This window comes from Talpa occidentalis, unplaced genomic scaffold (assembly GCF_014898055.3).
Source record: "Talpa occidentalis isolate TD23 unplaced genomic scaffold, MPIMG_talOcc4v2.1 talOcc4.3, whole genome shotgun sequence".
NCBI lineage: Eukaryota > Metazoa > Chordata > Mammalia > Eulipotyphla > Talpidae > Talpa > Talpa occidentalis.
In genome coordinates this window covers 142,672,598-142,960,955 of record NW_023603184.1, presented here as the reverse complement: position 1 = coordinate 142,960,955, position 288,358 = coordinate 142,672,598, and the positions used below count along the sequence as shown (strand labels likewise).

The 288,358-nt window shown below is 40.0% G+C and overlaps 1 protein-coding gene across 1 annotated transcript; it reads right to left on the bottom strand.

Moving 5' to 3' along the window:
- Positions 1-45,304: 45,304 nt before the first annotated feature.
- Positions 45,305-286,805, bottom strand: NYAP2 (neuronal tyrosine-phosphorylated phosphoinositide-3-kinase adaptor 2). Its single transcript, XM_037521917.2, has 6 exons — positions 286,585-286,805; positions 177,566-177,867; positions 137,312-138,409; positions 101,071-101,280; positions 83,164-83,267; positions 45,305-45,680 (listed from the first exon to the last, which is right to left on the bottom strand). The coding sequence occupies exons 1-6, from the start codon at positions 286,803-286,805 to the stop codon at positions 45,453-45,455; spliced, it is 2,163 nt and encodes a 720-aa protein (XP_037377814.1). The 3' UTR covers positions 45,305-45,452.
- Between the last annotated feature and the right edge of the window lie 1,553 nt (positions 286,806-288,358).

The following is a 288,358-nucleotide window of genomic DNA, read 5'->3' as shown; positions in this document are numbered from 1 at the left end:
CAGTGATGGGATATCATTCCTACAATTATACTAACGAGACAACTGATTTTGTCTTGCTAGCAGGTGCTTTCTACAGACTCTTCTTACAGGTCAGCTGCAGTAAGAAGCCACATGGGAAGTAACTGCAGGGACCTCCGGAGTCATGACCTCTGGGAGTGGAGGATGACTTTCAGCTAACAGCAGGTACAAGCTGGATCCTCAACCCCATAACCATGAGAAAATGAATTTCAACAACAACCTGAGTAATCATGGCTGACGATCATTCCCCAACTGAGCCTCCATATGAGAACACAGTGCAGCAAAACACTGCAGTCTTCAGAGACCCTGGTCAGAAGCCCTGACACAGCAGGACCCAGATGCTCATTTCACAGACTGAGTCAATAAATGTATATTGTAAGTTACTAAGTTTGTGGTCATTTGTTTCACAACGCGGGGCACAAATCCAAGTCTACCTCATTTTTTCTCCTACTATATAACATTGCTTTCTGTGCACGTACCATATAAAATTTTTAAATTTTCCAATCATGGATATTGATTATATATGTGCTTTTTGTGTATTAACATAAATATATTGTAATTGTATTGCAAGATTCTATATCGTAAGGTTGTTAGATCCTGAATTGTAAGATTGCACATTGAATATATATGCTCATTAATATTTTCACTGATATTGCCAAAATACGCTATACAAAATGTATATAATTTTATACTTCCTTCAGCAGTAACTGGGATTCCAGTTCCCCTCGACTATAAATATTTTATTTCTGTTATAAACATTTTATTGCTATTTAAAAAATACCAATAAAATATTTTACAATTTTACTTCTTTTTACAATACTAATATTTAACACATCTTAAAGTTAAAATTAGATGGCTAATTATCTAACACATAATATATCAATAAACTGATTTTCCAAATTATCTTCCTAAGCTAATAGTTACACATGATCAAATGCTCAAAAATTTAGCAAACTGCTTAGACTCAATATAATTATTCTGTTCATATAAGGGTTAGCTGAATCTATCTGGTCTATTGAACTACAATGACTTCAAGGAAAGAGTCATTGTTTTAGTAAACTCTTGTCACATTCTATAACTCTGTAGGAATATCAAACAGTTCTAATACAAATATAAACCACAATTTCAGGGAATATTTACCTTAAATATGTATAAAAAAACCCAACATATTTAATGAACTTTTCATCTTGCAAAGTAAGAGAAGGCAAAGAGTTTTGAGTAAATGTTCAGAATCACTAGGCTGACAAGAGTCATGAGCGTCCAAATACTTGATACCTTATGGCGATGTGAACAAAGAACCTGACTCATTTCAGAGAGTTCTTTTCTCTGAAATCCAGATGAGGTTTCATGCAGATTCAAAGAACTTGAGTCAGGAAAATTGTGATTAAAATTGTGTACTTTACATAGCTCTATCTCAAGAAAATACACACTCTTATTATGCGAGAGAAAAGGTGGCAATTATGCAAGAAATTATAGACATATGTGTATGTATAAGTATCTATACATAGCTTGTATATGCATTCATATATGTGTGGATATACACAAACATATAATTATGTCTCTTCTCTCTAATAAGAAGGAAATGTATTTTCCTGAAATATTACAATGGTATATATACATGAATTTCACTAAAATTCCCTTTCAAATATTCATCAATATACTCTGACAAGACAATGGATAAAATAAATGGTTTCAGACCTTTGGGAGCCTGACTATTAACAACACCCTTAAATAGGAAGGACAACCTTTGGGAAGGTTTTTTTCTTTTTAATACAAAAATACTACCATAAAAGTAAATAATCCATTCTTTTGGGAAATATTTAGAAGAAACTATTTTAGATTCAAATGACAGAGTATAATTTAGCAGTTAAATGGAATACAGACAAATATATGTACATACCCACAGCCACAGAGATTCAATGCCAGACAAACTATAGGAATATGATTGGCGGTTGAGTCTATTAAAAAAGTGGGAGGAACCAGTCAAGAAGCAAATAAAACAGCATGCAAATTTGTCTATAATACTGTGGATATTTTGTTCATCATAACATCATAGACAGATATAGTTTGCTAATGTGTGGGAGTCACAGTCTAAGTAATTGCGGCATTATTCTCTTGTCTTTTCTCTACTTCTTAAAGTTTTCGAAAACCCAAAACAATTTGTAAAGGAAATAAGAGGAAGACCTGTAATTATAATCACAAGCTTCTATATTTATATGAAGCATATATTAGCTATCTCACTGGCATAAATTACGTGTGCACTGCACAAATAGAAGGATCTCTATAGTCCAAAGCATAAAAGGAGTGATTTAGAATTTCTATTTCAAATCCTTTAACCAATTATCTGCTTCATTTACTTAATATAAATGTAATTTCAGATTTATGTGATTGAAAGGGGCTTGTTAAATGGAATTTATTTTCAGAAGAGTTTTTTTTCCTTTCTGTAAATTTGATCTTCATAATGATTTTTAATTTATTTTGAAGATGTATTATTTTTATTTTTATCAAAGGGTTAAAGAATAAAACCATACAAGTAGCAAGTTATGCATTCAGTGCTTCTTCTTATTCTCTCCCACCCTTTCCAATCCAATCTCTCCCACTCTTTCCAAATCCAACTGTGATGGATTTGGCATAAGGCAGAGGGCCAATTATTGGTTGTCATGATTTGCTCTAGCAGCTGGGGAACAGGAAGAAAATTAAGGGACATTTGGATAAATGTTGTTGGTAAATTCCATGTCCTGGTAAGAGGCTGTGTAGCTCTGGATGTTTCCCCATGTCTGGATCACACTTGGTCCCATCTAAAGGCAGGATTGAGTCCTTGTGAGCCCTTCCATGGAGAAATTGATTTTTGTTTGACTATCTCTTGAAGATGCAGAAGGATCTGTATGGTGAGGAGTACAAAATTCTAGCATTCATGACATTAGTAACACAGTAAGTTGCAGATCTCTTGGCTCAAACCAGGAATGCTCCAAACCAAGAGGTTCACATCTAAGCGGGAATCAGCACCTGTACCCCAGGTGACCCTGAAACCAATAGCTCAGAGATGACCGCATACAGCCAGAAAAGGAAGTTCCATGTCAGATGTGAAGTGTTGTTCCCATAGTTTGTCCTAAAATTATCCTGACCCACCAGGTGGTAGGATGGTAACTCTAACTCATACTGATTGGCACACATACAGAAGGAAGCTTTTCCTAGCATGACTGTAACCAAATAAAGAAAAATGGGTGTCTTAAAATTTGTAGTCAAGGGGCCTCCCTGCTGGCACAAGGGGTTAAGATGCAGCACTATGAAGCTATCTGCAGCCACTATTGCACAAGTTCAATCCCCGGCCAGGGTGGTGACCCACATGGTGCAGCAGACCGTTCCTATCTCACTGCTGCTCCCCTCATCAGTGGACTTCAATAGATCTGCCTGGTTTGCTCCCCACTCTGTCTCTGGTGAATCCGCTCATCCTCACACCTCTGGCCTGTACCCCAGTTCTTGTAAGCATAAATAATCTTTAAAAAAAAAAAATTGCAGTCAAGATGGTTCAGGATACTGTGTCCTCCTAAGTGTCTAAGGAAAGATCTCCACTTGCTTCTTCCAGCTGCTGGTAGCCCCAGGCATTCTCAAAACACTCTCTGCTTCAGTCTCTACCTGGTTCTTCCCTTGTGTCCCTTCTCCCTTTTATGAGGACAATCACATGTCGGATTGAGGGTCCACACTACTCCAGCAAGACCTCACCTTAGCTAAGTATATTTGCAACAACTCTGATTCCAAATATACTGAAGTTCCAGAAAGGACAAGAATATTGCAGGGGACATTATTCAATCCAGGACATAAATTTTAAACTATTTATTTAAATTACCTTGAAATAACTTTAAGTTCTTCACAAGCAAATGAAGTACCCTTCTTCCCCTAATTTTATTTTACTTTATTAATGCTTCTTTTTAATTCTTTTTTTTTCTTTTTAATTCTTATAGTGTCTTTTTTGAACTTTCCTAGTCTTTCAGAGGACATAATTATCACTCACTTTAAATGTGCTCATTGATATCTTTGTACAAGCTCAGAAACATGGAATTCCTTCAAAAACATGCCCATGTGTTTATATATTTGGGGGGAACAGAAGAAAAATCTCCTGAAAAATCAATGCTGCATTTCCCTTTAGTTGCCAAAAAAGAAGAACTTTTGCAATGAATAGAATGACTAGCTCTGCCAAGGGCTGAATAATCAACCTCCCTAAACATTTTTTAAAAGAATTTTTTAATTACATTTTTATTGAGGCAACATCCACTTACAACACTGTGTATGTTTGATTTGGGGGTACAGACCCACACCTATTCAGATGTATGTTACCACACCACACCCACCACTCAAGTCCGCATCATCCTCCAGCACAGTCCATTGAGCTCCTCCCTCTTACTGTCCATCCAGCTCCCCCTCCTACCCCTCTGGTGACCTCAGTTCTACAGGGAGATTTCAAGGGTTTGCTTTGGATGTTTCTCTGCAGTTTTATGAGTATCACCCATTAGCTTTCAAAGAGTAAAACACAAATTTGATTCATAATACCTGAAAAGCAATTTTTTCGAAGTGAGAGACAAGAGAAATTCTACAAATTCAAGGTAACATTTTTATTTCCTAAGCCCAAGAGATCACAATAGCCATGGATGGCATCAGACCCAAAGAATCCAAAGCAGCATTTTCAGGGCCAAGAGGTGGCAATTGTAAGAGGAGGCAGTAAAAGTTATTCTTAATTCACGTCCTTGTTCTTGCCTCACTGTCACATAACCTCATGCACTTCATTCTTTTCAAAGAATAAATTCAAGTCAGAGAAACTCTCCTAAATGATGTTTTGATTTCCTTTGTTCTAAGCAGCACTTCTCTCATGGAAGACTCCAGTCTTCAGGGCTCTCCGCCATCTCTTTATGACTCAGTTGTATTATGAGTCCAAGATCACCACAGTCCACTAAATCACAGCAATTTTAAAACTGCCCCAGAAATTCACTTTTAAAAAATTGTACTGGCAAATGCTCTCTTTCACTGTAATGTTGAAATTATTGCTTCTAAGTGTTGCCTTTAAAGGATGAGAGAGGTCCAGATTAACTGTCACAACCAAGCATTCATTATGGAAATGGCTTTGCCCTTATAAATTGTTCTTAATCATAATTTATAGACTTGGATACTGAAATACCCTCATAATGCTTTCCAAGTGGTCAGAAATATGTACATGCTAGATAGTTTAATAATCATGGGTTCTAAAACTGGTCTCTCTTTATAGACAAGAATTTTCCATTTATGGGCAAGAGAAGATGATTTGGAATGTGAATAATTTCTTTTTCATAAATCTTCCACCAACATTTTCAGGACTTGGTGATAACAGGATAGTAGGGTGTGGGTGGTAATAATTCACTACACTAATGAAACTTACATACATTTTTAGATAATGTCAAGTAGAAAATGATTTTTCAGCAGACATGAACAAAAGTTTCCATGGACATCAGAGAGTGTGGTCTGCAGAGCAATCTCTGATCATTCTAATTTCTTCCACATCATGTGAAATCAATGAGTACAAGTATGACCACTGAGAGATGTGAAATCACTTGGTAAAATGAGAAGTAATATTCATGTACGTTTCTCCAGGATTGTGGGGCAAAAATCTTTCTATGCTTTTTATGATCAACTTGGAATTTTTTTAAAAAGGTCAATGAATGTTGAAACTAATGAGTAGAGAAAATGAGTATGATATATCCATATTATAGGGCAGAGCTCACTGTTCTCCTACAGAATAAAGGAAAGACCTGCCAGTCAATAAATAGTATGATGACTCAATCTGCAGAAGTGTGATGCTATATGAAAGAAACCAGATACAAACGGGCTAAATACTCCTTGACAACATTTGCACAACATTTTGGAAAAGGCACAGCTTTTGGGGTATTATATACCCCTTTAAACTAAAGTGGTTCAGTTTTATTATCTATAAATTAGAACTCAGCAAAGTTTATGGGACATTCAGATACCCAAGCCTTACACCCAGAGATTCTGGTTCAGTTGTGTTGGCTCTCAGGCAAGGGTAATTTTTAAACTCTCAAGTGAATCTAATGAGAGGGATTGAAATCTATTGTCCCGTTGTGTTACTATTAGAAACCTAATCCCTCATGAGTGTAACATCACAATTCTATATAAAAAGGATTGGCCTAACTATCCTTTAACATTAGTGGTATAAGCACTGCTTCTGCTCTACAAACAATACTGTAATGCAAGTTTCCTTATCAACAAACACCTACTTGTTGATTTTAATGTATTTATGACTCAGTACAATAGATAACATTTTTCTCTATGAATATCACGCTTGTGTCAAGTGAACACTGATAACCCATTTCACCTTACTAAGCTCATTTCCCCAAAGACCATAATTTTGGTTAAATTCACAGACTAAGACTTGTAGATGAGACAAAATTATGATGTGATTACTCAAATAGCTAACACATCCTCAGAGTAATAGAAACTATATATTTAGCATTACTATGTAGAAGAACTCCAAGTAACTTGCACTCCAGTATGAGAAAAAGTGAATGAGCACTCAGAACGAGAACACGGGGCTGGTGGTGACTGGCACCATAATCAATAGACAGGATAGGGAAGAAAGGATACCTCTACCTCTACCTCTAAGGCTCAGACCTAGTTTCCTGTATCTTCCTGTTTCCTCCAAATGAGAAGGAAACTACCTCACTACCATCACACTACACCAACCAGATTGAATTGCCTCGTTTAAAAATCTGATTATGTGACATCCCTGCATGAAAATCACTCAACCTAAGACAGGACAAATAACAAATCCGCCATGTTTGTGAAGGTTTTCACCATCTGGGTCCTGCCTCTAACCCCAGACACATCCCAGCAGGATCCACCTTCCCCTTCTCTCTCCACCCACTTGTGTTCCAAGCCCAGTTAATATTAAACTTGGGAGAACAGAGTGGAAAACAACATAGGTGATCTTACCCCATATCACTTTGGGCTGAGAATCGTGCCAATATGGCTCTGACTTCACGAGGGTGACTCTAGGCAGTAGCACAGAGCAGACCTGCAGGACGACCTCATGCTTGTTCAATGAGCCCTCACGGTGGTCCCGAGCACCCCTCTTTGTTTTTGCAGTGATGTTTTCTCTACCCGGGATGTACATGTGTCTCTCCTTTCACACTAGCTAACTCACCTTCCATTACCTAAATACTGGAGAAACCCTTACTCATCTGAAAACCTCAGCAGAGCCCTGTCCTCTGACATGCAAGACTTCCCAATTACTGCTTATGTTCATCATCTCCTCTTCGGAGCCCTGCCCAGTCCTTGCACTGACCTCTATTCCAGCCTGTATCATGAATATTACACAGTGATTCACAGGTAATGCAGCCTTTCCTGAATCGTCAACCCCTAAAGGGGAAAACCCCCTTTTTTAATCTCTGTATTCCTGACACTTAGCCCAGCACTCTCTCAGTCTGTGCTTGGTGCTCAGTAAGTGTTTCAGGGAATTAAAATGCTGGTGCTTACTAAGTGAATAGGCATTCTGCTGATGGGGGTGATCCTCAGTCAAGGGTTACACCTTATTAATGGAGGGCTTACTGTCTGAAGAATTGCTCAGTGTATTTGGGGTGGTCAGAACTTCCCAACAATCTACCTAAGATGCTCTGAGATGTGGCTGGATTCACATCAGCAGCTTTTCTTTTCATCCACTCTGTTCTCTCTGCTTGCCATTTACTTGCAGTCTCTTTTATATGAAATTAAATAATATCTCAAACACACTTGGGAGTGAATTTTCCCAGATGATTTTGTTTGATACTGCAGTATACTTTCTGGCTCTTTTCTTGAGTATTTAAATGCAGGTGTTTACAAATGGGTTTCTTCTGTAATTTATTTTTTTCCGAGTAGATTTCCTGAAGCAGCTGCTGGCATGGATGTAAACAAAATAAAAATGTTTGTTTAATTTTTTTTAGGAGTTAGCATCTACTGGACTTAGTGGCACAAGATGTTTATTTTATAGCTGACTGGGAATGATGTAATTGGGATCAAATTGCCTGGGAAATACAAAGTAATTGAAATGGGATTTATTAAAGCACATTAACTATTAGAGTGATTTGGTGTAAGAAAGGAATAATTATTAGCATGGGAGAAAAATGAAGATAAAAAAAATACACATGAATATTGATAGAGCTGGCACTTTTTGTGAAGCATCTATTAGGAATCCAACATTAAGTCCAAACCAGGAGAATATACTACATGTTGTGTGAATTTAGAAAGGCTTACACACAAAATAGGAAAGCGGATTGTAAATTTGTAAATGATTTAAGTCATCAACTATGTTCTCTTGCTAATTGATCTTAAATAACAGCTTCTATCATATCTGGTTTTCTTAAAATATAATAATCAAATCCTCTTTAAGAGACAATTTTTTGACTTGGGGGAGAAGTTGGGTAACAGCCAGAGACAGGTGAAGGACAAGTGTTGGCAGGGGGCAGGCTTGAGGGAGACTTCCTGGACATTTCAGAACGCGCCATTTCTATTAACCATGTGCAGGCACAGAGCTGAACTCTGGATGGGGTACAGATGCAGCAGTCCTGTCTGTCAGCATGTCTAGATTTGTATAAAACTATCACATAGTTCTATGCAGAATCGCACCTGGGGAAAATGTGATGAAGGAGCGTTATATGATGAGATGAAAGCCTGTGATAGGAAGAGTGGATGTAATCAGGAAATCTGGGTGGGGGAACTAGAGAAAGGGAACTGTGTGTACAAAGAATGCAGGTTTAAGAATGAGGGTTAGGCCAAAGGTAGGGGGAGGAGGAATTCCTTGGAGTGGAAGAAGGGCCTGGTCCTCAGGACACATAAGGAGGTTTGGTCTTCATGCAAAAGGTCATGGGAAACCCTTGCAATTTAGCAGCAGAGTAAGCTGATCATACCTGATAAAAACCCACTGGGCTTCAGGGGGAGGAAAGACTGGAGAATGAAGGCAAGGAAAGTCCTTCCATCATCCTTGCTATTCTCAAGTCTGTCAACTAAACCAAGAGGCTAAAGTCATTGGAATTAAAAGGGTCAATAATAGTTCTCTCTTGGGCCTCCCCTGGTGGTGCAGCGGTTGAAAGCTGGGCTGCGAAGCTGCTCGCCATCTCTGCAGCACCGGTTCGATCCCCGGCTGCCGGTGAGGGTCCCACATGGTGTGCAGACCTCTCCTGCCGCACCCGCTGCTCCCCTCAGCAGTGTATTTCGTCAGTCTGCCTGTTCTGTTCCCCACTCTGGCTTTGGTGAATTCTCTCACCCTCCTGCGCTTTTGACTGTACCCAGTGCTTGCATAAATAAATAAATAAATCTTTAAAAATAATAATAGTTCTCACTTCTAAGGGCCTCTACATCATTTGTTAGTAGAGAGATCTATTCTTACTTACAGTCTTAAAGGCAACTCCAAGGACAGCAGAGCTAGGGCTTTCTGAGGTCACACAGCTGCCTAGCCGAATGACTCTATCCTATAGGTCATAGCCTCAGAATAAGAAATGAAAACAACTCTGGGCGTTTCTCAGCTAGTCTGGTGGAGTCTGGCAGCAACACACAAAGACAGGCCAGCTAGGTTCAAGACACAGCTGTGTATATCAGGGAACATATAGAAATATGTCAGCTAAGCCATTGATTAGCTCTGCAGGTCCTGGCCAGGGAGCACATGTGCATGTGACTGCATAGCTGTGTGTCTCACTAATCAAAGGCACCTGAGTGGGAGAAACACAGAAGTCATTCCCTAATTGAAAACAGTCTGAGAATCTAAACACTGGAGTTGATACATCCCCACCCACCCTAATGAACTGCTTGGAGTTTTCCCAAATTCTGAATACAGAGTGGCTGTATGATAACCTCCCTGTGGGGGAGATGTGAAATGTCATGCCTGGCAGGAAAAATGCCAGCCATTTTTTGCCCTGGACTGCATAGAAGTCTTTCTAGCATGAAATACTAAAAATGCTGATGATTTCACTTAAACAATCTTACTAGAATATAGTGGAAATTTAGAACATTTTAGTCCAATACTCACAAACAATAATTCTATCAAACCCCTTCATTCAGTCTTAGATGTTATGTAGACCACATCAAAGCCAAATTCAATACCAGTTTCTAGAAACATAAAGACTAATGACACACAGACTGCCCTTAAGAAGCTTCTAAACCAATGGTACAGACAGATTAGTAAACAAATAGGAAATTTGATAGAAGTTGCTGAATGGAATGAGGCACAATATGAGAGTGCCCTCTATCTGAACCCAGTGGGTTTTCATTGCCTTCTGTTTTCACTCTCTCTGTCCCCCTGTGATCCAGGGCCTTATCCAAATGGTCTATCCACTTGCTAGGAAGATTGATGCACAGTGAACTCAGGTAGGAAGATCTCTCCCCACCAATCCTGTATGAGAGCCCAAGATTCACCCCAATTATCCTTCAACTTTTCTCATCCTCTATTCTCTTACCACGAAGGATCACATGCATTATTAGAAATGCATTAGAAAGTGAATTTAAACATCCATCTTATATTTTATAAATCTGGCTAATCAATAACCTAAGAGGACTTAATCCCTTCTTTCCATTTTAATGGCTTATAGAATTATATACACATATTTATCTTTTATAATCATCACTACACACAAGATCTAGAGAAGACAAAGGGAAGACAGCCTCATCATTACATAATCATGCTAATAATAATAATATAAAACATTGTTATAAATGAATACCCACTTAAAATTGTCAAAGGAAAGTAGAATGGCACCTTGCAGGCGCTCCTTGGAAATGAACTATAAATATCAACGATGTAGACAATTCAACAATACAAACGTGTGTGTGTGTTTTGTATTTCTAATTACTGTGTGAACTCTCTTGATCTCTGATTTTTATGTGACCACTCCACACCCCCCATATAAATCCCCAAATATGTATCCTTCAGTCCATTGAAAACTGAGTGATACAAAGCTAACGGTCCTTGCTGTATAGTTTGGTACTATCTATCATGGTTTTCAGTCTCATCTGGATCCTCAACACCATTTGTCAAATTCTTGTCTTATTGCAGTAAATCTCACCACCATGAAAATTTTATCATGAGACACAAATGTCTTCACCAAGTCCTCTCCAACATTCTCACCCTAATAAATCAGAGGAGATCGGGTGGAAGTCAACCCTCCTGATACTATTGCTTTTTTCTGGATCAATCTCCTCCTTCTCAGCTTCTTCCTAGTTTTCCTAAACAGATTCACTTCTTGAAGTTCTGGTGACCTTCATAGTTCTGGTCTTTTCTTTGTTCCTTTTCCATTGTCATGGGTGGTTTCCTTGGACAGACAACTCTGGGGGAGAGTACAGGGGCTCCATCTGGTGTAATTTTGCACCCCACACTTGTGGGAGGGAACAAGGCAGATGTGGACAAAGAGAACCTTCAGAACTTCCCTAAATTACAGTGGGAAAGACAGGCTTTTCTATTGGATGCCAGCTCTGCTGGGCAGGGAATAGAACCTTGGGAGAGAAGGGACCACCAGTGGACACAATCTCCAAAACTGGTTATAACTGTGTGTGCCAGTGGCATGTCCAGAATCTGAACTGGGTCTTTTATTCATTATTCTATGCCTAGAAGAATCTAGGCAGCATGTCACATGATTGTGTCTACCAGAGATTGCTTCTTTGGTCACATACATGCACACACCCCAGGGAACTGTGATTTTCCCTCCTGTCTGTGTCTAAAAGCTGATAACACAGCCATGCCTTATATTCTAGGAACTCAAGTGGCAGATACAAGATTTAGGAGCTGATATTCCAGTTTGCCTCATCTTAGCAAAGGCTTATCCATAAGAACAAACCCTGTGTTCAGGGAGAAGCAGCGACAGTTGTCTGAAGAGTGGTCTGCCGGTGTTTGTTCTCATGTTCTGCATGTCCCTCCGGCCAACCTCTTCCCACAAAGACGGGAAACGCCCCTGAGCTCCTACTTTTTCTCCAGCTTGCTCCAGTGGTATGTCTGACGCCTGGGAGTGAGGCGCTCTGGCTGATACGGTACACGACCAGGGTCTGAGCTGAGCCAGATGCCGGGGGTCTTATTGTCCTCGGTGTAGGCAGCACCTGGCTTCAATTTCCCTTGGTTTTTGTTATGTCTGGCGGCTCTGTGCTAATACAATGAACCCCTACCGTATTTTATCTACCCTCACATTTCCCTTTCTTTATTTTATTTCGATGTGCCAGATTTAAACAGGGCAGTGCTGCATTTCTCAGACAGGTGACAAGATGATTCATTTCTTTTTTTTTTTTTTTTTTTAAATATTAAATTTTATTTTTATATTCCCCCATACAATTGCAAATGCCCCATTCTGACCCCAATCCTTCCCCTCCCGCCCCCCACCCCCCAAAAAGTGTCTCTGGTTCATAGTTTTTTGTTGATTTTGATTTTCACTTTCTTATATTCATTTTCCTGGTCCCTTATTTAAGTTTTCTAGATTCCTGCTGAGTGAGACCATCCGGTATTTTTCTTTTTCTTTTTGGCTTATTTCGCTGAGCATGATCCCTTCCAGTGCCATCCATGTTGCTGCAAATTGCATGTGTTTATCTTTTTTGAATGCTGAGTAATATTCCATGGTATATATGTACCACATCTTCTTGATCCAGTCATCTATTTTTGGGCATTTGGGTTGTTTCCAAAGCTTAGCTATTGTAAACAGTGCTGCTATAAACATAGGAGTGCAGGTGCTCTTTGGAATTGATGTTTCTGTGTCCTTTGGGTAAATACCTAGGAGTGGAATTGCTGGATCATATGGAAGCTCTATGTTTAGTAGGTCCAGAAATCTCCACACAGCTCTCCATAGTGGTTGGACCAGTTTGCACTCCCACCAACAGTGCAGAAGAGTTCCTTTTTCTCCACATCCTCGCCAACATTTGTTGTTGCTAGTTTTTTTAATATGTGCCATTCTCACTGGTGTGAGATGGTATCTCATGGTAGTTTTGATTTGCATTTCCCTGATTACAAGTGATGTTGAACATTTTTTCATATGTCTGTTGGCCATTTGCATTTCCTCTTCAGAGAAGTTTCTTTTTAGCTCTTCTGCCCATTTTTTGACTGGATTATTTTCTTTGTTGTTGCTGAGTCTCATCAGCTCTTTGCAGATTTTTGTGATCAGTCCTTTATCATTAGTGTTGGGTGCAAAAATGTTCTCCCAGTTGGTGGGGTTTCTCTTTGTTTTTGTTATTGTCTCTTTTGCTGTGCAGAAGCTCTTTAATTTGATGTAGTCCCAGCTGTTTATCTTTCTCTTCACTATCACTGCTTTGGGTGATGTGTCTGTAAAGATGTCTTTGATGTGCAAATCACGTAGTGTTTCGCCTATATTTCCTTCTATGTATTTTATGGTTTCAGGTCTTATGTCTAGTTCTTTAATCCATTTTGAGTTGATTTTTGTGTATGGTGTGAGGTAGTGGTCAAGCTTCATTCTTTTGCATGTAGCAACCCAGTTTTCCCAGCACCATTTATTGAACAAACTTTCTTTGCTCCAATGCATAGTCTTCGCTCCTTTCTCAGAGATGTTTATACCTCTTTTTATCAGAAAGAAAAGAAATGAAAAAAAAAAAAAAACACCAGAAATTAGACACCTTCTACTCCCAATATTTAATTGCTCACCAACACCCTTAAAATCATCCCTCACCTGTGCTTATTTTTCCTGCCGCATAGATGAAGGGGGTAGGGTAAGAACACATCTGACTCATATTTTAGAGGATCAGAGTGGGATGCGCTGAATAGAAGTCACCTGTGCACGTGTCTACCTGTGTGTTTGCATTTGCACGTAAGCAGAATAACGGGGGTTTTCAAAATGAGGAGGTATGAAGTGGGTCAGTTGTCTTCACAAGGCTTCTCCATCCCCAAACCATCAACTCTGGCCCGGGCCACCACTGTCTTTAGACTCAAGGAAACATAAAAGTAACCAAAGCTTCAGTGGTGTTGATTCCGGAAACAACAAAAAGATGTGGGGGTTCATTTTAACTCATCAACTGATATTTATTTTGTCTTCACTTTGACCTGGTTTTCTCCTTGTCACTGAGGAAGGTATATTTTCCCAGAGCAGAAGATTAGAAGCACCTACCTCTGTTGTTGTTGTCTCTCTGATTTCCAGGTTATAGTTGCTTTCTAGAAATCAGGAAGCAAATGACATTTGTGTCTTGCTTGGTTGGTTACACTGTCCTTCTCAAACTCATGACTGCATTTTCTCTTTTCCGTGTTGTGTGACATCAAAAGTTAATGAAGTATTAACTTTTCCAGGTTTGAAATTTTAAAACCAAGGGGCCTCCCCTGGTGGCGCAGCGGTTGAGTGCTGGGCTGTGAAGCTGCCCGCAGCCTCTGCAGCACCGGTTCGATCCCCGGCCGCCAGCGAGGGTCCCACATGGGGCAGTAGACCTCTCCTGCCACGCCCACTGCTCCCCTCAGCAGTGTACTCCGGTCCTTCTGCCTGCTCTGCTCCCTGCTCTGGCTCTGGTGAATTCCCTCACCCTCCCGCGCTTCTGACTGTACCCAGTGCTTGTATAAATAAAAATAAATAAATCTTTAAAAAAAAAAGAAATTTTAAAACCAAGACCAAAGGAAATCAAAAGACACACCACAATTGTGTCAATTATATAAGAAAGGGAATGGATAATATTTGAATTTTCTGAAAGTAAAAGCTGAAATTCATCTAATCCAAAGCAGAAAATAGATGGAGATTTGAGTTTCTCTCAAAGAATATAGATCCAAAGAAGTTCACCATCAACCCAGTGATAGTATGAGCAGAAAGAAATGTCTCCATTTTTAGGAAAAGAGCTGAAGATAGTTCACTCCAGGAAAATGTACGAAGTCCTTACTCCCATGCCCAGCTGTTTTCCTATTGCACAACAACAAAGAGCTGGCGTCTTAGACAAGCTTTTGGGTTTTATGTTTGTTTCTGTTTTTCTTAGCATTGTCTTATTTTTTCCTTTCTGCAAATTCAAATGCAAAGACCAATTGTTCAGAAATACCCATGGAGCCTATGAAAAATGCCTGTGGAATCAGAATCCATGGATGGGTGTGGACACATGCCCTTTAACATGCATTCAGAGTGATTCTTCAAAAAAATCCCAGATTGAAAAGCTTGAAAATCCCAGATTACAAATCTTGATTCAGATTCCCAAAGAGTATGATTGTATCCTCTTCTTATTTCCAGTACACAAATTAAATACTGCCAGAGAAGTAAATGCCACTTCCCTTCTGCTTCTACTGTTAGCCTTAAAATAACATTTTCACTCAAACAATCCTTCTTGGAAGCAATGAAGTGATAGGTGCTAATCATTCAGATGACGGAATCATATTTGAAAGCAGAGGAATTTTACGCTGTGTTTGTAGGAGAAATCTCCGAGGGTGGTCCCCTGGTGAGAATTCTTCCCTTGGCAGGGATCCCATCAGTTCTCTGAGTAAAATTTATGCCTATATTTGAATGAATCATTCTCTCCTTCTGCTCTGTCCCAGGAGTTACTTGGCAGAACTTGTGCTAACTGGGAACATCCCATGTCAAGGAGTAGGTATGACGCTGTGTGCGTGCAGACTTCAGCCTGAGCAGATGTGAACATCAGAACAGTTAGCTCTTTCACAGACTTCTCAGACTCATGGAAATTTCCCAATATTTCCAATGTAAAATCCTGATCAAGTCCTCATACTCTTTAATATCAATTTAACCTTTAAGGCTTGCAAAGAATTAAATGATAGAGTAACACGTACCAACACAAAATCCCTTCTCTATACATCAAGGTGGGCAGCAAGGGAATATTTTGCTGTGAATGCATGAATTCTGCTCTGCAGAGATTCATTTCTGGGATCACTGGGATCAAAATCACTGGGATCAAGAAATCAGGAAGTAAAAAAGCCAAATTCATACAATCAAAATTCTTCCCAACCTGCCATTTAGGTGTTGCCAAACTCCTATCAAACTATAAAAATGACAAAAGACTATCTTCCCTCTGTTCAACCCTTCCATGTCCTGGACATGGCTGGGACACTTAATGTCCAATGAAATCCTCCCTGGCCTGGGTGACACCTACTTCTTTACCTGCCTTAACTACCAGCACCTTGGTTTGGGAAGGGACTTTTTCTGACATAAGTAGAGTCCTAGAAATGGAGACAAATTCTTTTACAACAATGTTTCATAGTTTTGCTTATATCAGCCACCCTTGGCCCAGTTTAAAGAATTAAATGATAGAGGAGGTGCTTAAAATTGAAAAACCTCAGTAAACCGTAATTTCTTTATCCCTTACTCCCCTTGCAGAGACACAGGGCTGCAGGATGCAGGACATCCCTGGTGGGGGCTAGGGATGGAAACAGTATGCAGAGGACCTCATAGAAGGGATAGGTGGCTTGGAGGGAAGCACTGGAGACAAGAAGATTAGGGCCACCACAGGGTGTGAGGATTGCACGCAGAATGCTGAAAAAGGTCCTGATTTGTTCCTCACTCACTGGCCCCCAAAGTAAATAGCCTGGTCCTCACCTGTGGAATCCCAGGCCCTTCTTGGTATCAGGGCTGTTGTCTTGGTGCCCAGGATTCCCTTTGGTCAAGCTAAAATGTAGAGTCAGGCTGGGGGCCTCTCACCAGGGCAAAAGTCCTGGCATAAGGAACACACTGGGAAACCAGTATCTGCTGATAACAGCAGGCAGACATTATGGCCCGATTAGCAAGATCAGCTAGAACGGCTTACTTGAAAGATGAGCAGAAAGTTATGTAAGAATAGGGATTAAAGATAGCATGCTTTGATTAGCAGGGACTATGGAGCCCCTCAAGCAACACCCCTGGCCACACCACTCTAGCTGGTACCAGACGATACTGCATTTTCATAATTCACCCCACACATGTGCGTTCTTCCACGTACTCACCCATGTTTTCTGAACCTGGTTCTAAATAAATAGGAGACTACCCATAGACCGGGGCTGCACTTTTTGAGGAGTCAGCCCCTCTAGGCCCCTCTATACTTGGACTTTGTCTTTCCTTCAACCTGTGCCACTCCCAATGCTGCTGCCCCATGAGGCAACACACACCAGAATTTAAGGTCCATTCTCTATATCTCTCCATACTCTGAGCGAAGGAAACAGAGTCCCCATTTGGGGGGAGGGCAGGGCAAGAAGTCCTGCTTTTTAAAAAAAAAAAAAAAAAGAATTATTTATTTATTTATACAAGCACTGGGTACAGTCAGAAGCGCGAGAGGGTGAGAGAATTCACCAGAGCCAGAGCGGGGGGAAAAGAACAGGCAGACTGATGAAGTAGGGTGCTGAGGGGAGCAGTGGGCGGCAGGAGAGGTCTGCGCGCCATGTGGGACCCTCCTCCGGTGGCCCGGGAGCAGCCGGGGATCGAACCAGTGCTGCAGAGGCTGTGGGCAGCTTCACAACCCAGCGCTCAAGCGCTGCGCCACTGGGGAGGCCCAAGAAGTACTGCTCTTTAGTGTAAAAGATACAGAAAAGGAAACATGCAATTTTTTAAATATTCAAGCTTCCCAGTATTCCAATATGTATTAGCATTGGATTACAACACTATGTAAATTTTAGGAGTACAACTTCACACATTCATATTCACATATTCACAACACCCACCACCAAAGTTCTAGTGCCATTTATACTGTCAAATTGGCAGTAACAAAAAAAAAAAAAAAAAGAGAGAGAAAGAGAAAGAGAGGCAAAAAATAAACAAATGTGAGTATAGCAAACTAAAAAGTTTTGGACAGTGGCAGGAACCACCAAAGGGGAAAAAGAAAGGCATCCTACTGATTGGAAGAAGATACTTTCACATCATGCATCTGACAAAGGGTTAATATCCAAAATAATGAACTCATACAACCCAACAAAAACCCAATCAAAAAATGAAACAAAGATCTCAATAGGTCCTTCTCCAAAGAAGATACACAGTTGGCTAATGGTCACATGAGAAAAATGCCCAACCTCACTTTTTATTAGGGGAATGCAAATCAAACTACAATGAGACTCATCTCTTAGGAGAAAGACTGGAAACAGAGCATATAGAGAAAAAGGACCCTCACTCTTTGTTGATGAGAATGCAAATTGGTGCAGTTGCTATAGAACGTATTTATGGAGATTCCTTAAAGAACCAAAAATAGGGTCTCCCAGGTGGTGCAGGGGGTTGAGCGCAGCGCGGTGAAGCTGTCCGTAGACTCTGCAGCATGGGTTCAATTGCCGGTGGGTCAGAAAGATACTCACATGGTGCAGCAGACCTCTCCTGTCTCTCCCGCTGCTCCCCTCAGCACTGTTTTCAGTCTGTTTGTCTGTTCTGCTCCCCACTCTGTCTCTGGTGAATCCTCTCACCCTCCAGCACATCTGGCCTGTACCCCAGTTCTTATATAAATAAATAAATCTTTTAAAAAAGAACCAAAAATGGAAGTATTTCTGACCCAATAATATCATTCCTTAGTATTTATCCAAAGAATATGAAAACACTAGTTGGAAAAATACATGCTCCCCCATATTTAGCATTATTTATAATAGCAACAGAAAACAACCTAAAGGCCCCTTGTCGGGGGCTGAATATAAAAGGTGAAGTATAGATTCTCAATGGAATACTACTCAGCCATTAAAATGGATGAAATCTTGCTTCTCGTGACAACATAGCTGGAACTTGAAAGGATTAAGCTCAGCAGAGTAGGTCAGAAAGAGAGGATTACTGCACGGTTGCGCTCACATATGGAGTGTAAAGAACGAGACACAACCATAAAAAACTCAGACTCTGTGAAGTGTAGAGGTTACCCCAGAGGAAACAGAAGATGGGTAGGTGGAAAATATAGCTCTATGATATTTTGAGGCTATCGATGGTGCCTGCACTTGTGTGCTACCATTGTGCCATGAGCTGTGCTTTGAGTCATCTGTGCACAAAATGTCCTGTCTCCACTCTGCTTTGTGCACCCTATTTATGTTGACTCAGCTGAACTTCTGTAAGAATATTTATTTCAAAATTTCTCTTATGTAGAATTTAGTGTTCTACACTATCCATGCCTCAATTAATATATATATATATAGTAATATATTAACATTGCACATAGACATATTTATCCATATACTAAGTTGTGAGTTGTTCAGAAAACTGTATCCTATTAATCTCTGAGGCATCTCCTCCCAGCCAGTAGATAGTCAGTAACTGTTTACTGAAAAAAAAAAAATGCTAGTTGCGTGCATTTTTTATTTTTTCCTTAATATACCTTATTAAAAATATTTCCCTTATAAATTGTTGATTTTTATGGTTTCCAAGAAGGAAAATTTTTCCATCTCCCCTGAATTCCCACCCTGATATAGATCCGTGGATGAAATGCAAGTTCTGGCAACTTCAAGTGCATCAAATGATGCTAAATCTGCACCGGAGGCCAGGGCATCTTGAGGTGCTTATGCTTCCCTTGGAAAGCTGCCAAAAGCACACCCCAATTTGGATTTTCCCCACATCTGCTTCATCAGGTTTCTGAGATATGATTTAAATCTCTTGATAGAGAAAGAGTTGAGTGTAAATGACATTATGAAATAATCCAGGTGATTTCGGAGCATTTTATCCCAAGCATCTACAGGCAGGGCCTTTGTTAAAACAACTCACAAATTTCAGAACAACCAAGTTATTTATGTGAAAAATTAAACATCTTGTCTTCATAAAAGTGATTTTTATCTCTCTCATTATAGAAGAAATATCATTAAACATTCTTAAAACCTAGTCTTGACATGAAAAATTGTTCCTTAATTAATATCAAGCCCATGCTCAATTATTAAACATCTACTTACATACTGAAATATAGATACATTAGATTATGTTTATTGCACATCACTTAATGAATATCTTCTATTATATCAACTCTATTTAATCCAAACCTATGATAGGTCATCAACTGTCTTGTGGGATGGTTTTTCTGGATGAGACGTTGAATCCATGATCAGAGAAAAACATAAATATAATACATAATTTTCATATTTATAAATAAGAAAAAAACAACTCAATTTAAAATATTGGAAGAGAGCCAAAGGGAAAATCATTTAAGTGAAATTACGTGGTGGTGTTAGTATCGAAGGAAGAGCAAAGCTGATCACTACTTTACCAATGTAAGATGTATTCTTAAATACCAGCTTTGAGGAATTTTCTGGAAGTTCTTGACAACATTACAATTTACATATGACACATTTTTTCCACAAACTTCCTTCTCCTCTTAATATGTTTCAGATAGTTTCCCAGGAGCTGCTGATGTAGCAGTGAATAAGACAGATAGGGCTCCTGCTAACATGTTTGAATTCCATTAAGGAGAGAAAGAAATAAATGAAGACTATGTTTGACAAGTGAAGCTAAGAAAACAGACAATGATATTATATATATTAGATATATATTTTTTATATATTTTATATATATATATGGTGCTACTTGTAGCAGAATGGAAGGACCACATATCAGATGAGATCCTCAAAGATCATCAGGAAGATGACTTCTGCACTCAGTTCTCAGAGATGGGTGCAAACAAGGTTTGCTAACAAGCAGCTAATGAAGAGGAAAGAGCCAGTACGAATGCCATCAAAGAGAAATACACTTGGCAGAAAGAGGATCACTAGGATGGACATAGCCCGGGAAACATAGGGATTTATGGATTAAAATGAGGAAATTGGATTTTACGCCCAAGACAAGAAGGCATTGCTGAGGCTTAATCCATAGAATGACATGTTCTTACTAATATTTTGAAAGGTCTCTTTCCCTGACCATGTAAAGGTCCAAGCGGAAATCTATAGCTATAACAATAATCTTCACTTCTAGCTGGCTAACTTGAAGCATACAAAGTCTGATTAATAGCTTTAATGTTGAGTTTAGTTTTAAAGGCCATCTTTGTATTTTATTTTTATTTTCAGTCAACTAATTTCCTTCTCCACTATTTAAAACTAAATTCTAAATAATTGCAGCTTTGCTTTTTTGTTCCCCAGAGTACAGAACTTACTAACTTTGAAATATTAATTCTATATATGAATTTTTTTGCCTATCAATGGACATTAATTTTTTGCAAATATAAATCTCTGTAATATAAAACTTAATGTTTTACAAAATCCTTAAATAATGACTGAACGCTGAAATACAAAGCTAACTGCTCACATCTTCAAAACTCAGAAGTAAAATGAGTGAGATAATTACTAAATGAATTGAGTTAGAGAGGAAGGTGCTTTCATGCTAAAATTTTCAGAATGGTAGTGACATTAACCTGAAACAAGATTAGCATTCCAGAGGAAGAGCATGCCCTGTCCGCAGAGATGCATGGTATCAGAAAGGATACAGAAAGAGGTGCAAGTGGGGAACCAGGAGAGGCCCAAATGTTTGGGGGAAGCTGAGTGACAGTGAGAGGTTCATCACAAGGGACATCTCCCACAGTGAGGACTGCCCCTTGATTGCTACCTGCAGCCAATGAATCTTGATCAACTTTTGGAAAACTTTAGTTTTTGCTTAAATATACTCAAAATCCACTTTTTCAGTCACCAACACTTGTCCTGAACACAAGGGCTCAGGCTTTCTGGCTTCTCTGGCTCCTGATCTGTACCAGATGTCTCAGCTCAGAGATATTACTGGTAGGATGTGTCAGCCAGTTATTTCTCTCTGTCTTTCTCTGTTCTCCCAGTTCTTTCTCCCCTTGTAAATAAATGTTCTCTCTCTCTGTCTCTCTCTTTGTCTCTCTGTCTATCTGTCTCTGTGTATGTGTGTGTGTGTGTGTGTTTGTTGCTATGTGTCTACTTTGGGTCTTGTCCCAAGCCCTTAAGTACACAGGTAAAGATTCACAACCACATCACCCCAGTTCCCCTTAAACTGCCCTGTACCAACACATTTAGCTCCTTCCAATCCAAATCATCACACTTTTTATTCAACATTATTAACTGAGCACCAGTTATGGGTGGTGTCTTACTAGCAGCTGCTCATGTTAAAGTGGACAGAATAGATGTGGTGCTTTCTCCATCAAACTAAATGTTTTCAAGACCCAAAGTCTTCTAGGAGAGAAAGCAGATAGAGAATAATAAACCAAAATACATGTTTTTTTATAAGTGTGATTATGACAATGAATGTGAAACATAGACTCCATGATTGACAAACCTGAGGCCAAAGTCATCCCCAGAAAGACCTGTGGAACTCTAAGCTTGTTTTATCTTGGAGAAGCAGTAGTGCAATAGCTGAGGTCCAGACCAATTAATAGGACATCTTTAAAGCACCCAGAAATCCAGAGCCTCCTCAGACAAAGAACTATTATTTTAATAGAAAAAATAAATTTTGGGCCTCCCTGGTGGTGCAAGGGGTTAAGCACTGCACTATGAAGCAATATCAGCCTCTGCTGCACGAGTTCGATCCCCAGCCAGCCAGGGAGCTACCCACATGGTGAAGCAGACCTCTCCTGTCTTGTCTGCTGCTCTCCTCAGCAGTGTGCTTCAGTCAATCTGCCTGTTCTGTTCCCCACTCTGTCTCTGGTGAGTCCTCTCACCCCCCACATCTCTGGCCTGTACCCCAGCTCTTGCTTCATAAATAAATAAATCTTCAAAAGAAATTTTAAAAAAGAAAAAGGAAATTTTAAGTTCTTTTTCAACTTTGTGATCTATCTCATTCATCCATTGCTTCTACTGGGCATTACTGAGTAACCCAACCACTCCCTTTTCAGTTTTGTTGCATATTTGACTTAGAAATTATACCTTGAGATTATTCTGTCAAAATCTAAGACATGACATAAGGAATAAGAACAAACTTTGTCAGTTTTTTGCCTCCAGGCAATTAGATTTTTATAATATCTATTTTGCAACTATCCCAGGTTGGGTTGATTCTAGCAATTTGAAGACTTTTGGAGGCCTTGACATCATTTTCACAGATTGTAATAGCAAGCAGGGGAAACAAGCCAGCAGGGAGACAGCAATTTGAGCACCTGCAAATCCCTATATGCTCTTTTATCTGGGCTTTCTCTGGCATTCTCTTATGGTCTCTTCCTTTTCTAGCTGTCCCTTGTCCTGCCATAGCCATCTCAGAGGAACGCCATCCTCATATCCCTGACCTCTAGGCTCAGGTGTGCACACTTGCACATGCATACACCCCCATGCTCAGCTGTCCATGGCCAGATACACGCACCCCTTAACCATATTCCCTCTACATTAACAAGATCAAGGCCACAGGTAAGAGCCACAGAGGCCAATGTCTCAAAAGCCAGAGCAACTTCATTGACTCTACAGTATCTTCTTTTAACTAAATGGGAAACATAAACTGTTAAGGAGATGAGATAAATCCATTTGCTTACCTGAACTTCCAGAGGGTTTTCATCAGGAGATTCCCATGTACCCCGCCTCCGACAGAAAGCATCAGATGTGCCAGATGTGCCCCTCCAGTCTTTAGTGGTGGTTACCGCCAAAATGGTTTTGGTATTGAAAGAAATCCAGAAGCTGAAAGCTGGTTCGTAGACAGCTCTGGCCGCATACTTCAGCTTGGCCCTAGTATTTAAAACACTTACAAGCTGCAGTCATTACAGCACAACATATTGAGGTCTTCCCTTATCTGCCTTTCACAGACAGTCAGGTCTTCCCACTGAGTCTCTCTCCAAGGCCTCCTGCTGCTGTTGCATCTCAGCCATTCCCGCTCCCAGGCTGCATCCAGCACACACCTACCTCAAGCTGCCTGGCCCGGGTCTGCTCTGCTTCAACACCACCCGTGCTCACAGGTGATTTGACTAAAACCATTTTCCAGCCCCCAGGTGAGCTGGAATCTTGGGCGTCACTACTGCAGCAAGAAAAATGAAAACTAAAAAGGAGACTAATGTTTGGGGTGAATGCTTTGAAAGTAGAAAAAGCTTTTTACGCAGTGAATTATGGTAGATAAAATATTGAACACCTGAGTTTCGGCCCTAATTTTGCATTTGATATCACCTACTTTAAGATTATCTAGACTTAACTAAGCTAGGAATTGGATTTTTTAATTCTAAAGTGAGGAAAGCCAAATACAGCCAGCAGTTAAATTCAATTAATTGTGTTTAAAATGGTTCTGAACTCAGAACTAACACATATTAATTCTTTTATCCATTTAGCCATGCATGTATTAACTCATTCAACAAATATATATTTAAACTCAACTGTGGGTAAAATTATTCTAATCAGAACCCAGATATTCTGTGAAAGACTGGTTTATTTTGGCAACATATTAAATTTATATGACACAGTAAAAAAAGATTGTATGGTGTTTTGTTGGGGGTAGTTTTGGAGATAGTTAAGAATGAAATAAATACTATCTACTTCTGCAATCAAACAATGGGGCTATTATGGTTATAATATCATTCATTTATTCATTCATACAATAAACAAATATTGGATCCTGCTATTGCATGACGATTAGTTCCTACAGAAAGGAGCAATTATCTTAAAAGTTGTTTGGGTAACTACAAAGTTTAGCATGACTTGTAAGTTGTAAGTGGTGGGGGAGGGGCAGAATGGGTTGATTGTTTTGCAAGAAGTGGAAATTTTTCCTACGGCAACTGGGAAATGCTTAAGACATTCATTCATGAAGAAGAAAGATCTGGTTGGGTTAGAAAGATCTTCTGGAACAAGTGTAGGGGATGAGTTGGAGGGAGGGAAGCCTGGGAAGTAAGTAGCCCAAGGAGTCTGTTGTAGTCGACCATGTGAGAGGAGCCACATGGGGTGGTCAGGTGGAGAGAAAGTAGCTCACTGCAAGAGATGTTTTGTCCCCAGTAATGTGTGAATTGAAAACTGTAGGGTAAGGTAAAAAATCAGGCTTTTCTGCCCTCCCACCATCAGGATAGATGAGGGAACCTTGTGATCCTGAATGCATGCCTGATGGCGGGCGCCTGAAGTGGGTACACCTGTGCTAAGACTGTGCTTTTTTAAGGGCGGTGTCACGGGGATGCCAGTAGAAGCCGAAAGAGAAGAAGCCTGAAGCAGAAGCAGAGAACGCCAGAGAGCCCAGATAGAGTGAAGATTTGCTGGGGGCTGGGAGGTTGGCAGTCCCCCTAGCACCCCTGCCTGCCACGTACCCGCTGAACCCCAATAAAAGACCTGCAAAAAACCACTGAGGACTCGGACTCCTTTACCCGGTCTGCATGGGATCAGAGAACCTGCTCAGTGGTCCATTCCTGCCCTTACAAAAACCAAATAGGTTAAGATTGAGATGAAAAGCCTACTAGATTAAAAGGATATAGTTAGGTAAATTTAGGAGCTGCCAGTTTATAGGCAATAATATATCCATTAAGAACAGAAGTGGGCCTCCCCTGGTGGCTCAGCAGTTGAGCGTTGGGCTGTGAAGCTGCTTGTATAAGTAAAATAAATAAATCTTAAAAAAAAAAGAACAGAAGTGTTAGGCAGTAAAACAAAATGTATATGGCACTTGTTATTTTTCTGCTATACACACATTGACTTTCAAAGATTAAACTCAGTTTCAAACCTTATAATGATTCTAGGAGGAAGATACAATTTTTCTCCCATTTCACAGATGAAGAAACTCACAGAGGTTGAAGAAAATGTCTCTCAAGTCTCTGAGCTACTAAATGGTAAATGCTAAATACAATCCAGATGCATAAACATCCATGAATTTAATCCATTAAATGCCATTATTGTTAATGTCATCAATGTGCCTTAACACTATTCTGTGATTTACCAGACCTCTCATTCAGAGAAAAGTAGTTATTTCAGGTCTTTCTCTGGCAATTTGGATTTCCCCTCTCACTCCTGATCCAATGGAGCACTGACATTTCAGGGTTTCCAGGATGGGCAGACATGGGTCCTCGGTCCACAACTGCCCTGTTGACATCCGCTGAGATGACTTGGTCCTGTCTGGTTCTCCTCCAAGCCGCTCCCGCTGGACCCAGCCGTGGCTGTTGGCAACATTCAACCTTCATCCCGCCATACTCTGCGTGGCCAGGAAAACTTGGCAGGGCCATCGCGCTTGGCTTGAAATAACTTCACACCTCCATTGTACTCTTCAATTTCTGGGTCATGTTTGAAGGATTCCGTGAGACTTGCCAGACACTAGGATTTTAGATTAAAATGCTATAGAAATCACTTATGTCTGAGTTCCCCAAATTATGGAAATATTATAACATCCTCTTCGTCCACACTCAGGAATTTGACTTTAAAGAAAAGTGGAGAACACAAGTCACTTCTACAAGGACCAGTAGCAGTGGTTTACGTGTGCCATTTTTTTTTCTGAAACTTCACTCTTTTCCCCCAACCCAGAGCATTTGCATCTCCTCTATATCTGGAAAGACCTATTCTCAGCAACTCTTCCCAATCTCATTGGAGCCAGTATTCCCATCATTAGCTTCTTTTATTTCCCTTCATTTTTCTCTACTAATCCAACCCTGTGTCCAAATTTTTCTTTAGACCAAATCTATCCCCCAAAACTGATTAAGCAAATGAAATTCTGGTGACCCACACACCACACTCCTGGAATGCCTGCATTTCTGTCAAACTCAAGCCAGAAAATAATGATGTGGATGAATCTGTAGCAATAGTGAGTTTTAACCAACACTGAATCCGCATATTTCCTAAAGCAGATGAGGTCAATCAAAAACCTTTTCAAATTGAACCTGATCCCAACTGATAGATCCTCCCACTTCAAACCCAGAAATAAAATTGTTTTGATTTTGAGCCTTATTCCAAGACTTTTGGAGACAAAATGAATGACACCTGCATCTATTAATTAAGACTTCGGTCCCCTGGATATTCTGGGCATCCAAAAGTCTGTTGTGTTTTGCCATGACTTTCATCCCAGCACTACAGGCATTTGCTAAAGAGGAAGCATTTTCAAAAGATGACTGCGGGTAGGAGGCAGGGTTTTTGCCACCTGGGAGGGCAGGTTCCCTCCTGCAGCTAATGCTCATATTCCAGTGCCTCTTACTAGTCATTCAGATTAGAGCTCAAGCCTTAGGTGGTCTGCAAATATCACACTTTTTTGGTCTCCTGTCTGTTCTCTTCTCCTATTGGGAGAACATTTAAATGAATTAAGTAGAAGCTGTGGTGATATTTAAATTGATGTTCTAACATTTCTCATTAAAGTTTAAAGAATCTCCTAGAAATAAGAAAGTACTTATTAGCAGGTATTCCATAAATTTTTGAAGCGAATAAAAAGATGTATCTTAAAAGTGCTTCAATTTTATACTTAAAAATATCAATTTTATTATTGCTACATGCTGCCATAAAATAGCCCTTTTTAATAATAAATCTTTAAGGAATCCTGAGGGATGTTAAAGTGGAATAGATTATTATCAACCGGGAATCATTAAGATCCAATCCCAGGAAGAGTGCTGGTCACAATCTGGCAAAACCCTGTAACCTTTTAATACTTTGATTGATGAGTCTGATATCACTTTGCTTCAAGCTTCATGGGTCCATTGACTACTAATCAGGTTTAATAAATGTAATTCCACTAGAAAATATTAAGTACTGTAAAATTATTACCTTGATGATTTTTAACTAAGTGCAACCATAAAAATTTCTGACAGTTTTCATGAGCAGTGATCATTGAACAAAAGTGTTTTCTGGATGTAATATACCACATCCAATTTACTTAGAATTATATTTTGAAAGGTTTTCCCATTCCATCTATAACACAAAATGAAAAGTTAACTAGGCAATGAGCAAAGTTTCTTAGTATGACATAAAATAGAAGCTTACAAAGAAAAAAATCAATAAAAGCCATTTATTCTCTAAAAATGAAAATAAAGTTTAAAAATAAGACTAGATCTATTTTGATAAGCATGCATTTGATAACTAGATAACCCTGGGAAAAATAAACTGTCTTAAAAGAAAACTTAAGGAATCAATTAATACCCTTCGTGCTATTACCACACCAGAGGAATTTTAAAAATTTCATGAAACTTTTCACCATTTAAGAATCCAGTTAATCATTGCACAGAGAACAAAATAAGTGAAACTCAGCACAAACAGAATTGTCATACATAAAACTACAATTTCTGAAAAAAAGTACACACATAATAATTTTTGAGAGGATAAGAATTGTGGCTTCTTATACACTGCCATAATCTAATATTTAGAAAGCTAACAGCAAAACTAACAGTTCCAGAAGAAAGTTTATTGTACTATAATGGTTAATTTCATATCAACTTGGCTGTTCCTTATCAAAATAGTCAAACCTGATTTTGAGATTTCCTGTGAGGGTATTTTTGGATGAGATTAATGTTAGAATCAGTAGATTAGTAAAGCAGATTACTTTTCCTAATGTGGGTGGGCCTCATCTAATCAGTCGAAAGACTAAGGGCTTGTGTTAGGAAGTGGTGGGACCACAGGAAGAAACAAAGGGCTAAGGTTGCTTAGTAAAATATATTTTGGTCTGATGAAACTAAAGTTAATGATGTCTTCATGTGGGAAGAGATAATAAAACCTTGTCCACCTCATCAATCCACACCAATTTTCATGAGGACATACAAGATATAGGTAGGAAATCCACACATGTATTTCTTGGGACATACAAAATGTAGAAAGTCACTATAATTCTTGTCGCAGTCTTGACAATTTCTTTTTCCACTTGAAGAGGTAGAAATTTCAAGAAATTGTGAGTCTTTTAATTATTTTTAAAATTGCACAAGCATTGTATTAATGCCTTCCTACCTGTGTATTTTGAAAAATATCTTGCAGGATATGAAGTAAAAATAAAAATACCCCAATTAGTGCAGTTGACCAGAGATATGTCACTTCTTGTTGATGGTTTATGATTTCAAAACTTCCTCTACTCATTTACATGAATACATATATGCATATGCAAATATACACGTTCAAAAGGGCAATGGATTTGCACATCAAAGACATCTTTACAGACACATCACCCAAAGCAGTGATAGTGAAGACAAAGATAAACAGCTGGGACTACATCAAATTAAAGAGCTTCTGCACAGCAAAAGAGACAATAACAAAAACAAAGAGAAACCCCACCAACTGGGAGAACATTTTTGCACCCAACACTAATGATAAAGGACTGATCACAAAAATCTGCAAAGAGCTGATAAGACTCAGCAACAACAAAGAAAATAATCCAGTCAAAAAATGGGCAGAAGAGCTAAAAAGAAACTTCTCTGAAGAGGAAATGCAAATGGCCAACAGACATATGAAAAAATGTTCAACATCACTTGTAATCAGGGAAATGCAAATCAAAACTACCATGAGATACCATCTCACACCAGTGAGAATGGCACATATTAAAAAAACTAGCAACAACAAATGTTGGCGAGGGTGTGGAGAAAAAGGAACTCTTCTGCACTGTTGGTGGGAGTGCAAACTGGTCCAACCACTATGGAGAGCTGTGTGGAGATTTCTGGACCTACTAAACATAGAGCTTCCATATGATCCAGCAATTCCACTCCTAGGTATTTACCCAAAGGACACAGAAACATCAATTCCAAAGAGCACCTGCACCCCTATGTTTATAGCAGCACTGTTTACAATAGCTAAGCTTTGGAAACAACCCAAATGCCCAAAAATAGATGACTGGATCAAGAAGATGTGGTACATATATACCATGGAATATTACTCAGCATTCAAAAAAGGTAAACACATGCAATTTGCAGCAACATGGATGGCGCTGGAAGGGATCATGCTCAGCGAAATAAGCCAAAAAGAAAAAGAAAAAAACCGGATGGTCTCACTCATAGCAGGAATCTAGAAAACTTAAATAAGGGACCAGGAAAATGAAAATAAGAAAGTGAAAATCAAAATCAACAAAAAACTATGAACCAGAGACACTTTTTGGGGGGTGTGGGGCGGGAGGGGAAGGATTGGGGTCAGAATGGGGCGTTTGCAATTGTATGGGGAATATAAAAATAAAATTTAATATTAAAAAAAAAAGGGCAATGGAATATAGACTGCAGAGCTAGATGACTTTTTAAAATAAGTGTTTATAGAGGTAACTTTGATTTATAGCATGTTCCAGATGTGCAACATTATAATTCAACATTTGTACATACTGCATCCTAATTACCACCAGAGTAATGTGAACCAATCATCTGACTGTGGATGGAAACTGACTTTTTAATAAAAAATGAAAAATATGGTTCATTCCTTCTACTTGCAATATTTTTTTATTCTATATTGTGAGAGTTCCTTGGTTTCTAATTCTCTTTATAAACACAGGGATAATTTGCTGCATCCTTGAGATTAGGGGTGTCTCTGTGAGTAAGAGTGGGAGTCTGCTGTCTGCTGTCCAGTGCTCCAGACTAGGGTCTATACTGTCAGTGGGATCCTGGGTAAGGAGACCACAGAACAGAGTCCCCAGCTGAACTGAAAGGACCACGTGTGAGCAAGAAATATCCTGTGTTTATAGTCACTGGAGGTTTGGAATAGTTTATTACTCCCATGGACTCTAAAATTTCCCAATTCACGCAAGCAGTATCTTATGTACAACTTTTTTATTTACTTCTTTTGAACTTTGTCCATTTTATTTTATTTATTTTTATTTATATCGAGGTGATGTCGGTTTACAAAATTGCTGTATTTTGGAAAACAGGATATCTTCCCCATTCTGGGGCACTTACCACAGCACTCCTACCAAAACACCCATATCCACAACCCTAGTCCATTGTGTTTTCCACTATGTGTAATTTTTAAAAATTCACTTGTTCCCCTAATAATGGAATCAGCAGTGCTTTCAATTGTTGATGGAGATAAAATAGTGCAGTAGAACATTTTACACTGTATCCCAGGCAGATTTTATCTTGAGTCATTTTGATAGATATTTCCAGATGTGTCCTCTTAAAAGGTTGTGCTATGAGACAGTCATGAGAATACACACTGACTCACACTGTAGCCAGCATTGTATATAAGCCATCAATCATCTAATCTGTGCAAGATCAGATGAGCTAAAATTACCTACTAGTCTTGCTTAATTTTCTTTTTCTGATTGTTGATTTGATAGTGGCTTATATATTAGCTATGTGCACATACTCTACATCGTCTTGCTTTTACATCTATATTACTATTAAATAGCATGTTATACTTATTCTGAGTATATTATATATTGCAAATATTTTTTTCCTCTGCTATCTTTTGATTTTTAATTTTATTCCTGGTGTGGTATCTTTTATTACACAAGGTTACACTTGCATGTAACAAAATCTATCTTCCCAATGGGCAAGGAATATAGAATTTGGTTTAAGTTTTTTCACATTCAGCAAAGTATTATAAAATGAATTTATTTTACTAGGACTTAAATTATTTACATAGTACCATTATGCTTTTGGAGCTTTTTTTATGTTGAACTCTTAAATTCAACTAGAATTTATTTCAGAGAATGGTATACAGTGGTGGTTGAATTTTGTTAATGAGTGAGCAGCATGTCCTCATAATTTGCTGGCCTATCTGCTTTCCCCACTGATTGACATGCCACATTCATTCTATGTTGATTCCCATATGACCTTCCTTCTTTTCCTGGCCTTTATTCTGTCATTTGGCTCTCTAATATTTTTTTCTTCCAAAAGACATTTTAATTATTATACTTTCATAGTAAATTTTGATATCTGGCATTGACAAATTCTCATCTTTTGTTCATTTTCAAAATTATATAACCTAGTCTCACATATTTTTTTTTAATGCACACAAAGTTAGAGTTAGCTCATGATATTTCACGTAGAATTTTGTTGGGTGATGAATTTTGGATTAATCTGTAGAGTAGAGTGTGTGATATCCTGCTTAGGGTTTCAGTCCAGCTGCAGGGGTTGGACAGCAGATGTCTGCAGCTCTCAACCCAAGGAGAACCTTCTTCCATGGCTACTGCTGAGTCATGAGGGTGTGGGGGGGGTAATGGCCAGGCCATTCTGACCCAGCATAGGACTTCCAAAGCTCCATATCTCCCTCCAGATTCACCTACCATGTTGGCTAAGAATTTATCTGGTCTGCATCACTAGTCAGTTTTTTCTTCACCTAACTGAGCTTCCTCTCCCTTCTTTTCACATTTTTTGATACCTAATAAACACCTTGAAACCCAAATTCTGTCCCGCAATATGCTTCTGGAGGGCCAAACCTGGGAAAATTTGGAAAGAACAGATATATTTACATTCTTAGGTCTCAGTTAACAGTGAATATTGTTCTTGAAAATGGTTGGTAATTAATCTCATGAAAACAAGTCCTATAAAATAACCCAGTGGTTTATTCATTCTGAGAATGCACACCAGCATGAAGGAAAAAACACCAAAATATCTGAATTCAAATAAGTGTGAAGCTACTTACAACACTGAATGAAATAGCCTGGGGGTAGACAATAGGGAGGGGAAGAGAGTGGGGTCAATGGGATAGAGTCTCTTGTATAGAAATGGGCTACTCAACTCCACTCTACCTCTACCATGTGGGCAGATGGCCCAATGTGCTCCCTTTTCTGGTTTTATTTTTTCCAATAGTACCATTAGGCCCATATATTATGTGAAATTTCCTGCTGTCTGATCTTAAATATGATTTAATGTTTTCAATCAATTTATTTTGTCTAAGAAATAAAATTTCTGAGACAAGGAAGAAAAGATTTGCGTATTAAATATGTAATAAATCTTAATATATGATTAATATTTGACTGGTTTCATGGTCATGTGACATGAGACTTAAACCAATATATTATTAAAGCCAATGTCTGTTGCCAGGCTTACCACGTTTCAAATAGTAAGAGGCCAGAATGCCCGCCTTGACATGGACGTAATTTAAACCAGATTGTGTTCCAAACTAAAAATTATATCCCATATCTCTTTCCATAGGGAAGGAGAGAGAGACAAGTATGATAGAGGTCTACAAGCTATTGGCTAAGCCTCGTGTAGAGGGAAATATGTGCATCCATTCACTTAATAGAATGAGTAACAACCATATTTTCTTAGTATCATCACAGAACTTTGTTCTTTTCAAAAAGATACAAATTCTACTAGAATTAATTAAACATTCATTCATTTTTATCTTCCATAACAATTTACCTTGCATAATGAAAGACACCAACTTCATTTTTCTGGAGACAATGGAAACATCCATGTAATCCCTTCACTTCACTGTCTTCTATGGAAATCATGAATCCCAGATCCACTTCTGTTTGTTAGAGTAGTTAGGAGGGTTGTTTTGGACTATTTGAAAAGAATTCTTCAACCTCAAGACCAAATCTTCCATCTTCGTTCATTTTGTTTAATATCTAATGTGTTAAATCTCAGTCAATTTAATGAAACTTGAAAGAATAAAGTTTCTGGGACAGAAATTCAGGCACACTGAATTTCAAGTAAGTGTTTTCACAACAAAATATTAAGGGTATATGATTAAAATATATACAGACTTTCTAAATTTCTTATAATAAGTGGAACTCAAATTGACCAATATTAATTTGGACTCAAAAGCCCATTACCAGTTTAATGTTTTGCTATCATCAATACTAAGAGGTTGCTACAAGATTTATGAAGCACATATTTAATTTATTGGAGTACATAGTATTAGTTCAGAAAAGTGCTCCTGAAAATTAAAAACAATGACAATAGTAAAGAAGGAAAAAAAAGATTTTTATATAGTCAAGATCTACTCAGGAAATAGAAACTACAGAACAATTTGAACAGATAAGTTTGATTTAAAGAATTATTAACAGGGAAAACCCTACAGCAGTAAAGAGAATTCTATAAATGACCCTGTAGCTGAGGGAGAATACCCAAGAAGGAATGAATATGGAAGCCTCCCCAAGGCTGGGGCCCAGATCTTGTTGGAGAAAGTCTGGTTGCAACCTACTGGATGGCAGAGAAGTTGCCCAGGTTGCCTTGGGCCAGAACTGGTCCACAGTGCCTGGGTAGACTGGCAACATCAGAGTGGGGGTCACTAAAACTCCATGGATATGACTACTGCTTGGATTGTCCACATACACACTGCTGGCAGCAGAACAATCTAAGTATCAAGTACCCCGATGGAAACAAAGAACCAAGAGAAGAGAGACCCCATCCTCTTATCATTCCCATGGACTCTCTCCATCACTCCAATCGACAAAATGTAACATCATGCAGCTCAAAAAAAAACAAAAATGAAATAAAAACCAACTATATAGAGGGCCCAACTCCATTCTCCTACAGCAGACAGCAGACAATGAAAAGTAGAGTTAGGCTGAGTGAGTGAGTATAAATGGGTCATCTTCAACATTGCATTGAACTTTTCCTTACTGAACCATCTCTATGTGGACTTAGGTGTTTATGTTCCCAAGGAGCTTATCAATTCTCAATTGTATGATACAGAATAGCCAGGAAAAGAGGCTGCTTTGATCATTAAGTAGAACATGCTCAAAATAGGCCATGGACCTAATGGTTTCCTAGCAATTGACATCATGCATCTCTGATTTGGCAGATTAAGTGGTTCCAATCTCTTATCTATATTGTAATTGTTATTTTCTTTTGTTTGAAGGAGTGAGGAAATTGTTGGGTCTGAAATAATCATTCCTATTTTATGGGTTTTACTTTTTCTGATTTCTAGTTTTTTGCCCTTAGCATTTTGTTGTAGTTTTATGGAAATTATTTTTTTTCCAATATCTATAAATTTTTGTGGAAGTCAGTACCACTCTAACACTCTGAGTCTTGTGAAGACTGATGCTTATACAAATTGAGGGAGGGTGCTACTTAAGAAAAAATATACAAAAGTATGAATTTTGTGATTCATGTGAAAAGTCCCAAAGCAAATGGATATTCAACACAAATTCTTTTTATCCAGATCCCCAAAACCATCACAGTCACTTTAATGACCCCAAATCAAGGGGATGCAGGCTGGAAAGTAAATCAAAGTAGAAAAAGACATCAGTTTGAACAGACTACAGTCAAAATAGCATACTTTTCTACAATTTACAAAATCATGTGACAATGTGAACACATTCCCGGGGTCTCACCCAGCATCTCAGAGTATCTTTGCCATGTGTGGCCATAAAACTTAAGCTTCATTAATTTCACAATAAATCTATGCCCCACACATCAATCTAGCTATAATGTATAAAGATCTATTCTTTACTTAGCTCTTTTATTGAATTTCCTTTTATTCATGCTGTTCGCTTTATCAAATGTTTCATGATTCTTGGTTTTCTGCACACATTTGTTAATGAGAGGCAGGCTGATCAATGTAGGAATATGTCACAGAAATCTTTGCAGTTCGCCATGCATTCATAAACATCAGCTATACCTTTGCCTTTACCATATCACAAGTGATAGGCTTTACACAGTTCGTGGCAAAACAATACATTAACTACATGATTTGCTCACTGCCTTCTCCTAGACCTCATCTCTTTTTTTTTTTAATTAATTTATTTATTTATACAAGCACTGGGTACAGTCAGAAGCATGGGAGGGGGAGAGAATTCACCAGAGCCAGAGCGGGGAACAGAACAGGCAGACTGACGAAATACACTGCTGAGGGGAGCAGCAGGTGCTACAGGAGAGGTCTGCGCGCCATGTGGGACCCTCGCTGGTGGCAGGGATTGAGCCAGTGCTGCAGAGGCTGCAGGCAGCTTCACAGCCCAGCGCTCAACCGCTGCGCCACCAGGGGAGGCCCCTAGACCTCATCTTACTAGGCTTCCTCAAGGCATGGAATTCATTCTAAGGATCTTTACAATTCTCCAAACATCTGAAGGTTTTCTCAAAGTTTTAACCTAGCTAACTATTCATTTTTTATATCTCAGCTCACCTCCTTAACGAATAAGATATTTATAAAGCCAAGAAATAAAAGCTATGCCTCTTCACTAGAAAATATTGAGGCTACCAATTCTTGCCTGACCCTTTCTGTGCCTCTCTGTTCTGACTTTAGTAATGTTAAGCCTTGACTTGCTGGCTTGCTTATCTCTCTAAACTGTACTGATCAAGTTCTCTTCTGCAGAATCCTGATAGTCATTTGAATAAAGGCCAAGATTTGCAGTGAACAGAGGGTAGATTTCTTTTTATTTTTTCATTCAAAAATCTATGAGATGAATTATACTTTTCCTGAAACTAAATAATCTTAATCTTATTTTTTGTTATATAATAAGTCAACATTTCTGTCTTTCCAAAGCAACTTCCCCATTCTCATGTCCAAGCTTCCATTGCAGTCTACCATCACCCCCATCCTTCCTTTTTTCAAGATCTACCTTGTTTATCACCTTCCTTCAATATTTGGGAACAGAAATGTAGCTCTCTTGTCCAACACATACCATCAATTGAATTTGAGATCTTTGATGTCCAATGCCAGAGTCTTAGAGCAGTCAGTGGGATTCTGGAACCAATCGGAATTGTTTGGAAGTTGAACAGTGTCTGTCATTGGTGTTAAAGGCTATGAGAAATCAAGAATTTTCTAGATTAGGACAAACATGTGATTGCTAATGAGAGCTCTCAAATGAGAGCTTCCTCAGGCTAGCAGAGGGCATGGTGGGCTGAGGCAGAAAACTGTGTGTGCCTGTGTGGGCAAGTGGATTGTGATAACTCATCTGAACAGGTGTGACCCTACCACTTTGAATCACACACAGTGTTGTAAATAAATATTACCTCAATAAGGAAAAAAAATTGATATAATCAGAGATGGTGAATCATCTACAAAATGGGACATATAATTTTCTTTGGAATCATTCCATTGTAAAAGGAAAGTCGTATGTTACCAAAGAATTACTATCTCCGTACGTGTGGTCTCTGACACAAAAATGTCAAACCACAAGAGAAAGGGGAAGTGGGCGAAAATGTCTTTTTTGGCAGAGACAGTGTATAATCTTCTGTTTCTGAGCAGGCTTGTATTAGCCACGCACAAGCATGATCTAGACACCATGACTTGTAATCCTTGAGGTCTGCGTGATGGGGGCTGACTTGGAGCTACCGTCTCCCTCCACAGGAACAGTTGTAGTCAGCGTGTGGGGTGCAACCATGTCTGGTAGTCATGGCTGGCATATACTAAATGCTCATTAAATGTTTTTCCAGTGAAAGAAATCAAGTACTTTAATATGCTAGTTTTATATTTTAAGTATAGAAAAATCTCTTAACTATTGAAAAGAAACAATCTTTTCTATCCCAGCATTATGAGTAATACCTTTCAAGGACCTTTGTGAGGCAATATTGTGAAGTATAGTTTATTATAAATGTCCAGTGGGACAGTACATTTTAATAATACTGGGCATTATTGTATTTCTCCTCTCTCTATCCCTCTCTCACTTTCTGTCTCACTCTATCTCTTCTCTTTCATAAATATGGTGTCATCTGGTATCTTCCCTTCCCTAAAGAAAATCTAATAAAATTTGAATTGATGCATTCTCTAAAACAAAGTAACTCCTTAAGCCAGTATGTCTTGCATCAAATGTAACAGACAAAGTACTTTGAAATATATCAACTAACAATTCAACATACTGTGGTGATAATAGTTACCCTAAGGAGAATGTACCAGCAAAATCAATTTAAATACCAATTTACTGTTTGATCTTTTTGAACTCATTTGATCTTCATTGCAGCCCACTAGAGGGTTGATAAAAAGGATCAATAAAGGCAAAGATTTCTGAAGACCTAACGTCCCTGACACTGAACTATAACTAACTGTGAAGTTTGCTCTGTTGAAGGGGGAAAATACTGCCTCTTTGGTGTTAAGTATGCAAGTCTAAGTCAGAGTCAGATAGGTTAGTTATATTCAAACTACATGAATAGCATATGATGTTCATGGTGTGCTCTTTGAATTTCTGTATATGTTGATAGTAAATGAACAAAAATTAGTTTAAGAGAGATGTTGTGTGACATTGGTTTTATTTTAGAATCAGATAAACCTGGTTTGAACTTCCAGGACCTATTTTAACTATGTAGATCTGTCTTTATAAGTTTGCGCAAGTTGTGAAAATGTCAACTACTCTATCTAGAAAATGAAAATAATCATAGAATTATGTAACTATATTGAAAACAGTTTGTTATCTTCCATGAAATAAACAATAAACAGTAGCAGTCATTATTATCATTGTTGGTGATATTGCTATAATGTATGATGCACCATGAACTCATAATAATTTACCATATGCATTGTATGTGTTTTGTGATCTAAAATCAATCCTGGCTGATTCTGTCTCATGTCTGAACTTTTTTCCACTTTCTTCTTTGTGATCTTGGATATTTCTAGTGCATGTTATCTTGCTATATTTTATGTAGTAACTAAAAGTGTTTTAATTTGCTTTATAACAAAGTATAATAAATGTGTAGATAAACAGATAAATAAATGTGTAGATGAACAGATAAATATATAACTGTAAATAATACTTGTATGTATATATACTAATCTTAAGCAATAAATTACAAAATATCACAAGAACTCATACAATTTTGTTCTATATAAGAGAGGAGGTAAAACATACAACCTTATAGGACTACATAAATCAGCTAGAATTCAAACTTTACAAGTGCCCAGACTTTACTCTGGTGCTATCTAGGACAGTGTTTGGATGGAGGAGGGTTCAGTGAATACTTATCAAATAAATTCATAAATCTGGTCAATGAACATCAGTTAGCAATTTCACATACAGAGCAACAGGCCAGACACTTTGGAGATTAAAGGATTTACAGCAAACTAATTTCTTCCTGGAAGTTACCACATAGTATAAGAGATAAACACCTGAGGAAATAACTATTATAAGGCAGATGGATTGTAATAAAGACTCAATCATATGCGTCTGTGTTTGTGTGTGTGCTGGGGGTGGATGGGATTAGTATTTGAACGGTCTATATCAATTACAACAGGGAGAGTGATAGACTCCTAAAACCGTTGCCAACAGTGAAAATTATGAATGGCACCTTGGCACTAACTCTAAGGACTAGATAGAATTTATGTTTTATGTTTTTTAAATATTGTAACTGTGCTTTTATAGCATGCCAGCCTCCTCAGATGGCAGATAGACCTCCATGCATAGGTAGTTGATTTCACCAAAGCTGGAACTTTCTTCCAAATGCACCCTTTGCCATGAGGCACCTGTTTGGTTGTGATGAGTATGGACATGAAAAGATGCATCCTTGTAGTTGGCCCTGTGGATGAAACGTACCTGGAAACATGGCACAAGTTCCAATGTACGGACCGGAGGTGCGTCTCTAATAGATCTTTCTCGGTACTGGCTTCGTAACCACCTGGGAGTTTCTGGAGAGGAAAGAAGAAAGGATATGAAGGAGAAGGGGATGGAGGAAGAGGGAGGGGAGAATGGGAAAGAAGAGGAGAAGGAAAGGAAGTGAGCGGGGAAGAGGAGGGAGGACAGAAGAAGAGTGAAGGGGTTGGGGGGCGCAGAGAGGAAGAAGAGGGAGAATTTATCCTGACCTCTGAATCCTTGGGAGTGGAGCTCAGGCATTAGTAATAAATAACAGTATACAAAAATCAATGCAATCTGCCACCAGAATGGAAAGCACATGGTCCACGATTAACGCTTCTCAAACTTCACAACTCCTGAAAATCATCTGGACAGCTTGTTCAAACAGCTCCATGAGCCACAGCTCCCAAGATTCTCGAGCCTCAGCTCCCAAGAGCTTTCAGAAGGAACCCAAGGTCTTGCATTCCTAATAAATCCCAAGATAATTCTAGGTTGCCATTTGTGAAGTACAATTGGCATAGCAGTGTTCTAGAGTATGGCTACCAAGACTCTGAGACCACAACTCTGGAAACAGATGAGTCCTAATAGGGACTGGGAGAATAGCAGAGGCAAACAATTTAGAAGATGTGGACAGTTCTTGTCATGAGCTGAGATGGATAGCTTAGAGTGTTGGATGGATGGGGGAGTGAGATTGGCTAATTCTCCTTCAACCAGGAGTAATATGCAGAGCATCTGAGCACCTGGAGGAATAGCACTGAATAGTGGGAATGGGTTGGATTCCTTCTAAGAAACAAATGTGAAAAGAATTGTGAACGGTGAGGAATTATGAAATCATAATAAATTACTCCGACAATCTATTGGAGAAGATGTAAGTGGCTGATGAAGCAGCCATTCGATACTATTAGAGGAAACTACATTATTACAGATGTGCTTTTGATTGTGAGTTTGCTGAGCTCCTGATTCTTGTCTTATAAATTTCAGATGCTCAATAACATGTTAGTTATTGATGGTCCAGTAACGTTAAACATACTGATTTGCAACCTGTTTAGCCCATGTTAGTTCTAAGCGTATGATTGAATAAATGAATATGCTAAATACTCTTCCAATAATTCTTTACACACACGGGTCTAGGATTGCTGGGGTTTTTTTGTTTGTTTTTTTCTTTTCTTTTTCTTTAATGCCTCTGTGCAATTGAGAAATACACTGAATCACTTAATTGGAATTAGGAGCATATTGCAGAAAAAGCAATGCCAAGGTTCTTCCTTCTTAATGTATCATTTGTTTGAGTAGGAACCAAATGGTGATTGAGGACAACTAGAGGTCACGCAACTAAACTGAGGAGGCCAGGGCCTTATCCTCACCTGCATTAATTGTCCACAATATATACAATCTCAGAGACAGTTGCAATCAAATTTAATCTTAATAATCTAATTTCTTGATGAATAAATACCAAAAATGACAAAATCAACTAATTTAAACTATTGCTTTTATTATAATTACACTGGAGCACAAATAAATAAGCACAAAATTATTGTAAAATATTGCCAATGCACAAAAGAAAACAATTTTCTTTCAAACAACAAGTGATTACTGCAGTAGTATCAAAGTACATTTATAATTACATGTTACCTAAAAAAATCAAGTACAAAAATTAAGAGAAATTAAAACATCAGTGTTAATATTATTATGTATAAGAAATGGCTAACAACACATAAGTAGAGAAATCTGCTATCTAATGTTTATTTGCACAATTTTTCAGGCACATACCTGACATTTTTAATGAGTTAGGAAAAATGCAATATGACATTCAGTTTTTAGATATGGTAAACATGATTTACTGGAATGGATGCTAAATGGTTTCTTTTAAAAACCCTGTCTTTTAAAAATGTAGTGCCATTATCCACTAAAAAACATATTATATCATGTTCTCAATAGCTATTTGTTTCAATTTCTTGAAAAGAGCAAGAAAGTAAACATACAATTGCTAAATACGTAAACACATTTTTAGTGCAAGATAACAAGACCTGTGACTTTACTGTGCTTTGTTTTTTATAATCACAGTGCACTTCACACAAATTGCTACACTATAAATGTTAACTTAAGGAGTTCCAAACAAAAGAGGTGCATACTAAACATTTTCATATTTATTATATACAGTATGTATACTGTATGTGGGTGTATACATGTGTAAATGTCAATGCTTTCAGGGTGGGCAAACCCAGTCATATTTGGGAACAATTGAACACTTTGAAAAGATCTTCATATATGTTGGTTGAGAAAAATTGAAGTTTTTTGTTAAGAGGTTTCCCCTAAATTTGAAACCATGTTTAAAGAGAAAGGCAACCAGACACTTTTTTCCAAATGACACACATATGCTATAATACAATTGATCCAAATATCAAAGGGTTTTTAATTAATCCAAACCCCAAGCCATAATGTTCAAGTCCAACATGGCAAAACGTGTTATCCTTTTACTGTTTTACATAGACACCAGTACATATTCTATGTGTACATAGAGAGGCTTACACAAAAACAGTTTATACTGAGACATTAACTTTCATGTTTTAGTATTTTATTTTGACTGTACACTTGATCTGAAAAAAAAAAGAGAATACCATATATAAACTCAGAAGAGATGTCAAACACATGTGATATTATATATTTTCTTAAAAACAACTGACTTTGTTTTTAAATATGAATGATTGCATAATTAATCTCCTTGAAGGCAGGGACCACATTTTTTTGAATGTTTAATTTCAAGTGTTTCAGAAATCTAAAAAAAAAAAACTGATAAGTTGCTCAATTAAGAACTGTTAAATTAATAATGGATTAATAAGTTGTCCACATTCTACAATTAGCTATCAATTTTCCTGTACAGAGAAGATGCAGTGAGTTAATCTGAAATACCCTAGGTAGCTTTTTTTCTTTCACTTTCATTTAAGTTGGGGAGACAAAGTATTGTGAATTACCCTTCTATTCCACTTCTATTCCTTTGCAAGGGTGAATTATCTCTTCTCTCACTTTACTTACTGCTTAAATCATAAGACTCTTTTCTTAATCTCATTGGTAGCCATGTTTAGTTTACAAGTTCTTTACTATTTTAGGAAAGTGAACTACCTGAACGTGTAAGTGATATAAAAGTGACATTGCATGCACAATGCTTTGTTGTTTTATTTAATTTAATTTAATTTTAGTGAAGACAGCCAAATAGGTTACTTGAATAAAATGACATAATTTAAATTCAATGTTCTTCATTTCACTTTCCCAACTATTCTATCTGGGTGGACATTTACCTTCATTTACACAGATCAATCGCTTTCACTCCAAACTTGCCTCAACAGCATAACCATGGGGGGAAGCGTGGCATTATCTACTCCAAGAACTTCTGCACGTGCCTCAGCAGATGATGCCCTCTGGGTTTGGGCAAAAGTGCAGCATTTGATTTTTCCATCAGTTCTAAAGAAATTTGTCTCCTCTCTGCTAAGACATTTTTTCACATGGAAAAGCATCTTGCTGACAGTCAATAATTCTATATCTATATAAATTTGCTGTAGAAAGACTATTTTTCATAGGTATGAGTTCTTTCAACCTGATAACCAAGCCATGATATAATTTGGTTTTTGGCACTGCTGAAAATATGAGCTTTATCATCCTATAGTGTTCCGGTCGTAGGTGGTATGTTTCTATCACCTGACAAATTCATAGGTTGTAGTATCCAGATTGACTGCCCTAGAGAGTAAGCTTATTCTTCTCTCTATCCTAATAACCATTTTTCTCCACATAAAGAAACTGATAGAATGGCTATTGCCACAGAGGCTAAGCCACAAGGAACAATTGATAGGCATAGACTAACAGTTCTTGCGTCAAGTATCATTGAAGCCACTTTTCCAGATCTTTCCATCACTTTCCATTGAGATTTGGAGAAATCAAATGAAAATGGTGGCCGAAAGTCAGGTTTTCAAATATTATCTCCTCAGAAAATAAATTTCTTGAGAAAGGAGAGCATGCAACTGGCAACAACATGAGACTGACAAAATTAATAGTAAGGGTTGAATCCAACACAAATCATTTAAATCATTTTAGTACCTCTGTTTCCTTCTTGACAAGTAGCCAGTATTAATATGTATGTATGTGTGTGTGTGTGTGTGTATACACACACACACATATATATATTTAGAGAGAGATGGGAAAGATTGGTATCTGAAACACACACTTGCATATGTTACCTAAATATACATTTCAAGGGAATTATCCAATCATCAACACACTGATCCTGACTATTTATACCAAGATCATCATAAAGATTTTGAGAACTGATGTCTTATGTTTGATTGATTGGCTTGAGCAAATGTGGTCATAATAACTTAACTCAGGATAACAACTTGCGTCATAAACACATTTTATTTCGGTTCTGATTTTATCTTAACACATTTCATCACTCTTAGATTTTTGTTGCATTGATTGTTGGGTTTGAAACATAATCTATCACTGGTGAAACATGGCCACAGGATTTATTTAAGCTACTTAATATCTCTCCATGATTTCCTATACTTGTGACTCTGCTTTTTTTTTTTTTTAATTTACCACCTCATTTATACAAGCAAACCTAAAATTTTAGGAAGCATTTTATGTATACATTTCTCCCACTAAGTATTCATTCACACAAGCACAGACACACAAAACGGACACACAGTCCCATCTATCTTTTCCCTTTATTCTTTCAGAATTCTAATTGGACATCAAAATATACATTAATTATAAAATATTAAAAAATTATTTTATAACATTTCAAAAGCTTGAAAGAAACTATTATTGATAAAGCATTACTCGGTTTTTAGCAATATAGATTACAAAAATTCCCTAACTCCTGTTATATTTGGTTTTATTGAGCAGCGCTGTGCTATTGCTGTCAAAATCCTTACATGGAAAACCACACTGATGATAGCTTCAAATACATACCTTTGCTCTCGTAATATAATACTAAATTGATTGTTAAAGAAGAACCACATACTGTCAATTTTAGGAAGCATAAATAGTAATTTAAATATAGAAAATATATGTGATAGTTTCCTTTTTTTATTCATCCGTGGCAATTTTATATGCAACGGACAAGTTACTCTTAAAAGATATATATGATTTGTTTAACTCAAATTTCACCACCACATAAAATTGATTCACCCCCATTCCCTATCCCCTGCATTTCCTGTCTCTTCCTTGAAACAAAATAAAATAAACAAGTGGTCATAATTCATTCTTTGGTCATGGGGTCATAATCAGTGAGAATGGGTTCGTGATAATCATGCACAGATTATGACCCCAGAATGTGGTGAGACTAGTTTTGAAAACTTAACAGGAAATCTTATTCCATTCATGGACCTAAATGTTAAGAAAGATTGGCAATTTCATGTACTAAAATATGTAAACTTGTCTGATTGAATGCTTATTTCTCATTTTCTAGGGGAGAAACAAACATAAACAAGAAAAGTTACTTAAGCACAGCGATTGCAGTGGCTCCAGGCCACCGGCCCCACCGTCTGGAAGGCAGTCCAGCTGTTTAGCTTTTGATTCCTTGTTCTTCCCATTGTCACAGTGAACCCTGGTCTCCTCCACTCAGATCAATGATAAAAGGACATGTGTCCCTCAAGTCATTTCTGAAGGAAATGTTTTCTGCTGGGATGTCCAAATATACCCTAGTAACTTTCTCTGGATTCTGACTAACCATTGATAAAGAAGATGATATTGAAGAGGAATTCTTAGAAAACCAATGTAGCAAAATTGTTGGTGTTGATGTCACATGGATGTCCAATCTGAGCATCACTTTTGGATTCATTTCCTGTCAAACCCTCAAAACCTGACAAAGCCACAGATGCACTTAATGAATATGATATTCAACTTCTACAGTACTAGCACCAGATCATATATTATGTGATTGAACATGATTTATAGCTGTGAGTTTTTGCACAGAAGCCGAATGTGGGCAGGGGAAAAAAAAAAAAGCATTTTAAATGGAAAAATTAATAATAAAAGGCATCAAGGGATTACATATAAAAGGTAACAAACCAGTTAATACCGAAATTATATCATATAGTAAAACTCTTGATATTTCTGTAATTTATATACGTATAATGTGTATTATTTCAGGTGTCACCCATAAACTAGTAAAATATTTACATCTTAATATCTTCTGGATTCAAAATAATCCGGGATAAATAAGTGTGCCTTCATTGCAAGGAAATAAACATTTTATCTTGAACTTGCCATGGTAGGCACAGCTTCCCAGGGTTTTCCAGGGAAGTGCTGGCATTTCACTCCGATAGAGAAGATATGTAACAGTTACTTATCATGTGACCGAGTCGAACTCCCTCTTGCTGTTTAGTGGTGTGGCGCTGGCGCCATCGCGTACAGTCATATGGCCGTATCCCAGAATACCGTTTGCTGTTTAGAATATGGTGGAGGGCTGTATTTCTTTGCACCTGCGTTCTTCTTCCAGCTGGGTAGGATAGGCATGCTATCCTGTTTGCAAAGGCTCTTTTCCGTTTTCTGTCTAGCCTTTATTTCCTTGCACAAGCAACGCTTTTTCTCAATCATCTCAAGCATTGTATGGTCTCCATGAAACCACTGCATGCATGCCACCTAGCAAAAAAGAAAGAGTGAATACAGAAGAAAAAAAAATGGAATGAAAGCAAATTATTTTTGCACTGTGCTAGCAATCGTTTCATAAACTCAGTTGTTTCTATATCTTTCTAATTCTTATAGAGCAAAGTATGAACTCCACATAAACGTTGTACTTAAATAGTAAACATTGTTATATTAGTAAATATTAACTTGGGGGCATGAATATTTTTCCAGAATGTTCTAAAGTGTTGTGACATAGAAATGAAACCCTTCTTAACTGTTTTTAAGCAATTTTTCAAATATTTGTCTATTACTTTTAAGTTGACTCCACTGTCTTATACGTGCCAATATGTCTGTTCAATTATCTGAATTACTTTTCAGTGAAATATAATATTCATATGTGATGTTTCAAAGATTTTGATGAACATTTTCACTCTTGAAATAAAACTTGGGTTTGGGTTTGCTTATAAATAGTATATAGAAGGTAGGCGTAGTAATGCTTCTATCAAAATGAATTTCAGTGTGATTCTTTAACTCTCATTTAAATACTTAAATAATTTTTTTGCAAGAAAGTTTTTGCTATACATTTTACATAAGTAAAAGGGGTACCAGGAGTAGATTCAGTGTTGATTTTATGTTGATAGAAATATTTATTTCTGGACAGACGAACACTGCTACTGCGTATATGTGGCCATGTCCACCAGTAACTGTTCTTTAAAACAGAACCAGTTTATTGAACCTTTCACACAAGGACAGCAATTTGATTGGATCAAGAAGCAGATGGGAAGTTCCACTTAATTGTTTAGGCAAGTCTATTCTATGAGTTGAAGGGATAAAGTAGCTCACCTGGAATCACTAAATTTGATGTTAAAACTTAAGGATAGTAATCAGACCAAATGTGCTTGCTTCCTCTCTACTAAACCTGCTCTAAGTACTTTGTAAAATTTAATTCATTTATTCTCATAATGAAGTTCTGAAGTAATTACTATTTATTAACCCATTGTTATGAGTAAGATAAGCCTTAAGAACATTCAGTAACTTGCTTAAAGTTACAGAGCCAACAAATGGCAGAGATAGGATTTGAATCCAAGAGTTCATGTGCAGCGCTGTGCCTCCATCAATGGCTCTGTATTCTGACTCTCAGTGTGTAAGTAGGACAGGAAAGGACTGAGAAAAGAAACTAGAACCATGCCCTTAACATAGATGAAGAAGTTAAGATTTCAAGATTTTATATATCCTGCCCAAAGTCAGGCAGGTCGGTTTTGGTGTGAATAAGGTGTGATCAAATTCTCACCATTCCTAATTCTTTATAGAGTAGTGTACCTAGAACTAGAATACAAGAGTCCAAAACTTGGATGTGTCAAATTTCCTCTACTCACTGCACTTCTTGTTTCTTTATCTGAATAACTGAATTAATGATATCTCGGTTTCAGAGGTAAGTATAAAATTAAATTGGATAATAAAGGTAAAGTCATTTTTAAACACAGTAAAGCATTGTCTAAGGCTTTTTATTCTGACAAATACCTAGCAATTGCTCATACCTGTTCTCTGCCAAGAATGTGCAAAACATTTGTTACATGTTACATTAAATTCTCCCAGGGACATTAACAGTTAGGATTTATCCACATAATACAAAGTAGAAAGCTGAGTCTCAGAAAGTTTAAGAAACTAGATAAATACCATGGTTTATTAGCTGTGATGTAACTTCTATCAAACTCAGGTCTGTCTGACTTGAGGTATGTATTCTATACTCAAGGTATATTATGTATACTACATATGGGGTGTGTGTGTGTATATATATATATATGTATAGCATACTTTATACGTTGAATATTATTTAGATATTTAAATAGTGGTTACTGTTGCATATACTATCATTTCCAAATATTACTAAAAAGTACAATTATACTTCTGACTTTGTGAGAGAATTAGAAGTGCTTTTTAAATAAATCAAAGGCTTGAACACAGAGTCCAAAGATGATACTCTTAGATAAATATCTTATAAGTACATAACTTGATTTAAAGTTCCTTAAAAGACTAGGCTGTGTTTTATTTCATCCTTTGGTATTTTCTAGCCCCTGGTCCCTTGACCATGGCTAGTCACTTTTGAAATCATATTTAGGTGTTTGTTGAGTTACTCTATCCAGTAGGATTTTGTTTCAACAAGAGATTGCCAAAAGGACTCTGAAGCTTTTCAAAAGATTTATGATATTTTATAACTTGGTAATCTATGTAATAAAAATACAGTAACTCTATTTTGGTAGAAAAGTAAGCAAAATTTATTGAGCAACTGTACACTGCTATAAATGGAATTCGTAACAGAATTTCCAGAGCACTGACTCCAATTCTCATCCATATCACTGCCAAATATGCAGAATAGAGTCAGTCAACTCCCAGCGAAAGTTTTATGAATGAATGGAGCCAATGTCATTGAAAAGTTTTTGCTATATCTCAGAAAAACTCTACAAAAAATGTTTTCTTAGCAAAATCTCACTGGATATTACACATTTTAATGAAATCACAAAATCTCTAATCTTTTCAAAGATACAACATTTCTTATAGCACCAAGTTGATACTTGCATTTATTTACTTGTCCACAGAAACATCACATCATTTAGGATTAAATTTCCTTTAATACTGATAGAAAGTTTATTTATAGAAATCAGTACGCATGACTAGAAAATAATAAATTACCTGGATGGCTCTGACAACAGTGCCCCCAATGTATGTCATAGCTGTTATTATATTTTATGAATGTATAAATGTACTACTTTTAATAAATAGATTTCTGTCAGTTAGAGCTTTATGCTACATAAGTATGTCAGTTTATTAAGAACAATCTAGCCTTTGAAATATGAAGAATGCAAGTTTAGGATCAAAGAATTATAGTGTTTTCACAGCCTTTTCATATTATTATATTTATTTACATAAAAATTTTTATTAAAAATAACCATATATGTACTTGATTGATATAATGGTTTAAAACATTAATAGAAGAAAACCAAACCCTTTCTAGACCATCTTCCAAAGTATTAAACTATTAACTAACATAGTAAACTAGCTTTATTTGGTGCACAGGTATATAGTAGTCTAAGTTCCACAAGAAAACATTGACCAATGAGGCCTAGATATTAGATGATTCAAATATAGGTTGTTGGAACATGCCCGATTCCAAACAAAAATATATTTTAAACACTTTTACAAAATGTCAAGCCTGATATAGAATCTTCATGTTAAATCTAACAATCCTTTTTCTTCTTGTTTAAAATACCCAAGAGAATTATTACAATGTTAAGTTAAAATGAATGACTGGAGAATTTGTTTCATTTGTGGGAAACCAAATCTATTCTCCTTATTTACTTTCAAATAGCATGTGTTTTGCCTAATTTAAAAATATATGTGCACCATCATGTTTATTGCAGCATATTTACAGTGGCCAAGATATAGAAACAATCTAAGAGCCCATCCACAGATGAGTGGATAAAGATGTGATGTGTATACATATACATATACACACATATATATATACATATACACACATATACACACAATGAATATTACTCAGATATGAAATAAAAGAAATGAAATCTTGCCATTTGTGATGTGAATCAACCTTGAGGACATTATGTTAAGTGAAATAAATCAGATACAAGAAAGACAAATATCCTATGATAAGGATATTCACTTATAAGTGGGAGATAAAGAAGCAAATCAAGCAAACGAAATAAAACAAAAACCAGCACTGTGATTCTAACTACAAAAGGTAGTTATGAGAAAGAGGCAGGTAAAACAGGTAAAGGGGGTCAATTTTATGGTGGTAGATGGAACCTACATTTTTGGTTATGATCATATTGCAATATATACAGATGCTTGAATATGAAATTGTGCACCTAAAACTTATGTTATAAAACAGCGCTAATTCAATAGAAAATAATACACACATGCATGCTTACATATATACATGCACATTTGTACACATACAACTACATAAAAAGGTAGGTGTTTTCTATTATTTCTTTCTGGTGTGTGCCCTTAATTTAAATTCTGCAAAATTGAACTCCAATATTAGCACTATGGTCATTTACAAGGCTAAATTCTCCCCCTAAAATGTGTCTATAAATTGCATTTCACTCTGACCAGAAAATGCTATGCTTCAAGTCATTAATTTGGGTATAACAAATAGCATAGTCAGCAATTACATGAATTGTGTTAATAATACTATCATAAAAAAGATTATGAGTTTCCTAATTTTTGCTTTATCAAATTCTTCATATAATTGGTTTAAATTTAACTGTAAAATCCCATTTCACTTGAAAGAACTCCGCGAGTCCATTTATAACCAATTTGAAGCTAAGCCCAGTAAATAAACCCTGCTAGTACAGCTCTTTCATCAAATTGCCTTGTTTCTTATCTTTAATCCAAATGCGAGTATTATATGCACCATGAAAGAAAGAAACATATATATAGGTATACATTGGGAGACAATCATAAGGTCATTATTCAATTAATGTGAACACAGTCCGTAGCACAAAATTTTCATATTAACTTGATTCAGAGACAGTATATATTCTTGGCAAACAATTTCATGGATATAAAATCAAGTGAAGCCCCCTATCCAGGAGGTGAGACATAAATCTCCACCTTTTAAGTGCAGGCTATAAACAGTGACATCTTTTCAAACAATGTAGTATAGAAAGGAGGTGGGGGGGGTAAGAATAATTTTACAGTGGGGAAACCTGAAAACACTGCCTTCACTAGAGGATCAATAGTGTTAAGTGATATTGATAGGATGTACCCTTGATATGATCTGATAAGGATGCCACTTGATGTGTGCAATCAACCTCCCCCCAAAGCCATAACTCCAACATAATCACAAGTAAAACATCAAGCAAAGCCTAACTGAGAAACATTCTAAAAAATACCAGGTCACACAGGGGGTATACAAGATATCATTAAACTTCTACATGTTTTTTCTCCTAAAAAAAATAAATAAAAATAAAAAATACCAGGTCTGTAACCTCCCAAAGTGTTAAGGTCATCCAAAATAAGGCAAGTCGGAGAGACTATCACAATTTAGGAAGGAGACACCATGATTAGGATTAATTAATGTAGCACCCTGGAAGGGATGCTGGAACAAATAGATAACTAGGAAGTCCAAATAAAGTATGGGCTTTAATAATAAAGTATCAATATTCATTCATTAGTTGAGACAAAAGTTCCAAAGTCCAAAGGGCAGCCCAAAGGGCAGACTGGTGGGAGATAACCAGGACTCTGTGCTCACTTTGCAGACTTCTGTAAATTTAAAACTACTCTCAATTGAAAAACAGACCTAGTGTTAAAAATCACATGAAGGGAACTTATTCTTTCTAAATGCAACTTGTAACTGCATCTTTCCTTAGATGGAAGCAACATGGTTCCATAGAAAGTGCAGAATGACTTGATCAGCTTCAGTGATTTGATTATTGTGTGACATTGACAATTCATGTAGTTCTCTGAACTTGTAAGTCTTCCTACATATACTGATAATATTGGTACATAACTTATATATGCATAGCCAGTGTATTTGTACATAGTGTGGTATCTATTCATATATATTATGCATATTATACATAATCTATGTATAATGTGCCTTTATGCATACTTGATGTGGTTGTAGGGGGCAGTGAAGTGAAGCTTAAAAGGGATAATTTGTGAAGTTCCACACATTATTAATGATCTTATCTGCTGATTGTTCAATCATCACGAATAGCATAATAATTGCTTTCTCTAGGAAATAAAACTAAGTACTCCCTGATACCCAGTATATTCTATCCAAAGAACAAAGGAATAATAACAGCATATTATAATAAAAAAACTCCATATATTTATTTAAAATTTTTAATTTTCTAAAAAATGTTAATCATATATAAGAAAATAAAACCTGAAATAAGCACTTGGAAAATTTCAGGATTAAAATTTCAGGATTAAAAATGATGCCAGAAGGAAACTTAGACAAGCATTCACATCTCCATTGATTTCATTTTTGTTTTGTACATGTGAAAAATAGTAATTTGTCAAGGATTTAGCAGACAGGAAACACTCTTGATTATGTGTCGTGTTGACCTTGCAATTAAGTTCAGCTATGAGTGTTCAGACTTATAAATAAAGGTTAATTCCTTAAATAATAGACCTAACGCCAATAACTTACGGATGATCAAGGGGAAAATATATCTATGATTTTCATGTTGTGTTTTCCATGTCAACTTCTCCAAACCCAAAAGTTCATTTTATGAGAAATCATCAACTCCAGTTTGAGAAGTACAAGCTTTAATCTGGCTCTAAAGAAGAAGAATTTCTCTGAACTGAGAGTACACTAGATATAAAAATTGGTATTCTTGCATATTACTCATTATTACAGTATATTTTTTCAAAACATGACAATAAAATCAAATTTTTCATTATGAAAACCTTTACCTATTTTACAACCATGTGATTAGATTTCATTTTTAAAATGCTGTAAAAAGTGTTTCAATACTTTATGATTTTTTTTCCTTCAGAAAGTCACTCAAACTGCAATTCCCAAGTCAAAGGGTAAGAACATTTTAAGTTTCTTTATACAGATATAGCCTATTTGTCTTGTAGAAAAGTTAAACCATTTTTCATTCCCATAAGCAGTGGAGGGTTGTCATACAGCACTTGAGTTATATTACCAAAAGAAATAAGCAAGCAGGCCAACACACAAAACAACTGTGTAAACTTTATGGCTAAAATAATTCTTTTTTTTTTTTAATTATTTATTTGTTTATTTATACAAGATTGATTGATTGATTGATTTATACAAGCACTGGGTACAGTCAGAAGCACGGGAGGGTGAGAGAGTTCACCAGAGTCAGAGCAGGGAGCAGAGCAGGCAGAAGGACCGAAGTACACTGCTGAGGGGAGCAGTGGGCGGCAGGAGAGGTCTGCGCGCCATGTGGGACCCTCCTCCAGTAGCCGGGGAGCAGCCGGGGATCGAACTGGCGCTGCAGAGGCCGCGGGCAGCTTTGCAACCCAGTGCTCAACCGCTGCGCCACCAGGGAGGCCCTAAAATAATTCTTTGATTTCAACATTTACTTTGATTTATAGTGAGTAGAAGAAGTTTGAATATTTCATAAATGTCTAATAATAGGACAGTGGATGCCAAACCTAAATATTTTTGTTCTAATGAGGTGGTAGTTTTATCTCATTTATAAAAAATCCACATTTTTGTATAAAATTGGGGTATTAGAGTTTATTTATCATGAATAAATTTCTAATGTTGGACAGAGTATAATTAGTCATTTATACTTTTTAGACAGATGTATCTAAAATATAATCAAAATAATTTTTCAACATTCTTTATATTTCTTATCCTTTAAAAATGGCCTTTTTAGTAAAGTTTGGCCTTTTTTCAAAGTTTCATGTTTATATGGGACTCTTTATTTTATACTTAACTTGCTTATAATTCTCCTTGCTAAAGTATTTTGCTTAGGAAGGAAAACCTTTTAATTAGAGAAATGATAGAAAAAGCAAACCAATGAAAGAAAAAATTTACTTTTTAATTTTTCATGAGGTGAGCATATACCTTTATTTATTTTAAATATTTAATCAGTTGTTCAATCAGATATTTTAATCACTCATAATGGCTCAGTCATATTTTAAATTCTATAAGTAATTCTATACTATATTTTCATCTTAGGAGGTGGAAGCCAGTGTGAAAACGTCAACATTAAATATGCATATCAAATTGCTCTTAAAGAAAGTAATACCTAAATAACAAAAACCCATCTTCTCCTCATCCTGGTGTCATCATTATCTTCTTGAAACATAAATCCAGATTAACATACTAATGTAAACACATAGTTTCCCCCCCTTCACCTCTATTAAAAAAAAATAATGTTTCATTTTCCTGCCTTAAATGGAGTCTTCCACGTACAGTAAATTTTATCAGAGTTGTACAAGTGTTACTAAGTGTTCCTTAGGAAAATATTTAACAACTATGTTTTTAAAAAATCTTTTTTATTTTGTTAAAAGAAAATAAAAGTCTGTTCTGAAGGCTGTCTGGAAGCCTATCTCATGCACATTCACCATGAACACATATAAATACTTGATGTATGTCTATGCACACACATGTACAAAAGGAAGGAACAGATGTGTAAATAATGTCACTGAAAAAAATGGTAGCCTAAAGTTAATAAAATATATCTTAAGAAATAATCTCAAAACATTCCTGAACAATTTCATAAAAGCTCTAAAATAAGTTGGCAAGCTTTATTACACTTTAATCATATGTCTTTGGAGTGAAGGATTATCACAATCTAAGTAAAAATTGTAACAATGTAAACAATATATTAATAACAGCAATCATGATTTATTGCTCATAAACCATGTTCTAGACGCTATGGGCTGTCAACATATGCCAATCCCTTTGGAGCTTGGTAAGTCTATACATATATACCTTATTTTTTTAAGATGATAAATTGAGATTTGACAAGGTTAAGTAATATGTCAGCATTATATTCCTAATAGAAGGTAGAAGTGGGATTGGATTGCAAGACTAAATATACCAAATGCTAAAGTCTCCATCACCAGATTGTCTCATAGTAGGGAAACACATGCAAAATTATCACTATCATTCACAGAGCCAGTAACATGGGAATGGTTCTAGATTAAATGGTGGGGGAGGGAGACGCAGTTTGCTGCCGAAAGTTTGAAAGATTAGAAGGCGTATTTATAGACTATCAAAATTCTGGTGGATAGGTAAAACTTTGACCTTATTTGTTATATTTGACCTTATTTAATGTATTTGCCATTATCCTCACCATCCTCTCATCTGCATTGCTATCATGGTCAAGGGCACAACAAATGTAGCCTTTCTTCTCACTGGGCAAGATACTGGTAGACCCTCCACCTGCTTCACAAGCCCCACAAAATCTGTCATCACTTTTTTTCTAACGAGAAAGTCAAGATCACACAGCAGGATTCCTTTCTGGGTGTGGAAGGGAATAAAACCACAGAGCAGCATTCCTCCAGCATAGACCTTCTATGGATAATTCAGTTTCCTTGCACAAGGATATACTCAAAACGTCCTTGAATATTTCCACTAGGTGACCTTAAATATCCTGAGGTTGAACTGCAAAGGTAGTTCTTTGCTCTTCATTGACCTCCCTCTTGACTTTCTTTTTAAAGAATTTGTTACTAAACATTTAATGGATGGACACCCTGATAGGGTATGTGTCCAAATGGTGAATAATAATATTTGCAAGAACAAGAAGATTTGGATCTTTCTATTAAGTTTCATGTCATCTCATTTCCAAGCCTCTATGTTGAGATTACTTTAGCCACTCTCACTAATTCACCAAGAAAGTCCCTCTGAAGATATTTTTATTTGTATTTCATGAACCACAATTCATTTCAATAAATACTTTTTTCCCTCAGTTTCATGGTAACAAAATTAGTGATCTCCCACACAGATTCATTTCCTAAGTATTTTTTTTCCTGTATGGTGAGGTGTTAGTTTCTGTTGACTGAGTCAATGAGTTGTGTTAGGAGAAATAAGTTTGAGGAGTTGTACTGGAAGAAAGCCTAAGAAAAAAGCTGCATTAAAGGAAGAGGACCAGAGATGGTTCCTCTACCACCTTCAAAGTAGTTGTTAATTGCATCAAAAGATACATTTGCAAATGTTTGCTATACAATAATTTTAGAGAAGAATCAAATTTCAATGCCTAGAAAAATGGTTTTAAACATTTAAAGTACATCACATATTTATATTACAAGCCCATTGCTAAATGCAAAAGCAAGTTGTCAAAATAGGGTGTTAACTTTGCTTCTCCTGAACAAATGCAAAAGACAAATTGGCAATTGTATGAGATTTAGCACATCCTCTCTGGACTTCCATCAATCATACAAAGGAAACCCATCCATCCAAAAAAGCACCATCCATCCAGGTGTGAGTGGCGTGGTATATGCTCCTTTATGTATTTGTACAAAGCACATAAGTGAATACCACTATCTAAGGAAAGAAAAATGCAATGACCTTGGAAATAATGATAATATGGCATGAGAGCTTATTTGTGATACAATTTATGTCTGAAATTGCCTTAAAGTTTTACTGCATTAAAATTTGCATAAAGTTATAAAGGATATAAAAGCATAAATAATATAGGATATGCATATGACATTCACAAATCAAAATGAAAATTGAAACTTTTCAGATAAAAGCTGATTCATGTTCCAATATAAGAAATATCAGGTGTAAGTCTACAGGCATATAAGTGGAGCCATATAATCAAGGTGTCATACACACTCATACATACACATACACACACACACGTGTTGCCTTTTTACTACATTATGATTATAAAGCCTTTTACCCTTGGAAAATAAAGAGGCTAGAGAAAAAGTATGATACATTTTTCCTAGTAAAGAAAACAACATATTTCTCAGCAATTAAAACTAATGACTCGAGATATGATTTCAGCTGTTAATTGATTGAACTAATTATTTGTGATAAAGAAAAAACCTCTGAGCAGGTTTCAGAATTAATATGCTTTTAAGTGAGCAAGAAGTTTGTAAGTAGAAAGCCGTAAAGAGACAATCCCTGAAGGAACAAACAGTATTACAAGATAAAATTCAATTACAACAAAGGTATTGATGTCTTCCACGAAGTATATTCTCTTAATCGCTTGTATTAGCATTAATTTAATTTCAAGTTTAATTTTGTTATAAAATATTGGTTTTTCACAGTACATGTGGACTTGACCACAGATAAATTAAGGAGAGTCACATCTCAGTAAACATTTGCTTCATCTGGCAAAAGAGGGAGGTTCGTAGTCAAGCAGATTGTGCTAATCCCTCAAGGAACAGACATTAATAGTAATCATTGGAACAGCTAAAAATCACTTTCAGTTCTTGTAACTTGGAATTGAGCTGAGAAAGCACATGTAAAATATGCATGCAATACATATATTTTTTTCCTTCTAGAATGTATTGCCCAATATGAGCACAATTCTGTTAGAGAAGGAGAGCACTCTCTCTCTCTCTGGCAATCACGAAGACCCTGTCCGGAGGCCAGATGTGTTGGTGGCTAGCTCTGGGCGAGTACCTTCAAAAGCCTGGGCCTCAGGGTAGGGAGGACCAGAGGTCAAGGAGTGTGAAAGAGAGGACTCCATCAGGCTCACAGGTGTGTTTAGCATAAACTGCACAATATTCAAAAATTTTGAGTCCATGCAAAAAACCACAATAACAATAGATCACACATTAAGGAAAAGAGAGAAACAAAATGATGGGGTTGGGGTGGAGGACTATGATTTTGGCATCTCTTGAAAAATCAAACACAAAAACCTTCAGCTGGAACTGATTTTCATTTGCCCTCTTAAACAGGCTTGTTTTTCAAGTTCAACCTGGTCCCCTTTGTAAGTCAACACTTGAGCAAAATGCCAGTGGCCATTTTTCATTTCACTGGTAATGAAATTTTCATATAGTAGAAAAAATATTTTCTGTACTGATGATTCTATCAATGTGAGAAAGTACTCATTTCCAGAGTCTGCCAGGTAGCTGCAGGCATCAAGGTCAGTGCCTCCCTCCCTCCTTGCAGTATCTAAACAATTTCCCTCCCATACTGTGACCCCAAGTCAGAGCCACATTGACTTAAAGCTTTGAGCTTTTCATCCTAATTCAAAAATCAACATTTAGATCAGATAATCACAATAAACCTTGTAATGCTCATAAACTAGTAGGACTCCTATTAGAATTAGACTTGGTCCAAAGAGGCTGGCCATTTTCCCATTAGCCAAATTCATTCAAATCTTCATGGGCTCAGCATGGAAAGGCAGAAACGAACCAACATCTTCTATAATAAACCCCACATCAGCTTCGGAGCGGTTCCTTGTGCCTTATGATCTATACAGCCAACAGATCAGAGGTAGGCCCCTCCTTTGCTTTAAAGCATTTGTCTACTTACTGCTCAAAGAGACACCCCTCAGAGAACCCTAAAGCAAGGTGCCAGGGAATCTGCTAACTGGTGGCTGGGAGACACGCCTGGTGTAAGACACAACCACAGAGAAACCCCATTCAGGCTTCTGTTCCTGCCTGGAGTAGTGATGAAATCTAATCTTCACTGTTGAAGGCTTTTCATTGTTAACCCACTTCTCAAAAGGGCAATTTGATGTAGTTTGTTCAAGTTTGCAAAGCAGAAGCAATTTTGTATTAAATTGTAACTGATGTTATAAACACTGAATATGACATCTAGTTTAGAAAATATAGACCATCGTGAAGGATTACGCTTGCATTGATGGTAGGCAAGGTAGGGTAACCACATCTGAAAAGCTTGTAACTGTAGCCTTGAATCATGTACAGTGTTGAGTGTTCCCTCCATAAATAAAGAATAGAAAAATGGCTTTTCTAAAGCAATGCTCAGAAAGTCTCTAGAGTCGTTGCAAACTTATACTTTTCAGCAAGTGCTTAATTGAAGTTACTATAGAAAATGGCTCTGTGAGCCCACTGTTTAAAGAACCACCTCTTAGCCACAATGCCATTTTCTTCCCTGCGTGAGGATAAGGCTGTGCTCACACATTGCTAAGATCTAAGGCAAGGAAGCCCTCGCTGGACATCATTCCAGGATTGTCCCTGTGCCTCTACCCCAGTTCACTAGTCTCCACCCTCAATAGGGCAATTCAGAGAATCAAGAGAAAGTCAACAGAAGGATGCTGCTGGGAATAGTGGCAGGAAGAGAGGACTCAGGGAACACGATGTGTGTTCCTAGAGAACAGTTTCCAGCATACCATTAATCTACCTAGAATGTCAAAGGACTCCCCTGTCAAGAGTATTATGTCTACACAGCCAAGGTTGCTAAGTTACGTAGAAATATGTGGACCTTATGGCCACATCTGGTTTCATGATTTCATTGCCTACAACTCCCTTACAAAACGTCTGGGCTCTTTCCAGCTTGTGGAGGCTCACACCATTCCTGACTCAAATTGAACAATGATTTTCTCAGTGAAGGTTGTTAGATGTTAATGGTACCCAAGTGAAAAAAAAAAAGAAAAGATTACTAGGTATCCAAAGATATGGCATATGCCTAGTAGCTGTGAAAATTGAGTACTCCTTTTTGATGTTCTTTTCTGGAACCAGTTTCTAAGAGTTTATAAAGTGACCCATGCAACTTCAAACATCCCTGCTTTCATAAAAACTATAATGTCAAATTTTGTTTCCCATTTCTTACCAAGATGCAGACCTAGGAACCACTCAGGAATAAAATGCAGGTGGGAGAAAAATAAAAATCAGAGGGACAGGAGAGAAGCAACAGGATATAAGGGTATTATAATAGCTCATAGCTACCAGAAGGGTTCAAATAGAATTCCACTGTTAATTCTAACTGTTCTTCCTCATTTCAACTGCTTTTACCATGGGTCTCCCTACCAGCCAACATAAAGATAGTTCTAAATGCATTTGTTGCATTCTAGTAGGAAAATTCACATGCTAGTCATGAAAGAGCATATCATTTCTTGTGGCCATACTCAAGCCAATGATGGGAAACAACGAAAGGATGATAGTTTTAATAACTTCATTTTTTTGCAATATTTTCCTCAATATCAGTATTTAATGAATGTTTTAAAATGAGATCAACCTGGGCCTCCCCTGGTGACGCAGCAATTGAGCACTGGGCTGTGAGGCTGCCCGCAGCCTCTGCAGTGCTGGTTGGTTCCCTGGTCGCCATCAAGGGTCCCACAAAAAATAATTAATTAATTAATTAATTAATTAAATGAGATCAACATAACTGGTTTTCTAAATTGGCCATGATGGTACCAAGCTCCAGACACCTTGGCCATGACTCCCTCATTTGTCTTTTTCAAAAAGTATCCAAAGAAAGGGGCCTCCCTGGTGGCACAAGGGGTTAAGCACAGTACTGTGAAGCTATCCACAGCCTCAGCATGAGTTCGATCCCCAGCTGGCCAGGAAGCTACCCACACGGCACAGCAGACCTTTCCTGTCTCATCCACTGCTCCCCTCAGCAGTGTATTTCAGTCAGTCTGCCTGCTCTGCTCCCCACTCTGTCTCTGGTGGATCCTCTGACCCTCCACCCTACCCCTCTGGGCTGTACCCTAGTTCTTGCATGCATAAATAAATAAATCTTTTTAAAAAAGTAGCCAAAGAAAGTGGGGACTAGATGACACTTCCCCTCCATCGTCATGGTAATTGTGTGCCGAAGATGACATTTATAGTGAGTTACATGGTAATTCTCTGCCCAGTTGTGTCTAAGCATGTGGCTTTCTTTCCTTTTTTTACCTTTCCTTAATAAATTTGCTGTGTGCTAATTAAAAAAAAAAAAGTAAAGCCTAAAGGTCAATATTGTGATGCCCATTTCACACATGCACAACTGAAGTTTGAAAGAAACCCATCCAAAGTCATTGACCAAGGGAGCATGTGGGGCTATACTCTACCCTCAGGTGAATGAAACCCACCCCCATTTTTAATCTTATACAAGTGGCTCTGATCTTGGGGTAGTTGTGTGACCATAACACTATAAATATTTCATATGAAATATCTATCCCTGTTCCTGGAAAATAACAAGTGACCATTAAATGTTCCTTTTCTTTTTCTCTTTCACAGATCAAATAATTGAGGCTCATCATGGAAATTACTTGCCCAAAGACACATCCTAGAAAGGGAATAAATAGCCAGGTCTAACTCCAGAATCCACAAAAATCTCTGCTTCTTCCTGAATGCAGTAACACATCAGCAAATCCTAAGGTGTTGGACACTTCTGGGGTCATCCCTCTGCTTTTTTTTTTTTTTTTTTTTTTTTTTGGTGGTATCCTCGCCAGTGGTCGGGGATCTAACTGGCACTGCAGAGGCTGCGGGCAGCCTCACAACCCAGCGCTCAGCCACTGCGCCACCAGGGGAGGCCCCATCCCTCTGCTTTGAGGCACGATGGCTGCCATCACTTAGACAGTTATGTCCATAGTGATCATTTATTAAGGACTTACTGCCTTGCAGGTGCAAAGGGCTGTACCCGCATTGTGACTGAGTCTCAGAACAAACTGATAAAAGTCTTTCTTAAGTGAAGCTCCCTCTTTCCCACCACCTTTTGCCTGTCAAGCTGAAAGAACAGATTCTATAGTAGAGTCAACTGCTCTCAGGAGATTGTTGGGTCTATCCAACAATCAAGAGCTGCCTGCCAGCCAGGAGCAGCCATGCTGGATTAGTGTGACTATGAAACTTTAAGGAAAACACACTAGAGTTTTGGGTCTGTTACTCATCTAATATACAGCCACAAATGTAAAAATGTACAAAGCTCACAAAGGTGCTAAATTCCTATAGCACTTGTGTTCCAGCTACCTTTTTAGATGGTTGTGGCTGGATCTATGGTGGTGTCTTTAGCTATTGTCCCATAATTTACATCCTATTCTTTTTTTTAAATGTGATATATTTTTTTAAAGATTTATTTATTTATTTATACAAACACTGGGTACAGTCAGAAGTGCAGGAGAGTGAGAGAATTCACCAGAGCCAAGGCAGGGAGCAGAACAGGCAGACTGACGAAGTAAACTGTTGAGGGGAGCAGCAGGCATGGCAGGAGAGCTCTGCGTGCCATGTGGGACCCTCGTCCAGTGGCTGGGATCGAACCAGTGCTGCGGAGACTGAGGACAGCTTCACAGCCCAGTGCTCAACCGTTGCCCCACCAGGGGTGGCCCTTCATCCTATTCTTAAAAGGAGTTCTTTGGATGGATGGCTGCACATCTAATTGTGGAAATACTACACAATACTAGTGACGAGATGATGACCTCTATTGACTGCCACACACAAACTTTTGTGAATGTGTGGGTTCAGGATTACAAAACAAATCAACATTTTGGCAGTCAAGAGTGCATTTCCAGTTTGGAGGGAATAGAATTGCACTGGAGGGGACATCAGGATGTTATGAGCTGCCTCAGTGCTCACATTATCAAATAGGAATACTCGTCTCTATTATCATCTGATCACATGGGATTAATTAAATATTAATATATATCCTGTCCTTATGGTAACATTTTAAAAATAGAAGATGTTACCTCTGTCATTTAAAGATTTATGACCACCATGAAGTTTTTTGAACTCAAGAAAAATCAATAGGGTAATGTGAGCAATAGAATTCTAGAAACATTCAATTACTGCCAGTAGAACAGTGCAGATAATAGTCCCCTATTTTGCACACATAGGGTACCATTTCCAGGCTGAATTTACGTGATAAGTAAATGGCAACCTCTTGCTAATATAATAAAGCTCTGAAAACAACTCCACAATCTGTACTTTATGTGTACTCCCTTACAAGGCAAGAAAACTGAACTTTTATCCAGACTTTTAAATATGAGCAAGACTTTAGCGTCTGCCAAAGATGTCTTTGGTTAAAAAGGGTAAGATTGCTATTGCTAAATTCCATAAAACGACTTTTAGAATTTCCAGTGACATCCTGAGAAGCACTGGAGGTGAGTAGCGCCCCTGATGGATCCCAGCACACATTGAGTGTGTGGCGGGATTGAAACAGCAAAGGGAACATCTGGAGAAACACTGGACCGCGGGGTGTGTCAAATATGGTGCTCGCAGTTTTGTGGAGTATCTCCTCTAGGTCTCCATGGAACAGTATTTGCGAAAGGAGCTGTGAATATCTCCACATCTCCAGACAACAAAGCTGGCTGGTGATGGACAGGAAGATTTAAGGTAGATAGGATTGATTCCACAACTGGCCATTGTTCTACATGACAAAGCATTCTTGCCAAGTAGAAGAAAATAGTGGATAATAAAGCAGCTTTGAAAAAGAAATGAATACCATTAGCAACTCCAGGGTGAGAATGAAGATGTATTATCAACGTGTTTGCAATATTTATACATTGTTTTAAGTTACATTAGACAGTAAGTAGAACTAATTTTATTCAATATGATTAGTAAATGCTTTAGTGAACATGGTAGGCACAATGGTGAAAAAAAATGCCAAGGAACTTTATCTCATGTATATTATAATTAAATCAAAATATCTTATATACTAGTTAGTTTTATTTATAGGCCCTTGATTTCAAATTATACAGCATTATTAATATATTCCTTTCTACCTTTTATTTCCTGAAACAAAGTAGTTCCTTTACTCATTCTTCAAAAATGAGAACATGCCTCTTAAAATCAGAGTAATGGTGTCCATACTTGTTAAGCTACATTTTTTTCCCAGAATACAACTTGCCAAGTTTCTCCTACAATATACTTAATGTCGTCTCTAGCTGGAGAGGAATAAAAGTAATTTATTCATCGTCCTTTGAGGATGGAGCAATGATAACAAAACCAATGATGTCTTCAAATTCATTTTATCATAAATTACCATTATCCTATACTCTTTAGGACTATAATTACAGCTCATGTTAATTACTACCATTTTTCAAATAAGGTACCTGAGTCAGAGAGGTTAAATAAGTTGTCCATGGAACTCAGCAAGGGGATAATTGAGCTCGGATTAAATCCAGAGATTTTGCACATCTGCACATTTACATACAAAACCACATCATGAGCAATGCATTTCATAAATTAGTATATTCCACCTGGGACTTGAACCCCCACAGCTTATGTCTCAAGCCTTATCAGGCAGTTCAAAACACATACCATTCAGAAAAGAAATGGTCTGTTCTTATGTTTATTCTCTTCAATAAAATGCTACAAATTAAATGAAAAGTTTCCTCCTTCCCATGAAATTTTAGAAGTTCCGAAAACACTTGGCCTCCAAAGATGGAAACCATTCATTTGTTCTAAGTTTTGAAAACAGTCATGGGAACCTTTCAACATTAGTAAACAAAACCTTATGAAAAATCACTAAAATAACCTATGTGAATCTTAAAAAAAAAACACATCCTGTCAAATGATTTGAGAAGGTCGCAATGGCTAATATTTGTTTTACTATAGAAATTAAGAATCCCATCTTTCTATATTATTCCAGAAGACCAGGGTTTTACCCTTTACCAAAGCATAATCCACTCTAAAATTAGTATGTTAACAGAAATATAACCTCCAGATAATGTCCCCTGTTCAAGTTCCCTGACCCCTGGTGACGCCGGTGACCTCCATGCCTTTGACAAACATCAACCAACTCTCAAGACATTCCCACTGGGAAAGCTCCAGTTCTTTCTGAACATATTGCCCTGAGAGAAACTGTCATGAGATCAGATTTGGGATGTGCAGTGCAACATATGCCCCCCTTCTCAGTTGCCTAATGGCAAATGTTGAGGGGTTTCCTAGTCTCAAATAGCAAAAGGAGAAGAAACAACAGCGCAATGGCAGGTCAAGGGTCATGGCTATAGGGCAAAGCTTCTGGATGGAGGCAGCTTCCATCCTGTGCCCTGTGCTGATTCACCTTGTGTTCCTCTTGTTTCTCCAAGAATCACTACTGCACCTCAATCACTTAACACCATAGCTCACAGCTGCCCTCTTTATATGCACCAGTAACCACCCCTGGGAATCTGTGAACAAGTATCTCTAGTCAAATTCTCCACCCACTAACCCTCCCCAAACCCTACCACCAAAGCTTCTAGATAAAGTGATAAACCCTTCTGAGATGAATTAATACAGTCTCAGGCTAGTTTAGTGTTAACTTCACAAAGCATCTCATTTGCAAACACCACAAAATATAGCCCTTCTTAACATGACTTGTTGGGACACCTTTTAAAGCCCAAATCCATACACCACAACCTGGTATATATTCAGAGTCCCAAACTCTCTGCAAGTTACACTCTTTCCTAAAGTGTCTGTATCATCAAAGTCTTGCTAGGCAAAACAGACATTTCACATTAACTTTTGCCTCTTCTCTCCCCCCAGCAGCTCTCAGAGCAGAGGGGTAGTTATTAGTGGAACTCAACTGAACCCAGCTGGGGGTAGTTAAGACCCTAAGCTTTGTAGTTTTACCTGACTTCCTCAGCCTTAAATGGGTTCTCTGACCACACACAGCCAATTGAGCTCTGTTCAGTTACACAGTGCCAACTTTGTCTTTATGCCCAGAAATACAGGAAAACAAGAGGCTGTAGGTAGTGCTTACAGAGAGGTAAACATCCTGTTGCCCTTTTCAGCTGCCTGCTAAGGAAGAATGGACCGGAGGTAATACCTCTGCCCTTCAAGTTTCTATTGTCTGACCACTTCTTATTTCTCAAAGAACACAGGCTCCTCCCTCTTCTGACTGAATAACTGCTCATCAGGATGGTACTTCATGATCATAACATAAGACACTGATGTGATTCAAAGTTTGGATTCCTTTTAACAATCCCAAAAGGGCGTTTCATTTTCTAAGGAAATGGTGGAAAGCAGTCCAAATAAATTTTAGGAAAACTGATTTTAATCCAGATCTCCGCCTTCCAAGACACATAAAAAACATCTGAATGTCCCCCACATGGTTACATACAGTAGGGTTTTCAGGGAAAACACTGAAAGCTTTAGCCAAGGTGGGAAATAAAGTAAGCCAACAGCACCCCCATGTGGCAATGTGAGAGAATGCAAGTTATAATTAAGATCATTTTATAAGGGTCTTTTTTTAATCTCCTGCAGATTTTTACAAATATCTGAACACTCTTCGACGCCTCCTTTCCCTCGCCTTCATGCAGAGTTACAGAGTATCATCTCACCAATTTGGGAACTTGCTGTGGTTTTAAAGCCCTCCAGTGGCAAATTTCATATTCTCTTCCGAAAAACATTCCAGAATTTTACTCTCAGGTCTAATAAAAATACTTTATCCAACAGCATGCACCCATTTCCTCTAGTTAAACCTGCTTCTTTGGATGGAGATGAGAAACAGATGGTCCCCTGACTTTATTCCTTGACACCTGCTTACATCATTAAGCCATGGCGAGGAACCGTAGCAAAACGCTATCATATGCCTTTGGTTCCAGAACTCATCATGGCCTATCAGTCCTTCCCAGGAGGGGTCAGCAGCAAGAAACACGTCCCCTGTTCGGAGCACGGGGTGTTTGAATGGGCCAGGAGAGCCACACCAGGCTATTCATGTGCAGAGCCCTCAGCTTCCCCTCAGAAAATGTGAATGGCTGTGCCCGCCACCCCCCCAGCTTGTCAACCTCACCCCTCAGAGATGATGCTCAAACTAGTTTTAACCAAAGATTTTGGTATAATAGATTAATTTAACCTTTGTACCCTTTGCATGTCATTTGATGTGAGACTGAACAAAAATTAAAATGTTCATTTTTTCTATTTTTTTTTTCTCTTTGATATATCCATCTACAGATTTCCTATTACTGAGCTGAAGGCTACTTTATATTTTCCCCATTTTTTTCTGTTATTTACTTTAGCATTCTCAGTGATTTTTCAAACTAGAGAACAAACTGAGTTCTGCCTAATATGTTCTGGATATCCGTTTTCATATTCTTGAAGTTAGGGAATTGTGGGTTTGTTTTTTTTTTCACTAAATGATTACTATTTTATTGTTGTTACTTGGGGAAATTAAGAATGTGAGCTTCTACACAGATAAGGTTCTTATCACTACAGATAAGGTTCTTTTTTTACAATACAGTCAGTGTAATGATTAGTTACACACATATTTTTCCATACGAGTTAATTTTTAAAGATTAAATTAAACCTAATGATGTCTTTTTTGTTTTTTAAAGATTTATCTGTTTATACAAGCACTGGGTACAGTCAGAAGCATGGGAGGGTGAGAGAATTCACCAGAGCCAGAGCGGGGAGCAGAGCAGGCAGAAGGACCGAAGTACACTGCTGAGGGGAGCAGCGGGCGGCAGGAGAGGTCTGCGCGCCATGCGGGACCCTCCTCCGGTGGCCGGGAAGCAGCCGGGGATCGAACCGGCACTGCAGAGGCTGCGGGCAGCTTCGCAACCCAGCGCTCAACCGCTGCACCACCAGGGAGGCCCTAATGATGTCTTCTTTGTGCGAAGTAAAGATGCAATCCTCACAGACAGATGGGGGGGGCTTTAATTTTAAGACAACACAGTATAATAAATGCTAAATTCTCTTTCCATAATGATTTTTATCTTTTCTTTGATTGATTGATTGACTGATTGATGCATAGAAGTAGGTGTAGGCCAGAGTTACAAGGGGTGAGAGGATTCACCAGAGTCAGAATAGGGGATTGACTGAAATACACTGCTAAAGGGGAGCAGCAGGTGAGGCAGGAGAGGTCTGCTGCACCATGTGGGTCAGGTCCCTGGCCGGGATCCAATTCAGGCCCTAGCAGTAATAGCTCTGAGACTTAACCCCCAGGCCACCAGTGAGGCCTTGATCTTTTCTTTAAAAAAAAGACAGATGCATGCAGAGTAGTTATCATGAACACTCATTCCATAGGTGCATGCGGTATGTTTTATGTCTGCGGATAGGTAATATATGCTGTAAAAGAACAACCATCTGCATCTTCTTGACTAAAACCTCACTGTAATTTAAATATGGGACACAAACTGATTTAATAGTTTGTTGGTATTCATATTTACTCTTAATCTTATTCTATAATGTCTATAATTAATGTATAAGCAAGCTGTTTTAATCTGACATCAGCAAACAAAAGGGGAGGGTGCCAGTTGGTATGTGATGACTATTTTTGTCTTTTTTCATTCATGTGAGTTACCCAGCATTGAACTTGGTGTCTATCAAACGATGCCTAGCATGAATAAAAGGAGTCATATTCACTCTGAAGCTCCTCTCCCCAGCTCTAGTGCTGAATTGATGAACATTATAGAAAATGCATATAGTTTGCACTTGCCCTGAAGTATCTGCTGGGTTACCGCTGATACATCCAGAGAGAACACTATATGGAGACTCACCAGCCAGGGTTCAAGTCCCAGATTTGCCCTCACTGACCATGTGAACTTGAGACTTCACTTGACCTTTCAATTTTCAGTTTCCTCTTGGGAGGAATTTGCAGAATTTGCAGGATCTTGTGATTGCAAGAGAAAATGTTAAATATACTTAGAATTTGATCAAAGTTAGATATTTCTACCCTTTGGAAGAAATTTGAGTCATCCTATATTTAATCAAATGGTTTGATTCTGTGGCAGACAGACTCTACAATGGCTGCCTTGGCCCCCACGCAAACCTCTCCCCACCCCCCACCAATAGTGCTTTTAGAGCAGAGAAACAGCCTCAGCTGTGTGATCAGGATCAGGTGCTCAGCAGAGAAGCTGACATCAAGCGCCAAATGATTCTCTGAGAAGGCAGCGATAGATAAACTTCTTCCTCAAGATGTCAAGATTTGACTCCAATCTAGTTAAAAAGGAACAGACAAATAAATACTGAGGGGTGTTCTAGAAAACAACGCTGTTCTAGACACTGAAAAACTTCAGTATCTTAAAAAACAATGAGGTTTTGGGACACACTGGTGGCACAAGGGGTTAAGCACCGCTCTATGAAGCTATCCACAGCCTCTGCAGCACGAGTTCGATCCCAAGCCAGCCAGGGAGGAACCCACATGGCGCAGCAGATCTCTCCTGTCTCGCCCACTGCTCCCCTCAGCAGTGTACTTTGGTCAATCTGCCTGTTCTGTTCCCCATTCTGTCTCTGGTGAGTCCTCTCACCACCCCCCTCCCCATCTCTGGCCTGTACCACAGCTCTTGTATGCATAAATAAATATTTTTTTAAAAAATGAGCTTGGGAAGTGTTTCTGATTAAGAGATTAAAAAAAAGAAACTGTGAGAACCAAACTAATACATGACCTTGATTAGATACCAGACTGAGTGTAGGCGAGGAATGTAGTATTGAGACTCTTGGACAAATTTGATAATGGAGGAGATTTCATTACTGTAGGAGACAATAATAAAAAACCCTAATTTACTTACTTGACTTTTTTTAAACTGAGATTGTTTAGAAGAATGACTTTGGCCTGTTTTAGGGGATATATATTAAATGTTTAGAAATGCAATGCTGTGATTAAAATGTGTATGTTTAAACCTAAGTATACTAGTTTTCCAACTTTTCTGCCACTGGAAAGTTTTCAAAGTTAATAAATCTGAAACAAATGAATGCTCTTACATTCTACTAATTGAAGATTCTTCTGGGTTAATTTCATCTTTGTGATGCTGATTGTCCCCAAAAAGGGCACTACTCTGCAGGCCTTCACACCTTCACCTGAGGCTTATCTGAGATGACCCCAGGTCATGACTGTTTGAATGATAAAGAAATAGCCCCACAGCAAATTTCTGCCTCTACTTTAGGTGGGTCATTTTTCCTATTTGTAAAATAGAGTTAATGATCATGTAGATGGTACCTGATTCCCCAGAAACTTAACCCCTTGCTCTTCATCCCCTTAGAGTCTTTCCTGCATTTTTTTCCATCTCAACATTTGTACTACCACTGGAACACTAAATTGCTTGCATTTCTCTCTCTGTGTTGTATGATTTCAGCTCCTTGCTTCTTTAGATTCTTCTTATTTCTGTCTGTAACAGTTTCTATCCTCTTTTATTAAAAACGCAGGTCAACTGTCACTTCCTCTTCAGTAAAACTTTACTTGATAGCTTTCAGTAACATCCCTCAAAACTCCGAGTTCATTTCTTTGCCTGTGGGCACCATCCTCTGAATTATATTAATTACAAGTTTGTGTGTGTGTGTGTGAGAGAGAGACAGAGACAGAGAGAGAGACAGAGAGACAGAGAGAGAGAGAGAACACGCTTGCATCCTTTACTAGCTTGAAATTCCTTTGACCACAAGTGCCTGTAACAACTCCCCTCAGTTGTTAGGTGCTCCACACCTATCAAGACATCTGATGCTTATCAGGTGGACAATGAGCATTTGTTGAGTGACTATAGGGAAGCCATTTGCAAACACTAAAGTGTGAATGCTAATTACTGCAAAGTGTTGATGGCAACAACATAAGTGAGTTCTCAATAATGACAGTTACACTTGTTAGTTTTAGTATTTGCTTGGTGCTGCTAGAGAAGGTCGGTTACACAGTGGGTGTGGAATACAGAGGCTGGATAATTTGGGGTGAGGTAGGTGATTGTAGAGCATTGAGGTTTGGAAAGAGAAGGTAAAATGTTCAAACATTAATTTTAACTACACTATCCTGTCAGAGTTATCCAGACCCCGCCTGTCTACTAGCAAATCACTATTAGAAAGTTTGCACCATTGTTAAAGAAAAAGTAGGTCCAGAATGTCATCCATTATACTAAGCTCCAACACTTAATGCCTAATCTTATTGCATTTTTAGCCTTTCCAAAAATTCAAATTTTAACTCAGTCGATCTGAAATATCCTGGTCAGCATTGTGAAGTAATCTCATGAGATTCCCCCTCTCTTCCCTAACATGTCCTTGCCTGATACTTTTTTTCCCCCTCCCCTTTGCTGACTATAAAAACCTTCCATTTTGTACAACTCTGTGATGCCTTTCTACTTGCTGAATGGGATGCTGCTTGACTCGTGAATCCTTTAACAAAGTTAATCTTTAAAATGCTCTGTTGATTTTTTTGCTACTTAACACTAACAATACATTTAGCACCCTTGGGTCCTGCCACCCACAAAAAGCCTCTGAGAGTAAATAGGAGGGAGGCACGAGGTGATGGGCAAGATGAGGAGGGAAGTAAAGACAGGACGTGGCCTAATCCAGACCCGTCCCTTGGCCTTATTTGTTTCCATCTCCATGATAAATATTAAAATGTTCACTCCCGTTAGAGCCTGTGGGAAGCATCCCCACTTGCAAAGATCTGGAAAGATGAAGTGCTGCCCTCTGCTGGCAGTTTCAGCAGATCTTTAAACAGCATTCACCATCCGTGGAGGTGCAAGCCTCCCTCCAGGGAATTGTTTTGAAAAGACAGTAAGTGGGGCGCCCAGCTAAACTCCCTTTTAATTCAACATGCTGTAGCAAAAAGAACTCTTTGTCACTGAGTTTTCGCACCTTTGAAAAAAAATCACTTTCTGCCATTGCATTTAAATTTGGTAGCAGGAATGGTTACAGAAATTTTGTGGACGTGTAACAAGTATTCATCCAAGAGGCAAGTTCTTAGGAGTTTAGGACACCTGTCCAGCAAATCTGAGGCAAAAAAAGAAAGAACAAGAAAGAAAACAGGAAAAAAAAAAAAGAGGTTAGCTTCTGTTTTGCAACCACCCCAGGCAGGGTAGGTTCACCATCGGTTCTAGCAGTTTAAAAGAGAATCTTGGAGCCCTTGGCATCATTTTCACGGGCCTGATGGTGAGCAGGGGAAACAAGACAGCAGGGAGACAGCAGCCCGAGCCCCCTGCGAATCTCTAGATGCTCTTTGCTCTGGGCTTTCCCTGACTTTCTCTTCTGGTCTTTTCCTCTCATAGCGTCTTGTCTGAGTGATGCCACCCTATATGCTCAGCCTCCAGACTCAGGTGTGCCCACTTGTGCATGCCCACGCCATACTCCAGGTGCCCACGCTCCCAAGCGCCTTCTGTATTAGCACAACCAAGGCCGCAGATGATAGCCACAGAGTCCAGCAGCTTAAAAGCCCGACCAGCTTCTTTTACCCACAGCTTCAACTAACTGTTGCAAATTTTATAAAGAGAAAATCTAAATGGAGTTAAACACACATCTACACACAATGTGATGTTATGATTTATAATAAGAAATATGTTTGGTCTTCTTCCAGTTCCTGCCTCAGAGCTGCTAATATCCCTGGAATTTTCTTTTCCAAGAACAGTAAGGGTGTCTTTTGTGATTTAATGAGGTGTCCTTTGGAAAGCATGGAAGGAAGAGGCCAGCTTGCCTGTGGAGCCAAATATGTGATTCCTGGCTGGAATTTTCAGCCTGTCTCCCTGACCCCTGGCAAGAAGATGGACTGGAGATTTGAGTTCTGTCCCTGGGACCACTGATTTAGTCAATCAGCCTATGCAATGGAGCTCCCATTAAAACCAAAAGAAGAGCCTCACATTGGTAAGTGTGTGACGATGCGGAGAGAATGGATGCTCAGCGTGTTATAGAGGAACCCCGATATTAAACAGGTTCCTGGCTGTGGGTCTTCACCCGCGCGCTTTAAAGGGACTTATGAATACTCTACTACAGACACACGCCAAAGGGTTAATAAAAGGTTTATTTACAAGGGAAAAGGAAATAAGGAAAATGTACAACTCAGGGAGAAAATAGGGAAATAAAGTCTTTAATGCGTCCTACCCGATCCGACGACCTGGAAACCCAAAGTCACTCTCAGAGCTGGCCGGACGCTCCGAGCTGGCCGAGAGCCCAAAACTGGAGAGAGAGAGCCCCCAAAGCCCACGTGTCTGCCTTTTGTATCCACCTGGCTGCTTAACCCCACCCTCAGGTCCCAGCCACCTTCCCTTGGGTGGTGATGGGATGTGGAGTTCCCAGTGTCTTTGGCTTTGGCCTGGGGTGGGGGTGGAGTCCACAAAGCCTATATGGAATTTGCTTTGGGACATCCTTTTTTCCCCCTAACAAGCGCACTGGAGGCTCCAACTCTTGGCCATGCCTTGCCCAACTATTCCTGGGTTATGTCCATTTATAATAAACTGAAAATCTAGTAAGTTAAATACACCTCTGACCTCCATGAGCCGCTCTAGCAAGTGAACTGCCCCCCAGGGGGTGGCATGAGAACCAGAGGATCAGAAGCACCTGCCCTGGAGACTGGGGGTGCGGGCAGGGCAGCTGCTACAGCCCCAGAACCTCGCCCCGGGTCCAGGGGCGTGCAGGACTGCGTGGGTGGGGTGAGGGAAACACGAGCCCACAGAGTCTGGACTCACGATCACATGGTTGGTGTCAGAGCATAGATGTGAGCGAAGTTTTGGGTTAGAAAGATACAATTTCATATTCAGTCATTACTGACAGCGCTTGGGAGTTGTTTCTGTTAGAGATGCATCCACCTTCGCAGTCCGAGGTCTGTCCTGCATGTACACATGCTTCATTAAGGTGTCTCTCTCCAAAGGGAGACCCCGATACTTTCTCCTTCTTAGTAAAGCTGCTTAAAAAAATGGAGGAGTTGAATAGAGATTGTCCTGTCAGTGCGGATCCAGTCCTGTGTTACCTCTCTGAACAGCACCTGGCATTTCATTTTTCTTCTGTAACCTGCGTCTCTCCTCCTCCACCAGCAGGTAAACCAGTGAAGTTCCTGGCTGAGGGGGCAGAGGAGGTGCGGGGTGATAGCCGCCTGCCAGAGTGCCAACGCCTTTCCACCTCTGCGTAGCAGCCATAGGACTGGATCCTGCTCTTTTTTCACCTTCAGCATTTATTCATTCAATATGTACTAAGAAAACGAGCACTTTCTGAGATGAAAATATACATCCCAGCCCTCAAAGAGTCCAAAGCCATTGCAAACATCGAAGGTCTTCGTCTTTGGAGTCAAAATTCTCCTTGGGGAAATGAAAGGAGGGGTTTTGAGGTGGAATCTATTGGAGGACTGTGACATGGGACATCCTTGTCTCTGCCATCTCCATCGTGCAAGTGCAGCTTAAACACCGAGGGTGACAGAATTTATCCAACCCAAGCTTCAGCTACGGTTCTGGGGAACAGAATGGAGGTTGCCATCCCTCAGGCATGTTCTCCTTTAATACAAAAATAAAGTGATTTACAGTTGGTGAGTCTAGGTCCAGGGAGGAGTGGAGAAGGAAGTCACGTCTGGGAGTGTTGGGACACTCAAAGGGGGAACACACCGGACCCCAGACTGTGTGCCAGGACCTCAGGATAGGGGAGGGTGTTCCAGAAGAAGTGAGGCAAGTCTTGGGGTATCCTTGGCTGCTGAATGTGAGAAGGAACCATGCAGGGGGTGGGCAGGTGTTGGACACAGGTGCTGGGGGTAGAGCTCTGGAGGGTGAAGCTGAGCGGGAGGCCAGGGTGGAAGCCGGGCCATAGCAGAGCACCTGCCGGTGGTGTCAGGATTCTGCAGGAGCCTTCACACCTGACTCCTCTGGCTGGCGCAGAAGATGCATGTGGGGACAGAGCTGGAGAAATGGGGGAGACCGAGACCAAGACTCCAGGGTCAGCCTGCAAGATGGTTTGGTTCCCAGGGGAGACACACCTGGAAGCAGGGTGGCAGCCACAGACCCACCCTCTTGTGCCCCCCTCAATGAATCACACACTTAGAGGTGACCGTTGGTGCCTTGAACTCTTTGCTCAAACAAAATGTTAAATTAAAAAAACTCCACGTGTTGAATCAATAAATGGTTGAGGGAAAGCATTATATTTAAACATTTAAAGTGTGCTCTCACGTTTATTACCTCACTTCAGGGGCATGTAGAAATCAACAGATCTGGAAATTCCATGAGACCCGGGAAGCGTGACTCTAGGATGCAATGACTTCCCACGTCTGATTGCTGAAAGTGCTCCTAGTTTCAAATTAAGGTTTGTCAGAGAAGCACAGCGCTGATTGGCTTTCTACCTGGATTGTGCTGAGATGAGTGACTTTGGCTCACTGGCCTCTTCTGAAAAGCCTCTTCCTCTTTCATATGCAAAGTTGACTGAGTTGGGTAAGATTACTCTTGACACCTTCTGGTCCTTCAAGAAACATCCTCATTTTCTAGGAAGTAAGTCATTGATTGCAGCCTTCCAAATACCATCCCCGTCAAAACAGCTGACAACTGGGGATTATTAACTTGCTTGAAAGCAGCATTTACTGGAGAAAACAAAGGCTCAGAAGTGACAGAACGGAGGATGGTTTTCCCCCTTTAAGCCTGTCTGCTCCTAGGCTGACTGGGCAATCCCAGAAGTTGGATACATCTCATGAATACACAATTTCTCTTTGGTGTGTTGTTGGTTCATCTATAGCAAGACTCAAGAAGCTGGGATCTATGTGTGCATGTGAGGGGTGTATATTTTTTTTTACATATATTTTTCAGAATATGGAAGTTAGATGTTTCAGGTGATTATGTTTTCACGCTCCCAATGCCACATGCCACCATGGCTGATTCCTCACCACCCCCATCCATGGTCCAACCTGTCAACGAGAACCAGCTGCCTTCTAAGGGCTACCTTCCCAGCCCCATCCACCCTGGAGACCCCGTTTGGAAGGGACAGGGCACCTTGCACAGTTGAACTTGACTTTCTGCCATAGTTCTTAATCTAGAAAAGTCAAAAGACAAAACCTGGGAAATCGAAGAATGATTTTTTAAATAAAGGACAAGTGTCCGTGAAGGAAGGTGAATTTTCTGGAAAGCAAATTCAGGGAGTCATCTATTTATGGTAGAAAACAAAGCAGTTTAGTAACTAGACCTCTTTCATGCCCTTATAGTCACTCACTTCTATACGACTGTCACCAGGTAATAAGCCCCTTCACCTCAGTCCTCTCATCAGCGAAGTGGGTGTAAATATTACCTACTGCATATGTGTGCTGTGGTGACTGGATAATAAAACATTGTGAATATGGTACCAAGTGCATGCTAAGCCTTCAACAAAGCCATTTTAGAAATCTACTTTATTTGGGGAAGGTGTTTTCAACCTGAAGGACCATGTTTATTTGCAGCACAGACTAGAGCACAAAGATTTGTCCAGGGGAGTTGGGTAGAAAGCTAAGGAACCCCCGTCCTTCTTGAGTAAGGCGTGGACACTGAGTCAAGTCCAGTAAAGTCTGAGTTGATACTAACAGTAAACATTTACTTCTGTAACCTAAGTCGGAGGTAAATTTGCCCACTTGTTAGGAACACTGCTCTTTTCTGGAAAGAATGTTAAGAATTTTAAGCCGTATACTTCAATACATTAATGGTAAACAAAGAAATGAAGAAGGGATTTCTCCCATTCGGTCAGCCAAGTTTGCCTACAAATTTTCATTTTAGTCTGTAAAATAGGGACATGGATAGATCTCCCTTCCTGGAAGCTCAAGATGGCTTGATAGAACAAAACCACACGGAATATGTCATAATTCTTAATAAGCTTGTCTATTCAGAACGAATGCAGAACACTTAGAGATCACTGGGTGCGATTTGTTATTTTCTCCCCTTCCCCCAAACATAGAAAGGTATATTTTAAAGTTATGTAGCCTAAAATAGCAAAACTGAAGGAATGAAAAATATCTTCAAAAGATATTAAAAAGTTTCTCCTAGGTTTCTTCTCTTTTTTATTTTTTTTTAAGATTTATTTTTATTTATTTATTTATACAAGCACTGGGTACAGTCAGAAGCGCGGGAGGGTGAGAGAATTCACCAAAGCCAGAGCGGGGAGCAGAGCAGGCAGAAGGACCGAAGTACACTGCTGAGGGGAGCAGCGGGCGGCAGGAGAGGTCTGCGCGCCATGCGGGACCCTCCTCCGGTGGCCGGGGAGCAGCTGGGGATCGAACTGGCGCTGCAGAGGCTGCGGGGAGCCACCGGGGAGGCCCTCTCCTAGGTTTCTCAAATCATAAGCATTATGCTTATGATTACAAGTAGCCTATCTACTGTCATAAAATGGTTTTATTCTTTAAAACCCAAGTACAGGTTGCAAGTTTCATTTTCAACACTAGGTGGCACAAAGTGCCCACCTAATATGAAGCTACCCCCCTCCAGCCCATCATCCTTCCCCACAAGTAGGTCCCTCAGTTCCTTTCAGAGCCTAGATGCATTTTTATAGTTACAATGATGGGGAGGGCTTTTTGAATGTGGACTTCTGCTAATAATTAGCAGCAGAACATGATCAAATGGATTATAAATTTATAAAGCTAACCTTGAGTAGCTAGTGGGTACAACTCAAACAAGGGATGTGACTATAAACTCATCTTTTGTTTTCTAGGCTTTGATCCAAAGCTTTAATTTCCACTACCCTGACATTGTGAGTACCTCCAGCACCTAAATATTTTCAGTTGCCTCCTAGAGTCTCTATTTTTGAATTTTTAAAATAAAAATTGACATGGAATTGAAAACTATAGATCTGTTTGAAAATACATGGATTAAACTGATGTGATTTAAAATTTCAACTCCACTTCCCCAGATGCATCCATAGTGCTGTTAGTTCAGTAAACGGCATCACCCTTGAGATTTGAAGAGGAATAAAGACTTTTCTTTTAAGGGATTGCACGGACTCTGACATTGCTGAAGAAATGTCAGCAGTGCCAGCTGATACCCACACACTGGGGCCAGAGTGGATGAGTATTCACTGGGCAAGACTGAGTGTGGTTTATATTCAAGCTTTGGGTTACGTAACAGTTGATGAGGACAAAAAAAAAAAAAAAGAAAAACAATGACAAATGAAATGAATCTAGTGGGCATATGCAAGTTAAATCGATACAATGGAATACACTTCGATAATAGGGCTCCTGTGGTAACAGAAAACAAAGCATTTGGAACTGCGGTCTGGAGAAGCTTTACGTAAAGACTGAATGTGGCAGCAATCACGCCCTGCATCTCCGCACCTCCTGCCTGTCTGTGCAAGTAACAGCTTCCTGGGAAGCCTGACCCTCTGCATCATCTTCATTCAGGCTTCATCTCAAATAGGAGAGTCCAGCATGTAGGGCATAGGCGGCACCACTGAAAGGATCCCCTTAGTCAATTTCTATTGACTGTGCTTCCAAGTCTCACTTGGACCCTACAAGCTAAGAAGCTCCACAGACACAGACACCCGCTATATCATATATAACTGAGTGTCCAATGTCCTAGTTAGAGGAGTAGGAATAATGATAGTCATATCAGGCACACTGAGGACGGGGTGGAAGAAGCAATCTGCTCAAACGCTGGCCAATAAGGAGATACATACAGTGTCTAGAGAATTTAGAGTCAGTAATAAGAATGACTAAAAAGCCGCCTGATTTTTATTATCACCATGTGCTAGCAGTTCTATCTATTATCACCCTATTGGTAGCAGGACTGTCCCTCATGCCCACTCCCTCTGGAATAGAAGGTGTCTCCTCCCTAGGGTTTTCCAGCAAGTGGGAAAGTCAAATTCAGAGATGATGGAAAAGCTCCATGAAAATGAAGAACAGTTATTACTTTTTAGCAGCTCGTGTCTGTCCAGGGCCTTCCATACACACCTCATCTCATTCACCCTCACCAGCAACCCTATAAGGCAGATGATACTGCTCATACCTTACAGGTAAGTGGAAAAGTTGAGCACTACATTCAAGGTCACAAAACTACGAACTGGTAGAAATGGAACCCTCATAAGAGTCTTAACTTCCTCTGAACCTCACATTTGTATACAGCTGAGTAGTTAAGGTCGGAGATGCTGACATTTAACAGAAAAATCTTGGGCGAGCAGTTACCTTATTTTGGCATCCTCAGTTGTAATCAGGACAACAGCAGCACCTCGGGGGAGGGTGTGGAGCACACACCTGCCATGATGTGGGAGCACTTATCAGAGAGGACAGCACTGGCACCAGTTTTCACTGTGCAGAAGTCACCTATGGACCCACACACTGTTCTGTTCCTTCCACGTGTTAAAGAAAGTGGCGGTACGGTTCAGCGACTTCACACTTCTACCTTTTGCACTGGCTAAGATGACAACTCTGATGCTCAGGACCTGAGGGTGTCCAGGTATGGGGAAGGACAGCAGAGTCAGAGAGAGGACACCCTCAGAATCCACCCCCCAGCCTCACCTCCATTTGTTAATTGGTTCTAATTCATACAGAACATGCTCTTGTTCATTACATGCTGGCCCCTACTCCAGGGCCTCAGGACGGGATTATTAGATAGATGGGGGGTTGGAATAAAGCCAAAGGAATGGGTTTATAGTTTCATTCTACTCAATAATGGAGTAATTGGGAGACTGATCATCAAACTACTGGTCTTTAGTTGGCAACTCCCAGATACTCTGCCCCCTGATATACACACACATTAACAAGTACATGATGCTAAATAAGAAGTTAATTTTTTCTGCCCATACCACATCGTTTGTGAGAAACAATGCAGGTTTCTGTCATCTGAATTCTCCCTCTGATCAGCAAGAGTCACACACTGTGCTGGGTGTTGGGGACACCTAGGATCTGGGCACAGCCCCGGTCCCCAAATCCCACGAAGGCCTGAATCTGTCTCTCAGCCCTGATCACTATCTTTAAGTGGTTTACCTTACCTTGCTTGGTTTTGTTTGTTTGTTTCGATTTTTTTAAAGTAGCTAGGAAAAACATTTTGAGTTCCAGACACATCTGAAACACACTCTGGCATGCACCAAGCTCGGACACCCTCACTCTCTCACTGCCCAGGAGAGCTGGCGTGATGCAGACGGAGCTATGAAGGCACCCAGGCAGCATTATTCAGCTCTGCGGGCCGTGGGGCAGGCGCTCCCCAAGGCCAGAAGGGCGCTAAACCTGAACGGGGGTGTTAGGAGCTTGGAGAGTTCAGAGAGCTGCCAGCAAAAGAGAAACATTTGAAAAATAACCCTGAAAAGCAATGGGAAGGCCCGGGCTGGTTTGGTTAAGGGCTGGTGAGCACGCGGAGGGCATCCAGGGGAGGCCCGCAGCCCTCAGCCTCTCCACGCACCAGCCGGGATGCAGGTTGGGCAGATCCTGAGCAGGTGGCCAAGGAAATCACAGGCGCCCTCTCCTACCCGCTCCCCGAAACCAGGGTAATGAGGGAGAACTGGGCTTGGAATGACACACCAGCCTGCAGGGACCATGAGCTTTCAGCTCCACACATGGTCCCGCGCCCGGACTCTTCGTGGGGACCGTGAAGTGTGTGTACACTTGTGCTCAGACGTGTACACTTGTGAGCAAGCATGTGTGAGTGTACACAAGTGTGTGCTGAGTGTGACTGGTGGGTGTGAGTATGGGCATAAATGTGCTGTGAGGGTGAGTGGGCATGTACAAAAGTGCAAGGGATGTGTGAGGGTGTGTAAGGATTCGTGTGAGTGTGCATGTGTAAGTATATGTTGCGTGTCAGTTTGTGGCTGTGTGCTTAAGTGTGTTATGAGTGTATGCATGAGTGTAAGTGTGAATGTGTGAGTGTGGATGAGTTTGCACAAACAGGTGTGGATGTGCACAAACTTATTAACAAGGTTGTGTGAGGGTGCGTGTGTGATGAGGGTGTACATTTGGGTGCACATGTATGTTCATTGTGTGAGTGTCTGTGACTTGTGCCTATGTATTTTGAGTGTGTGCCTAAGTGTGCTGCAAGAATGGTAAGAGTGTACGTACGTGTGTGTATGTGTAGTACAGGGTGACTCTCCTCTCCATTCCCCCAAAACAAAGACATTTTGGGGAACAATTTCCCACCCCTAGCCATACTTCAATTTTGCGGCACCCTGGCTGCTCCCCTCTTTGGGAAGGGGGCCTTTCCAGGCAGCTCCTCCATCAGCTGCTGCAGAGAGGGGGTGGCAGCCCCCACAGCTGGGTCACTGAAGAGGTGACCTGCTCTCAGCCAGGAATGGGGAATCCCAGGGACTACACCTGCATCTACAAAAGCACCCAAACCTCTTCCTTCTGAACAGAGTTTCCTGTCACCACAGAAGAAAAAGGATGTGCCCTGAGCTCCAAGTTCAAGGTCGGACTACATCCAGGTTCACCTTGGGAACTCGGAACATTCCAAAAAGAACAGCTCTCACGGCAGGCCCTGAAATCAGCAGCATTTCCAAAGGTGTGCATGATGACAAGTGCCAAAATATGTGTCTGCAGTGCAATAAAATTCCAAAGAAATGTCACTCTCCCCTAATTGTGCCATGTCTAGTCTATTTATTCAGGAATGAGTTAAAAAAAAGAAAAGAAAAGCAATCTGGTTTTCATCTTTCTGAATTTCAGAGGAGTATGTGTTACAGAGAAACTCTAAATGCTTTTTGCGTTTATCCTGCTTTCCTGACTTCTCGTAGTCACGTACATATTTGGAAGTTCCAGTCAGATGATACTACACATTTCCACAAATTTTGAGTCTGCTGTGGTTACCAGAAGCCAAAACACATTCCAGAATCAAGCAGAGGTGACCACCACCTTCATTATGCACACGCGCTGGGCAGCAGTGCCAGCGGCCTGGGCTCTGGAGGTGGGTCAGGAACTATTCTAGATGCCCTGGGCTGGCCAAGGGCTCCTTTCCTGGGCTTCTGCAGTCAGGCTCAGTCAGTTACTTGGGGTCCCCTCTGTGCATTTCTGCTGCAGCTGGGTGCAGCCCCTCTGCCTGCTCTTCCTCCAACCCTCTTAGCCAGCTCCAACCATGACAGGGAGTAGGGAGTGAAAAACTAGAGCTGAGGAAACTGGACAGAGACAAGATATGAACAGTCTGGGAAAACAAAACAAAACAAAACAAAAAAACACAGCTTCTTCCTGTGAGCAGGATTGAAAAGCCTTTCTAAAGCCAGATTACTCAGTAGAGAAGCCCCCCTGGAATTATTTTCAAGGGGCTGATGGTCCTTGCTTGTTTTAACTAGATCACCTAGTTTCCCAATGAGTTCTACCATGAAGTCTGTTTACTTGCTATTAAGCATTCTGAGTTTTCGAAGCTACCTGGAATCGGGGTAATAATTACTGGTGTTGGGAAAATTGCTAAACAGAAGTGACTGTTTGACAGGCAGTGCTCCACATCCTCCATGCAATGAGATCCACTGTACAATTCAGCGTGTTTAATGTCTTCCACCACTGCTGGGGACTACTGAGCAAAGGGGAAGTTAGTAAGAGTGCCCGGTCCAGAGCACCAGCGCTGGGTGGGAAGTTGCCCATGTGCCAGTTCAGTGCCGGGTTGTGGGAAGGCAGAGCCAGATGTCTCTGAACCATGCTGACCCTATTAGCTCCCGGTCATAGGAATCGGCTACTCAACAGGTCCCAGCCAGAGGTGAGGCCAGAGGCCAGAATGCCAATCTTCATTGTGAGCGTGTGCCAGGATTTCTGCGGTCAGTGAGGAAGTGAACAGAACATACACGACATGGGGATCTTTCTCACGTCTCTGTATTTTGAAGAATGAAGACATTCCATCCAATAAGAGAAGAGTTGATAAGGCAGAGGTACAAAGCCAGTAGCTCATTTCTGTTTGGAAGTTTACCCCTCAAAACTGCTTTCAGTGAGGGCCAAAGGGGTTTGGGAAGAAAAGCTGGAAAGCGAATCAGCGAAAAGCCAAACAGAACCAGGAACACAATAACGTCCCTGTGGCGCCAAGGTGCTAGCCAGGTGCCTACACTTGGGCAAGAAACTATGTGCATTCCTCTGCCAGTGAGCTAAAATTTCCCACAATTTTCCAAGTTTTTAAATTTTAAATATTGGTAAACGTAATCATTTTGGAATAGCTTTATCAATTATTGATAGTTGATCTTAGTAAATTAACTATTTATTTATGAATCCATCGTTTTACTGTGTCTACCTCTTTTATACACAAGTGCTTAAGCCAGAGCCATTTAGTTATGAAGGCATTTCACATTTTAAATCAAGACACAAATTCTAAACGATAACTGAGATACCCTTGAGAGAAATCTCTCATCTCTCGTGTTTGTCAATCCCTCATATATTTGTAAGTCAGATCCTGTGCATATTTAAGCTAAAGCAAAACACTAAAAAGACTCATGTCTCCCATTAGAAAAAAATCAATTATTCTTAGTTATGACTTTAAAAGAGCTTGGCATTTTAAATAATTGATGGACATATAATTTGCTAATCAGTAATGAGCTTTTCCCATGGAGGTAGACCACTAATTTTATCATTTATAATTCTGGAAGTTTCATGTAAGCAAATATTAAAACCAAGAAGCAGAGTGAAGATACTCAGGGCTGACATTATCCGACTTAACACCCGTAACACTTAACAGTAACAATTCTTCAGCTTCACAAATTAAGTCAATGCATTGAACTGCTATTGGGTGAGTGAGAGAACATTCATGTGCTGTGATTCCCCCCAACACACACACAGCCAAGCACCCAAATGAACATCAGAGCAACGTATTGCACTATAAAGGATTAAATGATATTTTAACTTGTATTTTTATTTCTTGTCTCTTTTCTCCAAGTAATAATAGAGATCTCATTTACCATGCATGAATACTTACAATCCCTTTCTGAGAACATTTCTGATATTGTTGGTATACCAGAGAAAAACCATTTATTAAAAATCGCCTCGTGAATCTACAGTTTTGGTAAATTTCTAGATCATGGCTAGTCAACTGACTTCATCGTGGCCTAAGAAAGGAGACTAGCTGCCCGTGTTCAATGCAAGTGAGTTGGCAAATGAATATTTATAAGGACATCAATATTCAGTGTCTTACAATCATGCTTCGAGCGAAATAAAAACAAAAGTAAAGCGGCCACAAATATTACAGTATAACAGGATAGAGCTGAAAGATAGGTACAAATTCGTTGGCGACATCTGTGCAAGGGTTGTCGACAAAACATTGAAAAAGAAATCTACATAACACAAAGTCGATAAATTTATCAAAGGTTGATAAATTTTCATGACAGTATAAAAGTACACAGAACATGGAGGAGAGAGAGAATTGTTCAAAATAACCACTGCGCCGATACAGAGAGTACAGGGTTACTACATTGATATTACAGAATGATGGAAATCAGAGACACAACGATCTGGTAACAAACAGCAAAGAAAGTTGCACCCATCACAGCGAAGAAACACTTGCCTTTTCGGATGAGGACACAGACTGCGGACTCATTGCCCGCCCCATACACACAGAAATAAAAGCCAATGCAAACGTGTCCACAGTGACACACGACAGACAGGGGCGCTCGCATGCTGCTCACAGGACGTCAATCACGACTGGCTAGGCGGTACCTGGCTCGGTGGCAGGTCGCTGGCTGGCCTGAGCGGAGGGGCAGACGGAGGGGGCACACCTGATGTGGATGCGGAGCGGCCCAGCTTGCAGCTGACTTTGGGTTCTGTGAACAAGGGGAAAGCAAAGTATTAGAGGAGCCAAGCCTGCAGGGATGGTGCGGCTTTTGAATTCCATTTTGATTTCCTGCAACCTTTTTTTTTTTAGATTTATTTATTTATATAAGAACCAGGGTACAGGCCAGATGTGCAGGAGGGTGAGAGGATTCACCAGAGACAGAGCAGGGAGCAGAGCAGGCCGACTGACAAAATACACTGCTGAAGGGAGCAGCAGGCAAGTCAGGAGAGGTCTGCCGCGCCATGTGGGTATCTCCTTGGCCTGCAGGGATCATATTGCAATGCAGAGGCTGCGGACAGCCTCACAGCGCTGCACTCAACCGACTGGCTTTTTTTAATTTAAGTTTTATTTTTATCTATGAATACAAGAACTGGGGTACAGGTCAGAGGTGCGGGGGTGAGAGGATTCACCAGAGATAGAGCAGGGAACAGAACAGGCAGACTGATGAAATACACTGCTGAGGGGAGCAGCGGGTGAGACAGGAGAGGTCTGCTGCCCCATGTGGGTCAGCTCCATGGCTGGGGATGGAACAGGTGCTGCAGTGACTGCCAATAGCTTGATAGCACTGACTTTGACCCCTGCGCCTCCAGGGAGGCCCTTCTTATTTTTAATATTTCTTTCTGTCTTTTACATCACTGTTCATTTTTGTACAATGATTTCTCCTGTCAGGTGTAGTCCCCTTAACATTCCCACCACCCATCCACCCTACAGGATGCAACAAAAACAAAGTAAACAATCCAATTAAAAAAAAATGCACAGAAGAGCTAAGAAGACACTTGTACATGTTCTTACTATTTTCAATGTGTCAGATAAGCCGTGAGTTTTTCGTAAATAAGATTTACTGATTTATCATTGGTTTACAGTAACGTATACATTTCCGGACTACAGCTTCACACTCAGGTGTGTTTGCCAAATCCCCTCCACCACCGACATCCAGTGCCTTTCCACAGTCACAGCAGCCCCTTCAGCCTCTCTCCCTTCCATGGTGATTATTCCATGAGAAATAGCCAGAAAGTGAAAGACCTGGTGGTTTCGCTCATGTGGAATATAAGTAACCAAAGCGACCTAACTCATGAAATACGGCGGGCACAGCTCACAAGCGTGTGACCTTTGGGCACACCAATGCACCTCCTGTTTGTTAACAGTTGGCAGGTGTTGAAGGGATCTTATGGAAACAGACCCTCAAAGGGGCTTGATTTGCCTTGATCAGATCCTGGGGGTAAAGAACAAATCACAGAAGCACAGGTCTCGCTCTCTTGCATATTTTACCAGGTTTAGGGTTAGTCTGTTCGGTGGCTATTGGAGCAAAAGCGCCCCGCTGAGGGAGAAAGCAAGTGACAGATGACATGACTGTTTCTGGGGCTTAATTTTCAGTTTAGGACCTTGGGTCTCCTGTGTCCCAGCCTCTCCAAACCCCTCTCCCTCCTTTTTTCCTCTTTCCCTACCTTACTCCTACTCTTCTTTCTATCTTTCTTTCTTTCTAATTTTAAAATTTATCATCAGATCTATGATACTTATATTTTCAGTGAAAAATTTCTGATTTATCTTGATCCATTTTAAAGATCATAATCATCTTTTAAGAACTTTTTTGCAACCTTTCATAATATTTTTCAAAGTTAAAAAGCATTCATCTACTCTTCCCTGTTTTAGTAATCTGCACTACATGTATTTGCATGTGTGAGTGAGTGGTGTGTGTGTGTATTTATGTATGTGAGTGGCCAGTCCTTTCACAGGGTACTTTGCAGATTAGAATCTGGGACTGGGAAGCACAAAATTTATGGTGTGGACTTTTCAAATATATTTCAAGATATTTGATAAAGAGGAGGAAAAGGAGTCATAAAAGCAGAAATTGACTTCTATACTTTTATCACCAATTTTATGTTAGTCATTAGTTTCTGGATGCTTGTTCTATTCCAGCCTCATTGTGGCTGCAGTTAAATTGTCCCCAATGCTAAAAACACTGTTTAGAGTTGAAGAATTAGCTATAAATGCCCCCAATTTACTGATTGAGAAACCTGAGGCCCAGGAAGGCTGACTACATAGCAAATAAACAGAGGCTTCTCAAAATGCCTTTGTTCATCCTCTTGACTTAAAAATGAAACTCATTGAACAACAAGCTTCAAGTGACATTATCTAATCACAAAGTTACTGAGCAGTGATACCCTGAGGTCAGTTCTGCCAGAAGGAAAAAAAATGTGCGGCTCACAGTGGGTGGGAAGACCATCGTCATGCCACTTCTGTGTCAGCTATGCTTCCACGACCAGCTTTGGACTTCTCAACCTCTACCAACTTCCCTCAGTCATTCCCTCACCACACACACGAACAAGACCAGCGTGCACCATTCACACGCAGTCTTAGGCACCTGCCTTCCCCACTCCTGCCTGCACCATTAGTCAATGTCTCACCTCCATATTCAATTCCCTCCCTTAAAGAGTGCTGAACACCTCTTTTTTGGCAAATAAAAAGTGATCATTTTGTGCTTCTGCTTTGGAAGGGGAAATAAAAGGCAATATACAGGCTTTGGATTGCATGACCTTATATATTTTTTAAATTTCTTTAAGTTTCATTTAATTCCAAAGAATGAATATAATCATTTTTTTCATTTTCAGCAACCAATGTGATTTCTGTGTGCCAGGGACTGGATAGAAAGTGTTGACCAATATCTAAATTGTCCTTAAGGATCTTCCCAGGACCACAGACATTAAACAACAAAGTTTCATATGATGCATTCATTTATGAAGATGCAGTTGTGATAAAGCCTCTCATAGCACCAGTGGAATTACTGGTGGGAGAAGAATATTTGGGACAATCAACAGGTTTTGGTAGGTCAATATTTTAGTTACTGATAATAAGATATAAAGAGCTCATATGTCCTTTGATTCTCCAACAAACATCTCTCAAGGAGAAATGCAAAGCACTACGTTAGCTATGGAGTGGGTGATTGAGAAATGTGGAGGTTTCCATAGTTAATAAGGTCATGTCTTCTCAGGGGAGACCGACATTCAACCTGAAAACTTACGCATTATAAAGAAGCAGTACAGGCTGCCACACACTTAACCAGAGAATTTCCCCATGTTCTGGGGAAGCCAGATAAAGCTGGGCAGGAGAGAAGCTGAAATAATTAACACCTGCTAATTTTGTTGCATAGGTGACAAATCAGGAGTATGGAGGGCCCTGGATACTTAATTTCTTTTCCAACCCACCAGAATTCAAAATTATTTCAGAATATATTTTTTCATTGACCTCATTGCTTATATACTATACAAAAATCGCAAAAATGATACATCCCCTATACAGAGTAGTGGGGAAATCGATGAGTTACTGATAGCTAAGATGAGTCAAAGCATCATGGAAAGCTCTGAGAAAATTCTAGCAGCTACCAAGTGCTTTCAACAACGTTGCCTTGCACCTCCCCTACACACACATACACACACACACAAAGTCATGTGTCCACACACACCTGCACAATGCTTGCATGGAAACCCTGATCTGAATGCCCCATTCTACAGTTCATGAAATTAATTCACTCTCTCCTTCCAGAAATGTCTCCCATTTCCAAGAATGACATTCACAGCTATCACTTCTCCCTCTGTTCTGTCTGCTTTGTCTCTGGCTCTTGCCTTATCCCCCTACACCTTCTCCCTCAGGACATCTGCATCCCAGGTCTCACAGAATCTCCCCTCTGAGTCACAGGGAGGTTGCTCTGTCCTGGCTGCTCCTCTTTGGTTTGCAGTTCCAACTCCTCTGGGCGCAGGGCCACCTCATTGCCTGATGAATGAAGCCAGGTTAAACCTTCTCTAGCACATCCTGGCTCCTCCTTCTGATTTTTCAATATAGAGCAGGAATATAACTTCTGTTTTCCTAGATTCTTAAGTTACAGGCTTTACAGTTTTTTAAGCTCAAGACAAAGTTCACAATAAAGTTCAGTTTAATCTTTCTTTTCCTCTCTTTATGAAATGAATCCTGTTGGTAAATTTCTTCTCTCTTTGCAAACACTTCTGTATTTATCTCAACTTGCTGATGCTATACTAATTCTGATATTCAACAACTGGGGTCAAAATGTATATCACAATGTGTGTGTGTGTGTGTGATTAGAATGTATATATTTATACTGATAAAATACTTGCACAGAGAAAACTCCTCTTGGCCCCCATATTCTCTCTACACAAAATTAACTTGGATGCTTCCTAATTTACTTTTAGATTGCCTATCCACCTTGTTCAAAGTTTCCAATTACTCTATATCTAATACGGAACATTTAAACCTTTAAAGTCACTTGACTAATCATCAAAAGTTCCTGTGAACTGGCACTGCTGGCCACCCCAGCTGTTTTTTCCACTGCTCCCTGCTCCCTAAACACAACCTGCCCCCCCCACCTCCAGCTCCATGTTGAGGACCTCCACATCTGTCCTTCACCTCAAGGTGCTGGCAGTGGGGACATTCATCACACCACATCTCATCCGCTGAGACCACTTTCCAAGATGGGATCTACCGTCTAGAGTCCTGATGCCCCTTCTGAACAGTCTCAGCTTTATGTAGTGTTTGCACTGCCTGCTGGTTTTGAACATTCATGCGTATGGACCACATAGTACAGTTCCATTAATATGTATTTTGTTTTCACTGGAGATGCTCAAATTAACCTAGAAAAGGGCACTACAACTTCCAAAGCCAATCAAGACAATGAAGGAAACAGGACAGGTTTCTAGGCAGGGATGGGCAGCCTGGCTCCCCAACTTCCTCAGGTAGTGATGCTCACTGAAGGAGACGTGACCTTCTAGGGCCCATTGCAGAGGAGACAAGGGGTTCAGCAGCTCTTCCTCAGTGGCATGCAGGTGATTCTAGTGTCTCCCCACCTCCACCCCACTTGGAAGGTGTTTAAACATGCATAGCAGATGGTGACAAATTATCACTGTAACTTAAAGTGAAACTTGCTTCTCAGGAAGCCTAAACCCTTGCACACTCTAGAGAAATACCTTTAATTAAATAATCTAATGGGGGGAAAGTCCATTATCATCCTGTTGAGATATTTTCATGATGAGTCAATATTCCTATGTGGCCCATTACTGTGTTGGCACATTTGGTGACATGGACTGAGAAAAGTCAATATAATTTTTCCTAGAAAGGGGTGGCAAATAATCTGCCTTCACTGGGTGCTCTTCAAGCTTATGTTGAAGAGATTATCTCATGAGTGACAAAAATCAAAAGTCTTTTATATTACATGATGTGCCTATGGATTAATTCCAGCTGCTGGGTTTCCTGTTAGACTCTGATTTAATCAGTCACTTTCAAATATAGATGCTGATATCTCTAAGACAGAGATCAAGCTTTACCAAAATCCAAGCTAACTCCTTAAATAAGGAAACCCATCCAATTCTCCGGGCCCTTGCTCTTTTATGTAAAGAAGGAAGCTCCCTGTTTCCATCATAGAGTCTTTAGTGTTTGAAAATAAGGTCTGCTGGGATAATGGAAAAGTCCTCAAAAGTACTCTGGCTTGACCATGGACTAGTTTACTAAGGTTGCTGATTTTGCTCTTCCTTTCTAGCATGTTTTTTTGTGCTTTATTTTCACAAGAATGGTGACAGAGTGAGGCATAATGCATGTACGCTCTTTGCTAAAAATTTGGTAAGAGCTTTGATAGTGGATGTCTCACAACCACAAAAACGTATTTAAAAATAAAATTGAGGAGGGGACATGATCACGTCATTTTTGCCTGTGTGTGTGTGTGTGTGTGTGTGTTTACTGAAAATTTGAATTTCCTCTGGTGAACCATATCACCGTAATCTTGGTTTCCCTGGTTCCACAGAAGTGGCCGACCCGCCTCCAGTTCCAGAAGTGATCACATGACTCAGGCCCACGGCACTGGCTTTGCTGTTTGATTCAAGGCAGACATGTTACTCAAACCAGAGAGACCTGCCTTCCTCTTTTTGTGGAATGATGTGGACAGTCTGCTGGACTTCTAGAAGCTTCTGTTTGTTTCCAGGTAAAATGGGAGGAAAAAATGCACCTACTTGGTGAAAGTATTGTAAGAATGAAACAAGATGATAAATGTAGAGTTTACCAAAGTTACCAGAATATAATATCACATGAAATATTAGCTAATTTGATCCTTTGAAGGTACCTCCAGCTCTTCCTTCAAACACAATCAAGCCTAAACTGTCCCTTAGATGGTGCTCTGGGTCCAGCTTACATTAACATTGTCACCTGCTGTCTCGCCCTGCTACAGAACATTCACCGCTCCTCAAGTTCTGTGCCTTCTCTTACAGCTTTAATCAAGCCTCTCCACGCTTCCTCCTTCCATTTTCTCCTTTACTAAACTGTATATGTTATAAGTCCTTATTCCCCACTGTATTTCCCCAAAGAAACATCATAACTGGTTCCTGATAAATTTCATGATATACTGAATGAGTAATTTTAAAACATATATTTTTAAAATGAACCCAATGAAAAAACAGACTATGTGCATATTTCTCAGCAATACAAATATCTCCATTCCTTCACCTTTCCAACTTTCCCAGCAAAAATGCATATATATTGACCAGCAAAGGGAAAACCGCAGTACCTCTATTGGACAGTAGATGGCAGTGCAAAGCTGAGTTGATGGCCGTTCTGGTGGGTTTACAAAGCTTCCAGAGTCTGTAAATACCCAGCATAAGTCAAACAGAAACTTCTCTTTATTGTAGTGTCTTCTATGGCTTTTCACAGAAAAATAAAGGACATTCTGTGAATGCTGTTGGTGCAGTGTTCCCACAGGGTCTTCCAGAGAAAGTCAACTACTGCCAACTAGGAGCAAAGTGTCAGTTCCTTGGCGTGAGGGCACAGGTGGGGCCGTGTTCCCTGCCAGGAGAGACACGAGCTGGCACTGCGGCCACAACTCCAGCCACATGTCATTCTCGGCTTCTCCAACAGGGCTCATCGAGAGGCAAGCAAGACACCTTCTGCTTATCTAAATTGTTAGTGCAGCTAACCGTTTTATCCCAGTAGAATCAAGCAAAGTAGTTAGAATTTCAGAATTTCCCTAACAAGAATGAAATTACTATCAAGTTGTATTTTTTCCCACCAGCATTCAGAGTCTCTGTATCGTACACAACATTGTGATCTATGCATATTGTAGTAGAAATCAAGCTTAAGGGAATCTGTGTGTGTGTGTGTATGTGTGTACACATTCACCTATATAGTCATGTATAGTACATGATAACACATTAGCTGACTTTGCAAATCTGATCACATAAGACTCAAGCCACCCTAGTGGTTATATGTACATATATACACATATAGATGTATATATATGCAAACACATATAATTCATTCATATGATAGCCTTGATTAATAGATCTATCAGTTAATATTATTAAATCCCTTGACTACACAGAGCTCCCATAATGTTAACCAACAATGTTGTTTTAAAAATGGGAATAGTGATAGAAGTGGTTTAGAAAAAAAACTGATAAAATTATCACAGAACCAAGTCCAGCGCCTGTCTGACTGAACCAGGGACACTAGTGCCCCCTCGCTGTGTAAAATCTGCCCAGCAATGTGAACACACACTCCCTGAGGGCAGAAGTCAGCTCTCACCACCTCACACTGGGTTATCTGTGAGACACATGCCCTCATAGGGCTGCTGAATGAGTCAGTGACTGAAACAAGTAAAACAAGGGAACATAATGTTGTATGGGGGCGGGGTGTGTGAACCCAACGCATATGACATGGTTACTCAGGTGCTTGAGAATTAACATTTAGCTCCCTTGGCACAGTCGGTTGTAAACATTCTCAGTGATAGGACCCAAGAAATCGATAGTCCAGAGGGTGGAGGAAACAGAAAATCTGTTTTCTAGATTTAAGACGCAGGTTATTTGGAGCAGCATATCTGTCTTCGTGATGCTGTTGCCCTTGGTCGAGGATGATAACATCCAAGAGCTGACTGTGTAAATCTGGTCCCTGAGTTTAAAATCCATGAGTGGCTTCCTGTCACCTGTAAGTCTTGTCTTATGTCTCTCTACATCTAGTCTACCCACACAGCCTCTAACCACTTTCTTAGGCTAGAGATGAGAGTTCAGTTAAGGATGCCAGAAATTCATTTTGAGCCCTTTCTTTGCAAGTCCTGCTTCTGTGGTAGAGCTTCTGCCTTGGAACTTGAGCCTAATTACCTTCTAGCATTTTGCAATTAGCCTTGCGAATCTTACACCCTGTTTGTTTACATTCCAACCCTATAGAGACACACATTGCCTATTTAAAACGGTTAATTCACTCCCAGTTCTCTTTTTCTGGTTGTTTCTCAAAGCTTTATCAATGGTATCAGGAGAAATCCAAGCAAAACAATGTCTCTGGTGAGCTCAAATCCTAGCAGGCGTTAGTCACAGTTGCCCTTAGAGAAATAAAAGTAGAGCTACTGGGGATATGACTTACATCCTCTCCAAAGACTCCAAATGAGAGTTTGGTTATGTGTTTACTACTTGAATTCATAAAGGGAGACTTAAAGAAGTCTAGAGCATGAAAATAGCGAGCAGAACCTCAGCAGGATATGCTGATGTCCCCAGCACCCAGCCGGAAGGAGCAGCTGCGAAGAGCATCCCCAGCAACTGCAGAACAACAGCCTGGGGGTTGTCGAGGCTGCAGCCAAAGCTGCTGGGCCCAGGAGGAGCCAGCTCAGGAGTGAGGAACATCCCACAGGAAGGCCCAGGGACAGACAGGCACGGGGCCACCAGACTGGGCAGCTTCCCTGTGCTCCAAGAAGAGTAACCCACACACAGGCCCCAGGCTGAAAGGACACTTGGAGAAGAGGGATGGAGAAGCCAAAGAGTGGAGAGCGCATTTTCACTTCTTATTTTAACTTTTTTCAGTCAGCATTCTCTATCTATGCCATCGTCATACTAGCCTTATTTTCGTTTGAGGGAAAATTAGAAAGTTCAGACTGAGCCTGGTGCTATCTCAGAGCCTCACACGCATACTTTGCCCAAACTCAGTGTCTTCAAACACTCTTCATTTTGTTCACGGATCTACAGGTGTCCTGGTGGCCTTGTGGTGTCAGTGACACACTCACACCTCTGTGTCTCCTGGGGGCTGAGCAGGTGCATCTGCTAGTTCCTGCTATGCTCTCTCACGGGTTGGTTTGGGGGCTGATAGTCAGGGCTTTCCTCTGCTCGTACTCGGTCCTCCAACAGGCAAGGTCAAGCCTGTCTCTATGGTGGTGGTAGAGTTGGTCGGAGAAGAATAAGCGGTGACATCCTGGTTTCTGGAGGCACAATGGGCCTAGTCGTTCCCATCTCATTCTCTGAGTCCATGCAAGACACCCAATTTAGGGTGGAGGGGACCGGCCTGACCTCTTAATCAGGAGCTATGAGAGCATATTACAAAGGGTAAAGCTGCACGGAGAGGGAGGAGCTGGGTCACTATTGCAGACACAGAGTCCCCAAGGAGCCCCGTGCAGTAAGGGAAGGAAGGGCCGAGGATATCACTGGGGATTATGTAGCTATCTTGAAACACCTGCTACTATTCAGGGCCTAGAAGTGACTATTTCTCATCCATACTTCGCGAGCTGGGAGCACTCCACGGCTCTTCTTTGTAGGGCTCATACTGCTCACGCCAGTTCTGAATTTAAGATGACTTTCTCCAGGAAATCCCTCGTAATTACCTGCCTGTGAGCCAGAGAATAAATCACGTGACGGTGCCCATCATATAACATGATGTTATGATTCTTATAAATTCACATTTATAAGAATCTTTTGCTTATTTTCCATGTTCCAGTGAGACCCTGAGCTCTGGGTGTGCAGGGTCACCCCTGTTGACCTTGCACCCCAGTCCCTGCCCAGAACAGGGACAAAATCAAAAATTGGCACGAAGGAAATCACTGGCTGGATGGCTTGGTGAGTGAATGTCAGTCCTGGTATTTATGAAAGAAAATGTGCCTGTTTACAGATACTGATATTTTCGTATGCTTCCCACACCCCTGCCATAGTGGTTTTCTAGCCCATTCACTGCTATTGAGTAGAACAGAAATATTGTGAGACATTAGGATCATTTTCATTAACTGTGTCAATGTAGTGTCCAAGTCATGATGTCTGTATCTGATCCTTTCCCCAAATTTCACAAATTTGGCTTCAAGAGAATTAAAAAACTAGCTGCCTCATTGGCCTAAAATTTTTGTTGAAAAATCCACAAATAAATGGAACAGACCGCTGCACTCATAGTAGTCACAGAGTTTGTTAGACAATGCATCGTGGAACAAAGCTTTCTATGGTGGTTGCTGAGTTGCCCTCAGAGAAATAAAAGTAGAGCTTTCTAAAGGAAGTATTCCGTCCTGGTCTGGGGGGAATGTCAGAGACCTTCCCAGTCGAATTGAATGGGAACAGAAAAAACTTTGGCCTACTTGCTTTTACAAGCATTGTATTTCTAGGCATTTTCCAAATTTAATCCTCATAATGACCGACACTGAGATTCCCTTTATCTTTTCTGTAAAGATAAACTCGGGCAAAGCAGTGTTACATAAGACATTATCACCAAAGTATTAATTAACTAACAGTTTTGTAAAGCAGGGCTTGTCTGTATTAGAAATAAGAAATTGACACGGATTTATTATGGTTTGCCAGGAGTTCCAGCCTCGCCACCCAGCTCTCCGTGGCCCTCCTGCTCTCACTGCCCGCGTCTGTGCACACAGGGTTCCTCCGGGGTAGGAAGGCTGACTCAAGAATGATGCTGGATTTTGGGTGCCAGTAGGGGTGTCAGCGAAGGTAGCCAGGCATTCTGGCATTATCAACTACAGTAAATACATCCCCGGGTTTTGAAGAGGGAAGCACCTTTCTTTCAAATCAATGGATATAACTTCAGCTTTCAAAGCTGACACTTTTAGAGCCAATTGTAGTTCATTTTCCTGAGAACTAGTTTTCTGCTGCTTCTACTAAGTGGTGCCTATCCAGCTGGAATTCCTTCCTGGGTGTCCAATCTTGGGCCTTTGGATAACGCCCTCACCCCTTTGTGATCTCCCTAATCCTCAAAGACTGGATTAGACTATGAGTTAGAGTTGCAAGTGTCTTTAAGAGTCCTCTCCACCCAGGGCCCTCTGCCCTGGACCCGCTGCATCCCCAGGGCCCTCTCTACCCCCAGGACTCCTCTTCCTGCACCTTTCTTGCTACCTTCTCTGTCTAACTTCTGCTTAGCTCAAGTCCCAGCTCAAATGCCACTACTTTCAGGAAACTTCCCTTTGTCACTCCAGATCAGTGAGTTTCCTCGACTCTCCTGCAAAGATACCTGGGAAGGCGTTTGAAATCACTGTAATGTCCAGTGTGCACTTACTACTAATTGTGCCCCAGACCCTGCACTAAGTGTGTTAATATGTTATGTCATTCAACACCAACTTTCCTTCCCTGTGGCATCTATGTGTGAGGTACTATTATATCCACCTCTAAGGCTGAAACTCAGAGAGAGGAAGGACATGTTCAGTGTTGTAACAAATCAGAACTGGGGTTTAAACCCTGATCTGTTGGATGCCCACATCTCAATGCACAACCACTGTGCTATACTTTACTCCTGCATGCTTAATTAGTATAAAATTTCTTCTACAAACATGAGGTACATGAGGTGGCATATTTGTTTTCTTCAAATGAAAACAAAAGTCAGTGCTTTCCATTTCTCTAAACTTATGGACATGGGGTTCCTCTTATATGGGATGGCCTCATGCCTGAAAGTGAGAGTTAAAAGCTTCAGTGCAATGGGAATGAAAAGTCCCAGATCGGGTCAGCAGAGCAGGTATACCAGATGGCCCTTCCAGTCTTAGACTACACTGACTGTCACAGGGGAGATTGTTTGACAAGCATGAGGACCCCCATAAAGTACAGAACTCTATACTGTAAACATAGAACCATGAAGCATAAAGTCCAGCCTCCCTGAAGCCCCACACAGACTTGTCGCCACCTGTCCTCTCTCCCAGTCAGAAGTCTCATCACTCCACCAGGACACGGAGGCAGAATCGCTCCTGGTTCTTACCATCCACGGAATGCCAACCCTCTGTTCTCTTCCAGGGTTAAGAAATCATGCCTTTTCTCAATATTGAAGGAAAGTTCTGTCTGTCTCTCTAATCCTTACCCCTGCTCTTAACATGTTGCACTCCAGGAGCTGTAGCTTCTAGTAAAGGACTCCTGGCTTCTGCTATAACCTAAGCTCTCTGCACTCCAGGCTCAACTCTACACCCCAGGGAGGAGCAGTCCCTTGATCTTACAAGCCAGAAAATGCAAACTGGCAACCACAGGTCTCACCCAGGTGGAGGAAGTAAATGATTTGCATCAATGTTTTCTGAAAAATGATCTGTATTTAAAAATCAGGAGAATTCACATAACAGCAATTAAATCCAGCACTTGGGGTGTGATACCCCATAGTGGGCATCAGCTGGGCATTCCCCTTGGGGTGCTCCTGTTTTCACCTGTATTTTCATTATTCAGTCCTGATGTTCGGCAGTTTGAACAGATTTTCTTTGCAATGGAGAAATATTTCTCAATACCTGTTTTTCTAACAAATGTAGAACTATCTCACTTAGCCCAAAGAGGCTTCAAGGTTCATGAAAAGTAGGGAGAATATTTTCTTCATGGGAGTGAAGAACATGTCTATGTATGTCATATGCAAGTGAAGGTGGTTTCTTATTTTTTATTGTGGCATATTGGTTTACAACATTGTATTTGATTCAGAGGTATAGGATCACACCTCCTCAACAGTTTTGAAGGAGGTTTCTTTCCTAATTTACTTGCTCCTAGTACCTGTCTGTCTTCTAGGAAAGTCAATTTGCAGCCCATGGTGGACCTTGTCAGGACACAGAAACATACCAGGTTGTACACAGAAATGAGCTTTTTTATAGTGATTTCCATTGACAGGGTGAAGCCCAGGCCTTTCAAGTTTATACTTGCTGGTCTGCAAAACCACGTCAGGAAAGGTTCCACCGCTGTTCAGCCTTTGTTCACCTTCTCTATCTCATGCGGGAAGTTCTCTATAGTTCTACTCAATTAAAAATAAGAATGATTTTTCAAAGGGCTGATGAAATCTTGGTTTCAGACTCCATGCTTCCCACTAGGCCTCCTTTAGCTTCTACCCTGCACTCATTTCCTGTTCTCTGAGTGATTTTTAATGTTTAGTAAATAGTAGATAGTAAAGAAAATAATACATTTCATTGTAATTAATTAATTTACTATCAGTAGTTCGGTGTCATACAGCAGCATAGTCAGATCTGTGAGCTGCAGAGACTTTGTTTTAAATAGCCTGTAGTGTGTGTTTGTCTCTCAGAAGCCATTACAGTTGGATGCAAGTTGCTTTGAAATGATTTGCTGATTGACTCAGTGATTGAAATCAGAATTTTTGTTAATACCATACTCGCTTGCATAATTTCCCCCTTTTCCCATTATTTTCAAGAGCATTTGGATACCAGTCCTCCATCGCCTCCTAGAATCACCCTCTGGGGAATCTCTGACTTACTAAACAACCGTGGCTTTAATAAAGTAGCACAGCAACCAGTGGCGATGTTCATTAGAATTGAGATTAGAATTGAGATCTCCTGACGTGTTCCTTTGCTTTACTTGAGCGATTCCTCCATTCCTCAAAAGAGCTGTTAAGAACAACCATTTCAAGTGGCTAAACTACTTTTGGTAAAGCAATGGTCTGTGACTGGTAGCAGTGTGTGTGTGTGTGTGTGTGTGTGTGTGTGTGTGTGTGTGTGTGTGTGTGAGTGTGAGAGAGAGAGAGAGAAGAGAGAAGAGAGACCAGGTCCCTGAGCTGCAGGGAGGGGGATTATAAATGAAGTTCTAGTGCTTCTGTTTTCTGTTAGGTGACCAGCAGCTCAGTGGCCTACGAGAGAGGAAACAATATGAAGAGGATGTGTGAAAAGAAGAAGGAGAAAGAGTAAACAGTGACTCATTCTCTTCTGTTTCAAAGCAGCAAGTCCCCAAAACTCCCTGTGCTATTGTGGCTGAAGACCATCTATCGATGCATATTTCTCCAGGAGCTCTTTGCTTAAAACACCAAAGGTGATATTATATCTTGCATAGTCCTCTTTTATAACTGCTTACTAGTGGAATGCTGGCATTTTCTAGTATAGAATTGGTGCATTTTTGGTTCTTTCTTTTCAGAAAAATACAAACCAACAACATAAACATTTTCCCTTTTCTGTTCTTTTCCCTCAAAAGTAGTAGGATAGATTTTGTAAGAATTGCAGTAATATATTTTGTAGGCGTTGACTTCTTCTAGAGGTTTAAGTAATTGTAATGGCCTTTTTTGAGTGTTCATGTCAATGGTGTTTCACTTTCACATAAGAAACTCTATCTTGCATTGACATTATATATGTGACCCTACATTTTAGAATTCTTTTGGTATCAATGCAAACATTTCTTTATCAAAAAATGAAAAAGAACCTTTATTTTCTTCCACCTTTATTTACCTCCTTCATAATCTAAGATGGAGATGGGAGGCACTAAAAGAACTCATGTCATTTCTTCTGTCAGTAGACAATTTACTGCTCTACAAACAGAGCTGAAAGACTGAGGAGAGCAGATTGTAGATACCACAAGCAACAAAGATGCTTCCAGCGTTTGCAGTGGGATAAAGTGAAATTATGTTATAAATTCTGTTCACATTCCCAGTTTCTTGGAAGAGTCATATCAAAATGTCAATAACACATCACAGTTTACCCATTTTATGCAATTTACTAATTATTCAGTAAAAATTTAATGTGTGACATCTAATTGTTTCCTTTCTATTTATTTCACAGTTGTTCTTCACTTCTCACTCTGATAATGTTGAATTTCCCAAAGTCCAGTCTCAGTTTCCTCCTCATCTCTGTTGGCTGTTCTCCTATCATCTAGTCTCCTGGTTAGAATCATCGAGTCTTATGGTTCTAGCCACTCCAAAGGTCTCCAGACTTGAGTAAATTCCACTTAAGTCTTTTAGCTCCAGAATTATGTATCTAGTGGTCTACCAGCTTCTCACATGGATTTTCTAAAGCACTTCCAACTGAGCACAGTCAAAATTTAATTGCTGACTTCCCTCTCCCTTGCTCCACATCTCTAACTTAATAAATGACCAGTCAGCCTTGCTTCAGATTTTAAGAGTAATCACTTGATCTTTCACAATGAAAACTGACTCACCATATACTTATCTTTGAAAATATCGAAATGATGACAGAGTATCTTCCATATAATTTTGAAACCTAGCCATGACAGCAGACGCTAATCATTGCTTAACAATATTGTCCCTCCTATTCCTCTGAATAGTCTGGTGGGTTCATTTTTGGGCTTATGGGAGAAACCCCTTGATTTAACTCCCTATAGATGCATGAAAATCCTACTCCCCTTCATGCAGTGATGGACCCAGAGGACCTATTTCCTAATTCTGAACAATCAGATGAAAAGAGAAGCCCAGAAAATGAAAAATGAAGCCCAGAACTGTCCTAGTCAGTTCACAATTAGGAAAACATTGTCAAGTGCAGCAACAGAAGAGAGTTCAAAGGATAGAAAGTTCCTGGGTCATTAACATCCCCAAGCACCTGCAGCTCCCTGTCTCCAGAGTTGCATGTTATGGGATTAACACTGGCTATTATTACTTAAATAGAGACCATGAACTGCTATTCTGTGACTGAGAGTGTTTCCATTTAATAATCAAGACACTCAAGATTCTTGTCATTTAGTCCCAACCTGTTTGCGGTCGCATCAGTCAAACTACCCCTACTCTTCACATCAAACACCATGGCTTCCACCCCAGAGCTTTCAAGGAGTTCATCCAGGAGGAGGACTTCCTTCTTCTTTGTCCTATTCCTGCTGAGCAGCTCTGAATGTCTCGAACTCTAGCTCAAAGGCCATCTCCTCCAGAAATTATTTTAACTGTAAAATCTCTGATTACCCTTGCCAAAATCATACAGAGGAAAAATGAATTGATTTCACTTCTGTTTTGCACATTATGTGTCCACAACACATTGTATTGCAATGATATATTTATCTGTCTTTCACTTGACCTTGAAGCTTAAATGAGACGATGTCTTGTTCACTAATATGAGTTCAGGTCCTGGAACTATGACTGCTACCTAATAAATACTCAGGAATTTTCATATCTCTAGGCAAATAGGCATAAGACATTGGTTTGGGGTTGTTTTTGTTGTTGTTGTTGTTGTTGTTGTTTTTATAGAACTGGAACACATTTAGATAATCTTAAAAATAGGAATAATAATGCTGACCTAATCATAAGTTCCAATTAAATAATATCAAAATTTTTTGAAAGTGGCTTTTTTCCTTAAAAATTATCATCTGTTTCCTATATTTCTTTTTCTTTTTGATAAAATGTGCAGGTGTCTATTCTTGTATATCTATGGTTATTTATACTTTACTCTCAATAATGTAGTTTAACATTTCTGCTAAATTCACATAATGTTCCTTCTCCCAGATTTGAACTCATGCTGTTAAATTGTTTATCTGTATGCTACACGATGTAGCTCCATTATGAAAGTTCTAAGTCAGATTTTCAATACGGGGAATGTATTGCCCTGCCTCTGCCTGGGTACTGTTCTAGAAACCTCCCTTCCCAAATATAGAGACCATTCATCCTGTTCCAATTTTAACTCGAGCCTGACAGGAGACCACAGGCTAAATTCATGTAAATTGCTTTCCACAATGAGTATCAGAGTTGAAAAGAACATTAAAGGATTGGTCTTTTCTTCAGAGCCCTTAAAGAATAGAAACCTGAAGCCTACAGGAAGTTGCTTGATTATTTGTTGTTTATTTCAATTGACAGCTCTCTATGAGTCCATCATGTAGATGAGTCAGTTCAAAGCAAACAGATGCTGCTTTTAAAAGTTGTTGTTTAATAATATTTATCTGTTAACAATGCAAAATCGCATTGCAGATTTTAATTTCAACTTGTGAAATTTAAAGGTGTATTAAATCAAAATTGTCTAACTCTTTTCACTTAGATTTGGAGATTTGCTACCATAACCAATGTCCAGTTACTGCCTTCAGCTCACAACTGAAGGGGCCGTCACATCCACTCTCCATTCAGATCATCTTTGTTACAATTTTATCCTCAGTTTTACTATCTGCTCATTTGTTCTCAGTTGCCTAAAATACTTTTAGAGAATAAACTCTAAATCATTTAAGCTTCATGAATTAAAACTGCTTTAGATGAGAACTCCAAATGTTTCCCCCTCTAAGTGGTATGTTTGTATGTATGCATTTATTTATCTATTTTTTGAGGTAATGAGGGTTTACAAATGTATTTGAAATAGGGGAATCGGTTCTCTCCTCCACAGATGTATGTCATGGCACCACAACCACCACCAAAGCCCATTATCCCTTTCCCATAGACCACTGAGTCCCCTCCCTTCTAGTACTTTCAATTCATTTTTTTTTTCTTTTACTTTTTAAAAGGACAGTTTTATTAGGAAAAGGAGAAAAAGAGGTGTCTGCATAATTACTGGCAGGCAGGAGAGCTGCCGCTAGTAGTTCCAATTCTGCAGTCATATTTTAGGGTTTGTCTGGTTTCACTTTGTCAGTTCCTCTAGATGTTTCTGGAGGAATTTAGTACAGGACATTTTCAGTTATTGTCAGGGCTGCCACACTGGACCAGATGTCCCCTTCCGTGGCCACTGCCTGTGTGAGCAATGCCCCCTGGTGTGTGACAGCGAATCCTTACAGCCCTGTGTATAAAGAACTACCTCCGCTGTCCCTCCGAGCAGAGGCAGACATGTGGTTATTATTTGCTCTCTCAGAGAACTGTATGAAGGCAGTCTCAGGAGACACATGGGGAATCGCCTTCTGGAAGATTGGTACCTTACTTACCTGAGCTGTGGTTTCCTGCTAACAAGGTGGGGCTCACAGAGCATCTTCCCAGCCTACTGGTGACGACAGGTGGCCCAGGTGTTCCGTCCCATTCCTGAGCTTTAATAGGCTCTCTGGAGGAAGACGCCCCATGATACCCTCTCTCTTTGCTGTCCAACTTTGGTATCGGTTCCGTGCTGTGGCTGCGGGCTTTCAGCTCCTCTGTCGATTCTGTGTATTAATCAGAATTATATTCCATGAAAAAAAAGGTCAAACATCCTTCCCAGATACCTTTAGTAAATTAAAGAATGATTTCCTAAAATACTTTCAATATAAGTTGAGAAATTTAGATTTGTGTTAGATATTGCAACACTTAAAAATATAATAGGGGGCCTCCCCTGGTGGCACAGATGGTTGAGCGCCTTACTGTGAAGCTGTCCGCAGCCTCTGCAGTGCAGGTTCGATCCCAGCCGGCCTCGGAGTAACCCACATGGCGCAGCAGACCTCTCCTGTCTCACCCGCTGCTCCCCTCAGCAGTGTATTTCGTCAGTCTGCCTGTTCTGTTCCCCGCTCTGTCTCTGGTGAATCCTCTCACCCTGCCGTGCATCTGGCCTGTATCCTGGTTCTTGTATAAATAAATAAATCTTTTACATATATATATATATATATGTATCTTCAATTAGTAATCAATTAGTAATCTAATGATTTGTATCTTCTTAGGCTCATAGCCTAAGAGTGATGATCTATCTTCCTGTGTGGTATTCTATGTCTAATACCATTTCCATGTCATGCAGATCTTTTCTCCTCCACACATTACTTACATGCTAGGAATTAGCATGTAATTAACCCAGGTACTAGCCTTAGCCCCTGTTTTTCTCATTCTAGATATATTCTTTCTGTGATTTTATTCTTTAGGATTCAACCAGCAATTGTCTGATTGTTAGAGATTTCTAAATAGTTTATCAGAAGCCTGGACCATTCTCCTGAGCTTTATTTTTTTTTTTTTAATCTTAAATTTTATTTTTATATTCCCCCATACAATTGCAAACGCCCCATTCTGACCCCAATCCTTCCCTCCCGCCCCCCCCCCCCAAAAAGTGTCTCTGGTTCATAGTTTTTTGTTGATTTTGATTTTCACTTTCTTATATTCATTTTCCTGGTCCCTTATTTAAGTTTTCTAGATTCTCCTGAGCTTTAAACTCATTAATCCAACTGCCTGTTGGATGAATCCATCTGGATGCCTCATAGATACTACAAATTTAACATTTCAGATACTGAACTATCACGAACTAACACAATTTCTTACTAATGGTCTCTCCTATCCAGTTAAACATCCAAGAAAGAAGCTTGTCTCCCTTTTTGTAACTGCTACTCCCCAAACCCATCGGCCAGCAAATTTCTGCAGATTTTATTTCTGAACCCCTTGCTTCCCTTCTGCTCTACTTTTTGCCATGTCTACCTCAACTGCTCTGGTTCAGGCTCGAGTCATCTCCCTTGACTTATTGCAACAGGTTTCCTAGACTCCTCAAAATGCAAGTTCTATATACTGCCAAAATTATCTACTTAATTATCTACTTAATGCAAAATATAACTCTAATCAAGTGTTTTTTCAGGTCCATTCAATATGATGGTCATTCGGCTGTGAAAACACACAGTAAAGATGGCTTATAAGTAATACCCACTTGCGAAGATCAGAGCAGTATAATACAAGAAATAGGTGCAAGAGCCATCTGTGTAGAGAACAATGTAATGAAAGTACGTTCTATGTACTAAAGTAGCTTCTAAGATTGCTACTTGCTTCTTTGACATCAGTGTTATTACAGGGAATGTGATAGTCTTTCTGTAATGTAAACATATGCATATAAAAAGTGGTTTTAAGAGTATTATCTACTCACTATGTTGAGAACAGTGCTATTTCAGGGAATAGATGAGATGGGCATTCTGTAATGCATATAGAGAAGTGTTTAAAAATCAAAATCTCAAGTCTATTCATAATATAACCCTGAATTAATATCCTTCCAGAAGCTTCCTGTGACCACAGATCATGTCTAGACTTCTTCTACTGACCCATAAGATTCTCTACTCTATCACACTTCCTTTCTGTGACTATGCATTTCCCACCTAAAAATGCCTTCTGCATTAACTGAAATGACTTTAGTTTCTTCCTCCCCACTCCACCTCCAACAAAAACTGTGCTGTTTGCTCCAGTGTTTATCTCCTATCCCTCCTGCTTTTAATAACTACCTATCTTGTCTTTGCTTGGTTAGCACTCCTCAGCCCTGGTTACTCAATCTGCTGTATCTGCTGAAGCCTCCCCCACCATGTACCACCTTCCTATGTATCTGCTCTTTCCCAGCTGCCCCCATTCTTTAAGACAGGGACTTAATTTTTTTTTTTGCCATTGGTGCCTCCAGCATCTAGCATATTGCTCAGTAGGCATTTAATTAATTAATTTAGTGGGTTTCTGAACAACTCAGGCATCTTTCCAATGGGTGTAGGAGATGCAAAATTACAGAGAATGGATGTGATAGTCATTCTGTAAAGCATGGGCAGATGCACATTCAAAAACACATGTAATAAAGATGGTTTGAAGTACACTGACTTTCCTAATGGAGCAAGTGAATCTACCGAGTGTTGTAAATGGGGCCTGGAAGAGCATTATTTCAAAAAATATCATTCTAAGATGTTGGAAGTTTAATTCAGATCTCAATCTTTAGCTCAATCTTTGATGGAGATAGTAGAGAAAAAAATATGTAGAACTGATTTAGAGAATCTGCATTTTACTTTATTTACATATAGGTTTAAATATTCATTGAGTCTCAGCAATGTTATAACACAAAAGCACAAATGTCACACTTTGGCTGCCCACTCTTTGAATCTGTGAGGCAGATGGGACAGGTTATAAGACTGTCAGCAGCCCGAGGTGTGAGGTCCACAGAGTCCAGCTTTGCACCTAATCTGGTGACCCATGCCACTCAGCTCTTGGCTTTCTCACTTGGAGCCCCATTTTTCTAAACTACAAAAGGGAGATAAAGGTTTCCCCAATATCCAAAATGAGAACATCCCTATTTGGTATGATTGGGATACTCAGGGTTTTTTACATATAAATTAATCATAACAGTTTTCAGGGAAGAGATCAAATATAGACATACAATTTTTCATAATAGTCTTGACAGGTGAGAGAAAGGAAACTATTTCTTCCCTCTGTTTGGCCGGGGGTGGGGTGAGTGTGGAAGATGCAAAGGGAAGACATCTTGGAGTTGGTTGCCCTGGAGAAGGAACTTGGAGCCAGAACAGAATTTGGAATGTAAGGAAGAAGAGGAAAGGAAAGAACATGAATGTAGTAAGATGTAGTAAGAAAGATAAGGAGTTAAGCTGGGGGTGTTCATGGAAAGAAAAAAGACCGTAAGGTCGATAAAGTGATTTCTCTTTTGTGTATTTTCATAGACCAAATGAAATGGTTATTTCGTTCCAATTTTTAAAATATGATTTAAAAAATGGCAGTAATGTTCTCAGGCCCAAAAAGTAACCCCCCACATCATGCTAAACAGGAATGTCTGTTTTCACAACACGGGGGAAGCCTGTAATACTGGCCCTGCCTAACTTCCCCAACTGAATTGGAAGGATCCAACCATATTCCGCATTTCAAAAATTTTCTGAAAACTAAAAACTGCTACTCATGAAAAAAAAAGTATTAATATATTGTAGGTTCATGCCCTTTATGAATGCATTTCATCCTTCTACACCTGCACTGGATAATCACTGAGGGATGAAGTACACGAGTGGAAAATTGCGAAGCCGTATGTAGAAAAGAGTACCCTAGCCTTTTATCTGCAGTCACCGGCTCAGGAATCAACAACTTGCAGGGCAATTGGCTCCTCATAGTCAGGATTTGATTAACCACTGACATCTGTCCCGAATTTTGCTCCTTCCCACCTAGGAGCAACTAAAGTCAAGTGTCTGGGACCCCCCAAAACTAGTGATCCCTGGTGAGCCTCCTCAGAATGGAACCTCCTCCACTCAGGGCATACCTGAGGATCCCCTTAGAGCTCCCCATCCTTCATCCCAGTTCTGAGCTTCTGCCAGATGTGAGGTGCTGTCTGCTAGGCTATACATAGCCGAGGCAGCTCAAGGTCAACAGCCTTTGCCTGTTCCCATGTGCTTAGTCTGTGTTGATTTCACATTGCTGCAGTCCCTTCCAGCTCCAAGACAATGTGCAGCTGTGAGAACACATGCCATGAGTATCATTCTATGAGACGCACCCTAATCCAGAGGCCTGTCTCGCAACCACCAGCTCAGGAAGATCCCCTGTCTTCCAGTGGGCTGACTGGTATCTAAGTCTACGTCGCAGTCACACTGAAGTCAAGTGTACACACCCGCATGATAATTACAGGAAGATAATCCAACCAACACTTGTTCTTCAGCGCCCTGAGTGAACTGGAATAAAATCAGTATCAGGAAAGAAGATCATGGACTATTTCCAAGCTGTTTATTCACAGTTTCATAGAAAGTGGAACTCTGGCTTCCAAATGCCACCGCCTTACAGCCTAATGACCCATCTGGTTCACCCTCCCTTGCCTTCGTCATTTCCCACAAGCCGTGGGGACGCCTCTTTCTCTCCACTTCTGGGTCTGTTTCTACTCCCATCATGAAGCATTCACCATTTTTTTCCTCCCTCCTCTCCTCTTCCTCTCCCTTCTCTTCCTCCTGTCCCTCTTCTTTCTCTCAATTTCTCTCTCTCTTCCCCCCCTCCTACTCCCAACACTGGATTGGAAATAACCAGACTGAAAAAAGCAAACAAGCTTCACATGTGCCTGATGCTGTTCTCGAAGATCTGGAAGCATCTTAGATATGGAAGCTGAGCGTGCCCAGCACCTCCAACAACATCAGTTTTTTTTGTTCTCACTCAAATTACTTGCACACACGTACCAGCAAGGGTCACTTAGGTGTCCAACCTTAACTAAATGAAAGATCGATACAGCTTTAGGAACAAAAAAGAAATCTTTTTCTTCTCTTCTTTCTCCATCTTCACATCCCAGAGGTTAGTCTTCAGTGACTTCTGACAGGTATATTTAAAGAATCTTGAACAAAAAGATCGAAGAAATTGTGATACTCAGACTTGTGTCTCTGTACCTTCACACCTGTCTCCAAAGAGAAGGCAGAGCTGGAACATTCGTAAGAAAATCACAAGTGTGTTATTGAGCATTTTATAAGGGAGTAAATCTGGTTTCTCATATTCAAGTACAGCTTCCTATCATACAGCTGAAGAGGTGTGAGTCTATCCTCCTAAATCACTTAGTCTTATAAAACAATGTCATCTCAAAAAAAAAAAGCTTCTAACAAAATGTATTTGTGTGCTAAAATAAATACGAAAGTCTTCAAAACAGATTTTGAAATGACACAAATGAAAAATGGGCAATTAGACAAAGAAAGATATGCAGTAAGATATTCTGCCAACTCAAATCTATTCCGAGAAATAAGGACATTTATCCATATTTGTATAGTTCGATATTTTTTTTCAAACCTGTCAAAAAACAAAATTGATTTTAGTAACAAACTTTCCTGAACAAGATTGATTGTGGGTATGACGGTGGCGTTTCATGTAGAATCTGAGTTCTCTCCATTCCCAGTCACAAGGACTCAATACCCAGAATGGACTCTTCCTCCAGTGACCAAGTGAGTGATGATTGAATGACTCAGTGTTGACTATTGATCTAAATCCCAGCCTTACTCTGAAAGCTGATTTTGAATTGAAATCTTGCTGTGGAAAAAACTGCATGATTTATTGTATTTCATTTATCTTTTAGACTGTGTGTTCGCAGATGATTTCCTGGTGTTTAAGTCAAAGAAAGATAAATAAAAATGAGACCAAGACTGATCTTTTCATGGCCAAAATGTTCTCTCCAGGGTTCCAGTCTGTCACACCTCATGCAGAGAACACTGCTGATGTCTCTCAAAGTTTCCCATTTCCTTAGGTTGTCTGGGGGTCTACACTTTCTCCCCAGCTCCTTCCTGCTTCCCTCTGTTCCTGTCCTGGCCCTGGGCCACCCAGGACCGACTCTCCTGGCTTCCCCATGAGCCCTGCCCTGCACAGGATCCTGAGTTTTCCCAGAGTCCTTGATTCACTCTTCCTCAGTCAATTTTCACTCCCTCAACAGAGAAACTCTACAGCGGATTCTTGTAAATCCCCACAAGTTAGAAATCCCTCTTTACGCTCTGGAAACCAAGAAGCCAATTCAGCAATGACGGACTTTGGCTTCAGGCTGTCAGAGCAGCCACCCAGCATGTTAAAACTCTCTCCGAAGTTGTTCTTTTCTGCCAGAGGTCATCATAATGAGAGATAGACAAGCTTGATTTCACATTTTAGCCATGCCATTCACTGAGTACTGCCGATTAGTTGGGGTTACCTAAACCTCCATTTCCACATCTGCAAAAGGAGATTCAGCCCCCACTGTTGCTGAGCTCCCATGGCAATTCCATGAGATAATGCGGTTAAAGTCCTCACGTGGCCTGGTCGCCTGGTCACTGTAACTATTATAACTCATCTCAGTGTCCTTAGGGACCCAAAGAACATATTTGGACATCATCCCAAACGTGTCACTACAAGGGCACATGTCCAGAACTCAGCAGACCTCAAGACACAAATGGAAGACATTCTCCAAGCTTCTCCATCACGGTTTTAAACCCGGCTTTCCTCTTTCCTCCTTTCATTACACCAAAACTCATCCCAACTATCTCTTAATGTGGTCCCCTTCAAGTCACTTACTGGAAGTGAATCCAAAGGTTACCCATGACCTTGACATTCAGTTTGAGCTTCAGGTTGGAACATAAAGGCTGCGTGCACTGGACTACGGTGGCACCTCCATATTTCTCTCACATCACATCTTTTAAATGAAAGCTTCACAGTTATTTTCTTTCTATTTTTGTTCCTTTAGCCTGATGTGCCTCTCCCCTAAATTAAAATGGTTAGCTAATTATCCACATCTCCTTTTTGGGACTATTTAGCCCAAATAGCACTCCAGGAAGTCTTCTCCTAATTCCTTTCCTGTGAGTTAAAGATAACAATGAAGGGTTGATAAGGGTCCTGGCTGCCTTAGGCCTGCCTCAGCAAATGACCTTGTAGCCCATCATTTCACAGTGTTATTTTTGTATTTGTAGTCACATAAGATGTAAGTGTAATGTTGTGCCTGTCTTAATTGCAAATCCCTGATCCAGGTCTGCACCTGGACAGATTGGCTATGAGGTGGCAAGATGCTCATGGGGAGCCAAGGGCACATCTTCTAGGGTCAAGGTGACACATCTGTGCCTTAATTCTCATTCCAGCACCTGTGAGCCGCCTGTGAGGCTACAGGGTCTATGGCTCTGGTAGGTACTTATGAGATGAAAAGGCAAATCACATTTTGATAAATTAGGTTGACAAGGTACAAACATTCTGCAATGGCCAGTTACAGCCCATCCCTCCTGTGACACAGGACAGAGAGGTCACGTCTTGGGGTTCAGGTCATATCACCGACATTACTTATCACTTGTAATTTCTGATTTATAGGTCTAGTCCTCCCACTAGACTGGAAGCTTCTCAGGATGGAAGAGTACATTATTCAGAGTGGTATCAATATCGGTGTGGCCAGGGAGAGCAGATGGAATGAATGGATGCATGCGGGCTTCACCCCAATCAGCGAGCTTATTGGCATTCACTCCACCATCCAAACCCCTGTGAAGCCTCAACTCACAGCCTTACAGTGCCCCCTCCACCTCTCCAATCTCACCCAGCCATGGCCCACGGCATGAGCCAAGCACCCGCCATGTCCAACAGGAGTTGCTTACTGTAGCCAAAGTTATTTTCTGTTAACTGTACATATTTCTAAATGACTTGCAACCAATAGCCCAGAAAACAAGTGATTTTCTGGGAAAATGAGAATTATTTGGAAATACAGCCATGAACACCCTTTACTTTAAGATATGTGCTGCCGAAGCAAACACGAACACCCTTTACTTTAGAGGAACATAAGATTGCATTCGCCTTTCTGTTTTTGCAATATTTAAAAGGATTAATTTGTCCTGTCATTTAATTGTTTCTGTGAGCACCTAGATGATTCACATGATTTAGACAAGAGGCTTTTATATTTGTGGTTTGTGACTAATGTTCTTGAAATGGCACACATTCACATAAGGTTCCCTTGGTTACAAAATATGGACTCTAATTGTGTCTGGCAATACAGAGACCGAAGCGTAGGTTGTTGACGAGTATTTGAGCTTCCCGAGGACAGAAAGAATGCTTCAGAATTGTCCACTCATATTGGCATAATCAGCAGGATCGAAGTCTCTATTCTATTTCAACTGCTGAACAATGAAAATACTGAAAGGTGATCAAGGCAAATTAATTAAGCAGAAAAGACAGCCCATTTGAAATGCTACAGGAGGTGCTGAGCGAAATTGCATTATCAGAGGGGTGTTAGATGAACCATCAACGTCTAGAACTGAGAGACCTTGGAAATTGTAACTGCACAGATCATGGAAAGCAAGGTGTGTGTGTAACTGCTGCATGGGTGTCCTACTTTTGGCGGCGTAGCACCAGAAGGGGGAGTTTCCACCTCCGGGGAGAGCTTGGCTGCCCTGGGAACATCTGTAATTGCTAGAAAGCTTTTAGACAGAGCTCAAGTCATTGCCCTCCAAGCTACACATGTGTTGATTGTCAGTAGTACTGTTTCTGAGGCAATTCGGAGCTAGTCTATTTCTGTTTTTAAGTAAATACCTTTTATTTTATTTATTTTAAAGATTTTATTTATTTATACAAGACTGGAGTACAGGTCAGAGGCGAGGGAGGGTGAGAGAATTCACCAGAGACAGAGCAGAAAGCAGAACAGGCAGACGGACCAAAGACAATGCTGAGGGGAGCAGCGGGCGAGACAGGAGAGATCTGCTGCACCATGTGGGTATCTCCCTGGCCAGTCAGGGATTGAACTCATGCTGCAGAGGCTGCGGACAGCTTCACAGCAAGGCACTCAACCTGCCGTGCCACCGGAGAGGTCCAGAAAACACCTTTCAGAATCCAAAGGAGAGCGTCTGCATTCCCTTGGTCACGCCTCTTTCAGAATACAAATCCAGAACTCTCACTCCCCCAGCATCCTGTCTTGGACTCTAATTACATGTCACCATGTCTTTTAAAACTGCAGCATTTGGAGCTGAAAGAGGCAGAGAGCCTGACAAGGTTTACCTACATGTCCAGGTGAGCACCGGGTCCTCTCCTTGCACTTCTATTATTCTAACCCCCAGGTCTCCTGGGAAAAAAGGGCAAAGGTTTCCCTGTCTCCACAAAGAAAGGGCACCAGAGAGCAGGGGCAATATTTTATTTTTTATTATTGCTTCTCTCTTCTGTGAACCCTGTCATTTGGGGTCAGTTATGTCAATTCCAACATCTAATGGATGAATTCTCTCCAAGTATAGAGAGAGCAAGAACAATTGTTCAGGTGCCTGGTGATTCCACAATTTCAAATAAAATAAGAATGAACATCCAGGTTTGTGTTAAGAAAGCACACAGGGTAAAACCTGGGTTTTAATAAAATAGATGAGACACATTATTTCATTAAATAATAAAATAGAGGAAGCAATTGAAACATGAGAGGATATTCCAAGAATCCTAATCCTAATCACTTTATAGGAATAAACAGCTCTGAGTCTTAACCCAACTCGCTCAATGTCACCAAATGACAATTAGCAAAGCTGTGATGAAGAAACAGATTTCCTGGCTGCTGCCCAGACAGCACCTCTCAGCAGAGGGCACACTGGAGCTCACATATGAACTCCCTTTCAAAGGTTCTTTTTTTCCTGGTGGTAAAGAATAACACTTATTCACAGGGTATACAAAGAGATAGAATGTTAAAGCTGTGTTGGTCTTTCAAAACTCTCAGCCAAATATTCACATGATCTACTGTTCACATTTTATCAAAGTCTGTGAGGATTATAGATGCTGTCAAGTTATCACATCCTTAAAAGCCTTTGCTGAAATTATTAGGCACGGCTCAAGGGTTGACATAGTTTAGTACCACTTTCAGAAATTCTAGTACTACAGAATTATGAGATGTTTCCTCAAAGAATGCAATAAATATTTTCATTTGTCCTCGACACAAGGAAGCCAAGAGAACCTGTGGACAGAGACAGCTGGAAGCTGACCCAGTTCCTTACTCCAGACATCTGGTACAGCCATTCTTCCCAGCAGGCCTTGTTACAGGGCAGGGAGAAGGGCACCCCAGACCCCGCAAACCTGCCTGCTCTAAATGGGTTCTGCCATCCGCCACATCAACACAAAACAGATGAGATTTTAGTGGGAAGGAACTTTAATACAATTAGTAAACAATCCAGGAAAGGCAAAGAATAGAGTTTCTAAATCAAGCACCCAAAGTTACATGTCCCCTCATGGGTAAAAGTCCACCCAAATGGGATTGGCCCAGAGCAAGGCCCCAAAGCCTGCCACAAGTCTAAAGCACCTTTCAGGGGAGATACACAGAAAAGGATCAGAATCAACCAGACAAGTCTGGGAGGAAAAGAGCAAAATCAAAATCAAGATAAAAGCTGCCATTATCACCTCCCCATGGGTCTCTCACCCACAACTGTGTCACCCAGTCCAGGACCAAAAGGCAAGCATAGTTTCTTCACGTTTCTCTCTGCTCCCTGTGCCTCCTCCAGGTCTCCTTCTGGTTCCATCCTGCTTCCTTTCTCAGTCTCTTCTCAAGCTTCTTCTCCCTGCTCAGCTCCACCCTCCTTTGGGTGGGGCAGGGAACCTGAAACTTCCCCCTTTCCTGGGGACCACCCTGCTACAGCCTTTAGGTTAGGGAGTGTCACATGACAGAGGCTTGGCCATCAGAATGTGAGGACAGATGATTAGCTATTTCTAGGTGTGGCCATCTGTGGATTCCCCAGCCACCCTTGTTCTCAGGATTTTGTTTGGTGCCCAGAGCTCCTGATGGTCAAGCTAAAATCTAGTCAGGCAGGAGCCTCTCAAACCAAGACAAGTCTTGGTATGAGGATCTCTGCTGAAAACAGCAGGCAACATTATGACCAGATTAGCATAAACAGGTGGATCACCTTGACAGGAAGTTAAGTGTAAACAGGAACTAGAGAGAGGATGTTCTGATCAGCAGCAACAATGGAGCCCCCCAGGCAACAGCCTTTATTCATTTCCCCCAGCTTGTGCCAGAAAATTATGCATCCCCAATCCACATTCCTCCACACATTCCTCTCTGAATATTTGCCCACTCCTCTAAGTCTGATACCCTATAAAGGTGAGGCTGGCCCAGGAAACAGATGCTGCATCTCCAGAGGGGCAGCCCCTCTGGGTCTCGGTCTCTCTCTCTTTCCTTGGACTTGGAGTTGTCTTTCCTCCATCCAGTGCTGCTACCAACACTACCAACACTGCCTCCCCATGAGATGACAGCCATCAACCTTCCCACAAAATCCTCATTGTCTTGCTTACCCCTCTGGCTGGGAGTTTTTGAGGTCCTAGGTGCTAGAAGAGCCACTAGGTGGAAGCTTACCAGAAACTTTGGAGATGAGCACCCATCTTTTGTGAACCTTCTGACTGACATGTCCCATGACATATGTCCTGGCCTGTGGCATGAACAGACTATATGGCTTATTATTATTAAACCAATGAGGTTTCAGAGTTTTTTGCTACAACAGATAGACTATCTTAACACAGTTTTTAAAAGATATTATTTCTCATTTTCTCTCTTGTAAAATATAGTCTAAATATAAAATCGTTGGGTTTCTAATAAGGACAATGTTTTTATTGGCACAGAAAAATGAAGAACAGGGAGATTAGTTAAGTTGCCAAATATGGTTCAAGAATTCAGCAAGCTATGGTTCTCTCTCTTTTTTAAAAGAGATTTGTTTATTTATGCATACAAGAGCTGGGGTACAGGCCAGAGGCATGGGGGGGTTAGAATGGGGAACAGAACAGGCAGATTGACCAAAGTACACTGCTGAGGGGAGCAGCAGGAGAATCAGGAGAGGTCTGCTGCGCCATGTGGGTAGCTCCCTGGCCGGCTGGGGAATCAAACTCATGCTGTAGTGGCTGCGGATAGCTTCATAGGTTGTGTCTTAACCCTTGTGCCACCAGGGAGGCCCCTATGATTCTCTCTTACCTCTTTTTATAATAAAAATGTTCTATAAAACTGATAAATACTTCTTTATTGAGTATTTAATAAATATTTTAAAAACTGTAACTCAATAACTAGATGAGCCTCTGAAGTAATCAAGCAACTTACATATTTTATTTATATTACTTGAATCAAGACAAATGGCTTCCAGTATTTTCCAAATGCTTTTTCATCCAAAATAGTAGAAAAGAACAAATCTCTAATAAATAATGGGGAAAAAATAGGATTCTTTTAAAAATAGGCACATAGAAAACAGTACCCATTTACTTAAAATAAATATAATTTAGATTATACTAGTCATATTAAGGAAAATTAAAAATAAGTTAAAATATTTGCTCAGAAATACCAAAACAAAACATACTGGAATGGGATTGAGACTCATCCTTGTTGCCTGAAATTCAGACTTAGGTCAATTCAATAAAACACTTGAGGATTTGAGGAAACAACTCAGATAAAATTATAGACTTGAAATAAATTATTTCCAAGTATCCTTCTCAGTCTATAATTTTATACTCTATGACACCAACGTTCCGACAAAAAGCAAAATAATATCATTATCTATGTTCTCAAATACACCTCCACTTTATATTTCAGAGTAGTTTATGTTCTTCAAAGAGAGATTTTTGTAGTTTAATTGAATTCTCTTTCCAAACAAATCAGTGAACTATAACATAAATCAAGTAAGTGAGTTCTTTACAACTACTGATGATTTGTTGAGTTCATTGGCAAACCCAGGATCCAACTTTTCTCTCAATACCTGATTAGGAGACAAACTAAATAGAGGCCCTGGTTTAAAAACATGCAAATAACACCCTCAATGTTTATCCATCTGCAAAAAGGAAAGTGTGTGTTTCCTATTTTCTGGGAACAAACAGGTCTTAATGACATCAGGAGCTGCATGTCTACCCAGCCTCCATGGGGTCACTGGCCTACGATGGGTCAGAAGCTGCACAAGACTCTGCACAAGTAATAATTCCACTCCTACTTAGCCCTTCCAGACAGGTGTCAGGGAAAGTGGTCACCCCGTTGGGTAACAAGCTCCCTGAGGTTAGAGTTGGGGGACTGGAGAGATTAGGATTTTAACTCAGGTCTCTGAGAGCAAACAGCCTCACCATGAAACTTAATTTTGTTTCCTTTTGATAGGTTTATGGAAGAGAATTCATTACATTATTTGTATTTCTGAGAATGTACTTCTGAAAATATACATTCCGAAAAAATACATTCTGAAAATGTATTTCTGAGAATACATTTCTAGAAAATTTCAAGATTACATGAATAGGAAAATTAAAATGAGGTTTGGGAGAAATCACTTGTCAGTCCAGAGAGCATAGATCACACACAACCCAACTCCTGACACACGTCAGCACACAAGTTACAAAAAGTGTGGTGGTGTCCAGATGTGACGTGGCAGGGTGGACCCCAGCAGTTTGCTGCGTGATCCCAACCAGAGTTACCACGTGATATTGACCAGTAATACTAAAACGTCAGAAAACAAAGAACGTGCATTTGCAAGGCTGGTGTTACCAGTTTATTCTGAAGCATTTTTTTATTATTATTAAAAAAGGGAAGTGAAGAGAAGCATGTATTTTTTTTTTCTTATTATGTTCAATTAACAGTGACACACACATGCCTGATGCCATCCATGTACACTGTGTTCACCAGGCACTGACATGTGCAGATAAGGCCATAATGTGAAACACCAGGGCCTCCGCTCACGTGGGGCTCTGACTCAGAGGGAGGAGAAGCAATTCCAGAAAAGATATTGCTGAGATCTCCTAAGGCCACCAAGGAGAGCAGGTAGAGCACGATGAAAGTTTTTAATATTTAATAGATGGTTTTTCCTAGTGGAGAGGTCAAGAAATCTTGATTGAATAATAATCCAGGGGTTTCCTTGGAGGCACAGGGGTTAAAGACACAGCACTATCAGGCTATTGCCAGCCACTGCAGCACGAGTTTAGTCCCCGGCCAGGGAGCCACCCACATGGCATGGCAGACCTCTACTGTCTCCCCACTGCTCCCCTTAGCAGTGAATTTCAGTAGATTTGCCTGTTCTGCTCCCCACTCTGTCTCTGGGGAATCCTCTCACCCCTCGCACCTCTGGAATACACCCCAGTTCTTAGATGCATAAATAAGTAAATCTTTAAAAATAATAATAATCCCGGGCCTCACCTGGTGGCGCAGAGGTTGAGCGCTGGGCTGTGAAGCTGCCTGCAGCTTCTGCAACACTGGTTCAATCCCCGGCCACTGACGAGGGTCCCACATGGCGCGACAGACCTCTCCTGCTGTGCCCACTGCTCCCCTCAGCAGTGTATTTCATCAGTCTGCCTGTTCTGTTCCCCACTCTGGCTCTGGTGAATTCTCTCACCCTCCCGCACTTCTGACTTTACCCCGTGCTTGTATAAATAAATAAATAAATCTTTAAATAATAATAATAATAATAATCCCAACAACAGCAAAAGGGTGGTCGAGGGCTGCTTCCGTGTTTGCGGCAGGGCACCTGACTGCTCACACACACTGCCAGGTGAGGAGAGCTGCAAAGCAGGAGCACACAGAGGAAGAGGAACAGGTGGAGGGAGAAGCCAGAGGCCCTTGGGTCAGATACCCAGAGCTTCTCTGGGGAGAGAACTTGATTGTTCAGAAGAGAACAAAGGGTTGAATATTTTATATAGAGATAGACAAAAATAAATTAAAATTTGTAACAGATGGCTCTGGATGGAGCATCGAGAAAGGATTGTGTTCCAGTCTTATAAGTATTCCTTTGTCCTCGATATAATCCAAACAGGAAAATGCCTGGAGACTAGGAGCTTGGCTGGCTTCTTCCAGACTTTCCATAACAGAGTATTGTCATCTTAGTTACATTTGATTTCTACCAACAACAAATTCTAAAAATGTGCTTGCAGTCCAGCTCCCCCTTGTTCTGTACCCCAAGCCCAACCAACTTACTGAAACCTCAAAGTGTTATGTTTTTCATCTACCTGAAGGCAAAGTCTATGTAGCACAAACACCTATAACTGTCAATGGGCTATAGATGTGAATTAATAAAATGTTTCCATAGTTAATGAAGTTTAAAAATGCTGCATTAAGTAAGCGAAACAGACTTGTTCTCTGAAGGTTTGTCCAAGTCTTTCATGAATCACTGTGCATGCATAGAAGGCTGATAAAATGCAGAGTCAACTGAACTTATTCTCCAGGGCTTTCTTTTTTGTTTTCTGGGGTGTTTGTTTTTTTTTTTTTTTTTTTCAGAGTTTTTTCCTATTCTAAGAACAATCCCAGGGTATCTACCATCACACATTATGCATTTTGAAATCTCACTGAGCATCTTACTCTGCTGCTGGCAGAGCTGGGTCCAGAATTCAGACTATCCCATTATATTTTGTAAATGTAGTTTGGGGAAAAAAAGAAAAAGGAGGTAGTTCCTATTCCCAAATGCTATGGACTGAACTGTGCATCCCTCAACCCCCACTCATGTCTTGAAGCCCTAACCCCCAATTGACTTTATTCAGAGAGGCTTCAAAATGAGGTGCTACAGGGGGGACCCCTTCTTCCTATGACTACTGTCCTCCTGTTGAGGCATAGGGCAAGTGGAGAGCCCTCAGGGTCAGCATAGAATAGGAAAAACTTCAGGAGAGTTAAGGAAGTCTCCAGAGATAAGGGCAACTGATTCTGATGGAAGAGAGTAGAACACCCCAGCACTAAGGACACCAGGACATTCCTGGACAAGGACAATAAAGAAAAAAAGATAAGGGCTGGGGCACAGAGACTTGGTTCTGGGCACAGAAACATTTAGGCAGAGTGAGTAAGACCACAGAGAACTAACCAATCACAAAGAGACTGGTGGAGCTTTAGAATAATCAGGGAAAGAAGGTGCATTTCCCTGAGGCACGACTCTTCTTTGGCTCCCTTACCCCAAACTGGCCTGCTTCCACGGGCTTGGGAGTTCCACTTTATTTCTATTCCTTTTCTCCTCAATAAACTTTTTCTTTCTCTAAACAAATCTGCCTCCTCTCGCTTGCTTGCCTGACCACTGGAGAAGTTCCTGCTGTGCCTTCATGAGACACCAACCGTTGGTGGTCTAGTGGCTGGAGCTCAGTGCTGCCCCTACAGCCTGGGATCCATTCCTGGCTGGGAGACTAGGCCTGAAAACCTGCAATTTCAGTATCACTGTGACAGGCTGACACAGAGTCAGCCTGGGGCCTACTCACAGACAGGCCCCATGAGGACACAGCATGTGGGGGGCCTCTGCAGAGACCTGGAGAAACCAGACCTGCCAACCCTTGGCCTTGGACTTCTAAGCCTCCAGAACTTTGAGGAGCAAATTGCTGTGGCATAAGCTGCATGTCTGGGGCACTCTCACCCACTGAGTCCTGCTACTTTGTAGATTTTGAGGGAGGAGGAAACTTGAGGGAATGAATGGAGAACATAGCTTTGCTGAGTAAGTGCGTGCTACATGATTTTATAAACCTCATTTAACTGATGAAGAAACCAGGGCACAATGAGGCTCTATAAATGCCCAGCGGGCAAACAAAGCTGAAATGTGACTCCTGACTTGTTGGACTTTGAGTTAGGAACTGACCCCAGTGCCACCTGCTCTTTCTGAAATCTACTAGTTTTTTTAAAAATGTGGGTAGCCTGTCACACCAGCTTAAGGACCCTTCCAGACCTCAAATATTATGGTGTTATTTATACTTTAATATAATTGAGTTTCACAACTTTTATTTGAGGAAGATTTGAATAAGACATTTGAACAAAGAGTTCCCCTTCAGCACTAAAAAACTAGGGCCCTTGGCCTGGACCCCACACTTTGGGGGTTCCCAGTATGATTCCCTCCCATTGAACTTTCATCATGGGGCAAGAGTTCCAGAGACCAGGGCTGTGCTATGGGGAAATGCTATTCTCCCCTTCCCAGACATCTGCTGTGACCTAAGCCCCAGCACCCCCTATGTTAATGGCTCTGAATTGTCCTTACAGCTCCCCTTTGAGTCTGTCCTGGGGCAACTGATCCCTCCCACCTAACAAAAAGCTGCCAGCATGACAAAGCAGCAAAACAAATCTTTGCAAAAGAAGAGTGGAAAGAAGCAAGGCCTTAAGTTCCTTAATAAGTTCAACCCGTCTGGAAGAAGTCTTTTTGTTTGGAAAGAAAGGGCGAGGACAAGTAGAAACAGACTGAGGAGGGCTTTGAGTGACAGGCTACGGAATCAGTACATCCTTGTGAGGAGCAGAGGATGGTGATGCCCTCTGTATCAGAGGAAGGGCCTCCTGAGAAGCGCTTGAGAAAGATCAGGGGGAAGGTGTGTGCAGAGTTATCCCAGGTCAAAGGTCTACCAGCAGCATCATTTTTTTTTTTTTAACATTTTAAAAGGACAGGTTTATTAAGAAAAAGAAAAGAGAAAAAGATGCTTGTACAGACATGGTGGCAGAAAGAGCTGCTGTTGCACCACCTTATCTCTGGGCCATGAAATCCACAGAACTCCAGACATCACCATGTCAACACTGTGACGACATCAACCTTAAATATTCTTTTCAAAGGGGTGTGCAGACATAGATGCAAAGATGCAGAAATGAAATGTTGAGTAGCAAATCTCTTCCTTTAAATAATTTTTAGGATTTGTATCCAATGCAGATGAAAGTGTGACTATTTCCAAGACGAAGATCGCTTTTTTGGAATTCAAAATCTATCATCTGTTCAATGACAAGAAAATAATTTTTTATTAACCAACCTCATTGTCTGGTCTTAATCCGATGTCAAATGTAGAGAGAGAAACACCAGACAAGGTTATATTGTGAATCCATTGAATAACTACTCTGAACCCAGAGTCAATTCTCTGCATATTAAAAATGGAACATAATTACAGAAAGTGTCTTTATTGTTCAATAATCCTTTTTACTTCAAAATAGTGAATAAAAATGCAAATGCCGCCCTATAATTTAGCACATTAAATATTTATGCCCACAGCTCTCCACCACCCCTGTGCTGCCAATGGTGGGCTTGTAGTCTTTCTTTCCCATTGAAGACCTGACGAAAACTCATTTCTCTCCTTCCACTAAATCTATATTTGGTAGAGAAACCACTGATAACAATCTCTTAAGGAACAAATAGAATTTTAAAATACTTGACAGAGTTTTAGGGCTATGGAGTCTTTATAAGCTGGGTCAGACACACATTTTGACTTTGGATGTTTTAAGAAGTCTCTATCATTTGACAAATTCCAAAAACATACAGCGATAGTTACAGAAGACCTGACACTGGAGTCATTTTTAAGTAGGACACCAGGCAGCAAATTAGCATAAAGCTAACAAGTCAAAAAGGGAGCTTGAATAAAGGTGCTCGCAGGGAATGGGACATAAGTGAAATACAATGTCCCTTCTCTATCATCCTTTTCACAGCAATGCTGGAGAAGAGGACAAAATCTTTCAATTTATTTTTTGAAAGATTTATTTATGCATATAAGAGCTGGTGTACAGGCCAGAGATGCAGGGGTGAGAGGATTCACCAGAGACAGAGCGGGGAACAGAACAGGCAGACTGACTGAAACACACTGCTGAGGGGAGCAGCGAGTGAGACAGGAGAGGTCTGCTGCACCATGTGGGTTGCTCCCTGGTTGGCCTGGGATTGAACTCGTGCTGCAGAGGCTTCAGATTGCTTCACAGTGTGGTGCTTAACCCCTTGTGCCACCAAGGAGGCCCTCTTTCAATATAATTGTTTGGGAACCTTGACCCTGGCAACGGCTTGACCACTGTCTGTGTGACAGTGGTTAGATTTTCTTACTTTCTAAGCATCTCTGTATTCATCTTTTAGATAAGCTATTTAGACCATGTCACCTCTAAGGAGCCAAAACCTTAAAATCATATTCTTTGCGCCCTCTGTTTAACGTGAAAAGGGATTCACGCTTGCTTAAATATATCACAGAAACAAAATTTGATGAAAGTATACCATTCTGAAGACTCATGTTCTTGAAACTATAACTTTGGCTTGTTTTAAGATTTTCATGCAGATGCCTTCCCATAGGACAGAAGGGGACGGTGTTACATACAAAATACCCTTGGGGGCTGCCGCCAGCTCTCACGGCCAAAATGCAGAAGAAATGCTGCCAAGCCCAAGGAGAAGAGACAATGGTATGAACAGAATAAAGAAACCATGCCTATAATTTGAGTTTCCGTTTTGTGAGATAGTCAAGAGGATTTGGCTTTTGAGCAGAATCACTGTTTACTGAAGTCACTGGGAAAAAGTAGACCAATTATCCATCCGATGCAAGGAATCTAAATTAACTTTTTCTTCTATACGGAAGAAATAATGAATTTCTATTGCTGCAGCTACCATTTCTGTTTCCATCTGATTTCTAGAAAGCAATGTCAGAATGACCCTTTAAACAATAGGAGGGAAAGAGAATGACAAGAAAGACCACAGCTATACCCAGTTATTAGCTATTCTATACCTCGGACAGACTTGTAAATAAAACATTTTTATATGTAATCAAGACTGAGTTAATGTGCATAGGAAATTACTATCAGGCAGTAGGGATTGAAGTTGAAGTTGCTGTTTCATGCGTTATGGCCACATTTTTATGGAAATGGCTTAGATGTTCTTGGTGGGCATAGCCTTGGTGCTAATAAAGCGGAACATGGATTCAGATCAGCAATTAAGAGACCGAGTGCACAGTATTCACACCTCTGAACGCCTGATCTGGGAAGTCCCCGCCACAGTGTGGTGCAATGTAAACAGTTGTCTTAGGGGTTGTGAGACCTGGAGATCCCAGTTCAGACCTAGCCCCAAATTAACTGTGAGACCTTGGTTAAACCACTTTCTCCTTCTGAGTCTTTATTTGCTTATCTTTAAACGAGTCATCTGGACCCAAGAATCTTCAAGTTAAGGATTCTACTGATGAGTACCAGGATGCATTATATCTTAAAGGTTCCCAGTCCTGACTACATATTAGAAACACTTGGGCAATATTAAAAAACTCTCCATGCTTGAGTACTACTAGATTAAATTGTGGAGGGTGGAGTACTGACATTGGTAATTTTAAAAAACTCCCTGAGAGTTTCTAAAAGATAGCCAGGGCTCAGACCAATGTTAGATATTTAATGGAACATTCAAAGCACCATTTAACGCACTTCATTGTTCTTTTTGTAGACTGCTTTAGTCCTTTCTTTCCCTGATTTTCCCTAATTTAGTTGAAAGCATTTTAATTATCCTTTCTTACCCAAGGAAAAGAGTCAAAAAAAAAAAAAGGAGATATTCACTTTTGTATTTATTAGAATTTCTTGAAAAAAATTATAGGTGGGAAAGAAAAATATTTGACCACATCCAGCTTTAAAATGATTGCTATCTATTTACTTATTTGTGTTAGAATTATTTCCCGTCTTCATAAATACGGAAAGACAGAACTGCCAAAGTTAAGAACACACACAAGCAACCAGTGAGTAGGAGGGTGAGAATGTGCTGTGGAATTTTGATTCTTTTACTTGGCTTCTTCAACTTGTCTGCATTATACATGAGGAGGAAGCCAGTGGCTTAGGGAAGAAAACTAACCTTTTTAGTTCAACGTACAAACAATCATGAGAAGATAAAAAGTCACCAAGATATGAGAACCAGAAAACATCATTCTTTTCAGTGTTGTCTGTTTTCTGTGCCTGTGATTTTTTTTTTTAAGATCATATTTCCCTCTTCTAATGTCTGAAGGAGAGACAAGCCTTTCCACGAGTAGGTGGGAGGTGTGTGGGTAGCGGAATATATGCACAGGTGCAATCAACTTTAATTAAGACTCAAATCATTTTAACAGGCAGATGGAAAAATGCTTCAATCTTCTTTAAAAGAAACAGAGGCATTCAGGCACTAAAAATATTAATGCATGGGAAGAAAAAAATAATTTCCATTCTTCCTGCAAGATGTAATTCTGAAAACACATTCATAAATGTTCTGAAGCAAACACTAAATGCTAAGACGAATTATTTCTTTCATCACAAAGGTTAATAAGAACATTTAAGTTCTATGAAAGAAAATGCAAAACTTAGCATTGCTTGAATTGCAATTATTAATGGCCATATTGGGGAGAGGTGGTTCATAGACGTCATAGCTTTTAAAATTTCATAAGAAAAGTAAGACAGGTACAGTACCCCTTTTAGAAGTAATATAACTTATAGCTACAGAACAAAATCTATACAGTACTGTATTTCTTGCTGGTTTGAACTCAATGATCTCTTGATAAATATAGTTAGATAAAGAAATGTGTTTGGGAACCATAGTAGATCAATCTGAGATTTTTCATGTCATCTTTCAGGAGATAGATAGATAGATAGATAAAAACTTGGAGAAGGAGAAAAAAACTTACCTAGGGAATGTCTCCAATAATGACATTTGATTCCCCCCCAAATGGTATTTTAAGTGGAGTCAGACACTATCAAATAAAAGTAGAAGCAAAACCAACACAAATATATTTAAGTAGACGTATCTTAATATTTCAAGGGTACTTAGGAGAGCTGGAGCTCATTTCAGATCCTGTTCACACAGAACATAATTTTGCTCAAGCAATTGAAGAACCTCATTGGCTGTAAGTTTGGTTGTTATGTGAGGGAGTAAAACATGACCCTTGCTGAGGTCCAGCAATGACTTACTGAGGTCTTCAGATAAAGACCCAGGATACTCTTCGCCCACATCCTGATGACTATTACTCCTACACTTTGCTGGTTTTGGTTCTTGTTCTTATTCACATGCTCCAAGTCAGGCATCTAATGCACAAGTCCTCTAAATGTTTTGCCATATTTTACCTGTTCTTGCTTTCAAAGTCCTTGGATCAAAGGTGCTGGTAGACCTTATTCTGATAGATTCAATTCTGCCTTTTTGTGGATTACACTGGAATGAAATGGGTGCATTTCATACCTTTCTTTCCCTTCTTTAGGCCACAGACTGAGGGGTTTCTGCTCATTTGATGCCATTACAATTGTTGGTGACACCTGAGCTCACCATCACCCAGGGGCAGGAAACTCAGGTATGGCTTCACTTTTGTGACCCCACAGTTCCCAAAGACTTCCCAAGTCTTAGAAGAACTTTTAAAATATATCAAGAAAGGAAGAATGTCAGGTCTCCCTGGTGGTGCAAGGGGTTAAGATGCAACCTATGACGCTATCAGCAGCCACTGCAGCACAAGTTAGATCCCAGGCCAGGGAACTACCCACATGGCGCAGGAGACCTTTCCTGTCTCCCTGCTGCTCCCTTCAGCAGTGTATTTCAGTAGATCTGTCTGTCCTGCTCCCCACTCTGTCTCTGGTGAATCCTCTCACCCCCTACACCTCTGGCCCGTACCCCAAGTCTTGTATGCATAAATAAATAAATCTTAAAAAAAATCTTAAAAAAAAAGAGAAAGGAAGAATGTTGAATCCAGGGAAACACACATTTTATACCAACACAGATTTTAAACAGGTCTCCTTAAATGTCAGCCACTGGTGAGTCTTGTTAAGTCTTCCATTGATTTCACAGGGAAGTAGGTCAGGGCTGCTTTTAAGTGGAGAAGACTTGCGCTGCACGTTTCATTTAACTACGAGGGGTGAATATTAAAAATTGATGTGCAAAGGAAACCTCTGCCTAATTAGCATCTGGATAAAGACTACTGGGAAAGCCATGGAAGTTAACAAAAAAAATGAGAAAATTGAGTATGGTTTATTTCAACAGCTATTCTTGTGTCTGTGGCCTTACATTTATGAGTAAAATTAGAAATGCACGCTCTTTGTGCATTGCCCACTTATGCAAGTTAATCTGTATTTAGGAGGTTAGCATTCATTTTACATGACCATGGATGCAAGTATGTTTTATATAACATTTCAATAGTTTCTTCTCTGATGCTGAAATTTCCAAAAACTAACCTCAAAGTTTCTGGGTTTTTGTTTATTTGTTTGCATGTTGACAAACCACTTTAAAAAGAGAAAAGATACTACTTAATTCTGGTTAGAAATAGCGTTTCACAAATCAGCCTTTAAACAGGCTTCCGTTTACAAAGAAAATATTTTTTCATATTAATCACTTTAGGTATTTTTGGTTTCCACTTAATCAGTTAATACCTATACCTTTTTAGACATGGCTTTTCTTTTAAAAGATCAATTATTTCATATATTCAACAAGAGGCTAATATCCAAGATCTACAAAGAACTCATAAAACTCAACAAAAGGAAAACAAATAACCAATCAAATAAGCAGAAAAGCTAAACAGACACTTCTCCAAAGAAGATATGCAGATGACATATGAGAAAATGTTCAATATCATTATCATCCAGGAAATACAAATCCAAACAACAATGAGATACCACTCACTCTCCAGAGAATGTCCCATGTCAAAAAAACAGAAACAATAAATGGTGGTGAGGGTGTGGAGTAAAAGGAACTCTCCTACATTGTTGGTGGGGATGTAGACTGGTCTGCCCACTATGAAAAATACTATAACAGTTTCTCAAAATATTAAAAATAGATCTATTATATGATCCAATAATTCCACTCCTCTGTATTTATCCAAAGAACACAAAAATACTGATTCAAAGAGGAATATGCACTCCCACATTCATTGCAGCACTTTTTACAATAGCCAAGTTATGGAAACAACCCAAGTGCCAAACAACAGATAAACGGATTAAAAAGATGTGATATGTATACACAATGGAATACTACTCAGCTATAAAAAAGATGAAATCATGCCATTCGCAACAACATGGATGGAACTGGAGGGCATTATCCTAATTGGAGTAAGTCAGAAGGAGAAATACAGATACTAGATGATTTCAATCATTGTGGAAAATAGAGAAACACAACAAAGGGACAGACAAAACTAAATAAAAATACACCTTAGAACTATCACTGCAGAACTGAGGCTATCAGAGGGGAAATGGAGGAGTAGAGGAGAAAGAGGAGAGGATGCACAGGGACTGTGGTGGAGGATTATGGGTGGTTTAGCAGTGGGTGTGGGGTGATAACAACTGAAGAGGTATGGATCTATGCCCCTAAATCATATTCAGTGCTGTCAACCGAGGTACATCAATGAAAAGAAGTTTAAAAGATTGATCATTGTAACCCCCCCATAAAAAGTAATCATTACATTTGAAAAGCAATCAATAACCTAGTAGTACTGAATTTCTTCTTTTGCTAATAAATCATCTTTCACAATCACATCCTGTTGTCCAATGGTTTGCACAAAGGCACCTCTTTGTTCTAGGAAGTGTTACATACAGGGCAAGGGACCTGCTGTGCCCGACTGGTGTGATGCCCTTCCACCCTCAAGGCCTCAGTATCATCTGGCCATCTTGAAACAGCCTGCCTCCTGTGGAGTGCAGAATGGCTTACATTGTCCCCATGCTTTATTCACCTCACATCAGGCTTTGAATGATTCACTTAAGAGGGCCAATCATTTACCCAAGCTTAACTGGAGAGAAAACTGTGCAAACAAGATGGAATCTGAAATTTTAATTCATTTTGACCTTGTTTCATTATTTAATAAAATATTATTCTTTGCTCAGGTCACTAAAAGTTAATCATCCCTTATCGTTGCACGCCAATTTACAAGTCTTTACCTGTACATGACATTCTTTAACTTTTCACAACAATCCTATCAAGTAAATAAGAAAAAAACTTAGAGTTTGACTTGCCCTAAAAATGGAGTTTCTAAGTGGCAAATCTATCTTTTGACCCAAGACATTTGAGACCCCTGTCCTATTTCATACATAGATCTCATGTGAGCTTTTCAAATATTTTACCATATTCCTTTAAGCAGTATATTTTAGAGTAGAAGACAGCAAATGAATTTTAAAAACAAAAGTATAGAAAAAACTTTTCTATTGTTCTATCATCTTGGGAAATTAAACAGTAAATGGACAGTACTCAATACCATATACAATCTAGCTTTTCTATATACAAAATAATATAACACTGCTTCTAGAATCATTCTGTGAAAATCTATATTGTGTTATTTTCATGGACCCTACTTGAATGCTTCTACAAATGTTTCATTTAGATTACCAGCTTTTGCTTTCATTTTCCTTGTTGGTTGCTACCTGGCTTCCCTAGTTAGTAGTAAGCTGATTGCTCCTCTACTGACTATTTTATATAAAAATATCTAAGCCTGGGTTCCACTGACATTCCTTGAAGAAGTTGGGCCCAAAATTCCTTAAGTAGTGTTGATGTGATCATCCTGTGTAAAATTCAATTATTATCAACACTTAGTAATCATTGTAATTCTAGTAGACTTTGCTCTTAGCTTTGGAAAAAATAAAAAAACCCACAAATGCAAACTTATTATGGGGAACACAGTGGTAGATACAGTGGACACAAATAAAATATATGGTTTTTGCTCTCAAAACTTGCCTTTTAATTGTAGAGGTTAAAGACACATCCACTCACTTTTGTCTAACAATTAGTCTTTTAAGAAACATGTATTGGGGCCTCCCTGGTGGTGCCAGGTGTTGTCTCAGCACTATGAAGCTATCACCAGCCACTGCAGCACAAGTTCAATCTCTGGCCAGGGAGTTGACCCACATGGTACAGCAGACATCTCCTCTCTCTCGCTGTTCCCCTCAGCAGTGCATTTTAGTAGATCCACCTGTTCTGTTCCCCACGCTGTCTCTGGTGAATCCTTTCAGCCCCCCAAACCTCTGTGCTGTACCCCAGCTCTTGTATGCATAAATAAATAAATCTTTAAAAAAAAGAAACATGTATTGAACATGGAATGCCAGAAAATGTGGCAACTGCCACATAAAAAAGACTTAGAATTGTGTCCTGACAATTTAGTGAGGGAGGCAAATATTTAAACACTAAACACAACCTTGTGTTAGTCATGTATCATAAAAGCTTTTAGTATATACAAAGAGAAGCACAGTCCCCTCCAAAGTAAGCAGAAGGGGCAGATTCTGAAAGAATGAATATATCATATTGCATGAGAACCACAAGATATGTCTTCAGATGGATTAATCAACAAGATCAGATGTTCTGTGAAGGTTAAAAGAACCAAGAAAGGAAAAGAGGCCAGACTAGATGGCATTAGCTAGCCCTGTGTGACTTTGGAGTGAGCAGAGAGGAAGCTATTCAATAGTTTGTAGAAGTTAAGAATGGAAACTGGGGGGAGGGGGCAAAAGATGGAGGCAGCAATACAAAATGTACAGAACATTCATTTGACCATGAAAGGGTAATGAAGAATCACGTCTGGCTTTAGAATCAAGCTGTCTTTGCTGACATATCAACGGATCATTTTATCATAGTTTCTATTTAATGATCATAAACATAGCTTGGTTTAGAAGTCAAAGGGAATTCTGCAGGCTTCAAGTGGGATTATCAATCAATCAAAGCAGGACCACTGTGAAGCAATCTATTTTAATTTCTTTAGTTTAAATTTCACTTAGACCAGCATTGACAAAAAGCTTTCATCATTTTGACACATCTCTCTTGCCATTAATTCTTTGTAAGTGGTTAATAACTAATCAATCAAAGAAATAAACTAATTTGTGGATACAGAGTCAACTTTGCTATTCAGAATATGATAAAGAGAGCAATGCTTTACACTGCATTTCTAGTTATTCAGTTGGGGGTTGCTAACATCTATATCATTTCTACATCCTCTCTTTCTTGGGAATCTAGAATGTTTATGTTTGTCATGGGGAAAAAAAGTTAGAATTCCCACCTATGGGATTGTGGAAGATCTAAGGTTGGAATACACAGGGAGAGCACCGATCTATACTTTCTGACTGTCTACCAATTATTTTTCTATCATTTTTCTTTCTTGACTTAATTATATCATGTCCATTTATAACAAAAGAATAGATGCAAAAAATAGTAAAATGCTAGCTTATTGAATAGAACTAAAACTCAACCATATGAAAATGTAGGCAAAAAGTTCCCTCCACCATCAATTATTAGGAGAACATTACAGAATTCTGAATTTGAAATTTTTCATTGTTTCATTGCATCCAGAAGATCACTTGTTCTGGCTGGACAGATATTTAGCTTCAAAATCCATGGTACTAATATTCCCCCCTTCCCTCTTAGATTTGCTGTAGTATTTTTATTCCTTTTATTTGTGAACAGCAATAGCCCAGATTCTTCTCTTGTTGACTGGTCATCCTACCATGAGTGGAACATTTAATTGACCTAGGTCCCTTTAGCTAACACAATAATGAGTCTGTTTCAGTGGGAAGCACCATGCACCCTACAGATATTTCATTCAATTTGGAATAGCCATCCATTCATTGGATTCTAGAAAACATTTTTTTTTTTCATTTAAAAGTATTTTACAATTTAAACCTATTTTTACCTGGGATCACATACATTCAAGACCACGAGTCACAGAACAATAACTCCTGGTTTCTGGTTTTATGCAGTGCCTTTCTGCCAAAGAGGTGGTTAAATGACTTAGTGGAAAATGTTTTCATTCCTTTACTTTTTGAGTTCAAAAATGCATAATGTTAAGTTGATAGGAATTCCTTTTTTATAATGTTGGTCTCTATTATTTTCTTTTAAAAATGTGTGGTCTATCTCTAATTGTTGGGAAATGATAAATTTTCAGAGCTCATTCATTTGCACAGAAACTGATGATGATTTGACATCCACAAAATTGACCACATTTAAATGCTTTATGGCCACATATGTCCTTTATAAGCTAGCCTAGAATTAAATGGTCATTCTTTTAAACAGGACACTTAAGAGTAGAACCAATGAATTCAGCATTCAGCATAGCTCCTTTTTTAGCTCAATGACTATATTGATTTCAGAAGGGAATTTTCTAATCATATAATCTGATGTTTTTTTCCCACTTAATGGTCAAGTGTTTCTCAGATGGCTCTTGTCACCTCAACTTCAATAGCCTTCTCAGTCACTAGGTTCAACAGGTTCAATAAATATTTATCATGCATTAATTTTGGGAAAGATTGTATGGAATTGGGTGCCATGTGAAATAAAAATGATAAAAATGTATAGCCTTGTTCTTCCAGGCCATTTGCCTTAATGGAAGATAAGATAAAAATTAAAGCTTTACAGTATGTCAGATTAAGACACATGCCACTGCAGAAGAACAAGGCTTTTTGTGGGTTTAAGGGAGAGATTACTTATAGACAGCCATGTGAGAAAGACTTTGTGAAGAAGCAGACAGACTCTAAACAGGGATGCAGGGGGTTGTTCTATGGAGTTACTGGGAAATTGCTTTCTGCAAGGATGAACAACATCAGACAGAAAGTTCAGAGGCAGGAAGGCAGCCCTTTGTTTGGGGATCTACAGATCATCAAGTGATCCACAGATGCTTCAAATAACAGAACCAGAAGAGATGCACAGTTTTTAGCATTTAATATTTTCATTTGAAAAAACAGAGAAAATGAAGGTTTAAAGAGAGGAACTGACTCATCCAAAGTCTCAAAGCTTTTTAATGGTTGAGTTCATATGGAAACCACCTCAAAGGATATCCAGCCCCTGCCTTAGCTTCCATAGAATATTAACTGAGGCATTGGAGCAGTTTAGGGGAGAATGATGTGGCTCACAGGAAGCCCTTCCTTAAATAATTAGTTACTTATAGATGTCAAAGAGTTGAAAATCATGATGTTAAATAAAAATCACAAATTGAATCTTCAATGTGAAGTACATCAACAGCAGGGAAAGAAATCAACCTGATGTATTTCATCTGTATAAAATTAAATACAACTGAAGGAATCATGGTTTAAAAAATAGATCACTAGTTTTATTTCTGAATTGAAAATGTTTCTGCATTTTATAAATCTAAAGCAGGGAGGGTTCTTCTTAATGGAGAGAATTGCTGATTAAATTGCTGACAAGAAATTGCACTTAAAAGATTCAGCAGCCAGAAAATATAAACACAGGCAATAAACACGTCTGCCTGCATCAATCAAAGACAGCTGCAGTTTCCCCCCAGAAAGGTGAGCAATTATTTATGAAATTATGTCTTCTTCAGTGATTCTACATTGCAATCCCGAAAGAAGCTGAATGAGAACAACAGACAATGTCACGGTCCCAATTAACCAAGGAGTCACATGCATTTTCCAAATCAAGGAATGTTACATATACTCTATTTAACCTCATCATCCTGAAAAGAAATTTTAGCTTAAAAAATAACGTAATAATTAAATAGGCCAGCATGCTCTAAGAGATCTGTTTTTTTTTTTTTTCAATTTTGTAAAGGTAAGTGTCTGATTCTATCAACTACACATTAACACAAATCTAAAAAGAAAAAAGAGGTGATGCTAAGATGCATTTTGCATAGGTCCTGTTGGAGTTTCTGTTTGTTTGTTTGTAAAGATCAGTTACTTATTAGTGACGCTAGAGTTCTCTCTGTCTCAGCATTGGCTGGACCTTCATCGAAAGGATGATTTTTCCCCTTGGGATAGCCACCGGCCATCAAGTTCCCGCATAGCTAAAATACAAGATGCAAGCAAATGAGGACAAAAACTGTCTTCTCAGAGACAGAATCATCCAGTTAGTAGTTTGGTATTGAAAACCCAACAGACCAAAGAACCACGTTTATGTGTAGCCTTAAGTTACACTTAGAGGCACATGGACAGCACTCACAACCTTCACACAGGCCATGGAAGCAATGCCGAGGTCCCCTGAACAGACCATGTGCTTTCAGGGGCATCTCAGAAGTGTGGACACAGAGGATGCCATCACAAGGATTAGGATATCCTTGGGTGAATTTTAAAGGGTACTGAATATGTTCTCCACCCCCTTCTGAAATTGATGATCACCAATAAGCATTTCAGTATAGATGCTGTTTTCTTTTATTAAGTAGTTACCTCTGAGAATGATAACACCATGAGCTATCCAAGTATTGATGATAACTGGTACTTTTTAATGGCAATTGGGACAGGAAAGAAGTTGCAGAGATTGGTCAAGTATAGATAAAGTATCATGAAAATCAGAAACTCTGGAGCCAAATAAAATAGCTTCAAATTCCAGCTTTGTTCCCTATGTAACTTTGGCTAAGTTGTGTCTTGGTTTCTTACAATTTTATTATTTATTTATTAAAGATTAATTGTTTATTTATTTTATAAAGGAACCGGGGTACAGGCCAGATGCACGGGAGGGTGAGAGGATTCACCAGATACAGAGTGGGGAACAGAACAGGCAGACTGACTGAAATACACTGCTGAGGGGAGCAGCGGGCACGAAAGAGAGGTCTGCCACACCATGTGGGCCCCTCGCCGGCAGGCCAGGATGGAACCAGCGCTGCAGAAGCTGTGGACAGTTTCACAGCACTGCGCTCAACCGCCTGTGCCACCAGTTTCTTACAATTTTAAAATCGTTATGAATATGTCACCTGCCTCGGAATATCACTGTAAGAATTTATTACAAATCAAATGCTTAGAACAGTGCCTAATAGAGAGCAAACGGCATAAAAGTCAGTCTGTTACTATGGATGTTCTCAAGGAAGAAGTCCAATGTTGCATTCTATTCCCAAGCTCTTCCCACTAGCTCCTGTTGTCCAACCCACTCTGGGCTTCGCTGTTCTTCATATCATCCCTGAGGGCCTTCCTGGACCCTGAGCAAGTTGCCACAGTCTTGCCCTGGGAACATTGCCACATACCGATCCTACTGAGCCACATACTTTCTCTACTGAGCTATTGGAAGGCGCCTTTGTGCTAAGTCATAAACCACTCTAAGGCAACAGTGTGGGACTCTGAGTAGGAAAGGCACCCAACAAACAGCGAGGGAATGGCTAACAAGGGTCATGTGTTTATTTAAAATGTATAACAAAGCCTAGAAGTTTTGTCTGACCAAGTCTTCTGGAAACTTCCTTGTGATATCTTCGAGATATCGTCAGGTGTTCTGGGTGTAACTCAAGGTCCAAATGCTTTTGAAGAATCCTAGAATTCCAAAGGTCCCCAATACAGTCCCCAACCTCAAGCAGGTGGCTCCAAGTCTCCATGCTTCCAGAAGTTCTACCCTAGACAACAAGCTTGCTGGTGGAGGATCACAGGCTGAAAACTCACCTGTTCTCCATACATCTGAGAGATCTAGACCTGTGGACACTACGCCACTCTTCCCTTTGGCTTCCTACTACTACCTTTTGTCCAACTTACTCTTAGCCTCTGCTTCCGCAGGAATGAGAGGGAGGGAAGAAAAAGTCCTCAACTATTTCGCTTGCTAAGTTTTACTGAAATATTTTTATATTTCAGATAGGCTAAGTAAAATGTATAGTTTCTCCTAAAATAAACTAACCTCCATTCCATGTTTCCCAGGACATCTTAATTCTTGGGAAGCTGATTTTCCTGACCACCTCAGATATGATGGAAACTTTATCCAAGACTAAATAAATGGGTTCAAATGACCTTGAAAGTAAAGGATGCAAAGACCCTACCTAGAAATTAATGCACTAAAATTAGATGAGAGGCTTCTCAGACAAATTTGGTATCTGGTTTCTTGGTCCACACGTTATGAATGGTCTTGAAAACATGATGAGCAAAGGAGTGAAAGGGGAGTTGGAGAGGTAGGGGAACGGGGGAGAGGTTACCTCCAAAACTACCCAGAAAAAAGGAGGCAGGAAATCTACAAAGAAAAGACAGAAGAATTTCAGTGATTTTAAATGTTATGACAGATGAGAGTTAATGGTCTCTCCAACCTCCAAGAGTTGTAAAGGACATCCCCGTGTCTTAATAATGATGCTATCAATACTGTGTCACTATTACAAATGATAGGGGCAGTGAGAGTTGCCACTCTGTGGACATCCCTCTCCCACTCTCAGGTCATTTGGTAGACACCTAATGTGCATTAGTGCATAGTAGGCACAAAAAATGGTCATCACAATAATCACTCAGAATTATGAAGATGGCTACACTATACTAATAGACCTTACCTTTTTTCAAAAAAGGGGATAATATATACATGCAGAAATATATTTTTCAAAACGTCCAAAACTATTCTTTTAATATAAAATTATTTAAAAAAATAAAATAGTAAGAAATGGTGGAATAGTTGCTTTACCAGCAATACCTAATATTTGAGACATCACTGGACTATCTTATAAAAGAGAAAGGTCTAGTTTTGTTGGGGGGTGGGGGTGATATTGGTTTTGTTTGCATGTTTGTTAGTTTGTTTTTGAGTTGTTTCTGTGCTTGTTTAAGGAAGTCAATGGAAAGGCAAAGGTTTTATCTGATTCACAACATTATTGCATCACACCAATGGGAGAATTTTAAAAGGCTGAAAAATTGAGACTTAACATAGCACATGTAGATCTCCATTTATGTGAAATATCTAATGTCATTAATAGAATGACTATGCCAACGGGTTGACTATGCCAACCCGTTTTTATCTCTTAGTAAAGTTACTGGGTGAATTAGTCTTTGCTTTGCTTTTCCTTGCTCCTTGTTTATTGTCTTCTGTGTCTCTGTGCCCCTTCTAAGACACTCCCCATGCATGTGCTTCAGGTGTTGTGTCTGCACCTGTTTACCTATCCACCTGACCCCACATGAGCACCCTGCACTGCCTTACTTCCTTTATCAGTCTCTTTGCTTTGCTACTTCATGTTTGTATTTGTTTTTGAAAGTTTCTATTTATGTTTCTGTACTTTACCATTTGTATCTCATTGTCCTCACAAATATAAAATTTAAATATTCTTCACCATGGTTTATACTTTGCCATAGGAACATACAATAACTCCTTATATTTAATGCAGGCTAAACCTTTCTTTTAAAAGTGTTTCTATTTTGAGGGAGAAAAGGAAGTCTCCTCTTTCTCACTTGGTTCTGGTGATTAAATTTCTATGATTTGTGACTCTTAGTTTACAAAACTAAAATGGCCCATTTACAACCTAGGTGTTCTAAAAATTCAAATCATAGGCATAAATGGATATATAAGAAAATAGTATGAAAAAGGAAGATAAAAATAACAGATGGAAAATTAGCATTTGAGTCCCTAAAGTCTAAAACATATTTGTACATCTATGGCTTATGTAGATGCAAAAATTTCAAACAATAAAATTCAAGTCAATCATATCTTACATGTCTCATATCCTTTATCTGTAAGCACAAATATAAAAAATATTAATAATAACCAAATCAAATAAAATGTTATTAGCATTAGAGAGACTACCAAGTGCCCTCATTTAATCATATATATTTGATTGACATCACAAATTCCCATCAACTGAGAAAAGAAACTGCTTCCTTGAATAATTAATATAAGGGCTGCTTTTAAAATATTGTCACATAAGTGAAATCTATTAAAAATCTACCACTATTGCCTTATTGTATCACATATGGCCCAATTTCCATCAATAATTATGAATGTTAAAATATGAAATTATTGCATTAAAATTAGATATGTTTTATAGATAGTTAAAAGTAAGAGTTGAAGTCATGTGTTTTACTTGGCACAGATATTTTAGTTAACATGCAAAGATTATATTTGCCATAAATTGAATATCTGAAAATTATCAACATTGGTAATTTCAGTAAAGCCAGAGTTGAGTGGAGAATAGAGGTATCAACCTTTGTTCCTCAAGTCTCTTGAGTCTTTGGAGTTGCGAGAGTCATACTACTGCCTCTCACTTAGGGTGTCCCAATGGCATCAGCAAGTGCCCATGAGTTCTATCTCGGAAGGGCGATAGGGTCTTTCTATTTTCTTTCAGAGTTAAAAGTAAATTTCATTGAATTATTTACTTATATTTTTGCACTTTTCTTCTTTTCCATTTATGTAAAATAAAATATGGATGCTCAGATAACTCAGAGCAGGGCCTTCCTCTGAAGAGTGGGTCCATGGTTAATAATACCTGGAAAGGAATTCAACCCTAGGATTCCTGAAAGCTATGAAGAGCAACATCCCTTTCCCAGACACAAGCTTTGTTTTAGAAGTACACAAAGCTCATTTTGGAGTCAAATGGAGAAATCTGTGCTATCTTGTACATAGACTGATTCTAACAGATGGATTTTTCTTGAAATAACTTCATTAGTTAATCATTTCTTTTACATATACTTTTTCTAGCTAATTGGTGGAGCTGCCAGCTGGAACAGTTAAGGATCCTCCAAAGGAGCTGGTAGGTAGGGAGAAAATCGGAAAATTCCATCAATTCTAGAATGAAATTTCTATTAATTTCACACTAACCATTATGTATTTTGAGAATAAAATCATTTTAAGTATTTTTCCCAATGTATTCTAAAATTTTTAATTGATCTATACTTAAACTAAATCAATCATCTGGGAGAAATTGTAAAGTTGAATAAACAATCAGATTAGAATTTTCCACCTTGGCACTGACAGTGTGGACTAGGTGATGTTTTGGAGGTAGTGCTGGTGACTTGCCATGTGTATTATAATAACCTAAGCAGCATCCCTCACCTTTTCTTGCATGATGTCAGGAGAACCGCTCGTTGTGACAACCCCAAATAATCCCAGACATGTTTCCAAATGTCTCCGTGGGCCCAATCTTCCAAACTATTCATTACTCTTGAAGTATTGAATAGTTTTTGCTAACTTTTAGTTCAATTTTTTAAATAATTTAAAAAAAATTTACATATGCCTGTGTGTATATAGTTAACTCTACATACTTCTAATGTAATAGAAATTGCTGCCTTTCCATCAGGTAAGTAAAATGTTTTGGGGGAGAATTATTCAGCAGCTAATGCTTTCATAAATCTCACTGAAAGAAAAAATATGGTGAGTGGCTTATAACTACCAATGAATATTAATTATCTAAGGAGTGTCTTCATCATCTTCATCACAAGTATTCAGGTTTTCTTCTCCTTTAAGGAAAAGGAATGAACTTATCAATAGGTAAGTAACAAAATGATGCCTTAGGATCATTTGAGATGAAAATGATTAATCAGCACATTAGATGCCTAAAGTATTTTTAAATAAGGAAAACTGTGTACTTTAAAGAAATGCACATGAAAGAAAATGGGATGCTTTGGCTTAACCACCTACTTACAGAGTGAGTCGAGGTTCACAAAATGATTAGTCTCAGATAAAGAAAGGTCCTGGTCTTTGAAATTCAGTGGTGAATGTAATGTTCATCATCTGTTTATCTTAGTGATTTTTCTGTAATTTACACAAGGAGGGATGTAGGAAGAGTACTCTTGCAGTAAGATGTTAATCACTATACTTCTTCGAAGGACAACCAGGAGGCTATTCCAGGTTAGGGTGAAGGTCAGAACATGAGCATGTGGGGAAAATATGATTTATTATGTTAAAAAACAAAGACCTAGATTTGACCCAAATTGCTTTCTTTCGGGGTCTCCCTGGTGGCTCAAGAGGTTAAGCACAGCACTATGAAGCTATCTGCAGACTCTGCAGCACCAGTTCGATCCCTGGCCAGACCGGGAGAAACCCACATGGCGCAGCAGACCTCTCCTGACCCGCCTGCTGCTCCCCTCAGCAGTTAATTTCAGTCAGTCTGCCTGTCCTGTTCCCCACTTTGTCTCTGATGAATCTTCTTACCACCTGCACCTCTGGCTTGTACCTAATTCTTGTATGCATAAATAAATAACTCCTTAAAAAAACTGTTTTCTTTCCAGCAAATTTTTCCCAATACAAATTAACTCTAGTGGGTTTTTAGCAGCAGATAAAGATAAATTTTAACATGCATCAATTCCTTGTTTCAGAGCATCATTTTCCCCCAAGATATTTACCTCCCAATTCCACAGTAATAATTTCTTTGGAAGACTTCCCAGAGCCGATGTAAGAATGGAGCTGTGATCTTTAACTCTAAAAACCATTCCTGTGCTGGGTTGGGTGCGTTACCCAACAGCACAGAGGTCATTTGCTTCATACACCCCTTTCTTTCAAATATATTTTATTTTATATAATTCTAACATCATTCATTTTGCACAATGCATGCATTTCCATGTGGGTTCTATTCCCCATACAATTGCACCCCCCTTATTTTGACCCTAATCCCTCCTCTCCCCACCTCCCCACCCTTACTCAGAGCAGGAACTTAGAAAACCTAAATAAGGGGCCAGGAAAAAGACGAATTATAATAAAGAAAAAAATCAAAATCGACAAGCAACTGCAAACCAGAACGACACCCCCTTCTTCAGCGAGGCCACAGCGCGGCCGCGCCCTCGGAGCCCGCAGGTGCAGGCCCTGGCGCTGGCTGCGCGCTGGGCCTCTGCGCGCGCCCGGCCCCCGCGCAGGCCCCACTTACTCTCCGCGGGCTCCTTGGAGCGCCGGCCGCTGGAGGATTTGCGCAGGAGGCTGCGGCCGGAGGTGAAGAGGCTGGTCAGCTCCTCCAAAGGGCTGGTGGGCGTCCTGGAGCGCGAGCCCCCGGGCGCCGCGCCGTGCGTGCCCACCGCCGCGTGGACCATCCTGCTCGCGTCCTGCGACACCGGCCGGGCCGCGGGGGGAGGCACTGCTGGCGCGCTCCGGGCCAGGCCGCCCGAGTGCACGGCGTCGTAGGGAGGGGGCCTTTTGAGGCTGAGGGGCGTCAGGGACCTGCCCATGCTCACGGGCGACGGGGAGGCCGAGTGGCTTTTGGGGTACCCGTGGGGAGACTGCGTGCGGTACAGCGTGGACGGCGCGGGCGGCGACGAGGACAGCGCCGAGGCCGCGGCCCCCTGCCCGAGCGCAGCGCCCTGCTCCTTCTCCAGCTTGGGGTGCCCCGAGGAGGCGTGGGCCGGCAGCGAGGATGGCGACGCCCCCGCCTGCTGCTTCATGTAAGACACGTTTTCCAACACCGGGAGCTTGGTGACCTCCAGCGGGGTGAGCGGAGACTCGTCGGAGTTGGGGGAGCACTGCACGGGAGCCGGGGGGAACACCAGCAGCGGGGGCCTGTGAGAGAGCAGGTTGGGGAAGGGCGGGGGGATGTCACAGAGCAGACCCTTGGGGGTGCAGGGCACTGAGGACTTGGCCGGGTCCGAGTCAGGCACCGTGGGAGTAGCACACTGCGAAGAACAGCTGTGGTGGTCCAAGTCACACTTGGCGTCTTGGCCGAGGTCGTCAAAAATGGGGTACTTCATCTCCTCGTAGACGGCCTCGCTCTGGTCGTCCTCGTCCTTCCTGAAGTCTCTGAGGATGTTTCCCACCATCTCGATGTACACCGGCTCCTCCTCATCGGGGTCCCCCGCGGGGCTGCCCACCTGGGAGAGGGAGGCGTCCCGGGTGAGCGACCTCCGCCTGGGCCCGTGCTTTTTGATGTATGTCTCGTCGAAGGACGTGCTCAGCTGAGTGTTGGGGTTCCGTTTGGGTTTGGGAGGAGGAATCTTCTTGGAATATTCATCGCTGTGGGGTCGTGGTTTGGCAGACACTAAAAGAAGGAGGGACAAAAAGAGATGAGTTCTGGAGGAATCTCCCCAAAATCCCTGCACTTGGGTTTACTACTATCAGCTTTTGACAAGCAGAGGTTGTCTGCTTGTTTCTAGCACGACACTAGAAGTCGATATTTCCCCTATTAAGAAAACTTGGGGGGCCTCCCTGGTGGGGTTAAGCATTTCACTATGAAGCAATCCACAGTGTCTGCAGGACGAGTTCGATCCCCAGCCAGCCAGAGAGAAACCCACATGGCACAGCAGACCTCTCCTGTCTCGCCCGCTGCTCCCCTCAGCAGTGTATTTCAGTCAGTCTGCCTGTTCTGCTCCCCACTCTGTCTCTGGTGAAGCCTCTCACCTCCCCCACCCCACACCTCTGGCCTCTACCCTAGCTCTTGTATGCGTAAATAAATAAATCTTAAAAAAAATAAAAAAGAAACTTTGTATGTGGGCCTCCCTGGTGGTGCAAGGGGTTAAGACACAGCACTATGAAGCAATCCACAGACACTGGGGCATGAGTTCACTCCCCGGCCAGGGAGCTACCCACATGGTGCAGCAGACCTCTCCTGACATACCTGCTGCTCCCCTCTGCAGTGTATTTCAGTAGATCTGCCTGTGCTGCTCCCCACTCTGTCTCTGGTGAATCCTCTCACCGCCCCCCCCACACACACCTCCGGCCTGTACCCCAGTTCTTGTATGCATAAATAAATCTTTAAGAAAAAAGAAAGCTTGGATGAGAGAATCGTAATATTTGTCTTCAAGCCAATATTCATAATCCAACACGGATAAATGCATTAGACCAGAACTAGCTGTCCCTCTGCCTTAGAATTTCTAAATACAAATCTTCAGATAAAACATGTTGTATAAAAACAGTCACAAATTTCATAAAAATTAACTTGCGAGAATTAATCTAGAAAGAGTCTCAGGGGAAAAAGTCTTCATTTCTGTTAGCACAAATGGTCACAAAAATACCAAAGGGATTAAGTTCTTTTAATGATGTGGCTATTACACATGATCACATTTTGCTTTCATTTAAGATAAAAATGTCTCAGCTTGCTAGACTTAATCTCTGTCTTGGTTCAGATAAATCACTTCTATACAGATAGGGCTGATACTTCAGGGAAAATTGATGTGAAAATCTTATGAAGTAGACAAGTTAATCTCCAAATCTCCAGGTATTGTTGTTTCTGATGTATTTGTCTGTTTTTGCTCATAAGTTATTTTATGATATCCCCAATTGTTGTTTTGGCATGAATTTATTGGATATGCTTCAGTGGCACATCAGAATCCCTTCAAGAGTTTTTAAGAGGATACCCCAAAGAATGACATGTAAGCTTAAAGAGTAACTCGTGGGAACTCACAACAGGTCTGTGTGCCACTGCACCCCACGGCCTGCTGGAAGTCCCCCTTCTGATGGAACATAAAACTTCTGATATCATACAGTAGGGTGGAATAGGGTGGCAACACATTTGTGACTGAAGTCAATTGTTCGGCATGCAGGGAAGGTACCAAACTCTTGTCATTATCTCATTCTCTCATCTTGTTGATAAATGATTATAATGATTATAATTATTACACATCGTGGCAGAATGGCTGTTTGTGGCACATGGTAACAAGCAATGGAAGTTGAGATACAATGGGGTGAAAACTATCAGGGCAGTTCTTTAGGAATGTTCCACAGGCCATTGGCTCCTCTTGGTATTTCCCACTGGGCACACATTTCACTGCTTTTGAAATCTACCTTGTGTGTTAAGTTTCATAGGATTTAAATAAGAAACCTAATGGTATACAAACATGTGAACCAAAGTAAAAGAAAACCATAAATTGATGAACAATGTTGACTTAGCACTAGATGAACATTGATAGAGTCAGGACTGAGCAGAACACAAGCTCACCCAGGCGCTTCTGAAACGTATTTCCAGCATCCTCAACCTCATTCTAGTCTAAGCTATCGTGTTAGACTAAGTAACTTAGACTTGGGGAAAACATTTGTCCCTAACTATTGGATTCTAGTGGTTGAATGGTGTGGATGAGGGGGGCCCTTAGAGAATAGGAGCCTGAACAGCCAGGAGATCTGTGAAAGAAAGGTTGACAGGCGGAATATCTGTGTACATGAGATGGGCAGCTAGATCACATGGGGGCAGCCATATTTAGAATACATTCTTAACTCTAACTTAAATTATAACTCAGTTTTGTTTTCTTTGACTCTTTGCTAAAGGCTGATGCTCCAACAGAGACTCAGGTATTTATATGAAGAGAAATAATAGGACAAGCAGAAAGAAGCATCTGGTGAACCCAAGCCTACCTATCCTGGGTGGTAACACTGCATGGAGGGGGCACCGTGGCTCAGGACCCCCAGGCAATGTGAGGTAAATGGTAGAGCAGGGAGTTGCATGGTCCTCAGGGAAGCAGGTAAGTAGCAAGACAGACAGCTCTCCAGGTGACATTCCTTGCCCACACCCATCAGAAGGCAGCCTCTGCAGGGGGCATGAGCAGTGCTTGGTTTACAATCAAAATGTGAGAAAACCACATCCCTTCATGTCTATATAGTGACAGAAGACAGAGAAGTTTCTTTCTAGAATACCATATTGCTAGAATTGAGGTAAAACAATTATTGATAAGGAATTTAGAAAAATCCATTTGTAGTATGAGGACAGTTTCAATGCCAGATCAAGTATAGCTGTTGTCTGACACACAGAATAAAATATAAGATGTGACTCTTATGGTGGCTGAGATATTCCAAGTTGATAGCTGCTGGGACTGAATCTGCCTCTCTCCCCCGCCCATTCACATGTTGAAGTCCTAACCCCCTGTGTGATGGTCCTTGGAGATGGAACCTTTGGGAAATAATTAGGTTGAGATGAGGTTAAGAGGATCAGGTCCCCATAATGGAAGAGATTATGCCCTTATAAGAAGAACCACCAGAGAGAGTACTGACTCACTCATTCCCACCAGCATTTGAGGACATACTGAGCAGGAGGCACTTTCCAAGCCAGAAACCAGAAACCAACCATGCTGGCTCTTTGTGGAATTGTGAGAAAATAAATGACTATTGTGTATGCAAGCCAATCTATGGTATTGTTAGGGCATCCTGAGCTGTTTTAGAAAATGGTATATTTATTGAGCCCTTTGTAAAGACCATATGCAGCTGAATGATGAACACCCACTTTAATTTCATCCTCTGGCATAGTAATACTTCACCTAGCTTTGCTGTGTAAGAATTAATGTAGGGGGCCTCCCCTGGTGGCGCAGGCAGTTGAGCACAGCACTGTGAAGCTGTCCGCAGCCTCTGCAGTACGGGTTCAATCCCGGCCGGCAGGTGAGAAGACCTCTCCTGTCTCACCCGCTGCTCCCCTCAGCAGTGTATTTTGTCAGTGTGTGTGTTCTATTCCCCGCTCTGGCTCTGGTGAATCCTCCTGCTAATCTGGCCTACCCCGGTTCTTGTATAAATACATAAAACTTTTTTTTTAAAAAGAATTAATGTAGGGCTTCCCTGGTGGCCTAGGGGTTGGGTGTCAGCACTATCACTGCTATAGGCTGAGTTCCATCCCTGGCCAGGGAGCTGACCCACATGCGGTGCAGCAGACCTTTCTTATCTCGCCTGTGGCTCTCTTTAGCAGTGTATTTCAGTAAATCCACCTGTTCTGCTCCCCACTCTGCCTCTGGCGTATCCTCTCACCCCCTGCACCTCTGATCTACATCTCAGTTTTTCTAGGCCTCCCCCCCCAAAAAAAAAGGAAAAAAGGAAAGAAAGAATTTAAATCTCCTTTTTTTTAAGATTTATTTATTTATGCATACAAGAGTTGGGGCACAGGCCAGAGGTGTGGGGGGTGAGAGGATTCACCAGAGACAGAGCAGGAAACAGAACAGGCAGATCAACCTAAGCACACTGCTAAGGGGAGCAGCGGGTGAGTCAGGAGAGGTCTGCTGCACCATGTGGGTTGCTCCCTGGCAGGCCAGGGGACCGAACTCATGCTGCAGAGGCTGCAGACAGCTTCATAGGTTATGTCTTAACCCCTTGCACCACCAGGGAGCCCCTTCTCCAATATATTTTTTAAAGATTTATTTTTTTTATTTATTAACACAAAAGCTGGGGTGCAGACCAGAGGTATGGGGTGGCAGGCGTGTGAGAGGACTCAACAGAGATAGAGTGGGGAGCAGAACAGGAAGATCAACTGAAATACACTGCTGAGGGGAGCTGTAAGCAAGTCAGGAGAGGTCTGCTGCGCCATGTGGGTCACCTCCCTGGAGGGGAATCAAACTCATGCCACAGTAGCTGCTGATAGCTTCACAATGGTGAGACTTAACCCCTTGAGCCACCAGGGATGCCCCCAAATCTCTCCAGTCTTTAAAAGGTAACTTTCACCTGTCCCTTCCCTAGACCTTCTCACCCCCTGAAGCTACGTCATAAAGAGCACAACATAGCTGAGAACCGGGGTGCTCATGCAGGTACCCTCCCAGGGGGCACCCTTCTGCCACATGCTCCAATATTCTGGTTTTTCTTTCCATCTGGATCTCCAATCTCTGATATGATTCCAACCTATTTTCTAGATGTTTGCTTGGCACACTGACTTCCTGTTCTAATCCGAGGTATGCGACAGCTGAAGCACTTCTCCCAGCAACCATGCCCACCCAGGGGATTCTTCTCATCTGAGCAATGTCTTCCTCTCCCCCTCCCTGTGTGCTGGAAAGAATGTAAGGTGGGCAGAACCACAAAATTCCAGCACATTTTTTTTCTGGTTCCTCTTCCTTTGCATTGATCCAATTTTGAAATGAGAGGCCTCCCTGGTGTTGCAAGGAGTTAAGATGCACCACTATGAAGCTGTCCACAGTGCTGCAGCACGAGTTCAAGTCCCGGCCAGGGATGTGACTCACATGGCACAGCAGACCTCACCTGTCTCCCCACTGCTCCCCTCAGCAGTGTATTTCAGTAGATCCACCTGTTCTGCTCCCCACTCTGTCTCTGGTGAATCCTCTCACCCCTGCCTCTCTAGCCTACACCTTAGCTTTTTGATGCATAAATCTTTCTAAAAAATTTTTGAAATGAGAGTACTGAGGACTATTTAAAGAATGAAGTACTAAGTAAATTTCAGATGATCAGGATGAATAAACAGATTCATTCCTTCTATATCAGAAGACTTCTTTTCCCAGAAAATGTTGGCTTCTCATTTCATATCCCCTCTTGTAATCTTATCATTTGGTCTGGAAAATCAGAGGAGCAAACAATTTCTTTTCTAATAAACTGCTTTTTTCTCCCAATTTTCCATCTATCATATGGTTTTACCTTAGTCGATGTATTGAGCAAATAATTCATGAAGCAAAAGCAAATTTCTCAAGTGTCATATATGCTTTTTTAAAAATTTATCCATATAAGGTAAAGTCTGAAATATTAAGCAACACTGTCCCATAATTTATTCTACTTTAAGCTCACTCTGAGGAATTAAACATTAAAGAAAAAAATCATGTTTAAAAAGTCATTTTTAGATGGTACTTAAAAAAAGCTTTGAGATATATACTTAGAGACTGAAATACTGCTAATAAAAATTAAAATTCCATTGCAAATTTCAACATTTAACCAAATTCAACAATAATAAAAAGGTGATTTTTATAGCTCTTGAATGAATTTTAAATTATTTCTAATAAGCCCATAGATAGAAGCAATAATTCCTGTTCAGCTCCAAAACACAAATTTTAATGCTTAAAATAGTACAATGACAGTTGCATTGAATAAGCAGAAAGTGACATTTTTGAAATGAGGTATCTGAGCACAAAGGTTATGCCTGGCTTTCAGTCATGTAGATGATCTTTCACAGTTCATTTTGGAAATTCAGCATGTCAACCAGTCCCTCTGAAATATTGTTCCTTCCTTATTAAAAAAAAAAAGTCTGATTTAAAACCATGCATTCACAGGGCCTCCCCTGGTTTCCCTCTGTCTCTGGTGAATCCTCTCACCCTCCCGTGCATCTGGCTTGTACCCCGGTTCTTGTATAAAATAAATAAATAAATCTTTTTAAAAATTAAAAAATAAAACCATGCATTCACATCTGTGGATGTTAGCATCCCCAAGAAGTGAAAAAAGAAACGCATAAAAAGTTTCTTATGGAAAGTCTCTAGTCACAGAATTCCAGGACTTGAAGGGCTCTTACAGATTCCCAGCCTGATGTGCTGGATATATCCAATCCGTGTGTTAGAAGAAATATAAACTCTTTATCAACTACTTCTTAAAAGCCTCATAATGTCAGTTTAATCTCATGCCTTTTAAAAATCAAGGCAAGTACTAGGGGGATAAAGTTGTGATTTTTTTTTTTTTTAGTATTTAGTATAAAGTATCTTTTTAAAACAGCTACTCAAGCCCCTCTATAATGGTAGAACCATAACTTTGTAGCTCTAGTTCAATGTATTTAAATACATAATTCAAGCCAGGGAAAGAGGTTCAAGGGAGAGAAGTAAAGTCCACACTGTGTGATCCTAGAACTGGCTGCTTCTGGAAGGAATGTGACAGACACATTTCCCACTTACAGCAGAATTGTGCTCACAACTCTCTTTTTGCAACTCACAATTTCAGGAGATTGAGGGATATTTTTATTTTCACAGTCACAAGCTCAACAATACATTCTGCAAAATTGTTCCTTTATTTTTAAATTAAGGTGTCTGTGAAGATGGGCATAGCAAAAATCCTTGGTCTGTGTACAGTAGGACCAAGGAAGTGTGATAATGTATATGAGGGATCAGCTTTGGAATTGGAGATCTATATTATTACTTTAAAACCACATTGCATAAGGTTCGTGTCTTATGATGTTTATTTCCCTTGAACTGTGATCTGAGTTCCCTGTTTTCATTGTTGTCAAGCCCACGTGGTCACAATTGGACTGGTGGTTTGCTAGGGATCCGTGATTTCCATGTGCCTTCCCAACCTCGAGCCCCCATTTTTGGGAACAGGACTATAAACTGCAAGTTTCTGCTCCTGACTCACCAGTCAATGACATGCCTTGAGGAGCAGATAAATCACACTTTTTGTTCAAAGGACATGGCGATGAAGAACTGCACCCAGGAGTCTCCTGGTTCACGAGCATGATGTAGATGGTGAAATCTGGGTTTCAAGCTGATATTAGAATGCAGGGAAACATTTATGCAAAAGTGTGAGTATTTTGTCCATTGGAAATGTGGCTGGAAGCCTAAGGCCACCTCAATCTTTCCCTCCCTGTGTTCACTCTCCCTATCAATAGGTGAGTCTTACCTCCCTCTCCTCAAACCATGGATTGAATAAAAACCATGAATAAATAGAATGTGGCAGCATATTTTGAGTCGTGGACTTAAGAAAATGGACAGCTTTGACTTCCTCTGTCTTAAAAGCCAATCACCATCCAAGAACTATTAGACCAACCACAATTTGTGAAAACTCAAGATAGCCTTGTGAAGTGGTCGTGTGAAAGAGAAAGACCACCTGGACATGTTAGTGAAGACTTGCTGGATCTTCTAACCCATCCCAGCTGCCAACTGAACACACGTCAAAGAAAAGACTCCAGGTAATGTCACAAAGAACAGAGAAACTAGCATCATAAGTTAAGTCAATTCATAGAATAATAAAAAGTTGCTGGTATCAGTCATAACAATTTGGATTGGTTTATTGCACGGCAAAAAATAACTGAAAAACCCAAAATTAATTTCCTGTTTCTGCGGCTATCTCACAGAAAAATGCTATTGTTATTTTCACAGAGCCAGGGTACAGAGTGCACCCTGTGGAAACAGAAAACTCCCTTCCAGAATAGAGAAATTAAGGAAGTAAGATTGCCATCTGAGCATTATAAAATCACCACAGGATGACTCAGAAAAGAGATATAAAAAGATGATGTACTTTCTGGTCAAAAAGACTGGATTGAAATCAGAGTGAATGTATGAATGTATGTATAGGAAGAAGAGCCCAAAAAGAACTTTCCAGCCACAGGGAACATAAAACTCACAGCTCAAAGCCTAGGGTTCCACCAGCTGTACCCAGGGACTGTGGTTCTCTATTATGACTGCTGTGTAGATGGACCCAGCAAGCGAGTAGAGACTGATCCCCCTACACTTATGATTTTGGGGAGTCTTTCTCTTTTTAACTTCAGATTTGTCAAGAAACCTTTAAATAAGTTTGATTTCCAAAATTGTATGCATTTGTTTCTCATTAGAAACAGCAAAGTAGAATTTTGGTTTTATGCTTTGCTATGTCTGAATGTTTGTGATTTCTGCCACCCCCCGCCCCCCAATAACACACATCAAAATCACAAATTGGAATCCTAATTTCCAATGTGATGACATAATAAAGTGGGGCATTTGGGAGGTGATTTGGTCATGAGAACTGAGTCCTCATGAGTGGGATCAATGTTCCTACAAGAGACTTCTGTGGTTAGAGCCAGAGGTCAGGAGTCTAAAGCCTGGAAGAGACTCTCACCAGAACTCAGTGACACTGGCATTCTGAGCTTGGGCTTCCAGATCCAGAACTGTGAAAATTAAAACTCTTTTGTCTATAAGTAAGTCAGTCTGTGGTATCCTTTTAAAGTAATCTGGTTGAATTAAGACAAAGTTTATCCTTTTTTTTTTCTTTTTTTTTTTTTTTTTTTTTTTTGGAGTTTAGTTACTATATCTTAGTTACTCTGGGCATCTGTAGAGAGGGATTTTCTAGGCTTATAATTTGAAGGCCAACCCTGTATCAGCACCAAAGTGACACCATTTCATGGAATTTCGTCCAGGCAGGCAGCCAGCATTACCAAGGCAATACAACCCTCTGTTCACAATATTGGTTACAAATTTCTTGTCTGGGGACTCCCCGGTGGTACAGCGGTTGAGCCCTAGGTTGCAAAGCTGCCTGCAGCCTCCGCAGCACCAGTTCGATCCCCGGTCGCCGGGGGAGCGTCCCACAAGGCGCGCAGACCTCTCCTGCCACCCGCTGCTCCCCTCAGCAGTGTACTTCGGTCCTTCTGCCTGTTTTGCTCCCCACTCTGGCTCTGGTGAATTCTCTCACCATCCCACGCTTCTGACTGTACCCAGTGCTTGTATAAATAAATAAATCTTAAAAAAAAAATCTCTAGTTTGACATTCCCATTCCAGGGTAGAATCTGCTTTCTTAATCACTCTCCTCTTGTTCAAGTCATGAGATGTACTTTTGACACAGTCCATTTGTAAAGAACAGAAATGGTGGCTGTGTGTGTGCATTGCCTGGTTACCTTATTGCAAGTCCTCAAAGCCCACCCTGCCTTCCATTCTTCACATAAGTCTAGAAAAAGGCAATGTATTTATGAGAAAGAGGGACTATGTTCTAGGCGTGAACCCAGCTGGAGAGTTAGCTAAAATATGTCCCATAACTGACAAAATTTAGTTGCTTGACCAAACTTTAGTCAGGCTCTTGGATCTTCTTCTAGGCCCATTATTCACTTATAAAACAAAGTTTCAATAAGAACTCTTCTAAATCAGTATAATCAGAAACCCTGCTCTCAATGTCTGCTCACCTTCAATATCTGACAGAGTTCTGTAGCCTCCACCACCCCCCAGGTGATGTCTGACCATCCTGGTCCATCTCCAGTCCATCCCCACTAGGTTGATTAAGCCAGATCTCTCCTGACCTCTTGTATTTCCATTTAGAAATTTTCTATCCACTGTTTCCTACTCTTCTCTTTTTCTATAAATGTCCACTTGCCCATGTTGTCTTTGGAGTTGAGTCTGGTTATATAATGAAATCTCTCACCCCATAGTACAATAGTACTGAATTAAATCTGGTGTTAGTGCCTCAGCTACTATCGAGCTCTGACTTATGTCTGTCATTCCAAACTATAAGTATCTGGCATCTTTGTGGAACTCACATCTCAGCATGAAAGTCACTTTTTCCCAAGAAGTCTTCCAAGACCACCAGTCAGTGCTTCTCTCTGCACATTTCTCTCGTTTGCCCCTCAGTGAGTTCATATAAGCATCAAAGTATTAGGGGATATATTTCCTTGCTCCCACCTGAGACAGGGAGGGCATTTTCCTAGAGACAGATACTCTCTGTCTGCCCTGATCGCTGCTGAATCTTCTGTTTCAAGTGGCTAGCTCATCACAGCTAAGTATGTGTTTACTGAATGGTAGACCTTTGCCAATCTTAGAGCCAATATTCACGATTTCAAGTATTCTCCAGGAACCCATGAGCTACAAATGACCCTATATCTTCCATTTCCTTGGGCATTATTTAAATAAGAGTCATAAATCTAGGAAACATATGAAGTCTAGAGCTGTGGTCAAAGAAATGAAGGTGTGCATGAGAGAGGTTTAAAGGAGGCATAGTCATCACCACCATGTGGAAATCCAGGCAAGTTAAATATTTCACCTACCTAAAAGGCCAGAAAACTTAACTAAGGAATTCACATGGTCTGCTTTCAGTTCCTGTATCCTAAGAGAAGGTCAAAGAGGGACATGGAGGAGCACAGGACACAGAGAATGTGCAAGTTAGATCCTACAATGGATATGACACTTGGGTCCTTCTGTCCCTACACATGAGTAAAATTATCAGTGTGGAATGTAAAGACACTAAGTAAAGGAACAGACCAAACTAAACTAAAACAAACCTAGCAATCTGAGTGTAGAATTGAAGTTACTAGAAGGAGAAGGTGGGAGGCAGCTGAATGGACTATGAGGCAGGATCATTGGTGTTTTGGTGGTGGACTCCAGGTAGAAATATACATCTGAAGAGGTGTGAACCTATACCCTTAAATCACATACAATGTTGTATCCCAATGATACTCCAAAAAAAAATTCAATTAAAAAAAAAAAAAAACCTGGGGGTCGGGCCTCCCCGATGGCGCAGCGGTTGAGCGCTGGGTTGCGAAGCTGCCCGCAGCCTCTGCAGCACCGGTTCGATCCCCGGCTGCTCCCCGGCCACCAGAGGAGGGTCCCACATGGCACGCAGACCTCTCCTGCTGCCCGCTGCTCCCCTCAGCAGTGTACTTCGGTCCTTCTGCCTGCTCTGCTCCCCGCTCTGGCTCTGGTGAATTCTCTCACCCTCCCGCGCTTCTGACTGTACCCAGTGCATGTATAAACAAAACAAACAAACAAACAAAGAAATAAAACATGCCTCTATAAAAAAAATTAATAAAAAAAAACCTGGGGGTCTAAGGAGTTCATAAATATCATCCTAGATTATGAATTTTGGGATTATAATGATCATTTACTGAAAAAAGTTCTTTCTTTGTAGACACAAAACCTAATATAGTGAGACCATTTAAACAATATCACAAATGTGAAAAATAGAAAAGAAATATTCTACAACTTACTTATAACTCTTATCCTTCCTGAGTGTGAAAGAGATACTACACCAGGCTCCTCAGTTCTAATAAACAACTGTTACTAATAATACCACAGCATCATTACTTTCGCTTCCAAAAGAGAATGTCAAACCTCCCATTATAACCAAATATAATTTCCACCTTTGTTTTTTTCTTTGACCTTCTTCATACACCCATTCCTTTGGCCAAACCTAACTACTCCTATTCCACACACTCTCAGGTGTGTATGTGCTCAGACTTTATGCACTTTGCTCTCATTACCCATTACCTCACCTAAACAAAAACTTCCTGTCCTTAAAGATCCCATTCAAGCATCACTAATTCTCCCTTTTCCTTTGTTATATTGTTAGTTCTGTTTTTGTTTTTGTTTTTAATCTGGGCTTCACTTATTCATTCTTGTCAACTTCCTCATTTCCTACCTTTTTTCTATCACTTTCTCTCTCCTGAAAATAACGAGATTTCCAAAGGTAGAATCAACTCAACTTTTTAAGAACCTCAGCAAACTTCACAGAGGGATTTGTTCTCCATAGATACTGACCAATAATTCCTTTTAATGTTTGTTTCAATGGACAACACGCTATCAATGCAAAATGATTTAAAATTTTCAATTCTCTTTGTCATATACTCTTTAGATAATCTTATTTTGACCCTCCGTTTTCAATGTTTCTTAATGAAAGTTTATCTCCTTAGAGTTTTGGGAGTATTTTGTCTTGAAGATTAGTTTTATTGAGGAAAAGAACTTAAGTAAAGCCATATGTCTGCATCACTATAGGTTGCCAACACCAAGAACTCTCTAGTTGGCTTTATCTATGCAAACCAATCACCTCTATCAATTAAGGATACTTAGGAAGTTCAAATCAGGGGAAATACTAGTTAAAACTTAGGGCTAGCTGAGTTATTAAATCACTGGTTATAATCCTTTTATCCCTGTACCCAAATATTTTGAAATCTGCTGTTGTGCATGTTCACAGTATTATCACAGCATCTCTACTTGCAGAGAAGGGAAGTTACCAAGTAAGTTAATTTCCTGAGTCTGGAGGGAAAAAATATAGCAACAAAAACATAGGCAAGGAAAATGTATGATGCTGAGACCCAATAGAAGCTCAGTTAATTTAGATTCAACCCAGGAGGATATTATGTTAAGGGATAAAAAGTTGGGAGAAAAATCCGATTAATGATTAGAATATTTCCCCTGTTCCTCAGGCAGTGTAACTTTGTAGAAGCTGGATTCCTGCATCCATAGATAGAGTCTACTGGGGATTATCCTTTTGAGTCTGTCCTGGCCAAGATAGTAAGATAGAAATGTCTGTGATCTTTTTAAGTATCTGAAATCAGGTAAGAAAAAGAGTGGCATTACAGAGCCATAAAATACTCCATCTCCACTCAAGTTGTGTGGAGGTACGCTTACAATCCTCTAGTGAAGATATTGTAATAGCAATATTAATAATAATAATAATAATAATAATAATAATAGGCATGACGGGAATGGCTACATATATCAAATGCATTGATTGTATTAGGCAATGTGTTTTGGAGAGAATATTTCACTTAATCCCTACAACAGCCTTATAAGGATGCTACTATAACCCCCATTTTACAGACATTAAAATTTAGTTCTCTAAAAACTGAGTTATTTGCCAAATGTCAAAAGTTGGCTTTGAATCCAGGTGATCTGACTGTAGAACAAATAATTATTTGTCTTCATGGGTAACTGTGTATATTTGTTTCACAAACATATTGTTAAGGGTGTTTTAACCATGTCAAAAAAGCACTGCCAATATGCTTCCTTGAGTCATATTAACCTGTGTTTCAATCTCAATTTAGTAGTTAGTTTAGTAGTTTAGTAACTTTAAGAAAGTCAACTCTAATATCTTTGCCTCTCATTCTACTCAACTGTTAAGTAGATATGACACTTTTTTGGTAAGTGTTCTAAGGATTTTAAAGGTCACTACCCTTGAAATACTTAGCATTCTGCCTGGCCATAGGAAGGGCTTTAAAAGCGTAACTAATATCATTATCAGTAATTATCAGTATTCATTTCAGAATCTCTCTGTGTTCAAAGATATGTAATGGGAGTTTATACTTTCATACATACTTCACATTTATTCAGCACAGAGCTATAAAAATTAATGGTGCCAATGCCAGAGATCCTACCAGTTCTGGGAAACTATAAAATGAGTGATTGCCTAAATAAATATAGATTTTATGTTCATTGAGCTATGAGATCAATATTTCAGTTTCCCTCTATATTAGCTTTATATCCTATCTATCAAAATACTAGAAGAGAATTTATTTTGAAAGATGTAATCGGTCCTTTAAAATTATATAGGCACTGTAATTTTCTGGACATTGTCATTTAAATGTTGGCATTCTTAGTTCCTTATGGTCTTAAATTAAAAAATAAAGATAATTTTCTTTGGGTGAGCTTTAATTTAAAATACAATTAAAATCCAAGCCAGAAAGATGAAGGGATATAAATCCTAGCATAAGTATGGTATTGCTGAAAATTTAACAAATTCACACCTTTTCTTTGAACTCTCTTTGTTCCTAAATCATAGATATACCCCTTAGGTTTTGCAAAATGACATTTGGGAGATGTTCTCTGTGCATCTCAAATTTAGGAAAAGCGTGACTAGGTTCTAAAAGAGAGAGAGTATTTCCAAAAGATGAAGTGGGTCATCTCTAGGGCATCTGAAAGCTTTATGCCACCTGCAAGTAATAAGCACGGAGATTGTTTTTCTATTCATGTGACTCAGATCTGGGTATTGCAGATAGGCCTCCAGCCCAGGTAGTGTGCCCTTCCCTCCTTGAAGACCATGGCTGGAAATTTTATTTTACTCCGCTGACCCTTTAAGTCTTCGCTAGTAGGATTTTTATGTAAGTTCCATTTATGCGTCTCCAAATTCAGATAAGGACAGTGTTCTCAGGCAAGTCAACATGGTTTGGGCCAGACCAGATCCTCCTTGACCAGACACTGGCCTGCCAGGGCCCCGAGTCCTTCAGGACCACTGACCACTCAGCAGAAACTAAAGCAGCATGGACAGGGCCAGGGGTCGTGGGGCAAGTCGGCTGGAACTTCAGAATCTGAACCTTCACATCAGCTTTATCTTTTGTTTCTCATATTATGTGGTGTTTCTGGTGAACCCACACTAACTTGAAGACAGGGCACTGCGCAGACTGGCCAACAGTGGGCCATGTGGAGCCACATCCCAGGGGTGCTGGCAGTTTTCCTTATCTAGGATGAAACTATGTGGCATTGTGAATCTAGCCCTTCATTATTCAGATAGTTATGACAAATGCCCGTTATTGTTTGTTTCTGTTTTAGATTTAGTTTTTTTTTTCTTTTTATTGAAGTCATCAGGACATGAATGCTTATCCTAACATGTGAGAACACGTTCACCCATGTTCTCAGTTTACCCAGTTGATACCATTCTCACATCATTGTTCTCAGATTATTCCTTGCAAGTCTCCTCCTATCCCCAAGTCATATCTTAAACATCTAACCCAACATCAGCTTGAATCTTAGTCTGAAATTTAAACTTCAACTCACAGATTTTTGAAGGATAAATAATGATAATGTAGAGAAAAGCGTTAGGCCTATGTATATTTATAAACTCAAATTTGACTTTGTATGAACATATAATGTCCACACATGTATGTGTGTGACTATATACACACATGTGTATGCATATAGGCATGTGTGTATATCTGCACATGTATGCATGTGTGTAACATCTACTGTAATATACCTGTATATATCTATTCATCTATTATCTATCTCTATCATCTATCTATTATCTGTCTAGCTAGCTAGCTATATCTTATATACCCAGAGATGCCTTGCTTTACGATAATGAAATGCTTAGTATGTCTGATAAGATCCTTTATATAGATAAAGATGTAATTACTAGAATCATGAACCATTCCCTCATCCCTGCTCAAACCTGGCAAATGTCTTCTCATAATTATTCTGATAAATAAGGTCTCCCACGACATAGCTCCCATCTCTTCACTCTTCTTCTAAGACTCAACCTTTGATAAAAGACTCTGCAGCCAGAGACCTCTCTTCCTGTGACTCAGAGCAAAAAACAACTCCCCCGTTCAGGCTTGTCTGCCAAGTGCCCCTACCCTGGGAATGCCCCTCCAAGAACTCTTGACTCCCCTTCTCTCCCGATGTAACCTTGAGGTCCTGATTTAATTTTCAGTCAGGGAGTTCTTCCCCGGAAATCCAATCTAAAATTCATCTCTCTTTTTTCAGGTCACCATGTCTAGGCACATACTCTTTTGTGTTACTGGTTGTTAATGCCCTTAATGTTACTGGTTGTCTTCCTCACCTCTGAAGTCCCAGCTCCTAGCACCATGGCTATCTTATTACACATTTAGGATTTCTGCAGAGTTACAACTTTCCTATTACTCCTTCCTTCTAAACACCCTCCAGTAAGTTCATTTCAGAAATACAAAGTAGAGAGTGAACAGACTGCTCACACATCAGACTTTGTGATCCCCACAGAAAGAACAAATTGTGAGGTGAGAAGCTACAAAGGCTTGTCACAAGGAACATGGGAGAAAAGAGAGGCTGGGCTTGTCCGAGCTAATGTAGTTCAGGTAGAGACAAAACATCCAGAAAAGAGTGTGTGACTGGACACGATAGGTGGGGAGGTCCAGCACGAGAGGACAGCAACCACAACGGAGCAGGGTCTGGCCGATGTCCTGCCAGCACAGATTACCCAGAACAAGCACACAGGGTGACCGGGAGCAGGGCTGCCACTTCTATTTCCTTGATTATGAATGTTCTGAAGCAAATTTGCTCTGTTAATGCTTTTCAAAGGGCACAAAGACCCAAACAGGGAAGACAAACTATTCTCATCCAATAGGAAGGGTTGGTGTTACCTTGGAGATAGGGATCCTTTGCAAGCAACCCAGTGTCCTAAAATCCTCCAACAATCACCCTAAAGTACACAGCGTGTAAGCCAGGGAACGAGAGCCCTTTGATGGGGTGCACTGGTTGGCAAGCTGCTTGAAACAGTAACACCAAGTCCTGAGTCAGAGAGGAAAGGCAGACACTGGGCACACATGGTAAACACCCTTAGAATAAGCAGAAAGCCACGTGCCCTGGATTTCTGGAATTCTTCTATGTATTTCTGCGAACAGATTCAAAGGAGGGGAATTGTTTCCCTCATTTATGTATCATTTGTCAAACACCTACACAAAGCAACAGTAGAAACTGTTCTTTCCCCTAGTGAATTTACCATTTAAAGGGGAAACAAAACACATATAATTTTGAACTATTTACCAGCAAGTGAGACTCGAAACTGACAAAACAAGCAGGAAAAGCACCAGTAACCCAGATTGCAGCTCCCACCCCCTCCTGCCCCACCCCCTGGCCTGCCAGGTTCCTAGTGAGTTTTTCATCACATTCTTAGCCTTTCACTAAGGTCCAGTGAGGGCCAGAGCTTTTCAAAAGACAGTGGGCCAGACCTTAATCCTGTTCTTTCTTTTGCAGGGTATGTTCATGGTCACACATTTGGTAAAAGCCTGCTTTAGACAGAGCTGGATTGAAAGAAAAAGATGAAAAGATGGAACCCCTAATTCCAGGATCTAATCCGCGTGGGTGTTAACATTTAACTTCAAAATAACCTACTGCCTGCAATGAAAGAATGGTATATACAAGCTACTCAAAGAAAAGCTTTATTAAAAATATCCTGACTCTATATGGCCGCCTCCCAGGTGAATTGTTACTGTGATCCAGCTACAGTTCTCTCTTTGCCCCATGATAACCAAGCACGAGCCACCATAATTGCTTCTGGGCTTGTCTGTGTCCTCAGAATGCTCACTCCACAGAAGCCCGAGGCTCTGGGATTCCTTACCAGACCCTCTGGTGCCTGCCCTGGGGATTCTTTATACATCCTCATGTATGATGCACAAATATACTTACATCACATGAACAGATAGTCTATCTATCCGTGGTACTAAAATTCCATGGGAGGGTATATGGGTAAAATAGACTTAAAAGTTCCTTATGGAGTTAATAAGGAAAGAATGGTTGAGAAACATTCTTCATTCCAATTCAAATATTTTGATGTTGTGTTTATGTATCTTTTTGGAAATTTTCAAGTTTCTACTATTTGTTTTGCATATAATTACTCCTCCTCACTTCCAGTAAATGCATGTTTAAATGCCACGAGAGGCATTGGCAAAAGGGCCATACGTAAATTCACAAACAGCTCCTGAAAAGAAAGGGATAAGGTTACTATCTATCTTTCTACTTATTTTCCTACCCCTCAGCTCCTTCCTCCCTCTGCTCCAACAACCATGCTTGTTTTCTTCCCTTTCTAAACTACCAAGGAATTTTGCATTTGCTTTTGCTCTTTCCTCTCTCTGGAATGTTCTTGACTTGGTAGCTGCATGACTTGCTCCATCACTTCCTTTCCATTCTTGTCAAGGGGTCTTTCTCTCTGACCACCTTGTCGAAAATAGTCATACATCCACCTCTCATCCTCCCCATTACTCACTCTTTCATTTCTCTTTGTGGCTCTTCATCTTACATATATGTATCTACTTGCTTATTGTCTGCCTCTCTGCTCTGGACCATACACTCCAGGATGGAGAGACTTGCTTTAAGGCACTGCAGCCGTGCCTGTCAACAAGTAGTTGCTCAATAAAATAAGTATTTGTTAAACTGACAAATCACCAAAAGTTGCAAAAATTAAAAAAAAAAAAAAACTTTTCAGAAAGAATTTCCTTTGTTGCCTGCATAGCTTCAATCTCAGATTTCTCCAGCCAATCCATTCATAGAAGTTGGGTTGAAATATGTGGACAATTTTAAAATGAGAATAAGTAAGAAAAGAAATTAGGATGGATCACACAAAAAAGCAACTTTGGCTGGTAACCATTTTCCTGCCCCTTTGTCCACAAAAATCCCATTCGTTTTGCAGAGCCGAGTTACACATGTCAAATTCTGAACACATCACAAATCTCCTTCCAATTCCTACTTGCTCCAGAGAGATTCTGTTCCAATTGAACAATTATACCCTCTAAAAATATGCCCAATCATCTGGATGCAAATGCAATATTTTATTTGTAGGAAAGATACCATTCAATTACCCAGACCCTACCCAAATTATGGTTTTTTTTTGAAAGGAACCATATGATTATGGTTTTTTGAAAGGAACCATATGATTATGGTTTTTTGAAAGGAACCATGTTGCTGTGGTGGGCCATGTAGGATCATGTATCAAATGCCTGGGAATGTTCCTTTCCTCTCCTGGGAGACTGCACTGCAGGAATGGACCCCAAGGAAATATCCAATCCTGTATAGAAGTTATGTACAAGGTTTTACATCTGTTGTTTCTCTCTAAATATATATATATATATATATATATATATATATATACACACACACACACACAAGTTGCTCTTAACTGAGATATATATATATATATATATATATATGAAAAATTGTTGTACACCTTAATGCTAATGGGCATTAGAAGACATCACAATAAAAAGATCTTCTCTGCAAATATAAGAATGATGTTATGATGATACAGTTATTGACATAAGAAAGTGTCATGACCCACAGAATTACCTTTGTGTATGTTATATGTCATATTTGTTTTTCTGTGACTTAGGAGAGACATGTTATTGATGTTTGTGATTATGTATTATGATTTTCATGTTAGAATTATGTTTCACTTTCAAAGTAAGTCATTAAAATATCATAAATTTGGGGAAGAGATAAAGACAGCCCCTTCAACTTATAACATTCACAATGGGGGTGATATGTTCTCTGAGGAGGTGAAAATGGATTCTTGGGACAGGCCCTTGGGATTCTTCATACATCCTCACATATGACGCACAAATATACATACATCACATGAACAGATATGCTGTCAGTGGTACTAAAGTTCCATGGGAGGGTAGGTAGGTAAAATAGACTTAAAAGGTTTCTCATAGGGTTAATAAGGAAAGAATGGTTGAGAAACCCTCTTCATTCCAATTCAAATATTTTCATGTTGTGTTTATGTATTTTTTTGGATATTTTCAAGTTTCTTCTTTTTGTTTTGATATAATTACTCCTCCTCACTTCCAGTAAGTGCACGTTTAAATGCCACCAGAGGCACTGACAAAAGGACCCTACGTAAATTCACAAACAGTTCTTGAAAAGAAAGGGATAAGGTTACTAGATCACAAATGGCAAAGAGCTTTAGCTTAACAGAGAGTTAACTACAACATCCAGTAAGCCACTTGAGTCGTCTCGAAAGCAATTCTTAGAGATATTTCTGCTTTCTCTAATTGAGGTCAGACAATGGGAAGCTTTCACTAATCCCCAGACTGTGCACATTTTTTTTTTGTTATTGGCATTTGTACAATGCCTTCATTTAAGACCTTCCTTAAAAGCATCCTCTCGGTGATAAATGAGCAATGGAGTTGGCAAGCCTTTGCTCTACTGACACTCATATTTCAGAAAGTCAGGATTATGATTAGAGAAGCACAATATCGAAGACAAGCCCCAAATCAGTCCCCAGAGCAAGAGCAGCTGAAATTAGAATTATCATCTGAGTTTCCTCCCAGGAACAATTTGGAATCCATCAAAAGGACAAAAGGGGGTGATGCAGAAACAAAACAATGGGGTTGGGGGAGAGACAGTCTCCACCTCCCGATATAATAAAAACAATTTCTCCAGGTTGTCATAGAATATCCTCATTTGAGATTACTCAAATTCCAGTTGCAGAACTCATACAAACAGTTACATGTCACAAAGACATCTCAGCCCCCAGGTGCACAGAGTTCCTGGTCAGAGGTTTAGTGGTATCACAAAGCTAAAAAGCACTTTTGTTCCCCTGACTCCTACCCAGCAATCAGATCAGTCTCATTCCAGAATGACTCTCACTGGCTAGGCTCCCCACACCTGGGGCAGTCAGTCACACACTTAAATGAGGCTTGGCAGACAACAAAATGGCAGACCCAAAGGTTCCCTTGTCCGAAACCTGCACCCTATGAATGCATGACCTTATGTGACAAATGGGATTTGCAAATATGATTCAAGGTAAGGACTTTGAGATGAGAGTTGTATAGATTATGTAAATTAATCCAATCTAATCTCATGAAACATTCAACAGGCCCTGACCCAGCTGTGGTCTGAGGAGTCCGACACAGGGCCAGAGATGACTTCCTCAGCTACCGTCCACTCTGGAGATGGAGGTTGGGATTAAAGACCAGAAGTGGAAGTGACTTAGACCCTGGAACAGTCAAATGAAAGAAGCCTCCCAGCAGCCTCTGGAGAGGAATTCAGCCTGTGACACCTTGATTCAAACCCATGAGACTTGTGTCAGATAGAATGATCAGGTAATCGATTTGTGTTATTTAAACCACAAAGTCTGTGGTACTTTGTCACAGTAATCACAGGAAACTCATATAAATCCAAGGGTGGAAATCTCAAATCTTCACTTTATTATGTCCATGGGTAGTTCTTAATCATAATCCAAAATGCCTTGAATACTAATGTGGCAAAGCCAGTCCACCCTGCACATCAGGTCACCCCTTACATGGCGACACCACCTGATGGGTCACAAGTCAGTCAGTCCCCAGAGCAGAGCAGAGGCAGGGCAAGAGGCCCATGGTAAGGAATTCGTCTTTCTGAGGACCCTTATTCATTTTTCCCTGGATTTTTAAAATTAGTACTATAATGCACTAGGAAACATTATTCTACAATATCTGCCCAATTGTAACCTGGTTAGAAATATAAAGGCCTATCAAACAATTCCACCTAATCTTAAAACAGTTGTGCAAATTATAGACCTTGACAGTCAACCTTATTCTGCATGGCCTTTTCTGTATTCACCAAATGACATAAATATGATAAATGAATGCCAGGGATTAAAAAAGAGGGGAACTTTTGCAAGTACTTTGGATATGGTGACTCATTAAAATTACATATTTGACTAGAATAATTTGTTTCATTTTTATTCTTAGTTCAAATATTGAGGCCATCTCTGACCATTGATTTAACATTGTTTATCCCTCTCACATAAGTATATCTCCTGTACCCACATATTCACAGTATTAGCACTATTTAAAACTGCATTTATGGTTTGCCTCAAGTATTTAAGTTCCCATTAAAATATAAGCTTCCTGAAGTTAGAGATGCTGTTTATATTATTCATGTTGCATCGAAATTTTTTTAAAAGAAAGCTTGATTGACACATACCTGGTGGTCATTAAATAGTTACAAGGCAGGTGGGTAGGTGGGTGAAAGGAAAAATGGATGGATGGATGGATGAAGCAGAGAAGAAAGAAGACAGTCAATAAGCAAAAGGTAAATAAATCTTCAAAGGAATGGTGACATTTCATAAATCTTCACTGGGCAGGCAGTGATAAGAGAGAGGAATTCCAGGTGACACATACTATGTAGGACCCTCAAGTGCAATAATAACCCCACGAAAAATCAGAGAGGGGAAGTGTAGTCAGTGTATGAAGTGCACAGGAACTAGCCTGAAAAGATTGGTGCACAAAGCCTGTGTTGGACAAAAGGGAAACTGAGATAGTTTCATATTGAGAAAGAATTTTGTCCAGGAAATGGGAATAAATTCTAGAGATGGCATTAAGAATTTGGCTCTGGGCCTCCCCGGTGGCGCAGCGGTTGAGCGCTGGGTTGCGAGGCTGCCCGCAGCCTCTGCGGCGCGGGTTCGATCCCTGGCTGCTCCCCGGCCACCGGAGGAGGGTCCCACATGGCGCGCAGACCTCTCCTGCCGCCCGCTGCTCCCCTCAGCAGTGTACTTCGGTCCTTCTGCCTGCTCTGCTCCCTGCTCTGGCTCTGGTGAATTCTCTCGCCCTCCCGCACTTCTGACTGTACCCAGTGCTTGTATAAATAAATAAATAAATCTTAAAAAAAAAAAAAGAATTTGGCTCTGATGATTAGAGTTTCAAATTAGCTTCTCCTGACCTGTGAGCTCAAATATTGAGTGTCCCTTCCCTCAGCAATCATCTGTTCTCAGGGGATGTCATTTGAGTTGCCATATTGAACCCCTGCTCTGTGTTCAACATAAGCCTGAGGGGGCTTGATTTGCCCTCAGATACTCTGCTTCACTTTGCTGAGTCTGGCCAGGAGACTTGTGCTGGCTGATGCAGTTAGTACAGAACTCACCTATTCTAGGTGGACAGGGAGGGTTTCAGTATGTGGATTCGAATTTGGCCTCTTTCATCACGATCCTGAGAAAAGCAGGCCCTGAGTGCTGCTGTCGCTGCCTCTCACCCTAAGTCCCAGCATGGGTGACGTTCGGAGCAAACCTGAGCCCCATGTGTGGACGGGAGCTGAACACAGTCAGCAGCAATGTCATCTACCATGATATTTTTCAAGTCATTCTGTATTTTTATGACAGCAAACTCTCCAATTCAGCCTGGCAACAAGAATGCCCATTACGGGAGAGCTCGCCCAGAAGTATGGCAGAGAGCCCAAATTTGACCTGACCTTGTTCTAGATGTAATTTGATGAAAAGGAAGGAAAATAAAATGAAGCGAAAGCCCTACTCAGGTGCACAAAATGTATTTTTAAACAGAAATAACCAAATCATCTTTTTCCCCTCCTATCCTTGCCTATATTTATTTTGACTGCTCACACCTGCTTCCAAATGGCTGGTCAAAACATAAATCCCTCTAGAATAAAGCTGGAACATGATTATTTCAGTGTACAAATGATTTTCTAAAAATCATTCCAAAAGCGTTAGCATATTTTATATAGGAAATAAAGATAAAAATTGTGAAGGAAATGGGGAAATGCTCGCAGTTTCTGTAAGTTGTATAATGTTGTATGTAAAGAGCTGTGATTACTTCACAAATGCTGCTCAAAATTCCCATGATCTGTGCTGTTATAGATAAGTGTTTTCTTTCTATAGATGATTTGGGGTTGGGGACCTTACCTATTACACAAACGATTTATTTAAGGCCATAGGAGGACACAAGGAGAAAGAGGGAGGACCTCCCTGGTGGCACAGGCAGTTGAGCGCAGCACTGTGAAGCAATCTGCAGCTTCTGCAGCGCCAGTTTGATCCCTGCCAGCCGCGGAGACACCCACATGGTGTGGCAGACCTCTCCTATCTTGCCCACTGCTCCCCTCAGCAGTGTATTTCGTCAGTCTGCCTGTTCTGTTCCCTGCTCTGTCTCTGGTGAATCCTCTCACCCCCCCCCCACCTTCCTCCCTGATTCTTGTATAAAAAAATAAATCTTAAAAAAAAAAAAAGAAAGAAGGGGCACCTTGAATGTGGGTTGCTTAGCTCCTATTTTTATTACTGCTGAAAAATGAAAATTTTGCTATAAAAAAAGGATTAGGAACAGAGGCTTAAGGGATCAGATTAATAGAAGCTAATTAAATGCCTAAACAGTTTCTCTCGTTTTTAGGAAACACTTTATTTTCTTCTTATTTAAATCCTTAACAGAACTGATTAATTTTCACATAACTATAAAGCAAAAAAAAAGTACTTTTTAATAGAATATGTACTTTTTAATATCAGAATCTTTAAAACATAGTTACATTCGGGCCTCCCCTGGTGGCGCAGCGGTTGAGCGCTGGGCTGCAAGGCTGCCTGCAGCCTCTGCAGTGCCGGTTCATTCCCCGGCCACCGGCGAGGGTCCCACAAAAAAAAAAAAAAGAACATAGTTAGGTTCATGAAATGAAAAGGGAAGAGCACTTGCCCAATCCTCTCTTGAAGCTGATGTGATAATGGATTTCCAGTGCAGAGGATCAACACATAAAGTCCTTCCACTCAACTGCCCTTAACCTTCTCCTTTCCAAAAAAACTACTCAAGAGGCAGATGGGGTGGTTAAGTCTCAGTGCTAGCATCACTGCAGCATGAGTTTGATCCCCGGCCAGGGGGCTACCCACATGGCACAGCAGACCTCTCCTGTCTCACCCGCTGCTCCCCTCAGCAGTGTATTTCAGTCAGTCTGCCTGTTCTGTTCCCCGCTCTATCTCTGGTGAATCCTCTCACCCCCACCCTTGCACCTCTGGCCTGTACCCCAGTTCTTGTATGCATACATAAACAAATCCTTTTTTAAAAAAGAAATTTTGTGGGCCTCCCTGGTGGCGCAGAGGTTGAGCGCTGGGTTGCGAAGCTGCCCGCGGCCTTTGCGGCGCCGGTTCGATCCCCGGCTGCTCCCCGGCCACTGGAGGAGGGTCCCACATGGCGCGCAGACCTCTCCTGCCGCCCGCTGCTCCCCTCAGCAGTGTATTTTGTTGGTCTGCCTGCTCTGCTCCCTGCTCTGGCTCTGGTGAATTCTCTCACCCTCCCACGCTTCTGACTGTACCCAGTGCTTGTATAAACAAACAAACAAACAAACAAATAAATAAATACATGCCTCTTAAAAAAAAAAAAAAAGAAATTTTGTGAAAGAAAACACAACAGAAAATAGTACTGGCCAGAAAGGGGCACTGAGAAAGGGATGCTTATTTCAGGCAACAGTTCTAGGTGTTGGGTAGAGGTTCACTGCAGGTGGCTTGGGGGAAGGAAGGTGAGTAACAGAGGGATCTCCCAGGAACAAAGGAAGCAGCCAGCCCTTGGGCCAGGTGAGTGGGGGGAGGGGGGCAAACACAGCAGCAGGAGGCACACTGGGCTCCAGGGGAGGATGCCTGGCAGAGGTCACAGCAGAAATGAGCTCAGCAAGGTGGGGAGAGCCTGGGCCGAGCAGGAGGAGGGTGGCTGCAGGGATGGACAGGCCAGCAGAGAGGGCCTGGGGCAGCTGGAGAGTGTCCTCCACTCAGAGAGATCTAAACTAGATTTATGTTTTGGAAACAAGAAAGTTAATTATAACCTTTTGCGTCTACTTACTTGATCAAAGAGTTGTGACTGTTATGTGATCATTTTAAGCTTCCACAGATCTTATATAGAAACTCATTCGTGACTTAAAACCTTTCAAATGGTAATAAAAAATGTAAATGTAATCAACAGCACACATTTAATGAGTCTTAATCTATATCGAGCGCTGGGATCCTTTCCTTATGGAAAGGTTTTCACAGAGAGGATACATATCTCTCCTAAATATGTCTGGATATCTATATCAACATCTATAGATCTATCATTTATATCTCTGGTGAGGATGGAATGGAGGCAGAATTATAAATAACTGCTTCAACAGAAAAGTAACATTCTCCTGACTATTTCTCACCAACTCACTGTCCTGACCTAAGTCTAAGCAATTATCACCTTTCACCCAAGTTACTGTAGAGGCCTCTCGGCGGTCTCCCTAACTCAATATCTCACTCCTATGGAGTCTACCCTCACCACACACAGCACTATGACCCTTCCAGATACGCCGCAGCCCTTCTCTGCTCAATCCCCCTGGTGGCTCCCTGGATGCCAAACGGAGAATGGTCTACAAGGAATGCCGAAGGGTGTCCCTGCACCTGCCTCTCTGACCTCACTTCCTGGACTTGGCCTTTTCACCCACAGCAATGTCCCCACCCTGATTTCTTTCCTAGGTTCCTCCTGCCTTTGTGTCTGTACAACAGATCTTTTTTTCTTTTTCCACTTGGAATACCCTTCCTTCAAGATAACCACCGGAGTCACATCCTCACCCCCTCATTGTCTGCGCGAGTTATTGGTGGACAATCGGACCGTCTCTCATTTCCAAATGCATCTTCTTTTCCTGCTTATGACTGGGATCCAGCCAGGCCCTTAAAATATGTTCTTCTGGCTCAGCTGGCACAATGTTAGGCTTTGTCAGTAGAGGACGCTGGAGAGACATTGCAGCAGAAACAGGTTGGGCTTCTGGTTCCAGTGATGCACTGGCCAGGCTTCTGCAGGTCTGGGGGGAGGGGGTTCCCCCCAAGCACAGCTCCTACAAAGCAGGCTGCTTCCCTAGCACCTGGCACTTGAGCCACCTAACAGCCATCAGCTGCCACCCCCACCCCACGTGGTCTGGTCTCGGTCACCTCTGATGAGAAGCTCCTGTGAACTGTTACTACTCCCCACTCACGCATCCTAGAGGTGGGTGTTTCAGCCAGTGCAGAGGTTGGACTTCTAGCAAGTTCTGCCAGCACAGTTCCACAGCCATGTCTGTGTCACTCAGTAACCCACAGCTGTGCCTTCCAAGAGGGAGGGCTTCTGGTCCCGCCGGCAGGTGCTGTCTTAGCCCCAGACGTGCAGCTCTTCCTTCTGCCTTCTACTCCCATGTTCTTTGGTTGCTTTTACTTTTTACCGGTCAATCCCCTATTATTCCAGTCCTCTGGTATAGTTCACAACTCTGTGGAAAACCCTCCCTGTTCAAACCACTGCGTGTTTTCTCTCCTGACTGGACCCAGACTAATCCAAAGTGGTAGCTCAAACATAAGCACAAAGTCCCCTGACCTCTCCATTGAAATGCACCCTGCCTTTGGGGTCTCTGCCTTCCTCTGACCCTTTCCTCCTGTCCTAACACTTGTGACCTTCCAACACATTAGCCACGTTATGACTTTATTGTGTCTATTGTTCAGAAACTGCTTACTATGCCAGAAATTAAATACCTGAAAAATAAACAGGAATGTATCTCAAATTCTTAGAACAGTGCCTGGCACACAGTAGGTGCACAGTAAATACTTATTGAAAGAATAACCACACAGATCACAAGCAGCTGCCTCCAAAATACTGGCGAATATTGGGGGGATTTAACCTGTCAATGTCTACCGTCAGCATTTCTGCATCTTTGGGGGACTGAGAGAGATGCTAATACACATGTCCTAGACTGTAAATTATAGATGTTTCTCATGCACTGAATGTGCAGCCCTTGAGACACCCCACATGAGAATGTTGTTTCAACACCTTCACATTCATTTAGCCATTTCAACCAAATCCACACCACCTTGCTCAGCTGATTTTTAAATGTGATCCCTGATTTTATATTAAATCTGCTTGTCAAGATGGTGTGCACCTGTTGCTAAAACAAAGATTACCAGAGACATTGAAACCTAAATTTTGTGAGCAGCATGGGAGCATGTGAGAGCTAAGGAACAGACCTTCATAGCTCACGCTTCCTCCATCTAATGGCATACATGTCATTTTCTTTTCTTTTCTGAAGCTTCTATACCATATTAATCATCAGGGCCAAACTGCCCAGTCACTGTTAGAGAAAGAAGCTACAATAGAAATATATAAAAACAGACAACGTCCAGTTTTCATTTCTCTTGTTTTGATTAACATATGGGAGCAAGGTCTATTTGCTACGTGGATGTGCGCGTTGGAGATTTGAATTGAATTTCTGTGTACTCTTAGTTTTCTTTTAAAGATCCAACCCTTCCATATCTCATACAGATAGAAAGCTCTAAGGTAAAACACACTGTGAACCCCCCAAGTAAAGATTAAGAATAGTTGAGCATAACTTCAGTTCTTTGAAACTATAAAGAGACAAGTCAGCTGGGCTTGCCACACTTTCTGGAGCTATAAGGGCATTCTTATAATGATACATTTTCATTTTAAGACTTTCTAAGAACTATTTCTCAAATAGATGGAAGCCTTATTAGCAGCAGCTTAAACACTTCCTCCGAGAAGCCAGCCCTGATTCTTGCGGTGTGGGCAGGGGCCCTTATTCTTTCCCATCAAAGCACTGACCCCCCCCCCTTCACTGTGATTGTTGCTTAGTGGTCACGTAATCCCAGTGAAATGTCTCTGAGGGGAAAGGATGTATCTTCTCTTTTCCAAGGTACCTACCTAGCAGGTGACGCCCTCCCATGCAGCAGATTAGTAGTAAGTAGCAAGCCTCACGCTTCCCTTCCCTGTGCTTCTTCATTCCTTATCTCTGATATGCATGGGCCTGAGGCCTAAAACAAATGTGTCCTGTTAAACAACAACAAAAACCCTGCTGACAACATTCTTCAGAACTCAGTGCATGAAGGAGCTTGTCTTCCCTAAGCTCTTTTTCATTCTAGTTTTCAGCTGTTCTCATTAGTGAAACTGTCAGAAAGCAGAGGTTTCCTGAGGAGGATGGGGTCCCATGTTCTGCTCCATATAATCAACTTAATTTAATACATATTAATAGCAAAAAATATGTAAATGTAAAAGAGTTGTCTTAAATCACTGCCTTCCCACTTAACAAGAAAAGCCACAGATAGCAGCGCACATTACAGCAGCTCTCAGCACAGACACGGGGCCATAAAATCAAAGACTCTGGCTGCAGTAAGTGCATGCTTCATCGAGGTCAATTAAAGGCAAGATTTATGCACAGACGCAGTCACTCCGCCTTTATAAATGGCTTTGTACACCCTTCTCGAAGGTAGGGTGAAAGGCTCAGAGGCTGGATGCCTACAGAATGGAAACAACAAAATCAATCTGGAAGATATACTTGACCTCTTAAAAGATGACAGAAATGACCAAAGGCAATTCTAAAATCCCTAATAACAAAAATTACAACTAACTTCCAAAAGTCACTAAAAGGAAAGAAGTTTCTGTTATAGCTTAATTGAGAAACTTATTTCTTAAAACCTTCTCTGAATGGCACAACTGAACACTCCTTGATTTATAACATGAGAATCAACTAAAAGGTATAAGATGCCAATAACACCTAACAGCCAGTCAACGGTATTCTTCACCATCACCCATAATTAATCTGTGTACCACCCAGATGCAGAAATGCAAAACAATGAAGGAAATATATTATAAGGTCTTACAAACCTAAGAGCAAGCCGAACAGGCTCATCCTCTAAATCATCCAGAATGCCTGCTGTATCGTAAACAAAGCTGCGGTGAAGTGATGGATCAGCTGCTTCTGGACTTGCTCCCTGAGGCCCATGAATCACCCTGATAGTTCTCCCAGCTCTACAAATGCCTGAAGTGCTTTCTACATTAAAAATGTCTGAAAGTGCATTAACTTCATAACAATTAGTCTCCTGGAAGACCTATTTATGAAATAGCATGTTATTCAAAATAAGGCTCTTTAACATCACCTATTAAGCCCTACCTGTGGTAGTCAGGGCTGTCAGCACTCATTAGGAGACAAAAAATGCAGATAAGCATTAAATTATAACAGATATACTAGAGTTATAGGTAAAGCGCAGCTCAGTCACAGCAAAGTGTACGTGCACACCTTATCACAGAGAAGCAACAGCTGCCCTGTCTGGAAGAAAGTGTGGAAATTTGTTGTAGGGGCTGATTTGGAGAAAACATTCCAGAAAGAGGAGACTTCACATGCAAGGGCACAGAGGCAGGGGCCAGTTTGGTCTGTTGAGAGGAAATGATGTCGTTGGAGACACATTTGGAGGGATGAATGGAAGGAGAGAAAGCTGTGGGCTGGCAGGAGTCTGAAGAGGAAGGTTATGGAAGGAGTTGTCTTTGATCAGGTAAGTGACGAACAAGGTATCGATGTGACCAAATGGAATCATGAGCTGAAGAGAGATGCAACTGGATGGGCAAGTGCGAAATCCTCTTGGGAAGCATTAAGGAGGGTGAATGTGGAAAGGGAAGCTGCAGTAATGGCGACCGTCAAATTGCCCTGCAGTTGTGCAGGTGAGATGTGAGGACGGCCTGAGACGTGAGGACGGCCTGAGACAGGAGGCGTGGAAGCAGGATGGATGAAGAGGCTCAGACCTGAGAGGTCTGAGGAATAGAATGGGTGACCTCTGTAGACGATCCACTGGGCGTCAGGGGCAAGGCAAGGAGCACTGGCCGTAAGGTTCTCACTTTTCTACCCTTGCACAAGATGGGAAATGTGGTGGGAATGTCCGTGTGAAGATGATGAGCTCAGAGACAGTGACATCTACAGACAGACCTGGGTCCGATGCAGTCAGACCTTTGGAGTCCAGCAGCAACACTCACCTATTTATTTAACAGATATTCAAGTGAGAAGTAAAGATTGCCAAAGACAGAGTTTGGAGACATCATGATTTAAGAATCAACCAGAACAAGAGATACCCTCAAAGGAAATCTAGAGAGTAGTCAAAGATGAAAAGCGATGGAGAGCTGAGCTGAAAAAACAAAGGGGTGAAGGATTTGGAGAGTGAGGGGATTGTCAATCTTCTAAAATGCTAAAGACGAACAACAGAGGCCAAGCGCAGACGGCTGCTATTTCTAAGGGAACCAACACTGGATTCTGAGGCGCAGCCAGGTGGGTCAGAGAGAAGCTGTCATGGATCTGGAACAAATGAATGAGTAAGCACAAGCAAGAAAGGTTTTCAGAAGTCAGCTGAGCGAGGGAGGAAAGCTGAAGTTTGAGGGAGCGTTGAGGGGGCCACCAGGTCTAGGATGCAGCCGAAAATGAGTCAATCTCATTTCCAACGAGGCTTTGGGGATTCAGTCACTGGAGGATTGTGGGTGTTTTGGTGGTGCTGTAACATGCATCGGAAGAGATCTGAATCACACCCTAAACCTTAAACAGTGTGTAAACTAATGACTCCTCAATTAAAAAAACACACACACACACACACTTTTTAAAAAATAACCAATAAAAATAGATCCAGACCTTCCCTGAAGAGACAGAATAAAAGTGACAGAGATGCTCATGCTAGCCTTGAAGTAGATGCCTGTGTTCTACAATAGCAAGGAGCTCTGCCAACAGCCACCCCACAGGGAAGGGACCCTGAGCCCTAGGGGAAACCCCATCGCCTGCTGGCACCTGGGCCAGGTCTTGGGGGACCCTGAGCAGACTCCTGACCCATAGAAATTGAGATAATAAAGGTGTCCTTGTCAGCCTCGGCTTTGCGGCCTCCTGTCTCACAGCCACAGACACACCTGGCATTGGCGCCCATCACACGCTCAGGGTGCGGGGCTGTTTGGTATCTCACAGGAGAATCTATCTGGGAGGCAAAATTCAGCTCTGGGTAGAGGGTATTGCATGAGCCCATGGCAGAAGCAGGGCCATCCTTTGGACTATAGCTAGCCACTGACGCAGGGACAGCTGCTTGTCCCCGAACCTACAAGTCAAGTCACTCACAGGCCTCAGGGCATGTTCAGTCAAAGCTCTCACCGCAGTGACACACAGCTGCCCCCAGGAGGGCACCTGATCTCACAGATGGTTTTAAGGGAAGCCTCACAGCTTCTGACACTGTCAATCCAGAGAAAGTAAGGCAGGCATGTGGGCTTTCCATGGTTCTCTCTCAACTCTCACTCCAGGAGCAACTGCCAGAGCATCCCCAAAGCCAAAACGATGGAGATTTCCAGAGCTTGTTTTCCACTCTCTGTGTTTTCTTAGTGTAGTGCTTGCTAACAGTTGTTGAGGCAACACTGTAAGATACAAATGCCACTTGTGATGCGAAGAAAGGCCCTAAGCAGGTGAGACACGTCAGCTGAATGAGTCACTCAAAACACCACCAGGAAGTCACTGCTGAGCTGGTTGAAGGAACACAAACTTTTGGAGAGAAAGGAAGGACCTTCTCAGGAAAAGGTCCAAACAAGTTCACAAGGAGCTAAGCAGATACGCAGAAAGCCTAAACTTTCAGGCATTTTTGAGGCTCCATCATCCCACTGACCCTCAAAGTCTGGCCAGAGAAGACTGGGGAAACACTGCAAGGCCATGATGAGAGACTCCAGCCCATGCTGAGGGAGGAAGGAGGAAGTTTGCGGAGTTTCTGCCCCTCACCAGGCTTGACGCTAGTGGGGCTTTGCTGATATATGTTACATCACTTTCTCTGCTCAACAACTCAAAGAGATGGATGGCTTTTCCATTGCTCCATAACAAGCTATCATACACATAGCAGCCTAAATCAACAGTCCTCTGCGAGCTCACGGTCCTCCAGATCAGAAGTCTGGGCACAGACAGAACTGAGGAGGCTGGATGCTCTGCTCAGGGTTCCACCGGCAGAAATCCAGAGGGCAGCGAGGCTTACTCCTTTTCTGGAGCTTCTGGGGAGAAATCTACTCCCCCGTTCATTCTCATCACCAATAGAATTTCATTCCTTTCAGTCACAGGTCTGAGGATCTGTTTCCTCGCTGGCTTTTGGCCACAGACTACTCTCGACTATTCGAGGCCACTCACATTCCTGGCCAGATGGCCCCTTCATCTCAAGCCAGCATTGACATGTCGGTTTCAGGGATTATGCAGGGTGACTAAGCCAGGGACTAGAGCCAGGGACTAGAGACCAGCTTAGACACCATCATAGATCATACTGAGCTGTAAAGGATAAGATATTTTGAGTATAAATATCAGAGATCTGGGATAACAACTGAGAAAGCAAAATCATGTATGTGATCAGTCTTGATTTAAGTTCTAAAGCTAGAATTCTGACCTGGGAAATCTGCAAGTTCCCAATATACTATGTGCACTCCGTTTGTTTCTCCTCTTCTCTCTTCAAATGCCCACAAGTTGCTTAACCTTGGTAGAAAATCAGATTCAAGCTCCTTTAAATTGTTAACACCAAACAGTGAAAGAGCAGCAAATATTGTTGGGAAACCACATTATTAAAATGTGTTAAATGGCTTCCTCCAGAGCTAAGCAACTAATTGCATGGAAGAGACTCACATGGTTTGTCATGCCAAGCTTTCTGGTTTCTAGAAACGATTCCTTTACATCCAGTGCTTGTTTTATGAAGCAGATAAAAGGAAACAGAGAAGTTGGAGATCTGGAAACAAAATTGTAAGTAACAAGAGGAGAAGCAGCACATTCCGTTATGCTCATCCCTGGATCCTGGTACGAGAGGGCAGCCTCTCAAAGCACTGGCTTGAAAATTGAATGTATAACATATAAATATGCATTCAATTAAAAATTGAATGTATAAAGGCTGTATCTTACTTTTCTGGGTGAACTTTAAGAAAGGGGGCCTCCCTGGTGGCGCAGCAGCTGAGCACCGCGCTGCAAAGCTCTCCACAGAATCTGCAGCACCGGTTCGATTCCCCACCAGCCAGGAGAACCCCACATGGCACAGCAGACCTCTCCTGCCTCACCCGCTGCTCTCCTCAGCAGTGTACTTCGGTCCTTCTGCCTGTTCTGCTCCCCGCTCTGGCACTGGTGAATCCTCTCACCCTTCCGTGCTTCTGACCTGTACCCCAGTTCTTGAATAAAATAAAACCTTTTAAAAAAATCAAAAATAAAACCTTTAAGAAGGTAGTTGTTTTTGTTTTTCAGATGGTGACCTAATCACAAGCCTTGCCTTCCTTTAGTTCTGGCTCAAACACATATTCTAAGATTTAAGGACAGTCAAGATTCCAAACATCCCTGTGTGTTTCCCAATTTCTGGTTCAAACAAAAACAAAAACAAAAACAGAACAGAAAAACTACCCTGAATCAAAAACATCTCCTCATTGCTCTGTAAAGGACAATCACAAAAGAACATCACACATTGAAGGCTGGAAGTGACTTCGAAAAAGAATTCAGGACTAATAAAAGGTAAAAATACCTAATTACTTTTTTAAAGAGTTCTCAAGTATAAAGGTACCTGAAACTTAATACAAATGGATTTCTTCAGAATAGTAAATATTGTATTCAAGTCAGACTTTTTTTTTAAACTGAGTTTATTTATTTATTTATTTTTAAGATTTATTTATACAAGCACTGGGTACTGTCTGAAGCACGGGAGGGTAAGAGAATTCACCAGAGCCAGAGGGGAGAGCAGAGCAGGTAGACTGATGAAGTACACTGCTGAGGGGAGCAGCGGGCGTGGCAGGAGAGGTCTGCTCTCCATGTGGGACCCTTCCTGGTGGCTGGGGATTAAATCGGCGCTACAGAGTCTGTGGGCAGCTTCGCAACCCAGCGCTCAACTGCTGCGCCACTGGGGAGGCCCCATGCCAGACTTTTTTTAAAAGATTATTACACCTAGCAAAATACCAGCCTACTAAGTTCATTGTGTAAATTCCTAAGCCTAACACATAAAGGGTGTGTGTATGTATATCACCTTGCCTTCCTTTTCACTTGTTTTTAATATACATGCTGACCATGACCAAAACTTATGATATTCAAGCCTATTAATTGGTGTTAATTATACACTTAATAAACATATTTGTATTGCAATTTCTTTTTACTAAGCATCATCGTAGTCATCCGCTCATTGGGTTGTCATAAGGCCATTAAGGAGGTAGGATGTGATCTATTGTCAGTTTTTTTATAGTGAATTCAATGGCAAAGCCACAGTCTCACTGGGTCATTTGTCCAACATCGATGATGGTCTATGGGTCCAACCACAGGCTCTGCCTGTACCACACAGCATTTCTTTTTCTTTTTTTTTTTTTAATAATAAATTTTATTTTTATATTCCCCATACAATTGCAACCCCCTTATTTTGACCCCAACCCCTCCCCTCCCTGCCCCCCACCTCCCATAGAGTGTCTCTGGTCATAGTTGTTTGTTGATTTTGATTTTCACTTTCTTATAGTTATTCTTTTTCCTGGTCCCTTATTTAAGTTTTCTAGATTCCTGCTATGAGTGAGACCATCTAGTATTTTTCTTTTTCTTTCTGGCTTATTTCGCTGAGCATGATCCCTTCTAGCTCCATCTATGTTGCTGCAAATTGCAAGTGTTTATCTTTTTTGAATGCTGAGTAATATTCCATGGTGTATATGGACCACATCTTCTTGATCCAGTCATCTATTTTTGGGCATTTGGGTTGTTTCCAAAGCTTAGCTATTGTAAACAGTGCTGCTATAAACATAGGGGTGCAGGTGCTCTTTGGAATTGATGTTTCTGACCACACAGCATTTCTAAGGATGCTGAGGGATGGGATACGTATTCATGTAAGCAGTGGGCATGCAGCATCACTCATCACACAGCTCCTGCTCTTTTGGGATACATGAGACAGAATTTATAGGGCCTCTTCTTCTTTTCTATTAACTCTTTTTGTTCCATCTACTCTACTCGTTCCTCAAATCAACTAGGTGCCACATTGAGGCAACAGAAGAGGACAATTAAAATACTTATCACAGGGCCTCCCTGGTGGCACAAGGGGTTAAGCACCACACTATGAAGCAATCCACAGCCTCTGCAGCATGAGTTCGATCCCAGGCCTGCCAAGGAGCAACCCACATGGTGAAGCAGAACTCTCCTGTCTCACCTGCTGCTCCCCTCAGCAGTATATTTTAGTCAATCTGCCTGTTCTGCTCCCAGCTCTGTCTCTGGTGAATCCTGTCAACCCCCACATCTCTGGTCTGTGCCCCAGCTCTTGTATGCAGAGATAAATAAATCTTTTAAAAAAATAAAATACTTACTACATACTTATTGCCAATCTAGCTTCCCCACTGTACAAAATTTTTAAAGGTGTTAGTATGTAGAATAGCCTAAAATAGAATAGTAAATTCTTTTAATTTATAAAAATGAAAAGACATTTTTATGTGACCGAGTTATAATTTTTAAAAGCTAAATGTTACTTTTCTGGGGATGGGATTTTTTTTTCATTTGTATTCATCATTAAGCTATTTTTATTCTGCTCTGAAATGCTGTTTTGTTATAAGTCCAGTTCTTTTATACTTTCATCCACAGGGAAGTCATAATCCCCTACTTAAATAGAAGCCAGTTACCATGGAAATCATTCTAATGCCACTGAATCAATATTTTGATTTTGCTGACATTTAATGTAAAAAGACAGACTAAGATTTATAAAAGTCACTTTTCATCTTTGTTATAATTTTGATAGCTAGAAAAATTATAAAGAAAACATATGTTCCATAATGAACTCCAGTTAGCTCATGATTATAAAGAACTAAGAATTCATAAAAGAGCAATCTCTATATTTATATAAGTTTGGCTTTGAGAACAAGCATGTGTTTGGACTCAAGATTTATTTCCCCAGCTCTGAACTCCTCATCCCCTGATTCTCTCGTCACTATTGAAATCATAACTTGATAGAAGAGATTTGAATATATTCTGTCTTGTAATTGTGTTTGCACAAAATGTTCTGAGCAAAAGGTGAAATTTGCATTAAGAACCACTCTTCTCTAGAAGGTGACCATTTCTGCACCAGGTCCTAATAGCTCCTCTGATTCACTTCCCATCCCACAACAGTTGAAATCCAGCCCCATCCTGTCCTTATGTCCACCTAGGAGGAGACATGTTGGGTGGACACCCTCCCTGCCCTCAAATGGACACCTTCCCTGCCTTTCTTCTCTACCAACCTCTAAGAAATGGATGAAAGAGCTGCTGTCTTCTGTTAGATAACTAGTCATTTGGAACCTTAGACCTTTACTAGTGAAGGTATCTCAAAGAGAATTATGAGCTCCTGCCTCAGAAATTAGCTAGCTCAAGCATCCCAAATGAATGGTAATCCCTTCGACTTTTTAGGGCAAATTGGCAACTGAAATGTTGCTTCTATTGAACAACATCAGATAGCTCCCATATTAATACCAGTGCCCAGTACCCCAGGTCACTTCACTGTGGGCATTTTGCGAATTTCCTGGAAAGTCTGCTGAGTCATGACAGTGCTTGATGATCCTGATTGGCTGCTTTTTTCCCTTTGGTTCTCTTCTTCCCTTCAGCTGGCTTTGTATTTCCTTTTATTATGGAATTATTCTAGATCACATTCCAGCTCTCATCATTCAGAAGTCTCTGTTCTAATTCAGTAAGCTTCTGGGCCTCCCTGGTGGCACAAGGGGTTAAGATACAACCTACAAAGCTGTCTGCTGCCACTGCAGCACAAATTCCATCCCTGGCCAAAGAGCTACACACATGGCACAGCAGACCTTTCCTGACCCACCCACTACTCCCCTCCGCAGTGTATTTCAGTCACTCTGCCTGTTCTGTTTGCCACTCTGTCTCTGGTGAATCCTCTCACCCCCCCATCTCTGGCCTGTACCCCGGTTCTTGTATGCATGAATAAATAAATCTTTAAAAAAATAAAATAAAATAAATCAGCAAGCTTCTTTTACGTAGGATCTAAAGTATTTGATTATGAAGTTTGACCATCCCAGATCTAATGTATTTGATTATGCAATTTCTTGGAAATAAATGTAGGAGGGGGTGACTCCTGAAAACAAGGCCACAGAAAGTGAAAATAATGGAAGGCTCCACACAGCAATAGCAAAGGAAAACTTAGAGCATTTAAATTCTGCAAAAGGCTGGTCTCTAGGGCCCTTCAGTATACTAGCAAGTAAACAAAACATTTTACTTCTACACGCATCCATGTCTTAAAAGTCGAAGGACATACTGACAACCTTGACTCATGAGATAAAAGCATGAAATTCCCAGTCTACTTTCAGGCAGCAGAACAACAGTTACACAGACAGACACATCTACATGTGCGTGTGCTATACTCATCACACCAAGACAACTGGAGTCAACTGAAGTGTTAACAAACAGTAAATAAATTGCTTTGATGCATACTTTCTCTTTAAAAATGCAATTTCTTGGGCCGCCCTTGTGATGCAAGGGTTAAAGTCTCAGTGCTATCACTGCTGATGGCCTGAGTTCAATCCCCGGCCAGAGAGCTGACCCATATCGCGCAACAGACCTCTCCTGTCTCGCCCGCTGCTCCCCTCAGCAGTGTATTTCGGTAGATCTGCCTGTTCTGCTCCCCACTCTGTCTCTGGTGAACCCTCTCACCCCCATACCTTTGGCCTGTACCCCAGCTCTTATATGCATAAATAAATAAAAATAAACCTTTGAGAAAAAATGTTATTTCTTAACAATCTGAATGCCATGGAAAATACAAAGCACAAAACTCCACACTGTGACTTCAGTTTTTTGACTCTGCATAAACATACCTGTAATTCACATCTGTTGCTCCCACACATGTGCACACTCAATGTACGTTTCTGCACAAGGAGATTTTCCTTGGAAAATGGGGGGAGTAGATCCAGCCCCAGACATTTATTTATGTTCTGCAGCATGCACGAAGCGGAAGCGGTTGTGCTACTGGGCTAGTGGTGCTTGGCACAAGGTGAAAGGATGGCCAGGAAGGGAGATTAGAGAACGGGACATGCCATGGGCCCCTCCCAGACCATCTCATGAGATTTCATGGAAAGACTGGGCCAGGGACAAGAGCGGTTTCCTGGGACTGAGAGGAGGATGGGCCCAGGTAACAAAGAATTCTGCCACCCGGGACCCCCTGGCTTCCGCTCTCTGCATGGAGCTTGGTGCATCAGGGTTCAGGGAATCCTGCAGCAAAGATCAGGGAAGGGTAGGCGAATAAGATTAGGCTGGAGTGCCGTGTGTCCATACTGGCAGCGGCAGCACTGAGAACCTTAAAGATCTTCCGCACCTAATACAAAATTCCCAATGGACTTGTATCAAAGTATATGAATCTACTCTCCCCAGCAACTCTCAAGAAAAATTCAGGACAGCTGACACCTGCTTATCAGCTAAGGGGTAAGGAGCTAGTAAGCGCTGACATAACATATTCATAGAGGAGCAAGGAGACCAAGATACATTTGATCTGTGTGTTCATTCCATAGGCGAGGGAAAACATAAGTGCAGGCAGAAATTAGAGAGAGATGGAAGGAGAAAATAAAATCTATACACATGCAGGTGTCTATGGTGTACGCTACAAATGTGCACCCATTATGTGTAAATTCAAATTCACTGATAGGAAGTCCACCAAAATGTAAAAAAGAATTCTTTCTAAAAGGTGATTATATACTTTTCTTTTTTCTTTCTTTTTTTTTTGTATTTTCCTGCATAATAAAGTTCCCTGATAATCACACAATACTTCTAGAATTATACAGTAATACTAATAAAACCAAGAAATTTTCAATTTTAGGTATATGGCTAGGCCAAATAATTTTCTAATGACTCAGAATAGCAAGGGGTTAAGAAAACTCATCGCCTTCCCTTTCTGATGATGCACATTAAATGCACCTTTCTGGGTGTCATTTGAGGACCCCAAAAATAAATACCTTGTGCCTCTTCCCCCCAACACACACCCAATTCATTTCTGGGACCTCAGGGCAACGGAGGCAGGACGATGGGCCTGGGGAGAGGTGGGTACCCATGCATGTGATGCCAGGCACCTGCTGCCCAATTTCTTTTTCAGGGTGGGGGTGGCGCCGTACCTTCCATCCGCTCGGGGGTCCTCGCGCTCTTGCTGGCCGCGGCGCTGTTGACCGTCTCCGAGGAGGTGCTCAGCTTGGTGCTGGGGTCCCGCTTGGGCTTGGGGGGCGGCTGTCTCCGGGAGCCACAGCTGCTGTCGTCATCTGCGCCCCCGACCGAGTGCAGGGACTGCGACCTCACGGAAAAGCCGCTGGAGCAAGGATGGGGAAGTCTGTCCTGAGGAGCGGGCATGGTCATGAACCCCATGCGGAAATGTTTGCCCACGTAACTTGGGTCGTGGCCTCGCCCTACGTCTCCGCCTATGCTGTAAAGGGAAAGAGAGTTGGTTGAGCCTGGCGGCAGGTGACGGGCGCGAGGCAGGTGCAGCAGGGGGGGTGCATATGTCATCTCCAGGCTGGCGCAGGGACCTTTCCACGGGTGTGCGCACACGCTAGACGGTGGCATGCCCTCTGGAAAGTTAAGCCAATGCAACTTGATCAGAATCAGAAATCCTAACACTTACTTCCAGACCTCCCAGGATCCAGTCTCTGAAAACAGCGTTCCCAAAGAAGGAAAATGCCGTGGAGCCTATTTCTTCTTCAGTCTCTTTACTTGGACGTACATTGTGTTGGGGACTTAAAAAGTAACTATAACCAAGATGAAAATGCATGCATGGTGCAAAAATGAAAAATGATGTAAACAATATATAACATTTTAAAAATAAGAATTAAAAAAATAAAAATAAAAATAAAGTAAACAGGAATTCCATGGCAACGTCTCAGAGACATCTTTTGACATGACTGACGTCAAGTGGTCAGGACCTGATTCATTCCCCATCAGCAAAACATCTACCTTTGACCTCAAATATATGTTGGGGAAAGCAAAAGAAACAGAAGTAAAAGCTGGGGCCTCCCTGGTGGCGCAAGGGGTTGAGACGCAACCTGTGAAGCTGTCCACAGCCACTGCAGCAGGAGTTTGATCCCTAGTCAGGGAGCTACCCACATGGTGCAGCAGACCTCTCCTCTCTCACCAGCTGCTCCCCTCAGCAGTGTATTTCAGTCAGTCTGCCTCTTCTGTTCTGGCCTGTACCCCCGTTCTTGTGTACATAAATAAATAAATATTAAAAAAAAAAAAAGCAAAAGCCAAAAGGAGTTCTGTTGTTACCAAATTCCAGGGTGGGGTGGGTGGGTGGAAGGACATGGATGGAGGAAGAGAGAGACAGAAGGTAGAAGGCAGGAATAAAGCATGGAGGAGAGGAGAGGTTTGTGTGTGAGAGGGGAGGAAGTAAGGATCGCTATTTGGTTCAATCTTTGAAGGAATTACCAGTTTCTGCTTTTTGTCGTTTTTTTTTTTCTTCAGAATCCTTCAGTTACCCTAGAAATTTGGTTCTGCTAGTAAGCTAGCCTCAGAAAATATTACAGGTACCCCCCATTTTGCAAAAGTTTATATTACACCATTGTACTTTTACCAAAGACCTAAGCACCTGTTTTTGTTAACCAAAAGAAATTTGAGGAGGATTTTTCACTTTTATAGTCAAAGATAAAATGCAAAAATGACATTCAGCTTTTGTTTTACAGCAGCCACAAGAGTGGACCACCAAGTTCCTCTGCCTGGAACTACCTTATACCTTAATGATGTGTAGTTTTCACATCATCCCTGCTTTTACTATATGTGAAGGTTTATTATAGGCTTTAGGTATTACTTGGAGTGATTTGGTGGGTTATTTTTTGGATCTGAGGATGTTGAAAAATTTTTACATAAATTAGTGGTTATTGCTTCTACTTTGTGTCATTTAAGTTTAGGAAAGTCTTCATAGGAACATTTTAATTTTCATTTTGGGGTGGGGAAAACCTATATAACAACAGCTAATAAATATTATCTGATCCCAGTATAGTCCTAAATACCTCATTTATATTCAAAGTATGCCAAGTTTCCATATCTAAGTCCCTAAGTTTTTTTTTTTCCCCAAGAACTTGGGATTAGCCCAGATTTTTATATTTTTAGATATTCTTTTTTAACATTTATCATTTTTTTTACATTTTTTAGACAATATTTGCTTCCTTCCACCCCCTCAGATTGAGTCCCCAAAGAATTTCCTTCCCCAAGGCACACATGCACCATCACCACAGTCCCCTGTGCTCCTCACTCCCTCCCTCTGATCCCGCTCCCTCCTCCTCCCCTGTAGGAGGTCTCTGATTTATAATTGTCTGTTTTTGCTTTGTTGTGCTTTGTATTGTTATTATTATTTTTTTACACTGATATCTTATTTGGTTCCCCTATATTCCTGTTATAAGTGAAACCATCTGATATTTTTCTTTTTCCTTCTGGCTTATTTCATTGAGCATAAATCCTTCTAGCTCCATCCACATTGCTGTGAATGGCATGAGTTTATCTTTTTTGATTGCTGAGTAATATTCCATTGTGTATATGTACCACATCTTCTTGATCCAGTCATCTGTTTTTGGGCATTTGGGTTGTTTCCAGGTTTTACCTATTGTAAATAGTGCTGCAACAAACATAGGTGTACAGGTGCTCTTTTGAATCACTGTTTTTGTGTCCTTTGGATAGATCCCTAGGAGTGAAGTTGCCGGATTGTATGGTAGCTTCATTTTTAGTAGTAAGTCCCTAAGTTTTATATAAGAAAGTTTGAATACAAATTCTAAAATATAAGAAGACTCTTGTATTTTTCTCGATGTTATTAATTATGACACTTTTATGAAGAAAAAGTACATGAATGTGAATTTTTAATTCTATTTTTTTTAATTGAGGTAACATTGGTTTATAACAGTATTTATGATTTAGGGGTAAAGGTTCACACTTTTTCACTTCCACATCATGCCCACCATGTATGAGGACTTTTTAAATGGAGGATTTTCTAGAGTTTTCCTCATTTTTAAAATTCATTCAATTACCCATTCACTTATTTTGCTCACAAAAAGAAATGTTACCAAATATTTGATTTTCTTAAACATCTATGAGTGGTGAATAGTATCTTTAAGTGCATGAATTTTTGAAACATGTTGAGTAAATCTTTTCAGATACACATTTATTTAGACCATTTTCTTAATTTCAGCTGGTTCTGTCTTCCATCATACAATGGATTTCAAGGTGAGGTTTTGCAATTGTCTTTATTGTGTCTTTCATATCATTACCATGTTTGTTAAAAGTTCGACATTTCAGCAGGAACAATAATAGGAAATGAAATTTTTTACTGTATTCAGCTGGGAATCTAAGGCAATTATATGACCATTGTGTATCAAGTCAGAAAGGATTCAGCAAAAACTGAGGTTGTGATTCTGGCATTTAATTCTTATGCTAACTTGCCACTCCATCACATGCATTTTTATATTTATTTCAGTTTTTTTTTTCAGACTATTTTGAGTTGCTCTTCAGACAGTGCATACACCGCTTTTGCAAAACAAGATATAGGTAACTGGAATGCAGTGGCCAGACCAATGGATTCAGGGACATGAACGGAATTAAAGCTGAGACTAGATAGAGGTTCCTCCCTCACAGCACTGAGCATCCTTGGCCACGTCATGTTTTCAGGAGTTTTGTTTTCTGTGTTCTCTTCAAGAAATAACTGGAAGCCTGTTCAAACAGTGGTTTGTGAGGACCCATTGAGAATTTAAGGCAGTGGGGGATGGACTAGGTGGGGTTGGGGAGTGGATGAGGTGGTGTGAGAAGGTTGGTCAACACTTTGTGATGATTATGGTCTTGGTCATTCTCATAGAAGATGACATATTTGATTTCATGCCACTTTGTCGTTAATTATTTTACATCCACGTGTCTTTATTTCTGTTGCCATATCACTGAACAAAGGGTGCTTCAAAGATTTATTTACACAGTCATCTCATTCCCAGCCACTTAGCCACATGAGAGCAATTATGCAGATGCTAATGCACAAGGCATTTATGAGTTACTAGAAATAATTCTATCAGCAATTTCTCTGTTACATTTGACCTAAGTGGGGCCTGCACCTTTTCCCAGACAAATAGCTAGCTCTACTGCTTCATTTCAAAATTCCATTTCTTCAGGATAAAACAATTTCATAGAACTTTCTATGTAGACACACACACACACACACACACACACTTCTACCAAAGAGAAATTCAATATGTGCTTCAAGGAATGGTAGTTTTCGGACACAAGTTTACTTTGATCAGGGTATGAACACAAGATGAAGAAATAGATCAAGACTGAGCTGGATACTAAGGCCATTATCCCTGGCAAGACTCAGGCTAGTAGAGGAGATGGGACATCTAGGTCAAGATCTAGTAAACAAGTAAGTCTAAAACCAATAGAAAGTTGTGGAAAGTAGCAAGTAGAGCCTGAACTTACTATAGGAAACTGGCATTTTTTTTAAATGCAGATTCCTTATCTAAACCACAATAAGATGCCTCCTCATACCTGTGAGAATACCAGAAAGAATCAGTGTTGGAGTGGATGTGGAGGAAAAGGAACCCTCATACGCTGTAGGTGGAAAAGGAAAACCTCCATATCGGAAAATTATATGCAGGGGCTTCAAAACATTAAAAATAGATCTACCATATGATCCAGCAATTCCTCTCCCAGGCACCTACTCAAAGAATACAAAATACTACTTCAAAGTGTTATACACTCTCCTATGTTCGTTTCAGTACTATGTCTAATAGCCAGGTTATGGAAACAGCCTAAGTGCCCAAGGGCAGATGAGTGGATTAAGGAGATGTGGTCTATATACACATTACTTGGCTATAAAAAAGATGAATTCTTGCCATTTGTGACGTCGACAGAACTGGAGGGGATTATGCTACATGATATAAATCAGAGGGAGAAAGACAAATACTGGATGTTTCTGTTCACATATGGAATGTAACAAACAAAACTAAGGAATAAACAAAACTAAAGCAAAACAATGCCTAGAAATCTCACTGTATATGTGAGGCCATCAGAGGAGGAGGGTAGTGGGTGGTGAGCCCAGGGGACAGGGGTTCAGTGGATTATGGTGGAGGATTATGGGTGCTTAGGTGATGGGTGGGATGTGGTCACATGCATTTGAAGAGGTGTGACCATGAATCTCTGAATGATATACAATGTTGTAAACCAATGTTGTCTCAATTTAAAAATACTGCAACTTAAAATACAGATTCCTGAACCCTACACTAGGACAAATAGTGAATCACATCTGTTGATTTAGAATCTCAATGACTTTGTGAGTTTTTTTTTAATTACCTAAATGTTTCTGATCTGATGTAGTCAATTTAGAGACCCCCCAGAAACTTTAAATACAATAGTTAGAGGCACTCCTAAGTAGATACCAGAAAGAGCCAGGAATACAAAAATACAGAAAGTGGAACAAAGGACACTCGTCAGAGACCAGGCAAAATAGCCTAGAAAAGAAAACTGATGACGTTTCAGTGGGAGCACATTAGGTTATCCTGCAGTAGCAAACAGCCGTGTCTCAGCGATTCACAACAAAGCTGTTCCTTGCTTGGATTCACTGGGTTGCTGTGTGTGTCAGTGGTGGATCTGTTCCAATGTCTTCTTGAGTCTAGAATCTAGTCCTACTGGGATGTGCTCTCATGGCAGAGAGAGAAAAGGACTCCATGGACTGTAGCTTGTCTTTGAAGCTTCTGCTCAGGTGTGTCCTTTAATCTTCAACTCCATCGCCAAATTAGTCTTCTGGACAAACTTGACGTCAGTGTGCTTAGGACAGTGTCTCCTCCCACAGGAATGCACTAGAAGTTATGTGGCAATAGGTGGGATGCATACTTCTCTAACAGGTAGGGGAACAGATACCCATCCTGCAGTTGTAGTACATGGCCCTGAGGTCTCCCTCCAGGAGGGCATTTGCCATGAGCAATGAAGTTAGCTGACAACCCATGATCCATCAGGAGACTTTGTCCTTTCTGACCCCCTGATTCTGGACTCTACAGGGTTAGAAGTCCTAGTAACCAAACTAAACACACTCTTTCTAGAAGACATGGTGATGGTCCCATTGGCATAACTGCTTCCCGGATAATCTGAGCTCCCTCATATGCGGCCAGCAGGCAAGAAGATGACTCTCCACTGTGGAAGAAATGATTGCCCCTGATCAGCAGGAGAAGGGATAGTAGCTATTACATGATTGGACACAGAGAACAATATGTGGACCCCCTCTTGACATCCCTTAACCTAGTAATGACATCCTTAACATCCTATAACAACCAGGTTGTTATAGGAAGGTTCTCATTACCAGGGGTAACCATCAACCTCTCATGAAAGAGAGTCTCACCACCAAGTAAGCCACTCAGGCCAGCATAGATGTAGTCAAGGGTGAGAGTGAGGTGAATTTAGACAGGTGATGGATAAGGTGGGCACTGAGTACCAGCTGTAGTCCCTATAGGAATTGCAGTGATGAGGGCTGTGATTTATCACACCAATGGTTCCCTGTAAGTTTTCCCTCAGAAAGAATCCTGAAGGACCCTTGAAATCGCTGATCCCCAGACCTGTAGGAGAGGAGCATATACTGAGATTGCAGGAGTAGTTGTGGCATAAAGGTGCCATGGCATGTGGCTCCCCTGTCTCTCCAGAGAGAACTTCCTGAGGACGGTAGTTAGCTGACAGGCACCAGCTTTATCTTCATCTTCTCATGTGCCACTGCATTTTATTCAAATTCACTTTGCCCCTGAGCAGCCATGACCCACTGGCTGAGCTTAACAGGGCATGGGACCTGGTGTTTCCTGCCCGGATGAGAGTTGCTTAAAGACAATTTTTGTTGTTAGAGTTCCCTGCAGGAAAGGCAGAGACTTTGCTACAGCTTCACTAAGGTCTGGGGTTCTTCATAACCAGTCAGGTTTCCATCCCCCTGCCTGTTGACAGGTGTCACGTTGCAGGGTTACCTGAGGCTTGTCCTGTCAATTCCTGCTCTCCCCAGCCATTCTCCCCTGAAAAATCTCACACTTCTCATTCCATCTAGCTTGGTATTTACTTTCTGAAAGGCATGGACTGACATCCTTAAGAACAACTATATAGCGTCTAGCCTTCAGAAACCTAAGGGGAAGGAAGAGAAAGCCTAAAAATGAATTAAGACCCCGGAAATAAGAAACATCTGTGAAAATAGGGCATCCTCTTGCTTTTCAGACTGAGGATTTAAATGGTGCTTGGGGAGTTAGGAACCAACTCCACCATAGGAACACTTGGCTTGAAATGATAGCTACGTGGGCTGAAGAAAGCAGTCTTTTTGCAATAAACTTGAACACTCAAGATAGATTAAGCCTGACACATCTCATGTTATAAAAATAAAAATCAGTTTCATAATCCTGAATTTCAACAAGTATGCTTTTTCTCACACAACGAAGGCAATGTTGCAAAAATCTAATTTTCTATTATAAAACAAAAAAATAAAGAATTGCGTAAAGCAAAAGAACTTGTTTCCCCAGAAGTAATTGATAAAATGTCTGTAAACTTTTCCTCCAAACAAGATGTCGGCTCATCAGCAGGTGTGGACTTGTGAGCTCTGAGATCACTGAGCTGTAGAGTCTTCCCAGCACTATGGTCTACAGCTGTGAGCACTCCCTACCAATTCCTAAGACCATTTCTGTGTCTGTTCAATGGTAATACCAGCTTTGTGGAGTTATCAAGTAGACCTGAAATGCTACAAAAGAAGCACCTAGCATAGAGTCTGATCTCAATGAGGAGTCAATAATTTTAGCTCTAAAATCCCTGCTTTTAAGTCCTGTCCTCCTGGATTTTGCTATGGGATCATCATTCATGACAAGAGACCATGTCTCAAATGAAGCACTTGTAGTTCTATCTACCCTCAAAACTTTTTTTAAAAACCATACCCAAAGTCAAAAGAAAGTTTAAATCAATATATCAAGGTAATCTAGGCAAATACAGTCTTCCTGTTTTTAACTTTCTTCTATACTTGCTTCCATTTTTCAGAGCACTTGTTTTTCAGGACAGATGAGTAACAAAAAAAGAATCTCCAGGTGCTTATCAATGCTCATCACCAGACTATCACTTGTCTGCTGGCTTCTTGAAAGGCCATCAACGTTGATGTTTTGTTCTTTGGTGTTTTTTTTTTTTTTCCTCCTGAGAACTGCTTCCTTTCAGAGATGACAACACAGCCCCTGAAGAGGTGAGCTGCCAAGGTGAGCTGTCATTTCTACAACTGACAGGGGTGTTGTTTCTCTGGGTGATGTTGACGCAAACATGTCAATATTTTATAGTAGAATCTTCTTTGGGAGCCATCACAGAAATTAGAAACCCACTCCACACAGAGCTATGCTTTCCACTCTGTCTAGGAGGTCTGGATGTGACCTGAAGGGTCACCTAGGAGCTGGTTTGCTTGGAGACTTTATTTCCTGGAATAATTATGTGAAGCTGAGCTCAAAAGTCCATCTCTGATATTGTTGTATAATCCAGTATATTTCTATTTTTCTAGAAACTTCTGAACCACCTGGAATTTTTTTCCTGTTGATTTTTCAAGATGCATTTATCTGGTGTTAAGGTCACAATGAACCATAAAGTAAATGGGAAAATCTGTAAGGGAAATGGAAGCTGCAGCTATAAAGGAGATAATGAAATTTGCTGTGGGCAAATTGACCCCATCATCTGCTGACTATTCAAATCTTCCATGTTAGGACTGTCACTATGAATGAGTAGAAGGAAATCAATGCTGAGGCTTTACTCATTACAATGCTGACCTAATAAGTTTATGTCGACACTGCCTTCTCTTCAGATACCCACTTCCAAATGCCAACACTGTGTTACCCTGTGGGTTCCCTCAAGCTTATCCTCAAGAGGGGGTCCTGCTTGAGCACCCCTTTGACACTAGGTATCATTTCCAACTAAAGTGATCTACACTCATGAAAAATTGGACAAGAAACCAAGAGCTCAGTGTATAACACCACCTCCTACTTTGATAGCTAGCACACCTCAACTCAAAGTCAGACTTTTAAGAGAGGCTTAATTATAACTGCTGTGGTTTCTCATCACAGAATTCACCATATTTCCCCTACATTTTTTTCTATTTTTTTCCCTAACCCTAGCCCTAACCCTAACCCTTACCCTAAACCCTAACCCTTACTCTAAACCCTAACCCTAACCTCATATTTGCCCTTATTCCACCCCATCAGGTCTTTATGAGTACAAGTGACTGTTCACACCACTCACCTTGAACTTCATGGGGCCATCATTCTGTCTTGTTGCTGACTGCTATAGTCACTAGCATATTGGAGGTACTCAAACACTTGTTTTATGAAGGAAAAAATGAAAAATGCAGGTAGCCAGAGAGAGGCTTAGAGAATTTCATGAGCACTTGTCACTTACACTTCTGAGTATTCCATTCTCTCTCCTGCAAGGGACACTGCTCTGTGAAGACCAGGCTTCACCTGTGCCCAGAGTCTTTACACAGACCCAGCCAGTCACCTTCCAGATCCCCCAGATCCCCATGGTCACAAAAACGTTTAGGTACTGAAAATGCCTCAAGTCTGTCCAATCTGAATGAACCCAGGCACTGTGTGGAGCCCAGACACCTCATCCTTCTTGTCACCACACAAGGAGATTAGTAGGACCAGGTAAGAGCCATTGTAGATGACCTGGCTCTACTTATGCCCGCAGCTAGGTCAATCCAAAGACACCTCATTTAACTAAATTCCATTTTGTTGAAGGCAACAATAGTTGGATTTTCCTGGCACTTACATTGGGCAAAATCCTACATTAGCCATATAATACAGAAAGCTTACTAAATGACGCTCTTGGTTAACATACCAGAAAATGCATTTGATGCCAGGAAAGGACCAGGAATGATATGGAGCAAGAAATGACTGCATCATATTTAGTTATTGTTTGAAACCATACCACCTATTTAGTACTATAAATGGAAATAATTAACTGCCTTATATGTCTGCCCATATATAGTTTTTTTAATCATGCAGTATACTTTGATGTGGAAACTTGACTCTGGTAAAATTAAAGTGTGTTCATATTTTCTTCCAAATTGTTCACTCACCATTACCCTTAATGTCTTCCCTGAGTCCCATTTGCTCATTCAAGGCCATAATCTGTGGATTTCTTCCCTAAGGCTTAAACATTTATTTTCACCACTTCATATGCTCAATGATATCTATTTTCTACTTTTGTGCTCCTAGAATTTTTTTCAGACATCAATTTCCTGTGCCTGGCTGTTTACTGATGCTTCTTAGATATTAAGTTCAAGTGTTAAAAATGGTGTCTTTACACACATTTGTATTAACTGCTCTGGCTAACTATTACAGCAAACCAAAATAAAACGACAAAATAAACAACAAGAAAAAAAAATGTCTTTAAGACTGGTGTGACCCAGTTTCCATTAACTCCACGTGTTATACTTAAAATTAATATTCTTGAGCACCAAATATGTTTATTTCTCCTTGTTAGGATATTACACATCTGCCAAATTAGGTATTTTAGAGAGAATATGAGATATATAATCAATCATTTTACTATCTAATTTTAGGCAGGGGATCCATATTTTCTGGGCTTCAATTAACCTATGTAAAGAGGGAGACACTTTCAAGGGTTGTTACAAGAAATTAAAATAAGAAAAAAGTTCAAAAGTATCTAGTAAAGGGGCTGGCACATGTAGAGCCCAGAAAGATATCAATTAACTACGTTCCTGGTTTGGCATGCAACTCTGTACAAATTTTTATCATTCTATCCCTGACTGTAAAATAAGCATTTTAATGATTAGTTTCTACCTTATAGTACCATAAAGGAAAAATGCTCTAATAATATAAATGCATTTTTTTAAAAAAGGGCTTTGAGATTAATTGTCAGGCAATATATTTCTAAATCTAAATGGGGTGGAGGTGGAAGGTGTGGGAGGACTTGCTTAAAAATAGAGGAAAAGAAACAAAAATTAATAATTTATTCTTTCTACCATTATCACTAGCTAGGTATAAAATAGAGTTAGGCAGATGTTTGAATAGATTTTATGGTTACTTCTATTAAATGCCATAACAATTCAAGGTTTCTACAAAAGTTTTAGCTTAGTTTAGGGAATCATGCTTGGGGAAAAAAGACTGCCATTTTTTATCACAAAGTGATTATCACTAAAAGTTTTAGGCTGATAATCTGCCAATTGGTTAGTCACAATAATAAAGTGAAGATGTTAATGAGTTGATTTTTGTACTTTATTTTACTTAATTTGTTAATGTTCTGTGATTACATACACATAAGTGTATACACACACATACACATAATCTGTCATTCATTAAATCCTTTTTTTATCTTTTTAAAATTTTTTATTGAGGTAAGATTGGTTTATACTATTATATATGATTCAGGGGAAAGAGTTTTTTAAAAAATATTTTATCAACCTTTCTTTTACTCCCTTCTAAGGTTCCCAAGAGGCAGGACTGAAGTATAAGGCTTAAAAATTCAGAACAAATCTATGGAACATCTTTAAAAGACTTATTTTTACTTTAAAATCGACAAGTGCTTTTAAAGATTAACATATGTTATTACCTATGCTACTTTAGAATCTAAAATTAAAGCATTCCTTATTTCTGTACATAAATGAGACTTCCTACTCCTTAGACTGCCACGGCTTGAAGAAGAGAACATATATGGAAAGTTAGATCAAATCATAAAACTCAGATACAAGTCAGAATATATTTTATAGACATTCACATCATGGGAGATCTTTTCCAAAAATTCAACCAAAGAAGGGGAGGTTCTGGAAAATATATTTTATTTGAGTCTTCAAAACTGACATAAGCTTTGACTATGGCTTGAGAACATGCCAAGTTTTTACAAATGAATTTAGCTAACCATATGTGGCTCGATTTTTAAATCTAGAAGTAGAAACTAGAAATAACATAAATAACATAAAATGGCCTTGAACTTCCTGAGCAGAAGGGGCTAACTTAATGCCAGTTTCAAGTCTCAAGGTATCATTTTTTTTATTTTATTTAATTTTATTTATATTTTTACATCATTTTTCATTTTTGCACAATGTATGCATTTTCATCTTGGTTATATTCCTCGTATAATTCCCACCACCCTTATTTTGTCCCTAATCGCTCCCTTTATAGTGTGTCTCTGGTTTATAGTTGCTTGTTGATTTTGATTTTTACATTATAATTAGTCTTTTTCCTGGTTCCTTTTTTAGGTTTTCTAAATTCCTGCTATGAGTGAGACCATCCGGTATTTATCTTTTTCTTTCTGGCTTATTTCGCTGAGCATGATCCCTTCCAGCTCCATCCATGTTGCAGCACATTGCATGAGTTCATCTTTTTGATTGCTGAGTAATATTCCATTTGTATATATATATCATATCTTCTTGATCCAGTCATCTATTTTGGGGCATTTGGGTTGCTTCCATAGCTTAGCTACTGTAAATAGTGCTGCTATAAACATAGGGGTGCAGGTGCCCTTTTGAATTAATGATTCTGTGTCCTTTGGGTAAATACCTAGGAGTGGAATTGCTAGATTATATGGAAGCTCCATCTTTAGCAGGTTGGGGAATCTCCACACAGCTCTCCATAGTGGTTGGATCTCAAGGTATCATTTTTATAGAGGAAGAACTAACCCTCTTCATTGAGGCATTTAATTTGTTTACTCACTATTGATTTCACAAAACAGCCCCATGCAGAGTGGTCAGTTTCCAAGGAGATCACAGGCTACCAGACCAGCATAATTCTAGCATCTCGTGGTCAGATCTTCTCCAGGTACAAGGGGACATGAAACCCTGGAGCCCTGCCCACAGCTGAGGGTCTGGGAAATTTCATGAGAGGAAGTGGTTTCTCAACCAACGCACAGCATGAGTAAGATTTAATCCAATAAGGGACAGAAGTAGGGAGAAGAGGATGTGTATTCTGACAGGATCTAGAAATTACAGACATATTTGGGGAGAACTTGGCGGGACCTTGTTCCTCTTGCATTTCCAATGACTCGCAAAACGCTGGGCTCTCACATGGCACCCTGTGAGTATTTACTAAATAAGTGAGTGAGAAAAGTATGACTGGAAACAGAATGAAAGACTAATACCCGGGGTTCTTAAACAGGGTGGATGATGGCATTATTTAATGACATTCTTCTCTATTTCTGCTTTCCTTCAGTTGCCATTTTCTTAATTTATGATGAAGGAGAAAGGAAAAACCTGTGAATGCTCACACACTATTAATTCTGGTCTTTGTATAATAGTTAATCATTTGAATGCAGGGATCAGCTTAATCCCCAACTCTCCATTTCCACTGGCCTGCTTTGCTTTAGGTGTTCAGTATCACTTGGCTAAATTAATGCAATCACCTCTTAGCTGATCTTTTCCCACAGTGCTTGCATTTATCCTTGTAAATGCAGATTTGCTCACACTCACTCTCTACATGAAAACCTCTTGATAGTTTTTGCATTTCTTCAGACACAAAATCTAAATTTTCATGGGACACTCAATGTCTCGTATGATTTGGATCCTATACCAAGTCTCATCTGCTCTGTTTTCCCTCCTGGACCTTAAGATTCCTCTACCATAACACGCCCCACTGTAACTTGATTCCAGATTTAAAGGTGAAGTTCAGGGCTGACCACATACCAAGTATAGCAATGAGTCTTAAGGACGTAGGCAGAATTCTGACCTCAGCCAGCAGGCACAATCTGCCTTTAACTCACTCATGTTTTACTACCTAATTTAGATATGTTTCATTTCAAGAAGGCTTCCATGACCAGCCAGGCCTTCTCAAGGCTGAAGTTAGTACCTGTTCTCTGGGCTGCTGTAGAGCTCTGTGCTTCTCTATCAGGGACCTCTCCCAGCAAGCTACAGTTGTCATCTGGGAGTGGATTTTTTTTTTAAAGATTTATCTATTCATACAAGAACTGGGGTACAGGTCAGAGGTGCAGGAGGGTGAGCGAATTCACCAGAGACAGAGCAAGGAACAGAACAGGCAGGCGGAATGAAGACACTGCTGAGGGGAGCAGCAGGTGAGACAGGAGAGGTCCGCGGTGCCATGTGGGTTTCTCCCTGGCCTGCCAGGGATCGAATCCATGCTGCAGAGGCTGCAGACAGCTTCACAGCACAGCGCTCAACATGCTGCGCCACCGGGGAAGCCCTGGGAGTGGATCTTTCCCTACAGACCCGGGAGGCCCTTGAGAGACAGATCATGAATTTTTGCAGCAAATGGAATGCAGTGGAGGAATAACAGAAGGGAGGCAAAGCACTGACCCATGAAAAATTGTTTGACACTTTTAGAGCCTTTTTCTTTATTTCATTCTTTTGATCTAGGCATTCTCAAACTGTCACTGGGGAGGAAACCTACAGTGATGCTAGGAGATTTGGGTATGGCGGTCCTATAATTATTTTCCCTGTTGAAACTAAATAGAGACTACTAATATCTACCTGTCATATTATTTGTAGATAATTTATGCCTGAGATAACACAGTGGAAGCCTCTAAACCACTCCTTATTTAACAAATCGCTGGATTAGATCTCCTTTCTTTAACATCTCAGAACACTGATTGAGAGCCATGGGTTTCTAATGCCAGTGGCCAATAGCTGCTCACATGCATGCTCTGGGGACCACATTGCAAGTGTGTGCTTGGGGGAGTCGATAAATTTACTCTCAGACTTGTAGGTGTCAATTTCACTTGTATTTATATAATTAAATATCATGTAAACCCTAGAAATATGAATATGAAAAATCAGTGAGTTTCTCTGAAAACTGCTGAAATTTATGTCAGTTGCTTTGAAGATAATTTAAAAAAAAACCTTACTAAAGGAATAATTGGTCTGTTTGGAGGTGATAAGAACAGGATTTCAAATAGGGAGAATGGAAGAATCTGTTCATCCTAAAAGAATTTTAGACTATGTTTGATTTTTCTCTAAATATCTTTAAATTCTAGTTCTACCTTAAAGAAACTGAATTCCAAAGCTAAAATTAATGGGCCTGTTTTATACATAGAGATTACATGAAAATCCAATTAAGGGCAAAACACAAATAAAAGACTAAAGAAGTCTTTTTGAAAAAAATCTTTAAAATAATTTCATATGGGTTTACATGTTTCTCTTTTTAATATTTCTCTATTTTTTATATTTTGTTTAATCAGTCCCAATTCCATTACATTTTCTATACTATGAGGATGTAATATATATGTTCTATAAATAAATCAGAATCTGGCACATAGAATAGTTTCAGAAGCTTCAAAAATGTTGGTTTTATTCCTCCCTAAAAAAAATATTAAACCATAAAAAAACATAAAAAGCAAAAAAATTATCACCAAAAATATAGAGTTTATGCAAAAGAGGTTGTTTTAAAGATAGACATTGATCTACTGGGAAATCAGATTTTCCTTCAGATACAGTTGTGTACAGTCAAAACATGATGTAAAAGGTTAATTTACTCTAAGGAAGTTATTTGAGCAATTACATTCCTAAAGCATTTGAAAAGGGCCCCAGGAGGAAGAACACATTTGTCTAGTGGTGATAACATGCAGAATAATGCCTCGAATTCAGAACAGAACCAAATGATTCAAGGAGGCAGCAGGTGTCATGCTCTTCCATCTCATTTCACTCTGTTCCCTCCTCAGAGCAGTGGCATGTCAGGAGTTAAGTACTAATGGCTTTTCCATTCCAGCCATCATTGAAAGCTTTCTGACGTTGTTTTATATGCAAAACAATTTATATACACCCCCTTTTGCAGAATCTGTATCATCCACAGTATTGACAGAAAGGAATTGCTGTACAAAGCTATCTCTCCATGAATGTCACAGACAGCAAAATGAATTTTCCTCAAATCAGTAAAGCTCCCAAGTACATAATGACCTATACACTTCCCCTCTAGAAGAAAGATGATATGATTTGCCAAACAACATGACTGGAACAAAAAAAAATGTCTTAGCTGTAAGGCATTCACCCTTCCTACCTATTTATAATATGTTCTTCTTTTAATAATGGCATCTTAAAATGTAATGGACTGATGCTTTACATATTTTATAGAAGGTACCTACAGATGAAGAATGTATGAGCACAGTTAAATGACACTTGCAAATTATTCTTGCTCAGGTACCAGAAATACATTACAGTTTAAACAGAGTTGTAGGGATGGGAGGAGAAAACACCCCTCGTGAAGATCAGGAAACCCAAGACACGCATTTAAAGAATCATCACGAAAAATGAGCTGTCAGGGAATAACAACTCTCTGCTGTTCTGTCTTCCTCAGCAAACTCCAAATCATCCAGTGTCTTTTGAAGTCATATTTTAAATGATCAAAATGCAATTTAAGGTTGCCTTCCTTAACAGTTAAGATAATGCTCTCCTTACAAATTGCACACAGCTCAAAATGACTATTCAAAGCCTTAACACACCTTGGTTTTAGTAAATCCAAGCCCAGACCTTAGTAGAGCACCTCAAGATTTGTTTCACTGAGACGACTGTCACCCTCCAGTGAGAAGTCCCTGGGACTCTTCACTCTCCATCTGTAAATTTTCCACATCGTTAGCTATACACTTCGTCTAATTTTCTGACTCAATCTCTCTCCCCAGGATCTTTGACATACATTCATTCTTTTTCTTTATTCTCCCTTGGGTTATTCTCACCAACCAGCCGACAAGCTGAGCTCACTTTTCTTTAGGAAGGCTTTCAAGGCTAGGGAGTGCCTCTTCTCTCTCTTTCTCTCTCTCTCTCTCTCCCCCTGTCTTTTTCCTTCCCTTTTTGCTCTTCCTTCTTGTCTTACCTCCTCTTCATTCATTAACTAAATCATTCACCTTCAACTCCCTGTGATTTATCAAGGACCACTTTTGTGCCCCAAAACATAACTAGGTGCTGGAGATGCACCTCTAGACATGACAAAAAGTCTCAAAAATATAAGCCCCTTGTGATGGGTCTGCACCCTCCATCCCACCTGTGTCTGACCTACTGTGACTTCTCCCATCAGAGTCTACTGAAATGGCCTTCTCCAAAGTCACTTTTTCTTGCTCATTGCATGATCTGGAAGGTTTTCTTTTTTTTCCTCTTTCTGGATTATTTATGATCCCTTTAGAGCTACTAGCTTTCTTCTAGAACATCCCATTTTCCTTGGCCTCCCTCATACTCTCCTCTCATATTTTTCATCTTCTGATTGTTCCTACTTGATATCTCCCCTAACTTCTCATCTTTCCCCTCATGCTTTGGTACAGTCCAGAGTTCTGTTTCCATTATTCTCCTTTCTCTGTACTTGTTCTTGACAAATATCAATTTTTAAGACTGGCTTGTTCTATCCTATTTATATGATTATACCCTATTTATATAATATTCCACAGTTTTCTGTATTCTGATATATATTTGCCCTCCCAACAAAATGCTGGAGGTTTCTAAACAGATGTTCCTCTGACACATAAGATCAACATGTTCCAACACAGCAGCAGCTCCCTGTTTCTCCCTCGGAAACTTTGTCTTCAACAGTATCATCATTCCTCAGTCACAGACCAAAAACTTCCCCGTAACTTAACACCTATGTTCCTCCTATGTACAGCATTCAACTGGGCAACGCATCCTTTCCTTCTCCCTGGATCTCACATTTGTCTTCTATTTTCCATACCGTCTACAAACTTGTATTAACGTATGATCTTGGCTGTCAAATGACATTTACAATCAGATTCTTTCTATCTCAATCTCCCCTGCACTAATTGTGAATCTGAAAGATACAGTTCTAAAGAGGTAATAGGATTACATCATTTTCATTCTTTAGAGGATTACTTTGAATACAGGTTCCCCGAACACAGGTTAGTTCCTCTGCAACCGAGGCCATATATGATGGGGCTATCTCCTTTCAAGTCTTGTCATATTACCCACCCCCATAATTCTGCCTCCCTTGGGGCTCTTACCCTTTTAACTACATTCTCCACCTGAAAAAAAATAGAAAATAAAGTTCATCAGGGCCTAAAGTGAAAGTCATTTCCTCCCTGAAACTATAATCAATGAACTCTCTTTTCTCTAGCTTGAATTTCTTTTGCTAGTTGCTTCTTCCTCACTTAATATATAGCCATACAAACATGAGATTCTATATTTTAACATGGGGATGAAATTTTGTACATTTCTTTATCTTCCAGGACATCTGTTATGCTTAGAAATTTAAATTAGAAATTTAAATTAAATTTAGATATTGATTAAAAGGAATAGTTAATTATTTTAATTCAGTATTTCATGATATATCTTAAAGGGTTACTTACAACTATCTAGAGATTTTGTTTCACTGAAATAAATCTGAGAGACCCAAACTAGATGTTTGGTTTGGAAGGAAGTGAAGAGGTGAAGTGAAATATAGAGACTAAATACATATGTCATTCAGAAATCCCCAACCTCTAAAGAGAAATAACTCAAGATCCACAATAGAATTGTCAAACCATTTTTTTTTCCAGGAAGTACTTTCAAAATGGGAAAAAAACCTATAATCTAGGCATCCTCAGAAAATCATACTCTCTCTCTCTCTCTCTCTCTCTCTCTCACACACACACACACACACACACACTCACATTTTTTTTGTTCTCAACCTGGTTAGGATTTTGTTTCTAGCTCTCCTCCTAAATCGTCTTGTGACCACTAGGGAATTCATATCCAAATAGTTTTATTCAGCTATCAAATGAGGTAATAATACATTGCCCAACGATCCCCCAGGATATTTGTGGAATTAAAATGAGAACGTATAACAACATCAAGCTATATTCATGAAGTGCTTTTCAGGCTTCACAAAAATAACCACTTCACAAGTACTTCCATGGATCAGACCACCTTGGAAAACTGAACAAGCAGAGAACCGCATTCCTTGGCATTTTTAAGCCCATTAAAAAAAATAAATAACAAACCATGCTTGCAACTTGGAAAGTCAACCTTTCATCCCTCATCCATATAATCAGGATGACATGTAAATGTGAATTGCTAGAGATACTACTTAAGAACCAAATACCCACTCGCTGATGCATTAGTTACCGTAAATGGAGTGGCCACCATCACTATGTCTTTATGCACAACAGGTTGCACATCTGCTTAATGCACCCAAATGCAATAATGTGATAGATTGAGATATAGATGTCACGGACTTCCTATGTGGGGGCCAGAAGCTTGGCTCTTTGCTTTTCTAGAATGACTTTCCGGGAACGACTCACTTTCCTTGATTGGTTTCCTTCAGACAAAATAATTGAATCTAATGCTCGGTGTCAATGCAAGCATTTGGATTATCCACTTTATGTGCAGCCCTTAGGGATGTTAGGGCCCGCTGTAAAAATCTGCCTTTGATCAAACCTCATCCTCTCCTACACATCTTTATTCATCACAAATTAGAAGCTATTATCAGAACATATTAGCAATAGTTTTAATACCCACAGTTCATCTCAAAATAAAAAAAACAATTTTCCGTTTTAATGGATGCAGTATCTTAGTTGGCCTCATTAGAATATTTCTCCTTTGTTATTTGTTGCACGTGACAGCACGAGGGGCCAGTGCTGTACAACAGTGAAAGACACACACCCCTCGGGGTTTACACTTGATGGAGAGCATGTTTAAATGGAAGGCTTTCCCTATTAAAGTAAACCCTTCTGATGCACATCTAAGGGAGCTGGGGAAATGAGACTTTGGAGCTGCCTCATTGGAAAGGAAGTTTCTTATTTACTGAGGAGAAGTTCAATGTAAGAAGGACAATTAATTTAATGATTCTTTCCAAAAGGTTTTTCCCCCAGTTATATAACTGTCATATGTGGGCATCTGTTTGAGTTTTCCCTAAAGTCTGCAAACCTCGGACATACAGGATTTGAATACAGATTAGAAAGATTAAAAAAGGTTGTCATTGCAACGTATTTAATTTAAAAGGTGGAGGGTGGGGGCCTCCCTGGTGGTGCAAGGGGTTAAGACGCAGCACTATGAAGATGTCCACAGCCACTGCAGCACGAGTTCGATCCCCGGCCAGGTATCAAACAGGCAGCCCTCTCCTGCCTTGCTCGCTGCTCCCCTCAGCAGTGTGTTTCAATCTGCCTGTTCTGCTCCCCACTCTGTCTCTGATGAATCCTCCCACCCCTACATCTCTGGCCTGCACCCCAGCTCTTGTATGCATAAATAAATAAATATTTTTTAAAAATAAAAAATAAAAAAAATGATTGAAGGTAAAAAAGTATAAGTTTTAGGCTAATTTGGGAATATATAAGACACTGTGTCAAATGTACACACATTCCCAGGTCATTCCATTTCCTGAAATCTCCTCGCAGACATTTCTCTTCTTTCTCAGTTGCCCTTCTTGAGGTCAGAAACTGGACCTTTTGATTATCAATAAGTTCACCTGCTCTATCACCTCAAGTTTGGAATCTTTAACACTTGTCTTTATGGTTCACTTTCTGTCTCTCTGTTTTCTTAACCTCAAGTGTCCTTTGACCCATTTTTGAGCTATCCATTTCACTGCCCTGGGAATCTTTGGGTTCTTTGTCAATTGCTGTGGCTCTTGCTTTCAGTATGCAACTTCAGTTTTATGATCAATAATTACTATCACCCCCTTAATATACTCTCCACACCTCGACTTTATACTGCAGTGTTCATGGATCAGCATGGGAGTGTCAAACGTGGAGGTCATTAGCAGTCAAGTTAGGGTAACAACGGGCCAGTCTGTCACTATCACATGCACAGATGACTTCAAACAACAGGCCAGATTTGGCCTCTGCCTCTTCTCCCATCTTCCTGCCATAGCATCACTCTGTCAATCTAATGAGGGCCTTTTAAGGAAGCACTCTCTTGCACAAGATGCCTGCAACAGCATCGGATCTTAAAATATTTTATAATGTGAAAACACCACACATAGTACACCTGATATTCCTGCTACTATGTACTCAACATAATCTATTCTCTGCTGATGACCTCCATCAAAAATATAGATAACGAGTTAATTAATATATTACAATGAATGAATTAAAATCAAAACTATTGAAGATCTATCTGTGATAGACAGATAGGTCCTGGTGAGACAAGAGAGAAGAAGATATTTATCTTCCCCAAATGTAGAGGTGAGATATGGAGTCAGGTGATTAATGCAGTTACTATGAGGAAAATAGAGAGATGTAAGAGAAATAGAGAGGACCTCCCTCATATAGGGGAGACTATGAATCATTCATTCCTCTAGCACAAGGTTTTCTTTCCATTTTCTTGATTTCTTCCTGTTCTATAAAATCCAGCAAGAATTAATCCTTCAGTAGAGTTTGATACCTGCTCACTGACAGCTGATTTCTCTAAACTTCACTAATTCCTAACCCCCACTGCAAATAGAAGAGACCTTTTTTCAATTCATTTCATAATTTCAATTTTTGTTCCCAAATAAAGTCAAATTTCCTGAAGTAGAGAAGGAATCAGTACCACTTCTTATGTGTGTTTTGAAATCCCATAGGCCCTAGCAGAGCTCTGAACAATTAGGAAAACATGTTGTCAGAAAAATGATCTATTATTTCCTTATAAATGATCAAAATCAGCACCTGTGTAAACATGATGCAGTGAAGCCATTACATGACACCTCTTAACTTTATTCTACTTGATAAATAAAATATTTTGATTTGGGGGACAAAACTTTGAGCTTAAAGTGACTGCATTGTTTTGAATTACTGACAATATCACAAGTAACAGAACTCAATAAGCTCCCTCATTTTCTCTGTCTTACATTTAACACTCTTCTGAAGTGTCAAGCGAATGAGACCTTCCCATAAGGATGGCGGTAGAAATGCAATTGTATTGTGTACACAAACTCTACTAGAAATCAATTTACCCAATCTCTTCTTCCCACTGCACCTCAATTCCCAAATCATCATTAAGAGTATTAGCAAATAGTATTTCCTTGGACAATACCCCAAGTACAAAAAAGACATTGAACAAGAAAATCATACCTTGAGATGACACATGCATGTGGAAGTCCTATTTGAAAACCACTTCTTCCAAACCTCTCTTACACTGTCTAGAATGCAAATTCTTGTCTAGAATTTCATGTAGATATTTGGTATCTTTCTTCAAAAGCCATGGACTCTCGCTGGAGCAGAAATGAGTGGTAATTGGGGCAAATAGATGAAACTGGCAGAGCTGGGCACCTCAGAGGAGGCGTTGGTGGGTGAAGCTACACGCAGAGCAAGATTTGATATGACCGAATGTTCGTTGACAACTGATTCATTCTGACCTTTTGAAATCATCCTCAAAATCAAGTAAACGAATACTTCCTATTTTTGTGCAGACATAGAGAACATTCACAGTAAATCAGGTGACAGAAACTGGTTCACATCCAGTTTTGTGGGCACATGCTGCTGTTGAGTAATTCATCCAGCTCAATGAAAGGCAGTCCTATGTGTCACCCCAGCACATTAGGGGAACTGCCGGTGTTCCCACCAACTTGGATTTATAAAATAATTTTTCTTCTTACGAGTACTGAACACTGTTGTACGTTTCATGGGATGTGTGGCTACAAACACATCTCTATTTTACAAATTAAATAACTGAGTAATAAGAGTAAAGCAAGTAAAGGCCTCCCTGATGGCACAGGGGGTTAAGTCTCAGCACTGTGGAATTATCCCCAGTCACTGCAGCACGAGTTTGATCCCCAGCCAGGGAGGTGATCCACATGGCATAGCAGACCTCTCCTGTCTCACCCGCTGCTCCCCTCAGCAGTGTATTTCAGTCAGTCTGCCTCTTCTGTTCCCCACTCAGTCTCTGGTGAATCCTCTCACCCCCACGACTGGCCTGTACCCCAGTTCTTGTATGCATCAATAAATAAATCTTTTTAAAAAAGAAAGTAAAGCAAGTGAGAAGATTTTAGAGCTCAAAGTGAGGTCAAAGTGCTAACCAGAGACATGGGCTTGTCCCCTTCATGAGCTCACTGAGGAGCTTCTGGTGTTGAGCTTCAGCTGGATCACACTGACTTGGCAGAGCCTCGTGGGCACATCTTTCCAGCTCTAATGTGACTTCACATTGATTGCTTGAAATTGGCACAGTCAAAATACACCAGTGAAATTAGCACCTACCATAAATCAAGGCATTCCCTTTTTCTCTGTAAAGATGATTGTTAAACTTCTACTGTTTTGAGTAAGTGTGACAGAGTGTGAACTAATTTCTGAGTCAATAATGGTGGGGGAAAGGATGTGTGTGTGGGGGGGAAAGGATTTGGCTCTCCCTTAACCAAGCCAGGCTGATCCAGATGAGATCTGCTCTTGATTCTGAGTAGGGTAGTGACCAAGGAGATACTGAGTGGAGTTTCCTTGTAAATCTGTTGTCAGGAAATGACTCTACTGATTGTTTTGGGAAAATATAAAAATTCACACCTTTGTGTAAAATATCCCATTATTTGTATGTTGGTTACACTGTACATATTAGATAAACATAACCATGTGCAGGTTTCACTCTGCAGCAGAAGTTCATGGTCCTGAACCAGTCTTGCTTCTTCCTAAGACAGGGAATGGTGACTTTGCTTCTTGCCTGTGTTTAGGAAATGAATTTTATATATTTTTTAAAAAAATATAAAAGTTGTTATAAAAATGTTCTTATTCCAGCAGACCCCACTTTACTCTGCACCCCACATACTGTGACAAGACACACCTTGGAAGTGACATCTGAATTTCCAGAGCATTCTAAATTTATACAAAACACATTTATTCCTCAAATAATGTGTCCACCACAGTGTCCTTGTCAATATGCAGCATAGTATGATTATGCCCATTTTATGAATGAAAAAACACAGTTAGGTGGCAAATTGATGGGTAGAATCAATTCCAGAATGTTCCACATCTGTGACAATCTGTCTTTGCACCATACTGTGTGGCTTCCGTTTGAACTAAGGATTAATGACCCCCGACACCTCATTTAGTGAATTGACAGTGTAGGGATTAAATTACCTAGAATAATAAAGATAACCTAAACATATCATCATCTATGTTTAAGACACTTTTCTTCCTATGAATCACTTTCAAATAACCCTATTAATTAAGGAGTATTATTTCCCCTGTTTTGCAGATGGAAAGGTGAATTGTAAAGAAACTACTACCTTGTCCAAGGTCTCCCAGTTTGAAACTGAGTTGGTTTTGAACAAGTTCTGTTTACCCCTGAGCCTCTTCACAGTCCTAAAACTCATGGGACACAGGGTGTTGGGTTTTTTTTTTTTTTTTTTTTAATATAAGGTCTAAGTATAGAGTCTCAGAATATAAATATAATGTTTGATAAGACAGTCAGGACAGTGTTTCCCTTTATGACCCTGACAAAGATACTTCAATTATCATGAGCAAAGGGATGGTCACTGTGACCCTGGCCATTTGCTCACATCAGTACAATGGGCCAGCCAGTCATGGAGCAGTCAACGTGTGAGTGACACATGAAGCTTCTCTCGCCTCAGCTACTCAGGGGCACCTCCCTGCTACCGAACTCCTCTACCCAGGCCCATTGGATAAGCAAATTGACCACATCAACCCACATCTCTTTTCTCTTTATCATCACCTCTTCCACTATTCCTGTTCATCATTTCCTGGTCCAAGCCATATAGGTTGTAGGTTTCCAACCTTTCACTACCCAAGAATGTGCAGCCAATGAATAATAGTAAATAGAGTAAATGATTAAGCCAAGCTTTTTCACACTGGAAAATCTTATATTGCTTTAAAGGAACTTTTACAGAACCAGCAGCTTTTTTAGAGATGAGTCTTTCTGAGATCAAACGCAATCTGGAAACTGCTTCTACAAAAAGTCAGAATGGGGCCTCCCTGGTGGCAGAAAGGGTTAAGATGCAACCTATGAAGCTATCCGCAGCCACTGCAACACAAGTTCGATCCCCAGCCAGGGAGCAACACACACGGCGCAGCAGACCTCTCCTGTCTCGCCCGCTGCTCCCCTCAGCAGTGTATTTCAGTCAGTCTGCCTGTTCTGCTCCCCAATCTATCTCTGGTGAAACCTCTCACATACCCACACCTCTGCCTGTACCCCAGTTCTTGTATGCATAAAAAATCTTTAAAAAAATAGTTGGAATGCTGAGCACGGCTCTTGCCTAGAAACATCACTGACTGCAGAGTAGACACCCACAATCCAACCCACTGGAGAGAAACCAGCTATAGTAAGCAGATTTCAAGGGTATGTATTTGGGAAAGGGAAAATTTACTAAGTTCTTTCCAAAGATAAGTAACTGTAATAAAAACTGTAGGTAAACCTACCCACATGATGCAGCAGACCTCTCCTCTCTTGCCCGCTGCTCCCCTCAGCAGTGTATTTCCGTAGATCTGCCTGTTCTGCTCCCCACTCTGTCTCTGGTGAATCCTCTCACCCCCCACACCTCTAGCCTGCACCCCAGTTCTTGTATGCATAAATAAATAAAAATAAACCTTTAAAAATAAATAAATAAAAGAGCAAGTCAGTCCATCTTTGGTTCTTGCATCATGTTTCATAAACTGTCATGTATTACTTATGTAACTGTGTTGGATAATGTGCTATATCCCATGCTCCTGCCAGAGTATGGCGATTTTATTTGGGCATTTTTTTCCTTTAAAAGTCCAGTATTAAGAACACTTCAGGCATCATTAGGAAGGGATATTGGATGAACTAGATGATACTCAAGAGTCTCTAATATGCATCCATCTTGTTTTTCACTCTGCCTCCCACATCTAGTCCACTACTTGGTGCATGAACACCTTCAGGAAGTACTGCTAAAATAACAAACATAATGATTAGTATATCTCAAAAGCAGTCCAGAATAGAAAGCTCCAGGGGGACAAATCTTAATAGTAACCATCATGCAAGGATCCAGTCATATTCAAGGTTGCTTTAGTAATAGCAAACTTTAGGACAAAGCTAGGCAAGTCCACATTTGAGAAGAGAGATCTATCAAAGTTTTAATTTAATTAGCTACCTCTGTCTCATCAGGAGCACGGGAGGCTCATGAGCGTTGCCCGACTCTCCGTTCAGTCTCTGGATGGGCAACCCTGGTTTCAGATAAATTAATTCTTTCACGTCACATTCCTTCCTCCGCCTCCTTGACATTTCTGCTTCATGGGACTTCACTGTGGAATAGTAAACTTCTAGTTGTAAAATTTCCTTTACAAAGAGGGCTCAGGAGATGCATTTACATCTACAAGGAAAATCTTCCTCCAGACGGGCTTCTCATCCAGCAACACGCATGCAAGATCTTTGTCCCCAAACATCATTCACGGTGAGGTCTTAAAAGTTTTTCATGAAAGAATAACAATTGTGATTTTCACATTTTGCAGTTAACTGGGAGTCTTTACGTTGTAAGTAATCAAAGGGGTACCTTGGGGACAGCGCTGATGTGGAGTGGTATAGAACAGAACAGAATGGAAATTGAATCTCAGTACTAGAAGCTGCCCTAAGTCCCTAGAGTTATTAGTTCAGTGTTTCCCGGAGTGCTCTGACAGAGAGAAGTTGCTCTAATTGGGCGGTATGTGAATTAAAAGAGTATCATAGTCAAGTCATTAAAACCAGAGTTAAAGACAGTTGAGCCATTTTCTTAACTGTGGGCCACAAGGATGAACATGCAAAGGTATATTGCCATCATCCAAGAAGCTATCACAGTTCACAGGTTCCACAAAGCTGTGAGCATCCTTCCAGGAACGCACTTACAGTCACTGATTTTCAACCCTGGCTGCACACTGATTCCACACAGGGTGTTTTCAAAACTATTGGGGCTGGGATCCATTCTCAGAGAGATCTATTATTTGGTTTGGGTCAGTGTCCACGGTTCTGTCATTAAAAAAAAAAAACTCCTCAGACTCCTGCAGCTGGGAGTTAGGGGTGAGTAGTCTTGCTCTGCACGGGGTCAAGCTCCATGCTTTTGAGGTGAAGCAACCTGCTTCCTTGTGCTCCCAGGAGCCAACACTTAACCCCTGTGTGATTTCCTGGTCCCCATGACAGTTGGGGATTTCAGAATATGGCCAACACTGCTATGTATGTCATGTCTAAAACAGAAATAAATTATTTGGTTTTTTTTTTTCATTTTTTTATTTTATATATTTTTTACATCATTTTTGTTTTTGCACAATGTATGCATTTTTATCTTGGTTATAGTCCCCATACAATTCCCACCCACCTTGTTTTGATCCTGTAGTATGTCTCTGGTTTACAGTTGCTTGTTGATTTTGATTTTTTACTTTATTGTAATTAGTCTTTTTTCCTGGTCCCTTATTCAGGTTTTCTAAATTCCTGTAAATAAAAGAACACGAATCTGTCACCTTATTTGATGATGAATTACCAGTTCCTGGCGAGTGGCACGAGTTGTTAGAAAAAAAAAAAGAGGAACCTCCAGTCCATGAAAAAGCCATCATCAAAAACAAAGGCATGAATCAGATTTTGGAGTAGGTATGATGCTGAATGAGTGAAACCTTGCATTTGAGCTGAAAGTTGACATCACGGGTCATCAGTTAGTCTTACAGATGCAGTAAGAGCGGCCAGTCCCCCAGATTCCCAGCAAGGTGGTAAATGTTCCCTTTCTCACCTGGGTGTCTCCCTTCCCTGTTCACTTTGGGGTTTTGCATGACCTTGTTTTTCAAGAAAGTCCTTGTTTCAATACTACAAATAAACTCACATCCAGCCACCATTGCAGCAGAATTCATTTTTTTTTTTTCACAAATGTCTCACCCCCTCAGTAGACTCTTCCAGAAATTGGCCAAAATCCACCCTGAATATCTCTTATGAAAGGAACAAAGGAGCAAGCTGCTGACTTAGAAAATTCAGGAAATAAAAGTCCTATGAAAGAGCTGAAATAAAAATTGCATTCAGTTTCTGGGATCTGCTTACAAAACGAGCAGTCCAATTTGTTTCTTAAATAAACAAAATCTGTTTACAATACGTTTAAAGACCAAGGATCATCATTCTTTTCCCGGCACTTATGACTTCACTGGGCACATGGAAACAAGCATATCTGTTCTTCATCTGTTCTCCTTCAAGCTCCGTGGGAGAACAATTAACATTTTTCTCTGCCATTCCTTTCTCTAAGTAGTTGCAGGATAACAGAATGAAAATATGTATATTTTGGTTTAAACACAAGAATACTTCATGGATATAGGTCAGAAGAAACTTCCCCAGAGAGCAAAGAACTTTGTGGATGCTGAGTCCAAAATGGGGTCTTCCTTTACTCTTACACCAACTTGCCTGGGAATGTCAGCTGTGCCACGCCCAGTGCTGCCCACTGTCAGGGAGGTGTGTATGGGAGGGTGATAGAAAATAAGAGAATGACTCTCAAAATACCTGTCAGTGCCTACGAATAAGCACTATCACCAGAAATACCACACGGCATCTTGTGTTGTGGGTTAACTTGGTCTATCAAAGTTCACTGCAAATTGGGTTGAAAGATATCAATGGAAAGCAGAGGAGAGGCTGGAGCTGAAGCAGAGGTCAAGGTGAGTGGTGAGGGCCAGCTGGCTCCTCTGCTGGAGTTTATGTGCCCACGCTGTCCTCCCTCATCACTTCTGGCCCAGATTCTCATTTGTGGCCAGGGCAGGGTCAAATTTTATGGATTCTCAGTGCAAACAGAGAAGGTGCCAGTATTCTCCCTCCAGAGTGAGAGGGACATAGAGTCAGGCAAAACTCATGCAGCCCAGAGAGTATGGAGAATATGCAAAAGAGTACAAGCTGGGAGAGATGGGGCCTCCCCGGAGGCCTAGGGGTTAAGTCTCAGCGCTATCACCCTGAAGGCCTAAGTTCGATCCCCGGCCAGGGAGTTGACCCACATGGCGCAGCAGACCTCTCCTGTCACACCAGCTGCTCCCCTCAGCAGTGTGTTTCAGTAGATCCGCTGTTCTGCCCCCCACTCTGTCTCTGGTGAATCCCCTCACACCCACACCTCTGTCCTACACCCCAGTTCTTCCACACAAAAAGAAAGAAAGAAAGAATGAAACCTGGAGAGATGGAGCTGGAGGCTGGCCTGCTGCCAGCACTGATTTTGTCCTGTGTGATTTCAGCAAGGAGGGGTAGGCTTTTCCTCAGTGCTGTTCTTTTCCACACTATTGGCTGATGTCCCCTTAACTGGTAAGGCCCTGCCCAGCTAACGTTTGTAAATGTAAGGGTCTCTGGGGACTAGCTGGAACCCTGATAACGATGGTTAACAGACAGTTTTCCCCAAATGGAAGGTTCAGAGAGACTGAACTGCAAAGGGGAGAGAAGAGGGTACAGGGGAGCAAAAATCTGCTACCCCAAAATATGTCTTTCTGGCAAGAAGTGACTTAATGGGAGGTGCTCTGAAGGCCGAGGGGAATTTGCTTTTGATGCTTATATTTAAAATTCTCTCTGAAAGGGCCTCTCCTAGGAAGATCTAATCTCCCATATCTTGTTATTGGAGAAGGCAAAACTTCAGCTTCATACTTTTGGTTGTGGTGCGGCCTTGGTAAACTTCCTAGCTGAACTTCTCTTTCCTGCTGACCTCCCCGCCTTAGCTAAGCTACTTAAGATGGCATCTGAGGCCACGTGAGTCCTGCTGGGTCTCTCCCCTGCATTCAGGAGGGAGACATGATTAAACATCTCATTGGCTTTTTCTTTTATTTGTCTGATGCTGGCTTGAGCATGTGCCAGCCTAGAAGAAACCAGAGTGTTAGGAGGAAATTTATACTGAACCCCAACAAGGGGAAGCAGAGGGAAGAGAATATTATGGCAGAGCCTGAAAGGGATTATCGCCTCTGGGATCCCACCATGGTCCTGATGGGCTTTATTCTGGATTTTCAAACAGCCACAGTTACTTTGCCTGAGGACAATGAATTCAGAGGAACAATAGCCACAAATAAACCCAGAGGTGATTTCAAAGGTTATTTATGAAAAGCAAATGTCTCTGTGGCGGAAATCAGTGGCATTTGGAAGCAGAGATAGCATCAACCTAATACCATAAGCCCAGCTCAGCAGTAGGCAAGGCTCGGTGCCCGTGCCTGCTTGCTCTGGACTTCCATGTGGTGCTGTTTGCACAGACCTTCAGAGAATTTTCTGTAGCATCAAAGCTCGGAACATTCACCTCCTACAGAAACACTAATAGCTCACAGTTTTCTTTTCAGCTCATCTACTTCCCTATCTCCCACCCTTGACTCTCCTTTCGTCACCGGCTGCTGCAGGAACAAGGGCCTGCAGATGCCTGCCTGCCGTCCCTGACGACGTTTCAATCCTGATTGTTTTCCATGCTCAGCAATGAGCTTTCTCAAGGTCCAGGTCTTCTCTTCTCAGTGGTCCTGGAATAGCAGGCAGGGGCAGGCGGGTTCACAGCCAACAGCCACGCCAGGCAGGGACTGAGTACACTGTTTGGCCTGTGACATGGGCCAAGCGACAGAGGCATCGTCCTCAACCCACATGGGGGCAATTCTGCCCCCTGGGGAGGGGCTTTAACAATGCCGAGAGACATTTCTGACTGTCAGGGCTGAGGCAGCCACAGTTCCTGGCATCCGGGGCCAGACACGCTGCTGCTTTACATTGCACCTGACAAAGAGGCACCCAATGTGAAGGGGCACCTGGTGGCTAGGACTCCTGAGACACTGCCAGGTGACAGGTGCCTCTCCTGGCATGCCCGTCCCCTCATCTCAGCAATTTGGAAAAATCTACCTTTTCTTTCCAGTGTTGCCCTGAGTAGGAGTCTGTGGGATCAAATTAAAGGGCATTAAAAATTCTCTGTATACTTTCGCTAGCCCTTGTCCTACACACACCACTGCTGAGTTCCTGCTCAACAGTCCTCTGAAAAAACTCATAAAGCCAGAGCTTGAAGAACGTTCCTCTTAGAGACATCTCGCCCTGCTTCCCTCTCAAGTTAACTTTTCCAAGAGTTTTTGGGTCAATACAGACACAAAGCTAACTTAGGAGAGATCTTACTAAGACAGTCTGTGAGGGAACGCAAGCACATCAGTGAGAGTCTGGAGGCCAGGCTGGTGATCCTGAACTTCAGGGTCTGAAAGCCATCTGGATGGCTGTTAAACTGGTATTAACGACCCCGACCGTGAGGAATTGTGATTGGGTAGACCTGGCATGAGGCCCAAGGCTCTTCATTTCTCTCCAGCCCCCAGGGGCTGCGGATGCTGCTGGCTGGAGGGGAAACCCCAGAAGCTACTGGACCAGGCTGGGCAAGTTGGATGCTAAGGCTCACATCAAGCACTAAGAACCAAAGGAGCATTTTAGAGCCAGAATTAACCTTGGGGTAGATAACTCTACCCTCATCCTACAAATGGGCAAATTCATCATTAAGCAGCAGGCTTACAGTGGAGCTGGGAGAGCCAGGGGTATTGTATTGCAACACCTGGAAACCAGGCCCCAGAGCTCCTTAGCTTATGGGCTACTGGAGCTATGTGGTCTTTAGTAAATCACAGAATCTCTCACTCTCAGCCCCTGATCTGCAACAGAGAGAAAATATTGACCTTACCTACATCATTGTCATGGAGATTATTACATGAGATTTTATAAAATGGTTAGTATCATTTTACCACCAGATGCAAATTGATGTAAGAATGCTTGCCCAGCAACTAGGCTGAAGCTGCAGAAGCAAGTCATGACCCTGATGAAGGGCTCTGCTCCTGGCCAGGCCATTGCTCATCTGGAATTTATACACTGATAAAATACTGCAGGAGGCCACCATGCTTTCCAGCAGGCTACAGTAAATGTGCTCCCTACAGAGCTAAGATAAACAAACCAAGAGAACAAATATATATATAGTTGCTGATTGCACCTTATGCTCCATAACAGAGCTTAAAAAATGTCCACTCCAAAAGCTTCAGAGCAGAGTGTGCTGATCTCTCTAGGTACTTAGGGATGGTGGGACTCCCTGGTGGCCTAGGAGTTGTCTCATAGCTACCATTGCCATGACCTGAGTTTGATCCCCAGCCAGGGAGCTGACCCACATGGCGCAGCAGACCTTTCCTGTCTCCCCGCTGCTCTCTCAGCAGTGTATTTCAGTCAATCTGCCTGTTCTGTCCCCCACTCTGTCTCTCTGGTGAATCCTCTCATCCCCCACACCTGGGGCCTAAACCCCAGTTCTTCTACGCAAAAATGAATTTAAATTTTTTTTTTAAAAATACTGATGACTTTTCTATGGTGGTGGTTTTAACATCTTTGTCCACTGAGTTTGAAAGCCCAGGAATCTCAAATTTTTCCTGCAAACCATAACTTCAAATATACCTTAGCACGTATGATTTCTTTGATTTTAAAAGTTGCATTCATTTACAAACATATTTTTTTTTTAAATTTAAAACTAAATACCCTACACATATTTACAGTTACCTGACTCCTTAAGTAAAACAAAGGGTTTGTGCCTTGAGCACATCTGAAATAATTTAAGTATACTTTTTCAGGAGAATTATTTTCCTGGACTTAAAACACAGAAATAGCTATGAGATAGTTCCTCATTGAGCAATTATATTATGAAATTATTCCGCATAAATATTTTAGTGATTTAAACAAAAATAAAATTATTCCAGCTCTCCATGTAAAACTGAAAATTATTAAATACTGTGACACTAAGTTAAATATTTGTTTAGAGACAATTTTCTTCATAGCTATGCTTTTACTCTTAACATAAACAGGATGTGTGTTCATGTACACATTATGGCATCTCTGTCAGGCACATATAAAAATTATAAATAATTATGAAAGACAATATTTGGGCCCATGTTTTCACCTCGTATTTACCAGTTCCATAAATAGCACTGGAAATAGGCATGAAACTAACACATTTTCCTTTAAAAGGCTTTGCTCAAACCAGGGAAGTCATTTTAGATAATGGTGGATTAACTTAATTTTTAAACAACTTAAAATAAATGACACATTTTCACATCATCATCATCTGCATATAAATTACTAGCATGGAAAATTCACACAGGTGCACGATAACAACACATTTGTTAGGAAAAATAAGCCAGTCTCATCTCAATGAAAAAATGAAAAGTTTACCAGCTATCTGAAGAAGTCCTGAACAGCCCATAAAATCCCTGAAATAATGGGTCCACAGGCTCCATCTTTCCTCCACACACCATTTCATCCATTTGTCTTACCCTATTGTTCTTCCCATTTGCAGCAAGACTGCACATTTGTTTACCCAAGTCATTTGCTGGGAGTAGGGCTGGCTTGGGAAAAGAGTCACCTTAGGGATTCCAGCTAGGAGACCAGGAGGAGGGAGCTGGAGTTTACAGAACTGATGATTCCAGAAAGGGAGGTGGGAGGTGGCACCAGGGAATTAGGCTCAATGGGAGAAAAGCAGCTAAGTGCATAAAATAACATTCTGGAAAGTTTGGTTTCCTGCTGCTACTGAGTAAAGAGGGAATGAAGAAGGGGTGTTTGGGTACATTCCCAACCCTTCAGGAAACTCCAGTCTCTTTCCATTCAAATGATTCACCCAGCCTTAAGGAGATACATTTCCCTTAATATGTTTTCCAACTTTGTTGATACAGTAAAGCAGGAAAATGATATTAAATAGCTTCTCAGTTGATATGACACATAATGACAGCAGCAAAGGTCACGATGGGGAGAAACTGTCGCCTGTACGAGTAAGTGACTCTGTACTTCCTCCCGTGTCTTCTCAGACCAGGCACCATCACACATAAATAAGGAGTTTGAGGGCAGCCCAGCAAGACTGTCCAAAACTTTCATGTGCAAAAGAAGGCAGAAAGATGTTTTGTAATGAGAAAATTTTCATTGGAACATTTTCTGCCCAATTGTGGGTAGTGATGCTTAAAGGACTTTGGAATCAATTTAACAGGTGACTGTCAGAATTTTATTTTGAAGGCATAAAGCACAAGGGGAAAGGATTATCATTATACTTCCCATGTAAGAGTAACAGATCTCTGTATACAGTTGCTTTATTTAATTTGACTCTATCATACTGTCTCTGTATCATTGCCTGCATGGGCACAGCTATGTAGGTGTTTGTGATTGTTATTATTTTGAGGTTTTTCTTGCCTAAATAAATAAGAAAACTGAAGGGACAGTATTGCCTAGTCCCTATCTCCAGTCCTCTGCACACCTTTGGGTCAAACTGAGAATCAAGAATATTTGTTGGAGAAATGATAAATGAACACCCAAGTGGGTGGAATCTTGCTTTCCAAGGTCCTGTTCTGAATAACAACAACACAAATTTTATCTTTTTTATGTATTTGGTTTTTAATATGAAAAGTATTTGCTGATTTTCAAATGTTTGAGATCTATTTCTTTACATCTTAAGAGAGAGAGGAAGTTAATAAGTTATGCTGTTAATTTAAATGAGTCACCTGAGGCTGCAAAGTTAATAAATTACAACTAGTCCACAACTTTGTTCTTCATCTTGTTGCTCTTCATTCATTTGATTCTTTATGATGACATTACAAAGGTTGGCATTCAAACAAAAGTCTTCAAAACTTAATGTAGCAATATGTATTAATTTACTAGGCTTAAGAAAGTAGTTTCATTTTAAAGCTATTGAAAACAGCAGCCATTCAAAGAAGTAACAGTAACTGATTGGAGAAAGTAAGTAATAATCATAATTGGCCATGTAGTGAAAGTATCTGACCATTAATAAAAATAAAATTGCAAGAGGTATATGTATGACCTATTGTTTCTTGAGAGATGATGCATTATATATAAGACAATACTTATAATTGACAATATTTCTGAAGAAAAGACTATCTTTCTGAATGAAAAACTGAAGATGAAATTTCATCATCAATTTTTCCTGATTTCTCCCTTTCTTTCACATACATGAAGCAGGAATGTTTCTGAAGTTTCAAAGAGATGTCAACTTAAAGTAAAAAAGGGAAGAACAAGTCAAATTTCTGTTCTGAGCTTCTTGTTGAATTACATCAAAACCAAGAAACTGTAAATAAGCAACAGGGATGTTTACTCTAAGTTAAGGAGAGTTAGTACTGGAATTTAATACCTCAACAACATTATTGAGTTAATTATGGCAACTCTTATTAAAAATAAATTTCTAAATCAAAAAAAATCAAGAAATTATATAAGAAACCTAAATGATCTCCTTATTCTAGTCCTACCAAGTTTTAAGTCATCTTAACATAGCCTTTTATGCATCTTTCTTCTACTTAACTATCTTCAAACGATCTATTTTGCCATTCTTTTTAATTTTGCATTCAAGATCCTCTTTAATATTCTCTCAACAACCTTAGCCATGCGTTGCCTCACATTTTTCCTAGGTACCAATCATACAAACAAAATGTTCTTCTATAAAATCTTCACTTTTGCACCTCTCTGTTCCCTTACAATACTTTCTTTCCCTACAAGTCCACACTGATGAAGTTTAGGCACCTTACTGGAAACATACATTTCTTCAAGGACAAGTTCAAATGTCCTTTCATTTAAGACATATTCTTTGAACTCCCCTAGTTAATCTGGATTTTTCCTCCTGTCCCCACTATTTTGTTTTGTATTAGAATTTGCATAATGTGTCTATTTTCCCTATTGTATATGCTTGCATTTCAGAAGGAAGGTACTATGTTTTCTTTATTTCTAGAATTTCTGTCCACTCACCCTTTCAAATAACAACAGTATGATGCTTATACAAAGTATTTAATAATGTCCCTTGAATTAAAATTCTTAACAGCAATGTGCTTTTAGAAAATGATTTTCGAAATTTGATCAGACTATCAAAATTATTGTCCAAGTTAGGAATTTACATATTGAGAGTGATTTGGATTTTCTTAGAAAGTAATGCATATTTTGATTGCTTTAACTTTTATCAAGGTTGCATGGTCAGTGAAATCTGACACTGTCAGTAGACAGGTAAAGAAATATAGTTTCTTAATATAGGTTCACCCATGGGATTGGTTGGAAATTGAAGACAGGGACATGGGGATGAAATGATGGTTTGCATTAAGAAAGATATTTTGTAGAAAACAGGATGGGAGGGAAGTCACGTTGGGGGAGTTTGATGAAATTCAACTACATATTCTGAAAAATGGAGATATTTCTCATATCCTCACTATTTAACTAAATTTGACCTCTGAATCTTCTGAAGTTTGTTCTTAAGGAGACGCTGATCATACTACAGGGTATGCAAGGTGACTGCATAAGCAAATGCCCTTTGATCATTGCTAGTGGGTTAAAGAAGGAAAAGAAAATAATGGGACTTTGAAACTGTAAGTGTTTTCATAGTGCATTGTAACAGATCCAAAAAAGCTATTAGAATTTATTATTTGGGATGGACTACCAGAACTCATGGAAAGTTGAGCCCTTTGGCATGTTATTCTGCTTTATTAGGGGACTTTTGGTATGCATACAGAACTAAAATAGTGCCTTTAACTATCCTGATGGGTCATTCAGGGTCATTCAAATTGTCTGGATTTTTTTGTTGTTAAGTACTCTCTCTGAGATTCACTTAATAAGTAGATCATATTGGAATTCTAATGCACAAAGGTAAAATATTAATTCAGGACAAACTGTATTTTAAATTAAGAATAGCTGACCTGATTTTGTAAGAATTTGAAATTCCCACACAAATTATACTGAATTCATAGGGACAGATGACAGTGGATTTATTTAACTGGATTCTATTTTTGGCAAAATGGTTGCTCTTTTTGGAAGCCTGGTGCCTTCCTCACCAATCTCCCATTATTTTTTCCATTTTCTTATTGCTCTCCTTTGTCCTCTATTCACTGACTATTCCTGAATCTCCTAGGAATGCATTTATCCCCTCAGTGTTCAAACATAGCTGCTAACGTAATAACCTATGGACATTCTTGCTTCTGACACCTAATGGTTGGTCTCTAATGTCTCTAATGTCTTCACAAGAAGTGGGGCCCCACCGGTATCTTAAACCCTGCAGGTCAAAAGTCTTTACTCTTTCCCTTCTCTATTCAGACACTTTTCTTGTGAGTTGTCCATGAAAAGTAATCTTCCATCACTTCCACTATTTTAAGACCACATTCTGATTAATAAATGACAAAACTGTTATTTGAAAATTCCCAGTAATATTTGAAAGTTAGTCTTTATATCATGGATTAAAATACACTTTTTTTTTCTCCAGGGAAGTCCTTGATTGGCTTATTTTTCTTAGTTATCGTAGTCTTGCCTTCCTGGACCTAGATTTCAGGACTACTGTTTTTCATGAAAGTCCTTCATCATCTATTTGTATATCCAGTGTGCTCCTGAAAAAAGATTTAAGGTCATATTATACTGCTATGAACAAAACGATACAATGTAATGATTAGAAATAATTACCCCTTGTTCAGACTAAAACTGTAATTCATTGTTGGGTTGATTTCTGGCAAACTTGCCTTGCACATGTAAGCTTTCTCAGAAGCTCACAAGTTTTATGACCATAAATTTCTTTAGTAACATGTTACTAAACCTGCATAAGTTGTGCCCTGTGAATCATTTCAACTTTGAGAAAAAAAGGGACAACTCAGCACAGTTAATTGAGATAAAGCAACTCACATTATCAATTAAAAAGCAACCACTTGATGAAGACACTGGTAGACACACATACAAAGGCAAGACAAATGGACAACTGACTGTGCATACACACTCCTTCCTGAATTAAGAATAACAGATGAGGGCCTCCCCAGTGGCACAGCGGTTGAGCGCTGGGTTGCGAAGCTGCCCACAGCCTCTGCAGTGCCGGTTCGATCCCTGGTTGCTCCCCGGCCACAGGAGGAGGGTCCCACATGGAGCGCAGACCTCTCCTGCCGCCCGCTGCTCCCCTCAGCAGTGTACTTCGGTCCTTCTGCCTGTTCTGCTCCCCGCTCTGGCTCTGGTGAATTCTCTCACCCTCCCGCGCTTCTGACTGTACTCAGTGCTTGTATAAATAAATAAACAAATAAACAAACAAATAAGTAAATAAATAGAAATCTTTAAAAAAAAATTTTAAAAAAAGAATAACAGATGATCCTGATACTATGACTCTGAAAAATGGTATAAATATAGGTACCAAATTTGAGGTGATTTGAGATGCTAGTGAGCTCAAAGCCCTCCAGACTTTGGAGAACCTATGGACATTCTTGCTCTGAGAAGTAATCCTCACCATCTTTGCAGTCTCTTCCACCCATGGGTGGATGATAGAACTCCCCAGTCCAGGTCTCACGACCCTACACTCCAGACTTTCAAGCCTTGTCAAGCAGTGCATTACTTTCCCCCTTTTTTGCTGCCAATTAAATTGTATGACTTTATTATTATATTGTGGATTCCCCCAATTAATTCAATTGCGAATTAATGAAACCTTCCTGCTTCAGGAAAGTTAGCACCCCTAATATCCTGGATCTGATAAAGCAATGACAAACTGCCTCTCTCTGTCAAGTTTTCTTTGTTTTCAACTTGAAATATACTAAACTCCCTAGAACATAATGTTTTCATTTAATCAGTGATCATGTTTTCATAAATGTCTCTAAGATTAATTTCAAATATCCCTGGCTGAAATTCAAGGTTTTCTTATCCCCCTATGTCTTAACATCTTGTTGAATTTGAATTTATTTGGGGTTCTTTAAACACTTTTTGTTATGCTATGATTGACGCCTTCATGTCATGCCTTTAAATTTGATTTTTCTAATTCTTTCTTAAACAATTTATCCTACTTGCTCTCCTCTTCTGCTAGGCTCTCCCCAACTCTTCCTAGTCTCATTTTCCCCTGTTTTCTCTACAGGACATCATGTGACTACAACTGTTCTGTTTGTTGCAGATGGAGGAACCCCTTTCCTATTACACCCTCAGAGAGAGCCGACTACACCACCCCAAAGTGTGCCATGTCAGCATATTTATTATTTTGAATTAATGTTACTTAAGAAACAGCTGGTGCAAGAAGGTCACCCTGACCTCCTTTGTCCCTGAAAATGAAACAAATATCTCATGTTAAAATTATTCTCTCCCTGTGCCAGGCAGGTTAAGAGGCATCCTGAACCCCTGAAGCACGGAATTAGGCCAGCAAAGCTGTCGAAACTAACCTTGCATCTTTACTACCCCAAGACCAAACTCCTTGGTCTTGTCAATTCTTCACACACTTATTATTTCCTTGTGTGAAAGGTATACAAGTTGCCTCCTCTGCTCACTCCTTTGAACCTCATATCTTTGGAGCTCGCATACATACAAAACTGAGGTTTTTTTTTTTTGCTTTTTTTTCTTTTAGTCTGTCTTATGTCAATTATATTATTAGATAAGCTAAAGGACCTAGAATGAAAGAAGGTAAGTTTCCTCTCCTATAGCACACACATAAATTATGTATTTCTCTGAGGGGAGAGAGGGGGAGAGAGAGAATATTTTAGATAGTAATACTAAAGAAACTCATTTGAAGTTTTCCTATTCAAAGCTTGGTCCATGGACAACTAACACCAGCAACATCCAAGAACTTACTGGAAATACAGAATCTCAGACCAATTAACTGAAGATCTGCATTATAACATGATTTCCAAGTGATATGTATGCAACTAAAATGTAAGAAGCTCTGCTCTCAAGGTACACTTTCAATAGGTGTACTCACAAATGCTGGACAATACACATACTACATTTGAAGTGTAATGCACAGTAGAATTTCTTCCCCACAGTATCTTTCCTCCAAAGACATAGGTAGCAGTCACTAAAGCCGATTATACAGGCTAACAAAAACCAATTGTAACATTTCAGGAAATTTCTGAGATAGTTATGAAATACAATCATATTTTTAAACATTAAATTATACAAACTCAAAAATAATTACACTAGGAACAAATTTAACTGGCTTAAAACTTTCACTTCCCAATTATTTGACTCATTTTTTAAGTATTATTTGTATCTTGAAATTAGGGCTGTTGCCTCTGATGGTTTAGTACCTGTAGCGTAAACATGGTGACGGTGCTTATCTCTTGAACTCTGCGTGAAGTGACCTCTGTTGGTAGTTTGAAATCAGTCATGATGTTAATTTCTACACCACGGAAATCTACAAATACTACAAACCTTGGCTTGATTTGTTGTTTTGGTGGTCTAGATTTAGGAAAGTGGTGGAGAAAATTGTCTTCATGTGGGTTAAACTTTACAGTGTAGCAAACATATTCTTTTTCTAAAGCTTGTCAAACAGCTTCTAGCACTTTGCTGGATAAAGATCCTGTAAATAGAATGTTCCTACAATGTACAGAAACCTGGCATATTGTTGATGTGAAGACATTTTTAGACATCTATTGAAACTAAACTAACCCATCTCATAGATTTCCATCAGTTCATTTAGACTCTATTTAAAATTTTCTCTGAAACTATGTTGAGCTCGAGAATCACGAAATCATTGATTACTCCATTAACAGGTTCTGATTTCACATATTTATTGGAAAATAACCTAACCTCTCCTTTCACTGTAAAGGGTACCAAGTTGTCCAGGATCATTAATATCAGAGAACATTCTAAACATGTGGCATTTTTAGAGGCAGAGACAAGTGCCTTTTTCAGCTTATCATTGGGAAATCAGGTCAGTATTTGAAAAATATATCCCCAAACTAAACTAGAAGATTTTAATTGTACATGAAATACTGAGTTACTATCTAGATCAGTCTCCTCAATGGCAAATATCTGCATAAAATCTGAAAAGGTCCTCTAGTCAGATATGTACCTTATTCACATAAGTAGTAACTTTCACATCTGAATATCGAAGTGATTTGTCTATCTGGAATTTTTAGAATAAGGTAAACACAGAAAATACAACTGGAATATTGTTTTTCAGTTCAAACAGAATTGCTTTTTCCCTGTCCCATTTGGAATTTGCCTACATATTATATAAATAAAATAACTAAATAGACTTAATTCCTTTAGCTTTGTTCATATTTTCAACACCAACATTACTATCAACTAACATTTAGAGCAAAGTTTAATAAGTGCCGCTGAGGAGGTAGAACAGACAAGATGTGTCATTTATTATGTTATTTATGCATACAAGAACTGGGGTACAGGCCAGAGGTACAGGGATGTGAGAGGATTCACCAGAGACAGAGTGGGGAACAAAACAGGGGGATCTACTGAAATACACTGCTGGGGGAGCAGCAGGTGAAACAGGAGAGGTCTGCTGCACCATGTGGGTCACCTCCCTGGCTGGGGATTGAACTCATGCTGCACTGTCTGCGGATAGCTTCAATGTGCTGTGCTTAACCCCTTGTGCCTCCAGGGAGACCCCTATATGGCATTCTTGACACTTTTTGACCTCTTGATAAAGTGAAAAGTGAAAATTACATTAAAATTAACTGCTAAGTGATGTCTGCACCTTTGGGTATGCTTTGCTGCATTACAATGGGTTCCAGGAAAATTTTGGGTCACAGGGAAATAGCTGAGTGTGACTTTGGAAGCAGAAGGATCAGGTTTAGTCATAGCCTGAACTTTCGCTGCTTGTGTTTGTGAGCAGCTTGCCTTCTCCCAGCTTGCCTTCTGTGCCCAAAGACAATAGGTTCTTAGGGGAAGTGTGAAGATGTGAAGCTAAGTGTGAAGTTGATACCTACAGAATGCTCTTGCCCCACACCTGGAAACTAGGAAAACTCATTACTGAATGAGCCACTGAAATCAGGAGGAACCACACCGGGTTTCCTTGGGTGTTTTTCCAGAATATTTCCATTAATGTGTCACTATGATTTAATCTGCAGACCCACTCCGAGTTAGAGTAAACTAAGCCATTAAAATATATATTTAGAAGCCACTATGCTTCAATATTTTTTTGTAAATGGAGGATAAACAAATAACGAGTAAAATCATTATCTACTAATCTCAGATATGTTTTCTTAATCACCACAGCGGTAGCCAAATATCAAGGTCAGGTAGGCAGGCTTTCTAAGCAACCAAAAAGTTAACATTCAGCCAAAAACTGTTTTGCAAACCTTCAGTCACACATAGATATACACACAGCATGACACCAGGTCAAATTTTAAATCTACAATTTGCATTGTGTGGGAAGACCACGTTTGCAACACATTCAAAAATACAGAAGTGGTTTCTGTCATTTTCTCAGAGTGGTAGAGCCTGGTTAATTTCCATAAACCAGGGAGATTTGCTAACATCCCTCAGCTGATGTTCAATATTGCATCATCATAAATATTTGGTGTGAATTTTCAATGCTATGTGGCACTGTCATCAAAACAAGAATCATGACATATTCAAGATTCTTGTAAAATTTGTGTGTGTGTGTGTATCCATGGATATATATATATATAAAGTGTTAAATACGTTTATAGTTCTTGCAGTCAATATTATCACATGTGCTAATTGTTGTGTTTCTGTTTGTTTGTTTTTTTTGTTTGTTTGTTTGTTTGTTTGTTTGTTTGTTTTGTGACAGTCCCAGTAAGGTGTTGGCTAGTAACAGTTTTGAATACCAATGAGGCAGAACACCCAGGAGCCTGCCCCCATGAGAAAGGAGATTTCCCTCCCCACCCCATGAAATGCTTTTCTTCCAATTGCTTCTTATCCACCAGAAATGCTGAGTGTGCCTTTTCTCAAGTGCGGCACAGATTTTAGCAGGACTCAACAGAAATTCAGAAGAGCCTGTATCCTACATACCAGACTGCATTTGTGTCCTGAAATTTGGAAACTTATATTCTGCTAATGAACAGGTCAAAGTGAAACCTAATGGGATTTTACTTTTATTTCTAGTAATTGGAGGACAGATATACATGTGTTTGCCTGTAATGTTGGAATAAGGAGGTGCTGAGAAAACAGGAGAGGGCAAGCTTTTTCTCTAGTAATATTTCAAGAGAGGTGTCAGCAGATCTATTACTTTAGGCACAAAAAGTTAGGTCACAATCAACATTAGGAAAAATACCAATTTTTTAAACTGTGTGTTTTCAAAGGGAAATGCACAATGCAATCACCTTCCATTTACACAGTGGGTAATAGAAAAGAAAGCTGCAAAATATTTCATGATCAAATCTTCAGAATGGTCCATTAGCTGTTAATTAGCACTTCCCTCTTGCCTTATTTTGAATCACTAAAATAAGAGTTTTGAAGCACTAACTACCCAAATGACAGAGAAAGTCTATGTGAACTAGTATAAACTGTTCAGGTTACATGAAATCATTTATCATCACCCTGAGAAGGGACCTCCTCTGTTTTGTACTCTTTGTCTTTTCTCTGTCCTCAGGGGCTTGCTCTTCTGGCCTTTGTTAGGTTGGTGGGTTTAGTCCAGAAGTTTACCAGAAAGACGGGATTGCTTTGGAGCCAGTGGGCCTGCATTCCATGTCCACTACCATATATTTCAGTTTTAGTTTATAAAAGCGCAGTGTAATTTGCCTTCTTTAAATTCATTGCTTCACAAAGAGAACATGAAGGACCCCATTTTACCCCTGATTTGTATCACAGAGACCAGCATGAGATTCCCACATAGAAGATAATTTGATAAATGTTTTGCTAATTGATTGAGAAAGGTCTGGTTGAAAGACAGTGATACATCAATAATCTTTTCAGTCATTAAAAAAGTGGAAGACTATTTCAGGCAGGAAAAAGGGCTGTAGAGATTAAAATAAAGTCAAATAGATGGGGTGATGAATGTTTTGTTTAGACAAAACACAATTTTCATCAGTATCTTTCAATAATATAAAAAATGCCAGCTCTAGCCAAAGAGAAATGTTTAGATACTATCTCAATGTATCTTTAAGACTTCTAACTTTAGATTTTTTAGGTGATGTCTTTCTCTTCATTTGTATGATTTAGTAGAGGAAAAAATGGTATTTAAAATATCTGTTTATATGCCCAGTTTTCTGCTGAACAGCCTTTTAAGCTGTAAAATCATAAGAACAGCTCCTGTAGCCTTGTCAGTTAACTTTGCATGACTCCTAATCAGCTTCTCAATGGGGAGCAGAGCAAGGCTCACACCTGGGGTCTTAACTATAACAGAAAACTTGAAAAGAGAGAATTAAAATGATTTTCCATCTTTCCATTAATATTTTTACTTAAGAAGTCCCTTTCTCCTCAGAGTATGCCCAAATGCTTATTTAACCCTGAAGATAAAATAGCTGCAAAAATTTGCAGGCAGGCATGCCACCCACAGAAAATAAACAAAATAAGGGCCTCCCTGGTGGCACAAGGGGTTTAGTTTCAGCACATGAAGCAATCCTCAGCCATTGCAGCAAGAGTTTGATGCCCAGCCAGGGAGCTGACCCACATGGTGCAGCAGACCTCTCCTGTCTTGCCTGCTGCTCCCCTCAGCAGTGTATTTCAGTAGATCTGCTGTTCTGCTCCCCACTCTGTCACTGGTGAATCCTCACCCTCCCACACCTCTGGCCTGCACCTCAGTTCTTGCATGCATAAATAAATAAATCTTTAAAAAAATAAACAAACTAAAAGAAACTGCACAGATTCCCATAAATCACACATGGAGGGAAAACAGGGTTTATTGAAAGGGCATAAATCTTCTGCAAATGTTTAAAGGGAAACTATTTGGGGGACAGGGTAAATGGAAAATATGTATGTGTTACCCTGTTCGGTTCTGACTTGCAGAACAGACACAGAGGTCAGGCCCTCAGCCTGGGACAAAGCACTCCTGTCATTCAGCCACTGGGCAAAGTCACAGTCCCGTATTTGCAATGTAAATTTCTGACACCTTGCCTTCCTTGGTCAGTGAGCCTTAACTGGCCTGCTGATTGCTTCCTAAGAGTTCAATCCCTTTGGCTCTTTCAGCCCATTTTAATCCCTCTCCCTCCCTCTACCCTGCTGAATGTCTCTGATTTATAGTTGCCTGCTAGTTTTGTCTTTTCTTTTTTCCAGTCCCTTATTTGGTTTCCCTGAATTCCTCCGATAAGTGAAACCATCCAATATTTTTCTTTTTCCTTCTGACTTATTTCACTGAGCATAATCCCTATGGCGATGGTTCATGGGTCACTTGGTGATAGGAATTTTACAGGGACTACACCTGAGAGGAGAAATGAAACATTGTACAAAAATGAACAAAGATGTAATATATATGTGTGTGTGTGTGTGTGTGTGTGTGTGTGTGTGTGTGTATATAAAAGAATGTTTTCTTATAGGAAATTTTTAAAAAGTTCAGTTCTGGAGGGCGGAGCAACATGGCGGCGAGGAGACGCTGCGAGTAAGATCTCCCATTAAAAAAAGTTAATAGGGAGGAAAAGCGGCAGGTCCCAGTGAGAACTGGGACACGGAAGATAAACGGACGACTCCAGCAAACTGCCCGAAGAAGAAAGTTGCCATAAAAGAGGACGAGAAGGGAGGGAAGCGCAGAACCCTGCTCCCCTCCCCCGCCCACAGAGGCGGCACTCTCCGACCGGCAGAGAGGAGGAAACAAACAACCAAACGGCCAACAAGAAAAACGGACACAGCAAGCGGGACTGTGAGTGGAAGGACCTATTGCAGCCACCACACCCCGTGAACGGGAGCTGAGGCGAACCCTGCAGGATCCTCCGCGGAGGTGAGCTCCAGGCACCATTAAAGAGAGCCCCGCCCCCCAGGAGGAGACCAGCACCAGCACACAGCCCGCCGCCCGGTAAGCCTGCGCGGAAAGTGGCGCGGATCCAGACCGGATCGCAGCTGCCCAGGTCCCCGCTCCTGCGACCTAGGCTTGCGGGGAGACGGCCGAGGCCCTCCCTGAGTGAGCAGGAACAAGGAGCCCAGGCAGGGGAGCGGGATTCAAAAGGCGCCATTCCCGCGCCACTGAATCTGGGCTACAGCCCGCGTCTGGAACTGAGGGCCTTGGAACTGAGACCCGGGGCACGAAATTAGGGGCGTGGTTCCCCGACGGTGGGACAAGGCAGACACAGCACCCCAAAGCCGTTGAGGTACCCTACCATCCCCGCTCTGCTCCCTGTCCCACGGGGTGGAAAACCAGCTCCCCAAGGGCTCCAGGAGAGATCTCTGGCGCCACCTAGCGACTAGACCCCAGCACAGGCTACTGAAGGAGCTAGTGGCCAGCTGGGGAGTTAGCCCACACCTGGCTCCTTCCGAACAAGTAGTCTGAGCCCACAGGGAGAGCGAGCACCCACAGCCGGGGCAGACCAGGCGCGCAGAAGAGTGTGCCTGAGACCAGACGCGCAGGGAGTGTGTCCCACATCACCATTTTAGAACAGGGACATTTCTTCAGTAAAGACTACCTGCAGAAGGCTTCCTCAGGAGCCAGAGGCTGCTTGAAACTGACAGATGACTCCTGGAAGAACCAGAGGGGAACAGAGAAAGCCCACCCAAGATGCCGGCCAGTCCCAACAACACAGTGTCCCAACGCATACGGCAAATTAGAAAACAGACAGTAGGGGGAAAGAACCACACGCAACCTAGCAACTCTCCAGAGAAAAAGCACACCACAAAAAAAGCCAGCCCCCAGATTGCAAAGACAATAACTTGAAGAATTTCTGAGCCTTCCAGAAAGAGAATTTAAATTGCCGTGATTAAAAAACTGACAGAAGTCATAAAGGAAAACAATGATAAGGGAAAAATAATCAACGATCAGAAGAATGCAATTGAGTCCCTAGAGAGGAAAACATGGTCAGAGAGAAAGAAATTGAGTCCCTAAAGAGGGAAGTAAAAGAAATGCAGGAGATCAAAGAATTAATGGAAGAACTAAAGAATTCTGGGAAAAGCAATGAAAGCAGAATAGATGAAATGGAAGAACGAATAAGTAATCTTGAAACACAGAAATAAAAAGAACCAAAACAGAAAAGGAAAGAGAAGTACGAAGGAAAAAGAACGAAGAAAGACTTCGGGAACTATCTGACTCCATGAGGAAAGGAAATATAAGAGTTATAGGAATACCAGAAGGAGAGGAGAGAGATGTAGAACAGAGAAATATTCAAAGAGATAATTGAAGAGAACTTCCCAAATGTGAAGAAGGAGCTGAAAATTGATATACAAGAAGCAAGAAGAACACCAAACTTCCACGACGAAAGGAAAAATACAGCAAGACACATAATAGTAAAGCTCCCAAGAATCCAGGACAAGGAAAAAATAATGAAGCTGGCAAGAGGGAAGAAACAGATAACATTCAAAGGAAAACCAATCAGGCTGACATCAGACTTCTCCGAAGAAACACTACGGGCAAGGAGAGTGGAGGACATAGTCAACAGACTCCAAGAAAACAGATGCCAACCAAGAATACTCTATCCCGCAAAGCTCTCCTTCCTCTTTGAAGAAAGAATAGGACCTTCCCAGACAAACAGAAACTCCGAATTTCATTGCAACTAAACCCCCACTCCAAAAAATACTACAAGGAGTCCTAAAGCCAGAACCTCAGAGGGACGAATAACAATGAAAGAAGGCCAAAAAAAAAAAAAGTTATTAAAAAGAATAAATAAATAAAATCAAGGAAAGACACACAATGGCAAATACAGATGTTAACATATCAATATTAACTCTAAATGTAAATGGACTAAACTCTTCAATAAAAAGACACAGAGTGCAGCCTGGATTAAGAAACAAACCCAACCTTTTGCTGTCTCCAGGAAACACATTTAGCTACAAAAGATAAAAATAGGCTCAAAGTTAAAGGATGAAAACAATCCTACAAGCAAATGGACCAAAAAAAGAAGCAGGAACAGCTATACTTATATCAGATAAAACAGATTTCAAACTCAAAAAGATAAAAAGAGACCCCAATGTCACTACATTATGATCAAGGGACAATACTTCAAGAAGAAATAACACTCATTAACATATACTCACCAAACGAAGGAGCACCAAAATATATCAGACAACTGTTGTCCTCTCTGAAAACAGACATCAGAGAAAACACATACGTAGTGGGAGACTTCAACACACCACTATCAACAATGGATAGATCAACAAGACAAAAATAAGTAAAGAAACCAAAGCTCTAAATAAGGACCTAGAGCAATTAGGCTTAACAGACATCTATAGAACACTAAACCCCCAAAAAACGGAGTACACATTTTTCTCAAGCGCACACGGATCATTCTCCAGGATCGATCACATACTGGGGCACAAGACAAACATCAACAGATACACCAAGATTGAAATCATATCAACCATCTTTTCTGACCATGAAGGCATCAAACTAGAAATAAACCATAAAAAGAAGGCAAGGAACTCTCCTACCTCATGGAGATTAAAAACCACACTACTGGAAGACCATTGGACTAATGAGGAGATCAAAGAAGAAATTAAAAAATTTTTTGAATTGAACGACAAGGAGGACACTAATATCCTAAATGTATGGGATGCAGCAAAAGCAGTAATAAGAGGAAAATATATAGCAATAGAAGCTCACATCAAGAAACAAGAAAGAACGCAAAGAAACAACCTCATCTCGAAGCTCAAAGATCTAGAAAACAAAAAAAAACCCAAAACCAGTAGAAGAAAAGAAATAATAAAAACCAAAGCAGAAATAAATGAAATTGAAACTAAAAAAACAATCCAAAAGATCAATGAAACCAAGAGCTGGTTTTTGAAAAAATCAATAAATAGACAAACCCCTAGCCAGGCTCACAAAGGAAAAAAGGGAGAAAGCACAAATAAACAGGATCATCAATGAAAGAGGAGAAATCACAACGGACACAGCAGAAATCAAAGAATAATCAGTAACTACTATGAACAGTTATATGGAAACAAGTTTAACAATCTAGAGGAGATGGACAAATTCCTACAACTCTACAATCACCCAAAGCTAGATAAAGAAGAAATAGAACACCTAAACAGACCAATTACAATTAGCGAAATAGAAATGGTAATCAAAAACCTCCCCAAAAACAAAAGCCCAGGACCTGATGGATTTACAAATGAATTCTACCAAACATTCAGAGACGAATTAGTGCCTATCCTTCACAAACTCTTCCAAAAAATTGAGAAGGAAGGGACAATACCAAACACGTTTTATGAAGCCAACATTACACTAATACCAAAACCGAACAAGGACAACACAAAAAAGGAAAACTACAGGCCAATCTCCCTAATGAACACTGATGCAAAAATCCTCAATAAAATTTTAGCTATCAGAATCCAACAATGTATCCATAAGATAATTCACCACGACCAAGTTGGATTCATTCCAGGGGCACAAGGATGGTTTAACATCCGAAAATCAATCAACGTTATCCAACACATCAACAAAAAGAAATATAAAAACCATATGATAATATCAATAGATGCTGAGAAAGCTTTCGACAAAGTGCAACACCCATTCATGATAAAAGCCCTTGAAATTCTGGGGATACAAGGAACATACCTCAACATCATAAAGGCCATCTATGACAAGCCAACAGCCAGTATCATTCTCAATGGTGAAAAGCTGAAAGCAATTCCATTAAGATCTGGAACAAGACAAGGATGTCCACTCTCACCATTGCTTTTCAATATAATACTGGAAGTCCTAGCCAGGGCAATAAGACAAGAGAAAGACATCCAAGGAATCCAAATAGGAAAAGAAGAAGTCAAACTATCACTATTTGCAGACGATATGATATATACATAGAGAACCCCAAAAACTCCACAGAAAAGCTAATTCAACTCATCAATCAGTTCAGTAAAGTGGCAGGATACAAAATCAACACGCAAAAGTCAGTAGCCTTCCTATACACAAACAATAAATCTGAAGAAGAAGAAATCAAAAAGACCATCCCTTTTGTTATTGAAACAAAAAAAATCAAATATTTGGGAATAAATCTAACAAAAGAGGTAAAGGACCTATACAAAGAAAACTATAAAACACTGTTAAAAGAAATAGAAGAAGACACAAAGAAATGGAGAGACGTCCCCTGCTCATGGATTGGAAGAATAAACATTATTAAATGGCCATCCTACCAAAAGCAATATACAGATTCAATGCTATTCCAATCAAAAATTTCAATGTCATTCTTCAAAGAAATAGAACAATTATTGATGAAATTCATATGGAATCACCAAAAACCCCGAATAGCCAAAGCTCTCCTGAAAAAAAAAGAAGGGAATGGAGGCATCAGACTCCCAGACTTCAAACTATACTACAAAGCCATAATCATCAAAACTGCATGGTATTGGAACAAGAACAGACATACAGACCAATGGAATCGAATAGAAAATCCAGAAATAAACCCACAGATTTATGGTCAACTAATCTTTGACAAAGGAGCAAAGAATATGCATTGGAGCAAAGAAAGTTTGTTCAATAAATGGTGCTGGGAAAACTGGGTCGCTACATGCAAAAGAATGAAGCTTGACCACCACCTCACACCATACACAAAAATCAACTCAAAATGGATTAAAGAACTAGACATAAGACCTGAAACCATAAAATATATAGAAGGAAATATAGGCGAAACACTACATGATTTGCACATCAAAGACATCTTTACAGACACATCACCCAAAGCAGTGATAGTGAAGGCAAAGATAAACAGCTGGGACTACATCAAATTAAAGAGCTTTTGCACAGCAAAAGAGACAATAACAAAAACAAAGAGAAACCCACCAACTGGGAGAACATTTTTGCACCCAACACTAATGATAAAGGACTGATCACAAAAATCTGCAAAGAGCTGATGAGACTCAACAACAACAAAGAAAATAATCCAGTCAAAAAATGGGCAGAAAAGCTTAAAAGAAACTTCTCTGAAGAGGAAATGCAAATGGCCAACAGGCATATGAAAAAAATGTTCAACATCACTTGTCATCAGGGAAATGCAAATCAAAACTACCATGAGATACCATCTTACACCAGTGAGAATGGCACATATTAAAAAAACTAGCAACAACAAATGTTGGCGAGGGTGTGGAGAAAAAGGAACTCTTCTGCACTGTTGGTGGGAGTGCAAACTGGTCCAACCACTGTGGAAAGCTGTATGGAGATTTCTGGACCTACTAAACATAGAGCTTCCATATGATCCAGCAATTCCACTCCTAGGTATTTACCCAAAGGACACAGAAACATCAATTCCAAAGAACACCTGCACCCCTATGTTTATAGCAGCACTGTTTACAATAGCTAAGCTTTGGAAACAACCCAAATGCCCAAAAATAGATGACTGGATCAAGAAGATGTGGTACATATATACCATGGAATATTACTCAGCATTCAAAAAAGATAAACACATGCAATTTGCAGCAACATGGATGGCGCTGGAAGGGATCATGCTCAGCGAAATAAGCCAAAAAGAAAAAGAAAAATACCGGATGGTCTCACTCATAGCAGGAATCTAGAAACTTAAATAAGGGACCAGGAAAATGAATAACTATAAGAAAGTGAAAATCAAAATCAACAAAAAACTATGAACCAGAGACACTTTTAGGGGGGCGGGGGTGGGAGGAGGGATTGGGGTCAGAATGGGGGGCTGCAATTGTATGGGGAATATAACAATAAAAATTTATTAAAAAAAAAAAAAAAAAAAAAAAAAAAAAAAATAAAAAGTTCAGTTCTTTTTCCCTAGGGAATTACTAAGTGGTGGGGGAGCTGAACATTTCGTAAGACCCTATGAAGAGCAGAAGTGATTGGGAGTAGAAAGGGAGAGCGAGGCAGGCTGAGCAGAGTCCAGATTTTGGTGAGTGAAACTATCATGGGGTATCTCGCGAGATTTGAGCAATGGCCTGGAGCACACAGAGTAGTTTAAGAACATCTACCAGCCTAGGAAACATCCTATAATATTTAAGTCCCTTCATGAGTCTGACTCAGTGACAAAACTGGCAGGAAGGTAGGGGCCCAGAGGTTGACAGACCATCCAGAAGAGCCAATCTGCAGGAGAGCTGGGCAGCTGTTAGGCAGGGACTTCAGGGTTCTGGCAAAGGAGAACCTTTTTCTTCCACTGGTGAAGAAAATTAGGCCTGAAACCTTAGTTCATGCCCCTATGTCTCATTCATTTGCTCTTGATTTTATGGGCAACAAAAGAAAATTCACAGCTCCCCTTAGAATAGCTGTTTTATATATTTAAAATGATGTATTTCATTGCATTCGATATACTGGATTTGTGTATTGTGCCCTATGCAAGGAAGAGATAGAAATGCCCAAAGCTGGGGCCTCCCTGGTGGCACAAGGGGTTAAGTCCCAGCACTAGAAAGCTATGGTCAGCCACCACCGCAGCACAAGTTCAATCCCCAGGCAAGGACCTACCCACATGGCGCACGCACCAGACCTCTCCTGCCTCCCCGCTGCTCCCCTCAGCAGTGGATTTCAGTAGAACTGCCTGTTCTGCTCCCCACTCTGTCTCTGGTAAGTCCTTTCACCCCCACCCCGCACATCTGGTCTACACCCCAGTTCTTGTATGCATAAATAAATAAAAATCTTTTTAAAAAAAACCCAAAACTGTTGCCAGTGACTAGATTATCAGTTTCTGAATATTTAGCCCTCTCCCCAACAATTTTGTTGTAAAATTTCCATCCCAAAATGATTGAGAGCATTTCAGAAGAAAAGCAGCTGTGAGGGTAAGGAGAATGGATACAAGGTCCGCGTCAGACTGCCTGACGCCTCCTGCAGGCTCCATGGAGGATGGTGTCCCCCCCTCTACAAAGTAGGTACCTCTCTGCCTCATGCTCCACCTCTTGCCATCCCCCCACCACCTAAGGACTGGAACAATTCTGCTAGAAAACTAAAATTGATTGCTTTCTCATAACATGCACACTTAAAGAATGAGATATCGACTTCTCCTTAGTCTGGATGGTCTGGCCACCACACACCATGTGCTCCTCTCCAGAAACAGGCGGGGGCTGAGTTTGGTGAGACCCTTTGGGGTCACGTGCTCCCCAGTGGCTACGGTCAGCACCTCTTCCTATTACCTAGAATTGGAAGCTTCCAACATTCACGCTACTTTCCTGGCCTTTTGTGGTTTGTTGTTTTGTGTTGTTTCCATGCAGGAAATGTCTGCCTCCCTCCCTGCACCTGCCCCCACAGGCCTCACTCTGCTTTCCCCACACTTCATGGTAGCAGGTCATGAAGCCGATTCTGAAGTGGAAGTGTAGCAGGGGGGTCCCCAGGAAAGGGGGAGGCTCCAGGTTCCCTGCCCCAACCAAGGGAGGGTGGAGCTGAGCAGGGAGAGAAGAAGCTGCAGAAGAGACTGAGGAAGGAAGGAAGCAGGATGAGCCAGAAGGAGACCTGGAGGAGGAGCCTGGAGCCGAGAGACACGTGAAGAAACTGTGCTTGTCTTTTGGTCGTGGATGGGGTGACACAGATGTGGGTGAGACCCGTGGGGAGGTGACAATGGCAGCTTTTATCTTGATGTTGATTTTGCTCTTTTCCTTCCGGGCTTGTCCGGTTGTTTCTGACCCTTTTCTGTGGGTCCCCACTAGAAGGTGCTTTAGACTTGTGGCAGGCTTTGGGGCCTTGCTCTGGGCCAATCCCATTTGGATGGAGTTTTACCCACGAGGGGACGGGTCACTTTGGGTGCTTCATTTAGAAACTAGACTCTTTGCCTTTCCTGGATTGTTTCCTAATTGTATTAAAGTTCCTTCCCATTAAAGTCTCATATGTTTTGTGTTGATGCGGCGGATGGCAGAACCCTACATAAAATAGGCAGGTTTGCAGGGTTTGGGCTGCCCCTCTCCCTGCCCTGTAACAGAAGTACAGAATGGAACACAGACAGTTTCTCAGGAAGTCCCCTCCAGACCAGCAGCTGCAGAAGAGAAGTGGGGGGTGGGGGACGCAAGTGAGTGGCAAGAAAACCAGATTGGGAGAGTGAGAGGCCAGCCAGCTGGGGTGTGAGGCCAGCGACAGCCTGACCTAAGCCCAGGGAGTGCTGGTTCCAAAGACGATCAGCTTTGTCCTCTTAGACCTCCTTTACCCAAGCAGGTGCTGGATGTGGCTGTCCTCTGATGATTGTTCCTGACAGCCAGCAGCACAAGTGTTTCCTTGAAAGTTTCCACACAGGGACTGTCTGTGTTCCCGTGTCCATCACATCTGAGAAAGGAGCTGTGTCCCTTCTCCTCCACCCCAGTTCTCCCCAGCTGCTTCAGCCTTTAAGAAGGCTCTGGGCTCATACTACTTGAGTTAGGACAACTGCTGTGAGGACTCGAACTTCTTTAACTAAGAAGGTCACCAACATGGTCTCTCCAGCTGTCCTTCCATTTAAGCAGAATCCTCCAGGATCCCTCAAGTGCTACCACTTATAGGCCTGAGCCAGAACACCCGCTATGCTTCCCTTACCTCTGAGTCTCCTGAAAAAGACCTGGAGAGTGTTTTCTGAGCCGCTGTAAGGGAAAGAACAAGATAATCTGGGAGAAAATGACTCCAAATGAACTGATTGAAAGCAGTTTGCCCACACTGCACAATTAAACATGGTTTAATTGTTTGCTGGTAACTTCAGAGGATACTTGGGGTAACTCTCCCCTGCCCTGAAATGTTCACTAGCAGAAATCAAGCTAAGTCACAAATGGTCAAAACTAGAAAGATTTCTGAATAATGGCCCAAATTATTCACAAATAATATGTTACTCAAAGATACATCAAAGTGGGCCTCCCTGGTGGCCTAGGGGATAAGTCTCATTGCTATCACCTTGATGGCCTGAGTTTGATCCCCGGCCAGGGAGCTGACCCACATGGCGCAGCAGACCTCTCTTGTGTTACCCACTCTCCCCTCAGCAGTGTATTTCAGTAGATCTAAATGTTCTGCTCCCCACTCTGTATCTGATGAATCCTCTTACTGCCTTCCCATGCCACACCTCCAGCCTGCACCCCAGTTCTTCTATGCAAAGATAAATAAAATCTTTTAAAAAGAAAAAAATACATCAAAGCTACAAATACGTAAAAAAAATTGTATGATTGACTGATGACCTACTCAATTTGATAAATGATTCCTGCAAATTTGTTTGTCACTCAGTAATCTGCTACAAAATCCTTCCACATGCTACAAATGGAACTGGGCCTATTTTCATCCCACACCCCACTGCATTGCCCAACACAGCCCAGCTGCCCAAGGCTTTTGCCCTGTGATGCCAGTAGATGAGGTGCATAGATGAGGTGCAGGTGTCCAGCCTGCTCTTAGCCAGGCATACCTGGAATTTACAGCACTCGAGCACATTATTGCACAACTAGAAATGAGCGGCTAATGATCAGACATAAATGGGGCATCTCTCTCTAGAACCCCAGTCTCTACCTGCTCATTTCTATCCTGACCTGCTTCATTATGTAAGTTCTATATCATGCCCCAGTAAGTGATTTGAGGTTAAAACTCCGGCTATACACCATTATGAAATAGGAATCAGTTGATTATAACCACTTAAAAACAAATAAATGACTAAGATCACCAGGAACAAATACTTGAAATCAGTATTTTTAAAATATTCTTGGAGAATGAAGTCGCATAAAGACACAGTTTAATAAACATGAAATAGGTCATCTTTTTTTAAATGCACAAATTGAAGCTACTAGAGGAGGTGTTAAATAATATTCAGATCTGACTAGAACTCACAATTTCTAAAAATACTTCCCTTGTCTTACATTCTGATTCAGGTCATCCATATTTGCAGAGTCGGAATTTTCAGTCTGGGTAGGGGGACAAACCCTTTTGTTAGTGTGAGTCTGGAAATGTATGCCCTAATAGGGTCAAGAGGAGGAAGAGCCGATGTGTTTCTCTTCTGAATCATATATCACATCATTAATATATGAAGCCAGTCGTTGGGATGGAGAATTGGAAACAAGTTTTCTAACCTGTGTGGTTGCATTTTGGTCAGGAAAATGGGTAAAACTTACCAAGCCAATAAGGACAGGTAAAGACAAGTCTTAATAGAAAGGTGATGAAAGCAATGGAGAAGCCAGGAAGACATCAGTTAACAAGAGAGTGAAAAATAAAAAGGAGAAAAATGTATCCTTCATTTCATTCTTTAAACTTCAGTAGTTTTTTTTTTAAGATTTATTTATTTATGCATACAAGAACTGGGGTACAGGCCAGAGGTGTGGGGGTGGTGAGAGGACTCACCAGAGAAAGATTGGGGAGCAGAACAGGCAGATCTACTGAAATCCACTGCTGAGGGGAGCAGTGGGCGAGATGGGAGAGGTCTGTTGCGCCCTGTGGGTTACCTCCCTGGCAGGGGATGAACTCATGTTGCAGTGACTGCTGATAGCTTGATAGCACTGGACTTTAACCCCTGCAGCACCAGGGAGCCCCAAACTTTAGTAGTTTTTATAACAAACTTTTGGAATTTATTTTTCATGTTTGGTAACAATCACAGTCATGTACATTTATTTAGAAATCCTTATGGCAATCTATCTGGAAAAGCACATCTAAGTGACTAATTTACATATTAATTAAATAAACCTATATAAATATCAGCATATATATACACAAAATATTCATATATATATGTTCAAGTTTATTCAAGTAGGTGTTTTATTTTTACATGATGTACATGCAGAATTCAGGGAGAAACTAACCTCATTAGGATCCAGTGTTTGGAAAATTTACATTTCTAATTAATTAGTGTTGATGTTGAGATGCCCACTTTTAATTATACCACAATATGGGCAGAAGATTCATGTTTTGACTCAAATAATACAATGAAGGCACATAAATTATTGCCTTTCCTAAGTTAAAAGTGACAGTATGTTTAAGGAATTTTATCTATAATAATTGCTATTTTTAATAGCTCAGAACCTTTTCAATCTTCCCAACAGATCAACTTTCTGTGAATTATGAAGAGGCAGCTGATGACTTGGTTACTTTTCTCATTGCAGTTTCTCCCATCTACAATCCAATCCGAATGTAAGAGCAGTGGAATGGTAGCATCATGGGTGGTTAGTGGGTCCTTAGATTTGCTTCCTGCCTCAGGATGGCCTCCAAGACAAAAGCACTAATTCAAGAGGAAACCTACAGTCCCATGTTCATAGCAGCACTGTTTACATTAGCCTAGGTATGGAAACAATCTAAGTGCCCCAAAACAGAGGAGTGGCTTGAGGAGATGTGGTACATATGCACAACGGAATACTACTTAGCAATTAAAAAGGGTAACAAACTAATGCCATTTGCAGCAACATGGATGCAGCTGGAAAGAATTATTCTAAGTTAAATAAGCCAGAAGGAAAGAGATAAATATCAGATGGTGTCATTCATCAGTACAATACAGAAAAACAAAACAAAGGATCAATGACAAACTTTAAAACCAACCCTTGAAAACTGAACTTCTATGTTTGACTTTCAGAGGGGGCAGGGCAAAGGAAGTAGAGCACAAGGGACTTTGGTGGAGGACAATAGGTATTTGTTGACTATACCTGAGGCAGTGGGGGGGGGGTGGCCTCCTATACTATCAGAACACTGGCAACGATGTGGAACAATGGTACTTCAATAAAAACTAAATTAAAAATAAAAAACAAAAACATAAAATAATTTCACATCTAAAAAATAAAAAAAAAATCATAATAAAATCTACAAAGCAAAAGGCAGGACAGAGACATCTAACGATGGCAGTAGTAGGTGGACATTACAAGGACTCTGTTCCTTGAAACACAGAAAAAGATAAATTCATCTTCAAAATGCACTCAGCCTCTACTCTCCAAAGTTTATTCCAAGAACAATCTTCTCTCTCCTTGTCCATGCTCACCCTTCTGGCCGCTAAAGATTTTCGTCTACAAAGTGTTTTGTTTTCAATAAAGCATTGAATAGACACTTTACAAAGACTTCACAAGAAATGATGTGTGTCACACATGTGGGGAGAAACTTTAATATGTCCTCAAGACCCTGGACTGATTTCGCACAGACTTCTCCAGGCCAGAATCTAAGGTAGCCCAGTGGGATACCTCCTCTCTAGAACAAATGGACAACACGGACCTGACCTTTAATGAAGGGGCGTCCTTCAGCTGTTTTAAGCAGCATTTGTATGGGGAAAGCAACTGTACTGAGCTATGTGAACACTCCTGTCCCCCAGCCCCCAAAATCACTGTGCAAATGGAAAGAAACCTTATCCACTTAATGGATATGTTCATTTCTCTCTCAGTCACTAAAACAAGTTGTGGCCGCTTACTGCTAGGAACAATGTGTTCATCTCATAGGAGCAATGTAACTGTCCTTTGTTTTCTAAATGCCTATTTTAAATTCCAAAGTGATGGTCTAGAATAGCAAAAAAAAAAAAAAAAAAAAAAAGCTTCCTCTGGGCATCTCACTCCAGAAAGAAAATAAAGAAAAGCTGAAACGAGCATACCCAAAGCAGCCTTTCCACATGGATTCACCAGAGACTAACTCCTCCCATCCCAGGTTCAGAAAGACTTGGGGATGTTGCCCTGATTGATCTCCTCCATGCAGAAAAGAAATTGCCCAGAGTCGAGAATCAAATGTGCTGTTGTTACATAACTTCGTGCATATGCCTTCTATTGAAATAAAATCAGAAAAAAAAATCTAAAATATTTTGATAATATTTTTGTCAAAGTAAATCACCATTAAAAATAATCTATCAGGGACCTCCCTGGTGGCACAGGCGGTTAAGCGCAGCGCTCTGACACTGTCCGCGGCCTCTGCAGTGCCAGTTCGATCCCCGCCCGCCTCAGAGCAACCCACATGGAGAGCAGACCTTTCCTGTCTCGCCCACTGCTCCCCTCAGCAGTGTATTTCATCAGTCTACCTGTTCTGTTCCCTGCTCTGTCTCTGGTGAATCCTCTCACCCTCCAGAGCATCTGACCTGTACCCCGGTTCTTGTAAAAATAAAATAAAATAAATCTTTAAAAAATAAATAGATAATGAAAATAATCTATCAGGGGCCTCCCTGGTGGTGCAAGGGGTTGAGACACAGCCTATGAAGCTATCCACAGCCACTGCAGCACAAGTTCCATCCCTGGCCAGGGAGCCACCCACATGGCGTAGTAGACCTCTCCTGTCTTGCCCACTGCTCCCCTCAGCAGTGTACTTCAGTCTGCCTGTTCTTTTCCCTGCTCTGTCTCTGGTGAATCCTCTCACCGCTCCCCTCAACCCCACCCCTGCCCCCTCTGGCCTGTGCCCTAGTTCTTGTATGCATAAATAAATCTTTAAAAAAAATAAATAATAAACTATCACTAGCATTGCCAGGAGAAATTCTCACCTGAAATATATTAATTAATAAGATCTTGCAACATTATAAATTACAGATTATTTAGAAGGGAGATACATATCCTCTTGGAATGTCTTCAAAGGTGTAAATGGGTCTTATGGGTGTAAATACAAAGACATTATCAATTGATTGGTTAATTAATTGCTTGATTAAACAAAGAGGGGTGAGGAAGAACTAGTGCTATCCTAAACTTCATCAGCACAGAAGTGAATTTCCTCAGCACCAAAGTACAAGCATGAAAGAAAATTTACCCTGAACCCATTGTTCAATTAAAGCATGTATTTTTATTTTAAATGTATATGTTCTTCAATTTAAACTCTATTTAAATTTTAATATTTTAAAATAGTTAACTGGAAGCTTATGTTATCCTGCAGACAAATTCATACATCAATAGGTGGGAAAAGAAACTTCATTTATATTAACAAATATTTGGTGGATCTAAACAAAGTACATTGTGAGGTTTTGCTGAGGGGGCTTGGGTACTACATTAGTCTTGGAGGGCCCTGGGGTGCAAAGATGAACAGAGGGCCTAACTCATCCTTAACCTGAAGGCTATTATTCTCAACAATTTCTTGTGCGTGTATTTTGGTGCGAAGGAAGACAGATAAGTAACAATAGTACAGTGCAGAACTCAAATAAAAGATAACATTTTAAAGACATAATTTAAATTCAGCTCTATTGACAAGTTAAACTGCTCAGCTATATTAGATGAAACTTTTTTTAATGAGTATAATGCAATAAAGCAGAAGATAACTCTAAATACATTTTCTCTTTTCTTGCTCTGCTCCTTTCCTGAAAATATGGATGAAAATGGATCTTTATGTTTATATTGGCTTGTTTGAGACAACACTGGTTACAAAAAAAAAAAAAACACATTGGTTACAACACTGTATATGATTCAGAGGTATAGGATCCCACCTGTTCAGATGCATGTCACCACACCACACTCACCTACCAAGACACCCATATCCTCCACCACAGTCCATTGCCCCCTCCACATTTTGCTAAAAGGGTAGAGAAACTAAATATGATAAATATTATATAAGTATGATAAATCTTGTAAATGAAAGGATAAAGAGTCTAAATATGAGACTGTGAAACTAGAAGTAGAGATAACCAATGAAAAATGTAATAAGGGAATTCAAGCCAGAAGTGCTATTTATATCTAAGAGGGAGACTGCTGTTTATCATCTCCATATATTTTTGCAGAGAAAGAGGAAATAGATGTGAATTCATCAATAAAGAATTAGAACTAGCTTGTAACTTTTTGATAACTGGTGAGAAGGAATTAAACACTTATAATCCTTCAAATAAATTTAAATTTGAAGTAGTCAAAGGTGGAATACATTCAGTCAAAGCACATAGTTGGACATCCAGTTTGCAGGTAGTTGGCTTAGAGGCATGAAAAACTGTGAAATGCAGTGCAGTAAAACTCAGATTTTTGTTCCCTCAGCACAAGGCAGCACTATTTTGTCTGCCACTCAGATAAATCTAATTCTTTGTTATGTTCTAGTAAATAAAAAATTTAAATAATCTTTTCTGGATGAAAACACTATTTTGTTTGGAAACACTAACACTGGTTTCACTTAAAAATTACAATCAAATCTTACCTAAAGATTCTGACTTGTATTTTGAAATCTTCAACAGAGCTAAAGAGAATGGTTTCACCCAGGTACCTTTCTTAAAAGATCCATTAAGTGCCTCTCCTTTGTGATTTGCATATTATTTATTTTTCTTAATTATCAGGGGAAATTAGTCCCTTGTAATACTATGAGGTAAGGAAAGAAATCGTGAGAGAAAGAAAACCCAACAAATTAGCTGTCAGAAAAACATCTTAGAAATGATTCCATATTATTTCTACCCAACCAAACACTTTTGTTCTAGAAAACACTCTACATGAATGTGCTGCTATTGTTGACTCATTTGGGCATTAAGACTGTTGTTTTCTTCTCAGGCTGTTTAAAAGAGAAAAGCAAATGTTTCATTAAGCACTCTGTTTTTCCTACCTGCCTGCCACCTGACCTTTGGTCTTGATTAACATAATAATGAATTGCATTCAACTCTTCCTATTCACAAATACACTCTGGGGGCGAATAAAATGGCATATGGCAAAATTGAGTCATCTGTTCAATCATAATTATTATTAGCTAAATACATTCAGCCTGGTGGGACTTGACAGGAGTCCATCTTGTCCTTTGGACTCAAGGGTTAAGATGTTGCTCTTTCTTTGTTTTAGGCTTAATTACATTCAATTTTTCCTTAAGTAACTACATCAGCAATTTTTGTAGTCTACTGATAGAGTTTTTGTTCCTATATTTGAATCTCAAATATAACCACCATGAGTTCAAAGTGAATTTTTTTTTTATATTTTAGAGTTTGTATTTTTTAAAGATTTGTTTATTTATGCATACAATAACTGGGGTACAGGCCAGAGATGCAGGGGGCAAGAGGACCCACCAGAGACAGAGTGGGGAACAGAACAGGCAGATCTACCAAAATACACTGCTGAAGGGAGCAGAAGGCGAGATAGGAGAGGTCTGCTCCACCCTGTGGGTTAGCTCCCTGGCTAGGGATGGAACGCCTGCTGCAGTGGCTATGAATAACTTCATCAGTTGCGTCTTAACCCTTTGAGCTACCAGGGAGGCCTCCCAAAGTGAATTTTTTTTTCTTTCTATCAAGAAAGCATTGTGTTATCCAAAGTCTGGTGGATTCTCTTATACTTCACTAATAAACATTGATATTCCTTCTAGCAATAATACTGGGAGTTCCTTTAAAAGAATGTTAACAAGGGGTATTAAATTATAAACTACTGTCCTGCATTAATTTCAGAGCCAAGTAGAAAGCAACAGTGGGCATATGGCTTTGACTAGTAACAGGACAAGCAAGGATGGACTGATACATTGCACTCACTCTGGAACAGCACTGGGCCAGTGCCTGGCATGTAACGGGGTCATGGTGACTACATACTGAATCAGAGAAGGGAAGAAGGAATGAATGGATGCTCATAGTAGAGACAGAAACCCATATCAAAATCATGTTCTCAGTCTCAGGGTCAGAGAGGCCAGTATGCAGGTCAGACAAGAATCAGAGCATGGGCTGTGAAGCAGAGCCAATATGAGGAACTATGGGTCATCAGGAAATGTGGTCTCATGAAGAAAGTCTAAGCAAGAGTGAGTGACTCAGATTCATTGGGTCTTATCTGGTTGGCTCAGAGTTTTTCTTTAAAGGAACAGGGGAAAGTATTACTTATTAAATGGTAAAGTTTTATGCAAATGTAATGGGTAGTGCAAATATCTCTCATCTTAACACTCCATCAACAAGTAATTAAAGCACTTGGGTTTTTGTATGCTTGGATTCTAGGAGGTCTTACCTGCCTGGTGGATAAATATTTTGTCATTAGTCACCAGTGCTTCTGGGAAGCCCAAAACTGCTCACAGAATTCCAGATTACGAGAGTGGTTTCATCTCAAGCCCGCATTCTTTAAAAATGATTTTCTGAGATTAGGTCTATGTAGCCCTTCAACAAAATGTAAAGAATTTGCCAATAACCTTAAATAAATTCAGTGAATGTTGAGACTTTAACCAAAGCGTGGGTGTGGTGGGAATCTTCAAACCTCTAACTGGGTCTGAAAATTAAACTTACAAAGACAAATTAACAGGGAAAAAGCATGCAAACTGATATTTTATGTGACATAAAAACACTCAGAAAGAAGAACCAAAGACATGGGGCAATCTGCTTGCTTTCCTGTTAGTTTGTACAGAGAAGCAATTATAGAAAAGCAACCAAACCATGTTAGGAGCATAAAGGGTGGTAAGAATTCTTTTAACAAGGCCTGTTGATACAGAGTTCGTCCAGTCTTAACTCCTTGTTCTTGATGTTCTGATCATTTTTCTTCCTCTTGTTACAGGGACAACCCATTTCTCATAGGATTGAATCCCCTGCTTTCAGAAAAAAAAAAAAAGAAGGTCCAACTTCCTTTCTTGCAATTGCTGTTCTCCAAGTGTTTTTAACTCAAAATAATCAATATGACAAAATGGCCTATTTTGGGATGACAAGCTCTGAACTCCTTCAAAGCAGTAAGTTTCTCAAACACTACCACCAAGTAAGTTCTAAGACTAGAGAAAAATGAAGACATCATCCCCAAGAAAGAAAGAAATGTGTGTGTGTGTGTGTGTGTGTGTGTGTGTGTGTAAAGACCCAAGATCTATCAGTGTTACTGGCTGGAATGATAAAATAACTTAGAATTTTGATAGCTCATTGCAATTTTCTGCCATGCAATTATATTTATTTTTAGAAGCATTAAATTTTGCAAGAAGAATCTAATATTTTTTTCAGGATTAGCATCTCCTGGAAGCTTGTTGCAAATAACAGAATCTTCAAACCCACCCCACTGAAACTGAATCAGAATCTAAATTTTTAAAAGATCCCCAAACAATTGGTGAGCAGATTAAAGTCTGAGAAACACTGATATTTCAGTCTTTTTCTTAATGTAAACATTTATAATAGCTGTCAATATGTTTCCCTGTTTATTTAACTGCTTAAAAGGCCATCATTAGTGTTTTGTGCATAAAATTAACAGCTTCCATAATTATAGTTTTATTCGTACAATAATAAATATTTATATTTCACATCACTGATAGAATTTTCAATCTATAAAGGCAGAAAAGTATTTAGACTCTGAGTTACAGCTAGAATGTTTACTCATATTTGAAAGTGAATATTCAAAGGTAATTACTTCAGAAAGCTAAATATCATGCTTATTTTATAACTGCACTGGGCATACTTAATAGATTTGAAATATCCTCAAAAAAAATCTCATAATGGTGGATTACCCACAAATTTAAGAATTCTGGGAATTACACTGAAACAAGCATTTGGTTACTCTGCCTTCCAAACTCCCAGAATTAGGCCAAAGCTAAAAGTAGATTTGAGCCAAACTCCAAGTTGCGTGTGCACACCTTCATGCATTAGTAGATTTTATTGTCTTTTAACACTGACTTGGAAAGGAAAACAGACAAAATAAACAATGCCAATAGACTAATACATAGACTGATGCAGGCCCTCTTAGGCTGTTTGGATTAGAACAAATCAAATTCAATGGGAAACTCAAAGGTTGTCTTTACGTATTTCAGAAGCTGTCAAATGAAAGAGGAATGAAAAATGTACAGGGAAGCCCTAAGGGATAAAACTGAGACCGAGATGAAGAAGATATAAGGAGAAAGTTTTTATTTTTCATAACAAATAATTTTCCAGCCATCTTAGAGAGCTGTGCAAGATAAAGTGTGCTGCCTTGGGAGTAATGACTGATCTCCTGAGTTTAGATGTTTAGCTCTAGACTGAATGGCCAATTGAAATGAGAGCTGCAGAGGGGATTGGAGCTTCATTTGCATTATTACTATTATTAGCTAACACGACTGAGCCCTTCCTAGGAGTCAAGCATGGTCTAGTGCCACCTACAACCCTAAATGCTTACTCCCAACTCTATAAAGTGGGGACTTCCGTTTCTCCCAAGTGCAGAAGTCAGAGGGCTTGATCTAAATTAGACAAGTGGTGAGTGGCAAGGACAAGGGACATGTGAACCCAAGTCCCTTAGATTGTAGACTATACGGCACTTCAGAGAAAGCAGGTTAGATCTGGAAACTCACCTTCTTCCCCCAAGCAGAACAAGACTTATAATTGTTAAGAGGCATAAGAATCCTCTAACTTTTAAGAATGACACTATGGTCTACCACATCCATGGGGAAAACAACTAGTATATAGGTGCATAGATACGTACATATACAGTATATGGGTGTATACATGTCTATACATATGTATGTATGCCATACAAACATATATACATAAATAAAATATATACATAACTATAGAGAGAGAGCAAGAAAGAAGAAAGTAAAGTGGGAGTTGACCTACCTACTATGCAGTTACTGTAAAGATTAAACAAGTTCTTGTAAAGCAGCTCAAGAACACATGGTTTAGAAGGAATTCAAGAAATGTTTGTTGAATGAATATATGCATGAATGAACTTTCCAGTCTGATTAACACATCATACTACAGGAATTTAAAGCTAAGAAAAGCAGTCCATTATTTTTATATTTATTAAATGCCACAGAGATTTGTACTATGGGTGGTGTGAGGTTTTGTGATCCATGTGAGGGAGAATTAGACAGAAGTTGCTATCAGCTCTAAAATGCGCCACCTGCTACTTTAAATGACCGCCTTGGTAATGGTTTCTGTAAAGTATACATCATCTGCTAGGCCTGGAGAATGCGGTCATCTTACCTTCTATTATTTCTTTCCAAGGGAGAGCAATAATTTTCAGGGTCCAAATTACTCTTACAGATAGTAATGGAGTTTTGCCAGATCGAGATCTTCATACTATAATGAAAATAACCTGCTCGTTTCATTAATTGCAATGAAATAATTCTCTGTATTAAAAACTGGTACATCTTAGGGCCTCCCCTGGTGGCGCAGTGGTTGAGTGCTGGGTTGCGAGGCTGCCCGCAGCCTCTGCAGCGCCAGTTCAATCCCTTGCCACCGGCAAGGGTCCCACCAAAAAAAAAAAAAAAAAAAAAAAAAAAACTGGTACATCTTGTGCCCCTACATATATAATTATTAAAACAAAGAAATTATTAATATTGAAAGATCAAGGGCATTCACAATTGAATGAAGGCTTTTGTCATTCATTATGGATGTGAACAGATGGTAAGGAGAGTTTCAAGTTGATCCCAGTAATTTCTTATCTTTCTGGCTCCAGTTGAAGTTGAGTTTCTGCCTCCAACATTTCCTCATTTTGCTTACACGTTCTTGCCATTGCCAAAAGTTGTACCTTCTTTAATAATTTAATTTACTTATTTGTATTACCCACTTTAGAGCCCATGGCAGTTATATTATCTTTACTACCCAGTATTTAGTCAGCCATTGCACCCTATTTTGTTTTTTGAAAGCCTACTTTCCCCCTCAAAGTAGCACATTCTCTTCAGTTTCCAGAATATTCCCAAGTAGAGCACTAAGGCTTGGTCAGAATATGGGTGTTTTCTGGCCATCGTGATTGACCTAGGAAGACCAGAAAGAGCCATGACTAGGAGGAAGACATGCTCTTTCCTCTGATCCTCAGGCCTCACTGGGGAGGTTTCCAGCACCCCCTAGTACCTGAGAGGATGAGGAGAGGTGGCAGAGATCTGGAGAGATGGGGTCCTCACAATTACAAGACTAATATTGGTGGCATATCGTGATATGGCAGGCACCGTTATAAGCACTGGGCATGTGTTTAGTACACTATTTTGTGGATGGTAACAATCACATTCCTTTAACAACTAAAGAAACTGAGACACACACTTTTTAAGGGGTTCCCAGGAACACACATGTGATCAAGTCTTCTCCTGCCTTTCCAGATGTCATCTCTGAGCTGAAGTCAGTTCTACTGCGATGAATTTTATTTTACTAGGTTAAAAATCCCATTCAGGGCCTCCCTGGTGGCTCAGGAGTTAAAGACAGCACTATCAAGTTATCACTATCACTAGCCACTGCAGCATGAATTTGATCCCCAGCGGGCCAGGGAGCTACCCACATGGCACAGCAGACTCTCCTACCTCACCTTCTGCTCCCCTCGGCAGTGTATTTCAGTAGATCTGCCTGTTCTGTTCCCCACTCTGTCTCTGGTGAATCCTCTCACACCCCCACCTCTGACTTACACCCCAGTTCTTATATGCATAAATAAATAAATCTTTTTAAAAAATCCCATTCATAGATTTTGAGTTGAGTTTGCCATCATTGCAAAAATCAGACCAGAATCTTCAGAAACACAAACATGTCTTTTGAGTTTCACTCTTCATATTTATGACTAATCCGGAACTAATTCACTACCTTTATTCTTTCTAGCTTTCCTACTGAAGTCACCTTTCTGGGATGAAGCCTTCCTCCCCCAGGCCAATCTCCACTGTGCTCCTTCTATTACTCTGACAAACTTAATTCAAGGTCAGGCAGGTAGTGCTGTTCTCACCAGAGCTGAACCTTTGATATTTCTATTACCCAGAACTTCTTTTTCCCCAAATAGAATATAATGCCATGCATGATCTTTCCTTGATTTCTGAAGGGGCATCCCACAAAATTCGTACCTAACAATTATTTCTTAGGTACCCAATTATCAAAACTAGTTATAGTGCATGGAAAATTTGGAGGTGTGGCTTTAGGTGCTAGGTACTGAGAGATACATCCTTTCCTTGGATACAAGGCACAAAAGGTGATTTCTAAGTGAAAACACATTTTATCAGAAATAAATCTATGTTTTATTTTGCTTTTCTGTTTCTTCTAGATTTAATCATTCTTATAGTACTGCTTCTGCATCATGTATATAATAGATATTGCTTCATTTGACAATCACAACAAAATTGTGAAGTCAGTATTATATTTCTCTTAAATAAGCAAACAATCAAAGGAAATTACTTTCCAGGAAAAATGACTGTGAAATGAGTAGACATCTACTATTACAATGTAAACCTTTGACACCCACCCTGGACTCATTAGCTCTTCCATTTTATTATTTTAGGGTTAGCAGAACATCTGTCACATAGCAGCTGCTCAATAAATTATGCATTTGCTTGATCAGCTTTTATCATTTTTCATTATTAAAGATATGTTGAATACTCCCTGGGACAATGAGGTGTTATAACAAACAGACATATTTATGATCCCCAGGGAATTCACAATGCAGTTTGTTTGGAAATGTTCTATCATAAACACATATGTGTCCTAGCCATTCCCCGGAGTTGGTGCAGATCTGAATGCACACCAACTACAAGGGCAATGAACAGAAACAAAGCTCACAGTTTGCAAACCAATTTGAAAATTAACAACCTAAACTTAGAACTTGCTCACTGAATCCCTGCTGGCTAATTTTGATTCTGGAGCATGACAGAGAAGATGGCTTGTCACCATTCAGTGCTTCTCAATGGTGATGAGAATTTGAAAGCTTGAAAAGTAGAGCTGAAAGTGTGAGCTTTCTGGGAGAAAGGAGAACCAGTACTACTAGGAATATTGAAACCTGGATGCATCTGTGCACATCCACAAGCCATACAAATACACGTGCTCACTGAGTTCTGGAAATCAACAATTCAGAAGTATTCCAACCCACAATTTTAGCATAAGAGGTTTCTTTAAGTACTAGTTTATTCACATGCTTCTTAATAAATTTGTAGCTAAAGAATGAACACATTAATTCAGGTATCTCATTAAAAGCATAGCATCTACTTAAATAATCTGGCATCCATTCCCCACTCTGCACCCCTTGAATATTTCCATTTAAATCAATCTTCCTCTGTTTCTTCTACTTCCTCTGATCTCTTTCAAGTGTGACCCTCCAATCACAGCCATGTCACCTGCTCCTGATCTGTAATGATTATTGATGACTGTCATGGCACTACAGCTTGTGTCCTCAAAAGCAGAAGGTGGTGTGTTAATTGGCTGAAAAGATTCCAATTCCTCTCCTTGGCCTGCTGTCTCTTTTTTGTTTTTGTTTTTCTACCAAAATGCTTCCTCTCCTCTGCCTCCATAGCGCTGGATCTATCACTAACCCGCCATCGCTGTGCCCTTGCATTTTGCCAGCAAAGCTGAAAAGGCCATACTCAGGTGACTCTAAACTGGGACAGCTTCCCAGTTTCATTTGTTTTTTCATCACACATTCAATCTTCCTAAATTCCACATCAAATGGAATCCCCACCTGATTTCTTTTTAAACTAAAGATCAGACCCAAGAACACCAAGAACATTCACAGAAATTACCTTCGTTTGAACAGCTGTTAGGAAGTGCTCTCACTGTGTTCAGAAACTTCTTTTATAATCTCCTGGCCAGGATGCTACAAGTTCAAATTGTGAATATTGAATTAAGCATAAACAACGTGGTAGAATGTAGAAGACATTGATTTTCCATTCCCTGGCCACTTCCAAGTTCCTTCCGGTTTAGTACTCGAGTAGTACGGATTTCTCATATTTGATCTCCCAAACTCTTTTATCCTTTTATCTAATCATTTTGCCTGATTCTTTCCTCCATTCTGTTAATTTGCAGCATTGACAGTGGATTTGAAGTTCTCACTTTCAAGTTTGGAATACACTCAACTTTATTCTTATTGATATTCTCTTATTTAGGGCCTCCCTGGTGGCACAGGGGTTACGCACAGTACCTTGAAGCAATACGCAGCCTCTGCAGCACAAGTTTGATCTCAGGCCAGCCAGGGCGCAACCCACATGGCACAACTGACCTCTCCTGTCTTGCCCACTGCTCCCCTCAGCAGTGTATTTCAGTCAGCCTGCCTGTTCTGTTCCCCACACTGTCTCTGGAGAATCCTCTCACCACTGGCCTGTATCCCAGTTCTTGTATGTATAAATAAATCTTAAAAAAATATATATTATTTTTTTAGTTTCTCCACAGTGCTAGAGCAAGTTTTAGCTTTGAAACTCAAATTACCTTTCTCGTAGCAGATTCACCTGCTCTTAATATTGAACTCTTTGGCTGATGGACTGGGACTGGAGTTTATTTGACATCAGTATCAAGTATGTCAGATGTTTTAAGATGAACAGACTTAACATATGAATGATAGAAATGATAGTTTAAAAAAAAAAAAAGCAGGTTTTTAACAAGACCTGAGCGAAGTTGAGTTACATGACTTGGGAATCAAATAACTATGGGGTTCTAATCTTGGGGTAAAATGGACCAGCTCTGGCAGGAGATGTCCTGATGACCTGCATGTCTCCCTCTAGTTACAGGGGCTGGATGCAGTCTGAGGGAGCCGTGAGAACACTCTGCAGAAGCCAGTGCGGGAAACCCAGCTTAGGAGGAGCTGCCCAGAGTCTCTTAGTTTCTCATCAGGCTTGCTCCTCCCCCTCACCTTTGGCTACAGAGGCAGGACTCCAAGTAAGTCTGCAAAGCTGCTGGGCTGTGGATCAGTGTCTGGCTTCTCAGTGGGAGAGACACTGATCACTGTGGCTCTTATGGCCTCTCTGCTTCAGACTCATCTTGTGAGACTAGGAACTTGGGGAATAGACGCATGCTGATCTTGCTTTTGCTGTCTGTGTAAGTAATAAACTGTCTGAATCCATCCGGGTTCACTGTCTCTTTATAGCCAAATGTAACAGCTGCAGTAGCGATCCTCGCGGCCCTGTTCATCACCCCGCTGCTGTGTATGGTCTGCTTTACCACTTAACTGGGAAATTTCAATTACCCTGACATATATGTGCCTTTTAATACATCGATATAACATAATTGGAACTTACAATAAATTGCTAACCTCTAAAAATTGCTAACATTTGTAAGCACCACAATATTGGCTCCCATGTCTGAACCTTCCTCAAAATAGGACTTCTTCTGTGTTGCTGTATAATTTCAAATTTCTCATTTTTTTCCCATTTTCCATTCTACTCTTTATTTCCCCTCACTTTTTTTAATGTAATTTTTTTTTATATTCTCCATACAATTGCAACCCCCTTATTTTGTCCCCAATCCCTCCCCTCACGGCCCCCCACCCACCATAGAGTGTCTCTGGTTCATAGTGGTTTGTTGATATTGATTTTTACTTTCTTATAGTTATTCTTTTTCCTGGTCCCTTATTTAAGTTTTCTAGATTCCTGTTATGAGTGAGACCATCCGGTATTTTTCTTTTTCTTTCTGGCTTGTTTTGCTGAGCATGATCCTGTCCAGCTCTATCCATGCTGCTGCAAATTGCATGAGTTTATCTTTTTTGAATGCTGAGTAATATTCCATGGTGTATTCAAATTTCTCATTTTTAACTTAGTAATGCAATTGCTTTTTTGTGTAGCTGTCACCATTCACATTGGAGATAAGAGTTTCTGTATCCAAGAGTCAGCAAAATATAATTGACTAGATGAAGGAAGGAAGGAAGGAAGGAAGGAAGGAAGGAAGGAAGGAAGGAAGGAAGGAAGGAAGGAAGGAAGGAAGGAAGGAAGGAAGGAAGGAAGGAAGGAAGGCAGGCAAGAAGAAATGGAGGGGAGGGCCTCCCCAGTGGTGCAGCGGTTGAGTGCTGGGCTACAAAGCTGCCCGCAGCCTCTGCAGCACCGGGAGAGGGTCCCACATGGCGCGCAGACCTCTCCTGCCGCCTGCTGCTCCCCTCAGCAGTGTACTTCGGTCCTGCCTGCTCTGCTCCCCTCTCTGGCTCTGGTGAATTCTCTCACCCTCCCGCGCTTCTGACTGTACCCAGTGCTTGTGTAAATAAATAAATAAATCTTTTTTTTTTTTTAAAGTAAAATGTCTTATTGAAAATTACTAGAAAATATCTGACTTGCATTTATATGCTTAGACACCTGTTTAGTTAAAATGCTTTATCCCTAATATCTTCTTTGCAACATCTTGTAAGATTCTCTTACTCTAATCCATCCTTATTTTTAGCCCAGTGCCAAATTTGGCTGCTTGGATTTCATGTCTTATAGGTTGTCTTTAAATATCACCTTAGAAGGTATCACAGGTCACACAAATCACATGTTGGCTGTTCACATAGATAGGAATTCAGTTAATGAAAATCTCAACATAAACATAACTTGATGTATTAAAATAAATAAATATACACACACCCAGCATCAAAAAGTAGTGAAGGGGCCTCCCTAGTGGTGCAGGGGTTAAAGACAGAGCTATGAAGCTATTGCCATCCACTGCAACACGAGTTCGATCCCTAGCCGGCCAGGGAGCTGACCCACATGGCACAGCAGACCTCTCCTGCCTCACCCACTTTTCCCCTTAGCAGTGTATTTCAGTGGATCCACCTGTTCTGCTCCCCACTCCCTTTGGTGAATCCTCTCACCTCCCTCACCTCTGGCTTACACCCCAGTTCTCATATGCATAAATAAATAAATCTTTTAAAAAAAAGCAGTGAAGTAAGAAAGAAGCACTGACACTTCCAGATCATATCCTGAAGACTGTTACTCTCTGATTCTAAGATCTTCTCCCTGGCTTCATATATAAAAATTCAAACTCAAGTTAAGCATCAGAAAGACCAGTGAATGAGTCATTTTTATGTTCAATTGATACAATTTCTGTTATTCTTTAAAAATATTAAAAGAACAAAATGTGGATGCCCTTTAGCAATCTGGTGAGGGTGGTATTTTGGCAATGCTGTCCTGGAAAATAAGTCAACATCTTAGCACAGTTGCCACGTTAGCATAGATGAAACATCTTCAGATGTTGTGAGCAACCCAAACATGTTTTTAATGTTTTGCCACAAAAAATTGAGTGATATACCTCTAGAATATGTATTTTACAAAAAGCAACACTTTCCATGGGTGAATTGATGGGATTACAACTAAGGAGAGTGCAACACAGTTCAAAGGTGGGTCATTAACAAATAACCTGAAATGAATGTTTATTTTTCCATTCTATATATCTTGTGTTGTTCTAGAGAGAGAGGCAAAAATGTTGCCAATTTGCAGTATTTCTTCCTACTTTATGGAAGAACTTGATGAATAGCATAAATAAATAGGTGGATCATATTTTAACATGTTATTATACATATAATTAACATTTTCAAACTAAATTGTGTTGCTAAGACTCTGTTACTTTGCCAGGACATTTACAAATTGGCAAGCAAATGATGGGAAGGAAATACTTTTCTACTAACACCTAGTCAGTGATGATTGGCATGAAGTCAGAGATCAGAAATCCACTTTCCCTTCCTCACCAGTTTTAACTCCAGAGATCCTTTATTATCAAAATAAAGAACCATATCTTTCTCACCATAATGAATTGACGATACTATTTTTAAATTTTTATTTCTGCATATTATATTATCACCTGTGTGTTTGTGTCTATGCATGTGATGTGCCCATGTGTGTGAATTACATCAATAAATCAAATAACTCAAATGTGTGTGTAGGTGTCAGTACAAATTTCTGCAGGGAGATTTTACTTTTAAAACCCTTCAGTCTATATATTACAATTTTGTATTCATGTATGTTCACATCTCTTTAAAATGTCACAGATGGCATGGGACACAGATGGCGTGTGTGCTCGGAGAAATGCCGAACTCGGGTGGGATTCATTGCCAGTGCACATAATTTAAATCATATTGATTCTGGCTATGTTGGTATAGAATACATTAGACCACACAGGTTGAGTTTCTATAGGAAGTGTCAATGCCATAATGAAGAGATGGAACAAATCTCTCTGGAAATCAATGGCATTCACCATAATTCTTTCTTATTAGTTGGACACCATGCCATTTGAATATATATAGCTTCAGTCCTAAAAAATAATTCCAAGACTATCTTGGATTGATCACATGAGCAAAATCATCACATGAGCAGATGATTACCACTAAGTGTTCAACTCATTCAATATGGAACTACCCATTAAGATATTTTGAATCCAACTGGAAGCAGCCATCTTAGCTTCCTACAAGACTATGCAAAGGAACGTGTTCAACTTCTGGGGAGTTGGCAGATCACAAAAGACCAAGACTGTGATCTCTGCAGAAGTTTGTTAATCCACTAATGCTCAGAAGTTGCTCTGAGTAGGTATCTCATAAAGATACAGCACCAGTTCAAAGGGACAAAATTGTGTGGAAAAAATCCTTTCCTCAAGAGAAAGCTCTAAGCTCTTTGTGTAATATTTGTATATAGTCCTAAGAAAATAGAGTTGGTCTAGTGATTAATGGTGACTTTTCATCATTTCACAGTAGGTTTTTGCAGGTATAATTCTATTTTTAACATGAGTAATATACTGAATTTTATTTATTTTTTTTTGCCAGGGTCCCTGAGATTGGGTCTGCTTAAGCATGATGGATTGAGTATTGTTGTGGAAAGTAATCTCTGTCTTTGTGAGCATGAGGATGGCTCTCGACCTGGAGCCCTATGTCTGCTCTTGGAGCTGTGTGCCAAGAGTCATAAATTACTGGCTGAGCTTTCTTTCAGAAAGACAGGATAGGGTCTGTCTTACTGAAGCCTTACTGCCATTCTGTCAGACTGGTACTTTCCTTAGGTGAAGAAATTAAGTCCCAGAAAACTGACAGCTTCCCCAGAGTCATAGGCAGATATATGATTTGACCCCAGACATTTCTACTTCCAAAGACTATTCTAGAAAACAGCATTGTTGGGGTGCTGCTTGACCAACACGGGGGTCAGTCAAGTAAGTTTGGGAATTGCTAGCAATACAGAATAAAAATTAAAGGTTTGTTTCCTGTACAACTTGTCAGTGTTTCTAGTATGAACATGTCCACTGTATATTCCAAAGATCAGACGGTATCTACCACATTCCCCAAATGTAAAATCAGGGAGTTTTTATCAGCGCTGAGTATTCCTTGAAGAACTAGTACCCACAGAACACACTTTGTGAAATGTCATGTCTCCTTGCTGCTTCAGTCAAGTGAATCTCCTTGAGACACTGGAGTTTGGCAAACACTGAGGTTATCCTGTGACAGAGGAAATTACACTAAGCAGACAAACACATCTCTTGGATGAGAACAAACTATATTATCACCCCCTGTACCTGTTACTCTCACTCACCTTGTCTGGATGCGTATCTGTCTTGTTCTGTAAGCATGTTCCTCTTTTCCTCCTTGGGTGATGAGTTCTGCACACTCACCCTTTTCTATTGCAAGTCTCTTTAATTTGTCCCTTGATTCATGGAAATCCAATAGGTGTAGGAAACAATTCTTCTTTCTCACTGAACTCTAAGTCCTCATTCACTAGACTTATTGATATTGAGGTCCTATTGTCCCATCTGCCCTTTGACTCCTATTGACTTCCTGGTTCCTGACTTATTTTTCTAAATGTTTCCTCTGATGTCTGTCAATATTTGTGTTTTTGGATTCTTACCTATATGACCACCTTCAACCAATCATATTCTTCAAACTAGAGTATCAAGGGCACAATTTTCCCATCATTTAGACCCCAGACAACCTCTGACATACACCTTTGGGTTCCTGACCAGGTCTGGCTAATTCCCCAGCCACCTGTTTTTATCTCTGCTCCTTGTTTCAGCCTTATCTTCATTTTCTGATCCTAGATCCCTCTATGCCCCTAGTCCAGCATGTCACATAATCCTTATGCAAACAGTTTGCATGTGCTTTTCTGTATCTTTCAATAATTGAGATATTTTCATTCAAATTTAGTATTTTATCAGTAAGTGGAACATTTAAATTGTTTGATTATTTTACGAAAATTATTATGTATCATAAAACCTCTACCTGTTTTTCCAATGAACCTGTCATTGAAAAGTTGATTATTAGCCCATGTGATATTTAGTGGGTAGCATCCTTTATCTGAGGCAGCTGCTGGAAGGACAGCTCTGGCCCAAAGGAAGGAAGCAGCTTTTATAGGACTTGCCTTTTGACTGCATGTCCAGGACCTGTGCATACTGGGTCCAAGCCATCACCTTTTCCAGAATGTTCAGAACTGATTTAAGCCAACTCAAGTAAATTAATATTCCTCTTTGTACTGACCATCTTGGTGGGAATGACCTATCCCCATGCCAGGTTGAGTAGAGACAGGATGTGGGTCAGAAGCAAAGGGTATGTTTGAGAGAGGCAAAAACACATCTTACAGTGAATCAATAGCATCCTATATGGTTCAACATACAAAAATCAATCAATGTAATCCAACATATCAACAATAAGAAAAAATAAAAACCATATGATAATATCAATAGATGCTGAAAAAGCTTTCAACAAAGTACAACACCCATTTATACTAAAGTCCCTTGAAATTCTGGGGATACAAGGAACATACCTCAACATCATAAAGGCCATATATGACAAGCCAATATCATTCTCAATGGTGAAAAGTTAAAAGCATTTCCATTAAGATCTGGAACAAGACAAGGATGTCCACTTTTACCACTGCTTTTCAATATAATACTGGAAGTCCTAGCCAGAGCAATAAGACAAAAGAAAGACATACAAGGAATCTAAATAGGGAAGGAAGACGTTAAACTATTACTATTGGGCCTCTGCGGTGTCGCAGCGGTTGAGTGCGGTGTCGCAGCGGTTGAGTGCTGGGGTGTGAAGCTTCCCACAGCCTCTGCAGTGCCTTTGATCCCCGGCCGCCTGCGAGGGTCCCACATGGTGCACAGACCTCTTCTGCCATGCCCGTTGCTCCCCTCAGCAGTGTACTTTATCAGTCTGCCTTCTCTGCTCTCCTCTCTGGCTCTGGTGAATTCTCTCATCCCTCCCGCATTTGGGTACTGACTGTACCCAGTGCTTGTATAAATAAATAAATAACTCTTTAAAAAAAAACTATCACTATTTGCAGATGATATGATAATATACATATAGAACCCCAAAACTACACAGAAAAACTAATCAAACTAATCAATCAGTTTAGTAAAGTAGCAGGATACAAAATCAACACACAAAAATCAGTAGCCTTCCTATACACAAACAATAAATCTGAAGAAGAAGAAATCAAGAAAACCATCCCTTTCATTATTGAAATGGAAAAAAAAATCAAATACTTGGGAATAAACCTAACAAAAGAGGTAAAGGACCTATACAAAGAAAACTATAAAATACTATTAAAAGAAATAGAAGAAGACACAAAGAAATGGAAAGATATCCCCTGCTTGTGGGTTGGAAGAATTAACATTATCAAAATGACCATCATACCAAAAGCAATTTGCAGATTCAATGCTATTCCAATAAAAATTTCAATGATAGTCTTAAAGAAATAGAACAAATATTGATGAAATTCATATGAAGCCACCAAAAACCCTGCATAGCCAAAGCTCTCCTGAAAAAAAAAAAAAAAAAGAAAGGAATGGAGTTATCACACACACAGACTTCAAACTATACTACAAAGCCATAATAATCAAAACTACATGGTATTGGAACAAGAACTGACACATGGACCAATGGAACAGAATAAAAAATCCAGAAATAAACCAACAGATTTACATCAACTAATCTTTGACAAAGGAACAAAGAATGTGCAATGGAGCAAAGAAAGTTTGTTCAATAAATGGTACTGGGACAACTGGGTCACTATATGCAAAAGAATGAAGCTTGACTAGTACTTCACACCATGCACAAAAATCAACACAAAATGGATTAAAGAACTAGACATAAGACCAGAAACCATAAAATATATAGAAGGAAATATAGGTGAAACACCACATGAAATACACCTCAGTAACATCTTCAAAGACACATCATCCAAAGCAGTGATAGTGAAGGCAAAGATAAACAGCTGGGACTACATCAAATTAAAGAGCTTCTGCACAGCAAAAGAGACAGTAACCAAAACAAAGAGACACCCCACCAATTGGGAGAAAATTTTTGCACACAACACTAATGATAAAGGATTGATCACAAAAATCTATAAAGAGCTGATGAGACTCAACAAAAACAAAGTAAATAATCCAGTCAAAAAATGGGCAGAAGAGCTAAAAAGAAATTTCTCCAAAGAGGAAATGCAAATGGCCAACAGGCATATGAAAAAATGTTTAGCATCAGTTGTAATCAGGGAAATGCAAATCAAAACTACAATGAGATACCATCTCACACCAGTGAGAATGGCACATTTAAAAAAACTAGCAACAACAAATGTTGGTGAGGATGTAGAGAAAAAGGAACTCTCCTGCACTGCTGGTGGGAGTGCAAACTGGTCCAAAAACCATGGAGAGCTGGGTGGAGATTCCTCAACCTGCTAAAGATGGAGCTTCCATATGATCCAGCAATTCCACTCCTAGGTATTTACCCAAAGGACACAGAAACATTCATTCAAAAGGACATCTTCACCTCTATGTTTATAGCAGCACTATTTACAATAGCTAAGCTACGGAAACAACCCAAATGCCTAAAAATAGATGTAGATGAGTGGATCAAGAAGATGTGGTACATATACACAATGGAATATTACTCAGCAATCAAAAAAGATAAACTCGTGCAATTTGCAGCAACATGGATGGAGGTGGAAGGGATCATGCTCAGCAAAATAAGCCAGAAAGAAAAAGAAAAATACCAGATGGTCTCATTCATAACAGTTATTTAGAAAACCTAAATAACGGACCAGGAAAAAGACTAATTCTAATAAAGTAAAAATCAAAATCAACAAGCAACTATAAACAAGAGACACAGGGTCTCCCCTAGTGGCGCAGCGGTTGAGTGCTGGGTTGTGAAGTTACCCACAGCCTCTGCAGCGCCGGTTCAATCCCTGGCTGCTGGCGAGGGTCCCACATGCCATGACAGACCTCTCCTGCTGCGCCCACTGCTCCCCTCAGCAGTATATTTCGTCAGTCTGCCCATTCTGTTTCCCGCTCTGGCTCTGGTAAATTCTCTCACCCTCCCGCACTTCTGACTGTACCCAGTGCTTGTATAAATAAATAAATAAATCTTTAAAAAAGAGACACATGGGGGCGGGGGGGCGGGGAGGGAGTAGGATCAAAACAAGGTGGGTGGGAGTTGTATGGGGACTATAACCAAGATGAAAATGCATACATTGTGCAAAAATGAAAAATGATGTAAAAATATATAAAATTAAAAAATAGTAAAAAATAATAAAAGCATCCTATGCATAGTCTTAATCTAAAAATCACTGTACAAACATGATACACAGCATGGAAGTCAGATTACATCTGTAAGGATTTCAAAGGTGGACATTTCTGAAGAGTCCACAATGATTCTGAGAAAATTTGTTCCAAAACATCCAATGTTCACCCAGACACATCCTCAACAGGTAGACATAGTAATGTTTGATGAATTCCCCACAGTTGAGCAGAAAAACCCTCTTTATTTAGTCCCTCCACTATGCAAATCCAGATGTTCATCTTGCATCTAGGCTGCCAGTGATACTCAAGTATAGATCACAGGGTAGCAATGCAAAGCCTTCCTCACAACCCCCACCTCCCTACTCACTGATGGGCCACGCACCCCTGACAGGGGTCTAGGTCCCAACCTTCCAGCAACAGGATCTGACTGGTGTGTACACAAGGAGTGAATGCAACCCGCACAGGTGGCCTCTGGTTGAGATGACCATAGACTGGCTTATAAAGTAATGGCTAATGGGAAACATTCACTGTTTTATGCACCAATATCTCCCACCCATGAGAAATACAGTTCACCCAAGATGAGCAGAATTCTTAGATTTGGGGAAAGCTTGCCTTCCTCCACTAGAGAAATGAACTCTTTTTGCAATGTTGAAATCAGATAAAGTCAATCATCAAGTTTAGATATCTCCAGACCTTGCTTAAGATATAACACTGCCCTCCACAATAATCTCTATTTTTTTCCCTATTTCCAAATTTTTTGGGTCTTTCCCCAAACAGAAGCTGTACAGCTCAACCATCTGAGTCTGTCCTAACTCAAATATAGCTTCTTCTGGGAAACCTTACTTGATATTCTAATTCTGGTTTGGATGCCCAGCCTACATTTCCAAAGAACTGACATATTTTATCAATATTCTTAGCAAAGAAAAGGTAGTTGGTGTTAAATAAATTCATGTTGAATGAATAAATAGGTGGATGAATAAATCATTTATATCATTTATATCTTTCCCCTTGGATTTATGATATTATTTTAATGATACCTGCCATCTTTAAGTCTTAATTCTTTTCTTTGGAAATAGAGAAGCTATGGGTTTTCTACTGAAACACCTTAGTATATAGATGACAGATAGGCAGCTAGCTAGATAGCTAGATTTTTTTTTTACCTCAGGTCAAAGAAATATTTAGATTTTTAAATTATTTTTTACTGATGTTATGTTGGTTTACACTGTTGTTTGTATCTTGGGGAGTATAGGACCCCCCCTTCAAGTGTTTTTGCCTTACTGTACCCAGCACCAAAGCACCTGTGGCCTTACATCTAAGTCCATTGTGCTCCCTCCCCACCTTGCTCGCCCCCCTCCCTTCCCCTCCCCTTCTGGATTCCTGCCTTCTTTAATCAAATTTCTAGGGTTAGTTTTTAAGTTTGGCTTGATCTATTCCTTTGTTTAGTTTCACTACATTTCACTTATAAGTGACACCATCTGATTTATATTTACCTATGGAGATTAAATCAACCTAAAGCCCTATCTAAAAGGATGAAGCATTTGTTAGTGATTTTCCAATATTTCATTTGCCAAGTAGGGTCTTTGAATTCCCATCCCAGAATCCAATTGATGAGCCTGCCTCTGTGATGCCCCAGCAGAGGTTATGCCCTGGGAAGGAGCAGAGCATGTGTCTGTCTTTGATAAAGCTAAGGCTCTTGCCAGTGCAAGTGGCAGACTCTTAAAACTACTGAAATAGAGCTGTATATACATATATATATATATATATATATATATATATGTATGCATGCATATATGTATGTATGTATATGTGTGTATATATATGTTATATATATATATATGTAACATATATACACACACACACACACCCAAGTTTATTCATGGCATGTTCAATGCGGTAGTTTTTAGATGAAAAGCAACTGTGTCTAATAAAACTCATCTATATTCAGGAAAGTTGAACATTCAGAACCAACCGATAGTCTTGACATACACTGGATACTCAGTGCTGGGCTGAGCATAGTTAAGGATTCAGGAGACATAAAATCATCAAAACATAGACAGACTCTTAGGAGCATCCTTAAGCTCTCAATAAGTACACATGCAACAAGAAAACAATCATGTTTGAAGCTGTTTGTTTCAACCACATACATGTTCGTATTATTTCAGACAAAGAGAGAAATCATTGTGATCAGTTCCAGTGGGACTATTTGAACGGATGGCCTCCTTGTACAGTGCTTGGAGAAAGTGTTGCGGCAATGCAATGGTTAAAAGCAGGCTTTGGAGCAAGACAGGTTTATGTTGGATATAATTTCTGAAACTTATTAGCTTTTTGGCATCAGGTACCTTAGCCAACCTCTCTGAGCCTCATCTGAAAGGTTGATTAAATCTGATGTCAGGTGCCAGGTGAAGATCTCATTTTGACTTGTAGATATGCTGCTTTGAGTGTATTTAACCTGGTAAAGTGTCCTTTTTTCCTTCCTAAGAGTACAAAAAATTGCCAGGCAGTATCATTTTCATTGTCTGTAGCTAGCTGAAGGGGCAGAGGAGGATGTAGCAATTTTGATCTACAGTGTGTTCTGAGAGTAGATCGTCAAACACCCCCAGGTATTAAAGAGATGTGATAGTCTTTACCTGTGGACAGGACAACCAGGCAGACTTTGATCTCCTGCTGACACAAGCCTATCCCAAAATACAGAATTAGTGACTTTTCATGAGATTTCTTATCCTTAGAGCATGCAACAGGAAGGGACAGGAAATTTTCCTTACACAGTCACATTCTGTGTCTTCCATAAACATAAGCAATGTTAACATTACCATAGAGAGACTCCACATGGCTTTGGAGGCAGTCAGGGCTGGCGGTCAGGCCGGCCCAGCATCCCTCTTTCACAGAAATCACAGATGTTCAGCTTTAGAAGCCACACACCAAGTAACAAGATTATTCCAATTATATATTCCTTGGGTGCCATGGGCTTGTTAAATTCAATTTTCCATTTTGTAGCTCAGTTTATCTTTTCCTTTGCAAAGTCAATTCCATTTAGATAATTCTGTGGGGGTAGCTTCTGGGGTTACTCAAGCCTTCGGTTGTCCCCTTGGGTCTTTTCTCCCAAAACCCCACTCAGGTGAGGGAATGAGGCTCTGATAGGGCAGAAATTTAGAGCAAGTGTTTCAAGCTGGGATAGGAGGGGAGAGGGGTTCAAGGGGAAGCAGAGAGAAGGACCAAGAATGCACAGGGAGCAGGTAGAATTTGTCCCGAGAACCCAAAATATGAAAAAGGGTGCTCTGGCATCTTTTGTGCTGGAAAAAGCAGAGAAGCAGGAAATGATGGTCAAGGAAAAGCAAACACTTTTCCTTGATGTGTGGAAGGAAACTAACCAAGTTAGGTAGAGATTTGGGATGGGACCAGGTTATAGAATATTTTATGTTAGAATGATGTCTCTCCCCACCACCCAGCCCCACCCTCTCTAAATCCATATGTTAAAGTCCTAACCCTCAGGACTTCAAAATGTGACCTCCTCTGGAAATAGAGCGACTCCAGGTGTAGTTAGTGAAGATGAGACACTGCAGTAAGGAGGTGCCCCACCTAATATGACTAGAATACTTATATAAAGGGGGAATTTGGACACAGACACACACCAGGCCAACATCATGTGAAAATGAAGGCAGAGATCGGGGTGATTCATTCGCCAACAAAGCACCCTAAGTGAGGCAGAGGCAGGGAACAGATTCTTCCTCACAGTCCTCAGAGGGAACCAACCCAGGCTGACACCATGAACTTGGATTTCTAGCCTCTAGAACTGTCAGGCAATATATCTCTGTTTTGGCAGTTCTAGCCAATATATTTTGAATGCTGGACTAAGTGTTGTCTGCCCTTTATTTTCCAGACAAAAGGAAAGCACAGAAAATGTCAGGCGAGAAACCTGAGCTGACCAATTAATGTGGCACTGTAGAGTTAACTAAATGTGCGGTGTAAGAGCTAAAAACAGAGACCCCTAAGGAGTAGACAGTGCAAGAGCTAGTCTCCAGACCTGGTAACTCGTAGGTGATTAATAAGTGAGTATATTTTGCACTCAGTAGTACTAATGTCTGGCACATTTCATGTCTCACAGGAAATTAATTAGTAAAAGGATTACCAATGTGTAGAAAATTCATAAGCTTCTCAATCATTAAGAGTGATATAGAGTTTATTCTGCTCAAAGAAAACTAAGAAGCAGATGACAACAGTGGACATAAGGAGATCTGAGTATTTGACCAGGTCAAGTAAAATTAAAAATTAAGTCCATTTAATCTTCACTTTGACTTCACATTTGAAGTCTTTAACTGATGTCCAGCACACCATTTGACGCTCAGGAGCCTGCGTTTCTACCTACCCTCTTCCATGTTTGAGGCACAGGTGCAGCTGGATCCAGGAACCTTCTGTTTCTCTTTAAACAGCTCACCCCTCTTCCTCCCCTAACCCTTGACTGTCATATATGTCTTTGCTTAGTTTACTTTCCATGCCTATTTGATTACTGAAGATCTTTTGGGGCAAACAACTCTCTGGGTTATGAATTCAGAGAAATGTCATGAAAAGCAAAGCAAAGCAAAAGATATAGTATCTACAAAAGGCTCATAAAGAAGATGCAAATCTGGGGTCAGGATGCAGAAGAGCAATATCATGACATAAAGCAAGTGCTTCATATCCCAGGACGCTTGTCAGGCTGGTCTTAGCAAGCCCACAGCCAGTGGCATAATAGCTTCTGAGAACAATAGTGTTCTGTCCAGTGAGGATCTAATAAGCATTCATGTCTGGTTGAGATAGGCAGGTCAGATCATATCTGAAAAGTCTCAGGCTGGGTCTTCCTGGTGGTGGAGGGGTTAAAATCTCAGCACTATCAAGCTATTGCCAGCCACTACAGCACTAGTTCAATTCCCAGCCAGGGAGCTGACCCACATGGCACATCATAACTCTCCTGTCTTGCCTGCTGCTCCCCTCAGCAGTGGATTTTAGTAGATCTGCCTGTTATGCTCCCCACTCTGTCTCTGGTGAGTCCTCTCACCTCCCGCACCTCTGACTTACACCCCAGTTCTTGTTTACATAAATAAATAAAAATAAATCTTTAAAAAAAAGTCTCAGGTTTTTTTTCACTCATACCCTCATACCAGTATCAGTTTTATACACACACACAAATTTTTCTATTATATATCATACATATATTTTCCTATAATATATTGATATATAACATATCCACTTTCCATAATACTATTATATACATATAGTACATGTATGTACATATGCACGTATATTACAGTGTCAGCTGAAATATATATTAATATATGTATGAATCTGACATATGTGCATGTATATAACAGTGTTTAATTTATCTAAGAAGACACATCAAATATGTCAAATTACAATAGCCTTGTACCATCTACCATGGAACCATCTATCCATTTCTCTGTTATGAAATATCATGGTGTGGAGTTTTCAGAGGATAAAGTTCACAGGGAAACTGCATTATCAAGAACTACATCTGGTGCAACAAAGCACCAAGTTCATATCACACATTCCTGTGCCTATTTCTAAGCAAGCACAGAGTGGACAATCCATTAGTATTGGTTAAATGTCTGGACATTTTCAAAGTAAAGGAATTGTTTCTTCATGGCAACCCATGGCATGACTTTTTTTCAAATTTCTCCATTTAATTGGATAAGTATCACACTTCTGAACTCAAGCAGCAGCCTCCTATTATTCCCAAATACTCAAAGTCATGCTAGAATTCTAAGAAATAGGTTTGTTCACCTACTTGATGCACTACAGTGACTGCTGGATGAGAGAAATTCCTAAGCAGCTTTCCAGCCCCCCCCCCCCCCGCCCCCAAATTGCTACTGCAGAGGCAGAGTCAGCAGGCACTCAGCTGCCTCCACACCTCCTTTGCATTTTGACAGAAAGACCTTGCACCTCTCCCTAATTCTTCTGAAAGTAACACAAAGAACAGCTCTTCTACATTCATGCAAACCTTCCCTTACCACAGAGCAAGAGAAACTCACAGCAGTGAGATGATAGTCATCTTTTTATTGAGAAATTCTGGCCTGTGTCTGATAATTATAGAGATATATGTTATCCCCATTCATTCCTTTCACAGTCAGTTCTACATCTCATAAATACTGATCTTTGCAAAATACTGTTTAATGAAACAGCTGACATTTTATGACTTAAACTCCTTGACTGTAACAATCTTTTATAATCATTTATTCAGACCATTTGAAAAAACACTTGAAGATCATTAAATCACATAGCTTGGGGACTTTCTTATTCTACAAACTAAAACGTATACACATACTTTTTAAAACATATTTTTATATAAAAAGTATAAAGTAAGGTGCCCTTTGAGAACACTGGGTTATCCATTTCTTGTTTAATTATGACTGATTTTCAGCATTGTACATATTCTAATATTTAGGCAAAGGGTGGAAATTGAAAGTAAATATTTTGAAAGAGATGGCTATTTTATGTATATCAAATTAATGAAGAAATGAAACAGTGACAGTAACAAATAACAGCTCTTTGTTAATAACTAATAACTATTATTTGCAGCAATATTCATTATTACATATTCATTGGATTATATTTTATAGGGTTCTTTTTGTATTTTAGAGACAAAAAATGTTTTCATGTCCAAAACACTGCACACATAATGTCCACCCTAAAAATGGCTATGGGAGAGATTTAAGATGCTCAATGAGTATAAGTTTTCTTGCCCAGCCTAAAATGCCATTTCCTAATATTGCCTTCATGTAAGTGTAGTCATGTCACTAGGTCATGTGGCGTGGGAGGTGAGTGATTTGAGGGTCACATGTTAAAACAAGGGATTCTAATCCCCTTTTCCTTCCCTGGTGATTAAAGGAGATAAGGCAGGAGGAGATGGAGCACAGAAGGGTGTTAGATCACAAGAGGGAATGTGATAGAGAACATAGATGGGCAATAATACAAAGAGGTCGAGATCCAAGTCATGGTGGAAATGCCAGATCAGCACTGGACCATCCATTCCTGGGCTGTCACAAAGGAAATAAGGGAGAGAAGGAAGTCTTCACCTTACTGAAGTCAAGGTCATTATGTTCTTTATTATAAAATTTGAACGAATATCCTAAGTAGGATTTTGGAAGCTGCAAGATTGACTCAGAGCTGGTTCCAATTCTCAACATAACATGGTGGTCTGGTCTGGAAGGTACTAAGGTGACAATTTCATTCATTCCCTTTTTCCTTTGACCAAAACTGAACACAAATAAACAGCACAATACAAGTTGTCTACAAGATCAACGATCTGCCTCTATAGTCAAGACCTGTAAAAACTATGCAAATTAGGGCCTCCCCAGTGGCGCAGCGGTTGAGCGCTGGGTTGCGAAGCTGCCCGCAGCCTCTGCAGCGCCGGTTCGATCCCCGGATGCTCCCTGGCCACCAGAGGAGGGTCCCACATGGCGCGCAGACCTCTCCTGCCGCCCGCTGCTCCCCTCAGCAGTGTGCTTCGGTCCTTCTGCCTGCTCTGCTCCCCACTCTGGCTCTGGTGAATTCTCTCACCCTCCCGCGCTTCTGACTGTACCCAGTGCTTGTACAAATAAATAAATAAATTAAAAAAATAAGTAAATAAATAAAGCACATATTAAAAAAAAACTATGCAAATTATTAACATTATAAATTATATAGCCCCACATACGTATTTGCAGTCATTACCTTTTTAAAAAATGGTTTATTATTGTCTCACAATCCATTCTAATTTTTATGAACACCAGATTTTGTTCACTGATGGGAACTTTTGGTCAGACCATCTCTGTTCAGCTCCTCAACCTCTGTGTTTTCACAGTAGATGCAGCACGGCCTGCTTGTTTTATAAGTGGGTTTCTTAATGCATAAATGCATTTGCAAATGAGTTCCCGGAACACACTAATGATATTTTGCTCTGGATCATTTCCAAAATGGTCGTGAGCAAAGAAGTTCATTTAGAAATGAGAGAGAGAGGAAGAGAGACAGAGAGAAAAAGAGAGAGAGAGTTTAGAGGCAGGCAATTATTCAATGGTGGTTAACTGCACATAAACACGATTACTTGAGAAATAGTATTGGAGTCATATTGACTGGTAATGCACACTGAAAATGGACTTCCTTTAAGTCCAAAAGCTTTACCACAAGTCACAAGATTCATCAGCTACCCTACAGAGTCTCTTGGGTGTTGCCCATTTGTAAACTCTGCTGCCTTTACAAGTTGGAAGTTAATCTAGAGAAGACGCATCCCAACAAAGAATTAAAACACTGCATTTGTTAGTTAAACTGATATGTAAGCTGAAATGTTGAATGCACGCCAAGAGTCCACCGTTTGTGTATGTGGTTTGATTTCTATAGCGCAGCAGCAAATGGCAAGTGTGTAACTGTGATGGGTTTAATCCAGTAGATTAAAACAGTAGTCTAGGATTTGAAATAACTTTTGAAAAAGATAGTCTTTGTATTTTCATTATAATTTTCAGTATATAGAACTGACATCCACGAGAGGGCTTAAAATTTGATTTTGCTATGTTTGATTTGTTTTCCTACTTGTACCTGTATTTATCTTGCTTTTGATTTCAACCAAATGAATGGATCACTATTCACTTAATATAAAACTGTGATACTATTAAAATGACCTAAAAAGGTAACATCCTATTATTATACTGAAGAAAGAATCCTAAATAACTTGCACAAATTTCAATCTTTTATGTTATGGCCATTTCTGATTTGTCATCAGTCTCTGCATAGGTTACATGTTATTCACATTTATGACTCTGAAAGGGAAATGAATAAGGTCCTGGGCAGTGTAAACCCTTTTCCCCTCCATCATAGAGATTTCAGTAGAAAGGATTATTTTGAGGCAATGTAAGATGATCAATAAAATTATCACTGTGTCATCCTATATCTAAGACAAGGGATAGTAAGGAAGAAAGGGCAGAGGAGAGAATACGAGAGGGCAGTGCAGATGAGTGAGTGAGCAGATCTAAAGAAAGCAGAGAAAGCCAGGAGTCAGAAAAACCCAGAGTCTGGCAGTTTACGCTGACACATTCCCTTGGCATAGGACCCTGACTGTAGGCAGTCACGTGGCCAGGAGACTGGTGTGTGTCTGCTTAAAAGCCCGTGAAGCGCTTTGCCTCCAGACTAGAATGTGTACCATGTGACGCTGGGGTTGCCATGGTAAGTACATAGAGTGGAACTGAGGTTTTTTTTTCCCTTCATATGCTGCTCTAGCATAGATGTACCAGAATTCAAATTAATACAATGAGAAAAAGCACTGAGAGAGGAAGCTTATTGGGCATTATCTAAACATTCAGATTCTGTAAGCAAATGTGGGGATATATTGATATATTGCTATATTGCTTTCGTGAATGTAGAGTTTATCTTAAAGTGGTCATTGGACTATCAGCATATAATTAAAATATATTAAATGCAGTTTTCTTAATTTCCTCTTTTGTTATGTTGAGGCTTATAAAGAATTTTTTCAGTTACCTGGAAAATATTTTTGCTTCAAAAGAAAACGACTCTTTTTTGTTATTGTTCTTCAGTTCTCACGGATGAAACAAAACAATTCCGGGTGTGTTTAACTTTGTGAAAATCTCAAGAAATTATTATGGATTTGACGTAAAAGCTGCCTTGAGAACTAGATCATGGGTTTGGAGGTTTTCTGGCTCTTTTTGGGTGCTCAGAAAGTCACCTTGGCTTTCTGCAGAATCACTATGTGAAAGGCAAGTTAGCATTTGCAACTTTGCAATGCTGCTGGGAATTGTCCCTGTAACCTGCCAGATCAAATGGAAGCAACTGATGGACAGGTCATTTCTCATCCTAAGTCCCCACCCACTTCCCAAATAATGCATTCTTTCTCACTCTCCTTACTCTCTTTTTTCCCCAGAACTTTTCTTTGGAGTCAGATACATCTGAGCTCTGTTCCAATTCTGCCACTCACTATGTGATCTTGGCAACTTTTTTAGAATCTCTGAGGCTCGGTTCCTTCATCTGTGAAATGGAGCAAATGATAAACGTTATCTCATGAAATAGCCTCTAGATTAAACGGGCATAGAATGTAAAATATTTATAGGATCTGGTATGAGCTAAGCATTACATGTCAGCTTTTATTGTGTCCTTGTGCCAATTACTTACATCTCTTACATTATGCACATTCTTAAAAACTAGCTACCCTAGAACTTAATAAAGTCTGCCTTTTGAAGCTTTATTTTATATACAAATTTTACATTCAGATGATATATTTTACATATAGATCATACTGCAATACATAATCCAACTAAAGCACTCAACAGTAAGTATAGCCCTGAAGTCCATTTTCCTGATGCTTTCTCAAATCACACATTCAGAGAGGACAGAATACCAGGAGAATTGGTCTGAATGGTGACAAATAGGTCAACAAGACTAATAACAAAAAACAGATCTACTAGCAGGGTATGGAAAACATGCCCACAGGCAAAATATGGCCTTCTTCCTGTTTTTGTAAATAAAGTGTTATTGGGACACTGTATTGTTCATTGATATAGGTAATGTTGAAGGTATCTTCACTCTAAAAAGGTAGATTTAGTGGCTGCAAAGAGATTTGATGGTTTGAAAATGTTTGATGATTGAGTCACCAAAGGATACCTGAGTAAGAAAACACAGGTGGAAGGGTAGAGGTTCCTTAGAAGCCAAGCTGTTCAGACCTCCAATTTCAGTCATTTTTCCAAATTCCATCATGATACTTACACAGAGGTGTAAGAAAGGAAAAGAAAGGAATAGTCAACTATGACTAATACAAAAATGGATATTAAACTATAAATGACTCTGGATTTCATCCCCTCTTCACTTTGCAAGGAAAATGAATGCTCTCTTGGTATGTCAACCCCCAGACATGACTGTGCTGAGTTCAGCCTGCGCAATGGACCAAAGAAGAAAAGAGGACTCTCTCTTGCTTTCCCAACAGAACCCCCATATCCAGGGAAGTTGCTTTGATCTACACAGTAAGTCACTTTTCCAGAGAGAGCAGAACATGAGTGGTCAGATGTGGGAACTATTGGGAGTTTCATATAGAAGGAGAATCAATGTGTCAGGTTTCCTGGATGAGATGACTCTTGCTATTTGTTGAGAGACTCCAGCAAAGATGTGAATCACTTTGTGACTATTCCAAGCTATTTAACTCTTTTTATTTTGATGAGATTCTGGGTCAAGGTCTGGCTATTAATTGGCACAGTTTCAATTTTATGTACAAAAGTTATTATGGAAGATACATTAAATGCTAGAGTAGAATTATAGAGAATGTTATGGGAGCACACAAGAGTGAATAACATGGGCCTCCCCAGTGGCACGGTGATTGAGCGCTGGGTTGCAAAGCTGCCCGCAGCCTCTGCAGCACCAGTTCGATCCCCGGCCGCTGGGTGAGGGTCCCACATGGCGCGCAGACCTCTCCTGCCGCCCGCTGCTCCCCTCAGCAGTGTACTTCATCAGTCTGCCTGTTCCACTCCCTGCTCTGGCTCTGGTGAATTCTCTCACCCTCCCGCGCTTCTGACTGTACCCAGTGCTTATATAAATAAATAAATAAATCTTAAAAAAAAAAAAAAAGAGTGAATAACATGTATCTGTGAAGAACAGTGAAGTCTTCAGAGAGATGCTGCTTGGGTTAAGTCCTGAAGGAATCACAAGGTCACAAATGGTGTCAAGGTCACAGGCAGGAGCACAGGCTGCACTTTGGGGGAAGCACACATCCTCTTTGGTGAGAGTCTCTCTAACAAAACTCCATTTTACACTGACTACCATCTGGTCAGGCAAGCATTATTATGATTGTGATTTTCATGGATGATGAAACTGAGATACTTTGAGGATAATTTTAACTAAGATTATAGTTTGATGAAATGCCATTATTTGTATCTCATTTGGTATTATATTTTTAAAAATCACCCACTTGTTTGCAGCTTCCTAGCTGTTAAATACCAGAGGATGATTATTTGGATTATAATGAAAATTTAGCCAATGTGGAAATTCTGTAACATTCATTCATTGTGAATTTTGTGGAGAGAATCTTAGGATGAGAGGCAATTTTTCTGTTCAGAAAAGCTGATTTTTAAACTATCAATTTCTCTTTTCCAAAGAATCCACAGTTTGTTGCCCAACTGTTTTCTATAGCCAACAAAAATCTCAACGAAACAAGATAATTTAGGTCAGCTATAGCAGGAAACCAGGCTTGCTTCTCTTTCTAAATTCAGCAACAACTGTTACATGACTTCCTACTGCCTGACATTAATCTAAACCTGAAAAAAATTACAGAATTGGGAGTTTCCTGCCAGTACATTGCCACCGCTTTCATTTCACAATCGCCATGTCACTTCTATGTCCCCTTGAAGAACAGCAATCTTTAAGCTATTTCCAGGAATGGACACAATAAATCATTCAAAGCAAGGCAAAACTGAACTAATATGACTACATTAATATTTCCACTCTTGCCTTTGCATAATGTACCAATATGCAAGCCAAAAAATAATTTTATACTTCTGAGAATTATGGCATTTGTGGAGATATTTTCATAGGATAAAGGTTAAATGAACAGCCCTTCAAATAACACCATACAACTTACTTCCCTAACTGTTGGTGAGTGAGGTCTCCAATATCTTTATTGAGTGTCTGCTGTGCAAGTTGCTGAGGATACAACAGTGAACAAAGCCAATTCATGCCCTAATGGTATGAATAGTTCAAGGATACCAGTTAACACTCAGTGCTTAATAAGAGTTCTGCTTTTAACCCACTATGTGCCTGATGTCACTGATTTCCTATAACATCCAAAGCTATAGATCCCATTATTATCACTTCAACTTTATGGAGGAAACTGAAGCCCAGGGGGTCTAAGTAATTTATCTACGGTCCCACAGACAGAAGGGTTTAAGAACAAAGTTTGGTCTTTAAGGAAATCTGATTTTGTTGATCACATTTTTAATTGCTATATTATACTATGTATTGAGAGGAAATACTAATACAAAAAAAGAAAAAGAGAACAAGAACTAAAATGTATCACAAAGCTAATATTCCAGAAGAGAATACCACAATTGTATTTTAATTTCAATTATTAAGAATTTTTCTTGACAGTCACTTTATATTTTCTTTTTCCTGATGTTTCCCACTGTAATGAATTTTAATTTAAGTTTATATATATCAATATCTCTCTCTTTCTCTCTGTCTCCCCCTCTCTCTGCCTCTCTCTCTCTCTCTCTTACACACACACATACACATACACACACAGACTTACTGAATTACTCCAATTTCATTATTTAAAAATAGATTTTCCTATGAGATTATCTTCATTAAAGTGTCTGCTAAAATCTATTATAACTCTTATTAATTGTATAAATTGTAAAAATAAGTTAAAAAACTCATACTTAATTCTGCTTGCATTATTCCTTACACGTTAATTCCAGTCTACCAAGGGCAAAAGATGTGAAGTGTCAAATATATCAGAGAAACATCTTTTTGAATAGTCCATTTTGAAACAGAAAGTTGGCAACTCAAAGCCCTCCTTAATTTCCCCCTTCACTTTAAGTTTCCCATTCCAAGTGTGTGTCAAGAATTTAATTGCAGCATGAAATTAACCAGTTATAAAATATTGTACTTGTACCCTTGCCTTCTAAAGCAAAATGCACTAAATAATTTGCTTAATGGCCTCTAACATGAGACCTCGATTTAATAACCAAAGTGCCCTTACTTGTTGGATAAATTCCTGGTGAGAAATGTTCTTTGTGTCATCCATCAAAGCACCAATGGATCAAACACACATGCACACACACAACACATACACACATTCGCACACAAAAATAAATTAAATAAAAATTAATATTCTGATATTCCAAACTAATTTGTTTGCAATAAATTGTCTAGGAGATGATTGAACCTTTTGTCTGAACGCACACTATCCTTTATCACATAACTGCTTAGAGTTCGGGCTCATTAACTCTGGAGTGAGAGAAACTATCCATTGCACCGATAAGAACTTGCCAGGCTCCTCAAATGTCTCCATTTCTTTTATGAAACTCTTTCTATTTAAAAAGTCATTTTCTATTGCCCAGGATGCCAAAAGCTTGGTTTCTAGAAAAAAGGTACCATAACAGGGGGCCTGCCTGGTGGTGCAAGGGATTAAGCATCAGCATTATGAAGCAATTCACAGCCACTATAGCAGGAGTTCAATCCCAGGCCAGGGAGGTGATCCAGCAGGCACAGCAGACCTCTCCTGTCTTGTCTGCTGCTCCCCTCAGCAGTGCATTTCAGTGGATCTGCCTGTTCTGCTCCCCACTCTGTCTCTGGTGAATCTTCTCACCCCTCCCCCCGCCACTCTCTGCACCTTTAGCCTACACCCAGCTCTTATATGTATAAATAAATGAATCTTTTTTAAAAAAAAAAAGTCACCATAACAATTGAAGAGGAGGGAAGGAGAAAGAAGAGGAAAGTGTGGGGGGGGGGCACAGCAGACTGGGGGATGGGGGTGTGCTGTGGTAACAACACCTCAAGTGGGTGGGGATCCTATACCTCCAAACCATACAGCGTGCTGGAAACCAATGTTATCTCAAAGGAAAAAAAGATGCCAGTTTAGAAATAGAACTTTTTCATGATAGAAATAGCCTCAATTTTTGCACTTTGTAAAATTGCAAGAATTATTATTATTATAATGACTATTTCTTTTTCTTTTTTTAAGATTTATTTATTTATTTATACAAGCACTGGGTACAGTCAGAAGTTCGGGAGGGTGAGATAATTCAACAGAGCCAGAGCAGGGAACAGAACAGGAAGACTGACAAAGTACACTGCTGAGGGGAGCAGCGGGCAGCAGGAGAGGTCTGCGCGCAGTGTGGGACCCTCCTCCGGTGGCCAGGAGCAGCCGGGGATTGAACAGCACTGCAGAGGCTGCAGGCAACTTCGCTGCCCAGCACTCAACCGCTGGGCCACCAGGGGAGGTCCCTTATAATGACTTTTCTTACAAGTATTTTGCAAACTTAATTGTAAGCTCAGAAACTTGAGAAGGGAATGAAGTCTGGATTTGCAGTGACCTGACTAAAATGTCCTGGACTTCTGCTCTCCTTTCTTACTTTTCTCCTTATTTTCTATCTAATTTATTGCTATCATATACTTTGGCTTTAGGAGGACTAAGTTCTGACCACATTTGAATATCTGAAACAAAAATACTGTCAGTCCATTAGTAATTACCTGTGAATGAGTTATTACTTATATTTACCTGTCTAGGCTGTAAAAGTTAAGCCTAGAGACATTAGAATTGCTTCACGTTATAATTTCTTTCTCTTTTGGGGGGACCATTTTACATTTTGTCTATTGCCCCAGTAACTCTAGCTCCTAAAAGACAGTTCAAAATTTTAAAAATTCCTGTGTTGTTACAAACCATGTAAAGAGTCCACATTACGTACATGTCCATGTATATGTCCACAATACATGTAAGTGTGAGCCGTATTATTATGGGGTTGTTTGCCTTGAGCAGGGATGATAATAAGGGGTTCAATAATATAGACTGAGGCTGGAGACCCCTTAGAGAATGCATGCAAATGGGTGTTTGATTAATTTGAAGTATTTACACCTGAGAAGAAAAACAATTTAATGAACACTTTAATTCATAGTTCTGCTATCACTTTTAACACAAACTAGCGTTTTCTGAAGTTCATTTTATCCAATCAATCTTAATGAACATTGAGGCAAAGTCTCTTTTTCTCCAAAGTGCAGAGGATTGTAAATAAAAATCAAGTAAAATGTTGGCTTGGAGATCTGTCAATTCCATTTTAAAAGCATGTTATTGCATCTCATCGAGTATGTCATTGTCCACATCATGGATAAATGTCTCTGTATTTCACCTTGGAGAATTTATAAAAAAATCATTCATTTCTATCATTGATAATATCTTCATGATTCATGTAGTAAGAGGAGGAGGTTTTTATTAACTGTATCGATTGCTTAAGGAGTTAAGACCACTGAATGTATCCACTACACACTATTGCTTCTTTGCCAGAACACCTTGTATCCTTATCAGCCACTAACAAGAGGGGCCAGTTGGCACATGGAGATAGTTTTATGCTATCAGGTTGATCTGACTGTTCATTAAAATGGGGTTTTCTCTGGGTGAGGGAGATAATACAACAAGCATTCATTATTAAAGCATCATTGTAGGGTAAAGGAAATGTCAGGCTTTTCTGCCCTCCCGCCATCAGGATAGATGATGGATCCTTGAGGTCCTGAATGCATGCCTGATGGCGGGCACCTGGAATAGGGTGTGGGCATAGGTAGATGGGATTCACCTGGGTTAAGACTGTGCTTTTTAAGGGTGGTGTCACAGGGATGCCAGCAGAAGCCAAAAGAGAAGCCGAGAAGCAGCAGAACGAACAGAAGAGCAGAGGAGCAGAGAAGCAGAGAGAAGGCCGGAGAGCCCAGACTGAGTGAAGACTTGCTGGGGGCTGAGAGCCTGCCAGCCTGCCAGCCTCCCAGCCCCCCAGCACCCTTGCCTGCTGTGTACCGGGTAAACCCCAATAAAAGACCTGCAAAAAGCCACTAAGGACTCTGACTCCTCCTTTACCCGGTCTGCATGGGATCAGAAAACCTGCTCAGTGGTCCAGTTCCTGCCTCTACAACCATCATTAAAAAAAGTGCATAGATTTGTCCAGAAGATCAGGCTGTAAGAGGAGGACATGGTTATTCCTGCACATATTCACTGAGTCATGTCATTTTGTCCCCAAGTTATGGTTCCCACAGTCGCTCATACATACCTTCAAGTCCACACTGGAACTTCTCATTCAACTCAGGGGTGACAGAGGTCATCCTGTTTCCACGTTAACTCAATCAGCCTGTCTGAACCAAGATTGCCAATTGTGTTAAATTAAAGATAGACGTTCTTAGCTGAAGGCAACCTACACAAGCGACTGTGTTGACACCTTTAAGCTGACTTCTTTTTAGAATTCTAAGTCACATTGAAATAGAAAGGCTTGAGCAGATAGGGTCACTGCATTAATATAAATCCGCAAGCAGTATTCCTTCCTAAAATCCAATACCATCCTAATCTTTCATTCCTCCACTTTAATGCAATCACATAACAGCAAGGCTTAGCGTTCCTACCTCATTTCAAAATGCTCTCTTACATGCACAATATCTCCTCTGAGACTTTTAATCTTGTAAGGAGTGATAGAATACTTTCCCCTCCACGATAGATTCAAAAGCAGGTGCTGTTATTTGCAGGTCACGGGTGAAACCTATGAACTTCCTTAGAAAAACCACATGGTAGCCACTCAAGCCAAAGAGCTTCACCAGGGCATATTACAGGGTGTCTTTTAAAAATATCTGTTTAGCATAATGGATGCTCCTAACAGGTAGCCATGGGGAGAAATACCTCACGTAGAATTGTCTTGGGTAAAAACCAGACTAAGGTGCTGTAATTAAAATGTTCACGGAAGCATCTCTTTGCTCTGTTCCCCCTTCCTTTTTAGCCTCCTTGTGGGTGCCCACTTTCCCGTGATAGAAATCATACAAGAGTAATGCTTCCGCTGACTTTGTGAGTTCTCTATTGACTATCCTTTTCCTGTGGTATTTTTAGCTGACACTTGCAGCAACTGTGCTTAGTTGGATTACTCCCTGCTGATTTATTTTTGGTACATTGGTTCACAGCCACCTTGTCTACTGTTTCTCTCTCCAGCTACCTATCCTTTTTTTTTTTTAATTTATTTATACAAGCATTGGGTACAGTCAGAAGTACAGGAGGGTGAGAGAATTCACCAGAGCCAGACCGGGGAACAGAACAGGCAGACTGATGAAATACACTGCTGAGGGGAGCAGCGGGTGCAGCAGGAGAGGCCTGTGCACCATGTGGGACCCTCTCTGGTGGCCGGGGATCAAACCAGCGCTGCAGAGGCTGTGGGGTAGCTTCTAACCCAGTGCTCACTCACTGCACAACCAGGGGAGACCCTACCTATCCTTTTTGTCTGTTGGTGGTGAGCTCTTTTAGACAAATATCATGCTTGTCCTTTAGCTGTTTGGTCCCATCTATCCCTGTGAAACAAATTCATTGGGAGTCAGGAAGTGCAGCAGGTATATAATTCTTGGTATTGTGATTTGAGGGGCAGCTGACCAACAGCTAGGGGACAATTTACCTGAATTGGACCAGACATCACTAATGCACATGGTGGATTGATTGTACAGCTTTAGTGGATGAATTCGTTATTAATGAGATTCAGTATGATTTGCTAAAAAGCCTTTTACTGGGCTGTCACTTTCTGTCCCCCTCCCCCATCTCTTTAGCCCATTTAATCTGTTGAACCACATACCATGTTTTGCAAGTGTGTTTCCTCTATTTTTATTTGAAATACCTAGACTTTAAAATAGTTGTGCACAAACCAAACAGAATACATATACACATACAGATTGGAATTTAAATGCATTATATGATACAGGAAGTAAGGAAAGGAATTAAAAAGCCTTTAGAAGAATAAATAAAAGTAAAATTATATGACTAAGAGGAAAGAACCAAAGAAAAATCTATATTTGAAAGAGCTAATTTCTAGAAATGAATGTATCTGGAGTGACAGAGGTTATAAAGCACATGGGATTTATTTCTAAATAAAATATGTTATTTGTATTGATCTGCTGAGAGTTGGGAGTTGCTGAGATTTGGGGGCTTCAAACTTGGCTCAGTAAATATTCAGAATTCCTTATTTCTTAACCCTTTGCTCATTTTCCAGAGGCTGCTTGGTAGAAGAGAATCATTTGCATTTTTAACAATGACATTTTCCCTAAAACTTTTAAGCTTACATACATGTAAATTATTTCAAATTCATCTCACCACAATCAAACATTCCCTATTATGTATTTTTTTGCCTGGTGTGGCAAGAAAATAAAAACAGAAATCATCCATTTTCTCCTGATGTTATAGAGGCATCTCTGAAAACAAAGAAACATCGAACGGCCATTTCCCACCCTCACATGCAGTCACCTTGGGTTACAAGTCCCAGAAGTACATCAACTGGACTTCTTGAGAAGTGGGCAGCTGGAGGAATGAGGTGGATATGTAAAGGGGGGTTGTGGAATTAACACATATGAAGAGCGATGTGTAGGAGACATGGAAGGAGACACTTGGAAGAAATGCTTGGAAGACACATGTGGGTGAGAAACAGGTGGGGAAGTTGTTCCTGATCCTTTGCAGAGAGAATGGCAGCCATTGTCTTAACTTCCTATTAGATTATGCAGTGCATTTTGAATTTTGAGTCTCTCCTGTCCCAGCTATTTGGAATCTTCTTAACCTCTTTTTTATGGTTCCCCACCAGAAGGTAACTTAAACTTTTAAGAAACTTTTGGGCCTCAGTGTCCCCACTTCAAGCCTATTGGCTGGGATTTGCCATGAGGGGAAGTGTAATTTGGGGAGCTTTATTGGGAAACGATTATTTGAAATCCTTTCTTGTTTCTCTATGCACATCAATTCTATTCAATCTTCCATGCTAAGAGTTTGCTTCCTTTGCCTTTGTGCACAAAGGTATTAGAAAATGCAGCCCTTAGTAATTTGGAGTCCCTGGGCAGACAGCAACACTGAAGGTAAAGCCTAAATGTTCACTGTCAGTCAAAGATATTTGCCTATTACTTTCTTTTTAATTTCTCCACTACTATACATTATTTTGTATAAAGTGTTATATCTCCCTAAAATAAAATATAATACCAGCTGCTGAAATAAATTTCCTTAAAAATTGTCTCTATAATAGCCAGCTTGACCAGTGACTTCCAGTCTCATTTAATGACTTAATTCCAAAACATATACTGTCTCAGTTGTATATTCTATAAGGCATCAGCTTATCTTTTTGATTGCTGAGTAGTATTCCATTGTGCACATGGACATCTTCTTGATCAACTCATCTGTTCTAGGGCCCTTAGGTGGTTTCCTTATCTTGGCTACCATAAAGAGTGCTGCTATAAATATAGAAGTGCAGGTTTCCTTTCGAATTAGTGTTTTGCATTCTTTGATAGATACTTAGGAGTAGAGTTGCTGGGTCATATGGTAGATTCATTTTCAGTCTTTTGAGGAATCTCCACACTTCCCATAAGGGCTGGACCAGTCTGCATTCCCACCAACAGTTTAAAAGGTTCCTTCTTCTCCACACACTCACAGGCACTTGATGTTTGTGATTTTTTTGACATAGGCCATTCTCAAAGGTGTGAGGTGGTATCTCATTGTGATTTTGATTTGCACTTCTGTGATGATAAGTAGATCTGAGAAGGGGGAAAGGGATGGAAAGGGTTGGGATAGAGAACAGAGGGGGGGGAGCATAATGGAGGGTGGTAGAAGACTATGGGCACTTTGGTGGTGGGAAAACTGCCCCGAAGGGAGAAATCCTATACTTTGAAAAAATAAACAAGGGTGTTTGAGAATGTATAAATAAATACAGAAGAACAGGGCCTCCCTGGTGGTGCAAGGAGTTAAGACTCAACCTATGAAATGATCCACAGCCACTGCAGCACGAGTTCAATACCTAGCCAGGGAGCTACCCACATGGCGCAGCAGACCTCTCCTGACTCACCTGCTGCTCCCCTCAGCCTGTTCTGTTCCCCACTCTGTCTCTGGTGACTCCTCTCATCCCCCTCACCTCTGGCCTGAACCCCAGTTCTTGTTTGCATAAATAAATAAAATCTTAAAAAATAAATAAATACAGAAAATAAATAAAAGGCATGTGAGCAATTCTTTAAATCATGTGTGATCATCTAAAAACAAGCATCCAAAGAGCCTAACAATCCCTAAAGGGAAATTCTTCAAGGCTCAAGTTTCTCCAAGAAGTACTGATTCACTTTGAAGAACTGGATTGGTCAAAGTTACAATTACAGCATCAAACAGGATGAAACAAAGTGTTCTTTCCTATGCAGAAGGGAGCTGAAGGTTATGGTTGGACAACGCTCCCCCAATATCCACAAACCAAGATAGACCTGAAAACTTTTACATACACGTGTTGAAAATACATGGCTCTCCAGAAGAGAAATCAAAGCATAAAACATTTTTCTTTAAAAAAAAAAAAATGCAGTTCCTCAGATAAAAGGTATCATTTTATCTTCATGATTCATTATTTCTTTTTCTGTTTAACTTTAGCCTAAATGATATATCATTTTCACAGAAAGTATGCATTTCCATTAAAAGAGTAAAAATCTAGCAGCTTCTGTGCCAAAATGGAAAACATTCCCTGAAAATATCTGGAAATTCATTAGTGAATTAAATTTAAGTATCACATGCTATGCCAGCTTATTTACCACACCCTTGGGAAATCCAGTATCAGCACACAAAGTGAGTTTGGTGCAATCTGATGTGACAAATGTTTCAAAACCTACTATGCACAAAAGACAGTTTCTCTGCTCTTGAAAGCCAGTTTAATAATTAAGACTAAAACTACCAATTATTGTACCCTTTTAAATCTATTCAAATGCCAAAATTATTTCAGCCCTCATCTAATTTTAACTATTTTAAGAGAACGAACAAAAATATGTGTACATGGAGAAGCAGCAGCAACATGATAAAGAAAGAAATTCACATTTGGGAACTGGGTAAACGTGTCCTTTGCAAATGTTCAAAGCAAACAATCCTGCCTCTTCCCCCAGTGCTGGCTTCTGCCCTAAATGGAGGTAGAATCTTTTAGCACATGGTGCCATTTATCATTGCAGAAATTAATGCTTTATGTAAAAACAAGGAAGGTAATGATGATAACAATAAAGACAAAAATAGTAGCAATGAAATTAATACTGACAATAATAGCAGCCACAAATTCTAAACAGCTTTCCTGTGCTGGTCCTTCTGCCAGTTGTTGTATCTTTATTTCTCTTAACATAACAACAAAATGAATACTTTTATTTATGTTCACACCCTAGTTTACTTTGAGAATTAGACTTTCAATGGGAGTCATTATACTGGGAAGACACAAATCAACCCCACTTTGTGTCCAGGCACTGGAATTTTCTCACTATTTAATTATGTTGCTCTGTATCCAAATACACCTGTTGTTCTAAATTTCCATCTTATAATGGGATAAACCTCTACTGATATTTTGAAAACAAAAGAACAAAAAGAATAGAGAAAGGATCCAGTGTGCCCCAATTAACAAGCTACCTATGTCCCCATCATTCAAAATGACCTTATGTGAGCCCCAGAAACTCACAACTGCATCTACCCATGATCAAGAGAATTTCCCCTTTCAAAAGAATCAAGTATTCTGCTGGTCTACATTGCCCTTTTCTTGCTTCTTAGATTACAGGACTAGGATTATTATCTGTCCTAGAATGGAAAGTGTCCAAGAGCGCAAACCATGTAGCTCTTAGAATCAAGGTCACTGTCTTCAGTAACTGCACTAAGGCAGAGACCTCCAGGTAACTGTTCATTCACTCTGGTTAATCCACATGCTTGTTTTCCTCTGGATAAACATTAAACAAATATATTGCTTCCAACTTAAATGTGTGTATGCATAATGTTTAATGTTTTAGAAAACATTTCAAACTTCTATAAAGTTCTTTAAGCTTATACCTACAATATCAAATCTGAAATATTAAATTGTTGCAATATCAAGTCATTGGAAGCCTCATATACATCTTAATAACTCCTCAACCTTTCTCACCAAAACCCTTCTTCTGCTGTCTTCCCCAACCCAGTTCATGGGAATGCCATTCTATATCACTCTCATGCCCCACATTCAATTTTTCACCAAATTCTGTCAACTCCACCTTCAAAATATTATCACGAATTCCACCTCATCTCCCCCCATCTGGTGCTGCTCTTCTGGTCCAGGCCATCTTACCCCCACCCAAATGCTTACAATTGATGTTCCTGCTTCTGCTCTTGCCGCACCACATAACAGCCAGAGTGAGATTCATTTTAATTATAAACATCAGACGATGTAATTCTCCCTTTGAGAGCACCACACCACCTCCTCATGGCATCTTAATACATCCACAAGTGAAAGTCAGGCCTGACAGTGACCCCCATGTCCTGACAAGAGCTGTTCCCACACTTCTCACCTAGAGGACTCCCCCAACCTCTCCATTTCACTCTGCTCCAGTCACGCTAACCTCCTCGCTGCTCCTCCTGGAAGCTAAGGATGCTCACCCTTAACGCCTCCGCTCTGATGGTCCCTTCTTCCTGGAAACCTGTCACCACAGAGAGTCACATGGCTTATTCTTTCACTTATTCCAGGTCTTTGCTCAAATGTGACACACTCAGCAGACTTTCTTGATCAATCTGTATAAAACTGCACTCTCTCCAAATACCTGACCCTCAACCCCTGATGTGGGCGTCTGCAAAGAACACATCACATTTCAGCTTCTCTGTACTCTGTTGTCTGTCTCCCTCACCATCCCACTTTGTAAAAACCAGGAGGGCAAGCATTTTTACTCTTTTCTTCCCTGCTTTGTCCCAAGTACCTAAAACAATGCCTGAAACATCATAGAAATGCAAATAAATACTTACTGAAAAACTTCATATAGAAACAAAACAACTATACAAAACATATACACATCAGCCTAATAGAAAATGAAGATGTCTCCTTGGTGATGCTCTTCCGCATTGCAGAGCCACTTCATTTCTTATTCAAACATCAGGATATGCTGAGTGGTACACTTAGCCCCAAATCAAAGACTAAAATGCAATTTACTAATTAAAGTAATGGATTTTAAATGCAAGTCTTTTTATTTTTAAAACAACCTCCTTGTACATCCAGTTGAAAATGCTTTTCTTAAATTAAAAAAAAAAAAAAAAAAGGTTTTTTTTTCCCCTCTGCTTCCTGGCAGGGTGGTTATATTCATATTCTGGCATGGACATGAATATTCTGTCATGTATTTCCAGATATGAATGTCATTGAGAATAACGTTTAACTGGAGGCCTGATTCGAGCTGAGATTCATTTTGGGAAAGAGGATTGATTTTCCTTCTATCAATTCATGATTAAAATTAATTTCAAGGTGACCCATACATTTATAATGAATATGTTTTCTTTAGGCTACCTCAAAGTTGGACAGAAGCCTTGCAGCTATTTTATTAGCAGGCTCAGACTCTTCTCTAGTGGTTTCATTTGTTACATTGGACATGTTCTCGAAGCCATATTGCATTTTTAGTAGTTCCAAATCCCCTGAGCTATAGCCTTGCTCCATAATAATTTATTTCCCTTATCAGGGTTTTTGAACATTTAAAAAGGCCATGTTTCGTTAAAGATTGAGAATACCCTCTGTTGGCCTGAAGAATATTAGAAATAGTTCCAGGCTGAAAACTGTTGCCCAATTCATCTATAATCATCTGTAAATAAAATTTAACACTACCTCTAAAAGAAAGATTACCTTCAATTTTCCAATGGGTGTCTTTCCAATCATTCAGGTTGCCATAGGTTTGGCGGTCCAGCAGATTCACTCTGCTGCAATTTTCTCAGCATAAAAAGAGCTTAATTCTTATGCTGACCAACTGGACCACATGAGGTTATGTTCTGAAAAGCCCCTCCCCTTGCTAACATCTGTCCATTTATTACAGACACTGAGCTTCCTATAATGCATAGTCAACATTAGGTCCAGGATATAATTAAAATGGAAACAACCAAAAGTATAAACAGCTCTTAAAAAGGTATGTCAGAAGGAGGAGGCATATCTATAATGTGGGCTGTTAAAGGTCCCTATTAATGTGGCGTCTAATTCATCCTGGCAGTTGACTGAGTAAACAACCTAGAACCAACTCTTTTGCAAATATTGATATCATGGATGATAAAGAGATGACTGTGAGTTTGTCTGAATCATCCTAGGACTGGGGTGCCCATACTGAACACTGAGGCCAGCAGGACAGAATTAAGACTTACAGAGGGCCACGGCAAGGGTCCCACAAAAAAAAAAAAAAGACTTACAGTGAAGACTCAACCATCCAAATGGACAAATGCTCTGAAATGTAAGTATTATCTTAACTATACTATATTCATTAATATTAACTTTCCCCAATAGCACTGAAAAAATAGAACACTTTTAATAAATCAATTCAGTTAGAATCAGCCTTGTAGATTAGGCTTCTGGTTCAATAAAAAGCAGTCAGTGAGGAATGGAGAAGACATGTCCATCTTCAGCTAACATGGTTCTATGAACAAAAGCCTTCCCACACGCTTGGTACTATCACCAAATTTTCCCACTGTCTAAATATCTTGTTTAACTTTGAAAAATAAGATGTGGGTGCACAGGTTTAGCATAAAAAGAAGCAAAGCAGCTCATGTTCCTCTAAAATGATTAATAGAAAAGCGATCAGGCCCAATTGCAAACACAAGAGGAAGCTGAAATTAGTGAGGGTTATTAAGGTGCTGTGGGGGTTTAATCTCACCCCCTTATCAGCACATTAATCTTGTTTTCTCTGCCTGTGCACTGAGTTTCCCTGTAAAAATAGGTCAGAAATTCACATTAGATGGCATCAGACAGTTCATTCCAGCAATGACATGCTCCAGACTGGCGTTCCAGTCTAGATAGGAGTTTCATTCTAGATAAGAGAACTTTGGGGTTTGTTTCCTATAGTTTAGGCTGCCAGTTACCTGCAGTTACCCACAGAGTATTTCTATAACAGCTGGAGCTGGAGAGTATTTCCAGATTCTAAGGTTAACTATAGCCTATTTCTAAAAGTTCACACAATTGAGTTTCTCTGTGTGTGTGTGCTTGCTAACATAACTCCTTTTTATTATGCATGTGTTTATTCAAATTTTATTAATTCATCACTATCTATATAACTTTCAGGATACTTTTCATACCATAGTTCCGTTTCGGAATCCCAGTTCATTAGCTGATACCACTTCATCTGAACAATGGTGCCTCGATATTCATTTTGATAGACAAATAGGGTATTCCATTTTTCTACCTGTGTCCATTTAATGCTCTCTATTTCCATATAGTCTTCAGCCACAAATCATGAGGATGATTCCAGAAGCCATAATCATCAAAGAAGATTTATGTAAGTGCTAACACTTCTCTAATAAGAGCTTCCTGTGTAATTATGTCTTTGGCTAATCACTGAAAATATTAACCAATTTAAAACTCTGGTATAACCATTTAATTGGTAAGCAGAGAGTGTTTTAGTAAAGGAAAAAGTATTTAGTTTAATTTTTATTTATCTTTATGTTTGGAAGGATGGACCTTAGTAGTCCTTTGTTTCTCTCTAACAAAAATACTGAAACCCTCAAAATAAATAGATCCCACATATACATACTAATATCCAACTGCATGTATCTTTTACAGGACCTATGTGTAATCTAATTCCATTTCTGACTGTCACTTTTAAAGAGGAAATATAACCTCATATAGATCCCTTGAGGGCATCCACAGGGAATAGAGACATTTCTAATCAGCCTAAGTAGTCCTTTGTGTCAGAACCACTTTGCTGAAGTTGAGAGCTGTCTTCCAGACTTGCAATGTTTAGGGGAATTTCACAAAAGTAGTGTCTGTCTCATTAAAAAATAAATCTAATCCCTCCCTATAATAGAAAACAGAAAGACAAGTGCTGCGGGAAAAAATTCTTGCCGCCTGTCATTTGCTTTATTTCTTATTTGTTTTCAAAATACATGACTAATTATAAAAAGAGAAAATGTAGTGAGAATTCCAGAATCCAGAAATGAAATGGACCTAAACTTCAATGATACACATTCAGGCATACCAGATGACCTTTTGATTAATCATCCTTTTTAGGGAACAACTTTATTTGATGTTGAACCCAAGGTGATACATGGAAATAATGAAGATCCAAAGCAGGCCTGTGTTCACAGGTACACACAGATACTACCAGAATGTTTTCACTGGTCAATTGCACCTTCTCAATGATGATCTCTGCTGTATTGATGGTTTGATATACCTATGATCCCTGTTTCACATACATTGCTTTTAACCTGCACACTCAACACACTGGGATTGTGACACACATCTTAAGTGAGCTCACTTGTTTGAAACTGTAGCTTCCAGGAGTCTGTTGTCTTGTAGACTTTATAACATAAAGTAAATCTCATTTAACAGTGCCTGCACAAAACCATTAGGATTTTAAAATAGCAGAAATGATGAGCTTCTGAAATAATTTTTTTATTCTCCATTAACTTCTCTTTTTTAAGTCTATCTTTTTCTCTCTCACCAAATATTATTTGGGACTGTTAAGAAAAGCATTGCCAATATCACTATTTATTTAGAATTTTTTACCCAACAAGTCTTTTCAGTAAAATCCCAGTTGAACAATGGAAGTGCAGGTATAAGAAAGGTAGCGCAAGGGGCTCAAGTTAGTTTAAAAATAAGGACTTGGACTCAGAAAGCCTAAGTGACTTAGAACACTGAGAAAATGATGAGGGAATTCTTTTTCTAAGAGCTCAGTGTTTTAAGCTTCCCAGCTTCAACACAAAAGGCATCTCAGCACATATGTGATCCAGAAGGTCAATCATATGAAATCCTATTTCCATTTTTTTAAGCAATCTTTGGCAGTCTGCACACTTTTGAAATTTCAACTGGCATATTTCACAGAGAATTATCATCAATGCCTTTTCAAGGTCAAACAGGCCCCATCTTCAGATTTTCAGCATTTACACCCTAAATATTAAATCACAGTGTATACTTAAGAGGATATTCAGCAGGCATATTAAGTAATTTTAATTGATTAAATTGTGTTCATTAATGTCACATTGAATTTTCTCTATAACGTCACACAAATTGCTTGTTAAAAATATTAAAATATGTGTTAAATTTAAAGATGGGTATTCTGTTTCTATCACCAATCCTGGGACCCCAAAATGCCTGCATGGCCAGAATCTTGATGTGGAATTTTCAAAAATATTAAAAATACATTTTTTTTATTAGGAAAGTTGAAAATATTCCTACAATGCACTATGAGAAGAAAAGATGTTTTTAAATTGTCAGAACCCCAGGTTACCTGTCATCTTATGAGCACAATAAAATTGAATTTGAACACGACAATGGCCACTGCGATGGGCTTACTTCAGATCTCCACAGCCAGAGGCACTGCAAAGTCATAAAGGCCTTTGGCCTCCTCCTCCTGTCCAATCATCACTCATGGGTTCCTCTGACATTCCTTTCCAAGCCCCAACCCAAAATCATCCAGAAACTTCTATGTTCTTATGCTGTACAAGGTCCCTCACTGGCCCCTTCCTAGTATTCTGTCTGTTCCAAAGACATTTGTCCTTTACATTAGAATTTCAGAAAAATAACTGGGGAAGGGGTTACAAGAAAGAGTGTGATGGGTTATTGATAGCATGACACCTCAGCAAAGCAGCTGCGGGGACAGTAATGAAATGGCATCTGGGATATGATGAAGGAGGTTGGGTACGTTTCATGCAGGGTTCTCCAGTCATTCATTCATCATTCATTCCTCCACTCACTGGGGCACCCCCACTCTTATGATGGCCGAGCAGTCTGGGCTCCCACCTAGGACGCGTGAGATCCCAACCCCCTCCCTTCTACTCAAGGGCCCATAACCACAGTATGTACCCTCCCCTCTCCTCAGTCTTTATGTTTCCCTTCCTATTGTAGTCATTATATTAGCATTTTTCTCTTTTTTGAGGAAAAAAGTAAAAAGGGAGCACTTTAGATCCCAGAGCCCCTTTAAGCTATTCTCCATATTTATTTTTTTAACCTCAAAAGTCTTCAAAATAGTCCTCTATATTATTTCGATCTCTTTCTTCCCACCTTCTCATGAACATAATCCCATGCGGTGTTGTCACAGCCCTTCACCAACCCTACTCCTGTCAACGCAACACCCATGCAGTCAAAGACATGGGTCAGTTCTCAGGTTTCAACATATTTGATCATTCAGCAGAATCTCTCTCTTCTTTAAACCTTTGTCTCTTCACTCTGAGGCCTCACATTCCTATGTGATTCTTTTCCTCTCTCCTGGATTCTTCTACTGTTCCTATCATGTGAGCAATCAGGTACTGCAGAGAACAGTGCTGGGTGCTTTTATCTTCTCTAACCACGGGTCCAAGGTATCCTCAAAAAGGCTCTTGACTCAAATTGACAGAAGACAACTGTCATATTAAATCTCCAGCTTTGGTCTCCACCAGAAGTCTCCATGCAACTGCCTATCAATTAATTTTCCACCTAAATATCGAAAAAGGGTCACAAAACCAGCATCCCAAAATTGAGCTTCTGCTCTCTCACATTTAACCCAAATTTGCTTCTCTTCTTGAATTTGCTATGTCATTAAATGGAAGCATCATTCTTCTTATGGTCCAGGTGAAAAATGCAACACAGCCAAGCAACAAACCCAAAACAATTGCAAAACACACTTGAGAAACATTTTCATTGCTTTCTCTTTCTCAACTCCAACATCTCACCAATTAGAAAATCCTGATGGCGCCCATACCATCATCTCTCAACTGAATTACGGTAAAAACTTTCTCTCTGCATTCCTTGTATTCTGCCATGCCCTATTCATCTCTTCAGCACCAGACACCAGAGTAATCCCTATAAAATGTCCACTTAGATCATGCCACATCTCTGCCCAAAACTCTTCAATGAATTTTTTCAGAGTAAAACACAAGAGTTTCTAAGACTCTGCATTAAGACTGGCCCACAAGTAGTCTAAATTTGCACTCACCCTGTCTGTGTCTCAGTCACTACATCAAGCTTACTGCTTCCTCTTCCCATAGAAAGTCATCTGGTTCACATCCTGGGTATACATTTCCAATGTCTTAACTTTCATTTTATTTACAAGATCTTCCCTGCTATCTGCAATCTCCTTTACCCTGTTTTGTTTTCCAATGTAAAAAATATATATTACCACCTGTCACATCTATTTATACATATTAATTTGTTTAGTGCTGGGCCTCATCCATCCTCCCCTGAGAACACAGTTCCCTCAAGAATTTTGTCTGTTGGTGTCTCATCAAGTTCTAGAACACTGCCTGACACTTAGTAAAATTTCAATAAATGTTTCTTTAATCAATCAATACGTGTAACAGAAAGTAGTTATTGAGCAACCAGTCAGCTTTAGATTCTGTTCTGTGAACTGTAGAGAAAAACAAAATTGTTTTTCTCATGGAACTTACATTGCAACTTGGACAGCAGCAATTGTGTCATGTAGCACGTTGTGGTCATAGTTTGCTTGTTGACACCACCTTTTCAGGAGCCAGAAGTCTGGTCTCCCTGTGCCTGGGAAGTTAATTCTTCAACTGCACACACATATGGGGACAGATTCTAAGTGATCCAATCATCTGAAACTCCATTGTCACCAGGTAAATTCTGACATAAAGTATAATTTCCTTAACTTCTCTCATTGAAGAAGACAGAATTTAAATCTGCATAAAAGTCTTACCTTTGTTGACTATATAAACTCCCTAAATGACATTACCTCTTGCCCCCAAAGTCCTCCTGTCTAAGCTGAGCTATTTAAAGTCTGAAGCCATGCAGTCAGTTATTCAGTTTTTGCTGGCTGTCTCCCATGTATTCATGTGGTGCACATGCTATTATTGAACTTCCTTTTGACTTTTTCTCTTATCAATTCTGTCTCGTTCTTGTTTGATTATTTGCCAACCTAGAAAAACCCAGAGGAGTATGAGATGATTTCCTTTGCACCCTGACAACTATTACAGAATTAGTGTGCTTTTATCAAGAGGTTGCTCAGTATGAACTTTTATTTAGAGGAAACTGAATTCTCTCCCTCTCCCATCTGCACCTCCATCTGCACAGCACTCTAGTAAATAACTTTTCTTAACTATGGAAAGGATCGAGTAGGATGGACTGTGTTTCATTATAGTGGAGTCAAGTCTAACTTTGACAAGTCCTGACTTGACCAGGTAACATCACAACCTAAGCAACATTCAGATTCCTCATCTGCACAAGAATTAGAATATCTTGCTGACACTTACCGTTTTATTGCTTCTTCTTGTCTTCGGCGTTTTTCGTTCTTTTCTTTCAAGTAAGCCAGGTTTGTTTCATTTCTCAAGCGATCATTCTCTCGAGCAATGTCTGATGCGTTCTGAATAACCAAGCCATCATAGGCTTTCATCCCCATGTCTTCAATGTACTGGAGAAATGTGTCCAAAGGGTCTTCCTCAGGATTCGAACTCATCATCTTGGAGGAGATCATGTGAAAAGGAACACTTCCTATTTGGAGGAGAGCATATTTTACCTTGATCAGCGGTATGGAACAAAGCAAGGTGTATATATTCTCCCTGGTATTATGAAATGCCAGTGATTATGGGAGAATCTAGTTGGGAGAAATGTCTCATTAGAAATTACAAAAAATCAGAGCAATTGAAATCAATACTGCAGGAATGTTGCCATGTGCATATACTTCCTCAAAGTAGCAACAATTGCAGTTTAAAGACCAAAGCTTGCTTGCATTGACTGATAATGTGAGGGTGTAAATAGAGTATGCAAAGATAAAAGCTTACTTTCTGTAATTAAAATCAAGATTTTATCAAAAATGGATTCTTAAACCAATAAGATATATTAGATACTTAGCTGCATTTATTTCTGGTTGTTTCAATGACTATTCTGATCAATATCAAAAGTATTTTTTCATAGATCACCAGGATCTCATTAATCCTGACCAGTGTGGTAATTCGGGTGGTGGCAACTATGATTATCATTGTCACATGAAAGTTTAAGAACCTGAGACTTTCTTACAGAGAAACCAAAATCAACTGAAAGAAATAGCAAAAACTTAGGACTTTCAACCCATGGACATTACTCTTTCCTAGAAAATGTTAGGATCACTGTTCCTACCTCCTGCTAATGTGAGGATTAAGAGAGCTGATGACTGAAAAGAATTTAGCACCAAGTTCAACAATAGTAAACATTGAATAATGTTGGTTGATATTATCATTTAGAAAGTATGGGAGGAAGTTATACAACAATAGTAACATGAGCTCTGCATCTGAGTATAGGTGGGCCTTGCACAGCCAGCAGGCTATGACTATCAGTGTGCCTTAAAGTAGCCAGAAATCAATGAAATTAGTGGAGAGAGAAACTGCTTTAAGCAACAAAAAAGAATTAAAGTTTAATGAATTACACGCAAGATAAATATTTTGCCTTTCTAGTTTAATAAGTCTTATTAAGGCTCACAGTCTTCCATTGCTCACAGTCCTTATACAGTGGTATAAGAAACTGGTGTGATTGAATCAGATTGAAAAATCAATTAACAAGGGTAACAAGTTGGTCTTTTAAAAGTTATAAATTACTTTTACAACTTGTACTTTCTTCAAAATGCTCAGAAAGAGGTTTTGAAAATATCAGCCCATTTAACATAGAAGTCCTAGCTTTCATTTTTGCGACCTATAAGCCATTTTCATCCTGATTTTTTACATGTATAATCATGTTCCATAACCTAGATCATAGTTTATTAACATTTCAGCTGTGAAATGTTAACATTTCAGCTGTGAATCCATGCATACGTTATTTGAAGACCACTCATATTTAAGGATTTATATCCTAATCTGTAAGAAATTGTTGAAACTGGAGCAGAAATGAGTTGTTTGCTGACTGGTGATTTTTTTTTTCTCATGTTAAGTTTTATATGTTTGCTTTGATTTTAAACCATAATGGGTTGGAAAATTAAATGGTCTTCTAATTCCAGCTATCTAATGCAATTGAATTGTGTTTTAACATCAGTCCATCAAATTAGATGTTTGAGTGGTG

Excerpts from the sequence above, each read along its gene's own strand:
- NYAP2 (XM_037521917.2), bottom strand. The coding sequence starts at position 286,805 with ATGATCTCCTCCAAGATGATGAGTTCGAATCCTGAGGAAGACCCTTTG. Across the intron at positions 177,868-286,584 it reads CAAGAAGAAGCAATAAAACG|CATAGGCGGAGACGTAGGGC; the intron begins GTAAGTGTCAGC and ends TTCCCTTTACAG. Across the intron at positions 138,410-177,565 it reads GACCCCCGAGCGGATGGAAG|TGTCTGCCAAACCACGACCC; the intron begins GTACGGCGCCAC and ends TCCTTCTTTTAG.